Raw genomic sequence first — 288,358 nt, forward strand, 5'->3', positions numbered from 1 at the left:
AACAAGTCCCACACACTGCTACAAGCCCAAGCCCAAATATTTTTTCAGAGCTAGAAGCAGATAAAAATTATTTTGAATTTGCAACCTGGTGGAAGTTAGTATAGATGGACTAATAGAACAAGTCCCACACACTGCTACAAGCCCAAGCCCAAATATTTTTTCAGAGCTAGATGCAGATAAAAATTATTTTGAATTTGCAACCTGGTGGAGGTTAGTATAGATGGACTAATAGAACAAGTCCCACACACTGCTACAAGCCCAAGCCCAAATATTTTTTCAGAGCTAGATGCAGATAAAAATTATTTTGAATTTGCAACCTGGCGGAGGTTAGTATAGATGCACTAATAGAACAAGTCCCACACACTGCTACAAGCCCAAGCCCAAATATTTTTTCAGAGCTAGATGCAGATAAAAATTATTTTGAATTTGCAACCTGGTGGAGGTTAGTATAGATGGACTAATAGAACAAGTCCCACACACTGCTACAAGCCCAAGCCCAAATATTTTTTCAGAGCTAGATGCAGATAAAAATTATTTTGAATTTGAAACCTGGTGGAGGTTAGTATAGATGGACTAATAAAATGATGTAAAAAAATTTGTATTCTATACACAAGTGGTATAGCTTGCAACACAGATAGGCTACTCCACTGACTAACACACACTGCAAGAGGCCAAAAAGGATTTGCTTAGCTAGATTTAGCCAAATGCTGTGAAAAAAACTTGCACAGCACTGGCACAGACCTGTCTGGCAAAAAGTGATAGGAACTGATGTAACCTAGCCCTCAAAAGGACTGCAATTACAATTAGTCTTTACTCCCAACCTATCTATTTAAGAGCACAGACCTGCCTGATAAAAGTCGTAGGAAATGATATGACCTAGTCCTCAAAAGGACTGCAATCACAACTATTCCCTACTCCCAAGCTATCTGTAGATTTGTGCGAAAATTGGCTTGAAATTAACACTCAAAGTATAGCGCACACAGCAACAGCGGTGCCGTCTAACACGCAGCTGCAGCAGTGAGAAAATGGTGGCTACGTGGAAAATGGCTGGGTCTTATAGGGCAAGGACATGTGACATACACTGCCAATGACACATGCCCTTGCTTGTGTGAAAAAAAGCAGTTCGCTTCGTGTGTGCGCTGCTGATAGGCTGACAGATTGCACCTCCCCACTGTAAATGCGGGAAAGAGAAAAAAAATGGAGATCTTCATTTTTTCTGCAGAGATCCATCCCCTGCCCCTCTCCCCGCCCCGCTGTACACTCAAACTGCGTATTAACATTAATTTTCAGCATTACTGAGAAAAAATCCAGTTATGATTTTGGTGCACGAACAGTTATCGAACATAACCTCGAACAGCCGAATTTTTTTCAAATTGTTCGTGTTCGCCGAACGGCTCGAACACCGCCCAAAACAGCTCGAATTTGAGATTGGTGAACAGTTTGAGTCGAACACCGCTCATCTCTATTCAGGAGATCTGCAAATTGTCTCTTCAGACAGGAAGAGGACTAGAACTCTAGTGCCACTTACAGGAAGTAGCAATCCTAAAAGTCAATAGTGACCCTTTAACGAGCCTTATCACATGATTTAGGATAAAAAGCCAAGACTAGAAACTCAATTTGCAGACACTATGTTTCGGGGTACTGCCCCTTGTCAGTGCAAAGTGTGAGTTCTGGTTTGGCTGGGTGAGAGGCGTCTGACCGGTATCTAGGAATAATATTTCTCCTTGCGGAGAGTGACGTGTTAAGCACGTCAGGTGAGGAGACTTGTAAAGCCGCAATGCTCCTCTGGGAAATATGCAAATTGTCTCTTCAGACAGGAAGAGGACTAGAACTCTAGTGCCACCTACAGCAAGTAGCAATCCTAAAAGTCAATAGTGACCCTTTAACGAGCCCTATCACATGATATAGGATAAAAAGCCAAGACCAGAAACTCAATTTGCAGACACTGTGTTTCGGGGTGCTGCTCCTCGTCAGTGCAAAGTGTGAGTTCTGGTTTGGCTGGATGAGAGGCGTCACACCGGTATCTAGGAGTAATATTTCTCCTTGCGGAGAGTGACGTGTTAAGCACATCAGGTGAGGAGACTTTTAAAACCGCAATGCTCCTCTGGAAAATATGCAAATTGTCTCTTCAGAGAGGAAGAGGACTAGAACTCTAGTATAACCTACAGGAAGTAGCAATCCTAAAAGTCAACAGTGACCCTTTAACGAGCCTTATCACATGATTTAGGATAAAAAACCAAGACCAGAAACTGAATTTGCAGACACTGTGTTTCATAGTACTGGCCCTCGTCAATATGATTCAGGAGGTCAAAATCATTAGACATGACTTACTTCATAAATGAACCTGACAACTTTTGAAAACATGTAGAACAGTGTTATCATAGAATAGTTTGCAGACTCCATATACAGAGCCTTTAAGTGCCAGAAGAACAGAATCCCCTCACAAGTGACCACATTTTTGGTAATTACACCCCTCTAGGAATTTATCTACAGGTGTAAAGACTATTTTGACTCCATTGGTGTGTTCCAGAAACAAGCAGCAGTGGATGTTGCCAAGTAAAAACTGCAAATCCTCCTGTGTAGTGTCCAGTACATGGTAGTGCCTGTACACTGCGCCCAACTCGTGCTCTGGAGACATGCAACCGTAAAGTAAGCAGGCTCTCATTACCACACAAATGCCAAACATGTGGACGCTAAATGTGTTTTAGGCACACTGGGGCTCAGAAAGGAGGGAGGCATTTAAATTTGGGAGTGCAAAATTTGTTGGATTTATTTTGGGGGGAGTGAGGAGCCATAGCTCTTTTCCAGAGCCTTTGTGCTAACAGTAATGTGGAAGCCCCCTATATTTCCATTGACAGATGATGGACCTAAGTGGGTACATGCTTTTTTTGAGGACTGAGTTCAAGCTTTTATTGAGAACATTTTACATAACAATTTGGATCACATTGATTTTGTGCTCTACTCTGAGCACTTACATCGGGGTATTCCTCTAAATTGCCGAATGACATAATTCAGATGACATGCCTGACGAGTCCATTCACATTAATGAGGCAGAAGAGTTACTCTGGACTCCATCTGGAATCTGTTCAGCAGTGTCATTCTTTTCAGAGGTGCACAAAACTGTGGCAGACTGCACTTTTATGCACGCTTAAAAAGACACACACTGCTGGATCATAGTAGACGGCGTCCACAGTGTCTCCTTCTGCCTCATTATAGGGCACTTTCCGCTGTGGATTCTGTCTTGATCACGTATTTCAGAGATTTACACGGAAACCCCAATGTAAGTGCTCATTGTAGAGCGCAGGATAAATGTGAACCGAGCCTTACTGCAATCTCTGGGAGACAGAATGAACAAATCAACATCAGGTGAAAAATTGGTTTTATTTATTTTTCATTCCTCGTGTGGTATAAGTGATTAGACAAATTTATTCTTCGGGTTGGTGCGATTACAGCGATGCCAGATTGATATAGTTTTTTTATCTTTGGCTAAAGTCACACACTAAAAGATGCTTTTTTGCAAAATAAAATTTTTGCATCGCCATATTTTAAGAGCTACAATTTTTCTGCATTTATGCTGACAGTTATTTAAGGGCTTTTTTGTTACGGGACGAGTTGACGTTTTCATTGGTACCATTTTTGGGCACTTAACATTTTTTGATTGATTTCTACTCCGATTTTGGGAGGCAAAATTAACAAAATCCAGCCATTCAGGAAGTTTTCTTTTGGCGAAAGGGGAGCGGAAGTTTATGCCAATTACCATGTGATAAAAGTTCAGCTTTATTCTTTGGGTCAGTACGATTACAGTGATGCCACATTTATATCACTATTTTATGTTTTGCCGCCTTTACACAATAAACACTATTTTATAGAAAAATTAATTATTTTTGTATCGTTGTATTCTGATATCTATAACTTTTTTATTTCTCAGCTGACAGAGTTGTATGGTGGCTTGTTATTTGAGGGACAAAATGACGTTTTCAGCTATACTATTTTATTTCCATTCGACTTTTTTATCACATTTTATTCCAATTTTTTTGGGCTGTATGATGAACATGCATAGTTTTTTGCCACGTTTTTATGATTTTTTTATAGAGTTCAATGTTAAATAGTGGGACATTTTTATAGACTGGGTCATTCCAGATGTGGCAATACCAAATATGTGTATTTATTTTGTTCATTTTTTTTTTACATAATATACCTATTTATTGGTTCAATATTTTTTTCATTTTTATTAGATGATTTGCTTATATAAATATATATATATAACTTTTATTACTCTGATCACTGGTATAATGCATTGCAATGCATTTTATTTGTCAGTGCTGCACTGATAGAATTCTCTTAGACCATGCTCCTGGCATGGTCTATCAGGCGTGCCATAGCTGGCAGACCCGGAGGTCGTCATGGCAATGATTGGGCCTTCACGATGACATCGCAGGGGGCCATCAATCTGAAGGGAAAGGGAGCCACTCCATCTCTCAGCCTTCTAAAAGCTGCAATCGCTATCGATCATGGCATTTAGGGGGTTAACTGTCCCAGGTCGGTGAGAGCGCCAGTCCTGGCAGTGAAAGCCAGAGCTCGGCTTTAACTTACACCGATCTCCCTGCAGCGATCGTGCAGACACCGGTGCCTTCATGATAGCCATGATGTAAATTTAAGTCATTATGCATCATTTGAGTTATTTTCCCGACCATGACGTAAACTTGCATCAAATGTTGTGATGGGGTTAAAGCACCATTTCAGCATTTTTTTTTATATATCAGCGCTGGAGTAGTGTCACTAATATAAGTTCTATGACCCTAGTCTTATAGTTACCAGCTGCCGTCTTCATCTGTTCCCGGCGCTTCCCCAATCCAGATCTGCTATGCCTGGTTGACAGTAGGGAGTAGTTAGAAGCTATGTTTTATAACTGGAAAACTTTGCAATAGTCACTGTACATAAAGGTAGAAATCCAGCCAAGGATCCAGTACAGAGGTGTCAATTCATCATTAAACCATCAAAATCAAAACCTGCGGCAAAGCAGAGGTCAAAGTTCTCCCGAACAGAGGCTAAGGAGCTCAATGCAGATTATTAGCCACTAGACATTTTCACTTGTCCGGTTGTCTGAAAAAAAATATGGAGACATGCCCTATTTTGATGTGTGTGGTAGAATAAACTTGCAAATGGAAGTCGATAGCCCCGTGAAGAAAAAACAGATAGCACACAGATGTCATCATTGTGTTGTCCATACTTTACTATTAAATGGCTAGGAAAAGCTAAAAATTATTTTTTATATGAGAAAAACGGATTCAACAAGAATTGTGAAACTTAACACAGAGACCAAAAATGGATCCTACACAATGTAGAAAACTCGGACCATTGTTCACGTGGAAAAAAACTGACATATGAAACTGGTCTGACAGCTAGTAGTAAAATGAGTAACTCACTAGCCAAGTGCACTGCACTTGCACCAGTTTGCATCTTGGCTGGCCCAGCCGTGACATAGTAAAACATTGCTGAAGTATTGAAGGGTTAGTTCACTGATTCACCTTCTTATGTTTAAGTCCTTGATTAGATACACAAACATTAAGACATTAAAACTATGAAGAGGCCAGTTAGAATAGTCTGTAAGTGGGGTACGAATAATATGAGTTAAGAAAATAATTCTTTTTTTCTGTAAAGCAAATAAATACAAAATTGAAAGTTAAAAGGGGCAATAATGGTTAAAAAGTCAATGACTCTTCAGGTATCATAAGTTTTTATTTCTTCAATAGATACTACAAATTACAGCCATTTTTTTTTGTTCTAAAGTTGTCATTCTTTATCTACAACAAATATTCAGCTCAAAGAATTCATCCATTCAATTTATAGCAGAAATACAAGTGTATTTTAGCCAAATGTTCAGAAAACAGGGATTTAAAACCATTGGAGATAAATTCAGCATTCATTTTACTATATTATGTACTGACAGCAAACAAATTCCAAATAGGGTGTAGTTTTTTTTTTTTTTAAATAGGTTTCAGTTGTCATATCCAGAAAGTTATACATTTTTCATTATTCTGTCAACAGCATGTTATGAAGGCTTCCAGAGCTTGATTTTTGGTATGAGCTGTGGTTTTTGTTTGTTCCATTTTGGAGTATTTCATACAGTTATCACAGCCGTTATGCATGGGAGATGACTCTAAGGGTTAAAAATCCCATTCACATATCGGGTCATTGAGTAGTGTATTTTTAGGTCTTCTCAGATTTTTTTTCATACCAGTATACTAAATAATTCTCTACAATTCATTGGTTTGTCTTTACCCGTCTACCTAAATACATAAATTTTATCCCAAAAACAGACTTTTGTTCTGAAAATCTAAATAGATTGAAACATATCAAAATAACTGAAAAGGTATTTCTGTCTATTAAAACATTATAAAATATACGTACAATTTAAAGTCAATATAAAAAATAAGGAGAAATTAATGTGTATGTTTTGTCCAAACTTAACACCGTGAATACCTTTTTATTTTATAAAAGAAATTTATATTGTATCTTGGTGACTTATATAAAATATTCAAGAAATTTATTTCTCTCTGAATCGACCTCCTCAGTTTCTAACTCATATTGCTTCATTGCAATAAAATATAGAATAAATGGTTCCCCCAAAGATGCTCTGATACATTTGTCTTCTTGAAGTGCAGTTAGTGCATCTTCTAGTTTTAATGGAATAGACCAAGCTTTAAGCTCAGGAAGATCTGGGTTGCTGTTTAGGCTGTCGAAGAAGTTTAGGCCCTTCTTGATCCCATCCAGTCCAGCGGCAACTGTGGCAGCTAGAACTACGTAAGGGTTTGCCATAGCTGAACATAACTTGTTTTCTATATAAGTTCCATTCTTACAGTAGGATTTTACATTGTATGTGGAACCATTATTATTGAATCCCCAGGTAGCAGAGATGTTGTCTTGTGATTCCTTAATGTCCTTTGACAAATGTTTTCGGCAAGCAACTCCTGGAGCGACTAAGCAACTGAGTGCTGCAGAATGGAGAAGAAGCCCAGATAACCAGTTTTTACCAATATCTGAAAGTTCTTGCACATGTGTTCCACTATAAAATAAATTCTTCTTCCCTCGTATGTCCCATAAGCTATGTGATAAGATTCCAGAATTATAGAAACCTACCATATCAGTATAGAAACTTGCTATGTTTCCATGTTTTTTAGCCACTTCTTTGATTGCAGTTTTAAAGGTGAATGCATTGTCAGCTGCCTGCAACCCATAATCAGGTTGAAATGAAATCTCCATCTGTCCAGGTCCAATGGAAGAAGAAAAACTTTCAATGTTTCCACCAATGTAGTACAGTCCATCAAACAGCTCTTGCATGAATAACTGGTCATGGTCAGTCAATAAAGTTACTGCAGGAAATGATACTGTTTTGGCATTTATAATTTCAGCCATACCGAATACACAAAATTCATAGGTGAAAGCAGAATGTAGCAAAAACCCAATTTCCTCAAGCTCATGAAGTAATCGTTTAGCTAAAAATCGTGGAGAGGTGAGAAGTGGATCCCCTAGAAAGGTAAATGAATCACAGATCACTCTTGCAGTTTTTTCAGTCCAAGGCAGAATCCGGAAGGTTTGTAAGTCTGGTTTCAGAATGATGTCACTTTTAAAATGCATTGAGTTGATGTGGTCTACTTCATTGTCCTTTGGACTGAGAGTCAATTCAAGGTAACTGCGTGGCATATAAATACCACCAATGGCCCTTTCCTGAAAAACATTAGCAAAATATTATTCTGTTTCTAAAATAAATGTGGATATGTACCTAATGGCAGTACCCTTCTCCCGCCCCACCCATTCATTTAGAGTATAACTCATGTCCCACAGCATGCACTAGTTGTAATACTAAATCCAGACAGACAACAATGTTGTAGTCTTATCTTAACCCATAAACAGTGCTAATTTGGATGGTTTAGAACCACTGTGCAAAATTTCATACTAAAATATTTGCAATTTAATACAAATATTTACCCATTTTAAATTAATATGGCTCCCAAACAGGGGCGGCTGGTCATTGGACAAATGTGGCAAATGTTAAAGGGGTCAGTCCAGTTGTGGGCTGCTTCAATTCCAGCACTATTAGGAATATTGGCATCCGCAGGACGCCAATACTGTTAACAGCTGTGGCAGAGCACGGAGCCATCGGCTTCATGCTCTGTCACTTACTCTGGCAGGGGACGTCGATCGGCGCGATGTTGTCACTGAATTGTGCCACATGCATCCACTACAAGCAAGACAGGATAGAAGAGGGCGCAGAGGCTGCAGCTGGATTAGGTGAGTATAAGAATTTTTTGCGGGATAAGAGGGACCATCATATTGTATGGCAGCTGTGGGGGAACATCATACTGTTCATGGGAACCATTATACTATATAGAGGTCAGTGGGGGACCATCATACTGTATTGGGGCTGTAGAAGACCATCATACTATATGGGCTCTGGGGGACCATCAAACTATATGGGTGTTGAGGGGGACCATTTTACTATATGGGGACTGTGAGTGTCCATCATATGGGGGCTGTGGGGGAACATCATACTATATGGAGGAACTTCATATTATGCACAGGGACCATCATACTATATGGGGGTCTGTGGGAGAACCATCATATTGTATTGGGATTTTGGGAGACCATCATGCTGTTTAGGGGCTGCGGCACCATCATACTGCGTTAGGCTGTGGGGAACAATCATACTGTATTGGGGTAATGGGGGACAATCATACTGCATGGGGGAACCATCATACTAAATGGAGGGCTATTGTGGGAACATCATACTGTATTGGGGCAGTGGGTGACCAAATTACTGTCTGGGGGGACCATCATGCTATATTGGAACTATGGAGGACCATCATACTTTGTGGGGGGATAATCATACTATATGGGGAGGGCAGTGGTGAGACCAGCATACTGTGTGGGGGGCCATCATAATGTACTGGGGCTGTGGGGCACATCATACGGTATTGGTGTTGTTGGGGACCATTATATTGTGCACGGGGACCATCATGCTATATGGGGTTCTGTGGGGGGGGCATCATACTGCGTTGGGGCTGTCGATGACCAGAATACTGTGTGGGGGGATCATCATACTATATGGAGGTCTGTGATGGAGCTATAATACTGGATTGGAGTTGTGGGAGACCATCACATTGTGTAGTGGAACATCATACTATATGGAGGGCTGTGGGGGGACCATATCACTGTACTGGGGCCGTGGGGGACCACTATACTGTGCAGGGGGGCCATCATGCTATATAGGGGTCTATGGAGGCACTATCACACTGTATTGTGGCTGTGAGGGCTATCATGCTGTGTGGGGGGCTATGGTGATCATCATACTGTGCAGGGGGTCTGGGGTTGCCATCATAATATGTAGGATTTGTGGGGCCATCATGCTGTGTAGGTGGAGGAATATGGGAACATCATTCTGTATGGAAGGTTTTTTTTGGGACATCATATTCTATGGTGGCCGTGGAAGGGATATCATAGAGGGTGAGAACACTGAGGGACTTCAGTAGGTGCAAAATAACTGTGTGTCAATATAAATATCCCTCTCAGGCATGTTCTTCTGTTAATGAACTTATGTTCCATGATAGGACTTTTGCTATAAGGCCCCATGATTTCTATGTATGCCCCTGCATTATTACAATAAAGGGGCACTGGCGGTCGTTATTATAAGGAGGCACAATGGGGGGCATTATTATAAGGAGGCACAATGGGGAATCATTATAGTTAAAGTACAGGAGATATTACTATTATTATAAGAAAGGACAGGGGTGATTGTATTATTATAAGGAGGGAGGGGTCGTTAAGATAGTAAAAGGGTCAAGGGAATTATTATTGTAAGAAGGCACAGGAGACACTATTTCTATAGGGTACCGTATGACTAAGGAGACGCAGAGGAGAATTATTACTACGATGAAGTATAGAGGAAACATTACTGTGTAGGGGCACGGTTATTGTGTAGACACAATAGGGGGGTACTATTACTATGTAGGACACAGAATGGGCATTATTACTGTCTAGGACATTGGTTATAGCACTATATGGTTTGTCTAGAGGCAGGGGAATGTGAGAAGAGTCCTAGAAAAGCAGTAAGCTAAAGTAGTCTCAATGTTACATTTATGGATGGAAAAGGTCACGATTGTCTGGGCCAAATGGAAAGAAAGGGTAAAAGAAATGGCTATGATCATCAAGAACACTACTGATGAGAACCTGTACAGCAGACACATATACTTTATGGTCTGCAGAGCACTGGTCTAGAACTGATATTACCATTATATGATTACTGTATGGTCACTGTAATATCAGTCCTGTTAAAGTGGTTTTGGCTGCTGATCAGTGGAGCAGTATTATCACTATTGTATATGCTGGTGATATTTGGTTATGGTCTGGTGGTATTTGTTATACTGCAATATTTTTAAAGCAGTATCATTATTATTAGGTTGTACATAGTGATATTATTGAAAATATAGGTCTTGTAGTAAATCATGATTTCCTGCAGGCAGCGTAATATAAGTAATAGAGACCCCAATCTGGTAAAGAAGAATGTTCAGGCATGTGCCTGTGTACTTTGAAATGCCAGGGCTGAATTTTAGTCCCAGTCCATGACTGCTCCCAATTTCCACTTAAAAGGAGTATGTCATTTTTAACTCACATTTTCGTGCTTATTGTGTCAAATTTTTGTGCTTTTGTGTTAAAACATTTTTGGCAACTTATTTTTTTCTATTATGCTGTGTATTAAAAAACAATATCAGAATTCTTGCAGTTTTCATACTGACCACTGGAGCTATGTAAGACTCATAATGGCAGCCCTTCTAGGAAGAATTTGCAGCAGTTTCCTTATCATACTATACGATTATAATAACAGGCAACACCACTATATACAGCTCTGCTGGTTACAATTCTCTCAGAACAGAAGACACTGTCAATCCAGGGCAGGAGGCAGGGAGAAGTCTTTTAACCACTCCAAAGACATACTGCTAGGGAATTTAGATTGTGAGCCCCACTGGGGACAGTGCAGATAATGTCTGTAAAACGCTGTGGAATTAATGGTGCTATATAAGTGAGTAAAATAAATAAATAAATAAAAATTGACGACTTTTAACGTACATGTACGGCTAAAGTTGTGTTGCTGACTTTAATGCAGGTTCGCACGCTGAGCCCGCATCTTCCCTACACATGATTTCTGATTTAATAAGCCATCATGTGCCTTTCACAGCTGCGGGTGGAGAAGAGCTCCACCCATGGCTGTTAACCTTTTAAATGAAATCAATCTTTGACAGTGGCATTTAACAAGTGCCGGCAGAGGGTCGCGGCATTCCACCCGCCCATCGGCACACATGATTGTGGGGCGCCGTTGGGTTGTCTTGACAGCCAAAGGTGTCCTAATGATCCAGATTATTGTCATTACGATCCTCCAGTGAAAGCCAGCATTTAGCAGGCGTTCATAGGAGATAGTGATTTTCTCTGTTTATAGCAGCATTGATACACTGCTATGTATAGCACAAGCAGATGATCGCAGCTTCAAGTCATCTAAGAGAACTATTAAATACAATAAGAAGGGGGGAAAAAATAAAAAATATGAAAAAAAAACCACAAAAGTTAAAATCATCCCCATTAAAAATAAAATAATTAAAACACATATCTGGTATCGCTGCATTCATAAAAGTCAGATCTATCAAAATCTAAATTAAAATTAATCTGATTGGTAAACGGCGTAACGAAAAAAAAATCAGAACGCTACAATTACGTTTTTTGGCCATGGCAACATTGCAATAAAATACAATTAAATGCAATCAAAGCTTCTTACCTACTATCAATCTCTGACAGCAAAATTGAAAGTAGATCACTACAAGTGTACACTCACTGGCTTCCATAAGTCCCCAACGATCATGCTGGAGGGGCTAACATGTCAGCCAGTGGCCTGCTGAAAGCCCCTGTAAATGCAATCTTTGCCCTTTTGTTAAAGGGGTTGTCCGCTCCAAATCGATAAGATTGCAGTCACTCTGCGGAGATTCGCCGGTTTCTGAGCCGAGACAGGAGGGGTATGTATGAGTTATACTTACTCCTGGCCGAAGCCCGTCTAGTGGGCGTGGCCGACTAGAGGGCGCAGTCTTGCTCCATACAAGTGTATGGAGAGCGAGGCCCTGCCCACTGGCCGGTAGTATGTAGAACTCATACATACCCTCTGGTCCCAGCTCAGAAACCAGTGAATTCCCGCAGCGCACAGTGCAGATTCATAAGTCTGCATTCACACAGAGTGACTGTAGACATCGATTTGGATCGGACAACCCCTTTAAGCTCAGCTGAGCTCCATAAGAGAACTGCAGTTTCACTATATACTGCAATACTGTGGCATAAGCAATCACACTATCACAGGTTCAAGTTCCCTAAGAAAACAAACAAAATAAACTAAGAATTAAAAAAATATATAAAAATATATAAAAGTTCAAATTACTTCCCTTTTCCCCCTTCAAAACTAAAGAAATTGAAACAGACAAAAAAAAAGTATATTTGGTACAGCTGTGTCCAAAAAAGGCTAATCTATCAAAAAATTTAAATATTTAAACCATTTATTAAATGTCAAAAAGAAAAAAAATCGGAATCCTAGATTGTCATTTTTTGGTTGCCGCATTTAAAAGGATATTTCCATCTCCAAGATCATATCCTAATATGTAGTAAATGTAATAATAATAATATTAGCAAATATCTCCAATTAGAAATGTAGTATAGTTCTTCAGACTAGCTATGTCGCTTACCCCATGCAGGGCCTTGCAGTAGCTTAGATATCCATGGTTACGACCACTAAGAACTAACTGCCATGCACATGGAGAAAGAGAGATAGCAAATCAGAAGAACTATACTACATTTCTAATTGGAGGTATTTGCTAATATTACTATTATTACATCTACTGCATATTGGGATATAATCTTGGAGATGGGAATACCCCTTGAACTTAAAAAAATGCAACAAAAAGTTATCAAAAGGTCATATGTACCCCAAAATGATATCAATAAAAATGTCAAATCAGGGTGCAAAAAACAGGCCCTCACAAAGCACTATCGATGGAAAAAAAATAAATAAAGGTCTCAGGAAATGACGACACAAACATTTTTTTTTTTTACAAATTTCTGAATTTTTTTTTACCACCAAATGATAAAAAACTGGACAAGTCTGGTATTCATCTAATTGGGCTGACCTGGAGAATCATGTTGCCAGGTCATTTTTACCACACAATGAATGCCGAACTTAGAATTTTTTTCACATTTTAGACAAGGCTGATGGACAGGTCTGGTCACATGTGAGGAAAGCTGCACTAACAGGAGAAGGAGGAGAACCTGTCAAATATATATAATAGCAAGCGCCACAACATTATGTCTCCAACGCATCTGTTAAAATAAAGATAAAGTAGTCAACCGCTTTAAGGGGTTAGAGCATCAACATCACAAACTAGAAATCTGCATGCAAAATGAAATATCATACCTTTATATTTTTTTTACAGTGGGAATTGTTCTATAAAAATAACATGCAAAAAAAAAGGTTTTCTGTGATATTTGCAATACCAGCCAAATAGTTTCCCATAGGAACAGAACAATCTTAAAAAATAAAGAAAAAGTTATGAGTTCTCCTGTTTCTCTGTGGTTTTCAAATTGAAGAATTCAATTTTTCTTTGTAACACAAGGTAGGAATAAAGTAGTCACAGAGGAGCTACCTTGCCGTTCTATCCAAAAAATGGAATAGTATGGCCCAAGTTCACTTTTTTATCAAGACAGTTGAAGTAGCTTCTCAGTGTGAGTGCCCCGTACTGAGAAGAAAAGAGTGTGGAGGGGCAGAGATGAGAACAACCCGTCTATGTGCAATGGTGTGAGGTGGATGGATTACAAAAATCAGTCTGGCTGTGTCTTCAGCTTTAAAGGAGACATTCATTTAATGGAAGTTATGGAAATAGCAAAGCAGAGTGAGAAGCTATTCCGCTCTCAGCCATTAATGGTTATCATGGGAAAAAACACATTCATATCTGAACTTATAGGACAAGATTCCTTGTCATATGCCCATTCTTACTTGGAAAAAACGTGCAGGAATTGTTTTAGACCTGGACACTCCATGCAAATCGGCAGCTTCAAATCTCACAAATCGTACATCTTCTCTAGCAATCTGCTGTTTAATATGTTCAACAGAAGAAACTAACTGAAGAGGGTTTTGACCTCCACTGGAAGCTGTATAAACAGGTTTACTACCGGAACAAATGCTTTCTGAAATAAAAGCAAGAATAATATTATACAATGCACTAAGAACATATTCTGTACCGTACAAATAGTCTGCAAAGGCTGTAGCTAGCGGTCGGGTGACTGAAACAGGGTGTCATCAGATGTTCCTCCCATTACACGCTATTCCAGGCATTTGACCACTACAGACAAACACAGGTGTTAGTATTCAGGTAACTAAAAAACAAGACAACATTGATTTCTGCCCTGGCACAGACTACCAGAGCGGGATTAGAGCACGTGAGTATGACTGATTTCAATATTTTGAAAGCCATTCAAGCTTCTTTAATTACTAGCTAATTAAAGAAGTTGTCCACTACTTTTACACTGATGCCCTATCCATAGGATAGGGCATCAATGTATGATTGGCCGGGGTCCCACACGCAATAACCCCGCCGATCAGATGTTATCGGTGCTGTTATAGGAGGCGGATGGGCAGTACACCGCAGCGGCCACTACCACTTGACAGCAGAGCCCCGCAGGTGAGCATTTCCGGCTGGTGGCTGCCGCCGCCGGCACCGATAGCGGCTGATTGGCGGGGATTCCGCGTGCGAGACCCCGGCCGATCATACATTGATGCCCTATCCTGTGGATAGGGCATCAATGTAAAAGTAGTGGACAACTCCTTTAAGTAAACTAATATAAAAATGAGACATTGTCTTTAACATAAGAACATGTACTTTTACAGTGAACATTTACTTTTACACCAGAACAATCACATCAGTCATTCAAGCTATTAAGTATATAAAGTTCTGATTTCAAACACAAAATTTAAAGACTTTAAAGTTAAAGGGGTTGTCTGGCCTTAGGGTACAAGTCTGCAGTCACTCTGTGTGAGTTCAGACTTGTCAATTTTCACAGACAAAAACCATCCTGATTGAGTATACCTTGTCATGATGGGATGTCTTTTATGCTTTTTTTTTATCAAAATAGTCTTAACTAAGTATGCTATGCTATTTACATGTACTATTTAATTATTTACTTACTACAGGGTATATTCTCATTTTGTTTTTTTCTTGAGTTTTATCTGTGAAATGGCCACAGTGTGAACGTAGTTCTTCACAATGTACGTATACCAACGTATGCTCTGGCTCTTTTCTTTGGTTTTGTTGTAGTTTCTTGTACTTTGTACAAACAGGAGCATGGTTAGCTAGGCATTTCATCTATATAGCTTCCCATGGGCAGGTGTCTGAACAGTTGTTCCTGTATCCCACTTCCCAGTTCATCACATGATAAAATGAATGATGTAATTTAAAAGTACAACTCATCCCTAAGAAAACAAACTCTCATATGGCTAGGTCAGTGAAGAAATAAAAAGTCATGGGAAGAAGAGGAAGAAAAAAAAAATGCAAAGTAGCCATGGTGCAAAGGGGTTAGAGAGGTGGCAGCGTGAGGAGATAATATGTGGGAAAGTGTGAGGAGCGGGCCCAGTATGGAAAGGAGAATGGTGGAGAGATGGGGGGGCAATATTTTATAGAAAAAAACAGTTTTGAGGCCAAGTACCATAAGAGGGACAGTTTGAGGGTCATAGTTTGTGCAGAAAGCACAGTGAGGTGCAATTATTTATTCAGGGGCACAGCATAGGGTAGATATTTTTATTCACAAGCATTCAAATGACACTGATATTTTTAAGGACACAGTGTTGAGATGTGCTGCAGAAGACCTGTGCCGTGGATGTGAAAAGTAATCATGGTGTCTGGACCAGATGGAGAAGAAAAAAAAAAGAACAACTCCAATCAGAGAAGATGTCACCTATAAGGTATCTGGCTGTAAATGTTTATTGGTGATACTTCTTGCATCTCATCAGTACTGTGGTTCCTGTGGTCTACAGTGTGATGATGGCTGTTAACAACAACTCAGAGTATCTTCTTACCATTGCTTAGACCATACTGGGAGTTTTAGGTTTATGCAATACAATTTTATATGAAGCTGAGCTGACATTGCAATTGATGTATTAATTTGGGCAATGTATTCATGTACTAATGTTGGTTCTGGTGCTGTATTCTTGTACTGGTGATGGTTCTGTTGATGTATTAATGTACTGATTGTGGCTCTAGACTGTAGTCATGTACTGATGGTGGTTCTGGTACTGTAGTCATATACTGATGATGGTTCTGGTGCTGTAGTCATATACTTATGGTGGTTCTGGTTATGTATTCATGGAGTGATGGTGGTTCGGGTGATGTGTCTAAGTTCTCATGACGATTCTGGTGCTGTATGCATGTACTGATGGTTGTTCTGGAGATATATTCATGTACTGATGATGGTTCTTGTGATATGTTCATGTACTGATGGTGGTTGTGATGCTGTATTTCTGTAATGTTGGTGGTTCTGGTGATGCATTCTGCTACTGATGGTAGTTCTGTTGATGTATTCCTGTACAAATGAAGAATCTGGTGATGTATTTCTGTACTAAAGGTTGTTGTGATACTGTATTTCTGTACTATTGGTGGCTCTGGTGATGTGTCTAGTGATGTATTCCTGTAATGACTGTGGTCTGGTGCTGTGTTCCTATACTGTTATTGGTTCTGATCCTGAGTACATGTAGCAATCCGTAACTTGTCTGATGATGTGATACATAGCTATGTTAATAAATTATTGTGCTATCTGACAAGTTAAAGGTTATTACATCTGTATTTATGTTAGGATCATTAATTATAACATTAAGCACTGTAGCATGTAAAATTGTAACAGTGCATAATATACTCACTGTCAAGATTCAGATCTGCTGGCTGGTACCATTGGTCATCACATGACCACTCATATACTCACATATTTACAGTTTTTTGTTGCTTTTTTTTTACTTTTTTTTTATCGAAAGCACAAAAAAAGTGCACTAGGATGCTGGTCAACATGAAACCCTCTCCAACAAGAGAAGGGTCCCACAAACCATTCCTCGTCCCTCCAAGCCAGAAGGCCACAGCGAGGAACAGGGACAAATAGCCACCTCCAGCCGAAGGCAGAGGCGACCCAATCTTACTCCCAGCATCTGCCCGAGTTCTCACCTGAGCAAGGCACTGAGAGCCAAAGACTGTGCTCCCCTCCCGGAAGAGGGAAGCCAACAATGCTCTCCTCCCGAAAGAGGAGAGCCAGGGGAGTTCAGGGGGGAGTGGAACCTGATGGCCAAACACTCCCTCCCAGACCTGACAAGAGAGGAACCCATTAGGGAAAAGCATCCCGACAAAATCCTAGTAGGACGTGATCCACGTGAATAAGTGGACACACAGTGACAAAAAGATTAAATAAATAGTGAAGTTTTCACAGTATAATACTGCCCAGACCTTCGACTGGGAATTGAAAAATTCCCCATCCTAAGGCCAGAAGTCCCAGAATAAGGGTGTGCGCGAAGAAAGAAAATTTAAAGTGCTTGTGCAAATGTCCCAGAAACTCAAGTGGGGTCACCATTCCTGGGGCACTTCACACTTCGGGCTTTCGATCTTCCCCGGCCCAATGGCGTCAATCCTGGGGGGCCATGCTTTCCACCAGATGACTATATTAGCCACCTGGCATACTAACAAGCACCCAAACCCCAGTGTGCATAATGTATCAATCTACTAGGGCGGCCAACGGCCAAAGCCGCCTTTTCGAAAGATACTTCACTTGATCTTAGCCAAAAGGCCGAGAAGCAAAAGAATACTTACAGTTACGTGCCGACAAGCTTCTCTTCCTGTTTCTCTCAATAAAGCAAGGACTGGAGTTTTCACTGAGCATTATCCAAGGGGTAACGTTTCTCCTTGCGGACAGTGACATGTTAAGCATGTCAAGGTGAGGAGACTTTTAAGCAAAATGCTCCTCTGGGAAATATGCAAATTGCCTCTTCAGAGAGGAAGAGAACTAGAACTCTAGTGCCACCTATAGGAAGTAGCAATCCTAAAAGTCAATATCGACTCTTTAACGCGCCTTGTCACATGACTTAGGATAATAGCCAAAACCAGAATCTCAATTTGCAGACACTGTGTTTCGGGGTACTGCCTCTTGTCAGTACAAAGTGTGAGATATGGTTTGGCTGGGTTAGAGGCGTCTGACCAGTATCCAAGGGGTAATGTTTCTCCTTGCGGAGAGTGACATGTTAAGCATGTCAAGGTGAGTAGACTTTTAAGCTGAAATGCTCTTCTGGGAAATATGAAAATTGTCTCTTCAGAGAGGAAGAGAACTAGAACTCTAGTGCGACCTATGGGAAGTAGCAATCCTAAAAGTCTATATTGACCCTTTAGCAAGCATTGTCACATGACTTAGGATGTGTTGAGCGAGCATGCTCGACACTGCTCGGTACTCGCCCAAGCATCTCACTACTCGGGATGTTCGGCGAGCACTGAGCATTTTCGGGTTACCCGGGCGGGAGCTCCAGTCTCCGCCCTGCATGTTTGGCGCTCTTTACAGAGCCAATGAACATGCAGGGATTGCCAGCCAGTCACTGTAATGCCACAGCCATGTTGGTTGTGGGCATTACAGTGATTGGCTGGCCGCACAGCGTCACCTCGAGTATTTAAAACTGGGCGCCGCCATCTTGGACACAGTCGCTCCAGATCAGACAGTGTAGGGAGAGTGCTGCTGAGCTAGGGACAGATTTATACTGCGAAATAGGTAGTGTAGGGTCTCTAAAGCCTGCAAAATAAAACAAACAGTTCTTCTGAGGACTAATATCCATCATAGATATCAGGCAGGCAGGTGGTATAGGAGATGCAGTGGTTATACCAACAAACACTGCATTACAGTCCTGTGTGCTGCTGCTGCTCAAATTGCTAGACTTAGCCCCAGGTCTCAGGGGCCAGGAAAAATCCTTTTTTTTTCATCTAAATCCTCTTTTTTTTTTTTTTTTTTTTTACCTTATACACAAGTCTTTACCCTGGAAAGGATGTTCCTTAACATATTTCACAAGAAAACAGTTTCAGTTTCGCTTTTGAACATTTTATCGTGAGCCCGTAAAAGTGGCTTAATACCTCTGACCACGTTGTTGACAGCAGTGACCTGTGGGTCAGAAATGCTTCCTGGGGCGATCCACATGCTGTCCCCATGTCACTTGAGCACTGTCACTATCGTTTTGGGCACTTTTTAGGCTTTCTACAGACTGCCGGGGGTGCAGCCGCAAAAATGCTAAGGTCTCCCATAGACTAACATTGGGCTCGTCGCTCTGGTCGAGCACCCGAGTATCTCGGTGAGCTCGGCCCAAGCTTCGATCACCCAAGCATTTTAGTGCTCGCTCAACACTACTTAGGATACATTGAGAGAATAAGGAAGAGCAGTTGGTCGTCACTGTAAGGATGCAAATTGCACATGAGCGATCAAATGACAATTACTCACACCGTTTAGGCTGTATATAGGAGGAAGAGTCAACAAATTTTTTTGCATCAAGTGCAGGGAACCCTAGATTTGCTTCTACCTATTGTTTAGCCTGCTTGACCTCTGGCTTTCCTGTGACTATGTTTCAGGATTATACCTTGGTTAGATTCCCTTACCTACCTTCATGTTTATGAACCCCAGCTTGTTACTAACCTTATTAATGTCTCATTGCCACAGCTGAAAAAATGGGTATACTCCAGATGTCGGCACTTGAACATTCCCTTCTGCAAATTCAAGATTCTTGCACAGAGAATAAAGGATGAAAATCAGGGACCCTCTTCGACCCCACCATCCAAATGTACCCAGCTCAAACCAGATTGAGGCTTTGTCCAGTCTACTGACAATACCCACTAATATGCTGACTGTAACAACTGTTTTGTTCTGATTTCATACAAAAAGATATTGATATGCAAAAATAAGGCAAATATTTTTGTTGCATGAGAATTTTTGGATTTTACCATGGCTCTGTTAGTTTTGAAATTGTTTTTCAGCCTTTATTCTGCTTGAAGCCCTAAATCATTGTAACAGTAGTAGCTTTTGAAAACACAAAGAACTGTACAAACACATAACAGATATACATATATATGAATAACACATCGAGAACATTATTACTAAATTGATCAGCTACTAGACAACACAAATCACACAATATGGTGATATTATATGGATCATGTCTTACTAGCAATATGAAATCAGTATTCTTACCATCAGTAGAGGGAGGATTAAACTTGATACCAGCAGCATTGTTTGACTTATTAGGTATTATTTTCTGTTTTTCCTCAAACGGCAGAATAGGCTGCATCACTTGTTTATCTTTTTGTGACTCTCCGTGATCTGGTAAAATCTGTCCCATCAACAGGTCATGCGGTTCATTCTCTTCAGGAGTTTTTGTGGATTGTAACGTTTGGATTTCTTTCACCACATATGGCTTAAATGTTTCAAAAGTTAAGACAGACTTTTCACTTTGTTTCTCACTTTGTGTTGGAGGACGTATCAAAGTTCTGCTAGTTGTGGATTTTGGAGTCCATTTGTTTTTATGAATAGTCAATGGGTTTTCCTTAATAATGCTTTTTAACTCTTCCAATGTCTCTTTAGGTATGGCCGATCCCAAAGGTAAAAGATCTTCATTTGACTTTTCATGAATGTTTTTAGCACTTTGTTTAGAGTTTATGTTTTCTTCTGGAACATTCTTAACATTTTTGGTGCTAGCAGTTTGTATAGATACCACTGATTCCATTCTTTGTTTCTCTTGTTCTGTTTTAGATGACTCATCTCCTCGGTTATCTTTTTGTGTAGTACTTTGTCTTTTATCCTTGAGAAGTAGTTTAGTAGACATATCAGATGCTTGAAAATAATTTTCCATATCATTATATATGCCTTCAAAATAATAATTATTTAAGGAACTTACAGAATGGCAAGTATTTATTTTCTCCCACTCTAATGGAGGCAGGTATTTGCCAGTAACTTTTACTCCTCTCCGCCTTCTAAGACTCGATATCACACTGCCATCTACTTCATCACATTTGGTGTAGCTGGGATCCTAAAGTCAATTTTTTAAGCTGTTAATAAAAGTTAGTTTTATAAATCTATTGCTTATATAACAAACTGATGATATGTCATTATGTCACATGGATCTGCTCTTAAGCTGCAGAGAATTCTGCACGGATCCACCCTTCACCTTCTAAATAATGACTAGTTTGATTTTACAGATGGTCCCATCTCAGCACTATAAGTAATGGGGTATCACAAGGATATTCCATCACTGAATAATTGCTGGGGGGATCTGACCCGTAACACCTCTAAAGATTCAGAAAATAAGGGGGAGTGATTGAAGTGCTGCCTCCCACTCACTGTTTTTTCTCTCCACAGGAGTGTTCCCGGCCACCTGTAGCAGCATGGGTCTATTTAACGGAAAGGGGCCGGCTGCAGCCCCTTCATAGGACGGTGGCCAGGAACGCTGCTGTTCAGAAAAAAAGCTGTGGTGGGAATCCAATAGAAGATGTATGGCAATATTTCTTATTGTTAGAGCATACTTAGTCACACAAGATAATGAACTAGTATGTACAATATTTGCAAATTGTCAAATAAGGATTATTAGGAAATTAAATGTTTGTTAAGCACACTACCCAAACTATCAAATAATAAACTATATGTTTGTTATCCCCATAACACGTAGAATACAATACATCATGGCGTACATACAAAACAAATAAAATGAATATATATCAAAAATTAATGTGAAAGAAAATGCCACATAAAACCGTGGTCCATGCTACAATTGGTGTCTACAAGGTGGTGAACTGATTTATTAGTAGCCTATGGTGGCATATAGCCTTTAGTACTGTATGGTGGCATTATTTTTGTGTACAATGTGGAGATATTATTTATTAGTACTGTCACTGTTGTGGCATTATTTATATATGGCAAAACCAAAGAAATGATCTGGAGCACAAGTTGATATACAGTTATATGAAAAAGTTTGGGCACCCCTATTAATCTTAAGCTTAATGTTTTATAAAAATTGGTGTTTTTGCAACAGCTATTTCAGTTTGATATATGTAATAACTGTTGGACACAGTAATGTTTCTGCCCTGAAATGAGGTTTATTGTACTAACAGAAAAATTGCAATCTGCATTCAAACAAAATTTGACAGGTGCATAAATATGGGCACCCTTATCATTTTCTTGTTTTAAATACTCCTACCTACTTTTTACTGACGTACTAAAGCACTTTTTTTGGTTTTGTAACCTCATTGAGCTTTGAACTTCATAGCCAGGTGTATGCAATCATGAGAAAAGCTACTTAAAGTGGCCACTTGCAAGTTGTTTTCCTGTTTGAATCTCCTCTGAAGAGTGGCATCATGGGCTCCTCAAAACAACTATCAAATGATCTGAAAACAAAGATTATTCAACATAGTTGTTCAGGGGAAGGATACAAAAAGCTGTCTCAGAGATTTAACCTGTCAGTTTCCACTGGGAGGAACATAGTAAGGAAATGGAAGAACACAGGGACAGTTCTTGTTAAGGCCAGAAGTGGCAGGCCAAGAAAAACATCAGAAAGGCAGAGAAGAAGAATGGTGAGATCAGTCAAGGATAATCATCAGACCACCTCCAGAGAGCTGCAGCATCAACTTGCTGCAAATGGTGTCACTGTGCATCGGTCAACTATACAACGCACTTTGCACAAGGAGAAGCTGTATGGGAGAGTGATGCGAAAGAATCCGTTTCTGCAAGTACGCCACAAACAGGGTCGGCTGAGGTATGCAAAAGCACATTTGGAGAAGCCAATTTCTTTTTGGAAGAAGGTCCTGTGGACTGATGAAACCAAGATTGAGTTGTTTGGTCATACAAAAAGGCGTTATGCATGGCGGCAAAAAAACACAGCATTCCAAGAAAAACACTTGCTACCCACAGTAAAATTTGGTGGAGGTTCCATCATGCTTTGGGGCTGTGTGGCCAATGCCGGCACCGGGAATCTTGTTAAAGTTGAGGGACGCATGGATTCCACTCAGTATCAACAGATTCTTGACAATAATGTTCAAGAATCAGTGATAAAGATGAAGTTACGCAGGGGATGGGTCTTTCAGCAAGACAATGATCCAAAACACCGCTCCAAATCTACTCAGGCATTCATGCACAGGAACAATTACAATGTTCTGAAATGGCCATCCCAGTCCCCAGACCTGAATATCATTGAACATCTGTGGGATCATTTGAAGAGGGCTGTCCATGCTCGGCGACCATCAAACTTAACTGAACTGGAATTGTTTTGTAAAGAGGAATGGTCAAAAATACCTTCATCCAGGATCCAGGAACTCATTAAAAGCTACAGGAAGCGACTAGAGGCTGTTATTTTTGCAAAAGGAGGATCTACTAAATATTAATGTCACTTTTCTGGTGAGGTGCCCATACTTATGCACCTGTCAAATTTTGTTTGAATGCAGATTGCACATTTTCTGTTAGTACAATAAACCTCATTTCAAGGCAGAAACATTACTGTGTCCAACAGTTATTACATATATCAAACTGAAATAGCTGTTGCAAAAACACCAATTTTTATAAAACATTAAGCTTAAGATTAATAGGGGTGCCCAAACTTTTTCATATAACTGTATGTGCAATGTGGAAGAGCACTTTCTCACTGTGGCCATTTCACAGACAAAACACAAGAAAAAAAACAAAATAGGCATATACCCTATAATAAGTAAATAGTAATAGTAGATGTAAATAACATAGGGTACTTAGTTATCACATTAACCAAGTTCCCTATGTTATTTATATGCACTATAACTATTTACTTATTTAGTTATTACAGGGTATATGCTCATTTTGCTTTGTTTTTTTTTTCTCGGGTTTTATTACTTAAATAATTATTTATATATACATAACTTTTTATTATTTATCTTTATTTTACTGGCTTATATAGCACCATTAGTTTCCACAGTGCTTTACAGACATTGTAATTGGGGCACACACTCAGAGTTCCCTATCATTATGCCACTAAGAGCTTACATAACCCTATGAGAGTTTTTTAATGTGTATATTTCAAATTGTTTTCCATTTTTTGCACTCATAACTTTAGCACCCTTATCTATTTTGATGTCTGCTGACACATAGTGTGGTGAACTACAAGAGTTAGGTACCGTCCCCACTGGGTACACAGTGTCACGGTGGGATGGCTTTTATGCTTTTTTTATTATACTTACTCCAGGGTAGGGTATATGCTCATTTTGGTTTTATCTTAATTTTTGTCTGTTAAATAGCCACAATGTGAATGCACACCTACAGTAAGGAATTTCAGGGAGCTGAAATTCAATGTTGCCCAGCGACAGCTCCAAAACCTGAAAGATCTGGAGAAGATCTGTATGGAGGAGTGGGACAAAATCCCTGCTGCAGTGTGTGCAAACTTGGTCAATAACTACAAGAAACATCTGACTATTAAGTTCTGTTATTCTACGGTATCAATTACTTATTTCATGCAATAGAATGCAAATGAATTATGTAAAAATCATACAATCTGATTTTTTGGATTTTTTTTAGATTCTGTCTCTCACAGTTGAAGTGTATCTACGATAAAAATTACAGACCTCTCTATTCTTTGTAGGTGGCAAAACCTGCAAAATTGAAAGTGTATCAAATATTTTCCCCACTGTATGCATTGCACTTATACCAGTATAGGCTGCAGCTCAATCTTTTTGGCTTTGTTTTAGTATTTTTTAACTAAGTACAAACAGGGGCATGACTGCCCCTTTTTGGGCTGTTTATTTTGTTTATATAGCTTTTCACAGGCAGGTGTCCAAACAGTCTGTACCCAGTCCTGCTATGCCATTATCAATTTTGATATCTGCTGACACATAATGAGTAGAGATGAGCGGTGTTCGACTAGAACTGTTCGCCAATCTAAAATTCGAGCTGTTTTGGGCGGTGTTCGAGTCGTTCAACGAACGCGAACGATTTGCAAAAAATTCGGCTGTTCGAGGTTATGTTCAATAACTGTTCGTGCACCAAAAGCGTAACTGGATTTTTTCACATCATGCAGGGATTGTCTGCCACTCACTGTAATGCCACAGCCATGGTGGTTGTGGCATTACAGTGGTTGCCCAAATCGATGGGAACAGTGCTCACAGTGAAACATGAAAAGCCGGCAATTCAGCAGCGGCATACACCTGTACCAGACAATTTAGAACAGAAAGAATAGAGTATCACACATAGATTAGATAGATAGAAACATGTCAGTCACATATAAAAGAAGTACAGTGACAGTGTTGGTTACTGTACTTGTCATTTAGTGTTAAAGGATTTATTTAAAAAAATAATAGTGTTTTCATGCACCGTCTCTTTAAAAAAGCCGGCCGGCAATTCAGCATCAGTACCCGACAATTTAGAACAGAAAGAATAGAGCATCACACATAGATTAGATACATAGAAACATGTCAGTCACATATATAAGAAGTACAGTGATAGTGTTGATTACTGTACTTGTCATTTAGTGTTAAAATAAAGGATTTATTAAAAAAAAAATTGGCGTGGGGTTCCCCGTAATTTTAGTCTCTAGCGGAGGCTAAGCAGATGGCTGGGGCAGATGTTTGAAGCCTGGGAAGGGGGTAATACCCACGGAGCTTCCCAGGCTACTAATATCAGCACCCAGCTGAATACATAGCCTTTACTAGCTATTAAAATGGGGGACCCCCCAAAAAAATGACGTGGGGTCCCCCCTATTTTAATAGCTAGCAAAGGCTAGGCAGACAGCTGGGGGCTGAAATTAATAGCCCAGGAAGGGTGCCATGAATATTGGCCCCCTCCCAGACTAGAAACACCAGCCGTCAGCCGCCCCAGAAATGGCGCATCCACAGGATGCGCCAATTCTGGCACTTAGCCTCGCTCTTCTCACTGCCCTGTAGCGGTGGCAGTGGGGTTATAGGGCTGGGGTTGATGTCAGCTTATAATGCCAGCTGACATCAAGCCCAGGTTAGTAATGGAGAGGCGTCTATAAGACACCCCCATTACTAACCCCATAGTCAAAGTTAAAAAAAACACAAACACCCAGAATAAAGTCCTTTAATTGAAATAAACACACAATTCTTTAATGTTCTAAATTAAACCATACTTACCGTCGCGCCCATTCCAGCTGAAGCCAACGATCTCCTGCAATAAAAGTAAAATAATAAACCAACGTCATCCTTACCTTTCCATGGTTCCCAGGAAGGCTCCAGCTCAACTACATTCACATGACAGGCAGGATCGCAGCAGAAAGCTGCCATCCAGCTTGCCATGCCGCAGACACTGAGAAGCGCAGGCATGCTTGCGCTCCTCAGTGTCTCGCTGTGACGGGATCCAGATGAGCCGATTTCATGTCCAATGAACTCAGCTCACCTCATGCACATGACTGACAGCGTGGGAAAATTCTCCTGTGCTTGCCTTGAGCGCAGGAGAATTCTCTCACGCTCACGGCAAGCGCAGGATAATTTTCCCACGCTGTCAGTGACGTGCATGAGGTGATCTGAGTTCATTGGACATGATCTCAGCTCATCTGGATGCTGTCACAGCCAGACACTGAGGAGCGCAAGCATGCCTGCGCTTCTCAGTGTCTGCGGCATGGCAAGCTGGATGGCAGCTTTCGGCTTGCGATCCAGCCTGTCATGTGAATGTAGCAGAGCTGGAGCCGTCCTGGGAACCATGGAAAGGTAAGGATGATGTTGGTTTATTATTTTACTTTTATTGCAGAAGACATTAGCTTCAGCTGGAATGGGCGTGATGGTAAGTATGGTTTAATTTAGAACATTAAAAAATTGTGTGTTTATTTCAATTAAAGGACTTTATTCTGGTTGTTGTGTTTTTTTTGAACACTTTACTAGAAATTCATGGCGGTCATGTCTAATATTGGCGTGACCCCATGAATTTCGGGCTTAGGGCCAGCTGATAATACCAAGCTGGCCCTAACCCCTTTATTACCCAGTGAGCCACCACACCAGGGCCCTGGATGAGTTGGGTACAGCGCCAGAAGATGGCACTTCTATGAACGCGCCATTTTCTGGGGTGGCTACGGACTGCAATTTGCAGCGGGGGGGCCCCAGAAAGCTTGGGCCTCCCTGCGCTGTGGATTCCAGCCCCCAGCTGCCTAGTTGTACCTGGCTGGACACAAAAATAGGGCGAAGCCCCACGTATTTTTTTTTCAAATTATTTCATGAAATTCATGAAATAATTAAAAAAAAAAATTGACATGGGGCTTCGCCCTATTTTTGTGTCCAGCCAGGTACAGCAGGCAGGAACGGGCTGCCCCCAACCACCAGCTGCCTATTTGTACCTGGCCGGACACAACAATATAGGGAAGCCCTTTTTTTTTAAATTATTTCATGAATTTCATGAAATAATTAAAAAAAAAAAATACGTGGGGCTTCGCCCTATTTTTGTGTCCAGCCAGGTACAACTAGGCAGCTGGGGGCTGGAATCGGCAGCGCAGGGAGGCCCAAGCTTTCTGCACCCCCCCCCCCGCTGCAAATTGCAGTCCCCAGCCACCCCAGAAAATGGCGCGTTCATAAAAGCGCCATCTTCTGGTGCTGTACCCAACTCATCCAGGGCCCTGGTGCGGTGGCTCACTGTGTAATTATGGGGATAGGGCCAGCTTGGTATTATCAGCTGGCCCTAAGCCCGAAATTCATGGGGTCACGCCAATATTAGACATGACCGCCATGAATTTCTAGTAAAGTATTTATCCGCTTCGCGACGGCCCACTGTAGATAAATGTCGGCGCTTGCTGGGCTCTGTGCAGCGCCGACGTTTAAAAGCAGTGGGTGGTCTCGCAGCGCTCAGGACCCCCAGGGTCCTGCAAGCGCTGCGATTCCGGTGCAGAGCGTTAGCTCTGACAGGGAACATCATCGGGACCTGATTGGATCAGGTCCCAGTGATGTTAACCCTTTGCTGTCTTCTATATGCCGCGATCTATAGTGATCGCGGCATATAGAAGACAGCAGGAGGAGAGGGGGTCGTCCACTTACCTCTCCGACGGCCCCCTTATACCTTCCAGGACCTGGCGTTGCTATGGCAGCTGGAGGTCACATGACCGCCTCCAGATCTGCCATATATGGAGTCCTGCCTGGCTCAGCCTGCAGCTGAAGCCTGGCAGGACACACTGACTGTGAAACAGTCAGCAAAGATCTCATGTAATGTAATACATGTCTATTACATTACATGAGATCAGTGATCAGAAAAATAAAAATTAATGTCCCATACAGGGACTAAGTAAAAATGTAAAAAAAAAGTAAAAAAATATGTTTTTAAACTGTTAAAAAAAAAACACAAAATAAATAAAAATAAATAAATAAAATATTAAACCAATAAATCCGTATATTTATGCAAAACCAAAAAAAGTACACATATTTGGTATCGCCGCGTCCGAAACAACCCGATCTATAAAACTGTCACACTAATTAACTCCTTATGTGCACACCGTAATAAAAAGAAATAAAAAACGGAGCAAAAAAATATGCTTTTTCATCATATCGCCAAACAAAAAGTGGAAAACAATGCGATCAAAAAGCAAAATGGAAATAAAAATGCTACCGCTGAAAACGTCATCTTGTTCTGCAAAAAAAAAGCCGCCATACAGCTCCATCAGCCGAAAAATAAAAAAGTTATAGCGCTCAGAATAAAGCAATGCAAAAAAAATATTTTTTCTATAAAATTGTTTTATTGTGTAAAAGCGCCAAAACATAAAAAAATATACAGTAAGTGTAGTATCGCTGTAAACGCACTGATCCGAAGAATAACGCTGCCTGATCACTTTTACCACACGCAGAACGGCATAAAAAAAAACCTCAAAAAACAATTTCTGAATTGTTGGTTTTTGTTAATTTTACCTCCCAAAAAACGGAATAGAAAGCGATCAAAAAATGTCACGTACCCAAAAATGGTACCAATAAAAATGTCAACTCGTCCCGCAAAAAACAAGCCATCACATGACTCTGTCGGCCGAAATATGGAAAAATTATAGCTCTCAAAATATGGCGATGCAAAAACTAGATTTTGCAAAAAAAAGCGTCTCTTAGTGTGTGACAGCTGTCAGTCATAAAAAGCCGATATAAATCTGGTATCTCTGTAATCGCACCGACCCGAAGAATAAAGTAATCTCATCACTTATACCGCACGGGGAACGGCGTAAAAAATAAATAAAACCAATTCTTCACCTGCTACTGATTTGTTTATTATGTCTCCCAAAGATCGCAGTAAGGCTCTGCTCACATTTATCCTGCGCCCTGCGCTGAGCACTAACACCAGAGTTTCCGTGTAAATCTCTGAAATACGTGATTCAGACAGAACCCATGAAGGAAGATTCCCTCTAATGAGGCAGATATAGGCCACTGTGGATGCCGTACACCAAAGCAGTGGTTTTCCCCCACATATGGGGTATCGGCGTACTCAGGAGAAATTGCACAACAAATTTCATGGTGCAATTTATCCTGTTCCCTTATGATAATGCAAAATTAGGGAATGAAAAACATTTTTTGTGGGAAAAATGTGAAAATTTTATTTTTATGGCACAATATTATAAACTTCTGTGAAGCAGCTGGAGGTGCAAGGTGCTCACCACACATCTAGATAAGTTCCCTAAGGGGTCTAGTTTCCAAAATGGTGGAACTTGTGGGGGGTTTCCACTGTTTAGGCACATTAGGGGCTCCCCAAATGCGACATGGCATCGGCTAATTATTCAAACAAATTTTACATTCAAAAAGTCAAATGGCGCTCCTTCCCTTTCAAACCCTGCCGTACGCCCAAACAGTGGTTTGCCTCCACATATGGGGTATCGGCGTCTTCAGGAGAAATTGCACAACAAATTTCATGGTGTAATTTATCCTATTACCCTTATAATAATGCAAAGTTAAGGGATGAAAAATGTTTTTGTGGGAAAAATGTGAAAATTTTATTTTTACTGCTCATTATTATAAACTTCTGTGAAGCACCTTGGGGTTCAAGGTGCTCACCACACATCTAGATAAGTTCCCTAAGGGGTCTAGTTTCCAAAATGGTGTCACTTGTGGGGGGTTTCCACTGTTTAGGCACATCAGGGGCTCCCCAAATGCAACATGGCGTCCGCTAATTATTCAAACAAATTTTACATTCAAAAAGTCAAATGGCGCTCTTTCCCTTTCAAACCCTGCCGTGCGCCCAAACAGTTCTTTGCCTCCACATATGGGGTATCAGCGTGTTCAGGAGAAATTGCACAACAAAATTTATGGTGCAATTTATCCTATTACCCTTATGATAATGCAAAATTAAGGGATGAAAAATGTTTTTGTGGGAAAAATGTGAAAATTTTATTTTTACAGCTCAATATTATAAACTTCTGTGAAGCACCTTGGGGTTCAAGGTGCTCACCACACATCTAGATAAGTTCCCTAAGGGGTCTAGTTTCCAAAATGGTGTCACTTGTAGCTGGTTTACACTGTTTAGGCACATCAGGGGCTCTCCAAACGCAACATGGCGTCTGCTAATTATTCATACAAATTTTACATTCAAAAAGTCTAATGGCGCTCCTTCCCTTCCGAACCCTGCAGTGCGCCCAAACAGTAGTTTTCCCTCACATATGGGGTATCAGCGCGCTCAAGAGAAATTGCACAAAAAATTTTGGGGTCCATTTTTTCCTGTTACCCCTGTGAAAATAAAAAAAATTGGGTCTAAAGTAACATTTTTGTGAAAAAAGTTAAATGTTAATTTTTTTCTTCCACATTCCAAAAATTCCTGTGAAGCACCTGAAGAGTTAATAAACTTCTTGAATGTGGTTTTGAACACCTTGAGAGGTACAGTTTTTAGAATGGTGTCACTTTTGGGTATTTTCTGTCATAAAGACCCCTCAAAGTGACTTCAAATATGATGTGGTCCCTAAAAAAATGTTTTTGTAAATTTTGTTGGAAAAATGAGAAATCACTGGTCAACTTTTAACCCTTATAGCTCCCTAACAAAAAAAAATTTTGGTTCCAAAATTGTGCTGATGTAAAGTAGACATGTGGGAAATGTTATTTATTAACTAATTTGTGTGACATATCTCTGATTTAAGGGCATGAAAATTCAAAGTTTGAAAATTGCAAAATTTTCAACATTTTTGCCAAATTTCAGATTTTTTCAAAAATAAACGCAAGTGTTATCAAAGAAATTTTACCACTATCATGAAGTACAATATGTCACGAAAAAACATTCTCAGAATCAGGGGGATCCATTGAAGCGTTCCAGAGTAGTTACTTCATAAAGCGACAATGGTCAGAATTGAAAAAATTGGCCCGGTCATGAAGGCAAAAACAGGCTCTGGTGCGAAGTGGTTAAAAAAAGCACAACACCCAGAATAAAGTCCTTTAATTGAAATAAACACACAATTTTTTAATGTTCTAAATTAAACCATACTTACCATCACGCCCATTCCAGCTGAAGCCAATGTCTTCTGCAATAAAAGTAAAATAATAAACCAACGTCATCCTTACCTTTCCATGGTTCCCAGGACGGCTCCAGCTCTGCTACATTCACATGACAGGCTGTTTCGTAGCCGAAAGCTGCCATCCAGCTTGCCATGCCGCAGACACTGAGAAGAGCAGCCATGCTTGCGCTCCTCAGTGTCTGGCTGTGACGGCATCCAGATGAGCCGAGATCATGTCCAATGAACTCAGCTCAGCTCATGCACGTCACTGACAGCATGGGAAAATTCTCCTGCGCTTGCCGTGAGCGCAGGAAAATTCTCTCACGCTCACCGCATGCGCAGGAGAATTCTCCCACGCTGTCAGTGATGTGCATGAGGTGAGCTGAGTTCATTGGACATGATCTCGGCTTATTTGGATGCTGTCACAGCCAGACACTGAGGAGCGCAAGCATGCCGATGCTGAATTGCCGGCCGGCTTTTTTAAAGAGAGTGTCTTCTGAGCAGTTTGTCAGCTTTTGGACACCTTTGAAGGTGTTTTCTATGTGTTTTAATTTGCCTGCCATTGGTTTTAACGGTGTTCGACGTTGTTCGACAGTGTTCTAAGGTGTTCGACGAACAGTTCCACGAACATCCCGGTGTTCAAGGAACCGAACCTGAACACTGCGGGGGTGGCTCAACACTAGTCATGTCCAATGAACTCGGCTCACCTCATGCACGTCACTGACAGCGTGGGAAAATTCTCCTGCGCTTGCCGTGAGCGCAGGAGAATTTTCTCACGCTGGGATGGCATTCTGATGACAGGCTGGATCGCAGCTGAGCGCTGCGATCCAGCTTGTCATCCTTCAGAGACACTGCAGAGCGCAGGCATTATGGGAACTTCCGATTCCGGTATTCGATATTCTAAAAGTATCGGAACTCAGTATCGGAACTCCGATACCGCGAATATCGGTCGATACCCGATATTTCAGTATCGGAATGCTCAACACTACTAAGTACCCTATGTTATGTACATTTACTATTACTATTTATTCATTTACTTACTAAAGGGCATTTGCTCATTTTGTTTTAATCTTAGGTTCTGACTGTTAAACGCCCACAATCTGAACGCACAGCTATGAATTGCACTTAGTGTATACCAACATATGCTCTGGCTCAATTGTTTAGGTTTCAAAAACAACCATGGTCCATGCTGCAGTCTGTGTGTACAAGGTGGTTACCTAATTTATTAGTAACCTATGGTGGCATTAGTATAGAGCTTTAGTACTGTATGGTTGCATTATTTTTTTGTGCAATGTGGAGATGTTATTTATTAGTACTGTCACTGTTATGGCATTATTTATATATACATAACATTTTTATTATTTATTTTTATTTTACTTGCTTATATATAACCCCATTAGTTTCCACAGCGCTTTACAGCTATTGGAGCACACATTCAAAGTTCCCTATTATTATGCCACTAGAATCTTACATAACCTGATGGGAGTTTTTTAAATGTGTATATTTCAAATTCTTTTGCATTTTTTGCACCCATAATCTACATTCAGAATATATTCCAATATGGCAACTATTTGAATGTCGTATCCCTGTACTTCATCCATATACAGTTTTACCTTAGCTTGGAACATTTGTGTTAAAAGGGTTCCTCTTGGCATATATCAGGGTGGTATGCATTGGCATACTTTTTTACTGTATCCAAAAGCATTGTCAATTAGGCCTTTCAAAATAGGGGATTGATCAAGGCCAGGTTTAATAAAGTTGTCTCGCATTTATACAGTGCAGACAGTTTTAAAATGTGCCAGATTTATCACAGTGATTAATGCTGGATACATTTGGTACATCTTTTTACATCACTTATTAGTTGCTTTACTTTGTGCAAGGAATTTTGTGCATCATGACACAACCTAAGCCACACCCACTTTTCTGTGAAACTCCGCCCACTTGATGCTAAGTCACACTTCTTGATGACAGAAGCAGAAAAAGTAGCTAAAAGAAATAATGAATGTGGTGCTAGGCATATACAACGTATTTTGACATAAATTGTACCAGAATTCTGGAGCATTTCGCTTAGTGATTCTCCACTATACTTTATGGTAAGAAGGCACTATATGTAAGGAAATTGCCCCATCATATACACTGGACTAAAAAAAAAAGGTCTGAACTGAGCCTAATGATGTTCACAACAATATAATGTTACAATTTTAATATTTCAAGACTTGCATAACATTTTCCATACAGGTCATTGGAAGATGACAATTATTTTATCCAACCTAATATTTCTGATAGGACTTATGAAATTATATCCAATTGCATAGGCTTCATTTAGTATTTTGCTTTGAATTGCTATAAATAAGAATATACATAGTAAAGTAATATAAAGGGGTTGTCCAGTGAAACAAGTTTTCACCTATCTGCAAGATAGGTGACAACTTACTGATTGGTGAGGGTCTAACCGCTAGGACCTGCACTGATTGTCAGAAAAGGGATTTTTCATATCCGATGTGGCATTTTTATATCTATCACAAAATAGAGTGGCTTGTTGGATGCCTGACCGCTGATCCATTTTTTATGGGGCAACCAGAAAATGCTGAGCACTGCTGCTCCATTGTAGCGGGGATACAAGTGCTCCATTCTGCCAATTAGTGTGTGTCCTAGCAGTTGGACCCCCACCAATTAATAAGTTATCATCTATCTTGTTTTCACCCGACAACCCCTTTAAGAGTTTTTAAAATATAAAAAATGTATGAAAAGCCGAGATTGTTTTGTGTAGTCTCCCACTGCTCTAGCTTTGCTGTGTTTGTATCCTTTGGTCTGTCACTTGTCCTGCCGTGATGGTGTGCCGATCATAGGCATGTGACCACTACAGCTATTCACTGACAGCAGAATTGATGCCTGTACAGGACTGCTGAGACAAGTTATTGTCACGTGCGTTTTACATGTTATTACTGCAGGACAAGTAGGACCGATGGGAACTAGAGGGGACCAAAGAAGCAGTGGTGCTGGAGTAACAAAATAATTAGCAGGTAACCTACGTTCTTAATGCATTCCCTGCTTTTAGTAATTTTTATGATTGGGAAAACTCCTTTAGCTGTTTTTTTATTACTAATTTTTAAGCTTTTAGGCAGATAACTGTTCTACTTGCTTAAGTCCAACAATAAACCATTGTATGGAATATAAGGATATATAGTGAGTTTTACTTTCTTTGATTTCACTGTAAGAATATTTACATATTTTGGCGCCGCATCGTTTTTCATTCTAGCTACAAATTGCCTAATGATTTTCATTCTATCACTAGTAGTAAATATGTATTGAAAAATATAAGCATCACCAACACAATCTAAGGGTACAAATCCAAGTCTGGCCTCAAACAGGTCTCTAATAAATAATATCCAAAAAAAGGCAACACTCCAACCAATAAGTGAAAAAAATAATACGTTGCCTTTATTAGTGCATATCCAATAGTAATGTTTCAGTTCCTCCTGGAACTTTTCTCAAGCCGTCGTAAGGTGCAAATGAGTGGCTTTAAATAGCATATGACAGACCTCATCTCATAAACAGTGATTAATGATTAATCAATGTTGGCATTAATAAAGCATGAGGTGAACATTTTATAAAAAAAAGTAATTTGACAGTGATAATAAAATATAATATGTATATAAATAAATACATTTCAAATCAAGAAAGTGGATCATAAAAGTACATAAATATGTGAATTGAATCATGAACAGCAGGTGTGTGAATACATTATGATCACAGATGTGGGACTCACCCCATGCAAAACCCATCCTCTTATAACACAGTAAAACACCAAGCCTGGCATCTTAGAGACGCTAGTGCGCATGCCTATCACATGAACGGGCAAAAGTCCAATCCACTGAAGACTTCCTGGGAGTCAAATGTTGCATCTACTCGCGCCATGTCGTGTGAGGGCCAAGCATTATGATCAACAGAAGATCCTTGCACAAGCTCCCTCATGTATAAGCTCAATGAAGTGGCATAGAGATTGGCAGACATGAGTCTATGTAGTTAAATGAAAAAAGACCATATTGACCATATTGCATCTACAAGATATGGAGGCGATCAGATTTGTCTCTTAAAAAAGATAGAACAAGGATGGATTTATACTCTGGGCACTCTGAGACCTCATGGATTCAATGTTGATTTTAAAATAAATATTCTGTGATATGATGTCTCTTAATAGACCAGTTTGGACTAGTTGGCTCCTTTTAGATGTGGGTGGTGCTATTCTTATATTTATTTTTATTTTTTACTATCTATTAACATACAAAAGACTCACTTAACTATTTGCTATTGTGAATGAATGGATTTTAGTGTATTTAAGCATTTCTTTTCTCTTCTCTTTACGGGAGATTTTTTTTTTTAAGTCTGGAACTTTTTTTCTTTCATAATAACCACTCTTTTACTATACTACTTTGTGTTCACTTGTACTCCTATTGCGCTGGTGTATTGGTCTGTGAGATACCAGGTGGTATTTAGAGCGGTCGCTCTAACCAGCACACAAACGGTTATGAATGTTTAGATCTATGGGATATATAATTTGTTGTTCTATGGATTCTCCAGAGGACAAACAGTGGAAATACTGGGAGAAATTTTCCCAATTTGGCGAGATATTCACCTTGGTGTACACCTTTAACCCTGTGCATTCTTGCATTTGATGGTTATACACCACCCTGGAAACAGATCTAACAATTGAAGGGAGATGTGGCTGATTGTTCAATTATATAGAATGCTTGCGATATGCCCAGATTGGGAGTTCGGATTCCATACTTACCTGTTTGTTTTTTAAATATATTTTCTCTCTTAACATTTTTTCTCTCAATATATATTTTTTTATTTTATTTTTGGATAGTAACCTTGTTAATTTTTAAGGTCAAATACGCATAGAGAGAGACTCTTTTTTTTTATTTAACTACATAGACTCATGTCTACCAATCTCTATCCCACTTCAAAGATGGCACCACTGACCTGTTACATATGAAGGAGCATGAGCAAGGATCTTCTATTGATCATAATGCTCTGCACTCACAGAACATGGCGCAAGTAGTTGACTATAGTAAAAGTACACTGCACAGGTGCAATATTTGACTTTTGGGGAATTCTTTACTGGATTGCCCTTTTCCCGTTGGCATCCGCTGGGCGTGGTGTTTAGCTATGTTATAGGATGATGGATTTTGCATGGGGTGAGTCCCACACCTATTATTATAATGTATGCACACACCTGCTGTTAATTATTAAATTCTCACGTTTATGTTTTTATGATCCGCTTCATTGATTTTAAATAATATATATATATATATATATTATGTTTTATTATCACTATCGCTGTCACATTATTTATTTGTGGAATGTCTACTGTGTACCTCATGCTTTATTAATGGCAACATTGATTAATCATTAATCACTGTTTATGAGATGATGTCTGTCATATGCTATTTAAAGCCACTCATTTGCACCCTATGACGGCTTGAGAAAGGTTCCAGGAGGAGCTGAAACATTACTATTGGATATGCACTAATAAAGGCACCTTATTATTTTTTTCACTTATTGGAGGAGTGCTGACATTTTTTGGATATTAACTAGTGGTAAATCGCTTTATTTTCACTACCAAACTTGCCATTTTTTTCCTCTTTCAGTAGCTTTTTTTCCTGTATTTTTGTGCCCTTTTTGACAGTTTATAAAGAAGCCTCTGGAGAAAAACACCATGCCTAGAGCATCCTGATTGATAAAAATGCCTCTGTCCTAAAAAATAGTATAAAAATGCCGGGAACCAAAATGCTGTACATACAGCAATTTTAATATATTGTTATAAACTTTTAAGCCTCAACTGATTGCATCATTTTGCACAAAAAAAAGCCCCTAAACACAGGAAAATCCTGTGTGATTTCAGCTATAGTAAAAGATGCCAGGCATCAAGTATATGAGATGATGGGACAAAAATGTGAGATCTCTGTTTTCCTCCCTTTAATTTTTAATTTGATTTTCCTCTACAGTTCTCTCACCAACACTTTTCTATTTTATTTTACATGTTCACACTCAGTACCTCTCAAAATCTGAGCATTTGACTATTTAGTCCTCTCTGTATATTTATAACAGTTTGTTGTCTAGGGCTAGGGATGACTGGTTTGGCTTGAAAGGAAAAAGTATCTTAAAATATACTTTGATATATTCATAGCATTTTAAGTGTCAACAAATTTTTTTTCCTGACAGTATTAAAAATCATAGTCTTCCACTGTACTTAATACTGGTTTAATGATGTTTCTATATTGTTATTTATACCCAGCGACACAAATGTATATATATATATATATATATATATATATATATATATATATATATATATATATATATATACATATATATATATAAAAAAAAATGTGAAATAAAATATTGAATATATAATTCTTTTCGGTTAAGTAATAATTAGATTTTAAAATGTTGAATTCATTTTTGCATTCCTATATTTTAATGCCGTTCTTTTATTCTGTGAAAGAGAATACGAAAAGTGATACACAAGTATTATGATTTATAGTAAAATGAACAAACCTATAAATATAATACTGAAATCAGAGAAACTAAAAATATAGAACTGTAACATACCTCTGTCGTGTTTATATCATTGTCCATTCCAGTTGCATGTTAGTTCACGTCACCATCTGGAACAGAATTGATGAACCACGAAATAAAAAGAATCTGTGGGCAATATTTATAGGCAAATTCATATAATACGATTATTCTAGAAAGCTTTAGCTAATATTAAAACGCTGATATACCTTACACATGAGCTTTGTGTGCTGGAATAATGTTGAAGCCGTCAAATAATAGCACAATTTCAACTGTCAGGATCAAACAATGAAAACAAAAGCCACAAAAGGCTGACTGATCATTCTACATGTGCAAAACACTTTTTTTGTAACAAAGTTTAATTCTAGAAACTGTCCTGCCTGTTTGGATAACTGACTTTACGTGAATGGATAGGATTTTACAATTATACACTGTGACAGAATTCTAAAATGAGAATACTTACATTTAAAGGGATCACTGGGGGACACTTTAACTATAGTGTACGTCAATATTGTTTGCGTAACTTGCTTATTTTGGCATCTGAATATGGTGATTTTATTTAAACTAGCAGTGTTGCACAGGGGCCAGGTATCTATCTCTCTCATTGATTTGAGCTTTCAAACACTGGACCTGCTAAGGAAGTTCTCTCTCCTGTACTGACCTATGGAAGTTCTGTGTCAGTGAATGGGGAATTGCAGCTCACAAATTTAAAGTATTTGAAGTTACCTCGTAGCTCAAAAAACAAAATATAATTGCTGTGCATTTTATTATTTTAACATCTTCCTTACACAATCATTGTTTTTTCTTTTTGTGTTTTAATTTTTGACTTTAAAGAGCCATAATTTGTAAGATTTAAATGTACCTTATAATGCATTTAAAAGGATTTCCCTGGACTTCATTACTGGTAACCTATTCTTTGGATCCTTCCATTACTATAGAAAAAGAAAAGTGCCAGGAAGGTGGTAACACATGACATACCAATTGCAGCGGTGAAGTGCTATGAGTTGGGGAAAGCCTGACAAGCTTACTCCATATAATCTTCACCATGAAACTCTATTAATCAGAATCCATATATGTTAAATATGGTGTTCAACTGTGGGGCCCTTGAACTGGACAGCCACATTAAAGTGACTGTGGAAGGACAAAGGCAGATCCAATGTAATCAGGGCAAGGATGACACAAGAGGTTGAAACCCACATGGAGGCCCAATTGCTGATGTAGTTCTTGATAAAAAGGGCTAACTAAGCTGCAATGAACAATATACCATTAGAATATGGAACGTGAGAGGAATAAACAATGGAAAGCTGGAAATTATCAAGTGGGAAATGGAAAGAATGAGTATTGACTTAAAAAATTCAGTGAAATGCATTGGATTGGATCTGGGGACTTGAGCTCAGTTGATTACACCATTTATTACTCAGGCAAAAAGATATAAAGTCATTTGTTACGCTTCGTGGTTTGTGGACCCACTGTGCCACGGACCAGACTTACCCTGGAGGGGCATAACTAAGCAGCTACTTTGGTATTCACTGGAGCCTCTAGTGGTGAGAGGCTTGTGCAGCAGGTAGCTGACAAGTACCACTCCAGGGCGGAGTCCGGCAGTAGCAGCTGACCCCAAGGGCCAACAACGTAAATTCAGATTCTGAGACAGGGCAGGACGGCCACTTGGCACAGCAATGGACTGTGCAGACAGGACGGCCAATCGGACAGGATCAGACTGTGCAGACAGGATGGCCACTGGGACAGCTTCAGACTGTGCAGACGGGGTGGTCACTTGGAAAACAATTCAGGTACCGCCGATGCAGTCACGGGATACAGATACCGTGGATGCGGTTTCAGGGTAAGGTATAACCTAGATAAGACTACAGGGACAGTACAGGATAGGGAAACAGTATATTAAACTACATGAACACAGTATACGGGAATAGCTTTAACAAACTAGGGACGGGGGACCTGGCAACATACAGTTGCTCACACCAAACCACTTAACAGTAACTATAGGGGTTGCTCAGGCACCTCCCTATTGGGGAGGGTGCCTTTGATACAAGATGCCTCCCAGCTATTGGATGGGAGACATCTTGCAGGTGTTCACATTAAGCAAATGCCTCACAGCTGTTAGCAGGGGGCATTTACCACATGCACACACTGCTCCTTTAAGAGCAGGGGGGTGTGCGCACATGCACACAAGGAGCGATGCCGTAAGACAGTGCAGCTTGCATTGAGGAAGACAGGAGACATGCCAGGACCACGCTGGAGGGCCGGGATGGTGAGTAAGCCGGAAACCCTGCATGGAGGTGAAAGCTAACACTATGCAGAGGCGCCAGCCATAGTGGTACACCATTGTTATCAACAAAATAATCGCAAGGTAGATACAGAGCCCCCAGTAAATCAATTATGGAGTCATGTTTATCCGCATAAGTGGGAAACCTCTGAATGTGAACATCATCCAAGTCTATGCACCAACAGTGCACTTAACAGTACCCAAAGTAAGGACATTATCTACATCATGGGTGACTTCAATGCCAAAGTTAGAAAATGGCAGGATACAGGAGTGGTTAGTAGATATTGCCTAGGGAAGAGAAATGAAGTTGGGGACCAAATTTTATAATTCTGTCATGGGAACAAGCTTATCAACACTTTCTTCACCCAGCCAAAGCAGCGCTTCTACACCTGGACATCCTTAAATGGACAGTTTTGTAACCAGATCAACTACATCCTCTGCCAGTAAAAATGGAAGAAATCAGTTTTCTCTGCAAAAACACTACCAGGCGCAGACCTTGGGTCTGATCATCAACTCTTAATAGCCAAAGTCAGACTCAGGTTATCTAAGATCAAGCATGTAGCCATACAAAAGAAGTTTAATGCAAGAAAGATCAATGTGCAGTATACAATTGAAGTAACAAGTTTAATCTGCTCAGACAGGACGAAGGGGGTCCAACATATTGTGGGCAGAGATCAAAGAAGCCATCGTTGAAACTGCTCAAAAGCATGTGCCACATGAGAAACAAATAAGTGGTGGGATATGATTTACTGCAACTATCCTTACGATTGCTAGAAAGAGGAGAGAGGCTAAGCGCTGGTTGCATAGGCGGATTATAATGAGGGCAATCTGGGCTACCGCCCGGGGCCCCTGGTCTCTAGGGGGGCCCGGGGTTCTGGGGGGTCTATAGCCAGATTGCCCTCATTATAATATGTGTGGTGCCGCGGCACATACCGGCAGTCAGAGGCGGGGGACCGCTCCCCCAGCAGCGGCGCATGGCCGCTGCTTCTTCTTCGGCCAGGCCAGCACTGCACCTGTTAACTTCCCTGTGTGCTGGCCCGGCCGCGTCACAGCTAGGAGACACGGCCCTGTGCACGGCCATGTCTGCTAGTGTGACGTCACGCAGTGCGTGCCCTGCACTGCTACTTACCACCGGAGAGGAGCTGGACGACGGGAGCCAGGGGATGGCGAGTGTGTGTGTATGAGAGTGTCTTTGTGAGAGTGTGTATGTGTGCAGGCAGATATCATTGTGTGATGTCTGTTTATATGTATTTTTGTGTTTCAAATGTGTTTATGCGTGTATGTACAGTACAGACCAAAAGTTTGGACACACCTTCTCATTTAAAGACTTTTCTGTATTTTCATGACTATGAAAATAGTACATTCACACTGAAGGCATCAAAACTATGAAATAACACATGTGGAATTATATACTTAACAAAAAAGCGTGAAAGAACTGAAAATATGTCTTATATTCTAGGTTCTTCAAAGTAACCACCGTTTGCTTTGATGACTGCTTTGCACACTCTTGGCATTCTCTTGATGAGCTTCAAGAGGTAGTCACCAGAAATGGTCTTCCAACAATCTTGAAGGAGTTCCCAGAGATGCTTAGCACTTGTTGGCCCTTTTGCCTTCACTCTGCGGTCCAGCTCACCCCAAACCATCTCGATTGGGTTCAGGTCTGGTGACTGTGGGGGCCAGGTCATCTAGCGTAGCACCCCATCACTCTCCTTCTTGGTCAAATAGCCCTTACACAGCCTGGAGGTGTGTTTGGGGTCATTGTCCTGTTGAAAAATAAATGATGGTCCAACTAAACACAAATTGGATGGAATAGCATGCCGCTGCAAGATGCTGTGGTAGCCATGCTGGTTCAGTATGCCTTCAATTTTGAATAAATCCCCAACAGTGTCACCAGCAAAGCACCCCCACACCATTACACCTCCTCCTCCATGCTTCACGGTGGGAACCAGGCATGTAGAGTCCATCCGTTCACCTTTTCTGCGTCGCACAAAGACACGGTGGTTGGAATCAAAGATCTCAAATTTGGACTCATCAGACCAAAGCACAGATTTCCACTGGTCTAATGTCCATTCCTTGTGTTCTTTAGCCCAAACAAGTCTCTTCTGCTTCATGCCTGTCCTTAGCAGTGGTTTCCTAGCAGCAATTTTACCATGAAGGCCTGCTGCACAAAGTCTCCTCTTAACAGTTGTTGTAGAGATGTGTCTGCTGGTAGAACTCTGTGTGGCATTGACCTGGTCTTTAATCTGAGCTGCTGTTAACCTGTGATTTCTGAGGCTGTTGACTCGGATAAACTTATCCTCAGAAGCAGAGGTGACTCTTGGTCTTCCTTTCCTGAGGCGGTCCTCATGTGAGCCAGTTTCTTTGTAGCACTTGATGGTTTTTGCAACTGCACTTGGGGACACTTTCAAAGTTTTCCCAATTTTTCGAACTGACTGACCTTCATTTCTTAAAGTAATGATGGCCACTCGTTTTTCTTTACTTAGCTTCTTTTTTCTTGACATAATACAAATTCTAACAGTCTATTCAGTAGGACTATCAGCTTTGTATCCACCTGACTTCTGCACAACACAACTGATGGTCCCAACCCCATTTATAAGGCAAGAAATCCCACTTATTAAACCTGACAGGGCACACCTGTGAAATGAAACCATTTCCGGTGACTACCTCTTGAAGCTCATCAAGAGAATGCCAAGAGTGTGCAAAGCAGTCATCAAAGCAAAAGGTGGCTACTTTGAAGAACCTAGAATATAAGACATATTTTCAGTTGTTTCATACTTTTTTGTTAAGTTATATAATTCCACATGTGTTAATTCATAGTTTTGATGCCTTCAGTGTGAATGTACAATTTTCAAAGTCATGAAAATACAGAAAAATCTTTAAATGAGAAGGTGTGTCCAAACTTTTGGTTTGTATTGTATATGTCTGTATATGTTTGTGTGTGTGCGTGACTGCGTGCGGCGTCCCGCTGTCTCTGGTGGGGGCACCGTGCGGCCTCCCGCTGTTTCTGGGGGGGCGTCGTGCGGCCTCCTGCTGTCTCTGGGGGGGCGCCGTGCGGCCTCCCGCTGTATCTGGGGGGAAGCCGAGTTGCCTCCCGCTGTCTCTAGGGGGGTGCCGTGCGGCCCCCTGCTGTGTATAGATGGTTACGTGCGACCTCTCACTCTGTATGGATGGCACCGTGCGGCCTCCCACTGTGTATAGATGGCTACGTGCGGCCTCCCGAAAAATATAGATGACTACGTGCAGCCCCCTGCTGTGTATAGATGGAGCCGTGCGGCCCCCTGCTGTGTATTGATGGCACCATGCGGCCTCCCGCTGTGTATGGATGGCTAAGTGCGGCCTCCCGGTGTGTATAGATGGCTACGTGCGGCCTCTCGCTGTGTATAGATGGCTACGTGCGGCCGCCCACTGTGCATAGATGGCTACGTGCAGCCTCCAGCTGTGTATAGATGGCTACGTGCGGCCTCCCGCTGTGTATAGATGGCTACGTGCGACCTCCCGCTGTGTATAGATGGCGCCGTGCGGACTCCCACTGTGTATAGATGGCTACATGCGGCCTCCCGCTGTGTATAGAAGGCTATGTGCAGCCTCCCGCTGTGTATGGAAGGCGCAGTGGGCCTCCCGCTGTGTATAGATGGCTACGTGCGGCCTCCCGCTGTGTATAGATGGCTACATGCAGCCTCCCGCTGTGTATAGATGGCTACGTGCGGCCTCCCACTCTGTATAGATGGCTACGTGTGGCCTCCTGTTGTGTATAGATGGCTACGTGCGGCCTCCCGCTGTGTATAGATGACTACGTGCGGCCTCCCGCTATGTATAGCTGGCTACGTGCGGCCTCCCGCTGTGTATAGATGGCTACGTGCGGCCTCCTGCTGTGTATAGATGGCGCCGTGCGGCCTCCCGCTGTGTATAGATGGCTACGTTCGGCCTCCCGCTGTGTATAGATGGCTACGTGCAGCCTCCCGCTGTGCATAGATGGTGCCATGCGGCCTCCCGCTGTGTATAGATGGCTATGTGCGGCCTCCCACTGTGTATAGATGGCTACGTGCGGCCTCCCGCTCTGTATAGATGGCTACGTGCGGCCTCTTGCTGTGTATAGATGGCTACGTGCGGCCTCCCGCTGTGTATAGATGGTTACGTACGACCACCTGCTGTGCATAGATGGCTACGCGCAGCCTCCTTCAGTGTACAGATGGCTATGTGCGGCCTCCCGCTGTGCACAGATAGCTACATGCAGCCTCCCCCTGTGTATAGATGGCTACGTGCGGCCTCCCGCTGTGTATAGATGGCTACGTGCGGCCTCCTGCTGTGTATAGATGGCTACGTGCGGCCTCCTGCTCTGTATAGATGGCTATGTGCGGCCTCCCGCTCTGTATAGATGGCTACGTACGGCCCCCCGCTCTGTATAGATGGCTACGTGCGGCCTCCCGCTGTGTATAGATGGCTACGTGTGGCCTCCTGCTGTGTATAGATGGCTACATGCGGCTTCCTGATGTGTATAGATGGCTATGTGCGGCCTCCCGCTGTGTACAGATGGCTACCTGCGGCCTCCTGCTGTGTATAGATGGCTACGTGCGGCCTCCCGCTGTGTATAGATGGTTATGTGTGGCCTCCCGCTCTGTATAGATGGCTACGTGCGGCCTCCTGCTGTGTATAGATGGCTACGTGCGGCCTCCCACTGTGTATAGATGGCTACGTGCGGCCTCCCGCTGTGTATAGATGGCTATGTGTGGCCTCCTGCTGTGTATAGATGGCTACATGCGACCTCCGGCTGTGTATAGATGGCTATGTGCGGCCTCGCGCTGTGTACAGATGGCTACCTGCGGCCTCCCTCTGTGTATAGATGGCTACGTGCGGACTCCCACTGTGTATAGATGGCTATGTGTGGCCTCCCGCTCTGTATAGATGGCTACGTGCGGCCTCCTACTGTGTATAGATAGCTACGTGCGGCCTCCCACTGTGTATAGATGGCTATGTGTGGCCTCCCGCTGTGTATAGATGGCTACGTGCAGCCTCCCGCTGTGTATAGATGGCGCCATGCGGCCTCCCGCTGTGTATAGATGGCTACGTGTGGCCTCCCGCTGTGTATCGATTACTACGTGCGGCCTCCCGCTGTGTATTGATGGCTACGTGCGGCCTCCCGCTGTTAGAACCTTGCTGTTAGGTTTTTTTTCCTTTGCTGGTCACATGACCTTGTTGGCCTATTTAATCCTGCTCCGCCCTTCTGGCTTTGCTGGACTTCATTGTATATCTACTTTCTAGCTAGCCTGTGCTCTGTATCTAACTCTGTTAGTTTGCTTGGTCTACGGACCTCTAGGTTCTATCTATTTTGTTTGTTCGTCTGTCTGCTGCTATTTCTGTTAGGAGGTGTCCGATATTCCTCCCAGTCCTTAGTACTTGTAGGGATTCCCTCCCCAAATCTATAGGTCTCCGTACAGACTAGATTAGGACTTTAGCAGGTCTGATCGCAGGATCAGGTTCCCTGTTACATCGTAGGGATTCAGCTGAGTCTTATAGTAGGGACAGATCTCCTCTCTTTCCTTAGCTTTGGTAGCAGAACATAACAGTAAGTCCAGCCTGTAAATTCTCTAAGGAAAGATTTTTTTTTGTTCCATCATGGTGTCGGTTCAGGATTTGGCTAAACACCTGCAGGGACTCTCTCTGGAAGTGGCCGAGCTCCGTCAGCACGTGAGTAACTGTCCTGGAGCATATTTCTTGGAGCCTAAGGTATGTTTGCCGGATTTATTTTTTGGTGAACATCGAGAATTTTTTTCATTTAAAAATGCTTGCTTATTGTATTTTCGTTTGAGACCCAAGTCCTCTGGGGATGAATCCCAGCGCGTAGGGTTCATAATGTCACTTTTGCGCAAAGAGCCTCAGGAGTGGGCCTTTTCTTTGCAACCTAGTGATACATGCTTCAGATCAGTGGATAGTTTTTTTTCTGCTTTAGGACTATTATATGATGATCCTGACCGTGTGGCATCAGCTGAGACTGAGTTGAGACGTTTAAAACAAGGATCAGGTAATATGGAAAAATATTGTACACATTTTCGTCGTTGGTCCACTCAAACAGGGTGGAACGATTCTGCTCTGAAAAGTCTATTTCTTGCTGGGCTCAGTGAAAAGGTTAAAGACCTGCTAATTGCTTATCCTACACCTGAGGATTTGCAACAGGCTATGCAATTAGCTATATGGGTGGACAGAAGACTGCGTGCTAGGGTTAATGAGAGCAAATCCTCTGCTATGTCAGTTTCTGGTTATGATAATGTGTGTACTAACAGTGGTGAACCGATGGAGATTGGATCGATGGCACCTCGCTCTCAAGAAAAACACCGTCGTTTTTCAGAAGGCTTGTGTTTCTATTGTGGAAAATCTGGTCATTTGATTAAAGGCTGTGAGCTTCGTATGAAGAAAAAAAAAAAAATGGTCAGTCACGCCCGTATTGCCTGTTTAAATTCCAAGGGTATATTTTTAGCTGCTTCCACGATTGCTCAGGAAAAATTAATGGAATTTCGGGTGTTTGTTGATTGCGGGTCTACACTGAATGTTATTGATGGGGGATTCGTGGAAAAACTCAATTTAAAACCTGAACCTTTATCATCCCCCATTGCTGTGGTTTCTGTGGATGGCTCCCCTTTGAAGAATATTACTCTCAAGGTCAGTGAATTTCCTCTCACTATTAATGGTGTTCACCATGAGAAATTGGATTTGGTAGTGTTGAATAACTTGCCTTCTCCAGTAATATTGGGTTTGCCCTGGTTAAAATTTCACAATCCTGTACTGGATTGGTCTACCAGTGAAATTAAATCCTGGAGCCATAAATGTTATGACAAGTGTTGTAACGGGCGTATTGCAGCTTTGGATAGGGGAGAATTGCCTGTTCCTATTCAGGATTTTTGGAGAGTTTTTTCTGAGAAAGAATCGCAGGTTTTGCCTCCCCATAGAGACTATGATTGTTCTATTGAATTTGTCCCTGGAGCGACTCTTCCTAAAAGTCGTTTATTTAACCTTACTATTCCTGAGAGGAAGGCTTTGGAGGAATACATACAGACAAGTTTGGCCGCCGGTCACATTAGGCCCTCTAAGTCTCCTGTGGCGGTTGGATTTTTTTTTGTAAAAAAAAAGGACGGCGGTTTACGTCCTTGTCTGGATTTTCGTGAGATTAACAAAATTACGGTACGCAATCCTTACCCACTGCCATTGATTCCTGATCTGTTTAACCAGTTATTGGGGGCCAAGTGGTTCTCTAAAATTGACCTTAAGGGGGCATACAATCTGTTGCGCATGAAGGAGGGTGATGAATGGAAGACTGCTTTTAACACTCCTGTGGGTCATTTTGAGAATCTGGTTATGCCTTTTGGTCTTACTAATGCTCCTGCATTTTTTCAGAATCTGATTAATGACATCCTTAGACCTTTGATCGGTAAAAATGTGGTTGTGTATTTGGATGACATTTTGATTTATTCGCCAGATCTGGAGTCTCATTGGCGGAGCGTGCGTGAGGTATTACAGTTATTAATGGACAATTCGCTTTTTGCTAAGCTGGAGAAATGTGAGTTCGCTGTACAGAGAATTAGTTTTTTGGGCTACATTATCTCCAGCAAAGGTTTTGAGATGGATCCGGTTAAGGTTCAGGCTGTGCAGGAATGGCCTAGGCCTATTGGTTTGAAATCAATACAGAGGTTTTTGGGTTTCGCCAATTACTATAGAAAATTCATAAAAAATTTTTCTAGTATTGTCAAACCTCTGACTGATCTCACCAGGAAAGGTGCTGATGCGGTTCAGTGGTCTTCTGAGGCCATTGAAGCTTTTGTGTATCTCAAGGAGAGGTTCACCTCTGCTCCCATCCTTATGCAGCCTGATGTTACTAGGCCGTTTTTGGTTGAGGTTGATGCTTCCTCTGTGGGGGTTGGCGCAGTATTGTCTCAGGATAACGGGGATGGATTACATCCCTGTGCATTTTTTTCAAAAAAATTTTCAGAGACTGAATTGAATTACGATATTGGTAATCGGGAATTATTGGCTATTAAACTCGCATTTGAACACTGGCGCCACTTCTTGGAAGGTGCGGAATTTCCCGTTCAGGTTCTTACGGATCATAAAAATCTGATATATCTTGACGCTGCCAAGCGCCTGAATGCCCGTCAGGCTAGGTGGGCACTGTTTTTCTCGCGGTTTAATTTCTCCGTTACTTACATCCCTGGTACTAAGAATGTTAAGGCGGATGCCTTGTCTCGCAGTTTTTCTCCCATAGTCGGTGCTGAGAAAGAGGAAAACATTTTACAAGAAGGTGTTGTGATAGCTGCTTTAGACTCCGTTTTGGAAGATGAGATTCTTAAAGCTCAGGAGAATGCCCCATCTAACACTCCTCATGGGAGGTTGTTTGTGCCTGGGACCTTTAGGAGAGATTTGTTTGTTGAGTGTCACGAATCTCGGTTGGCAGGTCATCCCGGAATCTCTGAGACCAAGAGACTGGTGGGTCGCAGTTTTTGGTGGCCTGGATGGCAGAAGGAAGTCATTAAGTGGGTGCGCCAATGTACTATATGTGCTAGATCTAAGTCCTCACATACTCCTGCTGCGGGGTTGCTTTGTCCTTTGGAGGTCCCCAGTGCTCCTTGGACACATTTGGCTATGGACTTTATAACTGACCTTCCCCCCTCTGAGGGTTTTACTGTCATCTGGGTGGTCGTGGACCGTTTTAGCAAGATGTGTCACTTGGTTCCCTTCGTCAAACTGCCCTGCGCTAAAACTCTCGCTAAGGCCTTTGTCAAGGAAATTGTCAGACTTCATGGCGTTCCTACTGACATTGTTTCTGATAGGGGTCCTCAGTTCGTGGCTCGTTTTTGGCGTGCCTTTTGTGACAGGTTGGGAATTCATTTGTCGTTTTCGTCCGGATATCATCCTGAATCTAATGGCCAGACAGAAAGGAAAAACCAGGATGTTGAGCAGTTCTTGCGTTGTTTTGTGGCAGACAATCAAGAGGGGTGGTCTGAGTTTCTGCCACTTGCCGAATTTGCTCTGAACAATCATACATCTTCTTCTGCTGGTTGTTCGCCTTTTTTTTGTTGTTCTGGGAGACATCCGTCGTTTGGGTCGTTCTCCAAGTTGGGATCTGCCGTGCCTGAGGAGGAGAATTTTTCCGGTGATTTGGAAAGAGTTTGGACGGATGTGCGTGGTAATCTTCAGGAGGCCAACAGAAAATCTAAAGACTACTTTGATAGGAAACGACAGGAGGTTTTGTTCGCTGTTGGTGACATGGTTTGGTTGTCCTCTAGGAATCTGCGGTTGAGGATTCCTTCTAAGAAATTGGGTCCCAAGTTTGTAGGGCCCTTTAAGGTGCTTCAGGTTGTCAACCAATCTGCTGTTAGGTTGGAGGTTCCTACCTCCTGGAGAATTAATCCGGTCTTTCATGTCTCTCTGTTAAAAAAAGCTGTTGTGTTGGATGGTGACGCCTCTGCCTCTGTTCCTCCGGTGGTGGAGGACGGGGAATATGAAATTTCTCGCATCCTTGACTCTAGACGGTATAGAGGTAGTTTGCAGTATCTTGTGGCCTGGAAAGGTTTCGGACCCGAGGATAACTCTTGGGTGAGGTCAGATGATGTTTCCGCGTCCAGACTTATCAGAGCGTTTCACAGGAGATTTCCTGATAAGCCTGGTCCTAGGGGATCCGGAGGATCCTCTTAGAAGGGGGGGTACTGTTAGAACCTTGCTGTTAGGTTTTTTTTCCTTTGCTGGTCACATGACCTTGTTGGCCTATTTAATCCTGCTCCGCCCTTCTGGCTTTGCTGGACTTCATTGTATATCTACTTTCTAGCTAGCCTGTGCTCTGTATCTAACTCTGTTAGTTTGCTTGGTCTACGGACCTCTAGGTTCTATCTATTTTGTTTGTTCGTCTGTCTGCTGCTATTTCTGTTAGGAGGTGTCCCATATTCCTCCCAGTCCTTAGTACTTGTAGGGATTCCCTCCCCAAATCTATAGGTCTCCGTACAGACTAGATTAGGACTTTAGCAGGTCTGATCGCAGGATCAGGTTCCCTGTTACATCGTAGGGATTCAGCTGAGTCTTATAGTAGGGACAGATCTCCTCTCTTTCCTTAGCTTTGGTAGCAGAACATAACACCCGCTGTGTATAAATGGCTACGTGCGGCCTCCCACTGTGTATAGATGGCTACGTGCGGCCTCCTGCTGTGTATAGATGGCTACGTGCGGCCTCCTGCTCTGTATAGATGGCTACGTGCGGCCTCCCGCTCTGTATAGATGGCTACATGGGGCACCCTGCTGTGTATAGATGGCTATGTGTGGCCTCCTGCTGTGTATAGATGGCTACGTGTGGCCTCCTGCTGTGTATAGATGGCTACATGCGGCCTCCCGCTGTGTACAGATGGCTACATGTGGCCTCCCGCTGTGTACAGATGGCTACGTGCGGCCTCCCGCTGTGTATAGATGGCTACGTGCGGCCTCCCACTGTGTATAGATGGCTACATGCGGCCTCCCACTGTGTACATATGGCTACGTGCGGCCTCCCGCTGTGTATAGATGGCTACGTGCGGCCTCCCGCTGTGTATAGATGGCACCGTGCGGCCTCCCGCGGTGTATAGATGGCTACGTGCGGCCTCCCGCTGTGTGTAGTTGGCTACGTGCGGCCTCCTGCTGTGTATAGATGGCTACGTGCGGCCTCCCGCTGTGTATAAATGGCTACATGCAGCCTCCCGCTGTGTATAGATGGCTAAGTGCGGCCTCCCGCTGTGTATAGATGGCTACGTGCGGCCTGCCGCTGTGTATAGATGGCACCGTGGGGCCTCCCGCTGTGTATAGATGGTACCGTGCGGCATTCCGCTGTATATAGATGGCTACGTGCGGCCTCCCGTTGTGTATAGACGGCAACGTGCGGCCTCCTGCTGTGTATGGGAGGATTGTGGCAGCTCATATTGTGTGTAGGGTCTCATACTGTATATAGAGGATGACATTATACTTAATTTTGCTCAATATTAAGTCATACAATTAATGTAAAAAAAATTATTCTAATCAATATATTAATATTGTGCCAAATTAATTTCACGTGAACTATCACATGATCTATTAAAGGGGATCATGTGACATGTCTCGTGATACATCAGGTGTGTGGAGGGAGGGGGGCCCGCGCCTTCTAAACTGCCCAGGGCCCTTACTACTCTTAATCCACCCCTGGCTGGTTGCATCAGGTGGGGTGACTCAATACCAACTTCCCAAGAGAAACGAGGAACTACAAGAACAACTTCCTGAACGCCTGATGCATGAGCCTTGAAGAAGCCTGTAAGAAGTCTTGGTACCACTAATGCTCAGCTTATTGAAAGGGGCAGTGCTGCACTGGAACTAGCAAAGCTACAGGTTGTGTTGTGGCTTAAGTGGTATTGAAGCTCTCTTACTTATGGCTGGTTTTAGACAAAGAGTAGTCCTGGGAAAAATTAAAAGTGGAGCCCAAAATGCTAACATTTTGCACCATCACACTAAATCATTTAGGGTGCATTTACAAGAGCCAATTTCAGACTGTTAAACAATCGTCAATTCAAGTCATTTGGTGCTTGTTTACCAGCCTTTATGCAGGCTGAGAAAAGTGATGGGGACAGAACAATCGCCAATAGATGATTTTGTCTCCATACAGTATCATTTTGATGCCAGCATATATATTGATTAAATTGGGGCGATGTGCTGCCCAGAATGATCATTTTTGTTCCAGGATAAATAGTCCAAACACCTGATGGGCGTTTTGCTTGTTTAATAGGTAATTGAAGACGGGTACATGTACAAATGATCTGTATTAAAGATATGAGAAATGGAGTATCTGCGCCGGTCTTGGCTTAGGTACTGGAAAAAATTAAATATAGGCAAATCGGTAAACAAAATTATGTTTTATTTTTAATGATAATTCTTAAAATTGGGAAAAACAGTCGTGTTTAAAAATATACAGGCGATGGTGGTTTATCTGCTTCGTGGATATAAAGCTTGCTAGGAGCTTGCTAGGATCAATCTAGAGGGAGAAAGGATGAGGGGTTATTACCTGATACTGTTGCTAGTTCCAGGAATACTAATAGGTGTCAAGGGTGGTTACCTTCTTAGCGGTCTAGATGTATTTTCAATAGATGTGTTCTAGTCCGTGGGGGTGCACTCGGGGATTCTGTGAAAACAATGGGATTTTTGAGAGAGTGGTATGTGTTTAAGGATAATGGTCTCTATTCCTATAGTTCATACCTGATTTAGTGGGATGGTGGGAATTCTGGCAGGATTACCAATGTTGTTATGCAGAAGGTTGTGTTGCTGCCGTTTTTCTGTGATATAGAAAGTTAATATTTCTTAGGACAATAGACAGGTGTGACTATGTCCAATAGATTAGATTACCTGATTAGATTTACCTTGTATGGTGCGACGCTTGGTCTGACAGAGGCACATTTTGTGGTATCTGCAGTGGATGTACCACTAAGTGACTGCAAGGAAAGAGTTGAAACAGTATTGGCAGGTATAGTTTCACATGGGCACCTTCCAGTGGTGTCTGGAGTGGGTGATACACTGCGTTACTGCAGAGGATGGAGTAGAGGGTTTCACTCGAGATCCTATTTGGTTGAGAGGGTTACCAGGAGGAACCAGAGAGGGATTGTTCCTGTATGCTTCGTAGACGATGATAATGCCAGGTAAAGATGATTGCAGGAGTGTGAGGACTCTGCGTGGTGTAGCTAGAGTCCTATAGTAGGGGTAACTGCTGAAATTGCTGCCACGTACCTTTAGTTCCGGTGGTCAGCGTTTCTGTCGTTGCTGCCCTATAGCTGAGGACAGTGGTGGTCAGCTATGTGGGCGTCTCAACGCTCACGGAGTCCCGGCTGGAGGCTCCAATGAGGCGGGCGCCCTGTGTAGCGGTACCTGTTTCCTTTCGCGAGGAGCTGCGGGATGTCCAGTCACGTGGTATGCGTGACGTAGGTATTCGCGTGTCTCGCGATGGTTCGGGTACGGGTGGCACTGAGGACCTTTCCTACGCGTTTCGGATTGGCTCGGAATCCTTCATCATCGCATCACGCATACCACGTGACCGGACATCTCGCAGCTCCTCGCGAAAGGAAACAGGTACCGCTACAGTAACGCAGTGTATCACCCACTCTAGACACCACTGGAAGGTGCCCATGTGAAACTATACCTGCCAATACTGCCTACGGAGCATATAGGAGCAAAACCCTCTACGGCTCCTCCTGGCAGCTACTGCAGCCACTAAGGAAATTAAGGGAGAGAGTCTCCACTCTTTCCTTGCAGTCACTTAGTGGTACATCCACCGCAGATACCACAAAAGGTGCCTCTGTCAGACCAAGTGTCGCACCATACAAGGTAAATCTAATCAGGTAATCTAATTATTTGGACATAGTCACACCTGTCTATTGTCCTAAGAAATATTAACTTTCTATATCACAGAAAAACGGCAGCAACACAACCTTCTGGATAACAACATTGGTAATCCAGCCAGTATTCCCACCATCCCACTAAATCAGGTATGAACTATAGGAATAGAGACCATTATCCTTAAACACATACCACTCTCTCAAAAATCCCATTGTTTTCACAGAATCCCCGAGTGCACCCCCACGGACTAGAACACATCTATTGAAAATACATCTAGACCGCTAAGAAGGTAACCACCCTTGACACCTATTAGTATTCCAGGAACTAGCAACAGTATCAGGTAATAACCCCTCATCCTTTCTCCCTATAGATTGATCCTAGCAAGCTCCTAGCAAGCTTTATATCCACGAAGCAGATAAACCACCATCCCCTGTATATTTTTAAACACACGACTGTTTTTCCCAATTTTAAGAATTATCATTAAAAATAAAACATAATTTTGTTTACCGTTTTGCCTATATTTAATTTTTTCCAGTACCTAAGCCAAGACCGGCGCAGATACTCCATTTCTCATATTCCTAATCCCTGCAGCCTTCTTTGGTTCACTGCCTGTATCAGCTGCAGGTCTAGGCCACAAGTCGGATAGCGCCTTCTAACACTTTCTATTTCTGAATTAAAGATAGACCCAAACTTCATGTTACACACACAGTGAATGTGAAGAATGGAAATTGGCCATGTCAGGAAGGGGTTATGTGGATGTTTCTGATGGAAAGCTAAACCTTGTCTCTAGGAGCAAGGTTGGTAACAGGTCAACAGAGTTTGTCAGCACTCTTCTTTGCTTTAGCAACAGATGTAGCCAAGTTAGATGGAACCTCAGTCCATGTGTTATGCTTTGAGAGATGCTGCTCACAGCAAAAAGTGGATATTTAGATGCAATTGGCAAGGAAACATGAGGTTCCTGTGGTATAGGAAGTAGACCAACAGGTGTTGACACCAGGGTTTGCACTGAGCATACTAAGGGCAACATTTTACAAATTCTCTTGTATCCATTTGGGTAACCAGTGGAACTGGACAGAGTTCAGCAGTTTGTGTAACTCCTTGCTGACTGGAGAGAACAGAAGAATGGCCCAAAATCAGACTCTCTGGCAGAGTACCTTTATGACCAGATTATGACTTTTAGGCCGAGATCACACTCTGTCAGCGTTTGAAGGCATGTCATCTTACTGGGCTGCAATTCTCTTAGATGAGAGAATTACATCGCAGGGGTGGAGAAGATGGAGAACTTAATTTAATTAATCTTCTCCAATCTCTGTGCCTGTGGATGTCAGAATGCACTCGGATGGAGTGTTCCGGAGTGGCCCCCTGATCCTTCCTCTTCCTGCTCTCAGGCTGCCCAGGGTACGTACACAGCGCGTAGATCCCTGGGCACTGTGCATAGGGCGCACAAGCTCTCCTCGTCTCTTAAAAGGGTCGCACACGCCGTCCTAAAGTGTCCCCAGCCACTTGCTAGAGGACACTTACTATTTCAGGCACCTCCTCCAACATGGAGGAGCCTTAGCAACATTGTAAGTTTGTTCATACACTCTTGTTAGTTCTCAGGTCCTAGTGATTGTATTCCTATTTACCTGCCTGTCTATCAGCCGTTCTAGCCTGCCTGTCTATCAGCCGTGCCAGCCTGCCTGTCTATCAGCTTTAGAAAAAACTGACCAGCACATCCAAAACAAGAAATGGATGTGTACAGGTGTTTACTAGGAGCAGCTAGATCCATATACATCTAACAAATAAATTAGAAACAATAAACCCAAAAACATGATTGCTGGGGACACGTCAATACCTATGGGTACCTATGAGTAGGCACGTGTCGTGCCAGCAGCATAGTTCCAAGATACATATAACAACGAAAGACAAAAGGAGCTTTTTGATGCAAATAGGAAAATATTTTATTAAATATTTTAATACACTATAAAAATTCATGTAAAGTCCATAAAAGGATTTTGTAAACGATGTGTTAGAATAAGAGCAGACACCCCAACAGAGTAATCAGCCCTCGGTAAGCAGTGCGACATAGAGAAAGATTGTAATAAAGCACAACCAAAAGTCAGCACATTATACACCTGGCCAAATTGAAGGCTTAAGGGACAGGGAAGCAGACAATGCTGCTATAATACCCCATAATGAGTCAAAGCCAAGACGACAAGAGGCAACAGGTAGGAGACGTAATAGTGAAATATGCTGAAAAATGGAGCATAGGTAAACAGGAGTAACAGGGCACTTACCCAAGGATTGAGAACCCCCCAATGGGGATGAAAGGGTGCAAGGACACCTACCCAACGCGTGTTTCGCGTTGACAATGCGTTGCTTTCTCAAGGGAAGGTGTAATGATGCCCTTCCAGGACCTTTAAGTAACCCTGGCAACCGGTCACGTGTAGTATCACGTGGCCAGAAACCAGGCAATGGCGCTGCATATAAAGGCTCGTGTGCGTCCGGCAGGCCACGCTCCCCCGCCGCGCTCCCGGCAGTCAAACCATGGGGGTGCACCACCATCAGTCAGCTGAGCCGGCTGGTGTAGTGCACGCACGGGCATGGAGACGCCGGGAAGCGGCAAGGGGACATGACCCCGGGAGGCACATGCGCTCCACAGCGCCACCAATGGTTAACACAAATATTCAAACTACTATATTGCAAAGAAGAGACCGGTTTAGAACCCCTTCAAAGACATACAGTGGAACACAAACAAAATAAATATATAATATAAAAGGTACAACAACATGACAAGTAATAGTTTGGTTCCACAAAATAAAGAGAGGGAAAACATTCAAATAAAATCCATTTGGAAGAAGAGATTTATGAATTGCCTCAGAACCGATCGTCCATAGGTGGAAAGCATTATTTGATGACTGCTGGGTTGTTTGTATGAGCCAAAGGGTAAGAGCAAAAAGGATCCTAGGTAGAATACAATTAAATTAGTATCAACAATAATAAAAGACAATATATAAAACAGGGCGACCATAGCAGAACCAGGCACCAATCATTAAATGGTGAAAACAAAATAGAAAAGGTGAAAATAAAAAAAAAACAAAAAGGGGGAGTAAAAAGGAAAAGAAAGAGGGAGGGGGACATACAGAAATAAAGAGAGGGGACAGCACTGAAAACAAAAACAATGGGGAAAAAAGGGAAAACAGTGATGACAAAGTATGGTCAATACAATGGGCACTATGAGAAACAACTAGAGGAATGAGGCAAAACTAAGTGACTCATTAAGGCCAAATGGGGCCATAGTGCCAAGTGTAACAATCCAACGTGCTTCGCGTTGTGCAAAAAGTTTTTTAATATTGCCACCTCTAGACCCCAAATGTAATAAATCTATACCTCTAATCATAAGAGATCGAGGGTCACAGTTATGATGATCCTTGAAATGGCGAGGGATCGTTTTAAGATCCGAGGGTAGTAATGTTATTTATTATGCCACATGTGGGTGTCCTCTCATCTATGTGGGGCTCACCTCCAGAGAGCTCAGAGTCAGGGTCCGCGAACACGTCAGGGACATAACTGCAGCGAGAAATGTGACCGATATCTCGGATCTTAAAACAATCCCTTGCCATTTCAAGGATCATCATAACTGTGACCCTCGATCTCTTATGATTAGAGGTATAGATTTGGTACATTTGGGGTCTAGAGGTGGCAATATTAAAAAACTTCTTGCACAACGCGAAGCACGTTGGATTGTTACACTTGGCACCATGGCCCCATTTGGCCTTAATGAGTCACTTAGTTTCGCCTCATTCCTCTAGTTGTTCCTCATAGTGCCCATTGTATTGACCATACTTTGTCATCACTGTTTTCCCTTTTTCCTCATTGCTTTTGTTTTCAGTGCTGTCCCCTCTCTTTATTTCTGTATGTCCCCCTCCCTCTTTCTTTTCCTTTTCACTCCCAATTTTTGGGGTTTTTTATTTTCACCTTTTCTATTTTGTTTTCACCATTTAATGATTGGTGCCTGGTTCTGCTATGGTCGCCCTGTTTTGTATATTGTCTTTTATTATTGTTGATACTAATTTAATTGTATTCTACCTAGGATCCTTTTTGCTCTTATCCTTTGGCTCACACAAACAACCCAGCAGTCATCAAATAATGCTTTCCACCTATGGACGATCGGTTCTGAGGCAATTCATAATGGATTTTATTTGAATGTTTTCCCTCTCTTTATTTTGTGGAACCAAACTATTACTTGTCATGTTGTTGTACCTTTTATATTATATATTTATTTAGTTTGTGTTCCACTGTATCTCTTTGAAGGGGTTCTAAACCGGTCTCTCCTTTGCAATATAGTGGATTGAATATTTGTGTTTACCATTGGTGGCGCTGTGTGCTATGATCTGCTACAAGCACTAAGGAAAGAAAGGAGATCTGTCCCTACAATAGAACTAAGCTAGATCCCTACGATTTAACGGGCAACCTGATCCTGCGATCAGACCCGCTAAAGTCCTCGGCTAGTCTGTACGAAGACCTATAGATGCAAGGGAGGGATCCCTACAAGAACTAGGGACTGGGATAAAGTTGGACACCTCCTAGCATTAATTGTAGCAGTAAAAGACAAACACACAACATAGAACATAAAGGTCCGAAGACCTAGCTAAACTGACTGAGAAAGGTAACTAAGCACCAGGCTAGCTTAAGAGTAGAAATTACAATGAAGTCCAGCAAGGCCAGGAGGGCGGAGCAGGATTAAATAGGTAAAAAAGGTCATGTGACCAGAAAGATAGAAAAAACCTAACAGGAGAGTTCTAACAGTACCCCCTCTTCTATGAGGATCCTCCGGATCCCCTAGACCCAGGCTTATCAGGAAACCTCTTGTGAAACGCTCTGACAAGTCTGGAAGCAGAAACATCATCCGCCCTCACCCATGAGTTATCCTCGGGTCCGAAACCCTTCCAAGCGACGAGATACTGCAAACTCCCTCTATACCGTCTAGAATTTAGGATGTGGGAAATTTCGTATTCCCCGTCCTCCACCACCGGAGGAACAGTGGCAGAGGCGTCTCCATCCGACACATAAGCTCTTTTCAACAGAGAAACATGAAACACCGGATTAATCTTCCAGGAGGTAGGAACTTCCAACCTAACAGCAGATTGGTTAACTACCTGAAGCACCTTAAAGGGACCTACAAACTTGGGACCCAATTTTTTAGAAGGAATCCTCAACCGCAGATTCTTAGAGGACAACCAAACCATGTCACCAATAGCAAACAAAACCTCTTGCCGTTTCCTATCAAAGTACCTCTTAGATTTTTTGTTAGCCTCCTGAAGATTACCATGCACATCTGTCCAAACTCTCTCCAAATCACCGGAAAAACTCTCCTCCTCAGGCACAGCCGATACCAATTTGGAGAATGACCCAAAAGACGGATGTCTCCCAGAACAACAAAAAAAAGGGGAACAACCAGCAGAAGAGGATGTATGGTTGTTAAGAGCAAACTCAGCAAGTGGCAGAAACTCTGACCACCCCTCCTGATTGTCTGCCACAAAACAACGCAAGAACTGCTCAACATCCTGATTCTTCCTTTCTGTCTGGCCATTAGACTCAGGATGATATCCGGATGAAAACGACAAATGAACTCCCAACCTGTCACAAAAAGCACGCCAGAAATGAGCCACGAACTGAGGTCCCCTATCCGAAACAATGTCAGTAGGAAAGCCATGTAGTCTGACAATTTCCTTGACAAAGGCCTTAGCGAGTGTCTAAGCGCAGGGCAGTTTGATGAAAGGAACCAAGTGACACATCTTGCTAAAACGGTCCACGACCACCCAGATGACTGAGAAACCCTCAGAGGGGGGAAGGTCAGTAATAAAGTCCATAGCCAGATGTGTCCAAGGTGCACTAGGAACCTCCAGAGGGCAAAGCAACACCGCTGCAGGAGTATGTGAAGACTTAGATCTAGCACACACCGTACATTGACGCACCCACTTAATGACTTCCTTCTGCCATCCAGGCCAACAAAAACTGCGACCCACAAGTCTCTTGGTCTCAGAAATTCCTGGATGACCTGCCAACCGAGACTCATGACACTCAGCAAACAAATCTCTCCTAAAGGTCCTAGGCACAAACAACCTCCCATGGGGAGTGTTAGATGGGCCATTCTCCTGTGCTTTAAGAATCTCATCTTCCAAAAGGGAGTCCAATGCAGCAATCACAACACCTTCTTGTAAAATGCTCCCCTCCTCCTCAGCACCGACCATGGGAGAAAAGCTGCGAGACAAAGCATCACCTTTAACATTCTTGGTACCCGGGATGTAAGTAACGGAAAAATTAAACCGCGAGAAAAAAAGTGCCCACCTAGCCTGACGGGCATTCAAGCGCTTGGCAGCATCAAGATAGATCAGATTTTTATGATCAGTGAAAACCTGAATGGGAAATTCAGCACCTTCCAAGAGATGACGCCAGTGTTCAAACGCGAGCTTAATAGCCAGCAATTCCCGATTACCAATATCGCAATTAAGTTCAGTCTCAGAAAAAAAATTTTGAAAAAAAAGCACAGGGATGTACTCCATCCTTGTTTTTCTGAGACAACACCGCACCGACCCCCACCGAAGAAGCATCAACCTCAACCAAAAACGGCTTAGTCACATCAGGCTGCATAAGGATGGGAGCAGTGCTGAACCTCTCCTTTAGAAACACAAAAGCTTCAATGGCCTCAGTAGTCCTCTGAACCGCATTAGCACCTTTCCTGGTGAGATCGGTCAGCGGTTTGACAATAATAGAAACATTTTTAATGAATTTTCTGTAATAATTGGCGAAACCCAAAAACCTCTGTATCGATTTCAAACCAATAGGCCTAGGCCATTCCTGCACAGCTTGAACTTTCACCGGGTCCATCTCAAAGCCCTCGCTGGAGATAATGTAGCCCAAAAAACGAATTCTCTGTACAGCGAACTCACATTTCTCCAGCTTAGCAAAAAGCGAATTGTCAATTAATAACTGTAAAACCTCACGTACGCTCCGCCAATGAGACTCCAGATCCGGTGAATAAATCAAAATGTCATCCAAATACACAACCACATTTTTGCCGATCAAAGGTCTAAGGATGTCATTAATAAGATTCTGAAAAAATGCTGGAGTATTGGTATGACCAAAAGGCATAACCAGATTCTCAAAATGACCCACAGGAGTGTTAAAAGCAGTCTTCCATTCATCACCCTCCTTCATGCGCAACAAATTGTATGCTCCCCGGAGATCAATTTTAGAGAACCACTTGCCCCCCACTAACTGGTTAAACAAATCAGGAATCAATGGCAGTGGGTAAGGACTGCGTACAGTAATTTTATTAATCTCACGAAAATCCAGACAAGGACGTAAACCGCCGTCCTTTTTTTTAACAAAAAAAAATCCAACAGCCACAGGAGACTTGGAAGGCCTAATGTGACCGGCGGCCAAGCTTGTCTGTATGTATTCCTCCAAAGCCTTTCTCTCAGGAATAGTAAGATTAAATAAACGACTTTTAGGAAGAGTCGCTCCAGGGACAAATTCAATGGTACAATCATAGTCTCTATGGGGAGGCAAAATTTGTGACTCCTCCTCAGAAAAAACTCTCCAAAAATCCTGAATAGGTACAGGTAATTCCCCTTTTTCCACCGCAGCAATACGTCCGTTACAACACTTGTCATAACACTTAGGGCTCCAGGACTTAATTTCATTGGTAGACCAATCCAGTACAGGATTGTGCAATTTTAACAAGTGGGTAACCCCAAAACTACTGGAGAAGGCAAATTATTTAATACTACCAAATCCAAATTTTCTTGGTGAATACCATTAATAGTGAGGGGGAATTCACAGACTTTGTGAGTAACACTCTTCAAGGGGGAGCCATAGACAGAAACCACAGCAATAGGAAATGACAAAGGTTTGGGTTTTAATTTAAGTTTTTCCAAGAATCCCCCATCAATCACATTCAGAGTAGAACCACAATCCACAAATACCCGAAATTCAATTAATTCTTCCTGAGCAGCAGTAGTAGCAGAAAGAAATACCCCCTTAGTATTTAAACAGGCTATACGGGCGTAACTGACCTTTTTTTTTTCTTTGTTCATACGAAGCACACAGTTCTTAATAAAATGGTCAGATTTCCCGCAATAAAAGCACAAACCTTCAGAAGACCTGCGGTCTTTTTCCTGAGAGCGGGGTGCCATCGCCCCAATCTCCATCGACTCTCCAATGTCAGTACAGCCCCTCTCAAGACTCGGAGCTGACATGGCAGAGGATTTACTCTCATTAACCCTTGCACGCAGTCTCCTGTCCACCCGTATAGCTAATTGCATTGCCTCCTGCAAGTTTCCAGGTGTGGGATAAGCAATCAGCAAATCCTTAACCCTTTCACCTAGCCCTGCAAGAAACAAACTTTTAAAAGCTGAATCGTTCCACCCCACCTGGGCAGACCACCGACGGAAGTGAGAACAATATTTTTCCACATTACCTGATCCCTGCCTCAAACGTCTCAATTCAGTCTCAGCTGATGAGACACGATCAGGATCATCATACAACAAACCCAAAGCAGAAAAAAAACTATCCACTGATCTAAAGCATGGATCACTAGGTTGGAGAGAAAAGGCCCATCCCTGAGTTTCTTTGCGCAAAAGTGACATTATGAACCCTATGCGCTGTGATTCATCACCAGAGGATCTGGGTTTAAAACGAAAATACAACAAACAAGCATTTTTAAAGGAAAAAAATTCTTGTTGATCACCAAAAAATAAATCAGGCAAACGTACCTTCGGCTCCACAAAATGTGCTCCAGAACAGCTACTCACGTGTTGTTGGAGCTCGGCCACCTCCAGAGAGAGTCCCTGCAGGCGTTGAGCCAAATCCTGAACCGACACCATGATGGAAACTGGAGGTCTTTCCTTAGAGATATTTTTGGGCTGGACTTACTGTTATGATCTGCTACAAGCACTAAGGAAAGAAAGGAGATCTGTCCCTACAATAGAACTAAGCTAGATCCCTACGATGTAACGGGGAACCTGATCCTGCGATCAGACCCGCTAAAGTCCTCGGCTAGTCTGTACGAAGACCTATAGATGCAAGGGAGGGATCCCTACAAGAACTAGGGACTGGGATAAAGTTGGACACCTCCTAGCAGAAATTGTAGCAGTAAAAGACAAACACACAACATAGAACATAAAGGTCCGAAGACCTAGCTAAACTGACTGAGAAAGGTAACTAAGCACCAGGCTAGCTTAAGAGTAGAAATTACAATGAAGTCCAGCAAGGCCAGGAGGGCGGAGCAGGATTAAATAGGCAAAAAAGGTCATGTGACCAGCAAGATAGAAAAAACCTAACAGGAGAGTTCTAACACTGTGGAGCGCATGTGCCTCCCGGGGTCGTGTCCCCTTGCCTCTTCCCGGCGTCTCCATGCCCGTGCGTGCACTACACCAGCCGGCTCAGCTGACTGACGGTGGTGCGCGCACCCCCAGGGCTTGACTGCTGGGAGAGCGGCGGGGGGGGCGTGGCCTGCCGGACGCGCATGCGCCGCTATATGCAGCGCCATTGGCTGGTTTCCGGCCACGTGATACTACACGTGACCGGTTGCCAGGGTTACTTAAAGGTCCTGGAAGGGCATCATAACACCATCCCTTGAGAAAGCAACGCATTGTCAACGCGAAACGCGCGTTGGTAGGTGTCCTTGCACCCTTTCATCCCCATTGGGGGGTTCTCAGTCCTTGGGTAAGTGCCCTGTTACTCCTGTTTACCTATGCTCCATTTATCAGCATATTTCACTATTACGTCTCCTACCTGTTGCCTCTTGTCATCTTGGCTTTGACTCATTATGGGGTACTATAGCAGCATTGTCTGCTTCCCTATCCCTTAAGCCTTCAATTTGGCCAGGTGTCTAATGTGCTGACTTTTGGCTGTGCCTTATTACAATCTTTCTCTATTTCACACTGCTTACCGAGGGCTGATTACTCTGTTGGGGTGTCTGCTCTTTTTCTAACACATCGTTTACAAAATCCTTTTATGGACTTTATATGAATTTTTATAGTGTATTAAAATATTTAATAAAATATTTTCCTATTTGCATCAAAAAGCTCCTTTTGTCTTTCGTTGTTATAACTAACAAATAAAGTAGCACTTTGCAACGCTAAGTATGTGAACATGAAATATATGAAATTTGAATAGCATTACTGCTCCAGAAAATAGAAATAACTGAGAAATCTTAGCGCATAAATTGGCCAATTCATGTGTACCTAGTAGCCACGGTAAGGCATTTCTCGATACCAGGACCCTGCCAATGTGAACTACTCTCTAAGAGACCAAAGTCTGCATGTGCATACCTTGGCCTATACACGCCTAACCGTGGCTACCAGGTACACATGAATTGGCCAATTTATGCGCTAATATTTCTCAGTTATTTCTATTTTCTAGAGCAGTTATGCTATTCAAATTTCATATATTTCATGTTCTCATACTTAGCGTTGCAGAGTGCTACTTTATTTGTTAGTTGTCTATCGGCTGTGCCTGCCTGCCTGTCCAACAGCCGAGCCTGCCTGTGCCTGACAACTCTAGTCTCGGAGTGGCACCTGGTCCGCCTCCCTCATTTCTCCACAAATCACATAGTCGTCAAGCTGCCATACATCCGAGGTCGGAGTTGGTGAGGTCTCTAGTCACGCCCCTCCTGGCTCTCCTCTGTCCTCAGTACAGTGGTTCCACCACCCAGCCCGTTACACACATATGGTATCATTGCGTACAGAAATGCCCGAGCTATCAAAATATAAACTAAATTAATCCGATCGGTAAATGGCATAAAGAGAAAAAAAATCAAAACACCAGAATTATGTTTTTTTGGTCTCCCCAACATTGCAATAAAATGCAATAACAGGTAATCAAAACATTGTATCTAACCCAAAATGGTATTAATAAATATGTAAGCTCTGCGTGCAAAAAATAAGCCCTCACCCAGCCCCAGATCCCAAAAAAATGGAGACTCTACGGGTCTCGGAAAATGGTTCCATTTTTTTTTCTTTTTACAAACTTTGGATTTTTTTTTTACCACTTAAATAAAAAAGAACCTATACATGTTTGGTAATGACCTGGAGAATCATAATGCCAGATCAGTTTTGCCATTTAGTGAACATGGTTTACAAAAAAAAAAAATTGGAATTGCACTTTTTTTTGCAATTTCACCGCACTTGGAATTTTTTTCCCCATTTTCCAGCACACTATATGGTAAAATCAATGGTGTTGTTCAAAAGTACAACTCATCCCGTAAAAAACAAGCCCTTACATGGCCATATTGATGGAAAAATTTTCACCAGTCACTGACTATCATCAGAGCAACCCAACAACCAGTGTCGGACCCACCGAGATGTTCGCGTGAGTTGATTCACACTGGGTATGTGCAAATGCCGGCCAAACCAGAACAAGACATTCCAGCACCATTGCAACAGTGGTCACTAGCATGGCAAGCTGTATGCTGGAATGGTTGTGGGATAGAAGGCATACTGTTACCATCAAGCAAAGGGATGACTGTTGAATAACCATGCTCTGAGACACTTGCTAGAAATGCAAAATTGAGGATTTTGTTTTTGCTTCCGAAAAGAAGTCCAATTGGCCTATTTCCAGGATAAGTTGTGTTATCTGCCCTGCAAAGCTTTTACCGACCATATGCCTGCTAAGCACATGACTGACCAGCAGACCGCTTTTCGATACCCGCAGACCTGTAGCAGTGTGAGACCTGCAAAAATAACCGAGGCAGTAGAAACAGCTGTATTATATATACAAATTATTATGCAAATTATATTTTTCTCTGATTTTCCAAAATGGTTGATGCAAATGAGTCAGTACAATGTTCAAATCATCAACCGTTAGAGTATAAATCAAATTTTATTGGACAAACATCCTTATGAGAACAGTATTTCTTTGAAAACTAAAAAAACTCAAAATGCATTTTAAAATGATTATGAACAACAGAGTTTCCAAGCATTTTATAGGTTGTAAAGAACTGAAAATGGTCATTTGTTGAATTTGCAGCATTAAGAGGTCACATTTACTGAAGTCAACAGCTTTTTCAATCAAAAACATTTTAACAGGCCAAGTGACATGTTAACATAGGACCCCTTCTTTGATATCACCCTCACAATTCTTGCATCCATTGCATTTGTTGCTTGAATGTCTTAGCAGGATGTCAAACTAGCCTTCCAGAGCTGCTGTTTTGATGTGAACTCCCTCCCACCCTCAACGATCCTTTTCTTGAGAATACTCCAAAGGTTCTCAATAGGCTTCAGGTCAGGGAAGGATATTGGTCACACCCTGAGCTTTTCTTCTTTTATGCTTATTGCAGTCAATGACTCAGAGATATCCTTTGCAGCATGAGATGGTGCATTGTCGTGCACAAAGGTGAATTTGATATGGATGACACTGTTCTTCTTTTTGTACCATGGAAGATAGTGGTCAGTCAGAAACCCTATATACTTTGCCAAAGTCATTTTCACACGTTTAGGTACTCTAAAGGGGTCTATCTGCTCTCTCCCTATGATTCCAGCCCAAAACATGACTCCATCGCCTGATGTCGCAGCCTTGTAGGCACATGTTGGCCGTCCACCAACCATCCTCTGCTCCATCCATCTGGACCATCCAGGGTTGCACGGAACTCATCATGTAAAGAAGATTGTTTTAGAATTAGTCTTCATGAATGTCTGGGCCCACTGCAACCATTTTTGCTTGTGACCACTGTTTAGGGGTGGCCAAATAGTAGGATCATGAACAACTGAAAGCCTCTGGATGCTACACCTTGAGGTTTATGGGACTCCAAAGACACCAGCAGCTTCAAATACCTGTTTTCTACTTTGTAAAGGTATTTTAGCAGCTCCTCTCTAAAACCGATGAATTTGTCTGGCAGAAACCTTCCTCATTATGCCTTTATCTGCACAAACCCGTTTCTGCTCTGTATCAGCCACAAATCTCTTCACAGTACGATAATCAAGCTTAAGTTTTCTGAATTATCTAATGTTTTCATAACTTGTCCAAGGCATTGCATAAAACCTGCATAAAACTTTTGCATAACACTGCACAAGATATCAAAAAACATTAATATAAGCTACACACAGTGAAAAACTCAACAAACGATATCAGAATATACATATAGGAAATACGAATATTATATTAAAAAACATCCTTTATGCTCAGCCTTAAAAATTTCTTCTGGTAGAACACTATTGTATCACTTTAACCCCTTTCCGACCAAGACCAGCTATGTACTATTACGCATAATGCGATAGCGCCCGCACACAAGCGGTATGGGGAGATCACTGCCGTGTGTCAGCTGATTGTCACAGCTCACACCGGGTGCTATGTGCAGGGAGCGGTTCCGCACCGCTCCCAGCACATTAACCCCAGCAATGCTGCGATCAAAGTTGATCGCAGCATTGCGGGGGCATTGGTGGAGGTAAGTGCCAGTACTCACCTCCTCTCCGGCCTCCAGCGATGTCTGCAGTGGCTCTCGGATGTTGTCATGACGACCCGATGTCATCATGACAACATCCGGGTCACCAGGAGGCAGGAAGTTACTTTGGTCATGTGCAGTGCATGACCAAAGTAATGTCTCCCTGTGTGCAGCGCTGACAGGCTGCATGGCATAGGGAGGCTGCAAAAAGTGAAAGTCCTATAGTGGGACAATGTGTAAAAGTAAAAAAAGGGCTGGAAAGTGAAAAAAAAAATAAAAGAAAATTGTAAAAATATTGAAAAAAAAAAATTAAAAAAATAATCCCCAAAAGATAAAAATATTTTGTACCCATAATATTTATTTATTCTAAAAAAAAAACCAAAAAAACAATAAAAGTACACATATTTGGTATCGCCGTGTCCGGAACGACCTGACCTATAAAACTGTCCCACTAGTTTACCTCTTTAGTGAACACGGTAAAAAAAATAAATAAAAAACTAAGCAAAAAACAATGCTTTATCATCATACCGCCAAACAAAAAATGGAATAACACGCGATCAAAAACACGAATGTAAATAAAAATGGTACCGCTGAAAACGTCATCTTGTCCCACAAAAAACAAGCTGCCATACAGCTTCATCATCCAAAAAATAAAAAAGTTATAGCTCTCAGAATAAAGCGATACAAAAAAAATATTTTTTTAGAAAATAGTTTTTATTGTGTAAAAGCGCCAAAACATAAAAAAATATATAAATGCAGTACTGACTCGAAGAATAAACGTAAACGTACTGACCCGAAGAATAAAGCTACCTTATCAATTTTACCACACGTGGAACGGAATAAAAAAAAACAATTCCAGAATTTCTGTTTTTTGTTTATTCTGCCTCCTAAAAATCAGAATAGAAGGCGATCAAAAAATGTCACATGCCCGAAAATGGTACCAATAAAAAGGTCAACTTGTCCCGCAAAAAACAAGCCATCACATGACTCTGTTGGCAAATATGGAAAAATTATAGCTCTCAAAAAAAAGCGTCTTTTAGTGTGTGACAGCTGTCAATCATAAAAACCTGATATGAATCTGGTATCGCTGTAATCGCACCAACCCAAAGAATAAAGTCGTCTAATCACTTATACCACATGAGGAAAAAAAAATAAACTCTAGGGTTAGGGTTGTGATAGGGTTAGGGTTGTATTAGGGTTGGGGTTAGGGTTGTGCTAGGGTTAGGGTTGTGCTAGGGTTAGGTTTGGGCTAGGGTTAGGGTTGGGGTTGTATTAGGGTTAGGGTAATGCTAGGGTTAAGGTTGGACTAGGGTTAAGTTTGGGCTAAGGTTGGGGTTAGGGTTGGGGTAGGGTTAGGGTTGAGGTTGTATTAGGGTTGGGGTTAGGGTTAGGATTTTTTCAAAAGTAAAGAAAAAAAAATGGTGATGATATGGCGACCAGTGTTGAGCGCAAGTGCTCGCTACTTGAGTTTGCATCGGGTGCTCGGGTATGCACTGAGTATCGCGGGTGTTCGATGCAAACTCAAGTAGCGAGCACTAGCGCTCAAGACTAATGACAACTTATTCAATATGATGACCAAATGTTATCAAATTCTGTCGTACCTCTGGGTTCAAAATGTACACTATACCCCTTGATAAAATCCTTGAGGGGTCTAGTTTCCAAAATGGAGTCAATTGTGAGGGGTTTCCACTATTTAGGCACGTCAGGGTCTCCCGAAATGAAACATGGCGTCTGCTCTTGATTCCAGCCAATTTTGCGTTCAAAAAGTCACACAGTGCTCCTTCTCTTCTGAACCCTAACGTGCGCCCAACCAGTGTATTTTCCCCACTTATGGGGTATTAGCGTACTCAGGAGAAATTGCACAACAGTTTTTAGGTTCCATTTTCGCCTCTTACCCTTGTAAAAATAAAAAATTTGGGGCTAAAAGATCATTTTTGTTGAAAAAGTTTGATTTTTTTATTTTCACAGCTCCATGTTATAAACTTCTGTGAAGCACCTGGAGTTTCAAGATGCTCACCACACATCTAGATAAGTTCCCTGAGGGGTCTAGTTTCCAAAATGGTGTCACTTGTGGTGGGTTTCCACTGTTTAGGCACACCAAGGGCTCTCCAAACGCAACATGGCATTCGCTAAGTCAAATGGCGCTCCTTCCCTTCCGAACCCTGCCGTGCGCCCAAGCAGTGGTTTTCCCCCACATATGGGGTATCGGCTTACTCTGGAGAGATTGCACAACAAGTTGCATGGTGCAATTTCTCCTGCTACACTTATGAAAATGCAAAACTGGGGGCTGAAAAACATTTCTGTGGGAAAAATGTAAAAATTTTATTTTCACGGCTCCATGTTACAAACTTCTGTGAAGCACCTGGGGGTTCAAGGTGCTCACCACACATCTAGATAAGTTCCCTGAGGGGGTCTAGTCACTACAGCGACGTCACTACAGCGCGCCCTCTGCTATGAGCATCACAGGGCACAGAACAGGAAGACGGCGACGCTGAGGAGTCTGGAATGAGGAGAGGTGAGTATTTGATTTTTTTTTTTCATGTACACAAAATTATAAGGGGCCCATCTTGTATGGAGCATAATATGGGGGCCCATAATGTATGGGGCATTATATGTGGCCCATCCTACATGGAGCATTATATGGGAGCCATCATGTATGGAGCATTATGTAGCGTCGGCGTCCCTGCCTCCTGCTAGGCAGGGACGCTGTTCCCCTCACCTCTCCGCTCCGTGCCCGGCGTCCTCCTCCCGCTCTGCTGGCAGCGCGCGCTGCTTCCCGGCCACTGTGCTTAGGGCCGGAGGACCTCATCATATATAAGGCACCTCCTCCAAAATGGAGGTGCCCGAGCAATGTTGTTGCAAAGCCTTCACTCTGCTTCAGCCCTCAGGTCCCGTTACCAGTTACCTGCCAGTCACCTGCCAGATTCCTGCTTGTTACCTGCCAGTCACCTGCCAGATTCCTGCCTGTTACCTGCCAGTCACCTGCCAGATTCCTGCTTGATACCAGCCTGATATCCGCTTACCTGCTTGCAAGCCTGCGGTCCGACGGTCTGACTTCCGACACCTGTCAGTCTGTCTATGGACAAGCCTGCCCGCTCACCTGGGAGCGCTCACCTGCTACCTGCCTGCTAGCCTACCTGGAGGCTCTGCCGTCACTTGCCGTGACCACCTGCCAGTCCAGAGACTCTTGCCCGCTCACCTGGGAGCGCTCACCTGCTACCTGCCTGCTAGCCTACCTGGAGGCTCTGCCGTCACTTGCCGTGACCACCTGCCAGTCCAGAGACTCTTGCCCACTCACCTGGGAGCGCTCACCTGCTACCTGCCTGCTAGCCTACCTGGAGGCTCTGCCGTCATTTGCCGTGACCACCTGCCAGTCCAGAGACTCTTGCCCGCTCACCTGGGAGCGCTCACCTGCTACCTGCCTGCTAGCCTACCTGGAGGCTCTGCCGTCACTTGCTGTGACCACCTGCCCGTCCAGAGACTTTTGCCCGCTCACCTGGGGGCGTCCACCTGCTACCTGTCTGCTAGTCTACCCAGAGACTGTCCCTGTCACTTGCTGTGACTACCTGCCCTTCTACCCAGAGACTGTCCCTGTCACTCACCGTGACTACCTGCCCTTCTACCCAGAGACTGTCCCTGTCACTTGCCGTGACTACCTGCCCGTCTTCCCTGGGAACCACCCGCTTCCTTACAAGGACCGCCCCCTTGTATAAGTTGCTCAGAGGTTCCGCCTCCCAGACCCGTTACAGTTTGCTCGGGCCATGGAACCCGGTGGCACCCAAGCTCCCTCGCTCTCGGACCTATGTCATGAACTGTCCCATCAGAGGTCCCAACAGGAGTCCATCCTGAGTCATCTGCGGAATGTCAACTCTCGCCTGGACACTCTGATTGCTCCACCAGCAACCACCGCTAGTGTCATGACTCGCAGCCCGGCAGTGCCGCTGCCCACCAATACCATGGCATCCTGCCCCGGACCCCGGCTTTCTGCACCTCCTCGCTTTGGAGGCGACCCCGCTCAAGCTCGGGGCTTCATAAACCAGTGCACCCTGCACTTTGAACTCCTGTCCCACCAGTTTATCTGCGACGGGCCAAAGTAGCCTTCATCATGTCCCATCTCACGGGGAAGGCACTGGCTTGGCTAAATCCTCTATGGGAGAGAGGAGACCCCCTGGTGTCCAACCTGCCAGCCTTTCTCACGGCTTTCCGGAAAGTCTTCGACGAACCCGGATGGAAGACCTCATCCGCATCATCTCTGCTACGCCTCCATCAAGGAAATCTCACCGTGGGCCAATATGCCATACGGTTCCGTACCCTTGCTTCGGAGCTGGCCTGGGATAACGACGCCCTGGTGTCTGTCTTTTGGGAAGGTCTGTCTGGCCGTATTAAAGATGAACTCGCCGGTCGGGACATACCTACCACTCTCGACGACTTAATAACTCTTGCCACCCGGATTGACATCCGGTTCCAGGAACGCGCCAAAGAGGTCACCCGTGAGAGGAGGTTTCCATGTCTAGCCCCTACCTTTCAGAAACCTATCACTTCTCCCACTACTCCCCAGGCGCACTCACCCGAGCCTATGCAGGTCGACCAGACCAAGATGGTCAAAACCCGTCAAGAGTTACGCCGTGCCGAGGGGAGCTGCTTCTACTGTGGCAGTAAGGAGCACCGGATCCGTTCCTGCCCGGAGAGGTCGGGAAACGCCTGTGTCTAGGATCGCTCAGAGAGGTCGTCCTAGACAAGAGTAAACCCTCTCCATCTCTGTTGCTGTCGGTCTCTATCATCTGCAGGGAGAACCGTTATTTTGAACTAGCCCAACTTGACTCTGGAGCTGCTGGAAATCTCATTTCTCAGTCTCTGGTAGAGAAATACCGCATTCCCACCAAACCTCTAGCTGTACCCTTATCTGTCGCTGCCGTGGATGGGGGCCTCTTACCACATCCCATCCAACTCATCACCGAATCCATAACCCTGCAGGTGGGAATGCTGCACTCTGAGAGCATCTTCTTTCATGTTCTGCCTGGACTCTCTCACGCCCTCTTACTAGGCCTACCTTGGCCTCAGAGACATGCACCCGTGCTTGATTGGCAGACCGGAGAAGTCCTTCGCTGGGGACAGGACTGCCATAAGACTTGTTTAGTTCCCGTCCATCCTGTCCGTCCTTCTCCTACTCCAGCCAATCTACCTGGTCTTCCGGCTCCTTATTGGTCGTATGCGGACGTCTTTAATAAGAAGGAGGCAGAGACATTACCCCCTCATAGACCATATGACTGCCCAATCGACCTGATGCCCGGCGCTACTCCTCCCCGTGGGCGCATTTACCCTTTGTCCGCTGCTGAGACCCGATCCATGTCAGAATATATTGATGAGAATCTGGCCCGGGGATTCATCTGGAAATCTACTTCCCCGGCGGGAGCAGGCTTCTTCTTCCTCAAAAAGAAGGATGGCTCACTCCGTCCCTGTATAGACTATAGAGGCCTTAACCAGATCACGGTGAAGAATAAATACCCCCTTCCGCTCATTCCGGAATTATTTGACCGTCTGAGGGGGGCTAGAATCTTCACCAAGCTGGACCTCCATGGGGCGTATAACCTGGTCCGTATCCTTCAGGGGGATGAATGGAAGACGGCATTCAACACCCGGGACGGCCACTATGAATACCTGGTAATGCCCTTCGGTCTCTGTAACGCTCCCGCCGTCTTTCAAGAGTTGGTCAATGACATCTTCCGGGACCTTCTCTACTCCTGCGTAGTGGTGTACCTGGATGACATCTTGGTCTTCTCTCCGGATCTCCCCACACACCGGAGGGATGTTCGTCAGGTTCTGCTCAGGCTCAGGCAGAACCACCTCTACGCTAAATATGAGAAGTGCCTCTTTGAGCAGACGTCGCTTCCGTTTTTGGGCTACATAATTTCTCAGACCGGCCTACGAATGGATCCTGAGAAACTGTCTGCCATCGAGAAGTGGCCTCGACCAGAGGGGTTGAAGGCTATTCAGCGGTTCCTGGGCTTCGCCAACTACTACCGCCTCTTCATACCGCACTTCTCTTCCCGGACTGCCCCTATCTCTGCGCTCACCCGTAAGGGCACTAATCCCAGAGAATGGCCGCCCGAAGCAGAGGAAGCCTTTCTTTCCTTAAAACAGGCTTTCTCTTCCGCCCCAGTGCTGCATCGCCCGGACGGCAACAAGCAATTCTTCCTGGAAGTTGACGCCTCCTCCTCTGGAGCCGGAGCGGTACTTACCCAAAAATCGTCTTCCGGGAGAATGGTAACTAGCGGCTTCTTCTCCAAACTCTTCTCCTCTTCCGAGCGCAACTATTCTATAGGAGACCGAGAGTTATTGGCCATTAAGCTGGCATTGGAGGAGTGGCGTTACGTGCTCGAGGGGGCTCTTCACCCGGTAATAATTTACACGGACCACAAGAACTTGGCTTACCTCCAGAGTGCCCAGAGACTTAACCCGCGCCAAGCCCGGTGGTCCTTGTTTTTTGCTCGCTTTGATTTTGTTCTTCATTTTCGCCCGGCTGACAAAAACATCAAAGCTGACGCCTTGTCCCGATCCTTCCTGGTGTCTGATCTTGAGGAGGAACCTAAACACATCATCGATCCCGCCAGAGTAATGCAGGTGGCCCCCGTGAGTCTAAATCGTCTCCCTCCCGGTAAGACGTTCGTAACGGTACCTGATCGGGAGAAGATCCTACACTGGGGTCACTCGTCTAAGCTTGCTGGCCACGCCGGTCAGAAAAAGACCCTCCAGCTTATCACCCGGCACTACTGGTGGCCTACCCTGCACAAGGACGTAATAGACTTTGTTTCTGCCTGTGTGTCCTGCACCCGCAACAAGGTTCCGAGACACCTGCCAGCCGGTTGCCTCCTTCCTCTTCCAGTACCTGCTGCCCCCTGGCAGCATATAGCTATGGACTTCATAACAGATCTCCCTGTCTCTGCCGGTTGTACGGTCATTTGGGTGGTCGCTGACCGCTTTTCCAAAATGGCTCATTTCATTCCCCTGCCAGGCCTCCCGTCTGCACCCGAGCTGGCTAAAGACTTTATCCGCCACATCTTCCGTCTCCATGGCCTGCCCCTCCACATCGTGTCGGATCGTGGGGTCCAGTTCACCTCACGCTTCTGGAGAGCCACATGTAAGCTGCTAGACGTCACCCTGGACTTCTCCTCCGCATACTACCCACAGTCCAATGGTCAAGTGGAGCGGATCAATCAGATCCTGACCAGTTACCTCGGGCACTTCGTTAATGCCCACCATTCAGACTGGGTGGATCTCCTGCCATGGGCCGAATTCTCTTACAATAATCACGAGAGCGAATCTTCCTCCAAATCCCCGTTTTTTGTAGTCTTCGGTCAGCATCCTCGGATCCCATTTCCCGTCTCCACCTCGGTGGACAATCCGGCTGCGGAATCTCTCGTTAGCAAATTTTCCTCCATTTGGGAGAGTACCCGATCCGCACTCCTTCAGTCGTCCGAGCGGATGAAAAAACACGCAGACAAAAAACGCCTGGATCCTCCACAATTCCGTCCTGGAGATAAAGTCTGGCTCTCGTCCAAATATGTCCGGCTCAAGATTCCTTCCTACAAGTTAGGGCCTCGGTTCATCGGCCCACTGGAAGTTATCAAACAAATCAACCCAGTGGCCTATAAATTGAAACTCCCGGCCAACTTGCGGATCCCTAACTCCTTCCATGTATCTCTCCTCAAACCTGTGGTACTTAACTCTTTTTCCAAGTCTACAGGTACGCCTCCTGCTCCGGTTTCCGCTGAAAATGAGTTTGAGGTAGAGAACATTCTGGCCACCAAAAGGGTAAGAGGAAAAACCTTTTTTTCTGGTAGATTGGAAGGGGTTTGGTCCTGAGGAGAGAACTTGGGAGCCCCGGGAGAACATCCATGCCCCTCTCATCCTTGATAAATTTCTGTCTGGCCTAAAAAGGGGGGGGGCCTAAAGGGGGGGGTACTGTAGCGTCGGCGTCCCTGCCTCCTGCTAGGCAGGGACGCTGTTCCCCTCACCTCTCCGCTCCGTGCCCGGCGTCCTCCTCCCGCTCTGCTGGCAGCGCGCGCTGCTTCCCGGCCACTGTGCTTAGGGTGTGCGCGCGCGCGCTCCCCCTCTCTTAAAGGGCCCGCGCGCGCCGTCCTAAGGAGTCCCCGGACAATGGCCGGAGGACCTCATCATATATAAGGCACCTCCTCCAAAATGGAGGTGCCCGAGCAATGTTGTTGCAAAGCCTTCACTCTGCTTCAGCCCTTAGGTCCCGTTACCAGTTACCTGCCAGTCACCTGCCAGATTCCTGCTTGTTACCTGCCAGTCACCTGCCAGATTCCTGCCTGTTACCTGCCAGTCACCTGCCAGATTCCTGCTTGATACCAGCCTGATATCCGCTTACCTGCCTGCAAGCCTGCGGTCCGACGGTCTGCCTTCCGACACCTGTCAGTCTGTCTATGGACCAGCCTGCCCGCTCACCTGGGAGCGCTCACCTGCTACCTGCCTGCTAGCCTACCTGGAGGCTCTGCCGTCACTTGCCGTGACCACCTGCCAGTCCAGAGACTCTTGCCCGCTCACCTGGGAGCGCTCACCTGCTACCTGCCTGCTAGCCTACCTGGAGGCTCTGCCGTCACTTGCCGTGACCACCTGCCAGTCCAGAGACTCTTGCCCACTCACCTGGGAGCGCTCACCTGCTACCTGCCTGCTAGCCTACCTGGAGGCTCTGCCGTCACTTGCTGTGACCACCTGCCCGTCCAGAGACTTTTGCCCGCTCACCTGGGAGCGTCCACCTGCTACCTGTCTGCTAGTCTACCCAGAGACTGTCCCTGTCACTTGCTGTGACTACCTGCCCTTCTACCCAGAGACTGTCCCTGTCACTTGCCGTGACTACCTGCCCTTCTACCCAGAGACTGTCCCTGTCATTTTCATGCATGATAATGCCCCGTCTCATTCTGGTTAAATGCGTCAGGATTTTTTATTTTGGGCTTCCATTACATCTTTGACCCTTATCTTAAATGTCTTCCCTTGTGGCCCCTTCCTTTGGTTGCTTCCCATATCCTGCGTGTTGCGGCGGTACGCTTGTTCGGCGCTGCCCGCTATCGCTTCCTCGCTGGCCGTATCTCTATGCAGCCTCTGCCGGCGGCTGCATGACGCGGTTGCCGTGGTTGTGGCGGTGGGGCGGCGCTGCACACGCGTCATACCACGCCCTCCCGCTGTGATTGGTTCTTCACACACACTCCCCCACTTGTGATTGGCTCTCATCGCCTTTTAATCTCCTGCACCCCTGTTGTTCACCACCCCCTGACGAAGGCATCCCCAGCTGAAACGCGCGTAGGATAGAGGGTGGTGTGTGAGCACGAGACTTCGGCTCCAGTCTGACACTGTGAGTATGTGACCCACACGTGGGATTTGCTGCTAGACTGCAGATTTTGACATCTCTCTCTAATAGCTGCATTTATTTCTGGTTTTGATCTTGACACACATGTGTTGATCATTCCTCTCCCCTTTTTTCCCCTTTTGGGGGATATTAGTTGTAGATCTGGGCTGGTACATCTGCAGCTAGTTTGCTAGATATAATGATTAGCACTTGTACTTATTTATGATATCCCCCCAGCGCTCCCACTGTCAATTTCTATATAGACCTTGAATAATACTTACCTTTGCTCGAGTTACCTTTTGTTGGGGAAATTTCGCAGGTCACATGCTCTATCCATATTAAACTGTGATATTACTTAATTTCTCTTGTCATACGACAATAACATTACAGCACCAAGGGTTTAATTTTGGGATGGTTTTGACATGCTGCATATTAAGGGATTTAGACACCTGAGACCTGAATTAATTAACCCCACTTTTCCATTTACCTTCTATTACTGGATATATTGATTTATGCTCTGAACTTTCTGCATAAGTGTAACTCATGAGGTTGTTCTTTGACTGTGTCAGCCGTTTGTCCTTGCTCTCACACATGTTTCCCTCCTCTTGTGTTTTTATTTTCTCATTGTGATCCATTTGTCCCCCCTTTTTGTTAATAAAGTATACATATTTTCTATTTATTGGACGTCTTTAGAAGCTTTTTTACTTTTCTTTGTCTTCTATATGATGTACTTCGGTAGTCCTTAATACATTTAGTCCTACTATGGGGTTTATATCTATTTCTAATTCTCAACCCTACATTTCCACGTTTTTGATTATGAGTATAATATAGTATATACCTAGCTTCCATGCCAAAGATCTTGTCCTGTCCCAAAGCACGTTTCGGTGCCAGCAGGCACCTTTCTCAAGGGAAGTAAAGCAGCCTTATATAAGGCCCATTATGTATGGAGCATTATATAGGGCCTCTAATGTATGGAGCATTATATGGGCTCCATTATTCTGAATAGAACATTATATGAGGCCCATTATACAGTATGGAGGACTATGTGGTGCTCATAATGCTGTATGGAGGACTATATTGTCCGGTCTAAAATGAAAACGTTTGACTCCCCCCAGGTCACGCACTGTGCGCTGCGAGTGTTTCTGAGCTATTTACAATAGATATTATTTATGTAATGTAAGAAGTAAGTGAAATCTTTGGCATTGTACTATACCTATATTTCTTATCTGCACTAGTGTTGAGCCACCCCCGTAGTGTTCGAGTTCGGTTCGGTTCGTCGAACACCCGTGTGTTCGCCGAACTGTTCGTCGAACTGTTCGTCGAACACCTTCGAACACCGTTAAAACCAATGGCAGGCAAACAAAAACACATAGAAACACATAGAAAACACCTTCAAAGGTGTCCAAAAGCTGACAAACTGCTCAGAAGACACAACTAACACATGGAAAAGTGACAAGTACATATAGTCATGAGAAAAGAAAAGAGGTGGAGGAGTAAAAGGAGGGGGAGACACAGATATAGGCATGTCATGCCCTTCTAAAATCCAAAAAGTGAGAAGCCGACACGTTCAGTCCGCTCCTGCCCGTGCCACCTCCGTGTCGCCGGGTTTGTGCCAGAGCCGCGGTGAACCCTGACGGCCAGCCCCCCTCTCCCAATACTGGTGCCTGTCCGCTGGTGGGTCGAGCGAGCCCCCCTGTGGTGGAGGCAGCTCTAAGCTTTTTCATTTAAATTGTCTCTCTAATTTGAATGAATACACTTTAAATCCATTTACAAGGATCTATTGGAGGGCAAGTCTCATGCCAGCAGCCGCGTAATTCCAGCTCCAGTAGCATCCACTAAAGCTGCTGCAGTTAAAAAGCTTTTATAAGGATCGAGCTCGGCTGTCCACCGCAAGGCATCCTACTGCCAGTCCCAGCCCCTATGCCTTGGGGTGCCTCCTGATGCTCTTCACTGAGTATCCCGTGGTCCCGAAGCATTTCCTTTGAAAAAATTAAGTGTCCAAACTACAGGTGGTGTAGCTTGCTTAACAGCCGGGATAATCCGCTGACTAGCAGACACTGCTACTAGGCACAAAGTATTTCCTGGGCTAGATGCAGTTAAAAATTTGTAATTAGATACTCTCGTTGGATGCTGAGAAAGCATTCCATAGAGTCTCCTGGCACGCCATATATGATTCTCTTAAAAAGCTTGGGGTAGGGGTCTAGGGGACCCTTTTATAGCCAAAGTCACGGCCCTGTATCGCAATACGTCACCTAGGCTGAAGATAAATGGAACTGTAGCACCCTGAGGGCTCGGTTGCTACAGAGGTATTGCACCTCACCCAGAGGTGTGATATCTCACTCTCAGGTAAGGATGGAGTGTGGATCAGGACCCGACACCTGCATGCATGACACCACATTGCCGTGGGGCAGGGCGACCAATATGCCCCTGAGATGGGCACGACAGTCCCTGTCCCTGGCTGGAGTGGGGGGAGGGAACACTGAGGAAGGGGAACCCTGTAGTGCAGGAGCAGGGAGGAAGCAGTTCCTGGGTGCATTGAGAAGGGAGTATAAAAGGTGGGCACCATCTTAGTTCAGTGCAGAGAAGTCTGAGCAGAAGTGGCAGGGAGCAGGGGCTCTGCATGAGCTCTGCTCCGGAGGCGGGCCTAGTAACAGAGGCCCAGGCCTGGAAGAGGGAGAAGGAAGGAAGAGGAGCGGAGAAGGCTCCAGGAACGAGGAACGAAGGGATCCCAGGGGTGCGGACGGGCGAGTCGCCACCGCACGCCCGAATCCACCTGCATGGAGGGGTCAGGCCAAAGGGGGAGACCGGTCCCCGAAACTAGTGGAGGCAGGAAACGACCCTCAGCTAGAAACCGGAGGCTGTGACATTTTATGTGGCGCAGCCCCTCGCTACACCCGCTAGGAGGGCAGCACATAGGGTCAGGGAAACTGGCGCCAAGTTTACCAAGAGGAGGCCCGAGGCAGCCGGACAGAAGGGTTGGTAAGAAAGGCCAGACAAAGGACACACAAAGGGGGTCCTGTGAAGCGCTCCAAAGTTATCTGGGAGTTGTCTGAGCCCCTCACCTGGTGAGCACAGTACGACGTGGGCAGCCGTTACCTGCAGACGTGGTCTGGATAATAAGAACTGTGAGTAAAGGCCCTGGACTGCATCACTGACTCCGTGTAGTTACTGCTGCTGCCCTGCACCATCACCCCCATCCTCCGCATACACTGCCCTGAGGCTATACTCCTCCCGTGGGGAGTTATGCTACGCTCTGCTGCACCCACAACACCAGCCTCAGCGGTCTGCCCTGCAGCGGCGGTTCACTCTGACCGCAATCCACGGGTGGCGTAGTCGGACATTTAAACATCAAAACCACATAAATAGTTCCGCCACTGGTTTGACCACCCTGAGCCACGGAACCGGGTCGCCGCCACGAAGACTACAACCACCAGCATCCACCAAAAAGGGTCCGGCTCCGGGTGTCCCAAGGCCCAGGGGGCGCGTCAGAACATTTTCATCACCTTTCACAATCACCAATGGGACAAGGCAGGTATGTCCTCTGTCCCCTCTCTTATACATCCTAGTGACGGAGCTCCTGCTCTCATCAATTCGCCATAACCCCAATATTAGGTGGATTGAGGTGGGAGGCACCGAGTACAAGTGTTCTCTATTTGCTGAAGATGTACTAGTATATATCACTCAATCACATATATCCATCCATGCTGTTATGGCTGAAATAGATCACTTTGTTACATGGTCAAATTTTAAAATCAATGCAGCGAAGTCTGAGGCCCTCGATGTCTCCCTCCCCAAATCCATATAGGATTCCATCCAGTCCAACTTTCCCTTTGCCTGGCCCTCACAGGGTATCAAATACTTAGGAATTCCTATTCATAGAGACCTCTCTCATCTATGTTATCTTAATTTTGGGCCCTTTATTGAACAACTCCATACAGACCACGGTTGGCAAGTTAGAACTGTAAGATTCACTACGTGAACCACTGGTGTTTTGTGGAAAAGCACATGTACACTGTGTTCCAAATTATTATGCAAAAAGTGTTTAGGAGTGATAAGGGAAGAATTTGTTTGTTTGTCAGTTAAACTCATTGATGGTGATGTGTGCCAGGGCTCTTTATATCACTGTAAGCAATTGCAGACACCTGTGCTAATTAGTTTGGCAGGTGTGTCCAATGAAAGGCAAGACTACTTAAGAAGGCTGTCTCACATTATTAAGCAGCCTACATTTTCTGCCAAAATGAGAAAGAAAAAGGATGTGTCGGCTGCTGAGAAGCAACAAATTGTGGAGTGTTTAGGTCAAGGCATGACTACAATCAACATTGTGCGATGATCAGGATGAAGTGTCTTGGCAATCAAGAAGTATGTAGCTGATTCACAGTACACACGTGTGCGTGCTGATAAGGGCAAATTGAGGACTCTTTTCTACAGGCAATTACGTCAGGTTAAAAGAGCAGCGGCAAAAAAGCCTTGTCATAGCAGCAGACAAGTTTTTGAAGCTGCTGGTGCCTCCAACGTCCCCCGAACAACAAGATGCAGGGTCCTTCAGAGGTTTGCAGCTGTGCATATGCCATCCTGTCGACCTCCTCTATCCACTTCACACAAGCAGAAACGGCTCCAGTGGGCCAAACATTACATGAAGACTGATTTCAAAACTGTTTTGTTCACGGATGAGTGCCGTGCAGCGCTCGATGGTCCAGATGGATGGAGTGGAGGATGGCTGGTTGATGGACACCCCACGCAAACACGGCTACAGCGCCAACAAGGAGGAGGTGGAGTAATGTTTTGGGCTGGAATCATGGGGAGAGAGATTGTCGGCCCCTTTAGGATCCCTGAAGGCGCTAAAGATGAACTCCATAATGTATGTGGATTTTCTCAAACAGCACTTCCTGCCATGGTTCAAGAAGAAGAACCATGTATTTCACAGCAAGATCATTTTTTTGCATGATAATGCACCATCTCATGCTGCACATAAAACATCTGCATCTCTGGCTGATATGGGCATAAAAGGGGACAAACTTATGGTGTGACCCCCATGCTCCCCTGACCTCTACCCCATTCAGAACCTCTGGAGCATCATCAAAAGGAGTGTCTATGATGGTGGGAGGCAGTTCACATCTAAGCAACAGCTCTGGAAGGGTATTCTGTCCTCATGCAAAACAATTGAAGCAGAAACCATCCAAAACCTGACAAATTCAATGGACGAGAGAGTTCAGAAGCTCCTTTCGAACAAGGGGTCCTATGTGAAAATGTAACATCACCTAGAATAAAGTTTTGAGTTGAAAACTGTTTGATTTCAGTTTCTAATAACCTGCTAATGCTTATAATTTCAAAAATGACCATTTTTTTGGTCTTTATTAAAATGAAAAGGTTGATCGAAAAGTTTGGGGGATCTAAGAGTGTGGCAACCCAGTAGTCATGATTACTTCGAATTCTGACAATATGAGGGTCATGTTGCAGGTAGTGCAGCAAGAAGGCATTTATGTGTCTTGCGCATCTCGGAGCCCCAAAATTATTTTCCGGGCTAGATGCAGCTACAAATTATTATTAATTTTAAATCTGGTGGAGCTTAGTATAGATGGGCTAATAGGATCAGTGCTCCACACTGCTACAAAGCCCAAATTATTTTCCAGTCAAGATACAGATAAACATGATTAGTAATTTGAAAGCTTAAAACGGTTGGTAGGGTGATTTTAACCAATCATCAAGCTTTTACTCTCTCCAGGATGACACAGGGGTAGAAAAGTCGTTTCGGATCCATGATTTGTTCATCTTTATGAACGTGAGTCTGTCTACATTATCAGTGGAGAGCCGCGTGCGCTTATCTGTCAGCACACCACCAGCAGCGCTGAACACACGTTCAGACAGAACGCTGGCTGCGGGGCATGACAAGATCTCCAAGGCGTAAGTGGCTAGCTCTGGCCATTTATCCAGATTGGAAGCCCAAAAAGAGCAAGGGTCCAGTGACACAGTCATGGCTTCAATGTTTACTTGGAGATACTCCTGTACCATCGTCTCTAGGCGTTGACTATGTGTCTGACTTCTTGTCTCCCCTGGCCTTGCAAAGGATGGGCTAAAAAAGTGGTGAAATGATTCCGCAAAATTGATGTTACCAGCAGATACTGTGGTTCTGTTACGGTTTGAGTGCTGAACACTTGACGGTCCCACGGTTGGCAAGTTGGAACTGTGAGATTCACTACGTGCACCACTGGTGTTTTGTGGAAAAGCACATGTAAGATTCTGCAACAGTCTCTGCTGATACTCCTGCATGCGTGCATCCCTTTCTATGGCAGGAATAATTTCTGCAAATTTACTTTTGTACCGGGGATCTAACAGTGTGGCAACCCAGTAGTCAGGATTATTTCTAATTCTCACCATTCGAGGGTCATGTTGCAGGTAGTGCAGCAAGAAGGCACTCATGTGTGTTGCGCATCCAGGAGCACCAAGTCCCTGTTGTGTTGGTGGCGAGGTAACAATCATGCTTCCTTCCTCTGTCCTCTCCCCCCAACCTCGCACAACAGAAATGTGATCAAGGTCTCCCTCATCTGATGAGTCTTCCATCAGTTCGTCCTCCACTTCTTCCTGGGCTCCTGCACCTTCCTCACTAGTTTGGCTGCTACCATGCGCCCTGGTAAAACCATCTCCCCCACCCTCACATGCCTGCCGCCTTGGTGCTGCCGACCGTCTGGACCTTGCAGATGTTAGCCCTTCCGCATACAACTCCTCCTCCTCTACTTCCTCCACCTCCTCTTGTGCCACCAACTGACTCCGAATTCTGTTTAACATGTGCTCCAGCATGTAAATCACCGGAATAGTCATGCTGATAATGGCATCGTCAGCACTAAACATCTTCATCGCCATTTCAAAACTGTGCAGAAGGGTGCATAGGTCCCTGATCTGAGACCACTCCTCCAGCGTGATTTGCCCCACCTCCGGATCTCGTTGGCCCAGGCTATACATCAGAACGTATTGCACCAGGGCTTGTCGGTGCTGCCACAGTCGCTGCAACATGTGCAGAGTTGAATTCCACCGGGTAGGCACATCGCATTTTAGCCGGTGAAGTGGCAGGCCCAACGACTTCTGTAGAGATGTAAGTCGCTGAGCTGCGGGATGCGAACGGCGGAAGTGAGCACACAGCGACCGTGCCCTCTGCAGAAGGCCATCTAGTCTGGGATAGTGGGCTAAAAATTGCTGGACAACCAGGTTCAACATGTGAGCCATACAAGGCACGTGTGTGACATTGCCCCGGCGAAGGGCCGCACCCAGGTTTGCAGCATTGTTGCACACGGCCTTCCCTGGTTTCAGGTCCAGTGGAGACAACCATTCATGAAATTGGTTCTCCAGAGCTGACCACAACTCCTCAGCTGTGTGACTCACATTTCCCAGACATTTCAAAGTAAAAACCGCCTGATGACGTTGAGCCCTACTGCCAGCATAGTAAGGGGGTGTGCAGGATCCCTTCTGCGAAGTTAGAAAGCTTGTGGCATGACCAGACAGGCTTTGGGTGCAGGTGGAAGACCGAGAGGAGGTTGAGGAGGCAGAAGCAGTGGAGGAACTTTGACATAAAGAGGATTGACGCACAACTCGTGGGGACGGCAAGACTGGGACAGCAGCCCCTTGTCCTGCTGTCACCATAGTTACCCAGTGCCCAGTCAGCGACATGTAACGCCCCTGTCCATGCCTACTCGTCCAAGTGTCTGTGGTGAAATGCACCCTGTCACACACAGAGTTTCTCAAAGAAGCGGTGATGTTGTGTGCGACATGCTGGTGGAGCGCAGGCACACCTTTCTTTGAGAAGTAGTGCCGACTGGGCATCTGGTACTGGGGCACTGCGACGGACATAAGGTCTCGAAAATCCTCTGTGTCCACCAGGCGGAAAGGCAGCATTTCTGTAGCCAAGAGCTTGCAGATGGTGAAATTCAACCTCTTAGCTTTCTCATGGCTAGGAGGAAATGGTCTTTTACTTGTCCACATCTGAGGGACCGAGGGCTGGCTATTGTGCTTAGACGGGGTTGATAAGGGTGTCCCCGGCAAACTGCCGGTCTGTGAGGAAGATGCAGGCAGACATGTTAGGTTGCCTTGATCCAAAGGTGGTGCTATCGATGTCGGACAGCGCTCAACACCAGCTGGTGTTACCACCTCCAAAGAAAATGATGACCTGCCAATCACGCTGGCTGTTGCGGGTAAAGAGGTGGCAGGTCTGCGCCCCAAAACAGGTGTGACTGCTGTACCCCCAGTCACAGAGGATGAAGAGGCCGCGGATGCACAAGATATGGCAGACGGTGGTTGGCCCGGCCGGCTAGGCCGCATTGTAGCACACTGAGCTTCCCACTGCAACTTATGCTTCATGTCCATGTGCCGGTTCATGCATGAAGTACTCAAACTATGTATTTTTTGGCCTCTACTTAGCTTTTGCTGACAAATGTTACAGATAACACGAGTTGGGTCATCTTTATCGATCTGAAAAAATGCCCAGGCTATGCAAGGCTTAGCACCCATGCGACCTGAAGAGCCACCACGACTTGTGGTGAGAGGCAGAGTTGTGTTTGAGGATGCAGTTGTTGACGTGCTTCCAGTACTACGTCTCTGTCCAGGAAGGCGCAACCTGACCTCGTCGTCACTAGCATCTTCCTCCACCTCCTCTGCTGACCTCATCTCTTGGCTGACTGTGGGTTGACAGTAAGTGGGATCTCCGACCTCATCATCATCACCCTGTGCGTTATCACACCCGTCGTCCTCAGAGCCAACCTGTTCCTGCCCTGACAAAAAACTAAAGTTGTCGCTCCAATCAGGTATTTGAGTCTTATCATCGTCTTCCTCATTGTCTCCACCAACAGGAGTTACAGTTTGGGAATGAGGGTCTACATTATGGTCAGAACCTTCTGCGTCTGGTCCTGGATCCGACTCATAAAGATTCTGGGCATCAGTGCAGATCATTTCCTCGTCTGGATTCACAGAAGCGCTGGAGTCGACCTCTGATTCCCAGGCTATAGTATGAGTAAACAGCTCTGCAGACTCAACCATCTGTTCTACCTCATACTCAGACAGGCAGCTGGAGATTTGGGAGCTGTGAGGAAGCAAGTGCGATTTGGGTGACACCTTTGAGGACTGGAGTATTTGTGATGTTGAAGTTGATGTGGAGGAGAGCCCACTTAAAGGAGCACTTGATATCCGTTGAAGCACCTGCTGTTTTTGTGCCTCATCTGGAATTTGTAGCGATTGGCGTGGCCGTAAGAAAGGGATCTTATCACATTGTCCGCTAAAAGAAGTAGACATTTTAGTTTGGCTAGAAGATGGTCTTTCTTCTGCACCTACCCCACGGACACAACCTTTTTTCCCCTTCCCAACACGCCTATTCCCCTTTCCACCAGCAGCAGGCCTTTTTCCACTCATTTTGGTGGTTAACTAATTCACAACTCTGGAGTTGTTTGCACAAAAAAACAATGGATGGGAACCGAGCAGAGCTGAGTGGCCAAACTGTGGTATTAGGCCAAAACTATTGGCTGGGTTAGATGCAAAAAAAAAATATATTCAATTTGCAACCTGATGGAGGTCAGTATAGATGGACTAATAGAGATAGTCCCACACACAGCTAGAAGCTCAAATATTTTTTCAGAGGTAGATGCAGAAAAAAAATATATTCAGTTTGCAACCTGATGAAGGTCAGTATAGATGGACTAATAGAGAAAGTCCCACACACTGCTAGAAGGCCAAATATTTTTTCAGAGGTAGATGCAGAAAAAAATTATATTCAGTTTGCAACCTGATGGAGGTCAGTATAGATGGACTAATAGAACAAGTCCCACACACAGCTAGAAGGCCAAATATTTTTTCAGAGGTAGATGCAGAAAAAAATTATATTCAGTTTGCAACCTGATGGAGGTCTGTATAGATGGATTAATAGAACAAGTCCCACACACAGCTAGAAGCCCAATATTTTTTCAGAGGTAGATGCAGAAAAAAAATATATTCAGTTTGCAACCTGATGGAGGTCAGTATAGATGGACTAATAGAGAAAGTCCCACACACTGCTAGAAGGCCAAATATTTTTTCAGAGCTGGATGCAGATAAAAATTATTTTTAATTTGCAACCTGATGGAGGTCAGTATAGATGGACTAATAGAGAAAGTCCCACACACTGCTAGAAGGCCAAATATTTTTTCAGAGCTAGATGCAGAAAAAAATTATATTCAGTTTGCAACCTGATGGAGGTCAGTATAGATGGACTAATAGAACAAGTCCCACACACTGCTAGAAGCCCAAATATTTTTTCAGAGGTAGATGCAGATAAAAATTATTTTTAATTTGCAACCTGATGGAGGTCAGTATAGATGGACTAATAGAGAAAGTCCCACACACTGCTAGAAGGCCAAATATTTTTTCAGAGCTAGATGCAGACAAAAAATTATTTTCAGTTTGCAACCTGATGGAGGTCAGTATAGATGGACTAATAGAACAAGTCCCACACACAGCTAGAGTCCCAAATATTTTTTCAGAGGTAGATGCAGAAAAAAATTATATTCAGTTTGCAACCTGATGGAGGTCTGCATAGATGGATTAATAGAACAAGTTCCACACACAGCTAGAAGCCCAATATTTTTTCAGAGGTAGATGCAGAAAAAATATATATTCAGTTTGCAACCTGATGGAGGTCAGTATAGATGGACTAATAGAGAAAGTCCCACACACTGCTAGAAGGCCAAATAATTTTTCAGAACTAGATGCAGACAAAAAATTATTTTTAATTTGCAACCTGATGGAGGTCAGTATAGATGGACTAATAGAGAAAGTCCCACACACAGCTAGAAGCCCAAATATTTTTTCAGAGCTAGATGCAGAAAAAAATTATATTCAGTTTGCAACCTGATGGAGGTCAGTATAGATGGACTAATAGAACAAGTCCCACACACAGCTAGAAGCCCAAATATTTTTTCAGAGGTAGATGCAGAAAAAAATTATATTCAGTTTGCAACCTGATGGAGGTCTGTATAGATGGATTAATAGAACAAGTCCCACACACAGCTAGAAGCCCAATATTTTTTCAGAGGTAGATGCAGAAAAAATATATATTCAGTTTGCAACCCGATGGAGGTCAGTATAGATGGACTAATAGAGAAAGTCCCACACACTGCTAGAAGGCCAAATATTTTTTCAGAGCTAGATGCAGACAAAAAATTATTTTTAATTTGCAACCTGATTGAGGTCAGTATAGATGGACTAATAGAGAAAGTCCCACACACTGCTAGAAGGCCAAATATTTTTTCAGAGCTGGATGCAGATAAAAATTATTTTTAATTTGCAACCTGATGGAGGTCAGTATAGATGGACTAAAAGAGAAAGTCCCACACACTGCTAGAAGGCCAAATATTTTTTCAGAGCTAGATGCAGAAAAAAATTATATTCAGTTTGCAACCTGATGGAGGTCAGTATAGATGGACTAATAGAACAAGTCCCACACACAGCTAGAAGCCCAAATATTTTTTCAGAGCTAGATGCAGAAAAAAATTATATTCAATTTGCAACCTGATGGAGGTCAGTATAGATGGACTAATAGAATGATGCTATGCCCAAAAGATTTTACTTCACTAGGTGCAGTAAAAAAATTGGTATTCTATACACAGGTGGTATATCTTGCAACACAGATAGGCTACTCCACTGACTAACACACTCTGCAATAGGCCAAAAAGGATTAGCTTTGCTAGATTCAGCCAAATGCTGTGAAAAAACTTGCACAGCACTGGCACAGACCTGCCTGGCAAAAACTGATAGGAACTGATGTAACCTAGTCCTGAAAAGGACTGCAATTACAATTAGTCTTTACTCCCACAATCTATCTATTTAAGTGCACAGACCTGCCTGATAAAAGTCGTAGGAAATGCTGTAACCTAGTCCTTAAAAGGACTGCAATCACAACTATTCCCTACTCCCAAGCTATCTGTAGATTTGTGCGAAAATTGGCTTGAAATTAACAAGGTATAGCGCACACAGCAACAGCGGTGCCGTCTAACACGCAGCTGCAGCAGTGAGAAAATGGTGGCGACGGGGAAAATGGCTTGGTCTTATAGGGCAAGGACATGTGACATACACTGCCAATGACACATGCCCTTGCTTGTGTGAAAAAAGCACTTCGCTCCGTGTGTGCGCTGCTGATAGGCTGACAGATTGCACCTCCCCACTGTAAATGCGGGAAAGAGAAAAAAAAATGGAGATCTTCATTATTCCTGCAGAGATCCATCCCCTGCCCCTCCCCCCACCCCGCTGTACACTCAAACTGCGTATTAACATTAATTTTCATCATTACTGAGAAAAAATCCAGTTATGATTTTGGTGCATGAACAGTTATCGAACATAACCTCGAACAGCCGAATTTTTCTCAAATCGTTCGTGTTCGCCGAACGGCTCGAACACCGCCCAAAACAGCTCGAATTTGAGATTGGCGAACAGTTCGAGTAGAACAACGCTCATCTCTAATCTGCACACCATGAAATGTGGTATGTGTTAAAGGGGCCCACTGAGACTCCTTTGCCCAGGGCCCATGAAAACCTGGAGCTGGCCCTGTGAATATGATTTTGAAAAACCTTACTTTTTTCTTTCCTGTAAATTTCTCCATTTACCAAACCGGTTAATTAAATTTACATTTTGATAAATTGAATATTTAGAGATGCAGTGATATCAAATATATTTATTTTTTTCTTTATCTTTAAAGGGGGAGGTGGGAGGTAATGATTTTTTTTCTGCTGTAAACTGTTGCTTGCAGAATCCATACTGCAAGTCTGCAGCAAATCTTGAACATGTGAACTTAGCCTTAAAAGTTTTTTTCATCTTCTGCAGGAAATCCTTCTGTTGTTGAGTGTAGAAGGGATTTTTAATAACAAGTAATTTGCAAAGTTGCTTGTTTTACAAGTTTACAATTTTAATCATTAACAAATATGAGAATAATTCTTTAACCTTCTGCATCTGCAGTTCGGGTCTGGGCTAATGTGGTTTTTGTCTAAAACAAACTTCTACACCCTTGATGACATTATGGCATACCATGTGCTCTTTGCCCTTTATCTAAACAATTTTCTGGCTTATCAGCGTGAGAAGGTCATGAATTAAGCACTTTGGAATGTCCTTGTCCTGATTTATTTTGTTATCTATAACTGAAAACTAACTCTTTGGCCACATTCACACATTCAGTATTCGGTCAGTATTTTATATCAGTATTTGTAAACCAAAACGAGGAGTGGAACAATCAGAGGAAAAGTACAATAGAAACATGAGCCCCACTTCTGCATTTATCATGCACTCTTGGCTTTGGCTTACAAATACTGGTGTAAAATACTGACCAAATACTGACCATTTAAACATAGCCCTAAGGCTCCCATACACATTGATCTAATGTTGGTTGACCCCGTTGATATTAATAGGTTCGGAAAACATTCTAATGGGTATGGGTATCCCCGACGGATGATTGTTGGGTGAGATAAGGATCTGGCATGCCCAATTATGCATTGCTGATTCTTTTTTTAAGAGATAAGCTGCCATCAGAGATGTCTGACAGCTGCTATCTCAGAGAACACAGGAGTGCTAGGTAAAGAAAGCGCTCCTGTGTATAGGAGAGTCGGGTGAGATGGCTGCCAGATGAACAGCTACCTAAAGTGTATGGGGGCTTTACTATACAGCTGCCATGAGAATCCAATATCTTGTAATCTGGGGATAGAGTTCCTCAGGTGGCAACCAACAGGTGCTAGGGAAAACAGCAATCCCAAAAGACGTGCACAGATGTTTCCTCCATGAAGGGGCACTTTGTGTAGTAGCAGGTCTTGCACAGGTTCCGGGCAAGCATGAATGACTGGATGGGTAGTCCATCCTGTATCGTCATTCACGACAAATTATTGTGGCCGTTGGTCAACCTGTGCGATGATGCACGGTGTCCTGGAATTTTCTCCTCTTTGTCCTTGGCTCTGAAGAGTTTGTGGATAGTCTTTGGCTTTCACAAATTGGGCTTGAGTGAATCCAGTTGGTGTTCCCCCATGAGTCAGATGTCTATATAGAACCAGGGCACGTCTAGTTCGGGGTAGGAGTTGTCCCACTTATCCTAGCTGAGTCTCCTCCAAAGAGTAAGCAGGAAGAAGTGAGACATGGAGCTGCCCAAAGAGCCTCTGTTCACTTTCAGAGTCCGGCGAATGCTGTCAAAGACAACGGAGCTTCACAAGAGGGTGGGAATGTCCAGAATGCCCTTCCCGCCCTTATGTGGCTCATTGTATATGATGGTCCACTTCACTCTGTTCATCTTGGAACCCCAGACAAAGTGAAACATTGTCCTGGTAATGGCCCTGCAGATGGTGACATGGGGGGGCCAGGCCTAGGCCGTGTACTGCAGCATGTGCTGTACCTCGTTAGCGCTTTGCCCTCACAAGTAAAGGCGTCTGAGGCACCACAGTCCAATCCTCTGGTTTACCTTGGCCAAGAGTTCTTCCCAAGATTGAGGACCATTCCTTCCTTCCCAAACCAGATTTCAAAAACCTTGATGAAATCCAGTTGAATGTTGAAGGGGAAGGTGGCGGAGGAGGCTAGTTGCCAGCCTCTGAAAAGCATGGCTCTTAGCCTCTGAAGGCTTGTCTGAAGCTCTTGCACATCTGGACGAGGACGTTGACTGAGCTCCAGTCAGTGCAGAAAATGGTCACGTCGTCCATGTAGAGCAAGCACTTGACCTCATGTCATTCTAGTCCCGATGCGGTGATTCCTCTGATCTCTACATTCTGCCGGATAGCCTCTGCAAAGAGTTCTATAATGCAAACAAAAAGAAGAGGTGAAAGAGGGCAGCCTTGTCTGACCCTAGAGAGGAATGGGAAGGGGGCAGTTTACCAGCCATTCACCAACACTGTACTGTGGATGTCAAAGTACATTAGTTAGACATAAGAACAAAACATGTTACATAAACCTAACCAATGCAGCGCCTTGCCCATTAATTAATGGGAAACCTGGTCGAAAGCCTTTTCCTGATCCAAACTGACCAGGGTCGCGTGTGCACGGTGGGCCTTGATGTACATGACCATGTCCTGCATGAGAGCGAGGCTGTCTGTGATGCAACGTCTGTGAATGCCGCAGGTTTGATCCGGATTGAACCCAATGACTGTGTTCAATTCTATCGCCATCATTTTGGCCAGGATCTTGTAGTATATGTTCAGAAGAGTTATAGGACACCAATTCTTCAGGTTACACCTCTCTCCATTGTGCTTGTACAGGATCGTGACCATTCCTTTTCTCAGGGACGGAGGCATTCTTCCCTCCACCACCATCTCTTCGTACAGTTCCTACAGGTCTGGACATACAAGGTCTACCAGCTCTACATAGTGCTGCGCTGGAAGACCGTCACTGCCCAGGGTCATGCCGGTCTTAAAGGATTTAGCAGCAGAGAGCAATTCGCCTACCATCCGTGGGATGTCCATGGCCGCCGTGCCTGCAGGATCAAGATGATTATTGATGTCTTACATGAACTTATCAGGGTCAGTAGTCTTTTGGGAGTAGAAGTCGCTGACCACCTTCATCACGTCCTTCCCACGTCGCATGTTTCTGCTCTCATCTCACAGTTTGTTCAGGGGTGTTTGGTCGGCGTGTGGTTTCCAGAAAAAGAGCGAGTTACATTTCTCACCCTTCTCCAGGTCCTCCACTTTACACCACTCCAAATCAACACATGGCATTCTGTTCAGTAATGTAAGGTTTGCTTGCAGCTGCATTACCATGGAAACCCATGCCATGAAGTATTCCGGCTGTTAAAGGGAATCTGTCAGTAGGATCAACCCAAATCATCTGTATAGGCATGTAGATCATAGGAAGCTGAATAAAATAATACCTTGAGATCTGTGATCTGATGTCTTATTCCAGAGAAATCTATGTTTTTCTTATAAGTAAATGAGCTTTCCAGGCCATGGGCAAGACATGAAAATCTGCTTTCATAGCTTATTTTTAATAAAATGGGGATTTACCAGTGTGAGAAATGTAACTAACACAGTACAGTAGACCTGATCTTTGTCTTCTTAGGCTAAGTGCCCACGATGCAGAAATGCTCCGGATTTTTCCTGAGCATTTCTGCATCTCCCTGGCAGAAAAAACGCATATGGATTTTACATGCGTTTTTCCTGCCAGGGACAAGCGTAAGTGAAGCGTTTTTCACATGTATTTCCACATGCGGGTTTGTCAAGCGCTTTCCAAGCGATTTTAGCATCACTTGGAAAGTGCTTGACAACTTGGTCACACTATATAAATCCATGCAACAGGCATGGATTTAAATAGTGTGACCATAAAAGAATGGTAAAAAATAAAAAATAAATATTATACTTACCTTCTGATGGCCCCCGGTCTCCTTATCCGAAGCGTCCGCTCTCCATGGTGTCTCGCGGTTGTAACGGGTCTGGGAGGCGGAACCTCTGAGCTACTATACAAGGGGGCGGTCCTTGTAAGGGAGCGGGTGGCAATCAGGGATGACGGGCAGGCAGTCACAGCAGGTGACCGGGACAGTCTCTGAGTGGACGGGCTGGAGGTCACGGAAAGTGACCGGGGCAGTCTCTGGATAAACGGGCAGGGAGTTACGGCAAGTGACCGGGGCAGTCTCTGGATGAACGGGCAGGGAGTTACGGCAAGTGACCGGGGCAGTCTCTGGGTAAAGGGTAGGTACGACCTGTGATGGCAGAGACTCCGGGTAGGCTAGCAGGCAGATGGTAGATGTGTGCTCCCAGGTGAGCAAGCGAGAGTCTCTGGAATGGTAGGTGGTCACAGCACGTGACGGCGAAGCCTCCAGGTAGGCTAGCAGGCAGGTAACAGGTGAGCGCTCCCAGGTGAGCGGGCAGGAGTCTCTGGAAAGGCAGATGGTCACAGCACGTGACGGCGGAGCCTCCAGGTAGGCTAGCAGGCAGGTAACAGGTGTGCGCTCCCAGGTGAGCGGGCAGGAGTCTCTGGAAAGGCAGATTGTCACAGCACGTGACGGCGGAGCCTCCAGGTAGGCTAGCAGGCAGGTAACAGGTGTGCGCTCCCAGGTGAGCGGGCAAGCTGGTCCATAGACAGACTGACAGGAGTTGGAAGGCAGACCGTCGGACCTCAGGCTAGCAGGCAGGTGACTGGATATCAGGCAGGACAAAGGCAGCAAGCTGGCAGGAATCTGGCAGGTAACTGGCAACGGGACCTGAGGGCTGAAGCACAGGTGAGACACAGGTGCAAACAACATTGCTCGGGCACCTCCATTTTGGAGGAGGTGCCCTTTATATGGGAGGTCCTCCGGCAATTGGCCGGGGACTCCTTAGGACGGCGCGCGCGGTCCCTTTAAGAGAGGGGGAGCGCGCGCGCGCCCTAAGCACACTGCCGGGGAAGGAGCGCGCGCCGGAAGCAGCGGGGAGAGCAGCGCTGGAGGACGCCGCGCCAGGAGCGGGGAGGTGAGAGGGACGGCGTCTCTGCCTAGAACGGGGCAGAGACGTCGATGCTACAGCGGTTGTGTAAAAGGACCTGCCATGACGTCATTTAGTCACATGACTAAATGACGTCATGGCAGGTCCTTTCAGACCATCGCGAGCTACCAGGGAGACCGGACGCATTGGATAAGGAGACCGGGGGCCATCAGAAGGTAAATGCCTGCCAGAACGCCCTCTCATTACAGCGCATAGATCAAAAAATTTAAAGGATCTCCTTGTTCGTAGCCACTACGAAGGGAGACATCAAAATATGAATACCTGGCTCAACACAACTGGATTCTACCCATGTAATCACTGCAAGGCATGTACCAACATGGTAACGGCTAAAGATTTTAGAAATTCGGCCAATACAAGAACGTTTGTGATAAGACATCATCTCACATGTTCTTCGAAAGGAGTCGTATATTTTGCTGAGTGTCCTTGCAAAAAGATATATATAGGACTAACTACTAGGGAACTAAGGATCAGAACTCGAGAGCATGTCAGGGACATCTTAAAAAGCAAAACCACTGAAGATGTCACTCAGCTCAAAATCTTACCGAAACATTTCTACTTACATTATCAAAGTGATGCCAAGTTGCTAAAGGTTAAGGCCATTGATCAAGTCTCCATGGGCCCAAGAGGGGGGAACCTTGGTAGAATTTTAGCTCAGACTGAGAGAAAGTGAATTTTTAGGCTAAAAACAGTAGCACCCTTTGGTCTTAATGAAAATTTGGGGTTCAATGCTTTCTTGTAATTCGTTTCTTTGGACATGGATTATTATGGTTTCATGGGTTGGGAGGGGAAGTGTTTTATTATGTTTTTATTGGTTTTTAATCTAATCTATTTTTTCATAATAGATCGTATTCTTTATGTGTGGCCAAAATTATCCTCGTGATGTGTCAGATACCATTAGTGATATTGGTGGGACTTTCACTTACCTTGGATCTACGAAGGCGGGAGTTTGGCGTGGTGGATGCACGTCTGCGGGGCGTCCTTGCTCAGCATATGTGAAAAACGTCTGCTAATTTGTTGCTGTAAGAAAGATGAAGATGTTGTACCCTAAAGAAAACTATGGACTAATTATGTTTTCATAAAATGTCAAAGTAATGACTATGGTTTCAACATATGCTCTATTATGTGATATGGACAGTGCTAATAAGAACCTAATATGGGTTCTTTAGTATTATATTAATATACTTACTAAATACACAATATGAGCATTTGTACTTTCAGCTTTCTATCACTTATATAAGTGTGTTTAGTGGGTATATAATATGAGCTTTTAGCACTATGCACTTTAAATTTTATCATACACTATAATATCTCTATTTATGAATATCCAGGCATATAGCACTTTTTTAACATGATTAATCACTTATATCATTGTGTGCAATGATTGTTTATTTTAGATTCAACAATGTTATATAGCCCTCACACCTTTATACTGTATACCTTACACACCTGCTTATACTACATGCACTTTACGTATACATGCACTTGCACCATCACTCATATTTATTTACACTCACTCACATCATTGCATTAAATTTATTTTTACATTCTACATTGCACTGCATCATGCAGGGTATTATGCACACTCTTAATATCTCGTATGCACCATCCGTTAGAGTGCATGCGCCCTGTGTCTGCACTCCAGACTTCCGGGAATCCGGCGATAGTGGGAGTGCACGTGTAGTATCTATGGGGATGCTTGCAGCGTGCGTTCCACGGGCCGGAAACCGGAAGTCACATTATCAGGTAGTGCGGGCGGGGTTAGCATGCGCCATTAAGAGCAGATGGTGATCAGGTCCCATGACAATTTCCACCGCAACTATTGGTTCAGACCACACATAAAAATATTGAAACATTGATTGCCTGTGAGATTGAAGCTGAAGCTGAGAGGAACCTGCAGAATGTGTCAGTTTTAATCATACACAGCTCTGCAGTGAGATCAGGAGAGTAGAGAGTAGCCATTACATGTCTAACATTGGTATCTCCCCTTTTATTGAAAATAATTTCAGAAGGCAGATTCTCATGCAAATCAGTGTCAGGACCATAGCCTGGAACAGCTCATTTACATATAAGAAAAACATGGATTTCGCTGCTGGAATAATTCATAGAATCGCAGATATCAAGGTATCATTTTATTCAGCTTCCTGTGACCAGCATGCCCATGTAGACAGCTTAGGAGAGTTGATCCTACTGACAGATTACCTTTAAAGATTTTATTCTTGAAAAATCAAAAAAAGGAAGATGTTGCAATATCTTGCCAACTTGCTCAATCCATACTTAAAAAAATTGGTGCTGTCCTTAACCCCTTCATGACAGGAGCATTTTCCATTTTTGCGTTTTTTGCTCCCCTTCTTCCCAGAGCTATAGCCTTTTATTTTTTGGTCAATATGGCCGTGTGAGGGCTTATTTTTTGTGGGACGAGTTGTACTTTTAAACGCCATCACTGGTTTTACCATACCGTGTACTGGAAAACGGGAAAAAATTTCCAAGTGCGGTTAAATTGCAAAAAAATGCAATTCCACAGTTGTTCGGGGTTTTTTTGTTTGTTTTTTTACCACGTTCACTGAATGCTAAAACTGACCTGCCATTATTATTCTCCAGGTTATTACGAGTTCATAGACAGCAAGCATGATAGGTTCTTTTCTATTTAAGTGATGAAGAAAAAGTCCAAAGTTTGCTAAAGAAAAAAAAAAAAATGGCACCATTTTCCGAGACCCATAGCGTCTCTATTTTTCGGGATCTGGGACCGGGTGAGGGCTTAATTTTTGTGCGCCGGGCTGTTGTTTTTATTGATATCATTTTGCAGTAGATCCGATGTTTTGATCGCCTGTTATTGCATTTTATTGCAATGTTGCGGCGACCAAAAAAAAGTAATTCTGGCGTTTGGAATTTTTTTTATCATTATGCCGTTTACCAATTGTATTAATTATTTGTTTATAATGATAGATCGGGCAATTCTGAACGCGGCGATATCAAATATGTGTATGTGGGGTTTAGTTTTTATTATTTTATTTTGAGTAGGGCAAAAGGGGGGGTGATTTAAACTTTTATATTTTTTTATTTTTTTTTATATTTTTAAAGACATTTATTTTACACTTTTTGCTTGCTTCTATAGTCTCCAAAGGAGACTAGAAGTAGCAACTGTCTGATCGCCTCTGCTACATAGAGGCGATGAGCAGATCGCCTCTATGTAGTAGAAATGCTCCTATGCTATGAGTGCCGACCACTAGGTGGCGCTCATAGCAATCGCTACATGGCAACCACAAAGGTCTGCTAGAGACCCTGGGTTGTCCTAACCACGCATCGGTGACCCGAGATCACGTGATGGGGTCATCGATGGGCGGGGTAAGCGATGCGCTTCCGGCACGGCGCTGTTAAATGCCGCTGTCAGAGATTGACAGCGGCATTTAACTAGTTAACAGCTGCGGGTGGATCGCGATTCCATCCACGGCTGTTGCGGGCACATGTCAGCTGTATAAATCAGCTGTGCCCGGTTCAGTGGGGGCTCAGCGCCAGAGCCCACGCTGAACAGGGGGCGCCGACGTGGTGCGTACTATTACGTACCATGTCAGAAATGGGTTAAAAATCACGGTGCATTCAATTTTTGCATGAACAAATTTCAGTAAAACTGAGGAGATTGTAATGAAAGTTATATTATTATGTGATACATGTGGGGGCATTAATTGAGTAAAGATCCAGCAGATTGGAGAATCTACACTGTGTTCCAAATTATTATGCAAATAATATTTTCTCAGATTTTCCCAAATTACCTATATGAATTGCAGTCATTGTAATTTTCCAGTCAAATAACTATTAGAGTACAATTGAAAGCTTTTTGTACAAACTGCCTATGATAACAGTATATTTTTAAAAAAAATAAAAAACTCAAACTGCACTCAAAATGCATGTTCCAAATTATTATGCACAGCAGAGTTTTCAACCTTTTTATTTTAATAAAGAACAAAAAAATGGTCATTTTTGAAATTATAAGCATTAGCAGGTTATTACAAACTGAAATCAAACAGTTTTCAACTCAAAACTTTATTCTAGGTTATGTTACATTTGCACATAGGACCCCTTGTTCGAAAGGAGCTTCTGAACTCTCTCGTCCATTGAATTTGTCAGGTTTTGGATGGTTTCTGCTTTAATTGTTTTGCATGAGGACAGAATACCCTCCCAGAGCTGTTGCTTAGATGTGAACTGCCTCCCGCCATCATAGACACTCCTTTTGATGATGCTCCAGAGGTTCTGAATGGGGTAGAGGTCAGGGGAGCATGGGGGTCACACCATAAGTTTGTCCCCTTTTATGCCCATAGCAGCCAGAGATGCAGATGTGTTATGTGCAGCATGAGACGGGGCATTATCATGCATGAAAATGATCTTGCTGCGGAATGCACGGTTCTTCTTCTTGAACCAAAATTCAATGGACGAGAGAGTTCAGAAGCTCCTTTCGAACAAGGGGTCCTATGTGCAAATGTAACATAACCTAGAATAAAGTTTTGAGTTGAAAACTGTTTGATTTCAGTTTGTAATAACCTGCTAATGCTTATAATTTCAAAAATGACCATTTTTTTGTTCTTTATTAAAATAAAAAGGTTGAAAACTCTGCTGTGCATAATAATTTGGAACATGCATTTTGAGTGCAGTTTGAGCTTTTTATTTTTTAAAAAAATATACTGTTATCATAGGCAGTTTGTACAAAAAGCTTTCAATTGTACTCTAATAGTTATTTGACGGGAAAATTACAATGACTGCAATTCATATAGGTAATTTGGGAAAATCTGAGAAAATATTATTTGCATAATAATTTGGAACACAGTGTATACTATACACTCTTGGAGAATGTTGGGACACAAGGTAGTTAACTGTGGTTATTATTATGGCCCATGTCTCTCTCTGCTGCCTGGCACAGATGCACCTCAGATCTTGCTGCATTACAGAATGAAGTCCTGATCACAAGTGAGACATGCACACAAATCATCTACTGTCTGCATATGCCAATGTGCTCCAAATAGGCTCATGTCAGCCAATTTCAGTACATTCCTTTCCATTTAAATCTGCCTTTGCATGGGAAACTTGGTTTTAAGGTTCCCATTTGATTGTAAATATGTGCTTTTGTTTGCTTTTCAAACTGATTTAACCTTTGCTTCTGATCTCTGCATTTTCCTGTGTGCTCTCATATTGATTAATTTCTACCTGTCCTGAATTAATTGTTGTATGACCGTATTTCTGTCTTATGATTTCTTATATTGCTTCTAAATACCATCTGATATTCATGAGTGTTTGCCTTTGGAGAATTCATCAAGAACACTAAAGTTGCTTTCAAATTGCGCTTTTCTGCACGTTCATGGGTCCCGTTGGGGCTTGCATCTAAACCATCCTGGAAAACGGGTTTTGGATATATGCGCTGACAGGGCCATAGACTATAATGGTGCTGGCAGAGCGAACGTGCTCTCAGACAGGCATCATTTTCAGGCGTGTATGAATTCTGGAGGCGGACTCTCAGACGTAGTCGTCTGCATCTGGGTATCCATCTCTAGTAGGCATATACAGTACAGATCAAAAGTTTGGACACACCATGTCATTTAAAGATTTTTCTGTATTTTCATGACTATGAAAATTGTACATTCACACTGAAGGCATCAAAACTATGAATTAACACATGTGGAATTATATACTTAACAAAAAAGTGTGAAACAACTGAAAATACAGTTATATGAAAAAGTTTGGGCACCCCTATTAATCTTAAGCTTAATGTTTTATAAAAATTGGTGTTTTGGCAACAGCTATTTCAGTTTGATATATGTAATAACTGTTGGACACAGTAATGTTTCTGCCTTGAAATGAGGTTTATTGTACTAACAGAAAATGTGCAATCTGCATTCAAACAAAATTTGACAGGTGCATAAGTGTGGGCACCTCACCAGAAAAGTGACATTAATATTTAGTAGATCCTCCTTTTGCAAAAATAACAGCCTCTAGTCGCTTCCTGTAGCTTTTAATGATTTCCTGGATCCTGGATGAAGGTATTTTTGACCATTCCTCTTTACAAAACAATTCCAGTTCAGTTAAGTTTGATGGTCACCGAGCATGGACAGCCCTCTTCAAATGATCCCACAGATGTTCAATGATATTCAGGTCTGGGGACTGGGATGACCATTCCAGAACATTGTAATTGTTCCTCTGCATGAATGCCTGAGTAGATTTGGAGCGGTGTTTTGGATCATTGTCTTGCTGAAAGATCCATCCCCTGCGTAACTTCAACTTTGTCACTGAATCTTGAACATTATTGTCAAGAATCTGCTGATACTGAGTGGAATCCATGCGTCCCTCAACTTTAACAAGATTCCCGGTGCCGACATTGGCCACACAGCCCCAAAGCATGATGGAACCTCCACCAAATTTTACTGTGGGTAGCAAGTGTTTTTCTTGGAATGCTGTGTTTTTTTGCATAACACCTTTTTGTATGATCAAACAACTCAATCTTGGTTTCATCAGTCCACAGGACCTTCTTCCAAAAACAAATTGGCTTCTCCAAATGTGTTTTTGCATACCTCAGCCAACTCTGTTTGTGGCGTGTTTGCAGAAACGGCTTCTTTCGCATCACTCTCCCATACAGCTTCTCCTTGTGCAAAGTGCGTTGTATAGTTGACCGATGCACAGTGACACCATCTGCAGCAAGTTGATGCTGCAGCTCTCTGGAGGTGGTCTGAGGATTGTCCTTGACTGATCTCACCATTCTTCTTCTCTGCCTTTCTGATGTTTTTCTTGGCCTGCCACTTCTGGCCTTAACAAGAACTGTCCCTGTGTTCTTCCATTTCCTTACTATGTTCCTCACAGTGGAAACTGACAGGTTAAATCTCTGAGACAGCTTTTTGTATCCTTCCCCTGAACAACTATGTTGAATAATCTTTGTTTTCAGATCATTTGACAGTTATTTTGAGGAGCCCATGATGCCACTCTTCAGAGGAGATTCAAACAGGAGAACAACTTGCAAGTGGCCACTTTAAGTAGCTTTTCTCATGATTGCATACACCTGGCTATGAAGTTCAAAGCTCAATGAGGTTACAAAACCAAAAAAAGTGCTTTAGTAAGTCAGTAAAAAGTAGGTAGGAGTATTTAAAACAAGAAAATGATAAGTGTGCCCATACTTATGCACCTGTCAAATTTTGTTTGAATGCAGATTGCACATTTTCTGTTAGTACAATAAACCTCATTTCAAGGCAGAAACATTACTGTGTCCAACAGTTATTACATATATCAAACTGAAATAGCTGCTGCAAAAACACCAATTTTTATAAAACATTAAGCTTAAGATTAATAGGGGTGCCCAAACTTTTTCATATAACTGTATGTCTTATATTCTAGGTTCTTCAAAGTAGCCACCTTTTGCTTTGATGACTGCTTTGCACACTCTTGGCATTCTCTTGACTAGCTTCAAGAGGTAGTCACCGGAAATGGTGTTCCAACAATCTTGAAGGAGTTCCCAGAGATGCTTAGCACTTGTTGGCCCTTTTGCCTTCACTCTGCGGTCCAGCTCACCCCAAACCATCTTGATTGGGTTCAGGTCTGGTGACTGTGGAGGCCAGGTCATCTGGCGTAGCACTCCATCACTCTCCTCCTTGGTCAAATAGCCCTTACACAGCCTGGAGCTGTGTTTGGGGTCATTGTCCTGTTGAAAAATAAATGATGGTCCAACTAATCGCAAACCGGATGGAATAGCATGCCACTGCAAGATGCTGTGGTAGCCATGCTGGTTCAGAATGTCTTCAATTTTGAATAAATCCCCAACAGTGTCACCAACAAAGCACCCCCACACCATCACACCTCCTCCTCCATGCTTCATGGTGGGAACCAGGCCTGTAGAGTCCATCCGTTCACCTTTTCTGTGTCGTACAAAGACACGGTGGTTGGAACCAAAGATCTCAAATTTGGACTCATCAGACCAAAGCACAGATTTCCACTGGTCTAATGTCCATTCCTTGAGTTATTTAGCCCAAACAAGTCTCTTCTGCTTGTAGCCTGTCCTTAGCAGTGGTTTCCTAGCAGCTATTTTACCATGAAGGCTTGCTGCACAAAGTCTCCTCTTGACAGTTGTTGTAGCGATGAGTCTGCTGCTAGACCTCTGTGTGGCATTGACCTGGTCTATAATCTCAGCTGCTGTTAACCTGCGATTTCTGAGGCTTGTGACTCGGATAAACTTATCCTCAGAAGCAGAGGTGACTCTTGGTCTTCCTTTCCTGGGGCGGTCCTCATGTGAGCCAGTTTCTTTGTAGCGCGTGATGGTTTTTGCAACTGCACTTGGGGACACTTTCAAAGTTTTCCCAAATTTTCGGACTGACTGACGTTCATTTCTTAAAGTAATGATGGCCACTCGTTTTTCTTTACTTGGCTGCTTTTTTCTTGCCATAATACAAATAATACAGTCTATTCAGTAGGACTATCAGCTGTGTATCCACCAGACTTTTGCACAACACAACTGATGGTCCCAACCCCATTTATAAGGCAAGAAATCCCACTTGTTAAACCTGACAGGGCACACCTGTAAAGTGAAAACCATTTCCGGTGACTACCTCTTGATGCTTATCAAGAGAATGCCAAGAGTGTGCAAAGCAGTCACCAAAGCAAAAGGTGGCTACTTTGAAGAACCTAGAATATAAGACATATTTTCAGTTGTTTCACACTTTTTTGTTAAGTATATAATTCCACATGTGTTAATTCATAGTTTTGATGCCTTCAGTGTGAATGTACAATTTTCATAGTCATGAAAATACAGAAAAATCTTTAAATGAGAAGGTGTGTCCAAACTTTTGGTCTGTACTGTATATGCCAGAAAATGATGCATGTCAGAGTGCACGTTCGCTCTGCCAGCACCATAATAGTCTACAGTATGACCCCGTCAGCGCATATGTCCAAAACTCGTTTTGCGGGGAGGTTCAGACGCAAGCCTCGCGGGACCCACGAACGTGCAAAAAAGCGCAATGTGAAAACATTCTAACTGGTGATTCCCTGCTTTTAGCTCAAATCCCTGTGAAAGGAGCTTAAAGAGAGTCAATCACCCGAGAAAGAAAATTTTCAACTAACTACATACTGAAAGAGGGGATATACACCGGTGTAATAAATATTGTCTTTGACGTGTATAAAAAGTAATTTGTCAAAAATACAAATTTGAATGTTCGGTGCATACTTGGAGTGGCCAAGCATTCAGTGCACTGTTTCGTCCCTCAACAAAGCTTGCCACCTCCCTATGTGTTGATTGACAGAACTTGATTATTCAGACCAAGCACTGCCTGAAATCTCTAGCTTGCAAGCACGCAGTGCATAAAACATGTATGTAAAAAAAACAGTATCACTGTCATTAGTCTGTCCGTTTTTACCATCAGTGTTATCCCACTGATCCCTAGTGTGGTTGTGACTTTGGACTATTTTTAATCTATTTCAATAAAGAATATATACACTGCTCAAAAAAATAAAGGGAACACTCAAATAACACATCCTAGATCTGAATGAATGAAATATTCTCATTGAATACTTTGTTCTGTACAAAGTTGAATGTGCTGACAACAAAATCACCAAAAATCATCAATGGAAATCAAATTTATTAACCAATGGAGGCCTGGATTTGGAGTCACCCCCAAAATTAAAGTGAAAAAACACACTACAGGCTGATCCAACTTTGATGTAATGTCCTTAAAACAAGTCAAAATGAGGCTCAGTATTGTGCGTGGCCTCCACGTGCCTGTATGACCTCCCTAAAATGCCTGGGCATGCTCCTGATGAGGTTACGGAAGGTTTCCTGTGGGATCTCCTCCCAGGCCTGGACTAAAGAATCCGCCAACTCCTGGACAGTCTGTGGTGCAATGTGACGTTGGTGGATGGAGCGAGATGTGCTCAATCGGATTCAGGTCTGGGGAACAGGAGGGCCAGTCCATAGCTTCAATGCCTTCATCTTGCAGGAACTGCTGACACACTCCAGCCACATGAGGTCTGGCATTGTCCTGCATTAGGAGGTACCCAGGGCCAACTGCACCAGTATATGGTCTCACAAGGGGTCTGAGTATCTCATCTCTTCATATCTAATGGCAGTCAGGCTAACTCTGGCGAGCACATGGAGGGCTGTGTGGCCCTCCAAAGAAATGCCACCCCACACCATTACTGACCCACTGCCAAACCGGTCATGCTGAAGGATGAAGCAGGCAGCAGATCGCTCTACACGGCCTCTCCAGACTCTGTCACATCTGTCACATGGGTTCAGTGTGAACCTGCTTTTATCTGTGAAGAGCACAGGGAGCCAGCGGTGAATTTTCCAATCCTGGTGTCCTGTGGCAAATGCAAAGCGTCCTGCACGGTGTTGGGCTGTGAGCACAACCCCCATCTGTGGACATCGGGCCCTCATACCACTCTCATGGAGTTGGTTTCTAACCGTTTGTGCAGACACATGCACATTTGTGGCCTGCTGGCGGTCATTTTGCAGGGCTCTGGCAGTGCTCCTCTTGTTCCTCCTTGCACAAAGGCAGAGGTAGCGATCCTGCTGCTGGATTGTTGCCCTACTACGGCCCCCTCCACGTCTCCTGGTGTACTGGCCTGTCTCCTGGTAGCGCCTCCAGCCTCTGGACACCACGCTGACAGAAACAGCAAACCTTCTTGCCACAGCTCGCATTGATGTGCCATCCTGGATGAGCTGCACTACCTGAGCAACTTCTGTGGGTTGTAGAGTCCGTCTCATGCTACCACGAGCGTGAAAGCACAACCAACATTCAAAAGTGACCAAAACATCAGCCAGAAAGCATTGGTACTGAGATGTGGTCTGTGGTCCCCACCTGCAGAACCACTCTTTTATTGAGGGTGTCTTGATAATTGCCAATAATTTCCATCTATTGTCTATTCCATTTGCACAACAGCATGTGAAATTGATTGTCAATCAGTGTTGCTTCCTAAGTGGACAGTTTGATTTCACAGAAGTTTGATTTACTTGGAGTTATATTCTGTTGTTTAAGTGTTCCCTTTATTTTTTTGAGCAGTGTATATATATTTACATAGGACTGGTACGCTGGAATTTTCTTCTTCGGATCTATCCTCATGTGGCACTGCTTGTTTCCGTGCAATGGTCTCCTGAATGGGTGAGCTCTGTTTTCTTTTTTAGGCCATAGTCCCTCCCACCTCTATGCATGAAAGCCGGAGGTGGGAGGGACTATTGGCATGTGGTGCAGTGAATATTCATGGTCTTTAATAGCGTGCCCCCTGTTAGCCGCGGCTCCTGCAGCTGCTCGGCAATCACGTGTGCCCGATACTAAACAGCATGAATATTTACTGCTCCCCAAGCCCATGGGACTGGTCACAACAGACCGGCCAATAAAAGCGATTGGCATTGAGGGGGGCAGCACTGCTCCTCAGGGAAGAAGTGCAGGGATCTTCATCTGTCATAGACAACAGCCTTCTCTACTCTGTCACTGCGTGATTCAGCGTTGTGACCGACTCTTGCAGTGTCACACATGTAAGGCGGTTTGTGGGACTGTACTTCCCACTGCGCCGTACATGTATGGCGGATGTCAGTAAGGTGTTAAAAGGGAATTGTACTTTCAACAGGCTTGCAAAAATCAATAGTATAGTTGAATATAAAAAGCTTTATAAAATATCTTATCAGTAAATTCTGCTTCTTCCACCACTTACAAGCTACCTGTTCCCCTCCCAGTGTCTCTTGAATTTGACATCCACTTTAACTGATTCGACACCTTCCACTGTACATAAACATCCATGCTTGCTGGGCTCTATGCAGAAAGGACGTTTATGAATGGTCGGCGGTCTCGCAGCGCTCAGGACCCCCAGGGTCCTGCAAAAGCTGCGATTCCGGTGCAGAGCGACAGCTCTAAAAGGTGACATCATTGGGACCTGATTGGATCAGGTCCTTATGATGTTAACCCGTTCCTATCTTTTAGATGCCACAATCCATAGCGATCGTGGCACTTAAAAGATAGTGACAGACGGTTTGGCGGTGATTGGGACACTCACGTACCTTTATAACGTGGGAATCTTGGTGCAGAATGCTGGTTGTGACACCAGACCTCATCAAGACCTGATTAGTTCAGACACCGATAACGTCAGTGTCACGCCAGCCAATGAAAGCTATTAGTGGGAAAGTTTGTTGTAGCAACAAACTTTCCCAGGCTATCTGCCTCATAAAAACGCCGGTTCTCCTCTGATCTCCTGTCAGAGAGCGATTTGAGGAGAAACAGTATGACAAGTGCTGACAAGAGATGTGTCAGTCAGCGATTTGCTAAAAAGTAAAAAACAGATTAAGAAAGTTTGAGTTAGGATAAAGCTAGGGTTAGGGTTTGCCTAGGTTTAGGGTTACGCTTGATCACAATTGTTTTACCAATAATTTGATAGTAGTCTTCTCAGTTAGTCACGTTAGTCACGTCAATTAGTTAAGTCAGTCACGTCAAATAGTCACGTCAAAAAATGTAAAAACGAATAAAATGGCCCGTCAGTCTTATACTGCAGAGGAGGAATATGCCCTGTTATGTTCTGACAGTGCCAAAAGTGCAATGTCAGATGGAGATGTGGATTTGGAGGGTTTTAGTAGCGGCGACAGTGATAGCTCAGAAATGAGCAGTGATTCTGGTCCATCCTCAAACACAAGAACCAAAACAACAAGAGGGGAAAATAACACTACTGGAGAAACATTTCCAAATCAGGGAATACTGCCCAGTACAAGCGCTGTCCCGGGTGCTAGTAAGTTGGTGCACGCCAATGTACAAGGGACTTTGCCACTTGATGTAGCATTTCCCAGATGGGAGGCTTCAAATTCTGCTACTCCATTCAACCCTGATTTTAATGCCATTCCTAGTATAAATATGGAGGTGAAAGATTTTGGACCAATTAATTTTTTTTATTTTTTTTGACAGATAGCTTGCTAGAGCATATTGTCCTGCAAACAAATTTCTATGCGTCCCAATTCATCAGCCAGAATCCACAATCCTATTATGCTAGGGCAAATTTATGGATGCCAACTACTATTCCGGAAATGAAAAAATTTTTAGGACTTACATTTGCCATGGGGATTGTTAAAAAAATTAGCAATCGGTCCTACTTGTCCAACCGCCCTGGTTCAAGCCACTCCTATGTTTTCCGTCATTCTTCCTAGGATCCGTTATGAAATTCTCATGAGGTTTTGGCATTTTAACGACAATAGTCAACGCCTGTCCAGAAATGCCCCAGAACATGACAGATTATATAAAATCAGACCCATCATTGAAGACTTGACAGAAAAGTTCTTAAGGCTCTACACCCCAATGCAAAACATTTCTATTGAGGAGTCCCTTGTAAAATTCAAAGGAAGACTGCACCTCATGCAATTTATTCCATCTAAGAGGGAACCGGATACACATCAGCTTTTCGTACTTATGAGGGGACAGATAGCCAACTAAACCCACCAGGATGCCCTAATTATCTGGGGGCATCAGGAAAAATCGTTTGGGAGCTGATAAGTCCATTTTTACAAAAAGGCTACAATCTGTATGTGGACAATTACTACACCAGCATACCCCTATTTAAAAGTCTGGTTGAACACAACTTAGGAGCTTGCAGGACCATTTGTAAAAACCGTCAGGGGTTTCCACAATCATTGGTGTTATGTTCTGGAACTAAGAGCTAAGGAATAGGAGGGAAAAGCTGTCCCTGCACTGAGACTCAGCTTAAACCCTACGCTGGGGTGGGTGCCCTATTCCTTGTGAATAGCCCCACCGACGATCCTGCACTGAACTCAAACGAAGACCTGAAGGAAGGAGAAAGGGTGTCCCTAAAAGATCTAAGGACTGGGAGCAAAACAAAACTGGTGGAACAAGAAGTCCCAGGAAATCAATTGTCCTAGGCTCAAAGAACTAACAAGGCAACTTAGCCAGAGAACAAGCGAAACAACACTGATGTCCAGTGTGGAATGGGAGACAGGTGCTGGGTAATAAAGAGTGAGGAAATCACGTGACCAAGACACCCAGCACCAGAGGAAAAGACTAGAAGCCAGCAAACCACAAAAAGATGGCCGAAAAGTAAAACAACATAGATTTTAACAGTACCTCCGCTTTTACGAGGATCCTCCGGATCCTCTAGTCCGAGCCTTACCAGGAAATCTCCTGTGAAAAGCCTTAATTAGCCTTGAGGCCGAGACGTCCTCGGCCTTCACCCCGGAATTATTCTCGGGGCCGAAACCTCTCTAGCACACAAGATACTGTAATCTCCCTCTATGCCACCTGGAATCCAAAATGCGAGAAATCTCAAATTCATCGTCCTCATCAACAGGAGGAACAGTAGGGTTCGCCTGCTTATCAGGCGTGTCCGCCTCCTTAAGTAAAGACATATGAAACACAGAATTAATCCTCCAGGACGAAGGAATACCCAACCTCACCGCTGCCGAGTTGACAATCTGAACCACTTTGAAAGGACCCACAAATTTAGGCCCCAGTTTTTTAGAAGGAATTTTCAAACGAAGATTCCTAGAGGACAGCCAAACCATGTCCCCAACAGCAAACAAGGACTCCTTTCTTTTTTTGTCAAAATACCTTTTTGATCTCCTGTTAGCCTCTTTAAGATTCAGGCGTACACTGGTCCAAACCCTCTCCAAATCACCAGAAAAATTGTCCTCCTTCGGCACAGCACCCCCAACTTTGGAAAATGGACCAAAAGATGGATACCTGCCAGTACAGCAAAAAAAAAAAGGAGAACACCCAGCCGAGGAAGAAGTATGATTATTAAGGGCAAACTCCGCAAGTGATAGAAATTCTGACCACATTTCCTGATTGTCTGCCACAAAACATCTCAAAAACTGCTCGACATCCTGGTTCTTCCTTTCAGTCTGTCCATTGGACTCTGGATGATACCCAGACGAGAATGACAAATGAATTTTCAATCTGTCACAAAAATCACGCCAAAAGCGAGCCACAAACTGTGGTCTTCTATCGGAAACAATGTCCGTGGGAACACCATGGAGCCTGACAATCTCCTTCACAAAAGCCTTAGCAAGAGTCTTGGCGCAAGGTAACTTGTTGAACGGAACGAGATGACACATTTTACTAAACCGGTCCACAACAACCCAGATGACAGAAAAACCCTCCGATACAGTTAGATCGGTGATAAAATCCATGGCAAGGTGTGTCCATGGAGAACTAGGAACTTCGAAGGGGCACAGCAACCCCGCAGCTGGAGCGTGAGAGGCCTTCGACCTAGAACACACAGAACACTGACGCACCAACTTGATAACTTCTCTTTGCTACCCTGGCCACCAGAAACTCCGACCGATTGACTTCCTAGTTTCCGAAATCCCTGGGTGACCTGCCAACCGAGACTCATGACATTCAACAAACAACGCTCTCCTCAAGGCTCTAGGCACAAACAATTTACCACACGGAGAGTTAGTTGGTGCCACACTCTGAGCTCCTAGGATGCTATTCTCCAACTCTGAATCCAATGTCGCCACCACAGCCCCTCTCTGCAAAATACACTCCTCCCTCTCAGCACTCACCGCAGGAAAGAAACTTCGAGACAAAGCGTCAGCCTTAACATTCTTTGTCCCCGGGACAAAGGTTACGGAAACATTGAACCGGGCAAAAAACAGTGCCCACCTAGCCTGATGGACATTCAAACGTTTAGCTGCGTCCAGATACATCAAATTCTTATGATCAGTGAAAATCTGTATAGGATGTCGAGCCCCCTCCAAAATATGTCTCCAATGCTTGATCGCGAGTTTAATAGCGAACAACTCACGATTCCCAACATCATAGTTGAGCTCTGTCTCAGAAAATTTTTTTGAAAAGAAAGCACAGGGATGCACCCCAACCTCACCTTCCTGGGACAGAACTGCCCCTACGCCTGTAGATGAGGCATCCACCTCAACTAAAAATGGCTTGGTCTCATCCGTCTGGATAAGAACAGGAGCAGAGCTGAACCTCTCCTTGAGATACTCAAAAGCTTCAATAGCCTCAGTGGACCATTGGACTGTATTAGCACCCTTCTTAGTGAGATCAGTAATGGGTTTAGCGATGACAGAGAAATTCTTTAGGAATTTCCTGTAATAATTCGCAAACCCCAAAAACCTCTGTACGGACTGCAAACCTTCAGGCCTCGGCCACTCCAGCACAGCCTGAACTTTCACCAGGTCCATCTCAAAACCATCACAAGAGACAAAGTAACCCAAAATACTAATTTTCTGGACAGCAAACTGACACTTCTCCAATTTAGCAAAGAGTGTGTTATCTCTCAGTATCTGAAGAACTTCGCGGACTCTCTGCCAATGAGACTCAAGATCCGATGAATAAATCAAAATATCATACAGATAAACAATAACACTCCTACCGATCAAGGGTCTCAGAATGTCATGGATGAAATTTTGAAAAAATGCAGGAGCGTTAGTAAGCCCAAAAGGCATCACCAAACACTCAAAATAACCTTCTGGGGTGTTAAAAGCTGTCTTCCATGCATCTCCGTCCTTCACCAGCAGCAAATTATATGCCCCACGAAGGTCAATCTTAGAAAACCATTTAGCTCTGGTCAATTGGTTAAACAAATCCGGAATAAGTGTTAACGGGTAAGGATTGCGCACAGTTATCTTATTAATCTCCCGAAAATCCAGACATGGCCTAAGACCCCAATCCTTCTTTTTGACAAAAAATAACCCAACCGCCACAGGAGACTTAGAGGGTCTTATGTGACCTGCAGCTAAACTAGTCTGAAGGTATTCTTTCAAAGCCTCCCTCCCGGGAATTGTCAGATTAAACAACCAACTCTTAGCTTAGCATCAGGGATGAACTCAATAGCGAAATCGTAATCACTATGAGGTGGTAAAGCTTTCGACTCCACCTCCGAAAAAAACTTCCAAAAATTCTGAATGGATTCAGGTAACTCCCCCTTCACAACAGCCGCAATGTGAACACTACACTTATTATAACACCCCTGACCCCAGGATCTTATGGAACCAGACAACCAGTCCAGCAAAGGATTATGCACTTTTAACCAGTGCAACCCCAGGACGACAGGGGAATGCAATTTAGCAAGTACAAATAAGTCAATCCACTCCTGATGTTCCATATTCATAGTAAGAGAAAACCCAGTGACCTTTCGAAGAATGCTCCCATGCTCCAGGGGAGTATTATCAATCGCCACCACAAGAAAAGGAGACGACAAAGGTTCAGAACCGAACATATACTTTTCAAGAAATTGTTGATCAATAAAATTAAGTGCAGAACCACAATCCACCATTACCTGAAACTCAATCAAACGACCCTGACAGGTGGTATTACCAGGAAAAAACACCCTAGCAGAACGTAAAAATGCAATGCGAACGGGAGTGTTATTTCTACTGACCATTTTTTTTTCTTTCCTTAAGTGAACCTCGCATTGCTTTAAAAAATGATCAGCCTTACCGCAATACAAGCAAAGTCCCTCAGAGAACCTCCTGTCCCTCTCCTTGGAACGGGATGACATTGCCCCCACCTGCATAGGTTCCCTAGTGTCGGCAGGATTATCGTGAGAAACAGAATCTAGCAATAAAGGAAACCTCTCCTCATTCTGTCTGGCCTGCGACCTTCTATCCACACGGATAACTAACTGCATGGCAACTTGCAAAGTATTAGGTGCAGGGAATGCAATGAGCAAATCTTTAACCCTTTCACTCAAGCCTGCCAGAAACTAAAACTTGAGTGCAGGGTCGTTCCACCTGACCTCTGCAGATCATCGTCTGAACTGGGTGCAATAACTCTAAGCATCAAGAGAACCCTGTTTGAGATGACTGAGCTCTGCCTCAGCTGATGTAACCTGATCAGGATCATTATACAGCAAACCCATGGCATCAAAAAACGCCTCCACAGACCTCAAACAATGATCATCAGGAGACAAGGAAAACGTCCAGATTTGAGATTCTTTAAGCAAAAGAGACATAATAATCCCAACACACTGTAGTTCACTACCAGAAGATCTAGGTCTGAGCAGAAAATACAACAAACAAGCATTTTTAAATGAAAAAAAATCCTGTTGTTTCCCCGAGAAACACTCAGGTGTCTACCTTAGGTTCTTCATAGCGTTCTGCAGGGTATTTACTCACATACTGCTGAAGACTGGCAACCTCCAGAGTCAACCCTTGCAAGCATTGAGCAAGCTCCTGGATGGTACTCATACTGAAGAAAACCAAGAAAGAGGAGAGGAGAAAACAAAAACTTTTTTTTTTTTTTTTTACTTTAAATGTGGCTAGACATACTGTTATGTTCTGCAACTAAGAATTAAGGAATAGGAGGGAAAAGCTGCCCCTGCACTGAGACTCAGCTTAAACCCTACGCTGGGGTGGGTGCCCTATTCCTTGTGAATAGCCCCACCAACGACCCTGCACTGAACTCAAACGACGACCTGAAGGAAGGGGAAAGGGTGTCCCTAAAAGATGTAAGGACTAGGAGCAAAAACAGGTGACCTCCCAAAACAAAAGTTAGTTGCAGAAACGAAGCTTAAAGGAAACAAAACTGGTGGAACAAGAAGTACCAGGAAATCAATTGTCCTAGGCTCAAAGAACTAACAAGGCAACTTAGCCAGAGCACAAGTGAAATAACACTGATGTCCAGCGAGGAATGGGAGACAGGTGCTGGGTAATAGAGTGAGGAAATCACGTGACCAAGACACCCAGCACCAGAGGAAAAGACTAGAAGCCAGCAAACCAAAAAAAGATGGGCGAAAAGTAAAACAACATAGATTCTAACAATTGGTTAATGAAAAGTTCCAAAAAGGATATTTTTGTCCTCAGCGCGATCCACACAGATGCCACAAGGGCCTTTGTAGAACTAGGATCCACTACTCCAAAGCAAAAACCTGTGTCAGTCATTGACTTAACAAACACAAGGGGGGTGTGGACCTTGCAGACCAGGTGCTACAGCCATACCAGGTATGAAGAAAATCATATACCTGGTATAAAAAGTTACTCATGTATTTGTTTCAGGTGGCCACATACAATTATTTTGTGTTGCTCAAGAAAGTAGGAAATTATGATACTTTCCCTGACTATCAGGAAAAGGTCATTGAAAATCTTGTATTTGAAAATGTAAAAAGACACACAGAGTGACATTTTATAGCACTCATTCCAGCATTTTGATAAATTGGAAGCAAATGCTGGAACCTATTTTAACATTGTAAAGTCACCAGTTAGGACATTATTATCTAGATTAAGACCAGGCCTTTTCCCCCTGTTTATGACAAGGAACAGCTTAAGTTTTATTTTATTTTATACAGGTGCTCCTATTTTTTTATTGTTCAGATATACAAATAATTTTTGCATCTTGTTTTCATGAGGTCCACAATTTAATTTTTAGCAGAATAATGAAAAGAAACAAAATACATGTTTTTTCGTTTTTTTTTACTTTTCACCACCATAAAGGATCACTAAAACACATTATAAATTGTCTTCCTATTTCTATATCAATCACTCTTATTTATCAGACGTGTTTTTTTCTAATGGTGGTTGGGCTAGATAGAGTAATTTGGACTGGAAGTGGCTTCCTTTTTTATATAATTTTGTTTTTTCCCTGCTTGGATTCTTTATTTATATGTTATTTCACATATTGTTATATTGTACCTCAAAAAAGGTCATGAAGACTTTTGGGGGCATTTCAACACTTAAACACTTTTTTATATTTGATTTCCCCTGTAATTGGGGCAAATTCAGCCTACAGCTGTACATGATTGTCGGTATGGGAGAGCTTGCTAAAGTGTATACATTGCACTTATTCAATGATCAAGACAGCACATATAGTAAGAAACCATCTTTGCCTTCTCTATGGTGAATCCGTTTCTGTTTGATAGTTGGCTCCTTGCTCATACAGCTACATGGACTCTGTGCAGCGCAATTATGTTATAAAACATCACTGCAAGGTAATATGCGTACTGCCCCATTGTTTAACCCCTTCACTCCCCAAGCCTGTTTTCACCTTCATGACTAGGCCAAATTTTACAATTCTGACCAGTTTATGTGGTAATAACTCTGGAACGCATCAACGGATCCCACTGATTCTGAGACTGTTTTTTCATGACATATTGTACTTCATGAAAGTAGTAAAATTTGTTTGATATAACTTGCGTTTATTTGTGAAAATGTTGAAAAGTTTGCAATTTTCAAACTTTTAATTCTTATGCCCTTAAACCAGAGTTATGTCACGCAAAATAGTTAATAAATAACATTTCCAATATGTCAACTTTACATTTGCATCATTTTTGAAACATAATCTTTTTTTGATAGGATGTTAGAAGGGTTAAAATTTGATCAGCAATTTCTCATTATTCCAACAAAATTTACAAAAACATTTTTTTTAGGGTCCACATCACATTTGAAGTGACTTTAGAGGGTCTATATGACAGAAAATACTCAAAAGTGACACCATCCTAAAAACTGCGCCCCTCCAAGTCCTGAATACCGTATTGAACAAGTTTATTAACCCTTCAGGTGATTCACAGGAATGATAGCAATGTGGAATGAAAAAATTAACGTTTTACTTTTTTTCACAACATTTTTTCACAAGGGAAACAGGAGAAATGGACACCAAACTTTGTTGTGCAATTTCTTCTGAATACGCCGATATCCAATATATGGGGGAAAACTACTGTTTGGGCGCACGGCAGGGCTCGGAAGGGAAGGAACACTGTTTGACTTTTTGAACACAAAAATGTCTAGAATCGAAAGTGAATGTCATGTCGCGTCTGAAGAGCCCCTGATGTGCTAAACAGTGGAAACCCCCCACAAAAGACCCCAGTTTGTAAACTAGACCCCTCAAGGAATTTATCTAGATGTGTGGTGAGCACCTTGAACTCCGAAGTGCTTCACAGAAATGTATAATGTAGAGCAATGTGAAAATAAAAAATTAAATTTTTCCCACAAAAATGTTATTTTGGCCCCAATTTTTTTATTTTTACAAGGGTAATAGGAGAAAATGGATCACAAAGTTTATTGTGCAATTTCTCCTGAGTACACTGATACCCCATATGTGGTGGAAAACTACTGTTTGGGCGCACAGCAGGGCACAGAAAGGAAGGAGTGATGTTTTGGAACACAGACTTTGATGGAATGGTCTGTGGGCGTCATGTCGGAGAGCCTCTGATATGCCTAAACAGTGGAAACCCCCGACAAGTGACCCTACATTGGAATTGATCTAGCGTTTTCCTAGTATGTGAATCTTATGTGGTGGTGACGCGCCCCTGGGCCTGCTGTGTCGCGCAGCGTCTCGCGCACGGGGGCTTACCCGGAACCGGATCAGATGAGGGTTGTAGTCTCCGAGTGGCGGGGACCCGGTCCGTGCCCAGGGAGTCAAACTCAGTGTGTGGCAGTCTTGATAGATGTTATTTGAGTGTCGACTACGCCACCCGTTGATTTGCAGCTATGGAGCTGCCGCTGCAGGGCAGACCGCTGAGGCCGGTGTAGAATTGTGCAGCGTGATAGTATAACCCCCAACGGGAGGGGTATGGCCTCAGGGCAGCCGACGTGGAAGATGGGGGTAGCAGGAACCACTCAGAGACGGTGCGGTGTAATTCAGGGTCTTTACTGGTAACAACGATAGACCCTCCCGGAGTACTTGCTAGCGAACGGGGCCTGGTCAGTCCTTGAGCAGATGGGATCTCCCCTGGCCAGGCGGAGTTGTAGGCCTCCCAAACTGACTGTACTCTTCTGGCTACCTTGCTAGAAGCGGATATAAGTAGCCCACGTCCCTGAGTGTGCCGTGTGGTGCTCACCCGTATGGCTGGTGACTCGGGGCCTTCTAATGGCTTCCGCTCCACGATGGCGGTGCTGGTCCCACGCGTGTGACCTTGCCTTCGGGTTTCTGGGCCTGAGGACCTGAAATCCCCTGCCGGTCGGCTTCTGCTGCTGGGTAAGAGTTAGTCCCCACAGCCTCGGACGCCGGGTCCGGTAAGAAAGCTTCTCAGTCAGGGCGAGCTCTGCAGCTGCCAGCCCCTGACTCGTAGTAGTATTGCTCCCACTGAGCTTCTGCTGTTTCTTCCTATGACTGTTTCTTGTCTCTGCTTCTTCTCTACTCACTAACCCTGCCTCAGCCCTAGGTTTTTATAGGGGAAGTTCTTCCCCTCCCAAGACTGGGCAGGAGGTGTGGCATGCACAGGATCCCTGACCAAAGGACCTCCCACCTGCTCTCAGACATAACACTACATTACTGTGGAAACCAGACCCCTGAGGTGCCACATTCCCCCCTAGTGAAATTTAGTACTCCGGGACTAAACATATCTTAGAAAAACATAACAAGATATAACAACAATAATAGTACAATAAGAAGAAACACATAAAGTTGGTCACGGCATGTCCGTAACCGGGTGTAGTCTTTGAAGAAAAGCAAGGTGTCCATTTCACCAAAACAGGGAGACGTAACCAGGTAGGGGTTTGTCCTGCCCCGAGTCCTTAACAGTCTTTAGTCCGTCCTGGGTTACGCTCCAACTATGTACAAAGGATTCCCGGTAAATCCACCAAGGACTCCTACAAATAACTAGAAACACAAAATTATACACAAGCAACAATACACAGGTAAACATAAATAAAACAATTTATACACTTCAAATCCTCCAACGTGCGGGTAACTGGCCTCTAGTGGCCCTAGTGGACCTACGGAGCTGACTGTCTAGCCCTGAACTACAGGGTGTAGGAGCTGTCAAGGGTAAACTGGGCAGCTGTCTACCGGCTCTTTGGCTCACTAGGGGTACGGCAGGCTCACTATAAGCAGAGGGTTGATCCTCCTGTTCTGCTTGTGTGGAGTCTTCTGCCTCCTGGACCGGCTGCTCTTCCAGCTCTACCTGTCGCTCCGTAGGTGCTTGGGATGCGGGTTGGAGGAAGGTGAGTACGGGTACCACAACTGCACCATTGACTTGAGTCCAAGACCGAGGGAAGTCTCCGAGCACAGTACTAACCATGTCTTCCCTTTCCTCTACGGGTCGAGGGTCTTCTTGTTCCTCTTCAGGGTTCCGTAGCTGTTCGGGACACTTCTTCAGGTGATCCCGGGATACAATGGTTGTGGTTTCCCCTCCGTCTTTACTGATGGTACAGACCTTTGGGTTGTCGTGGCTTGAGGGCAGTACGGTGTACGGGTCCTTCTCCCACTGGTCGTCCAACTTGTGGAGCCGTCTTTTTCTCTTCAAGACCTGCTCTCCGGGTACCAGGGGAACAGCGGGAGCATACTGGTTGTAAGTTTTCTCTTGTCTTTCCCTAGCCTGACAGAGACTTCGCTCCACGCTCTCCTGTACTCTCCGGTACTGCTGCTGCCTCTCTGTGTCCCAATCTGCTTCTGGTGAAGTGTCCTCGGGTGTCAGGACTCCCATTTCCAGGTCAACAGGTAACTTACCAGGTCTCGCCCTCATTAGGTAAGCCGGGGTACAGTTGGTGGAACCTACCGGGATGTGGTTGTATAGGTCCACCAGATCGGGCAGCTTCTCAGGCCACAGACCGCGTTCTTCCAGGGGCAACGTTTTCAGAAGATCCATTACCACCTGGTTCATTTTCTCACAAAGTCCATTAGTTTGCGGATGATAGGGTGTCGTCCTTATCTTCCGGCAGCCATACAGAGTGCAGAATTCTTGGAAGACCTCCGCTTCAAAGGCAGGTCCCTGGTCTGTCAACACTTGGTCCGGGTACCCGTGTGGACGGCAGAAATGCTGCTGGAAGGCTCTAGCTGCTGTTCGAGCTGTTAAGTCCTTGACGGGGACGACAACCAAGAACCGGGAGTAGTGATCCACGATGGTTAGTGCGTAGACGTAGCCACTTCTGCTTGGGGTCAGTTTTACATGATCCAAGGCTACCAGTTCCAACGGCTGCCGGGTGACGATGGACTGCAGGGGAGTCTTCTGGCTGGCACGGTCCTTCCTTCTTAGGTTGCACGGGCCACAGTCTCTGCACCACCTCTCGATGGTTCCCCTCATGCCTACCCAGTGGAACCGCTCGCGCAGCAGGAACTCCAGCTTCTTCCATCCGAAGTGTCCAGCCCCGTCGTGGTATGCCTCCATCACCATGGCTGCGTCTCTTCGTGGCACCACTACTTGCCAGATTAGTTCATGCGTCCGGGAGTTAACCATTCTGCGGCACAACTTCCCCTTGTAAAGGAACAGTCTACTCTTTTCTGCCCACAGTTGCTTGGCTTCCTCCGGAGCGTCTGGGTCAAGGCGAGCCTCTGGCCGAGTCAGCATCTCCTTTACCAGCCGGACGGCAGGGTCGCTGTCTTGCGTTTCCGCCCAGTTGTAGTGAGGCAAGGGGTTAAACGTAGCGGCTTGCTTACTCCCTACCCGGTGGGAACACTGGATAGTCCCATGACGGTGGAACGCAGGGAGTTCGACTTCTTCCAGTTCCTCTGGATCTTCTCCTACGTCCGGTAGATTTGGCATCCTGGACAGGGCGTCCGCGTTGGTATTGGAGCGTCCTGCCCGGTATTTGATTGTGAACTCGTAGTTGGACAGACGAGCCATCCATCTCTGCTCTAGGGCACCGAGTCTTGCTGTGTCCAGGTGTGTCAACGGAATGTTATCCGTGTACACGATGAACCGGGAAGAAGCGAGGTAGTGCTTAAAGCGTTCGGTGACTGCCCACACCACTGCCAGGAACTCTAGCTTAAATGAGCTGTAGTTCTCCGGGTTTCTCTTGGTGGGTCGCAGTTTTCGGCTGGCGTAAGCGATCACTCGTTCTTTCCCCTGCTGGATCTGGGACAGCACAGCTCCTAGCCCGATGTTACTTGCGTCAGTGTAGAGGATAAAGGGCTGGCTGTAATCGGGGTACGCCAGGATTTCATCCCCCGTGAGGGCCATCTTCAGCTGGCGGAAGGACTCTTCTTCTAACTTCTCCCATCTGAAGGGCGGCTTCTGGTTCTTGGCCTTCCGGGACTGGCCTATCAGGAGGTCCTGCATGGGAGCTGCCTTTTTGGTGAAACCGGGGATGAATCTGCGGTAATAGCCTACCAACCCAAGGAACTGCCGCACTTCCTTTATACTGGAGGGACTTGGCCATTCCTTAATTGCGGTGATCTTATCAGGGTCGGGAGCCACTCCGTCAGCGCTCACCACGTGTCCCAGGTACTGCACCTTTGGCTTCAGGAGGTGACACTTAGAGGGTTTCACCTTCAGGCCGTAACTTGCCAGGGCTTCGAACACTTCCGCCAGATGTTTCAGGTGGTCCTCATAAGTCTTGGAATATACGATGACATCGTCCAGGTACAACAGGACCGTCTCGAAGTTTTTGTGTCCCAGACAGCACTCCATTAATCGTTGGAAGGTTCCGGGTGCGTTACAAAGTCCAAACGGCATACAGGTAAACTCGCTAAGTCCCATCGGGGTGGTGAATGCGGTCTTCTCCCGGTCCGCCTCTGCTACAGGAACCTGCCAGTACCCGCTAGTGAGATCCAAGGTAGAGAAGAAGTTAGCAGATCTTAAAGCAGCCAAAGACTCCTCTATCCTTGGTAAAGGGTACGCATCCTTGTGTGTGATACGATTGATTTTCCGGTAATCTACACACATCCTCATAGTGTTGTCTTTCTTTTTGACTAAAACTAGTGGGGCTGCCCAGGGGCTACAGCTATCCCGGATTACCCCAGCCTCCTTCATGTCTCTAAGCATCCCCTTGGCGTGTTGGTAATGTGCAGGGGGTACGGGTCGATACCTCTCTTTTATGGGAGGATGATCTCCCGTGGGGATGCGGTGTTCTACCCCCTTAACTCGCCCGAAGTCTAACGGGTGTTTACTAAACACTCTCTCGTACTCTTGAACCACCCGATAGACTCCCTGTTTCTGATGTGAGGGAGTGGAGTCAGTACCCAAATGTAGTTGCTGACACCAGTCCTCCATTGTTTTCTTAGAGCCGTTACCTTCCTCCGGGTGAGATGGAGGCAAGGGTTCTACAGATTGTATAGCATTTTGGTTAATGGTATATAATTTGGCTAGCGTGGCATACCGGGGCAGGTACACTTCCCTCTTCCCGATATTGATTATGCGAACGGGCACCCTCCCATGGCGTACATTAACCACCCCCCGTGCTGTCAAGATGGTGGGCCTACTGTCTGAGTAAACTGGTTCTACCATTGCCTGGTAATCTCTACCTCTCAGACCAATAGCTGCCCGGCACCAAATCATCATTTCACTTTTTGGGGGCATGGCAATAGGAAAAGGGTCACACATTCTTACGCTACCAATCTCACCGCCGGAGAGTTCCACCTGTTGCCGTCGCATCAGTGCCCGGATCTCTTTCTGGAGCACCCGCTGCTCGCTGGAGCTGGCGTTCTTGGCAACCTGTTGTAAAAGGAAAATCACCTCTGCAAGACAATTTTCAATTACATTAGTTCCTAGCGTTATCTTTGGGTGACTCTCGTGTTTGTCAATGTCTACAATAATCAGTCCCTGTGCTGCTAGTTCGACTCTACCAATTTTAATGGTCGCCTCTTTAAATCCGATCTGTGGCACGGGCTGACCATTGCTGGCGATGATACTCAAGTCGTCGTCAGGGTAGCGGGTTATATCCGAGTCATTCCAGTACTGCTTGAAGAGCACGTACGGGATGGTGGTGACCTGTGACCCGGTGTCCAGTAGGGCACTCATAGGGATGCCATCCAGTACCACAGGCAAGACTGGACGTCCTCCGACATATTTGTCGCGCCAGTTCGATGGGCCTGGTGATCTTTTTCCTGGGGGTTGGCCCTCTACCCCCAGGTTGTGCCAGTTTAAAGGACAGTACCTTGCCATATGTCTGGGTTGATTGCAGCGGCGGCAGATGGGTCGTCCGTCCTCGTTGTACCGGTCACTGGGTCTTCCTCTGGCCGGTGGGGTCCTCCTTGGTCAACGCCACGGGATGTTCTCCGGTCCGGATGCCAGCTGGATCTTCCCTGGAGTGGAAGCCTGTAAAGACTGCACAGTTCGGGTTAACGCAGCAACGCTTTTAGCTAGCTCTTGGACCTGATGGTGTAGGTCTGGAGCCGGGTCATTGTTCAAAGCCTGCGCATCAGCCCCTACAGGCCCTGCCGACAAGGGCGCCGCCTCCTGGTGGTAAGTGATAGCTGGGCGCCTCTGGGTCACAACGCCATCCGGTGCCGGTTCTCGGAGCACCCGGATGGCTCTGTCCTTGAACTGTGCAAATCCCAGATGAGGGTCCTGTAGGGCCATTGCCCGCAACTGGGTTCGGTGGGCATTGCAATATAAACCCTCTATAAATTGTTCAGTCAACAGCCTGTCCTCGTCTCCCACGCCGTCAGGGTCGGTCTGCTTAACGGCTCTCAGGGCCTCTTGTAGGTTCAGGGCATAGTCCCTTATACTCTCATGGGCACCCGTAGAATCTAAGCTTGATCTCGGCTGAGGTGCGGGTATCAAAGGTGTCCCTCAGCCGGGTTAGTATCCCTGCGACAGTCCTCCCCCCAGGTGGCCAGGACTTTACCTCCCTTCGGGCTGCTCCGGTTAATTGGGCCACCAGGATGCTCACTTTTTGCTCTTCTGTGAGGGGGTACACCTGGAAGAGGCTATCCAGCCTTTCTCTAAAGTCCTGCAGGGTATGTGACTCCCCTGAGTACTGGGGTAGCCAGGCTGCCCCCGGGATATAGGGCATGGTGAAAGGCATGACCGCGACAGCGGTGGCGCTGGCGGGGGTTGAAGCGGTGAAGCTCTCCTCCGTATCCGACATCCTTCTCCCCCCTAGTGGACCGTGGCCTACCTTGCGATGATCCTCTTCCGTAGGCCGCGGCTCCGCAGTGGATCGTCAGGGTTGAGGACCTTCCGTCGCGCTCCGGTGACGTCGGCGTCTGCTGGGCTCCTTCCAGGACCTTACGCAACGTCCGGACGTGAGGCGGGGCTTCAGTTCTCGCGGGCTTTTCGGAGTCCACGCCCCTCTTCTTCCCGCGCGGCGTCCTCAAGATGGCGTCCAACGGCGGGAAAACTCCACGGATGGCGGGAAGAAGGCTGAAGATGGCGCCGGATGGCGGGAATCTTCACAGATGGCGGGAAGAAGGCTGAAAATGGCGCCGGATGGCGGGAATCTTCACCGATGGCGGGAAAACTTCACGGATGGTAAGTTTTAAAAGTCTCTTTTTCAGGCACGCAGTACCCGGTGGTTGCGGGCACGAGATCCTGCCGACTACGCCAAAGTTGACGCGCCCCTGGGCCTGCTGTGTCGCGCAGCGTCTCGCGCACGGGGGCTTACCCGGAACCGGATCAGATGAGGGTTGTAGTCTCCGAGTGGCGGGGACCCGGTCCGTGCCCAGGGAGTCAAACTCAGTGTGTGGCAGTCTTGATAGATGTTATTTGAGTGTCGACTACGCCACCCGTTGATTTGCAGCTATGGAGCTGCCGCTGCAGGGCAGACCGCTGAGGCCGGTGTAGAATTGTGCAGCGTGATAGTATAACCCCCAACGGGAGGGGTATGGCCTCAGGGCAGCCGACGTGGAAGATGGGGGTAGCAGGAACCACTCAGAGACGGTGCGGTGTAATTCAGGGTCTTTACTGGTAACAACGATAGACCCTCCCGGAGTACTTGCTAGCGAACGGGGCCTGGTCAGTCCTTGAGCAGATGGGATCTCCCCTGGCCAGGCGGAGTTGTAGGCCTCCCAAACTGACTGTACTCTTCTGGCTACCTTGCTAGAAGCGGATATAAGTAGCCCACGTCCCTGAGTGTGCCGTGTGGTGCTCACCCGTATGGCTGGTGACTCGGGGCCTTCTAATGGCTTCCGCTCCACGATGGCGGTGCTGGTCCCACGCGTGTGACCTTGCCTTCGGGTTTCTGGGCCTGAGGACCTGAAATCCCCTGCCGGTCGGCTTCTGCTGCTGGGTAAGAGTTAGTCCCCACAGCCTCGGACGCCGGGTCCGGTAAGAAAGCTTCTCAGTCAGGGCGAGCTCTGCAGCTGCCAGCCCCTGACTCGTAGTAGTATTGCTCCCACTGAGCTTCTGCTGTTTCTTCCTATGACTGTTTCTTGTCTCTGCTTCTTCTCTACTCACTAACCCTGCCTCAGCCCTAGGTTTTTATAGGGGAAGTTCTTCCCCTCCCAAGACTGGGCAGGAGGTGTGGCATGCACAGGATCCCTGACCAAAGGACCTCCCACCTGCTCTCAGACATAACACTACATTACTGTGGAAACCAGACCCCTGGGGTGCCACAGTGGCATACGTAAGTTGTGTAGTGTGCATCAGGTTGGCATACGTGTGTTGTGTAAAGTGCATCAGGTTGGCATATGTGAGCTGTGTTACGTGCATTAGGTTGGCATATGTGAGTTGTGTAGAGTGCATCAGGTTGGCATACATGAGTAGTATAGAGTGCATTAGATTGGCATACGTTAGTTATGTAGCATGCATCAGGTTGACATACGTGAGCTGTGTAGAGTGCATTAGGTTGGCATACGTGAGTAGTGTAGCGTTCATCAGGTTGGCATACGTGAGTTGTGTAGAGTGCATCATGTTGGCATACGTGAGTTGTGTAGAGTGCATCAGGTTGGCATACATGAGTTGTGTAGAGTGCTTCAGGTTGGCATACGTGAGTTATGTAGCATGCATCAGGTTGACATACGTGAGTTGTGTAGAGTGCATCAGGCTGGCGTACATGAGTTGTGTAGAGTGCATCAGGTTGGCGTACGCGAGTAGTGTAGAGTGCATCAGGTTGGCATACATAAGTTGTGTAAGACAGAAATGAATTTAGCAGTCCATGGATGTGTGGTACAGTTTGAAGCATTCTTTTATACACAGGCCAGGTTTGTCGAGGCATGTGTCGCATTGCTAAGTGGTGTCGTTTCTTATCCCCCTTATGTAACACACTCGGCACCTCTTTTGCGACCTTCCTTTCTTTGTGGTTTAAGGGACCTCATCTGGGAAATGTTGCCCTGATACGATATGGGCATTCAGTTCCAAAAGTAATGGGGCCCGCTCCTTCCTGACTTCCAAATATTAGGGCCTTGATCACTACCTCCTGGAACTGAAGGAATGTAGCGGTGTAGCCGGTGTAGACCCGTGCTTTGACAGCAAGTATCCAGACCAGAACTAACTAACTCATACACTATATTGGCAAATTATTGGGACACATACACATTACACCTACAGGAGCTTTTATGACATCCCATTATAAATCCATAGTCATTAAAGGGGTTGTCCAGTCAAACTACAAATCTAGTAATAAAGTGATTTTATGTGACTGCAGCCTTATGAATCCTCACATAGCGTGCACTATGAGGGTTCTCCAGAGCCTGGAATGGCAGTCATGTGACTGCAAGTATGTGACATGTATACTTCCAGCATGAAAGCATTATAAATGCCATTTGTACAAGGTGCACGGCCAGCTTCTTGTACCACACCTTAATTTTTCGCATGGCACTGCAGGGCTGGAGGACTTGATCACAGTGATCAACTCCCATCATATTTTTATTGTACCCCAGGACACAGTCTGGTTTAAAGACCTGTGTAGAGGAATCTCGTACAGCGGTGGGGGTGCTGCCATCACCATGTATGGTGGTCAAGAAAAGGACATGCCTCATCCTTGTACTTGACCACCATCATGTTGTTGCTACATTGGGCTCTGCTCTCACCCTTTCTGAGCAGCTGTCCAATTAGCGTGATAGGGAGGTCTCTCTGATTTTTGCGTACAGTATCACATGCTGCGGTAGGTCTAGCAGAGAGGGATTTGAAGAGAGGAATGCTAGTATAAAAGTTATCTACATATTGATTCAGCAGTGGGTGCACAAAATTCCACACAATTTTCCCACTCACTCCCAGCACAGGGGGCATTTAGGGGGTTGAATCCAAGAGTCCTTCCCTTCATAAAATCTAAATATGTGTGTGTACCCTGAGGAACTCTTGCACAGCTTGTAGAGTTTAATTCTGTACCTGGCTCTCTTACTGGGCAGGTATTGTCGGAATTTGAGCCTCCCCTTGATATGTATTAGGGACTCATGCATGCAGATGTCTTTTTGAGGAACGTACACCTCAGCAAACTTGCTGAAGTGATCAATGACCAGCCGAACTTTGAAAAGTCGGTCAAAGTTGGGGTCATCTTGGGTGGGGGGGACACCATGCATTACCGTTGTAATGCAGAAATTTGTGGATGGCCTCAAAGCGTTTACTGGTCATAGCCATGGGGAATAGTGGATTGTTGTATAAAACATCTCAACACTGCAATATTACAGAAGTTCTGGCTTCTTCACTAACCCCATGTAAAAGGACAAGGCCCCAAAACATCATCAGTTTTAGGCTATGTGCCCACATAGCGTTTTTGTAGCATTTTTACGGCCGCGAAAACGCTTGTAAAACCTTCTGCCATGGAAAGCAATGTGAATTTGGATGTGCTGTGCACATAATGCGCTAATTAGCGTGCCAAATTCGCATTGCATTGCAAAAAGCAGCATGACCTTTTCTACGGCGATTACGGCGCAAATTCACGGCCATTGAGGAACATTGAAACGCAGCAAACCCGCAGGTGTCTACGAGACCGCTGACGTCAGCGCTCAGGTGATGGTCGCGTGACCATCAGCTGACTAAATGATGTCACCGCAGGTACTGCCAGTACACTGCGAGACGCCGAGGAGAGAGGATCGCCGCCGGGAGGAGACTGGAGAGGTGAGTATACAGGTTTTTTTTATTTTTAACTTTTTAATTCTTTTTTTTTAAGTATAGATGCAGCATTTAAAGCATCTAAGTTGGTCACACAATATAAATCCATGCCAGTTGCATGGATTTATATTGTGTGACCAACTTGTCAAGCACTTTTCCAAGTGATGCTCAAAATCTCTTGGAAAAGTGCTTGAAAAAACGCATGTAAAAACGCTTCTCTATGGCAGCAAAAACGCATGTAAATCTGCATGCGTTTTTTTCTGCCAGAGAGAGGCAAAAATGCACTGCATCAAATCTGCTACATGGGCACATAGCCTAACTGTGTCTATAAAGGTCCCGTTAGAAAATGATAAAGTGGGGTTTTGAGCCAAAAACTGTTGGGCGTACAAATTTGTCTCTGCCACTATGAGATTTACAAAATTCTCAGAGAAAAAGACTTTGAAAAAAGTTGATTTCTGTGAGGCCAGTAGTGGCAAATTTGATTACTGACTGCGCAACAAAATCAGGAATCTGTGGCTCATAATCTTCGAGACGTGAGGTCCATAGGGGGTCACTAACACTGGGCACTGGTTCATTTTCTGTCCTGGGACGTATGTGTGGCAGTTCGGTATCACTTGAGAAGGAGGAGGAAAAATAAAGGAAGGCGGCATTTTCTCCCTTACTATCAGTGTCAGAGGTAAGGAAGGGTTATGCCTCCTCGGCTGAATACTGTGATTGGGATGAGCCTGACATTTTTGTTTCACACGTGTGGGGTTAGTAGGGGTATCAAATTTTATTGTGGTGTGTGTGTGAGTGTGAGTGTTTGGTGTAAACTTTTTTATTTAGAGGAGAAAAAAAAGAAGAAAAGAGTCCAGAAAGAAAAAGATAAAAATAAAATAAAAAGAATATAAAAATTTGGTAAAATAAAATATAAACTTACAAAACGGACGTCAGTAAAAACAAAAAAATAAGCAAGCAGTCAAATACCTTCTAAAATGGAAACAGTTTATTATAAATTGCTGTTCAATAGAGGACAAAAGGAAAATGTTAGAACCCTTTACATTTACAACATGGTATATACTAGAAGATCTCAAAAATAACTTAGGTCCACTTCGTTTAACTTAAAATGGAAAAGAGAATGGCGAGGAGAACAATCAGTGGGCCAGGACTTCTGGCATACATATAAATGCATTAATTATCCATGATGGCTTCAATGAGATATAAGACATACTGTCAACTAATTCATTTTGTTGTTGTTGTTTTTTTTTATGTACTCAATTACTAGTTGAAGAATTCTAGCTTTGATTTTGATCTGTGAATAGAGATATATCTGTTATACCAATTAAATATTTGAATAGAGGTGTTATAGGCCCAGTCTGTGTACGGACACCCTTACCTCTCTATGTACCAGATTTGATGTATGCTGTGTATTTGTGTTATGAAAACTCAAATAAAAATGTTAAAAAAAAAATAAATTACTGAGCGCCTGCAACCATCTGACTCTAACCCTAACTATTTTTAGTAAAAAATACGGTAGTAGACGCCAATTACTACAGTATATTTTTACTGTCCCTAATATAATCCTAGCCACTAATTTTAATTATTTGATTTGATTCTTATTTCACACACACACAAAAAATACAACAACCAGATGCCGATTAGTGATGTGCGTCACTGACCAGCATTCGTCAGCTGTAGGATGCATGCATGAATGTGGTGCAAAAGGAGGGAAAAAATTGACAGGAAAAAAGTCTTGGCCAAAAGCGAGCACAGACGCTGATCAGTGATGTGCATCTGATCAGCGGCTCAGTGGCTGCAAGACGCACAGACGTTGTGCAAAGTAGGGGGAGGGATGGACAGGTAAAAGTCCTGGAAAAAAATGAGCACAGGTGCCAATCAGTGATGTGCGTCACTGATCAGCACTTGGCGGCTGTAGGACTCATGCACAAGAAAAAACTGCCAAAAATCAAGTACTGATCGGCGCTCGGCAGCAGAATGTGGGGGTGGGGAAGGAGGGATTGGGGTGGATTAGGAAAAAGCTGGGGACAGAAACAGGTCAGGAAAGGATCAGGAACTTCTTTCAGGAACAGCAGAAGTGTTGGCACAGGCTTCAAAAAGTCTGTGGCACCATAAGTCCCAACAGATGTGTGACAGAACAGCATAGTGACCGCCCTGCAACGTCTCCAAGCTGGAATGAGGATGTGCAGGGTGGTCATTGTTAGGTCAGACCGCGTCTCTACACACTGATTGGTGCAATCGGCTGCACCAACCAGTGTGCTGACACTGCGGTGTTCTGTCCTGTTACAGCACCAATAAAACCTCTGTGTTTTATGCAATTTCATTGCCTGAAACATTGAAATAGAAGTGATTGGCTGTTCAGAATTGAACAGACAATTACAGTGATCGTAGTTGCAGGGGGGTAGCGAAAGCTCCCCCCCCCGTGGCTATGAGTCCAGGTGCCCTGGTGTATGGTGTAAGATTCAGCAGGCAACTTAATGCGATCACCATGCGCTCGCTCGGTCATGGGGCCACATTTTAGCTAGGTCGAGAAGTCCTTCCCAGCCAAGACATATGGATACGTCCAAGCTGGTAATTAGACCATATAGAGTCAGAGAATATCACATTTTTCAAGTGTTTTATAACAAAGAAACAACATTTCCTAATTTCTGAATAATATATTCCTTTAGAAAAAGTCAAATTTGAAATTTACAGTAAATAGCAATAGGTGGGAATTAAAACTTAACCTTTATTAGGTCAAATAAAATACAAACAAAACAAACACCAAAACAACACAAAATAATCAACATTGAACATACACAGGTACACCAGTTTCAAAATGAGTGCTCTAGTATATAAAAAATATACCACCTATCATGCCACACTTTAAAACTACATAGCGTTGGAAATTGTCATTTCCGGATGCCTATTCATGGTGGAACGCATGCATGACATCACCTCCGGTCGCGAGGTGGCAGTGGAATGCACCTGTGAAACGCAAGTGACATTAAGAGACAGGAATGCTGTGATTCGAGAGACACAGTTCTGTGGAACGCAAACCAGAAGTGAAGTCACCACCAGGCACAGGGGTAGCTGTGCAGCGCACCAGTGGAACGCAAGTAACATTAAGAGACAGGACTGCAGCGCTTCGAGAGACACAGTCTCTAAATATCCAATTATAAGGATGGCACCCAATGTGGCAATGTTTAGTGTAATGTTTAGGTCAATTTTAGGATGCCGGATATTTACCCTAAAAAGAGGGGACAAATTAGGTCATATAATTCACGGCGTGGCCAATGAGAGGGAAAGGGAAGGGCTATAGTGTTTGCCCAATAAGCCATGTATTTAAACTGAATATCATTGGCATAATTTGGATCGAAATTATCAACTGAATACTGAATACACAGGGGAAATTGTACTTTTGATAAGAGGCATAGTCATTTATAAGATTGACCACAGAAAAATAATCAAATATAATCAAATACACATCTTTCCAAAAGCGATAGATTTTACATTTGCATCTGTAAATTGCAAAATGGGTTATCCATACAAGGAGACATTTAATTAAACATTGCTCATTTGTTGGTACATAATAAATAACTGAGCAGGTCAGTTGCTAGAAGATTGTGATGCGCTCTGAGTTGTCCACTAGAGCAGACAATGAGTAATGTGAAAACAGTTTGTTGACACCCAGTAAGTTCTTAGATAAGCTATGTGTATCTAGTTATATGTACTCACAGCTCATCTTAACTCATCCCTTACAAACATTGTGTCATATGAAGCCACATGCTCAAAGGTCTATAAGTCATTATAAGTCAACTGTGGAAAAACTCAACTTGATCCCTCTGTGCAAATAGGATGCGGATGCTCTCTGGGCAGCCCAAAATATGAGTACATGACTGTGACCACATGATACATCAGCCTGATAGACATGTAAGTGTTAACTTATTCTCAAATCGGATGTTGTACCATTAAGGCTTTAATTTTACCAAAATGGACTAAAAAGTCCCACATACAGTACTTATGTGAACAAATACGGACATAATGTAGCATTGACATGTTAATAGCCATTCAACATATAATGGTGCTATTACATTGAATGTAGTCCCTCATTGGGTTACTCTGTTTAAAATGTATTTATTTTTAATTTTTTAATTTAATAAACTTGGTATTTTAAGAGACTTCATACGCCTATTTTGGTTCTTTGGTGGTATTCAAGGTTTATTGTGAGCCTAAGTCATTGCCCCAACTGCTCCATATTCTATTAGGCAACATATTGAATGAGGATGAGTAAGTAACTTTTGTGAGAGTTTCAAGTGAGAGGGTGAGTATCCTATGTCCTCTTTTCCTTGCATTCAATTATATTAGCAAAAAAGAAGCAAGACAAAAATATATCTCATACCCTACCATAATTATATATAAATGTAAAGCAAAATTGCATAATAAATATAGGGTACTTAGTGAACTATTTTTGATCAAAAAAAGTATACAAGCCGTCCCACCAGCGGCAAGGTGACCCTAAATTGGGACGGTACCTATACTGCCTATATTAAAAACCTTACTGTATATCAAAGTTGAAGTAATGCATATAAAAGGGTAGACAAATAGGACCGGGTCCCAACTCCAGACCACCTAGACCTCAGTTCACATTGTCTGGTTTTTTGACTTGTTTGCATTCTGTGCAATTTAAGGGTGTGGCATGCCCTTTGTTGAGCTGATTGGTATATATGTAGCTTACCACGGGCCTAGGTGGTCTGGAGTTGGGACCCGGTCCTATTTGTCTACCCTTTTATATGCATTACTTCAACTTTGATATACAGTAAGGTTTTTAATATAGGCAGTATAGGTACCGTCCCAATTTAGGGTCACCTTGCCGCTGGTGGGACGGCTTGTATACTTTTTTTGATCAAAAATAGTTCACTAAGTACCCTATATTTATTATGCAATTTTGCTTTACATTTATATATAATTATGGTAGGGTATGAGATATATTTTTGTCTTGCTTCTTTTTTGCTAGTGTGAACATGCCTCTGTTTCTTGTATGTCTGCCATCTTAGACCTCAGTTCACATTGTCTGTTTTTTTGACTTGTTTGCATTCTGTGCAATTTAAGGGTGTGGCATGCCCTTTGTTGAGCTGATTGGTATATATGTAGCTTACCACGGGCCTAGGTGGTCTGGAGTTGGGACCCGGTCCTATTTGTCTACCCTTTTATATGCATTACTTCAACTTTGATATACAGTAAGGTTTTTAATATAGGCAGTATAGGTACCGTCCCAATTTAGGGTCACCTTGCCGCTGGTGGGACGGCTTGTATACTTTTTTTGATCAAAAATAGTTCACTAAGTACCCTATATTTATTATGCAATTTTGCTTTACATTTATATATAATTATGGTAGGGTATGAGATATATTTTTGTCTTGCTTCTTTTTTGCTAGTGTGAACATGCCTCTGTTTCTTGTATGTCTGCCATCTTAGACCTCAGTTCACATTGTCTGGTTTTTTGACTTGTTTGCATTCTGTGCAATTTAAGGGTGTGGCATGCCCTTTGTTGAGCTGATTGGTATATATGTAGCTTACCACGGGCCTAGGTGGTCTGGAGTTGGGACCCGGTCCTATTTGTCTACCCTTTTATATGCATTACTTCAACTTTGATATACAGTAAGGTTTTTAATATAGGCAGTATAGGTACCGTCCCAATTTAGGGTCACCTTGCCGCTGGTGGGACGGCTTGTATACTTTTTTTGATCAAAAATAGTTCACTAAGTACCCTATATTTATTATGCAATTTTGCTTTACATTTATATATAATTATGGTAGGGTATGAGATATATTTTTGTCTTGCTTCTTTTTTGCTAGTGTGAACATGCCTCTGTTTCTTGTATGTCTGCCATCTTAGACCTCAGTTCACATTGTCTGGTTTTTTGACTTGTTTGCATTCTGTGCAATTTAAGGGTGTGGCATGCCCTTTGTTGAGCTGACTGGTATATATGTAGCTTACCACGGGCCTAGGTGGTCTGGAGTTGGGACCCGGTCCTATTTGTCTACCCTTTTATATGCATTACTTCAACTTTGATATGCAGTAAGGTTTTTAATATAGGCAGTATAGGTACCGTCCCAATTTAGGGTCACCTTGCCGCTGGTGGGACGGCTTGTATACTTTTTTTGATCAAAAATAGTTCACTAAGTACCCTATATTTATTATGCAATTTTGCTTTACATTTATATATAATTATGGTAGGGTATGAGATATATTTTTGTCTTGCTTCTTTTTTGCTAGTGTGAACATGCCTCTGTTTCTTGTATGTCTGCCATCTTAGACCTCAGTTCACATTGTCTGGTTTTTTGACTTGTTTGCATTCTGTGCAATTTAAGGGTGTGGCATGCCCTTTGTTGAGCTGATTGGTATATATGTAGCTTACCACGGGCCTAGGTGGTCTGGAGTTGGGACCCGGTCCTATTTGTCTACCCTTTTATATGCATTACTTCAACTTTGATATACAGTAAGGTTTTTAATATAGGCAGTATAGGTACCGTCCCAATTTAGGGTCACCTTGCCGCTGGTGGGACGGCTTGTATACTTTTTTTGATCAAAAATAGTTCACTAAGTACCCTATATTTATTATGCAATTTTGCTTTACATTTATATATAATTATGGTAGGGTATGAGATATATTTTTGTCTTGCTTCTTTTTTGCTAGTGTGAACATGCCTCTGTTTCTTGTATGTCTGCCATCTTAGACCTCAGTTCACATTGTCTGGTTTATTCAATTATATTAACCTAGGGCAAAGGTACAAATAATATGTAATGATCTCACACCTCACCCAGCATTCCTGCCTTTCAACCATAAAAGATCCGTGCTTTGACAGCAAGTATCCAGACCAGAACTAACTAACTCATACACTATATTGGCAAATTATTGGGACACATACACATTACACCTACAGGAGCTTTTATGACATCCCATTATAAATCCATAGTCATTAAAGGGGTTGTCCAGTCAAACTACAAATCTAGTAATAAAGTGATTTTATGTGACTGCAGCCTTATGAATCCTCACATAGCGTGCACTATGAGGGTTCTCCAGAGCCTGGAATGGCAGTCATGTGACTGCAAGTATGTGACATGTATACTTCCAGCTACATTCTGACTAGACTATTTCCGGCCTCACTCAACACACTTGCATTGAATGAGGCTGCACCGCCCATCTAGTCGGAATGTGGCAGGGATCATGCATATCTTGCACATGACCGCCGTGTCCAGAGAATCCTCACAATGCATAGCAATCACTCAAGTTTTTCAAAACCAAACTTGCCCAACCAGGTCTTCATGGACTTGGAGTACAGTCTAAGGGGAACAGAAAAGAGCCTTTCCCAATCTGTTTCCACAAAATTGGAAATATACAACAGTCCAAAATGTCTAGGTATGCTGAGGCATTAAAATTTCCCTTTATGCAACTAAAGGGCCTAAGCCAACCCCTGAAAAACAATGCCATAGAACTATCCCTCCTCCACCAAACTCTATAGCTGGCACACTGCAGTCAGGCAGTAACATTCTCCTGGCATTTGCCACACCAGAGTCATCCATCAAACTGCCACATAGAAAAGCATGATTTGTCAATCCATGGAGCCCATTTTCTCGAAGACAGCCATGGTGATCCTACGCTGTTACTATATATAATCTGTCACTTTGTTAATGAGTTCTTGTGGTTCCCGCCTTCCATAAACCCTGAATCAACAAAAATGTTAGTGCAAGCCCTCATCATCTCCCACCTAATATACAGCGATTGCCTCCTCTGCGGCCTCCCAACACTCTCGCACCTTTCCAATACATGCTTAACTCCACTGCCTGATTAATCCACATCTCCTCTCACTACTCCTTTGTATCCGCCCTCTGCCAATCCCTTCACTGACTCAGAACTCCCCAGCTAATCCAGTTTCAATTGCTAACAATGATTTACCAGGTCATCCATTCTGTCTCCTCCACACTAATCTCCTGATACCTCCCTACACATAATCTCCGGTCCTCACTGACCTCTTTCTCTCCTCCACTCTCGTACATTCCTCACCCAATCACTTCCAATATCCCCCATCTCCTGGAATTCAGTGCCTTAGCACATCTGATTGTCCCCTTCTATAAAAAACTTCAGATGCAACCTGAAAACTTACAGGTGCATCTCACTAAATTAGAATATCATCAAAAAGTTATTTTATATCAGTTCTTCAATACAAAAAGTGAAACTCATATACTATATAGAGTCATTACAAACAGAGTGATGTATTTCAAGTGTTTATTTCTGTTAATGTTGAGGATTATGGCTTACAGCCAATAAAAACACAAAAGTCATTATCTCAGTAAATTAAAATGATTAGCAAAAAACACCTGCAAAGGCTTCCTAAGCATTTAAAAAGGTCCCTTAGTCTGTTTCAGTAGGCTCCACAATCATGGGGAAGACTGCTGACTTGACAGATGTCCAGAAGGCAGTCATTGACACACTCCACAAGGTCCCAGAGTACCAATTTTCTTTTGGAAATCAAGGTCCCAGAGTCTGGAGGAAGAGTGGAGAGGCACACAATCCAAGCTGCTTGAGGTCTAGTGTGAGGTTTCCAAAATCAGTGATGGTTTGGGGAGCCATATCATCTGCTGGTGTAGGTCCACTCTGTTTTATCAAGATCAAGGTCAGCACAGATGTCTACCAGGAAATTTTAGAGAACTTCACGCCGACAAGCTTTTTGGAGATGGAAATTTCATACTCCAGCAGGACTTGGCACCTGTCCACACTGCCAAAAGTACCAATACCTGGTTTAAAAACCACTTTTCACTGTGCTTGATTGGTCAGCAAACTTGCATGCACCTAACCCCATAGAAAATCTATGGGGTATTGTCAAGAGGAAGATGAGAAACACCAGACCCAACAATGCTGAAGGCTGCTATCAAAGCAATCTGGACTTCCGTAACACCTCAGCAGTGCCACAGGCTGATCACCTCCAAGCCACGCCACATTGATGCAGTAATTGATGCTAAAGGATCCCCCGACCAAGTATTGAGTGCATTTACTTAACAAACATTTCAGTAGGGCATCATTTCGGATTTTAACCCCTTTACAACCCAAGGTGGTTTGCACGTTAATGACCAGGCCAATTTTTACAATTCTGACCACTGTCACTTTATGAGGTAATTACTCTGGAACGCTTCAACGGATCCCCCTGAATCTGAGACTGCTTTTTCTTGACATAATGTACTTCATGATTGTGGTAAAATTTCTTCGATATCACTGGCGTTTATTTGTGAAAAGAACGGAAATTTGGCGAAAATTGTTAAAATTTCGCAATTTTCAAAATTTGAATTTTTATGCTCTTAAATCAGAGAGATACAGTACAGACCAAAAGTTTGGACACACCTTCTCATTTAAAGATTTTTCTGTATTTTCATGACTATGAAAATTGTACATTCACACTGAAGGCATCAAAACTATGAATTAACACACAAAAAAGTGTGAAACCACTGAAAATATGTCTTATATTCTAGGTTCTTCAAAGTAGCCACCTTTTGCTTTGATGACTGCTTTGCACACTCTTGGCATTCTCTTGATGAGCTTCAAGTGGTAGTCACCGGAAATGGTTTTCACTTCACAGGTGTGCCCTGTCAGGTTTAATAAGTGGGATTTCTTGCCTTATAAATGGGGTTGGGACCATCAGTTGTGTTGTGCAGAAGTCAGGTGGATACACAGCTGATAGTCCTACTGAATAGACTGTTAGAATTTGTATTATGGCAAGAAAAAAGCAGCTAAGTAAAGAAAAACGAGTGGCCATCCTTGCTTTAAGTCCGAAAAAATTGGGCAAACTTTGAATGTGTCTTAAAGTGCAGTTGCAAAAACCATCAAAAGCTACAAAGAAACTGGCTCACATGAGGACCGCCCCAGGAAAGGATGACCAAGAGTCACCTCTGCTTCTGAGGATAAGTTTATCCGAGTCACCAGCCTCAGAAATCACAGGTTAACAGCAGCTCAGATTAGAGACCAGGTCAATGCCACACAGAGTTCTAGCAGCAGAATCATCTCTTCAACAACTGTTAAGAGGAGACTTTGTGCAGCAGGCCTTCATGGTAAAATAGCTGCTAAGAAACCACTGCTAAGGACAGGCAACAAGCAGAATAGACTTGTTTGGGCTAAAGAACACAAGGAATGGACATTAGACCAGTGGAAATCTGTGCTTTGGTCTGATGAGTCCAAATTTGAGATCTTTGGTTCCAACCACCGTGTCTCTGTGCGACGCAGAAAAGGTGAACGGATGGACTCTACAGGCCTGGTTCCCACCGTGAAGCATGGAGGAGGAGGTGTGATGGTGTGGGGGTGCTTTGCTGGTGACACTGTTGGGGATTTATTCAAAATTGAAGGCATACTGAACCAGCATGGCTACCACAGCGTCTTGCAGCGGCACGCTATTCCATCCGGTTTGCGTTTAGTTGGACCATCATTTATTTTTCAACAGGACAATGACCCCAAACACACCCTCAGACTGTGTAAGGGCTATTTGACCAAGGAGGAGAGTGATGGGGTGCTACGCCAGATGACCTGGACTCCACAGTCACCAGACCTGAACCCAATCGAGATGGTTTGGGGTGAGCTGGACAGCAGAGTAAAGGCAAAAGGGCCAACAAGTGCTAAGCATCTCTGGGAACTCCTTCAAGATTGTTGGAAGACCATTTCCGGTGACTACCTCTTGAAGCTCATCAAGAGAATGCCAAGAGTGTGCAAAGCAGTCATCAAAGCAAAAGGTGGCTACTTTGAAGAACCTAGAATATAAGACATATTTTCAGTTGTTTCACACTTTTTTATTAAGTATATAATTCCACATGTGTTAATTCATAGTTTTGATGCCTTCAGTGTGAATGTACAATTTTTATAGTCATGAACATACAGAAAAATCTTTAAATGAGGTGTGTCCAAACTTTTGGTCTGTACTGTATGTCACACAAAATAGTTAATAAATAACATTTCCCACATGTCTACTTTACATTAGCACAATTTTGGAACCAACATTTATTTTTCTTAGGGAGCTATAAGGGTTAAAAGTTGATCAGCGATTTCTCATTTTTCCAACAAAATTTACAAAACCATTTTTTTTAGGGACCACATCACATTTGAAATCACTTTGAGGGGTCTTTTTGACAGAAAATACCCAAAAGTGACACCATTATAAAAACTGCACCCCTCAAGGTGTTCAAAACCACTTTCATAAATTTTATTAACCCTTCAGAATTTTTGGAATGTGGAAGAAAAAAATTAACATTTAACTTTTTTCACAAAAATGTTACTTTAGACCCAATTTTTTTTATTTTCACAGGGGTAACAGGAAAAAATGGACCCCAAAATTTGTTGTGCAACTTCCCCTGAGAACGCAGATACCGCATATATGGGGAAAAAACACTGTTTGGATGCACGGCAGGGTTCGGAAGGGAAGGTACGCCATTTGACTTTTTGAATGTAAAATTCGCTTGAATAATTAGCGGACGCCATGTTGCGTTTTGGGAGCCCCTGATGTGCCTAAACAGTGGAAACCCCCAACAAGTGACACCATTTTGGAAACTAGACCCCTCAAGGAACTTATCTAGATGTGTGTTGAGCACCTTGAACCCCCAGGTGCTTCACAGAAGTTTATAACATTGAGCCGTAAAAATAAAATGTTCACATTTTTCCCACAAAAATGTTTTTCAGCCCCCAATTTTGCATTTTCATAAGGGTAATAGGAGAAATTGCACCATGCAGTTTGTTGTGCAATTTCTCCAGAGTAAGCAGATACCCCATATGTGGGGGAAAACCACTGTTGGGGCGCACGGGAGGGTTCGGAAGGGAAGGAGAGCCATTTCATTTTTTGAATGTAAAATTTACTTGAATAATTAGCGGATGTGCCCCTGATGTGCCTAAACAGTGGAAACCCCCCACAAGTGACACCATTTTGGAAACTAGACCCCTCAGGGAACTTATCTAGATGTGTGGTGAGCACCCTGAACCCCTAAGTTCTTTACAGAAGTTGATAACATGGAGCTGTGAAAATAAAAAAATCAAACTTTTTCCACAAAAATGATGTTTTAGCCCCAATTTTTTTATTTTCACAGGGGTAAGAGGAGAAAATGGACCCCAAAAACATTTGTGCAATTTCTCCTGAGTACGCCATACCCCAAAATACAGTGTTTGGGCGCACGGCAGAGTTCAGAAGGGAAGGAGCACTGTGTGACTTTTTGAACGCAAAATTGGCTGGAATCGAGAGCGGACGCCATGTCACGTTTGGAAAGCCCCTTATGTGCCTAAATAGTGGAAGCCCCCCACAAGTGACCCCATTTTGGAAACTACACCCCTCATGGATTTTATAAAGGGGTATAGTGAACATTTTGAACCCAGAGGTACGACACAGAATTTGATAACATTAGGTCATCATATTGAATAAGTTGTCATAAGTCTTGAGCGCAAGTGCTTGCTACTTGAGTTCGCATCGGGTACTCGGGTATGCACCATGTATCGCGGGTGCTCGAGTGACATGCTCGAGTCCCCGCCCACATGTTTCACGGTTATTAGACACCGAAAAAAAAACATGCTCGTGCATGGCAGGCAATCCCAGCGAGGTTTTTTTGGCCACGAAGCACATGGGGCGGAGACTCGAGCATGTCACTTGAGCACCCGCGATACTCAGTGCATACCCGAGCACCCGATGCAAACTCAAGTAGTGAGCACTTGCGCTCAACACTAGTCGCCATATCGTCATCTTTTTTTTTACTGTTGAAAAAAATCCCAACCCTAACCCCAACCCTAGCCCACCCCTAACCCAACCCCAACCGTAGCCCAACCCTAACCCTACCTGATCCCAAACCCTAACCCCAATCTTAGCACAACCCTAACCCCAACCCTAGCCCAACCCTAAACCTAGCCCAACCCTAACCCTAGCACAACCCTAACCCTAGAGTTTATTTTTTATGCCGTTCCTCGTGCGGTATAAGTGATTAGACGACTTTATTCTTCGGGTCGGTGCGATTACAGCGATACCAGAATCATATCGGGTTTTTATGATTGACAGCTGTCACACACTAAAAGACGCATTTTTTTGTAAAATCTAGTTTTTGCATTGCCATATTTTGAGAGCTATAATTTTTCCAGATTTTGGCCGACAGAGTCATGTGACGGCTTGTTTTTTTGCGCAATGAGTTTACGTTTTTATTGGTGCCATTTTTTGATCGCTTTCTATTCCGATTTTTGGGAGACAGAATAAACAAAAAACAACAATTCAGGAATTGTTTCTTTTATGCTGTTCCGCGTGTGGTAAAATTGATAAGGTAGCTTTATTCTTCGGGTTAGTATGTTTACAGCGTTACCACATTTATATAGTTTTTCTATGTTTTGGCGCTTTTACACAATAAAAGGTATTTTATAGAAAAATTTTTTTTTTTGCATCGCTTTATTCTGAGAGCTATAACTTTTTTATTTTTCGGCTAATGGAGCTGTATGGCAGCTTGTTTTTTTGCGCGACAAGATGACGTTTTCAGCGGTACGATTTTTATTTATATTCGTCTTTTTGATCGCGTGCTATTCCATTTTTTGATGGGCAGTATGATCATAAAGCAATGTTTTTGCTTCGTTTTTTATTTTTTTTACCATGTTCACTAAAGGGGTTAACTAGTGGCACATTTTTATAGCTCAGGTCGTTCCAGATGTGGCGATACCAAATATGTGTACTTTTATTGTTTTGTTTTTTTTCCTTCATAATAATATTTATTGATGGGTACATTATATTTTTATTTTGGTTGATTTATTTTTTATATTTTTACACTTTTTTTTTTTTTAACACTTTTTTTACTTTTATTCTTTGTCCCACTATGAGAGTTTCACTTTTTTTTATTCTGATCACCTGTACAGCATAGGGATGGAGCACCATCCCTGTGCTATACATGCTGTCAGCGCTGCAGATGCAGAATATGCTTTGGTCATGCACTGCGCATGACCAAAGAATCTTCCTGCTGTCTGGTGACCCGGATGTTGTCATGATGACATCAGGTCGTCATGGCAACATCCGGGAAGCCGCGGCAGACAGCGATGGACGCCGGCAGGAGCGGTGAGTATCCCAATCACCTCCCCTTGCCACCGCAATGCCGCGATCGACTTCGACCGCAGCATTGCGGAGGTTAATGCGCCGGGAGTGGTGCGGGACCGCTCCCAGCACATAGCACCGGGTGTCAGCTGTGACAATCAGCTGACACCCGGCGGCGATCGTGCCCGCACAACCTGTGTGCGGGCGCGATCGCCTTGACGTACTAATACGTATCTGGCTCTTAAGTCCCAGGGCGCAGATATGTATTAGTACGTCTTGGGCTTTAAAGGGGTTAAAAACATTTTTCAAGCTGTTATAAATTATTCTAATTTACTGAGATGACGTTTGTGTTTTTATTGGCTGTAAGCCATAATCATCATTAACAGAAATAAACACTTGAAATAGATCACTCTGTAATGACTCTACATAATATGAGTTTCACTTTTTGTATTGAAGAACTGAAATAAATTAACTTTTTGATGATATTCTAATTTAGTGAGATGCACCTGGATCTCATCTCTTCAGGAAAGCCTACAGCCTGCAATGACCACGCAGCCACCTCTGAAGGTACTCCAACCCTCCGATCTACTGTCTTCTCCCCATTACCCTGTAGGTTGTAAGCCCGAGAGGATCCTCTCCTCCTCCTTTCCACCAGTCTGTCACTTTTAGTTGGTTTACTGTACTTGTATACTATAAAAGTATACAGTGAAGGAAATAAGTATTTGATACCTTGCTGCTTTTGTAAGTTTGCCCACTGACAAAGACATGAACAGTCTATAATTTTAAGCTCCATGACCTTACTGTGCTTCTTTTGAGCCACTCCTTTGTTGCCTTGACTGTATGTTTTGGGTCAATGTCTTGCTGGAAGACCCAGCCACGACCCATCTTCAATGCTCTTACTAAGGGAAGGAGATTGTTGGCCAAAATCTCGCTATACATGTCCCCATCCATTTTCCTTCAGTACGGTGCAGTTGTCATGTCTCCTTTGCAGAACAGCACCCCCAAAGTATAATGTTTCCCCCACCATGCTTCGGACGATGTTCTTAAGGTTGTACTCATCCTTCTTCTTCCTCCAAACACGGCGAGTTGAGTTAATGTCAAAGAGCTCAATTTTTCTCTCATTTGACCACAGCACCTTCTCCAAATAACTCACAGAATTATCCAGGTGTTCACTGGCAAACTTCAGATGGCCTGTACATGTGCCTTCTTGAGCAGGGGGACCTTGCGGGCACTGCAGGATTTTAAACCTTTATGGCGTAATGTGTTACAAATGGTTTTCTTGGCGACTGTGGTCCCAGCTGCCTTGAGATCATTAACAAGTTCCCCCCCGTGTAGTTTTAGGCTGATCTCTCACCTATCTCATGATCAAGGATACCCCACGAGGTGAGATTTTTGCATGGTGCCCCAGATTAATGTCGATTGACAGTCCTTTTGTATTTCTTCCATTTTCTTATTATTGGACCAACAGTTGTCTCTTTCTCACCCAGCGTCTTACTTATGCTTTTGTAGCCCATTCCAGTTTTGTGCAGGTCTATGATCTTGTCCCTGATATGCTTAGAAAGCTCTTTGGTCCTGCCCATGTTGTAGAGGTTAGAGTCTGACTGATTAATTAAGTCTGTGGACAGGAGTCTTTTATACAGGTGACTATGTAAGACAGCTGTCTTTACTGCAGGTAACGAGTTGATTAGGAGCGTCTAACTGGTCTGTAGGAGCCAGAACTCATAATGGTTTGTAGGGGATCAAATGCTTATTTCTCACTGCATAATGCAAATAAATGTATCTAATTTATACAATGTGGTTTTCTTGATTTTTTGGGATATATTCTATTTTTCAATGTTGAAATTAACCTACCCTTAACGTTATAGACTGTTCATGTCTTAGTCAGTGGGCAAACTTACAAAAACAGCAAGGGATCAAATACTTATTTCCTTCACTGTATGTACGTAACCCTTATGGCAGCATGGAATTAAAGGAGCTGTAAAAATAAATAATAGTGGTAGTTGAACATTTAGAAGGGAAGAAATTGCTCGATTTGACTCTTTACATTGGAGAAGTCCTATAATGAGACCACGCTCATGGTCATTGAGCTCGTTAGAAAGAGACATTCTTGCGCAATGTTAGGCAGAACATATGGCTACGGGCCTGATTATACACCTGTAGGACTGAATAACAAACCTGAATTTAATCAATAAGAGGAGTGCCCCGATACTTCTGTCCATATAATCTATGGGGCCGATAAAGAGAAGTGACATTTCTGGAGTAAATTATGTCACAATTCTGCCCACTTTGGTGCAGTTGGCCGAAACGCTTTGTTTTGTGCAAATATTTTGTGACACTTAGAGGGGTTTTACGGCAAATACACCATCATGAACTGGGTGATATATGGCTAAGAGACAGCTCAGGGCAGGAGACCCGCGGCCGGGCAGAGGTACAAGCATGGACCTCAATTGTAGACATCTGAATCCGATGCAAGGAAAACGGTATCATCTGATCAACAAGCTCGTATCCAACACTGACAAGGGGGGCTGGCAGACGAAATGTATGCTGCCATCTCTCACTCCTCAGGGAAATACACCAAAGCTTTTTATTTTATAGGGATTTCTATAAATTTAGCTAAAAATAAAGCCACGTTCAGACGTTCAGTATTCGGTGAGTTTTTTACCTCAGTATTTGTAAGCCATAACCAGGAGTGGGTGATAAATACAGAAGTGGTGACGTGTTTCTATTATACTTTTCCACTCCTGGTTTTGGCTTACAAATACTGAGGTAAAAAAAACTCACCAAATGCTGTACGTGTGAATGTGGCCTAAGGAATGGGTTTAACAATTAAAAACACACTCCGCTCCCCTCCGTACGAGTCAGGTGACTGCAGCAGCCAATCACTTGTCTGAGTGGAGCTGGCATGTGACCAGTGATTAGAGGCAGCGGTCACACAAATCAATAACGAGGCTATTTGCTTATTAACCCATTCTCTGCTCTGGCAGTCACACCCCGACACATGTACATTAGGTTCTGGTTCGGTTCCCCACAGACAGAGAAGCGACAGCCTGTGTGGTAACAAGCTCAGAAGCGACCAATCAGCTCTTCTAACCTGCCATGGAGACATGCGAGTTGCAATCTGATTGGCCACTACGGCAACCAGCTGCAACACAGATTCCAGTCACAGACAGAAAACGCTTTGTGGTCGTTATCGCCGGTGTCAGTCTTATTCTCCCACAATCCTCCATTCCACACCGGTAGGGCTCACCCCACCTTATCACACGGCCACTTCCGCAGCGCCCTTCCCCCCAGCACACACGACGTGGGCTCTTTGATTGTTCAACCAGTTCGCACCGGCTTTTAGCGCACTGACGTCAAGGAGGCACGTCTCGCGCCGTAACTCCCCTTTCCTGGCAGCGAGGTGCGCAGTGATTGGTCGGGAGGGCGGACACGTCACTAGGGCTATATAATGCTGCCTTTGTGACACAGGCAGCCCGGCGTAAGTGTGAGTCGTGCGTGAGCCGCGTCCCATGGTGGTTAGTGGTCACGGAGGAGAAGGCAGCGAGAGGAGGTCGGGGCCGAATCCAGCCCGTCACAGGAGCCTACACCACCGCGCCCTAGCTACGGGACACCGCAGTCTGCTGTATGCTCCACCAGCGGCCGCCCCACGGCTCCACCCGCGATTCTTCCTAGGGACCGGCTGTATGATTAAGCTACAATCTTCAATGAGTAAGCATAGCCCTGTAAGTATCTCCACCCGTGCATATGTCTGCTGTACCTAGCACGGCCGCCATGTCTGCTCCGCTGCGTGCTCCTGCCATCTGCATTGTGCTGTCACCAGGCGGGTCTAATCCGGATTGTAGACGATGTAATCTGCTCCGGGTGAAGACCTGTTGGATGGAGGCGGTGATGGGACGTGTCCGGGCTTGTCCGCTAATCTGCTGGCGGGGATTACCGCCTCCATTGTGCTGTCACACCGGGTCCTCTGCCCCCTATAGGAACCTGCGCTTGTCACTGATCTGTCCTCGGCTTGTGCATCAGGGGAACGTGTCACCAGGTTACTACTACCCCATCCGAGAGCAGCATGTTGTAGGGACACAGACACTGATACTTACTGAGCTTCTTGCTGCAGTTTTGATAAATATCCCTGTTTTATCTGCTGCAGATCTGCCAGTGCTTTGTGTGTTGGTTGGACTACCTGTCATCAGGTTTGTTAGTCATAATCTCCTGATAAGGCTGTGCTTTTATCACACCACCAGTAAGTGACACCTCACTGCAATCAGGGTCGCTGCCCCTACATTCTACTGCTCATTAGACGGGAATATGGTGAGATTTCCTGAGTGGAGCCTGCATGGTAGGAGCTTGCTATGGTTTACTGTTGGTATGCTGCACATAATGGGTAGTGTTATCACCACTCTGATCAGAATGTTCTGTCCCTGTAACCATTACAACCACTAGCAACAATGGTACTGGGGGAAAAAGTTCCTTCATTGAACAGTGTTCTTTAAGTGGTTTCTCAGTCACTTTGTAAGTAACATCTGCTAATTGGGGCAACGTCTAAAGCCATCAGGAATCTGTTTTCACGTTTTTATTTCTTTTGCATGAGAAATATAGTACCAATATGTAAATCTTACATGTGTTTTGAGATCAAATTGGCTTACCAATGTGGTAAGAATGAGTTTTCAGAAATCAAATCACAAAAAATAGTCACTTTGTTTATAGCAATCCCATTTATTCTGCTATTACTGTAAAACACTATTTTCTGTACAAAAAAATTGTGTGGTTTCAGAGGTTTTTTAGTGCAGACCAAAATTTCTGTGCTGCAAAATAAAAATCAGATTACTCATCCTCCCCAGGTCCAGCGAAGGCTTTTCTTGCTGCAGCAGTGCCTTCATGTTGACAGCTCACATTACTGAAGCCAATTTGCTGAGCTCATTGGCTCGACCAATGTCTATGGCACAAGCTGCTGAGATCGGTGACTAGCTGCAGCGGTTCTTTGCGTGGTTGCTGTTATGTCACCACTACAGCTAAAATCGAAGTAGCCCCATAAAGTGCTGGATCTGGGGAGGGTGAGTGATCTGATTGTTTTAAGTTACAGGAAATGTTTGCAGTCCATTTCTCCAAAAAATGGTAAAATATTTATCGTTGCCTGCCCTTTAGCCTTGAAATGCTATTCTACCTAAATTGAAAATTCTGTTATCTATGGATCATTGAAGGTCTGACTTTTACCCCAGTGATGCCAACAAACTAACTGCTCAAGCAGGCAGTCTCATACACAATCAACTTGAGTGGAGGTGCAAGAGCTTGACACTTGCCCCATGCAAACAGGACACTGCAGGCTACTGGGGGTGGTGTGGTTCAGTGGTTAAATCCCTGTAATTGGCAAGTGAATAGTTGAAAACCAAACGTTCTGTGAATTCCTCTAACTTATTTACTATAGTTTAGGTAACTCTGTAATTACAATATATTTCAGCATGGAGCTGCCTCGGGAACTTTCTTGCTCTGTAGTCAATTGGCATTCTACAAGTTGTCCTTATATAAGCTGATCCACAGTATGGGTGCCATTTACAAGTGTGTGAATTGACCAGTGTCTGTGCCATTGAAGGCATTAGTCATTTTGAGTACAAAATTGCTGCCTGAACAGGCAGTATGACTTAGTCTGGCTCCTACATCACAATGGTATGATTTACACTGGCATATCAGACAAAAACATGGCTGAGTGGGGCCTTGGATAAGGCGATTAGTCCAAGGGGAATGTCCCTGCTGCCTTTTACCCACTCTTGGTTTAAAGACTTTGTCCACTACTTTTACTTTGATGCCTCATCTGTAGGTTAGGCCATCAATGTCTGTTCAGCTGGGGCACCTCTGCCAATCAGTTGTTATTGGCAATTGCTGACTGGAAGTGCTTACTTGTGGAGCTTGGCCATCTAGTTGTATAGTACCCCACGGCAGCCACTACATCCGCCTGCAATGAATTGAATAGGAGGTGGATGTGCAATACCCTGCGGTGGCCACTGCAACTTGACAGCCAAGCTCCACAAGTAAGCACTTCTGGCACCAATAACAGCTGATCAGCAGGGGTGCCAAGTGCGGGACCTCAGCCGATCAGACATTGATGACCTATCCTACGGATGGGGCATTAATGTGAAAGTAGTAGACAACTTCTTTAACAGGAGGGTGTGTACATAGCAAAAGACATAAGCAGATGGGCACATGACTTTTGGACTACTCGCCTCCTATTAGCTATTCATTCAGCTGTGCTTTGTTTAACCCCTTTACAACCAATGCATTGTATAGTGCGTCATGAGCAGGTGTGTTCTCGCATCATGACATGCTATACATATCATGACTTTAAAAAGCTCCTTGCTGACAATGGTCACTGACAGTCATGGCTAGGGGGGGGGGGCGGCATTTCAACAGTCCCTGCTCTGATAGCTGACATTGGTCAGTCGATCTGACTGATTTAAGCACAATCACCGCTGGGAGCTCGACTCGGCTGACAGCAGAGCTCCTGCGGTAACAGCCTGTGCTCATACCACCCCTGGCTGATTAACAATTCAGATCCTGCGATCGCTACCAGCATTTAGAAGGTTGAGGCAGTAGGCTCCCTCTCACCCCCATGATTAAATCACAAGGAGCTGATGGCTGTCATGGCACCCAGAGGTCAAGCAGTGACCACCTGGTGTGCCAGGTACAGCGGCCTGTTAGACCCTGCCATAGGCAGGGTGTAACAAGCATTCTGCCTGTGATATCATGTCCCATTCACTGCCGTGCTGGTGCATTGCAATGCATGAGACAAGTGGTCAGTGAAATAAGTTAAAATCCCATAGAGGGACTCAGGAAAAAAATACACAATAAATACTACACCAACAAACTATGTAAAATCAAAATGGGTACACACTTGTGATCTATAAAACTGTCAAACTAGTTAACCCATACAGTGGACGCCATAAAAAATGGCAAAAGTGTGGTTTTTCATCATACCACTGGAAAGAAAGTGGAAAAAAACTTATCAGAAAGACCAATATAAATAATGGTATTGCTGAAATCATACTAAAAAATAAAGCTGCCTTATCACTTTTACCACATGGTGAACAGCACAAAAAACAATTCCAGAATTACTGGCTCTTCATTCTGCCTCCCCAAAATCAGAAGAGAAGGCAATCAAAAAATGTTGTGCCCTAAAATGCCACCAATAAAAACCAACTCGCTCTGCAAAAAAAAAGCCCTCCCTGTTGGCAGGAATATAGAAAAATTATAGCTCTCAAAATATGCAAAAAACGTGTTTGCTTTTTTTTGTGTGACAACAACCAAACCTAAACCAATATAAACTGATATCACTGTAATCACACCGACCCGAAGAATAGTCGTCTAATAACTTGTATCACAAGGAACGACGTAAAAAAATTAAACTAATTCTTCACCTGTTGCTGATTTGTTCATTCTGCCTCCCAAAGATCGAAGTATGGCTCTGCTCACGATTATCCTGTGCTGAGTGCTTATGCCAGGGTTTCCATGTAAATCTCTGAAATACATGATTCAGACGGAGCCCCTGACGGAAGATTCTCTATAATGAGGCAGATGGAGGCTGTCTGGCCTATGATCTGGCTTTTTTGTTTTGTTTGCTTTTTTTTTTTTTTAGGCGTGCATAAAAGTGCTGTCGGACAGTTTTGTGCACCGCTTAATGCTGGTTATTGCATTGTCCATACATATCCAGTCGATGAAAATCTAGTATTTAACCCATACAGTAACTGTAGTGGAATAAAGAATCACTCATTTTTGTTGCTGCACCTCCCACAAGAAAATGCGCTTGATCAAAATGTTTTCACTGTTAAAACTACTGATTGGCACGCAAAAAAAAAACAAGCCCTCAGCCATGTATTGACCTAAAAAATTAGGTTGGCAGGTCACTTTTACAGCATTGTATAAGACTATATTCAAAAAATAGAATTGTGGGTTTTTGTTTTTAACCTTAAAACTGTAATTTTTCAGTATATTATGTGGTAAAGTGAGTAATGTTAAAACTTATGGCTCTTGGGAGGAGAGGAAAATGCTAATCCACAGGAGTAGCAATAAGCGAACTCAGTGTATACTGTGCAGACTTGATCAATGTCTTCTATATAAAGGGCTGTCTGCTACCAGGACAACACCGTCTCAATCTGAATGTTTGCCCCATTAAAATAAAAACATTAGTTTCACATTGGTCATATAACTTAGCATTATGAATAAAGGAGCAATTATTGGTTATTTGGTGGTAAATTGGTTTTGCTCAAGGCTTTATTTCAAGTTTATACATGTGCTTAAATGTTTTATATATAATGGCCCATGTGAGTTGACAGGAAATGACATAAAACGTTGCTACGCAGGCATTTGATAGAAGGATGCATAGTCTGAAACGTGTTTGCGATATTTATGCCAAATTATGGTTGTGACCTGGATTACTCAACTTTAATTTTTTCAATAAATATATTTTTATTATCCAAATGCTGGATGTTCTCCTCGTCCTTCCTTTGATGCTGTTGAGGATGGTTCAGGAGACCCCTGGCCCGTCCATACATAACACACGGACTGTTGAATTTGGCCTATGATGGATCTCTTGATTTGCTTACTGACTCCAGATTAATAAGCTGTGTCCTGATACAGCTAATGGTGTTGGGACGGTACTATTAATGTCACCATCTTTTCACAGTTCAGTAAATGCCATCTTAGTGTTGCGCTTCTGCTGTGTATTAAAGGCGAGCGTGACTCAAATATAATAGCACTTCATCACAGCAAAAGGGAATCAGAAAATGACAGATTAAGGCTGTGCCCACAATGCAGAAATGCTCTGGATTTTTCCTGAGCACTTCTGCATCTCCCTGTAACGTAAGGTAATTACAAAAATCCTTAGGGCCCCGGGGGGATACATTGGGAGGGTAATATAAAGTACTGGACAGCCCCTTTAAGATGGGTCAAATGTGGCAACAGATTCCACTTAAACAATGCCTTTCCAATGTGTTGGATAAACAATGTCTGACCAATGCCACTTCCCCATTGCCACTGCTATTCTTTTATTTCTTTTCCCATTAATTTTTTTGTTCAGAATAGTCACTATTCCCACCCCCCCCACACACACACTAAACAGTTTGATTAAGGCTATGTGCCCACATTGCGGAAATGAAGCAGAAAATTTCTGCTTCATTTCCGCATGTCCTTTCCTGGAAGAACGCATGCGGAATTCCGCACGTCTATCGCGCTGCGTTTTTTTCATGTATTAAATAAGGCAATTCCGCATGCGGAAATGCAAAATTAATGAACATGCTGCGGATTTTTGAACGCAGCATGGGCATAGAACTTGCAGATTCTCATTGGGGACCATGGGATGCGGATTACCAAGCGTTTTACAAGTGTTTCCGCTGCGGAAAATCCGCAGCAAAAACGCTTGTAATCCGCAACGTGGGCACGCAGCCTAAAGCACACTTTTCCAAATGTGTTATGGCTTTGCATATGTCCCTTGCATGGTGGAAGCAAAGATGAACTCTGGGATCCTGAAAAATCCAGCAAAACCTGCATTTTGCCTGCAGTTTTTTAATGCCTAGAGATCAGGTTTTGGCTGCAGCAAAAAAGCAAGGTGTGAACGCATCCTAAACCTTTGTTTGCAGTAATAAAAATTACAAGTGTAATGTAATTAAATAAATTCACTTGTAGTGATTACACCAGCAGAGTGGAAATGCCCATCCTAAATGGGTAAGCCTTTATGATTGTTTCAAGACAATTGTTCAGCATTGGAACGAATACATATTCCAGTCATTGTTGAAAATGCTTTTGTTCATATAAAACTGAAATTGATTATCAAACATTTTTCTCTATTTCAAAAAAAATTTCTGTACATCTTGGGAACACTTGTACAATACTTTATGAATTCATTTAATTAGAATCTCAATACTGAGCACTACTTCAGATCGGTCTGTGTGGACATGGTGCACCATGTAACAATCGCTACTCAACAGTTTCATTCCCACTTCTCATCCTGTGTAAACTCTTGTCTGTCAGTTTGTCATGAGTTATAATCGCACAATTCATTTAAACTATTTGCTCATGTTAATGGACACTTGTGGTGATCCATTAGGTGAGCCACGTGGCCCTTTGAATGGATCAGGGAACTTCACTGGAAGAGCAAGAAAGAAGCTTCATTTACACAAGATAAATCTGTCTAGTTTAACCTCTTGATGACTGAAGATGTGTAGTTGTGGGTTGTAATAATCACCCTGGCAGGTTAACGATGCAACCATATTTTATTCATCACATCCATGGTTTTACAACAATTCCAGGTAAATGACCAAAATACATTGCCCCAGTCCACAAGATCCCCTGCCCAGGGTGGTAGTTCACTGCCTTTTTACCAGACAATACTTTTGGTTGGCCCACAGATTTCATATCTCCAGCCAGTATAGCCTGAAACCACAGTCCATGCTCCTCCAGACAACAGATGAAACAATAGAAGCACAGGTATCCAGTAGCAATAGTCCTTCAAAAAAAAATAATAATCATCAAATCCAGACAGATCCCACAATTGTAGCACATGGATCCAGCCCAGTTAGCATCCGATCCCCAAACTCCATAGGCCATCCATCCATGGGCTCCAGAACCTCAGCCTAGATCCCCTCCCTTCAACGTCATGCCACTAACTGACTTAACATATGGCTTCCTGGGATCAGCCCCATGAGTGGGCAGAAGTGTTCACACCGTCCACCTTAAATATTTGCTTTTAGCTGAAAGAATGAAGAATATTCCAGCAGCCCATGACATGGTACTGCATGCAAGATCCCCTGTGGTGATTGCTCCTAAAGGTCTACTATCCACACAAGACTAGTGGCTGTTAGTATCTCAGGGGCCTTAAGTTATTGTTCTAACGAGATTAATAGAATGATTGCTTTCCTTGATCACCAAACTTGGGTCTGGCCTTATGTATGCTTAATGTCACTGAACGGAAGCATTGATTCCTGAGGCTGAACCGATGCGCAAATTGTTAGTAAAACGCAACAATAAGATTGACGGAACCAGTGCTTTGTGCTGGAAAAAGTTTGCATCCTTTAGAGCCGTGGACTCCACTCTACATGCATTGGTTCAATAGTCTTTTGAACAAGACCAGCTCCTCAGTGACAGTCTATTTTTTTTCTTTTTTTAAAAAAATCTGTTATGTCACTGACAGGGACTCTGAAATGTGTTAACATTCCAGTGATTATTTAAAAAAATATATTTATCTTGAAGGACCTTCAGTTTTGAAGTGACTTTGATTGGATATATCACCCACTCACACATTTATGACCATTTAAAAAAACAACTTTTTCAAGTATTCAAAATGGCTATTAAAGACCCTGCCTTCAAGTCTTTCAGAAGGACAAATGCAAAATGGAATGAAATGAATTATTTTTCTCTCCAATTGCTAACATTGACAAACCTCCAAAGCTGGCAATACTTGGGACTCGGATTGCCATGTAAACAATCAGACCCACTATGCTGCTGTCGCTGTTCAGAGCAACATCTTGGTGGTGTAACCGCCACGATTTGTGCCAACAATTATGGCCGATGCAGTAGGATGTCAGCTGTAGTATAGAGCGGACTGCTGCACTTGCCCATTTTGGAAGAACTAGTCTTAGTTTCAAATCAGTGTTGGCATATTGGTGGTCACTAAGGGGTAATTGTTTTGTTGCCCCATTACTAATACTATGCTGTCTCCATTGACCAGCTCAGACAACTTTAAAACTAGAGGTGGGGAAATTTGAATGGGAGAAACACTGAAATTTCTTTGCTACTTGAAATCTGCAATTAGAAAATTTCAGAAAACTCATTCATTTTGTGAGTACTGGAAATTGCCATATTTGGTGCAGAAATTTCTGTTGCAAATACTTAGCAGGGGGTTTGCTATATGGAAAACTCCTTCTGAATCCATGTTCCCACTTGTAAAATAACACTTGTACTAATTTCCAGCACCATTTCAGCAGTGTCAGCACTAGCTTTTGGTGATCGAGTGACAGTCACGCGATCCCTGCAGCCAATAAGTACTGGGTTCACTCCCTGCCCTTGGATTCATCACATACTCCAGAGGAAGTGAGAGCAGCAGCAATCCCCAGGAGAGCCAGTGATGACACTACTGGAACAGCATGTGAGGTTGTAATGGAAACCCCAGTGTTGGGAGAGCTAATTTGAGGTGAGATGCAAAGGATCTCCAGATCTGCTAATGTGGGTCCAATTAATAGCAAATGAATCTGAGACAAGAACACACAGCCAGTATCTGACAGTGTACAAGGCTTGTCTGCTTTCAGATCCAAAGCCCAAAAGTATCTTATTACACCTACGGGAAGAAAAGAGATGGCTTAGTGTATTTCCTAAAAGATATGCAAGTTTGGATGGAGACAAAGGCCCACAAATCATGGATTCTGCTGATTTCCTTCAAACCAGTTCTGTCCAGCTCCCGAGGAAACTTTTAAAGAGAATGCCCTGTGCTTTTTTTATTCACTTTTATAAAGCGAATTGTTAAAGAAATATAAATTGCTTAAATTAAAGCAAGCTGTAAAATATTAACCAGTGTTTTTTTACAAGGGGGAAACCTAGGGATACAGAAGGGATTGTGAGTAATGAGCAACTCCTTTAATGTGTGCACATAACCTAACCATTCTAAATTTTTGCAATGTTTCACAGAATATATGGTTTAAGAAGCAAACTGGCTATTCTCGATGCATGAGCTGCCTGGGCAGTGAAGAGAGCTATGTGGTGGACTCTGCTCTCCCTGCTTTTGTACTCTTCTTTCCCAAATTGGCACATTTTTCATTGTGTGGTGGTCTTGTTCTCTCCTGAAATCACTGCATTTCCAGAAAAGATTGTATCAAAAAAGCTTGTTTGTATTTAAGCAGCACTCCAGCACTTTAAATGTAAGCACCCTGCACTAGGACATACTCTCCCTCCAGCATCTTCACTGTTTTTCAGTGCAGCTCTGGGCCCACTGTGCTGACTTGTGACAGCAGCTTGACTGATCAGAAGCTGCTGACTTGTGACAGCAGCTTCTGACTGATCAGAAGTAAGAAGCTATGTCACAAGCTCTCAATACAAGTTTGAAAGCCAGAACAAGGCTCTCATGGACTTGAAAAGTGTCCATAGAGCAGCTTCATGAAACACTGGAGCTGCAGTGAAAACGGATACACTGGAAGGTGAGTATCAGACAGGAGGCAGGGGACTTGCATGTAAAGCACCACTTGATTGGTGCTTTAATGCTGACAGGATTTTGGATTTCTCCTGACGGCTGAAGATTCAGTGACTTCTAATTTTAGTTCTGTACTGTCACCTATGCAGCAGTACACAGGTGTCTGCAGTTTGTCATGCCATTGTATAGATGTCTGCCAATGAAATCTGCAGAAATTAGACTAATGGTACCATTGGAGTACTGGAAATGGGATGAATTTTATACTAAAGCAAACCTGACAGCTGATGCATGCTGCCCATAAATTAGGCAGCATGCATTCTGCACTGGCTGTATGATCTCAGGCATATGTTCAACTCTGAAACACTGTAATGTTTGCGGGAAAACCTTTTTATTTTAATAGCCACCTGGAGACTAGTCGGACAGGCAGGTTTCTAGCAGATTCTTCCTCCTCAATGCCATTCATTGACAAGTCTCTCCCTATGTGCATGGTTACATACAGTTATACAGATTGAAAAGACCCAGGTCCATAAAGTTCAACCTTCCTACACCAATTTTACATTGTCACTAATTTAACTATAACCCACAATGTTATTTGTACTGGGGAAATCATCCAGCCCGTTCTTGGAAGCTGTGTCTGCCATTACTACCTCTTGTGGTAGGACATTCTGTGAAGAACCCTTTCCTATTTAGCTGCCGGAATCTCCTTTCTTCCATCCCTGAATGCCCCCTGGTCATTAGTATGGTCTTTTGGAAGGCATAAGCTGTATGCCAGTCCTTTGTACTGACCACACGTATTTATACATATAAATGAGATCTCCTGAGACCACTTTTTTTTTTTCGACGCTAAACAAGCCCAACTTTATCAACCTCTCATCATGAGGCCTTCCATCCCTTGTAGTAATCTAGTTGCCCACCTTTGAACTGACTCTAACTTCTGAATATCCTTTTTAAAAGTTGGAGCCCAAAACTGGATTCCATATTCCAGATGTGGTCTCACAAGTGACTTATAAAAAGGTAAAGGTACCAATATGTTGGAAATCGCAATGTTCTTTTTATACACCCTAAAATCGTGTTTGCTTTTGTGGCTGCTGCTTGACATTGAGTACTGCTGCTCAGCTACTTGTAACCAAAATACCAAAGTCCTCCTGTTCTGTTGTCCCAAGTATACGCCCATTTAATGTGTATGCAGCAATAGGATTACTCCGTCCTAGGTGCATTACTCTACATTTATCTACATTAAAAATCATCTGCCAAGTGTCTGCACATTCAGACCTCTTATCCAGATTGTCTTGCAATACTGTACTGCCAAGGTCAGATTTTAATATCCTACAAATTTTGAAGTCAGCAGAGACTTGACACTTTACTCTCAATCCCATCCACAAGGTCAATAATAAAGTTAAAAAAGGATTGGTCATAGTACAGATCCCTGCAGTACCCCACTGACTATATCCCATGTAGAGAATGTACAATTTATGATGACTATTCTGTCTTTCGGCCAATTCCTTTAAACAGCTACATAGTTTCCTCCAGTCACTGTTTCTATAGCCTCAATTTAAGGCTGTTGTGGTACAGTATCAAATGCCTCTGCAAAATCCAGATAAATCACATCAGCTGCATTACCAACATCTAGATCTGCACTTGACTCCTCATAAAAACCAAACATGTTGGTCACTAATTATCTTTCATGAAACAGTGCTGGTTGGAATTTTTCTCCCATTTTCCAGTGTTTACAAGTGCGGTGAAACTACAAAAAAAGTGCAATACCACGGATTTTATTTTTTTTTTACCACGCTCACTGAATGCTAAAACTGACCTGCTATTCTTATTCTCCAGGTCATTTTGAGTTTGTAGATACCAAACATGTATAGGTTCTTTTATTTAAGTGGTAAGAAAAATCCATAGTTTGCTAAAAAAGGCACCAATTTCTGGGGACGGGTGAGGGCTTATTTTTTGCATGCAGAGCTGCCGTTTTTACCATTTTGGGGTAGATCTGATGTTTTGATCGCCAGTTATTGCATTTTATTGCAATGTTGCAGCGACCAAAAAACGTAATTCTGGCGTTTAGAACTTTTTTTTCTCGTTGTGGTGTTTACCATTCAGATTAATTCTCTTTTTATATTTGATAGATCAGGTGATTCTGAACACGGCGATACCAAAAGTGTATGTGGGTTATTTTGAAAGGGGGGTGATTTAAACTTTTATATATATATATATTTTTTTTTTAAATAGTTTTAATTTTTTTTACACTTTTTGCTGGCTTCTATAGTCTCCATAGGAGACTAGAAGCAGCAACTGTCCAATCGCTTCTGCTAATCACCTCTGTGGCAGACATGCTCCTGTGCTAGGAGCACTGACCACTAGGTGGCACTCATAGCAATCATTACATGACACCTACTGGGGTCTGCAGCAGACCCCAGTGGGTTTGTCATGCCCACTCATCAGTCACCCACATTCACATGACAGGGTCACCGATGGTTGGGGTAAGTGACGTGCATGTGGCACTGCGCTGTTAAATGCCACTGTCAGAGATTGACAGTGGCATTTAACTGGTTAACAGCTGCAGTAGGATCGAGATTCCACCCGTGGCTGTTGCGGGCACATGTCAGTGATGGCCTGGGGCGTATGAATACGCCCCAGGCTTTAAAGGGGTTAATATACAATAAATTGGATGCATTATGTGACCATCTTTTTTCTTAAATTGGGGAAAGTTATGAAATGTCCTATAAATGTCTGTTCTCTTCCTGTTCTAAGGATCTCTGATTTTAGTTGAGATGGAACTGTGCTGCACTTTATGTTCAGTAGTGAACCTCCTACAGATCAGGAAAAGCATTGAGAAGGAATGCTTGCACTCATCTTAAAACTGCTAGAGTGAACAGAACAAGTTTCATCTAAATGGTTTATTGTATCATAATGGTGATGAAAAGATTGATATTACCATTTTAATACAGTAAATGTATCACTTAAACATGAACAATGTATGAAATGGCTGGAGCCCCAAGGTTTGATTAAATTCAGTGGACTTTGCAGGGAACTTTTTAGGAGTGGATTTTGACTGTCTTGGCCCACCACACTTGTATATGACTATTTTCAGGACCACTGCCAATCTGTTTGTTACTGCTTAATAGAATACACTAACATTTCTTCAATTTGTGGGAGCTGTCATTTAAATTTTTTTTTTTTCTTCACAGCAGTTCTGTGGTGTTCTTGGTCACACATTTATGGAGTTTCTGAAGGGCAGCGGAGACTACTGCCAGGCACAGCATGACCTCTATGCAGACAAGTGAACTGTAAAAGAAATTCATTACTACTCCACGAAGAAACCCCCCTAAGAGCCATCAACCTGGAAAAGTGTTGGATTGAATTTGGCAGTGCACCTTAAGTAAGGGGCTGATACCTGGATGGGGTAAACATCCGTGCACTGCATGTCTTTTGTCTCTCAGTATTACTGGATTGAAGATTTGCTCTCGTAAGGAGGCTCATTTCATTCATTGCTTCCATCCAAACAAGCACTGAGAAGTTTGTGGCGTAAAGCTGACTTCAGTTTATAAACATAATTTCCTTTTGTGATTAACTTTTAAGTTTACTATCCTTTTTTTTCTGTATCAGTAAATTTTGTTAAACTGAAAAAAAAAAAAAAATGGCCAGAATGAACCGCCCTGCTCCAGTGGAGATAACCTACAAAAACATGAGATTTCTCATCACCCACAACCCCACCAATGCAACCTTAAACAAATTCATAGAGGTAAGTTCCTGTTGAAGGGCTGTTGTCTTTTCAAATAGATCTGGATACTTGATATGCCACATGTTACAGCTGCAGATCCATGTACCTGCTAGTCAAAACTGAGCAAAAATTGATTGATTTGCAGCCTCAGCCTGTCAAGAGGGGAGATGGGGATGGTGCTCTGCTCACTTACACTGTGGGACTTGAAGGGAATCTGTCAGCTAGTTTTTGCAATGTAATCTGAGGACAGCATGAGGCAGGATTTAAAAACCCTCAACAATGTCTGGCTGTTTGATGTTGGACTGAAGCTTTAGTCACCTTGTGATTAACATTGCTGAGAATAGCTGCACATGCTTGCAAGTATGACTCTGCCCCTTCTGTGATAAGCAGCTCACTGTCTACAGACTTTGTATATAAAGAGCCAGGTGTGGGCATGGTTAACTTTCTCAGCTCTACATTGCTAAATCTAAACTGTCATAACTGCTGCACCCAGTAAACTAAGATACATCCTTGGAACATGGTCTCTTTGCCTACATCAGGCTGTTCTTGCGTTAAGTAGCCAAAAACCTGCTGACAGATTCCCTTTTAAACAGTTTTAGTAAAATAGTCCTCAGTTTAACTATGAAACAATGCAAACTTGGACTAGACTGTAATTGGCATTAGCCATTTTGATAAATTTGACATCGTTTGGTAAACTTGGCACATCTTAGACTCAGGTTGATAAACTAACAGTTGACTGATTTCAGTCCTGTGATGCCAAATTATGGTGCACACTCAATGTTTAGGCCACACTTTTTTTTTTCTAGTACACTTCACAATGGGCCATGTACCTTGTTTTTGACACAAATTGAGCTAGAATCTTGGTGCATGAATCTTGGCAAGAGTCCTTGGTTCCTAAGTGTTTAAAGGGGTGTTCCCTTCACCAAAATCCTATCCCAATGTGTAAAAGCAAATACCTCCAATTAGAAATGTAGTGTAGTTTTTCTTGATTCACTATAGTGAATTAATTAGCTAGGTATCCATGGTTACAACCACTAGCTTCTAAGGTCCTGCACATGAGGAAAGGGACATGGCCAATCAAACTACTACATTTCTAATGGAAGGTGTTTGCTAATATTATACCTACTACATATTAGGATAGGATCTTGGAGATGGGAATAGCCCATCAAGTGGTGCTAGTATCCAAATGTGCACCATTTTGGCAAAGGAGCATGTTAACTTAAATATACAATATGCTGATTTTACATGAGACAGCATATCAAGCTGTGAAGACTACTTTAAAGGGAACCTGTCACCAGAAAAAAATGCTATTAACCTGCAGCTATGGGGTTGATCTGAATGTTAATAGTATTTATGTGCGGGCAGGTTAGTAATGCTATGGGGAGAAAATGAACTTTTTTTTTCTCCCTGGTAGCATTCAAGTTTCAGTCACAGGGGTGGTGCTGGTGTGTGTTCAGTCAGTATACAGAGCAGTGGCTGTAACAGCGCCCCCAGCCCTGACTGACATCACTCTGCATTAGAGCCAGCTGTCAGTCAATCCCATGGGTGCAGTTACAGCCACTGCTCCTGTGTACTCAGAGCAGTGACTGACACTGGAGTGCTGCTGCATGAATGAAGTTACTTTTCTCCCCGCACCATTTGGCTCGCTTGACTTGATGAGTGGCTTTGTCTGTTAGGAAATGGACCAACAGATAAAGCTCCGTTTCTGCTTCTAGACCATGCCCTCAGTAGTTATGGTATGTGGACACATTAAGTCTTTGCTGTAGAAATTTTTGCACAGATATGAAGCCGCTCTTGCTGAGTTTTCCACAAATTCAAATGGAAAGGGAAAAACAAGTGTTATACAGCAGTTTTCCTGCCTAGAGATGCTTTTTGATGCAGAAATTTCTGCTGCATGTACTTAATGTGTGAACATATTTAGCCTTTGCCTAATCAGAGTACCATTACTAGAGAAATGGTTGTAGGGCCTCTAGTATTAAGTGTACAGTGCCATACACTTCCACATTAAAAGTGAGCAGTGACTAGGACTTTACAACTCAACACCTGCCAAGCAGGGGTGGTTGTGGGGGTGTAATATGGCCTGTCCTTGAACAGGTTAAAGGGAGTGAATGCCACACACTTCACCTGAGTGGCTTCTGAATTTCATAGGAAGTCTGTCAAAACCCATACACCATTTTATTCCCAGAAGAGGAATGGAAACAAGGGTGCAGTACTCAAGCAATCTTTGCCTCTTTGGTTTAGTGATTGGTCATGGTCCCTACACCCAGGCCCACACTATTTAAAAATTTCTGACAATTTAGGATGGGTACATGAATTATTCAACAAAGGACCAGGAACAATCTATGAAGTGTGTGCATAACTCTTCATACATGAATATGAAGAGGGTTCTTTAGTTAGGTAGTCTTTAGGATGCAGTCTTGGATTACATGAGGTTTTTTCTAACTTCATTCTTTTATTTACCAGGAACTTAAAAAATATGGCGTTACTACAGTTGTAAGAGTGTGTGAAGCCACCTATGACACTGCCCTCGTGGAGAAAGAAGGAATTCAAGTTTTGGTGTGTATAATTGTCTATGTTAATAAGTGAGAATTTAGTCTAATCTACAACCACCATGGAGATCCAGAATGTGGTGATTCTAGGGAGCTGATCATGCAGTCTAGTGCTAATCTGTCTTCTGATAATAGAAATGTGATGTTACATTGTAAGTGGGTTACTTAAAGGGAATCTGTCACCCTTTTGAGCAAATATGGGCATAGAGGTTGTATACAGCTGAAATGTGTATGCCTCCTGGATGATGCCTTGTTTAATAAAAATCATTTTTAGCATCAATCTTCCAGGCTTTGGGGCATAGGCTGTCTGGAAGATGAGACTGCCTCCTGTCAATTTTAAGATTTCTCTTCAAATGTCCCTTTGACATGTGTGCAGCTGGAAATCCTGTGCCTGGACATTCTGCCTTCAATCTTTCCTCTGCTCTATTCTGTGGGCACGGTCTTCAATTTTGCTGTGCACAGGTGCCGGGAGTCACTAACTTCTGGTCCCAGTGATCTCTGACACACAGTAAATGTGAATTCCCCACAGTCCAGAGGAGCAACGGCAGGCAGAAAGCGCAGGCACAAGGTTTCCAGCTGTGCACGTGACATCAAAGGGACATAAAGAGAAGGAGAAATCTTGTATAATGAAGACCGTAGGCAGTCTCCTCTTCCAGGGGGCCTACGCCCCATAGCCTGGAAGATTGAAGTTATAAGATTATTTTTACTAAACAAGGCATAATCAAGGAGGCGTACAGGTATGACTAATCTCAGCCAAGATTTTCTTTAAATGGCTCTTGGCTGAGACTGTTTTGTCATATTTCCAGCTATGTGGTCCAACTGTTCAGTAGAGCGGTCATTCTAGAAGTCAGTGGTCTTTTCAAATGCATCTTGTGAACAGAAGAGAGTTTAATAAAAATATTCTTTGCTTCATAGCATCTTGACCTGTGAATTTTCATTTTATTTGTACAGGACTGGCCTTTTGATGATGGTGCCCCACCTTCTAGTCAGATCGTAGATGACTGGTTAAATCTTCTGAAGGCTAAATTCCGTGAAGAACCTGGCTGTTGTATTGCAGTTCATTGTGTTGCTGGGCTGGGAAGGTATGTTGTAATTTTGTATATCGATAACTATGTAGTCCTAAAACAAGTAAACTCCTTTTTTAAATTGGTAAACTTTCTACTAAAGCCTAGATATAGCTCTGCTAAAATAGCTGGCTATCTTGAGGTTAAACCTCGGTTCACCCACGAGATGGTGGTGCATGGAGAACCACACCAGTGTCTTGTGTACAACCACAGCCAATATCTTGCATTAAGTCTTAAAAAAATGTTCTTTAAAAACCAGTAATCTTGAATCTCTTGTAATCAGTTACTTCTAAAAAAAAAACATTTTAAAATGCATAAAATACCACACTTGTGGCTTTGTAATACTAATGGACCAGCTGTAACACAACTTATCTTAAACTGTCTTCCCATCCAGAGCTCCAGTACTTGTTGCTCTTGCTTTAATTGAATGTGGGATGAAATATGAAGATGCTGTTCAATTTATAAGGCAGTAAGTATGCAACACACAAGGTGCAAACATCCACATAAAATGTAAACCCAACGTCTGTAAAAGCCTTAAAGAGTAGAAATTATAAATGCCTCAGTTCAGTGGAAAACTAAAGTGACATTTTCAGATGGTTTATTATCTTTGTAAAAAACTACAGAACTAAGTAAATGTAGAAGTGTAAAAATTATGCAAAACAAATGACACGTCCATCTGTAATCAGACTACATATGGGATGTTAAAATGAATTTTTAGAAAATGGCAAAAGGCAATGGTACTCACCAGCCAAGGTTTCAAGAAAAAATGCACACCAGGACACAACCGGCCCCCTTTTTGTTAGAAGGAGGTAACACAGGTGCAGAATGCTAATGAACAATCGCCCTCACCCACTCTCACTGGAGGGGTGACTACCCAGCACTAAAACTGCACACAGATGAAACTTGCAGTAGGGTGCAATTCACACACTCACGGCATCGTGCCTAGCCAGCATCCTATTACACGCCCCTACTATTCGACTAGGTGGGATGCCCGGCACCCTATCCGTGCATCGCAGAGTTGTGAAGCCCCCACTCACAAGGTCACCATTACTGGGCCTGGCCGTGCCCTGGCAGATAAAGTGCAAAAAATATCATATGAGGTATTAGTTGATATTTTGGCCAAAATACTTAAGCTTGCAACCCATCGTCAAGGGTCCTCACGGTTTTGCGAGTCCCTACTCTAATATTAAAAACAGACAGCATAGCCAGAACAATAGACAGAATTTTTAGAAAATGGCAAAAGGCAATGGTACTCACCAGCCAAGGTTTCAAGAAAAAATGCTATGCTGGATGTTAAAATGACCAAAGCAAAGTAGGTTCTTGTATTTGTGTCAATCTTGTAAATATAAAGAATAAAGAACTAGAACCGTATAAAGGTGTATTTTGTACACCTCTTAAAAAGATGTCCAGTTTATGCTATGTAAACAGAGAAGCCTGATTCCAGTAAAGTGTTTCTGGGCTACTTTGTACCATTTTGACAATTCCAGTTTCACCTTCTGTAGATTAAGCTGGGCTATAAATGCTGAGCGGTGTATAACCATCCCCACAGCTTCCTGTGTACACAGGAATCTGCCAATCAGTGGTGGGGTTACAGACTAGCTGGACTTCCTTGCACTTGACACCTAGTCCTCTAGTGGTGATCTTCTGCTGATAAAACACTGATTGTAGTAAAACTACAGCACAACCTAATAAGTGGGATGTTTCTGGAACCTGGCACTGCCCTTACATTATATGCTGCTCTCAGATTTAATGGGGGGGGGGGGGGGAGGGGTGACCTGCTGACAGATTCCTCTTAATAAACAAAGCATTGGGGCATGTTTTTTTTTTTTTTTTTTTTTACATTTAGAGTCAAAACATTAGTTATTTTAAAGATTAAAATATGCAAACAATACATTTTCACATTCGCTGCTTTATAAAGACACTTTCTACCCAGATCAGTGTCTTTATAAATCATATTCATACTTCGATTTATTAGTCTGATCTTTACAACTGCACAATAAATATCTTAACCTATTTCAGTAGATTTATCCAAATCTGTCACCAGATTTCATACATTAATAATCTTGGGTCTGACATGTGAGGTGTATCTGCTTTAAAAATCCATTTCAGAATTGTTGTATGATCCTTCAACATTATCAATGCTAATATTTTAATACTTTGCTTCCTGCTCTAAGGCTGTGCCCATGATGCTGAAGATTTCTGCATGTTCTTAGCAGTAAAAACGCTTGTGGATTTTACATGTGTGTTTTTGACACATTTGTACATGCAGATTTGACTTGCATTTTTCAAATGCATTGGGACCTCAAATCTGCATGCTGAAACGCACAAATAATGGACATGCTGCAGATTTTTCTGCAGAGAATTTCGCAGCATGGGCACAACACATGCAGATTTTCATTGGGTATCATGGTGCACGGATTACCAAGCGTTTACAGTGTGGAAATTCCACATCAAAAACGCTTGAAAAACGCATAGTGGGCATGCAGCCTCAGTGGCTCATGTTCATTTTAATCTGATTTTATAAAGCCATTGTGGTGGCCCTGAAGCTTCCATTGTAGTCATTTCAATAAACCTAGTCTTAGATTTTTAATATATTCAGTTTATAGTGGGAACTCTGGTAAATTCCTATTAAGCAGAATACATGAGTATGAATTCCGGTCATACTATTCTTCATGCCAGTTTGCCTTATTGATGGAGATTTGTAAATCTGACCTGGAGACAAATGTCATGCAGCTTGGAAGTGGATTATCGGTTACTCCTACCTTGACAGTAAAGCAAAACACCCCAAATAAAAATGTACTTTTTTTATTTTTTCTCCAGGAAGCGCCGTGGAGCTTTTAATAGTAAGCAGCTGCTGTACTTGGAGAAGTATCGTCCGAAAATGCGGTTACGCTTTAAAGACCCCAATGGCCATCGTAACAACTGTTGCATTCAATAGAAGCCCCCTTCCTCCTAGTTCCAGAAGGAAATTACAAATGTCAATCTGAATAGGATCCAATACTAACACCTGGTTAATGTTTTATAGGTCAAGTGATTCTTTGAAAATGTCACAGCCCTTCCAGTTTGGGAGCTGCTGATGTCGCATAGATAAATAATGTAATTGAGCTTGAATGATTTGCTTATTTGTTGTGTATTATTTTAAAGTCCTTTTATTACGATTTACCCGCCTAATCATTCAGTAAAAAAACATAATGGTTCTGGTTTCCCCCAAACTCTTATCAATGAAGCGAATGACCACACAATGCCAAAACATCCAGCAACTTTTCTATCTAATAGTGCAATACTTGTCAGCAGTAGTGCACTTTCCATATATTGCCTGATTATTTGCTGGCTGCTCGCTGTATGTTTACATCCTCTCCCACATGTTGCTGTAATATCAGGGCTTGCACAAGTCTATAATGTGCAAGGTTTTTATTTCCCCTTGATGACATTGCCAATCATGCATTGAGTAGGCATTTTGCCATATCATCTCAACCTCTTCTGTTCTGTAAAAGCACACCGACCATATTGTAGAAGTCTCCAGACAAAGCCTTACTGTTTGAATAACTGTCTGCACCACTTGGTGCATCTTACATGGAGGACCTTGGTGTATTTCTTTTTTCTTTTAAAATGTTGCCTTTTGTCTTGTGCAGGAAGTGTAGAATATGCCATTTTCTTTAACTTTTTAACATGTAGATGCTTTAATGTAGCTAGATTCTTAAAGTTTCTGAAAGGTCCTTTCTTTAACTGTATATTTGGACAATTTTTTAACAGTTGCTTTGTGACTTTATTTCCCTTCCTGAGCATCTGCTTTTACAAGGGCAGATATCAATGTCTGTAATTTTTTTTGTATGCCTTTTTGAGCTGTGTAACTTAATATTTGGATACTTGATTATTTTGTTTTATTATGTAATTGATAAAAAGGTGATCTGTATCAATGTTAGCTCAACCATATATTTATACTGTCTTGGGAATGTGAGGTGTTAGTACTGTGGGAGAATAAGTTACCAGTGTTTCACCAGCTTGTAAAATGTAGTATGAAAGCATAAACCTCTAATAAAGAAGGATGCAAAGTCTGATGCTTCATTGGGCTTGTCCTATGCATGGACTACGTGTATGTGTGGCAAAGCTTTTTTTGAATGATGCTTTGAATATAATCTAGTTGTCTCCAATGCTATAATGCAGAATTGAAAAACTATTTCCTTTTTTGCAATCAGAAAAACAGAAGGGAATTTACAATGTCTAGTATTTCATATGCTGACCTTGCTGAAGTAAAATCTACCAATTTTATTGTGGTGCACCACAGTTAAAGTTCTCTCGCTTTCTATCTTCAGGAGACGGTGAACACCTGAAGATTGACAGTTCAGACCATTGGCAGGGTTACGCTGCTGATTCTGACACTGCTTTGTGCAGATGCCTTTGCATGCAGCATGGTAAAGTAGCTGGCTGGATCTGGCCAACTTTGGGACAACACTTGCAAGATCTAAAGCGAAAGGATTAAAAAATGTGCTGTCCTTGCCTAGTAAACGGTCCACCAATGAGACTGCAGAGATGGCTGGTAACCTAAGCCACAAAGTTAAAAATCCCTCCATTCTTAACTGAATTCTGCTGACAAGGCTGCAGTCAACCTGCAACTGCTGATTTTGGGGAAATGAGTCTTAATTTTACAATTAACACTGAAGTAATTAATGAGTGATTGTCTAGTAATTAACACCCTTTAAATGCCTTCTTACCCCAGATTTCAGTTTCCATTCAGTGTGCAATTCACAGCTTGCTCAAGGATCAACATGGCAGTAACTAGATACTATGTGTGTACTGTCAAGCAACACTTTTGAATGCATGAGAAAATTATCAGAAAGGGAAATGCTTAACAAACCTTCTTGTGCTATACTAAATACTATCTTGGTAACACAATGCCTCAGGCTAGCAAAGGAGAAAATAAAGCAGGTGAACTAATCCTGTGGCACATAATGTACATGTAGATTAAAGGGGTTGTCCACTTCTAGGACAGCCCCCTTCTTGATCTAAATGTTTGGCCCTGATAAAATAAATTCTACACTCCTGTGCTGCGAGTGCCATTCCAGCACTTGCAGTCCTGGGACTTGTCTGCGTTTGACACTTGAGCCCAGTGCCCAATCAGCACTGGTGTCCCTTAATTCCTTTCTGGGGTGGCTGAAAGCTGATATTCTTAGGCTGGGATGGGCCAATAGCCATGGCCCCCTCTCCGCCTATTAATATCAGCCTGTATCTGTCTAGCAAAAATAGGGGGGACCCCATGTTTTTGGATTCCCCTTTTTAATAATGGTAAAGGCTAAGCAGACAGCTATGAGCTGTTAATAGGCTGGGAACCTTTATGGATAGTGGTCCCTTCCCAGAATAACAGCCCCCAACTGTCTGCTTTCCCTCTGCTGGTTAGGAAAAGTAGCACTGTTCCTCCTTAAAGTGCACCTGTCCGCAGGATTGTGCTTAGTTAACCACATACCCTGTCATGTGGATGATATTACACCTATTAAAATGATATCTTGGATGATATCCATCCTGTGGTTCTTGTGTAATCTTTACTTTCAGTTTGGAGATACGAGCATATTATTGTTTCAGGGCAGCCTGTGGAGGGGGCTCTATCTGGTGATCTGCTTACATGTTCATCTGTATGCTCTTATGACAGCTCACTGCCTTCACTGACCTGCCTCCTATTTTACATAATGCATCTAGTAGTGTGGGGATAGGTAAAATAGGAGGCAGGTCCATGAAGGCACAGTGACCTGTCATAAGAGCATACAGATTAATATGTAATCAGAGCCAACCCCACAGGCCACCCCAAAGCACGAGCATATAATCTACAAAGTAAAGATTGCACAAGAACCACAGCATGGATTTAATCAACCAAGGTATCATTTTAATCAGTGTAATGTCACCCACCTGACAGTGTATGTGGTTTACTGAGCACAACACTTGCTGACAGGTGCACTTTAATGGTTAAGCTTTTCCCAGATGCCGGTATGTGTGACACTGACACACAGCTGTCATCAGTGTGCACATGCTGGATGTATGGTGGACTGTGCTGCTGGCAGACATGGCTGTGTTTTGCACATGGTCTGTGGAAACACTGATGTGTGAGGACTCATAGATTTGAATGGATCTACGTGTGTAAACTGTCACCTCACATACTGGAGACACTGACCTGTTAAGAAGGGTATAAGAGCAACTTCTCCCAACAATTCAGGAGCAATTAGGCGATTAAAGTGTAAGCATTTGATTAGGTGTGAATGGGTTACCATCAGGCAAGATTTGGCTCAGATGCTAATATACAGCATGTCAGGGCAAATTGCTGAAGTATTGAAAAATATAGGTCCATGTTATGTCAAGATTTATAAAGTTTGTCAAAAGTAAGGTGTTAGGAAGTGCTTTTGTTTGTACTTTAGGGACTATAGAAACATCTAGTGGATCTAATAACAAGCTGAAAACCAAAATTTGTCAGTCACCTGATTGTACTAATGTAAAGAGCTCCTGTCTAAAGCCCACACCCAGGCTTGTCTCACTTTTGAATCCACAAGAAGAGAGCCTTTTACAGGTCAGGCATGATCAGTTCCAAAGAAACAAGTCACAGATCTAACTACCAGGTACAGACTAAATGGTATTAAAGTAATAGCAATGCCAATTTGCCTAATACTGTAGTCCTGGTAGATATTGCAGCAGGGACCTGTTCCAGACAGCCTGAACACTGTTCACCTTTTTAGGGTAGTTTTTCATGTAGCGATCTCTCCTCTTGGCACATGCCTGCAATGCAGTCCGGCCATGAAAGGTTCAGTGGATTTCAAGCTGATTGTAATTACAGGGAATCTGGCTGAAAGATTCCCCACACTATTTATATGGTCATGTTGCTCTCAAAGATGGGAGCCATAACTTTAGGGTAAGCGTACATGTCAGTAGATTCCCCCCCTCCCCTCATGCAAGATAATTGGGGCAATTCTTGGATATCACAAAACCTTGCTACACTAGGAAGCCCCAGGAGCACAAAGCTAAAGACAGAAGGTTCTGTCTCTAAGATGACCGACATGCTCATGCTATAAAGCCGGTCTTTTCTTGGTGCTCTGGCCTAGAAAAAAATGAAAATTGCCAACTCCCAGAATGTTCAAAGAAGGATCTAGTTTGAAAAACATCGACAAGGTACTTGATATGATTGATAATATCAATGTGGGCCACACCTCAAACTACAGCATTTTGATAGTGGTATGCATGGTCCAAATTAAATTAGCTTATTCAGTATAATGTCAAATGCTTTCTTGCATCTGCTGTTAGACAAACTTTCCTATGTATATCTATTTATAGGTCACTAAAACGCTTGTATTTAAAAGGATTGCCCTAGATTTTAGTAATGACCTATCCTATCAATATCAGATTGGTGGGGGGCCAACAGCTGGCACACTTGCGTACTAGCTGTTGGCATGTCCCACAGTAGAAGTAAAAAGAAGCCAAGACACAGCAGCTCTGCACACTGTGCTCTGGTACAGCAGCTGAGGCTGTGTCCACTATGCGTTTTTTGCTGTGGAATTTCCGCAGCGTAAACGCTTGGTAATCCGTGCCTCATGATCCCCAATGAAAATCTGCATGCTCTGTGCCCATGCTGAGGAATTTCCTTGCAGAAAAATCCCCAGCATGTCCATTATTTGTGTTTCAGCATGTGGATTTGAGGTCCCAATGCACTTAAAAAAGCAAGTCAAATCCACATGTAAAAACGCGTGTAAAATCTGCAAGCGTTTTTACTGCCAAGAACATGCAGAAACGCTGCAGAAATTTTCTGTTTCAATTCTGCATCGTGGGCACACGGCATTAGGATCATTCATTTTAATCGGATAAGGCCACAGCCCTGCTATCAGTATTTGGTCAGTATTTTTTCCTCAGGAGTGGGAGCCAAAACCAAGTGAGTAACAATCAGAGATAAGATCTAATAGAAACAAGTCACCAATTCTGCATTTATCACCCACTCTTGAGAAATACTGACCAAATACTGATAGTGGGTATGTGACTTAAGAATGATTATAGGCCCCGTCACACTTAGCGACGCTGCAACGATCCCGACAACAATACGACCTGTCGGGGATCGTTGCAGCGTCGCTATGTAGTCGCTGGTGAGCTGTCAAACAGGCAGGCTCACCAATTATCAGGGGAGCAGCGACATCGTGGAAAGAATCTTTCCATGATGTCCTGCTCCTGGTTACCCACCTGCTGAAGCTGGTAACCATGATAAACATTGGGTTACTAGGGGCACACGCACCTAGTAACCCGTTGTTTATCATGGTTACCACTCTGCTACGGTGAGCGGGAGGTTACCACTCACTTTAGCAGGCTCGTAACCATGGTAAACAACGGGTGCGTGTGTGCCCCTAGTAACCCGATGTTTATCATGGTTACCAGCCTGATCGCTGGTCACACACAGCGATGTGTGCTGACCAGCGGGAGGGCAACGACCAGAAAATGGTCCAGGACACTTTGCAGCGATCAGCAACCTCACAGCAGGGGCCTGATCGCTACAAAGTGTCACACATAGCGACATCGCTGGTGAGGTCGCTGTTGCGTCACCAAAACCGTGACACAGCAGGGATCTCGCTATGTGAGACGGGGGCTTTACTCTTAAGGAATCTCCTCCATATCCAAGTGCTGGATAATTCCTTGCAGTATAAATTTAGTAGTGGTTGCGCTGTGTATTGGTGCATTGGCCCATTTAAAGGAAACCTGTCTGCATCTTTAGGCATATGGGACTAGTGGTATGACTGTATAAGCGCAGGGCCTCTATTAAAAGGTATGGCTCTCTTTTTTTTCTTTTTCTTTTTTTTTTTTTTTTGCAGATTTCCAGTAATCGGAAATGTGAATGGAAGCTATATACAAATCAGGCTCCACTAATAGTGGTGTGACAATGTACATGGACAGCTTCTTGCAAGTCCATAGACAGGCATCCAATACATTTCTTGCTATTTCTTACCGAGTAGTATAAAGCACCACTCCAGTGTTATTTTTTTTTTTCTTTTTATCCCTTTGTTATGGATCACGTATTTGAGTATAATGCATACACATAATCAGCAGTAGCCTTCTTCACCTATTTTCTGTAGCCTCATTCTGAGTCTTATAGACTTTTGAGAAAATTGAATCACTACTTGCATTACACTCATGTACATGATCTCCAACAAAAGGATTGAAAAAAATAAAAAGGGCTGGCGTGGAGCTTTGATGCCGATCGCAACCGCCTTGCTTCTCCCCGCCTTGCTCTGGTTAATTGACTAACAGGTCTCCTACATGTTGATAGGTCTCTCGCTATAGTCCTCAGCCAGTTCTTTCAAACTGTTTTCACTGAAACGCCTCTCAGAATAACACATACTTGGCTCCAATCACGCACCACGGGCAGCATGAATCTGTGACAGATTCCCTTTCAGTACTGGAAACACCTTTCACTAATAAAAATTATGTTACTGGATAAATAACGAACTTGAAGGGGTTTCCCACGAAGGAAGTATGTTTTAATAGATGTAAGAATAATAATTCCACAATTGAATGTGTTAAAAAAAATGCTCCTGTGCTGAGAATCTTATATACAGTGACTTGCGAAAGTATTCACCCCACCCTCCCCTGTTGGCTTTTTTTTACCTATTTTGTTACATTACAACCTGTGTTTAAATATTTGTGTAATCCGATTTGTGTTTGATGCATCAGCACTTAATAGTCTAAGTTGGTGAGAAAAATATAGGCTTAAATTTATGGGATGAACTATCTAAAAATTGGCATATGTATTCACCCTTTTTGCTATGAAGCCGCTAAAAATTTCTGGTGCAAGCAATTACCTTCATAAGTCACATGCTTAGTGAAAGGAAGTCCAGCTGTGTGCAATCTAAGTGTCACATGATCTGTCAGTATATACCCACCCCTTATGAAAGGCCACAGAGGCTGCAACACCATTAAGCCACTAACCAAACATCACCACGAAGACCAAGGAGATCTCCAAACAAGTCAGGGACAAAGTTGTTGAGAAGTCAGGGTTGGTTTATAAAAAAAAAAAAATATATATATATACAGAACAGACCAAAAGTTTGGACACACCTTCTCATTTTAAAGATTTTTCTGTATTTTCATGACTATGAAAATTGTACATTCACACTGAAGGCATCAAAACTATGAATTAACACATGTGGAGTTATATACCTAACAAAAAAGTGTGAAACAACTGAAAATATGTCATATTCTAGGTTCCTCAAAGTAGCCACCTTTTGCTTTGATGACTGCTTTGCACACTCTTGGCATTCTCTTGATGAGCTTCAAGAGGTAGTCACCGGAAATAGTTTTCACTTCACAGGTGTGCCCTGTCAGGTTTAATAAGTGGGATTTCTTGCCTTATAAATGGGATTGGGACCATCAGTTGTGTTGTGCAGAAGCCAGGTGGATACACAGCTGACAGTCCTACTGAATAGACTGTTAGCTGCTTTTTTCTTGCCATAATACAAATTCTAAGTAAAGAAAAACGAGTGGCCATCATTACTTTAAGAAATGAAGGTCAGTCAGTCCGAAAAATTGGGAAAACTTTGAAAGTGTCCCCAAGTGCAGTTGCAAAAATCATCAAGCGCTACAAAGAAACTGGCTCACATGAGGACCGCCCCAGGAAAGGAAGACCAAGAGTCACCTATGCTTCTGAGGATAAGTTTATCCGAGTCACCAGCCTCAGAAATCGCAGGTTAACAGCAGCTCAGATTAGAGGCCAGGTCAATGCCACACAGAGTTCTAGCAGCAGAAACATCTCTTCAACAACTGTCAAGAGGAGACTTTGTGCAGCAGGCCTTCATGGTAAAATAGCTGCTAGGAAACCACTGCTAAGGACAGGCAACAAGCAGAAGAGACTTGTTTGGGCTAAAGAACACAAGGAATGGACATTAGACCAGTGGAAATCTGTGCTTTGGTCTGATGAGTCCAAATTTGAGATCTTTGGTTCCAACCACCGTGTCTTTGTGCGACGCAGGAAAGGTGAACGGATGGACTCTACATGCCTGGTTCCCACCGTGAAGCATGGAGGAGGAGGTGTGATGGTGCTTTGCCATGCTCGTCACAGTCACTCCGGAATCAGACAGTGTAGGGAGAGCTGCTGCTGAGCTAGGGAGAGATTTGCTTGTTTCTATTTAGTGTAGGTATACCAAACTATATTTGAGACACATATCCATCACAACAAACAGTCCTTCTGAGGACTGTTTGCTGAAACCAACTTCACCTGCCAGAAGTGTAGACTACTGGCTCTTTTAGAAGAAAAGGTGCGGGGACTGGAAGAAAGAATTGCGACATTAAAACTCATCAAGGAAAATGAAGACTTCCTGGACAGAACAGAAGCGTCACTACTGGTCACAGAAAGTGAAGGAAGCGTCAGAGAACCTCCAGAGGCAGGCAAGTGACCAAAAGAAGCAAGAAGACCATGGAGACACCACCAACCACACAACTGAGAAACAGATTCCAAGGACTTGTGGAGGACGAAGATGGCACACCTAAGGATGAGGAACTACCAGAAAGAAAAAAAGAAAAGAGTACCCAGAAACACCCAGAAGCGACAAGAAAAAGGACAGCCAAGAAGGGAAGAAGAGTGGTGGTGGTGGGAGACTCACTACTGAGAGGAACAGAAGCAGCTATCTGCAGACCGGACATAACCGCAAGAGAAGTATGCTGCCTCCCAGGGGCGAAGATCAAGGATGTTACCGATAGGATACCAAAGCTCATCAGTCCCAAGGATGTCCACCCATTTCTTCTGATACATGTTTGCACCAATGACACGGCAAAGAAGGACCTACCGACAATCTGCAAGGACTTTGAAGCATTGGGGAAGAAAGTAAAAGAACTGGATGCGCAGGTAGTTTTTTCTTCTATCCTTCCAGTAGACGGGCATGGCGTCAGGAGATGGAACAGGATCCTTGATGTGAACAGCTGGCTGAGACGATGGTGCAGACAACAAGGATTTGGATTCCTGGACCACGGTGTGAATTACCTCTATGATGGACTCCTTGCCAGAGACGGACTACACCTCAACAAACCCGGGAAACACACATTCGCCAGGAGACTCGCAACACTCATCAGGAGGGCGTTAAACTAGAAGAAGAGGGGATGGGAAGAAAAACGCCGGACATGAACATGCAACCAGAGGACATACTAATGAAAGATATGAAGTGCGACAAAGAAGGTCCAAGACAAGATACTTGGAAGGGAGGTAAGAAAATTTCTAATACAATCCACAGGGAGAAGATTGGAACAAAACAAAATCGTGTAAACTGCGTGCTAGCAAATGCCAGGAGCCTGACAAACAAGATGGATGAACTGGAAGCAGAAATATCTACAGGTAACTATGACATAGTGGGAATAACCGAGACATGGTTGGATGAAAGCTATGACTGGGCAGTTAACTTACAGGGTTACAGTCTGTTTAGAAGGGATCGAAGAAATCGGAAAGGGGGTGGAGTCTGTCTATATGTAAAGACGTGTCTAAAGCCTACAATACGGGAGGATGTATGGGAGGGAAATGAGGAGGTCGAGTCCTTATGGGTGGAGATACATGGGGCAAAAAACAATAATAAAATTATCATAGGAGTCTGTTATAAACCACCAAATATAACAGAAGCCACGGAAAGTCTATTAATGAGACAAATAGATGAAGTAGCAAAAAATAACGAGGTGATTATTATGGGGGACTTCAACTACCCCGATATAGACTGGGAAACCGAAAGCTGTAGATCTCAGAAAGGAAACAGGTTTCTGTCAATTATCAAAGACAATTATTTGTCACAACTTGTGCAGGAACCAACTAGAGGGACGGCCCTTTTAGACTTAATATTAACTAACAGGCCAGACAGAATAACTGAGGTGCAGGTCGGGGGGCACCTGGGAAATAGTGACCACAACATTATACAATTCCACATGTGCTTCAGTAGGGTGCCCAGCAAGGGAGTCACAAAAACACTGAACTTCAGGAGGGCAAAGTTTGATCAGCTAAGAGATGCCCTTCACCTTATAGACTGGGATAGTATCTTCAGTAATAGGAGCACGGATAGAAAATGGGAAATTTTCAAAACAGTCCTACATAGTCACTGTGGAAGGTACATACCTTATGGGAATAAAAGGGCTAGGAATAGGAGGAAGCCAATGTGGCTAAATAAGGAAGTCAAGAGGGCAATGAAAAACAAAAAAAGGGCTTTCGGTAAACTTAAACAAGAAGGCAGCGAGGAAGCGCTAATAACTTATAGGGAAAAAAACAAAATCTGTAAGAAACAAATAAGAATAGCAAAAGAGGAGACAGAGAGACTAATTGCCAAAGAAAGTAAAACGAATCCCAAACTGTTCTTTAACTATATAAACAGTAAAAGGATTAAAACTGATGGAGTTGGCCCATTGAAAAATAACCTGGGTAAAATCATAGAGGGCGATGAGGGTAAAGCAAACCTACTCAATAGCTTCTTCTCCACTGTTTTCACAAAAGAAAACAATTTATCGGAGGAAATGCAAAGTGATAAAGTAAACCCTCCGCTAAATATCACCCACCTAACCCAGGAGGAAGTTCAGAAACGCCTAAATAATATCAAAATAGACAAGTCACCAGGCCCAGATGGCATACACCCCCGGGTACTAAAAGAATTAAGTAATGTGATAGACAGACCGCTGTATCTTATATTCAAGCACTCTTTATGGACAGGGACTGTCTCACTAGACTGGCGCCAAGCAAATGTGGTACCAATATTCAAAAAGGGGTCTAAAAGTGACCCTGGGAACTATAGACCAGTCAGCTTAACGTCTGTTGTGGGTAAATTGTTTGAAGGATTTCTTAGAGATGCTATTGTAGAATATCTTAATGATAATAACTGTCTAACTCCATATCAACGTGGATTCATGAGAGATCGCTCCTGCCAAACAAACCTGATTGCCTTCTACGAGGAGGTGAGCTCACAGCTGGACCGGGGAGAGTCAGTGGATGTTGTATACCTTGACTTCTCCAAAGCGTTTGATACCGTGCCACACAAAAGGTTGGTATATAAAATGAGAATGCTTGGTCTGGGGGATAATGTGTGCAAGTGGGTAAATAGCTGGCTGAGTGATAGAAAGCAGAGGGTGGTTATCAGTGGAGTAAGCTCAGGGTGGGTCAGGGTTACTAGTGGGGTGCCTCAAGGGTCTGTCTTGGGCCCTATATTATTTAATATATTTATTAATGATCTAGTGGAAGGGTTGCATAGTAAAATAGCAATATTTGCAGATGATACTAAACTTTGTAAAGTAGTTAACACAGATGAGGATAGGGCACAGCTACAGGAGGATTTAGATAAATTGGGGAGTTGGGCCAAAAAATGGCAAATGGGGTTCAATGCCGATAAATGTAAGGTCATGCACATGGGAAAGAAAAACAGCAGTCACCCATACATATTAAACGGGAAAACGTTGGGGAAATCTGACATGGAGAAGGACCTGGGCGTCTTGGTTAATAGCAAATTAAATTGGAGTGCCCAGTGTCAGGCAGCAGCTGCGAAGGCAAATAGAGTCATGGCATGCATCAGAAGAGGAATAGGGGCATATGATGAGAACATTGTTCTTCCTCTGTATAAAGCGCTGGTAAGGCCGCACTTAGAATATTGTGCACAGTTCTGGGCTCCGGTGCTCAGGGAAGACATATTGGAGCTAGAGAGGGTACAAAGGAGGGCGACTAAGGTAATAAAGGGAATGGAGGGACTAGAATACCCAGAGAGGTTGTCAAAATTAGGCCTATTTACGTTGGAAAAGAGAAGGCTTAGGGGAGACCTCATAAACATGTATAAATACATCAGGGGGCAGTACAGAGATCTCTCCCATGACCTGTTTATACCAAGGATGGTGACAAAGACGAGGGGGCACACTATGCGTCTGGAGGAAAGGAGGTTCCTGCACCAGCATAGAAGGGGATTCTTTACGGTCAGAGCCGTGAGACTCTGGAACTCTCTGGGAGAGGAAGTGGTGATGTCCAACTCACTTAATGAGTTCAAGAGAGGCCTGGACGCCTTTCTTGAGAACAATAAAATTACATCTTATGCTTAGTGATAGTTAATTAATCCAGATTGGTGTCGGGAAGTGAATTTTTTCCTCAATGATGTCAATTGGCCTATACCGCATGTTTTTTTTTTTGTTTTGTTTTTTTTTGCGTTCCCCTGGATCAACGCTGCGGAATAGCTGCAGTGCACAAGAAATAGGCTGAACTGGATGGACGCTTGTCTTTTTTCGGCCTTATAAACTATGTAACTATGTAACTATGACTAATCCATCTGCAGAGATATCAGGCAGGCAGGGTGTATAGCAGATTGCAGTGAATATAGCACAAGAGGCTCCATTCCAGTTCTGCCTTGTGCTGCTGTTAGATATTTCTAGAAATAGGCCCAGGTCTCAGGGGCCAGGAATATTTTTTTGGGGATCTTAATCCTCATTATTTGCTTAAAAAGCAATCCAGAGAACAGTTTTTCTGCCGAATACAGGCAGGTCCTTTCCATATTACAGTGCTAAAAATCCAGCTATTTAAAACTGTGTTTTCTCCGTCACACGGATCACATATGCGTTTTCAGAAAATACTGCCATTTCGGACCTTCATTAAAAATTTGTTGCAGTGTGTCAGTGAAGCAATTGACACCAGATTGCTGTTCAAAATAGTTACCTACAGGCCAGGTATTTAAAACTGTGTTTTCTCCGTCACACGGATCACATATATGTTTTCAGAAAATACTGCCATTTCTGACCTCCATTAAAAATAGATTTCAGTGTGTCACTGAAGCAATTGACACCAGTTTGCTGATGAAAATAGTTACCTACAGGTCAGGTATTTAAAACTGGTTTGTTCGTCACACGGATCACATATAACTTCGCTCCAAATTCAGTCATTTGTTGTGAGCATGGAAGATATTGTCCTCCATTTAAAATGGGCAAGGCACATGGCAAGGGACGGGGAACTGGACGTGATGGTGATGATGGTGCATGCAGAGGCCGAGGCCGTGGGCAAGCTGAAATTGTGCCACAACAAACACCCACATCTTCCTGCTCAACCTTCCTGTCCCAATTAATAGGGGACTGCAGAACACCACTATTGAACACAGAGCAGTGTCAAAAGGTTATTAGTGGGATAGCAGATAATGCTTCCAGTCACTTAGCCACCACCACCACCTTGTCTTCCACACGGTCAAGTCTCAGTAGCTGTGAGTCTGGAGCGCATATTCCTCACCCTGAACCTCCTTCCTCCCACCATGCCGAGTGCCCAGAGGCAACTGATCCCACACTTGGACAGTCCGAAGAGCTGTTCACTTTCCCATTTATAGATTCGGGCCTCTCGCCCGGTCCACTTGAAGTGGGCCAGAGGAGATCGCATGTAGCAATGCCCAAATATTTGAGCATCCACGGTCACACGAGGGCGAGGGTGGGAAAGTGTCCCAAGAGGTGGACGATGATGAGACACAATTGCCAGAAAGTCAGGAGGAGGACCAGAGTGCGGAAGTGGAAGACGAGGTGGTGGATGATATAGTAACTGACCCAACCTGGCAGGAGGACATGCAGAGCGAGGACAGCAGCACACGGGAGGGAGGCAGAGCACCCCAACAGGCAGGAAGAAGCAGTGAGGTGGCTACAGAAAGAAGGCAGGCAACTGTTTCCCGTAACACCAACACGAAGGAAGTTGCCAGTACAACGGTTAAGTCTTCCCGAGTTGTTTTTTAAAGACTCTGCCGATATTCCCAAAAAGTCCATTTGCACCACCTGCCAGGCCAGCATCAGCAGGAGTGGTAAAATAACCAGCCTTACCACCACCAGCATGATCAGGTACATGGCAGCAAAGCACCCAACTTTGTTGGCTGCACCCCAGGGTCCAGGAACAGTGTCTGCGGGTGGCACCATTGCTTCTTCCGCTGTTGTGCATGCAAGCCAATCCCCTGTCCATGGTGCATGCGAAGATGCCTCCTGCCCTGCACCTGTCGTTGCACTCTCTCAAGTAGCAGCATCAGGAAGCACGTCCACGTCCTTGTCCCAGCACAGCGTTCAGTTGTCCATACCCCAGTCCTTGGAACGCAAGCGCAAATACGCCACAAACGCCGCACAGGACACAGTACTAAATTCCCAGATTTCACGACTGCTTGCGCTCGAAATGTTGACTTTTAGGCTCGTGGAGAAGGAAGCATTCCGCAACCTGATGGCGTCGGCCGTCCCTCGGTACTCGGTCCCCAGCCGCCACTATTTCTCCCGGTATGCCGTCCCTGCATTACACAAGCACATGTCCCAAAACATTAGCCGTGCCCTCAACCATGCAATTACCGGGAAAGTCCACCTAACCACGGACACGTGGCCAAGTGCTTGTGGGCAGGAACGGTACATCTCACTGACGGCACACTGGGTTAACATAGTGAAAGCGGGACCCAGTCGGAACTTGGGACGAACACATCCTCCTGACGCCGAGGATTGCAGGCCCTAGGTCAATGAGGGTTGCCCCCCACAGTCTACAGTTCCTGCACCTCATCCTCTTCAGCCTCCATCTCCGAAATGACCACATCAGTCACAAGCTGGAAGCACTGCAGCACTGCCTCAGCCAAGCGATAACAGGCTGTGCTGAAGCTAATATGCTTAGGTGACAAACCGCACAATGCTGAAGAGTTGTGGACAGCTCTGAAAGAGCAGGCAGATCTGTGGCTCACACTGCTGAACCTTCAGCCAGGCATGGTCGTGTGTGACAATGGCCGGAACCTGGTGGCGGCTCTGAAGCGAGCTCACACATGTACCATGCCTGGCCCATGTGCTTAACCTTGTGGTTCAGCAGTTTCTCAAATCCTACCCGGAGCTGCCGGATCTGCTTGTTAAAGTACGCTGCCTGTGTGCCCGTTTTAGAAAGTCACCTACAGCTTCCGCCACCCTTGCCGTGTTTCAACAGCGTTTGCAGCTTCCGGCTCACAGACTGGTATGTGATGTCCCCACGCATTGGAACTCTACACTGCAGATGTTGGGAAGGATTTGTAAGCAGAAGAGGGCAGTTGTTGAGTACCAGCATCAACAAGGCCGTCGGTATTCAGTTCAGACTCCACACATAAGACCTCCAGAGTGGACATGGATGTCAGACATATGTACCATCCTCCAAAACTTTGAGGACTCCACCAAGATGGTGAGCGGCGATGACGCCATAATTAGCGTCACCATCCTGCTTCTCTGACTTCTGAAACGCTCTCTGCTCACAATCAAAGAGGATGCATTGCAGGCTGAGCATGATGAGATGGAGGAAGGAACCATACAGGGTGATTACTCACAGCCCAGCCTGATCTCATCCCAATGTGGATTAGGTGACAATGAGGAGGAGGAGGAAGAACAAGAGCTAGTTTCATGCGGTATTGACAGTACTACCTGCACAACTGTCATACCGTCTGTTCAGCGTGGATGGCCAGAGGACAGAGAGGAGGACGAGAGCATGGTCAGTCATCCTCTTGGTGAGGACACGGAAGTCTTGCCGGTTAGCAGTCTGGCACGCATGCCTGAGTTTATGTTACGCAGCCTTTCCCATGATCCTCGCGTTCACAAAATTGTGGGTGACAGACATTACTGGTTGGCGACACTTCTAGACCCACGCTACAAGGAGAACTTTATATCTCTTATTCCTGAAGCGGACAGGTCTACAAACATGGGGCAATACCAGAAGGCCCTTGTTGCGTAACTATTAAAAAATTCCCATCTGAAAACGCTGGCAGCAGAGGTCACAGTTCATTGGGCAACCAAGGAGTACAGGCGAGAGAGACACAAATGCAATTCAGCAGAGGCAGGGGGACACTGTCAAAGTTCTGAGACAGTTTTCTCAGACCTTCCCATCGCACAGGCCCTGAGGTGCGGGGTACTCTCACAAAAGTGAGAAAAGTGAAAAGTTTGGAAAGATGCTGAGAGAGTACCTTGCCAACCGTACCAATGTCCTCCGTGATTCCGCTGTGCCTTTTAATTATTGGGTATCCAACCTGGATACGTGGAATGAACTGGCTCTCTACGCCTTGGAGGTCCTGGCCTGCCCTGCCACTAGCGTTTTATCAGAGCGGGTTTTTAGTGCAGCTGGTGGAATTATAACTGATAAGCGCATCCGCCTGTCAACTGAAAATGCTGACAGGCTGACTCTTATAAAAATGAACAATGGCTGGATTGGGCTACACTTCTCAACACCACCGAATGATAGCAGCATAACATAAGCTCAAATCCAGTGTCTTTTTTTGGAAGGTGTATTCCCATGCACCTCTTCACACCTACACATGGGTATACGCTTCCTGATTTTGTCTATGTGCTCTTGTCCTCCTCCTTCTCCTCATCCTCCACCACCATATCACCAGGGTGACCATGGTCAATGATGCAACACCCACATAATTTTTTTAAAGTTCATGTATACCCCCCAGGGGTAAATGTTTGTCAGTCCATACACTTAGTGCATGGGCATTACAAGTATAGGAGACCCACTCCTTTTTAATGGGAACATTTTTGCATTGGAGTGCCTCCCAATTTTTGGCAGCCCTTGCATTCATTTTTCCTAAAATTGGTCAGCCATGGGACTCACTGCATACCCTATAACTGTATAGCAGACCCTCTCCTTTCTAATGGGAACATGTCGTACCTTGTTACTGTGGCCCTGCTCTATGTGTCTTTAAATTCTTAGTGGGGTTTTTCCTAAAATTGGTCAGCCATGGGACTCACTGCATACCCTATAACTGTATAGCAGACCCTCTCCTTTTTAATTGGAACATGTCGTACTTGTTACTGTGGCCCTGCTCTATGTGTCTTTAAATTCTTAGCGGAGTTTTTCCCAAATGTTGACATGCCTTACAGTCACAGCATGGGCATTACCACTATAGGAGACCCGCTCCTTTATAATGGGAACATTTTTTTTTACTGAGACCCTCCTCTATGTCTCTTCAAAGGGGTATTGGGTTGCGTCCAAATTTTTGACAGCCCTTGCAGTCATTGCATACGCAATAACAGTATAGGAGACCCACTTGTTAATTATGGGAACAACAAAGCATAGCCGGCTGATGGCTCTCTAACAATAGCGAGGGCCGACTGCTGGCCTTTTAAGAATAGTAAGGGCCGTCTGATGGCCCTATAAAAATAGGCTTTATGACCTTCAGAGTCACTCCATCATAAATAAAACAGGATGTGTCTGATGATGTGTCACACACCACATTACCATATAAGGTTGTAAAATGTTAAAATGACATTTCCCGGTGAATGCATTTGTCTTAAAAAATAACGTAAAAAACCCCAAAACAATAGGATCTTTCTTTAGTATAAAAAACAGCGTCACCAATTTAACCTCAATGTAATCACATTGTTCAGTTCCTGCACCTCCTCCTCCATCTCTGAAATGACCACATCAGGCACAAGCTGACAGCACTGCAGCACTGCCATGGCCAAGCGGCAACAGGCTGTGCTGAAGATAACATGCTTAATGCTTAGGTGACAAACCACCCAGTGCTACAGAGTTGTTGAAAGCTGTAACACAGCAGCCTGATCTGTGGCTCTCACCGCTGAACATACAGCCAGGCATGGTTGTGTGTGACAATGGGCGGAACCTGGTGATTGAGAAATGACAGCCGGAATAGATACAGTTTACCTCTATGCCAGTCCTTTCACGGAGATAGAGAATATGGCTGTGGTGAAATACAACTCCCACTGAGAAGCTGTTTCAGATTGAAAAACATTGTGCCCACCAGAGGATTTGATTCTAGGGGGTCACCTTTCTCCCTCGCTCAACAGCCCCATAGCAGCGCTATCATGAACTCTCCTGAGGTAGAAGCCAGGGCACACCAGAGGATTCTCTGGTGGGACCGTCCAACCCTGCCGAGAAGCATTCCTGGCTAAGAAAAGTGTGGGGGAAGGTTCCCGGACACTCTATGGCTGCTTTTTTTAATGTGGATCGGACGTGCTTATGCATGTTATTTCTCAAACTGCATTGCAGATCAGGCCATTGTCAAACTCTGTAGTCATGACATTAAATGCTCAAAGAAAGATGTGTGTGTTTCAAAGCACCACCGACCAGTGCGAGTTGATGTTGGATGGGCTTCCATTGCTTCGGCAACAAGCTGCATTAGAGGACTTCCTGGGAGAAATGACAACCAGAGTAGATACGGTTACCCTCTATGCCAGTCCTTTTACCGAGCTTCATACAACTCAGCAAAAAAAGCTGTGGACTGGCTCCGTACTGTCCCTGGCCACATTCACCTGTCCATGTGTTTGTGATTAGGCAGTCCTTCCCAATAAGTGCACTGGGGAGGGCGCGGGTAATGTTGTGGGACCCGTGCTTGTGGAAGGCGGAAGCGATATCGGGAAATATAGTGGCGGCTGGGGACCGGGTATGGATATCCGGTCGCCACCGCCATAAGATTGTGGACAGCTTCCGCCTCCATGAGCCTAAAAGGCCACATTTCAAGTGGATGAGCTCTTTATGTATCAAATGACCAAGTTCTCCAAAAAATATGACGTAGTGGTCATGGGAGATTTCAACTATCCAGACATTTGTTGGGAATCTCTCTCAAGTAAAACTAACAGGTCAAGCAAATTCTTATCCTCTCTTGCTGACAACTTTATCTTCCAAAAGGTAGGGGAGAAAACAAGGGGATCTGATACTTTGGATCTAATCCTTATAAACAGGGAGGAAATGGTTGAGGAGGTAAAGGTGGCTGGGACCCTAGGAGGCAGCGATCATGCTATTATAGAATTTTGGATAACTAGAGGAGGAAGACATGTGAAGACTCAAACTTCAAGGTTAGATTTTAGAAAGGCAGATTTTATGAGACTCAAAAAGAGAATAGGAGGGATCCAATGGCTGGATGTCCTTAAGGACAAAAATGTCCAGGAAGGATGGGAAATTTTTAAAAATGAGATTCTCAAAGCACAATCGTTAACAATCCCGAAAAGTAGGAAGAATGGGAAGCATTTAAGGAAACCAGGATGGATGAACACAGAACTTAAACACATGCTAAAAAGAAAGAAAGAAATGTTTATTAAATGGAAAGAGGGAGGCATATCTAAAGAAGATTATAATGCAGTCTGCAGATCCTGCAGGGCACGTATCAGGTTAGCTAAAGCTGACAATGAATTAAGGCTTGCAAGAGATGTCAAAAGCAATAAAAAAGGATTTTGGGGGTATGTCAAAAGTAAAAGAAAAGTCAAAGATGCTATAGGATTTTTACAGGATGAAAATGGAGAAATGGTAAGAGAGGATGTTGAGAAGGCCGAACTTTTTAATTCCTATTTTGCATCTGTTTTCTCTCAGAAAGAAAATGTAACATCAACTGATCTTCACTGTCCTTTTAAAGGAATAGAGGAATCCAAGTTATCAGTAAACAGAAAGATTGTGAGGGAATATTTAGCTAACATAAATGAGTTCAAGTCTCCAGGTCCAGATGAATTACACCCCAGAGTACTGAAGGAGATTGTAGAAGAAATTTTAGAACCACTCTCCATAATCTTTGAAAATTCTTGGAGAACAGGAGAAGTCCCAGAAGACTGGAGAAGAGCAAATGTTGTTCCTATCTTCAAAAAGGGGAAGAAGGTGGACCCAGGGAACTATAGGCCGGTGAGTCTGACTTCTATACCAGGAAAGATCTTTGAACAAATTATTAAACAACATGTATGTAAGTACATGGATAAGAATGAAGTGATTAACCAGAGTCAGCATGGGTTTGTAACTAACAAGTCATGTCAGACTAACTTAATTTCCTTCTATGACAGAATCACTGACTGGGTGGATCAGGGAAATGCTGTAGATATAGTATATCTTGACTTCAGCAAAGCATTTGACAAAGTATCTCACATCATCCTTATTGAAAAAATGACCAAGTATGCAATGGACCAGGCAACTGTTAGGTGGATTCATAACTGGCTTAGTGATCGGACTCAAAGGGTGGTTGTAAATGGCTTCACATCCAGCTGGATGAATGTCTCAAGTGGGGTACCACAGGGCTCCGTCCTGGGACCTGTATTGTTCAACATCTTTATCAATGATTTAGATGAAGGAATTGAGGGTAAACTGATTAAATTTGCTGATGACACAAAGCTAGGAGGGATAGCTAATACTAGAGAAGAGAGAGAGAGGATTCAAAAAGACCTAAATAAACTGGAGCAGTGGGCAGCAACCAACAGAATGGTTTTTAACAGGGAAAAATGCAAAGTACTACATCTGGGCAATAAAAATGAAAAAAGCATATACAGAATGGGAGGAATAGAGCTAAGCAACAGTACATGTGAAAAAGACTTAGGTATACTAATAGATCATAGACTGAACATGAGTCAACAGTGTGATGCAGCAGCAAAAAAGGCAAATACAATTCTGGGATGTATTAACAGAAGCATACAGTCTAGATCACGTGAAGTCATTATCGGTCTTTACTCCTCTTTGGTCAGACCTCATCTGGAATACTGTGTACAGTTTTGGGCACCACATTTTAAAAAAGACATCGACAAACTGGAGCAAGTTCAGAGAAGAGCGACCAGAATGGTGACTGGTCTGCAAACCATGTCCTATGAGGAACGGTTTCAGGATTTGGGAATGTTTAGCTTGCAAAAAAGAAGACTGAGAGGAGACTTAATAGCTGTCTACAAATATGTCAAGGGCTGTCACATTGTAGAAGGATCATCTTTATTCTCATTTGCACAAGGAAAGACTAGAAGCAATGGGATGAAACTAAATGGGAGGAGACACAGATTAGATATTAGAAAAAACTTTTTGACAGTTAGGGTGATTAATGAGTGGAACAGGCTGCCACGAGAGGTGGTGAGTTCCCCTTCAATGGACGTCTTCAAACAGAGGCTGGACAGACATCTGTCTGAGATGATCTAGTGAATCCTGCTTTGAGCAGGGGGTTGGACCAGATGACCCAGGAGGTCCCTTCCAACTCTACCATTCTATGATTCTATGATTCAAACAGCTGCCCAGAAATCTGGCAGTTTAGTATTGCGGCCTGTGGGTGGGCGGCTGGCTGCATACTTGCGCTTGCATTCCAAATGACAGAAAACTAAGCAGATGGTGATCTCTATCATCATCATGGCCTCACCTCGGCACTATGAACTCTCTTGAAGGAGAAGCCAGGGCCCATCGGAGGAGTCTCCGATTTTCTGGTGGGTCCGTCCATCCCTGCCGAGAAGCAGCCCTGGCTAAGAAAAGTGTGGGGGAAGGTTCCCGGATTCTCTATGGCTACTTCTTAATGTGGATCGGACGTTCTTATGCATGTTATTTCTCAAACTGCATTGCAGATCAGGCCATTGCACAACTCTGTAGTCATGAAATTAAATGCGCAAAGAAAGATGTGTGTGTGTCAAAGCACCACCGACAAGTGCGAGTTGATGTTGGACGGGCTGCCATTGCATCTGCAACAAGCTGCATTAGAGGACTTCCTGGGAGAATTGACAACCAGAGTAGATACGGTTTCCCTCTATGCCAGTCCTTTCACCAAGCTAAATACAACTCAGCAAAAAAAGCTGTGGACTGGCTCCGTACCGTCCCTGGCCACATTCACCTGTCCACGTGTTTGTGGTTAGGCAGTCCTTCCCAGTAAGTGCACTGGGGAGGGCACGGGTAATGTTGTGGGACCCGTGCTTGTGGAAGGTGGAGATGATACCAGGAAAAATAGTGGCGGTTGGGGACCGAGTATGGATACTCGGTCGCTGCCGCCATAAGATTGTGGACAGCTTCCATTTCCACGAGCCTAAAAGGCCACAGTTCAAGTGCAAGCAGCTGTCAAAAATTTTGCAGTATAGTATTGCAGCCTGTGGGAGGGTGGGTGGGTGGGTGGCTGGCTGCATACTTGCGCTTGCATTCCAAGGAATGGGGTAGGGACAACTGAATGCTGCACTGGGACGAGGACGTGGACGGTGATTGTTGCAAGTCTGCAATGACAAGTACATGGCGGGAGGCATCTTCGCATGCACCAATGATCACTTATGATGGGCACACTTTTAGGCAGTGACCCGGGAGTCAGAAATGCTTCCAGAGGTCTTCCCCATGATGTTCCCATGTATTTTCAGCACTGTATGCATGTGTCTGATGATGTGTCACACACCACATGGCCAGATAAGGTTGTACAATTTTAAAATGACATTTCCCAGTGAATGCATTTGTCTTGGTTGAAAGCAATGCAAAAGTGCAAAAACGCATCAAAAACGCTACGTGTGAATATAGCCCAAGGCGTGGAGGAGTATTTTTGTTTTTTGTTATTTATTTTGCCTTATATACAAGTCATTACCCTGGAAAGGATGTTCTTTTACATATTTCCCAGGAAAATCCATTTTGGTTTCGTTTTTGTATGTTTTATTGTGAGTCCGAAAAAGTGGCGTAATACTCTGACAACGTTGTTGACAGCAGTGACCTGGGAGTCAGAAATGCTTCCAGGGGTCTTCCCCATGCTGTTCCCATGTCATTTGAGCACTGTTCCCATCGATTTGGGCAATTTTTAGGCCCTCTGCAGACCGCCGGGGGGAGTTGCCTGAAAAATGGTCTAGTTTCCCATAGACTTACATTGGGCTCGTTGCTCGGGTCGAGCACCCGAGTATTCCAATCTGCTCGACCCAAGCAACGAGTACCCGAGCATTTTAGTGCTCACTCATCACTATTGAATACACTTGCAAGCCACTGTGTGAGCCCCTGCTATGTGTACTCTGTAATGGCTGTATCTGTGCAGGAGAATGGTCTGATTATACCACATCTCCTGGCCAGGAGAGGACGCAATAGAGTATACAGACAGGACAGCATGGGATTGCAGCTGATTCTTTCTGTGAGGTAAAATTAATTTTTAAACAGGCAGGGAAATGTTTTACCTGACAGAAAGAATCAGCTGTGATCCTGTGCTGTAATGTCTGTATAGTCTTTAGCTTCCTCCCTGCCCAGGAGCTGTGGTATGATCAGACCATGTTGCTACACGGTCAGACACAACCATTACACTGTACACAGCAGGGGCACATTTATGAGATTATCTCAGCACAGGAACATTTTTTATAATACATCCAATTGTTAACTTATTATTATTCCAAGATCTGTTGATTAAAATGTACTTTGTAGGAAAAGCTCTTTAAGTTCTTGTTCTTTCCAGCAATATCATTGTTATTAGTTAAAACGTTTTCCAGGATTGAAACACCTTTAATATATTGTAATCTATAATATACAAAAAGAAAAAAACTTATGCGAAATATTGATAGTAATTTTGGTGAAATTGAGTAGTTGTCCTCTAGTGATAATCTAATACTAATAAAGCACTGATTGTATTAAAACATCAAAACAAAGTCTAATAAGTGACACTTCGCTGGAATCGGGTCTCTGCTCCTACATCATGGTGCTCTCAGAAAAACCTACAAGGTGAACCCATTCGGGATAGAACCTACTCTGTCTAATATTAAAAACATTACCATATGTCAAAGTTCACCTCTGTGAGAATAAGGGCAGACTGAGGCTCCGGTCCCAAAGTGGGAGCACCAGCCAAGGGAAGCTTTTAAATGTGTTATCCAGCTCTAGGAAGGGAGGCCACACCCAGGTTTGCACAGAATGCAAAATATACAAAGAAAAAAAAACAAAATTTGAGCTTGGTTTAAGATGGTATACATGCAGCACATGGTGCTCTCAGTTTACGTAGCAAAAACCTGCTGACAGATTCCCTTTAAGACTGGAGTTTCATATTCCAGTTTTAATGAAGGGTTTGCTGGAGTATGATGTACCAAATTTATTAATAAATTTGTTTTTTTTTTCAGTGGCATGTGCTTTTGTTGAACCTCGCCAGAAATGCTACTTTTTTACTGTCATTTCTGGTGTAAAAAATGCCAGTACTTTTGCAGAGTTTGACGGGTGGGATTAGTAACGACCGGGGCCAGCGTCAGCACCCCGGCAAGTCCCGGGGCCATATGCAAGCGGGAAACCCACTCGCCGTTGGGGACTCCGGCACGCTATGGGGCCGGTTAGTTGAAAGAGCGCGGTGCCAGCACCTGCTAGTGGGCCCCCGCTTTGCTCAGAGCCCTGACACTTGCAATACTTACCTCTCCTCGATCCTCCGCAGCTCCAGTATCTTCCGCGTCTTCTAACACTGTGACGTGTCAGAGGCAGAGGGCGCGATGATGCTGAGGAGTCCTGGCCTGCTGCCAGCGGGGAGAGGGGAGTATTTTACTTTTTTTTTAAATGCATGGAGCAATATATGGGGTCCATTCTCTATGGAGCATAATATGGGGCCCATTCTCTATGAAGCATTATATGGGGCCCATTCTATATGGAGCAATATATGGGGCCCATTCTATATGGAGCAATATATGGGGCCCATTCTCTATGGAGCATAATATGGAGTCCATACTGCATGGAGCATTATATGGGGTCCATACAGTATGGAGCATTATATGGGGCCCATTCTATATGGAGCAATATATGGGGCACATATTGAATAGAGCTATATATGGGGCCCATTATCTATAGAGCATTATATGGCGCCCATTATTCTATATGAGGCCTATTATTCTGTATGGTTCATGATACGGGTCCAATTATTCTGTATGAAGCATTATACGGGGTCCGTTATTCTGTATGCAACATTATATGGGGCCCATTATTCTGTATGCAACATTATATGGGGCCCATTATTTTGTATGGAGCATTATATGGAGTCCATTATACTGTATGGAGCATTATATATATAGTTACATAGTTACATAGTTTGTAAAGCCGAATAAAGACTTGCGTCCATCAAGTTCGACCTGTTAGTTCTGTAATTGCTAAAGTTGATCCAGAGGAGGGCAAAAACCCCAAATGATTTAGCCAATCTTCACCTGAGGAAAAATTCCCTCCCGACTCTGAAACCAGCAGTCAGAATAAATCCCTGTATCAACCTACTATTTTATTCTATTTTTAAGTATATGCAGAAATCTGCCTGGTATCTAGAAAAGCATCCAGTCCCCGCTTGAACTGGTTTAGTGAATCTGACATTACCGTCTCCTCACTCAGTGAATTCCATATTCTCACTGCTCTTACCGTAAAGAACCCCTTCCTATGCTGGTGCTGAAACCTTTTCTCTTCCAGTCTTAGTGAGTGCCCTCTTGTTACCGTAATATCCCTCCTTTTGAACAAATCCCGGGCAAGATCTCTATACTGTCCCCTAACATATTTGTACACATTTATTATGTCCCCCCTCAACCTTCTCTTTTCCAGGCTGAATAGTCCTAGTTTTGCCAACCTCTCTGGGTATTGCAGTCCCTCCATTCCCCTTATTAATTTTGTTGCCCTCCTTTGTACCTTTTCAAGCTCATTTATATCCTTTCTATATATTGGGGCCCATAACTGAGCACAGTATTCCAAGTGTGGTCTGACCAGTGCTTTGTACAGTGGAAGAACAATGTTCTCATCCTTTGCAGCTATACCTCTTCTGATACATCCCATTACCCTGTTTGCCCTTACAGCAGCGGCCTGACTTTGGGCACTCCAATTTAGTTTGCTATCAATCAAGATGCCCAAGTCCTTCTCCATCTCTGAATTCCCCAATGATTTCCCATTCAGTGAGTACTGGTGACTTCCATTTTTCCTTCCCATATGTATGACCTTACATTTCTCCTCGTTAAACCTCATTTGCCATTTAATGCTCCACCTACCCAGCTTATCCAAATCCCTCTGTAGGTCTGCACTGTCCTCTTTTGTATTAATTGTTTTACATAACTTTGTGTCATCTGCAAATATTGATATTTTACTATTTATCCCGTTGACTATGTCGTTAATAAAGATATTAAATAACATTGGGCCTAGTACAGACCCCTGTGGTACCCCACTAGTGACGCTTACCCAATCTGAGTATATTCCATTTATAACCACCCTCTGCCTTCTATCCTTTAGCCAGTTAGCTACCCACTTGCAGACATTTTCCCCCAGCCCCATCATTCTCATTTTGTATACCAACCTATTATGTGGCACGCTATCGAACGCTTTTGAGAAGTCGAGATACACGACATCCACTGGTTCCCCCTGATCTACTCGAGAGCTAACCTCCTCGTAGAAGTCAATCAGGTTTGTTTGGCAGGAGCGATTCCTCATGAATCCATGTTGGTTCGGGGTTAATAGATTATTAGCATCAAGATGCTCCATGATTGCCTCATTAATGAAGCCTTCAAAAATTTTGCCCACAACGGACGTCAGACTCACCGGCCGATAGTTTCCGGCGTCACTTTTCGCTCCCTTTTTGAATATTGGCACTACATTCGCCTGTCGCCAATCAAGTGGCACAGACCCAGTCTCAACAGAGTCCTTAAATATAAGATATAACGGTCTGTCTATCACATTACTTAGCTCCCTTAGTACCCGTGGGTGTATGCCATCAGGTCCTGGTGATTTGTTTATTTTAATGTTACTGAGGCGTTTCTGTACCCCAGCTTGGGTTAGATTTGTCATACTTAGTGGAGGATTAAGCTTGTCACTTCTCATTTCGCCTGTTAGTTCTTTTTCCTTTGTGAAAGTTGACGAAAAAAATTTATTTAATAGATTAGCTTTATCCTCATCTTTCTCTATGATTTTGCCTTCATCACTTTTTATCGGTCCAATATTATTCGATTTAATCCTTTTACTATTTATATACGTAAAGAACAGTTTGGGATTTGATCTACTTTCCCTAGCAATACGTCTCTCTGTTTCCTCCTTTGCTATTTTTATTTGTTTTTTGCAGGTTCTCGTTTTTTCCTTGTAACACATTAGTGCCTCCTTGCTGTTTTCCTGTTTTAATCTCTTGAATGCCTCTTTTTTGCTATTTAACGCCCCTTTTACGTTCTTATTCAACCATATTGGTTTCCTCTTATTTCTGGCCCTTTTATTCCCATACGGTATATATCTCTCGCACTGAGTATTCAGAATTCTTTTGAAGGTTTCCCATTTACTATTCGTATTTCCTTGTTTAAGAACTTTGTCCCAGTCAATAAGTTGAAGGTTTTCTTTCAGCTGATCAAACTTCGCCCTCCTAAAGTTTAATGTTTTAGTTGTTCCCTTATTGATAACCCTACTGAAGGGCATTTTGAAATTGATAATATTATGATCGCTATTACCTAGGTGCCCCCCTATCTGTACTTCAGTTATTCTATCAGGCCTATTAGTCAATATTAAGTCCAACACTGCCTTCCCTCTCGTTGGTTCCTGCACTAGTTGGGAGAGATAATTATCCTTGATATTTGTCAAGAACCTTTTTCCTTTCTGCGATCTACAGGTTTCTGTTTCCCAGTCAATATCCGGGTAGTTGAAGTCCCCCATTACAATCACCTCATTATGTTTTGCTACTTTGTCTATTTGTCCTAATAGCAGTTTCTCATTCTCCTCTGTTATATTAGGTGTCTTATAGCAGACCCCCAGTAATATTTTATTATTATTTTTTGCCCCCTCTATCTCTACCCACATGGACTCGACCCCCTCTTCTCCCTCTCCTATATCTTCCCTTAGTCTGGGCTTTAGACGTGACCTTACATATAAGCAGACTCCTCCGCCCTTCCCCTGTTTCCGGTCCCTTCTAAATAAACTATAATCTGTTAAATTTACCGCCCAGTCGTAGCTATCATCTAGCCAAGTCTCTGTTATACCTACGATGTCATACCTCTCCTCCGATATAAGCGCCCGCAGCTCATCCGCCTTATTGGTCAGGCTTCTTGCGTTGGTCAGCATGCAAGATAAAACTTTGGGGTTATTTAGCATCCTATTCTTCTCTAACGATCTAACTGTACTATCCCCACCCCCCTCTCCACCCTCATTATATTCACTTCTCCCCTTCCCCCTTGCTTGCCTCACATCCCACCTATTTCCTTGGTTCCCCCCCCCCCTTCTCTAGTTTAAAAACTCCTCCAACCTATTAGCCATCTTCTTCCCCAGCACCGCTGCACCCTCCCCATTGAGGTGCAGCCCGTCCCTACGGTAGAGCCTGTAGCCGACAGCGAAGTCGGCCCAGTTCTCCATGAACCCAAACCCTTCTGCCTTGCACCAACTCTTTAGCCACTTATTCACCTCCCTAACCTCCCGTTGGCGCTCCTGTGTGGCTCGCGGGATTGGTAGTATTTCTGAGAAAACTACCTTGGAGGTCCTTGCCCTAAGCTTCCTACCTAGATCCCTGAAATCATTTTTAAGGACCCTCCATCTACCACTCACTTTGTCATTGGTGCCAATGTGGACCATGACCGCTGGGTCTTCGCCAGCCCCACCCAGTAACCTGTCAACCCGATCCGCGATGTGCCGGACTCGAGCGCCAGGGAGGCAGCACACCGTTCGGCGATCCCGGTCTTTGTGACAGATTGCCCTGTCTGTCCCCCTAATAATAGAGGGGGACAGACAGGGCAATATGGGGTCCATTATTCTGTATGCAGCATTACAATGGGTACGAAAAGTATTCAGACACCTTTAAATGTTTCACTCTTTGTTTCATTGCAGCCATTTGGTAAATTCTAAAAAGTTAATTTTTTTTTCTAATTAACGTACACTCTGCACCCCATCTTGACTGAAAAGAAAAAAAGAAATGTAGAAATTTTTGCAAATTTATTAAAAAAGAAAAACTGAAATATCACATGGTCATAAGTATTCAGACCCTTTGCTCAGATACTCATATTTAAGTCACATGCTGTCCATTTCCTTGTGATCCTCCTTGAGATGGTTCTACTCCTTCACTGGAATCCAGCTGTGTTTAATTAAACTGATAGGACTTGATTCGGAAAGGCACACACCTGTCTATATAAGACCTCACAGCTCACAGTGCATGTTGGACCAAATGAGAATCATGAGCTCAAAGGAACTGCCCAAGGAGCTCAGAGACAGGCACAGATCTGGCCAAGGTTATTAAAGAATTTCTGCATTACTCGAGGTTCCAGTGGCCTCCATAATCCTTAAATTGAAGAAGTTTGGGACCACCAGAAGTCTTCCTAGACCTGGCCGTACAGCCAAACTAAGCAACCATGGGAGAAGAGCCTTGGTGAGAGAGGTAAAGAAGAACCCCAAGATCACTGTGGCTGAGCTCCAGAGATGCAGTAGAGAGATGGGAGAAAGTTCCACAAAGTCAACTATCACTGCAGCCTTCCACCAGTCGGGCCTTTATGTATGGCAGAGTGGCCCGACGGAAGCCTCTCCTCAGTGCAAGACATATGAAAGCCCCCATAGAGTTTGCTCAAAAACACATGAAGGACGCCCAGACTATGAGAAATAAGATTCTCTGGTCTGATGAGACAAAGATAGAACTTTTTGGTGATAATTCTAAGCGGTATGTGTGGAGAAAACCAGACACTGTTCATCACCTGCCCAATACAATCCCAACAGTGAAACATGGTGGTGGCAGCATCATGCTATGGGAGTGTTTTTCAGTTGCAGGGACAGGACAACTGTTTGCAATTGAAGGAAACATGAGATATCGTGGATGAAAACCTCTTCCAGAGTACTCTGGACCTCAGACTTGGCCGAAGGTTCACCTTCCAACAAGACAATGACCCTAAGCTCAAAGCGCTAAAATATCAAAGGAGTAGCTTCAAAACAACTCTGTGACCATTTTTGACTGGTCCAGCCAGAGCCCTGACCTAAACCCAATTGAGCATCTCTGGAGAGACCTGAAAATGCCTGTCCGCCAACATTCACCATCCAACCTGACGGAACTGGAGAGGATCCGCAAGGAAGAATGGCAAAGGATCCCCAAATCCAGGTGTGAAAAACTTCTTGCCTCATTCCCAAGAAGACTCATGGCTGTACTAACTCCAAAGGGTGCTTCTACTCAATAATGAGCTAAGGGTCTGAATACTTATGACCATGTGATATTTCAGTTTTTCTTTTTTAATAAATTTGCAAAAATGTCTACATTTCTGTTTTTTTCAGTCAAGATGGGGTGCAGAGTGTACAGGGAAGGCCATTTATATGGATACACCTAAATTAAATGGGAATGGTTGGTGATATCAACTTCCTATTGGTGGCACATTAGTATATGGGAGGGGGAAAACTTTTCCAGATGGGTGGTGTGACCCATTTTGAAGTTGGCCATTTTGGATCCAACTTTATTTTTTTCAATGGGAAGAGGGTCATGTGACACATCAAACTTATTGAGAATTCCATAAGAAAAACAATGGTGTACTTGGTTTTAACGTAACTTTATTCTTTCATGAGTTTTTTTCAAGTTTATGACCACTTATAAAATGTGTTCAAAGTACTGCCCATTGTGTTGGATTGTCAATGCAACCCTCTTCTTCCACTCTTGACACACTGATAGCAACACTGCAGAAGAAATGCTAGCACAGGCTTCCTGTATCCGTTGTTTCAGATGCTGCACATACGTACGCCTAAGAGTTAAAAATGGGTTTTGAAGTCTTTTAACACTGTACTGCCGAAGCCTGTTTTCACCTTCCCGACAGAGCCCCATTTTTAAAATCTGCCCTGTGTCACTTTATGGGGTACCGGTAATAACTTTGGAATGCTTCTTCCAATCTCAGCTATTCTGAGATTGTATTTTTGTGATACTTACTGCATGTAGTTCTTCATGATAGTGGAGAATTTAGGTTGCTAAAATTCGCATTTATTGATGAAAATATTGGATATTTGTCAAACATTTAGTAAAATTAGCAGTTTTCAAACTTTTTGAATTTTTACACTCTTTTAATAGACAGTCACACCACATAAAATAGTCAATTACATTTATCACATGTCTACTTTATATCAGCATCATTTTTGAAACACCCTTTTATTTTGTTAGGATGTAGGATGTTAGAAGGGTTAAAATTATAGCAGCAATTTTCATTTTTTCAACAAAATTTACAAAATGTATTTTTTTTTTACAAACCTATTCAGTTTTGAAGTAGCGACCAAAGGGTCATTGGTGGGTGAGGCTGCATGCATATATCCTTTTGATGACTCATACTGTTATTTGTATGCACTTGTGCATACATGTATTACATTACTTTTAATAAGACTATGTAGAATAGTGTTGGCACTCATTTTTTATTACATATTATTTTTTTATTCCTTGTAGAAGTTCTGATACCTACATGTTACTTCCACTTTAAACTTAACTGCACATTTTATGCCCATGCGCTTATAGAATTTTACATTTTGGGGTAATTACTATATTCCTGTCCCCTTTTAGGCTCACCCATCTCCTATATCTGTATTTTGCTATGTTGGATATTTATTTCCCTATTTCTTGTTTTTAACTATACTTCCAAAAAAGATTCATATTACTTGTATTTACATTTGTCCCAGCACTTCTTCCTTTTTTGTTGGTTTTTGCATCTTTTGTGGAATTAGGACATTTCCCCCCCTTGGCGTTACAACTTTGTTTATTAAAATGTCACTTTAGCCCAGACCTGGGCAAAGTGCGACCCACGGGCAACGTCTGGCCCTCTGGCTGTCCCAGTCCGGTCTATAGACCAGCTGAAGGGCTAAAACAGTGGCCCACTGGCCGCACCATGCCCTCCCCCCACTCGATGTCCATCTGCCGCCGCCACCCACTGTCACTGCTATCCACATCCTCTTGATGCAGACAGCAGTGAATACATTAGCGGGGTCGGGGCCGCCGGCCCCTTCATCCACCAATCAGCGTGTGAGACAGCTAAAGCGATGACATCATATAACCACATCAGGGAGTCAGTGTACCGGAGACAGGAGCGGAGTGCCAAGGGGAGTATGTGGTGTTTTTTTTCATGTGTTTGGGATGTTTGTATGTACATAGAAGGCAATGTGGGGTTGACACTGCATATTAGAGGCTATGTGGGGCTCACAGTGTGTATTGGAGGCTATGTGGGGCTCACGCTGTATATTGAAGCCTATGAGGGGCTCACATTGTATATGGGAGGCTATGTGGGGCTCGCACTGTATATCGGAGGCTATGTGGGGCTCACACTGTATATATTGGAGGCTATGTGGCACTCACATTGTATATAGGGAGGCTATGTGGTGGCTCTTACGGTATATAGGGGGCTGTGTATGGGATCATATGGTACATAGGGGGATGTCAACATACTTAAAGGGGTATTCCCATCTCAGAGATTCTATCCCAATATGTAGTAGGTGAAATAATATTATCAAATATCTGCAAAAAGAAATGTAGTATAGTTCTTCTGATTCGCTATGTCACTTACCCCATGTGCAGAACATTGCAGTAACTTAGGTATCCATGGTTACGACCACTCATATAGTGTGTGAGTTAGTTAGTTGTTAGTGGGGTAAGCGACAGCTTATCAGAAGAATTATATTACATTTCTAAATGGAGGTATTTGGTAATATTATTATTACACCTTCTACATATTGGGATAGGATCTCTGAGATGGGAATAACCCTTTAATTTTTCTCAATATTAAGTATTACAATAAAAAATAATTATAATTAATATGTTAATATTAATATTGAGCAGAATTAATTTCAGCCTATTGGTTTGGCCTTCCACAACAGTCACGATCTGTAATGTGGCCACCTGGGAAACGTAATTGCTCACCCCTGCTTTAGCCTCAAATGTTTCATTCTCACAACCTGTAAAGAGAGAAAAGGCACAGAAAAATGTGTTAAGCAGTTTCTACTGAACGTGCCAATACCCTTTATTTTGTCAGAATCTACTTGTTGGGCACACAGCACAGAAGGTCGGGAGGAGCGTTATTTGACTGCAATCCATTTTGGATACCATGTCACATTTTCAGAGCCCCTAAGGGGCCAAAACAGTAGAGTCATCCCATTTTGGAAACTTCACCCCTCAAGGAATTCATCTAGAGGTTTAATGATCTTTTTGGACTCACAGGTAGTGTTGAGCATTCCGATACTGAAATATCGGGTATCGGCCGATATTCACTGTATCGGAATTCCGATACTTAATTCCGATACTTTTATAATATCGAATACCGGAATCGGAAGTTCCCATAATGCCTGCGCTCTGCAGTGTCTGTGAAGGATGACAAGCTGGATGGCAGCGCTCAGCTGCGATCCAGCTTGTCATCAGAATGCCATCCCAGCGTGGGAGAATTCTCCTGATTGTTTAAAAGCCGGCGCGCGGTAAAAAGCCGCCGGCTTTTAAACAATCACGCAGCCCCATACTGCTTCCCCGCAGCCTCCCACCCCGATCCTCCGCTCCCCTCGCCACCTCCCATCCCGATCGTAAATTAGGACCGGGCGGGGAGCACAGCACCAAGGAGCGAAGGACCCGGGCGGGGAAGCCGGCAGTGAAAAGACTTCACCGCCGGCTTTCCCGTTCTGTGCTGCGCTTTCCCGCCGGTTATTTCAAATGAACAGCTGAGGTATCAGGTGATGCCGATCAGCTGTTCATTTGAAGTAGCCGCGGTGCCCTCAGAGGGTTCATGTGAGTTCATGCTTGACTGCATGAACTCACATCAACTTTCCCACGGCCGCACAGGTCAGCCTCACCTCCCGGACCCGTCATGATTAGTGTGTGTGCGGGGTGTGTGTGTGCGGGGTGTGTGTGTGCGGGGTGTCTGTGCGATGTGTGCGGGGTGTGTGTGCGGGGTGTCTGTGCGATGTGTGCGGGTGTGTGTGCGGGTGTGTGTGTGTGCGGGTGTGTGTGTGTGCGGGTGTGTGTGCGGGGTGTGTGTGCGGGGTGTGTGTGCGGGGTGTCTGTGCGATGTGTGCGGGTGTGTGTGCGGGCAGACATAGGCCGATGTGACACTACTACTCCCATCGGCCTATGTCTGTCCCCCGTCCACTCCTGCCAGCAGGATCAGCTCGATGGGAGCAGTAGTTCCCATCAGCCTGATCCTGCTATTTAAATTGCCCTACTGTGTCCCCAATAAATGTTAGATACATGTCATTGGTGGCCAGTGGTTACCTAAAAGAAATTAGTTCATACATTACCTGTCCCCGCCGATCGCCACCTAAAATAAAGTAAAAAATAAAAAACTACACCTATACTCACCAAGACACCTAATTCCCCGAAGCCATCGATCTCCTGTAATAAAATATAAAATAATAAACCACAACCTTATCCTTACCCCTCCGTAGCAGTCCACGAGTGTCCCACGAAGATCTCCAGTTCAGAGCAGCCACATAGAATGTGACCGCTCTGAACCGCTGCCGCCGCTAGAATGACGGGGCCGTAAGGGTTCACCGGAGTTCAGGCAGCGCTGCTCCGGTTAGCTCCTTTACGGCACTGCTGTATCGTGAGAAATTCCCACGGTACAGCACTGCCGTAAAGGAGGTCTCCGGAGCTGCGCTGCCTGAATGCACTCCGGTGACCTCAGTCAGTGGCTCCCGCTGCCGGGAGCGGACGTGTTCCCGGCAGCGTGAGCTTACAGCAGCCATGCACAGCTGTCACCATCTCCAGATGTGACAGCTGTGCATGGGAGATCAGCGCAGGAACGTGGACAGGTAACTATTTTTTTTTTAGTAAACTAAGAATTAAATAAAATGGTGTTTTATTTCAAATAAATTATTTTTTTCTGGGTGTAGTGTGTTTTTTCTTTTTAACACTTTGTAGGTTAGTAATGGGGGTGTCATATAGACGGCCATCATTACTAACCTGGGCTTCATGGCAGCTGGCGCTGACATGAACCCCACCACTATTACCCCCTGCCACCGCACCAGGGCAGCGTGGAAGAGCGAGGCTAAGTGCCAGAATTGGCGCATCCTATGGATGCGCCATTTCTGGGGCGGCTGACGGCTGGTGTTTCTAGCCTGGGAGGGGGCCAATATTCATGGCACCCTTCCTGAGCTATTAATATCAGCCCCCAGCTGTCTGCCTAGCCTTTGCTAGCTATTAAAATAGAGGGGACCCCACGTCATTTTTTTTTGGGGGGTCCCCCATTTTAATAGCTAGTAAAGGCTAGGTATTCAGCTGGGGGCTGATATTAGTAGCCTGGGAAGCTCCGTGGGTTTTACCCCCTTCCCAGGCTTCAAACATCTGCCCCAGCCGTCTGCTTAACCTCCGCTAGAGACTAAAATTATGGGGGATCCCACGCCATTTTTTTTTTAAATAAATCCTTTATTTTAACACTAAATGACATTTGAGGACTTAATAAAGATGCAGTCCCTAAATTATTATTTATTTTTTAATAAATTTTTCCCAAAACTTTTGACGTGGGCTTCGCCATATTTTTGTATGCCAGCCAGGTACAGCATCCAGCTTCTATGAACGCGCCATTTTCCGGGGCGGCCGCGGACTGCAATTTTCAGCGGGGGGGGGAGGGCAAAAAGCTTGGGCCTCCCTGCGCTGCAGATTCCATCCCCCAGCTGCCTAGTTGTACCTGGCTGGACACAAAAATAAGGAGAAGCTCCACGTTTTTTTTTTTTTAATTATTTCATGAAATTCATGGAATAATTAAGAAAAAAAGGGCTTCCCTATATTGTTGTGTCCGGCTAGGTACAAATAGGCAGCTGGTGGTTGGGGGCAGCCCGTTCCTGCCTGCTGTACCTGGCTGGACACAAATATAGTGTGAAGCCCCACGTCAATTTTTTTTTAATTATTTCAGGAAATTCATGAAATAATTAAAAAAAAATTATGTGGGGCTTCGCCCTATAATTGTGTCCAGCCAGGTACAGCAGGCAGGAACGGGCTGCCCCCAACCACCAGCTGCCTATTTGTACCTAGCCGGACACAACAATATAGGGAAGCCCTTTTTTTCTTAATTATTCCATGAATTTCATGAAATAATTAAAAAAAAAAATGTGTGGCGCTTCGCCCTATTTTTGTGTCCAGCCAGGTACAACTAGGCAGCTGGGGGCTGGAATCTGCAGCGCAGGGAGACCCAAGCTTTCTGGGTCCCACCCGCTGCAAATTGCAGTCCGCAGCCGCCCCGGAAAATGGCGCGTTCATAGAAGCGCCATCTTCTGGCGCTGTACCCAACTCATCCAGGGCCCTGGTGCGGTGGCTCACTGGGTAATAAAGGGGTTAAGGCCAGCTTGGCATTATCAGCTGGCCCTAAGCCCGAAATTCATGGGGTCACGCCAATATTAGACATGACCGCCATGAATTTCTAGTAAAGTATTTAAAAAAAACACAAACACCCAGAAAAAAGTCCTTTAATTGAAATAAAGACACAATTCTTTATTGTTCTAAATTAAACCATACTTACCGCCACACCCATTCCAGCTGAAGCCAACGATCTCCTGCAATAAAAGTAAAATAATAAAGCAACCTCATCCTTACCTTTCCATGGTTCCCAGGACAGCTTCAGCTCTGCTACATCGAGATGACAGGCTGGACCGCAGCAGAACGCTGCCATCCAGCCTGTCATCCCGCGGACACTGAGAAGCGCAGGCATGCTTGCGCTCCTCAGTGTCTTTCTGTGACGTCATCCAGATGAGCCGAGGTCATGTCCAATGAACTCAGCTCACCTCATGCACGTCACTGACAGCGTGGGAAAATTCTCCTGCACTCAGCGCTTCAGCGTGAGAATTCTCCCACGCTGTCAGTGACGTGCATGAGGTGCGCCGAGTTCATGGGACATGACCTCACCTCATGCACGTCACTGACAGCGTGGGAAAATTCTCACGCTGAAGCGCTGAGTGCAGGAGAATTCTCCCACGCTGTCAGTGACGTACATGAGGTGAGCCGAGTTCATTGTCGGCTCATCTGGATGCCGTCACAGCCAGACACTGAGGAGTGGAAGTATGCCTGCGCTTCTCAGTGTCTGCGGGATGACAGGCTGGATGGCAGCGTTCTGCTGCGGTCCAGCCTGTCATCTCGATGTAGCAGAGCTGGAGCCGTCGTGGGAGCCATGGAAAGGTAAGGATGAGGTTGCTTTATTATTTTTCTTTTATTGCAGGAGATCGTTGGCTTCAGCTGGAATGGGCGTGATGGTAAGTATGGTTTAATTTAGAACAATAAAGAATTGTGTGTTTATTTCAATTAAAGGACTTTTTTCTGGGTGTTTGTGTTTTTTTTAAATACTTTACTAGAAATTCATGGTAGTCATGTCTAATATTGGCGTGACCCCATGAATTTCGGGCTTAGGGCCAGCTGATAATGCCAAGCTGGCCTTAACCCCTTTATTACCCAGTGAGCCACCGCATCAGGGCCCTGGATGAGTTGGGTACAGCGCCAGAAGATGGCGCTTCTATGAACGCGCCATTTTCCGGGGCGGCTGCGGACTGCAATTTGCAGCGGGTGGGGCCCAGAAAGCTTGGGCCTCCCTGCGCTGCAGATTCCAGCCCCCAGCTGCCTAGTTGTACCTGGCTGGACACAAAAATAGGGCGAAGCTCCACGTTTTTTTTTTTTTAAATTCATGAAATTCATGGAATAATTCAGAAAAAAAGGGCTTCCCTATATTGTTGTGTCCGGCTAGGTACAAATAGGCTGCTGGTGGTTGGGGGCAGCCCGTTCCTGCCTGCTGTACCTGACTGGACACAAATATAGGGCGAAGCCCCACATCAATTTTTTTAAATTATTTCATGAATTTCCTGAAATGATTTAAAAAAAATTGACGTGGGGCTTCGCACTATATTTGTGTCCAGCCAGGTACAGCAGGCAGGAACGGGCTGCCCCCAACCACCAGCTGCCTATTTGTACCTGGTTGGACACAACAATATAGGGAAGCCCTTTTTTTCTTAATTATTTCATGAATTTCATGAAATAATTAAAAAAAAAAAATACGTGAAGCTTCTCCCTATTTTTGTGTCCAGCCAGGTACAACTAGGCAGCTGGGGGATGGAATCTGCAGCGCAGGGAGGCCCAAGCTTTCTGCCCCCCCCCCTCCCCCCGCTGAAAATTGCAGTGCGCAGCCACCCCGGAAAATGGCGCGTTCATAGAAGCTGGATGCTGTACCTGGCTGGCATACAAAAATATGGCGAAGCCCACGTCAAAAGTTTTGGGAAAAATTAATTAAAAAATAAATAATAATTTAGGGACTGCATCTTTATTAACTCCTCAAATGTCATTTAGTGTTAAAATAAAGGAATTATTTTAAAAAAAATTGACGTGGGGCTTCGCCCTATATTTGTGTCCAGCCAGGTACAGCAGGCAGGAACAGGCTGCCCCCAACCACCAGCTGCCTATTTGTACCTGGCCGGACACAACAATATAGGGAAGCCCTTTTTTAAAAAAATTATTTCATGAAATAATTAAAAAAAAATTGACGTGGGGCTTCGCACTATATTTGTGTCCAGCCAGGTACAGCAGGCAGGAATGGGCTGCCCCCAACCACCAGCTGCCTATTTGTACCTGGTTGGACACAACAATATAGGGAAGCCCTTTTTTTCTTAATTATTCCATGAATTTCATGAAATAATTTAAAAAAAAAATGCGTGGGGCTTCGCCCTATTTTTGTGCCCAGCCAGATACAACTAGGCAGCTGGGGGCTGGAATCCGCAGCGCAGGGAGACCCAAGCTTTCTGGGCCACCCCCGCTGCAAATTGCAGTCCGCAGCCGCCCCAGAAAATGGCGCGTTCATAGAAGCGCCATCTTCTGGCGCTGTACCCAACTCATCCAGGGCCCTGGTGCGGTGGCTCACTGGGTAATAAAGGGGTTAAGGCCAGCTTGGCATTATCAGCTGGCCCTAAGCCCAAAATTCATGGGGTCACGCCAATATTAGACATGACCACCATGAATTTCTAGTAAAGTATTTAAAAAAACACAACACCCAGAAAAAAGTCCTTTAATTGAAATAAACACACAATTCTTTATTGTTCTAAATTAAACCATACTTACCATCACGCCCATTCCAGCTGAAGCCAACGATCTCCTGCAATAAAAGTAAAATAATAAAGCAACCTCATCCTTACCTTTCCATGGCTCCCACGACAGCTTCAGCTCTGCTACATCGAGATGACAGGCTGGACCGCAGCAGAACGCTGCCATCCATCCTGTCATCCCGCAGACACTGAGAAGCGCAGGCATACTTCCACTCCTCAGTGTCTGGCTGTGACGGCATCCAGATGAGCCGAGGTCATGTCCAATGAACTCAGCTCACTTCATGTACGTCACTGACAGCGTGGGAAAATTCTCCTGCACTCAGCACTTCAGCGTGAGAATTTTCCCACGCTGTCAGTGACGTGCATGAGGTGAGCTGAGTTCATTGGACATGACCTCACCTCATGTATGTCACTGACAGCGTGGGAGAATTCTCACGCTGAAGCGCTGAGTGCAGGAGAATTTTCCCACGCTGTCAGTGACGTGCATGAGGTGAGCTGAGTTCATTGGACATGAACTCGGCTCATCTGGATGACGTCACAGAGAGACACTGAGGAGCGCAAGCATGCCTGCGCTTCTCAGTGTCTGCGGGATGACAGGCTGGATGGCAGCTTTCTGCTGCGGTCCAGCCTGTCATCTCGATGTAGCAGAGCTGGAGCTGTCCTGGGAACCATCGAAAGGTAAGGATGAGGTTGCTTTATTATTTTTCTTTTATTGCAGGAGATCGTTGGCTTCAGCTGGAATGGGCGTGATGGTAAGTATGGTTTAATTTAGAACAATAAAGAATTGTGTCTTTATTTCAATTAAAGGACTTTACTCTGGGTGTTTGTGTTTTCTTTTAACTTTGACTATGGGGTTAGTAATGGGGGTGTCTTATAGACGCCTCTCCATTACTAACCTGGGCTTGATGTCAGCTGGCATTATAAGCTGACATCAACCCCAACCCTATTACCCCCTGCCACCGCACCAGGGCAGCGTGGAAGAGCGAGGCTAAGTGCCAGAATTGGCGCATCCTATGGATGCGCCATTTCTGGGGCGGCTGACGGCTGGTGTTTCTAGCCTGGGAGGGGGCCAATATTCATGGCACCCTTCCTGGGCTATTAATATCAGCCCCCAGCTGTCTGCCTAGCCTGTGCTAGCTATTAAATTAGGGGGGACCCCACGTCATTTTTTTGGGGGGGTCCCCCATTTTAATAGCTAGTAAAGGCTAGGTATTCAGCTGGGGGCTGATATTAGTAGCCTGGGAAGCTCCGTGGGTATTACCCCCTTCCCAGGCTTCAAACATTTGCCCCAGCTGTCTGCTTAACCTCCGCTAGAGCCTAAAATTAAGGGGAACCCCACGCCAATTTTTTTTTAAATAAATCCTTTATTTTAACACTAAATGACAAGTACAGTAATCAACACTGTCACTGTACTTCATATATATGTGACTGACATGTTTCTATCTATCTAATCTATGTGTGATTCTCTATTCCTTCTATTCTAAATTGTCGGGTACAGATGCTGAATTGCCGGCCGGCTTTCTTAAAGAGACGGTGCATGAAAACACTATTATTTTTTTAAATAAATCCTTTACACTAAATGACAAGTTCTGTAAGCAACACTGTCACTGTACTTCATATATATGTGACTGACATGTTTCTATCTATCTAATCTATGTGTGAAGCTCTATTCTGTCTGTTATAAATTGTCGGGTACAGATGCTGAATTGCCGGCCGGCTTTTTTAAAGAGACGGTGCACGAAAACACTAATATTTTTTTTAATAAATCCTTTACACTAAATGACAAGTACAGTAAGCAACACTGTCACTGTACTTCATATATATGTGACTGACATGTTTCTATCTATCTAATCTATGTGTGATTCTCTATTCCTTCTATTCTAAATTGTCGGGTACAGATGCTGAATTGCCGGCCGGCTTTCTTAAAGAGACGGTGCATGAAAACACTATTATTTTTTTAAATAAATCCTTTACACTAAATGACAAGTTCTGTAAGCAACACTGTCACTGTACTTCTTATATATGTGACTGACATGTTTCTATCTATCTAATCTATGTGTGAAGCTCTATTCTGTCTGTTATAAATTGTCGGGTACAGATGCTGAATTGCCGGCCGGCTTTTTTAAAGAGACGGTGCACGAAAACACTAATATTTTTTTTAATAAATCCTTTACACTAAATGACAAGTACAGTAAGCAACACTGTCACTGTACTTCATATATATGTGACTGACATGTTTCTATCTATCTAATCTATGTGTGAAGCTCTATTCTTTCTGTTGTAAATTGTCGGGTACCGGTGAATGCCGCTGATGAATTGCCGGCTTTTCATGTCATTCTACATTATTCTTAGTTGTTTTACTTCATGTAGAATTAACCTACAAGGAAACAAAGGGTTTATTTTCATTCCGATATTTGTGTCCCATTGACTTGCATTGGTTTCCGGTATCGGAATCGGCGATATCCGATACTTTTTGGGTATCGGCCCGATCCAATCCGATACGATATTTCCTGATATCGGAAGGTATCGCTCAACACTACTCACAGGTGCTTCATGAAAGTTTAAAGGGAACCTGTCACCAGGAAAAACGCTATTAACCTGCAGATATGCGGTTAATCTGCAGCATTAGCTATTATGCACTGGAGGGCGGATGGCAGGTTGCAGGGAGCAGCACCGTGTTTAAGAATTTTTTTTATTTTTTTTTTTAAAACCCCTTCCCTTTTGCTGGGCCATACAGCATTTCTTTAAGGGGGAGGGGAATTCAACATGGTAGCGCGCTGCAGGAGCAGAGGAGCACAAACCAACTCCCTGCCCAGACAGAAGAGAATACTGGTAGTGGTACAGGACCTGCGATGATGTCATGCACATGAGACTCATGTGGGCGGAGCCAGAGTTTTGTGGGCTGGAAGCATCAGTATGTTCAGGGGTGGATTAAGAGTAGCAAGGACCCCGGGCAGTTTAGAAGGCACGCCCCCCCCCCCCCCCACACACACACACACACACACACCTGATGTATCACATGTCACATGATCCCCTGTGATAGATCATGTGATAGTTCACGTGAAATTAATTTGGCACAATATTAGTTATAATATTTTTTTTTAGGCTGTGTGCTCACTATGCATTTTTTAAGCGTTTCCGCAGCGGCAATTCCGCTGCAGAAACACTTAAAAAACGCTTGGTAGAAGGTCTGTCATGTTCCCCAATGATAATCCGCATGTGCTGTGCACATGCTGCGGAAATTTCCGCTGCGCATTATCATTGCGGAAAAATCCGCAGCATTACCAATTATTTTGCGAAAGCGCGGCGTTTTCGCCGTCATTGACTTGCATTGGAACGCATGGAATCCGCATCACTGCATCTGTACATGCAGAATCCATACATTTCAATGTGCGGATGGTACCCGGGTGTGGAGGACAAGAGACTCTCCTCTGGACCCGGGTACCATAGAACCTGTAAAAAAAGAATAAAATAAAAAATAAATATTATACTTACCTTCTGATGGCCCCCGGTGTCTTTATCCAATGCGTCCTGGCTTGCCGGCAGCTCACGATGGTCTGAAAAGGACCTGCCGTGACGTCATTTAGTCATGTGACGGGTCACGCGACAGCTGACGTCGGCAGGCCATCAGAAGGTAAGTATATATTTTTTATTTTTTACCATGCTTTTACGGTCACACTATATAAATCCATGCTGGTTGCATGGATTTATATAGTGTGACCAAGTTGTCAAGCACTTTCCAAGTGATGCTAAAATCGCTTGGAAAGCGCTTGTCAACCCGCATGCGGAAATGCATGTGGAGAACACTTCACATCCACATGTCCCTGGCAGGAAAAACACATGTACAATCCACATGTACAATCCGCATGCGTTTTTTTCTGCCAGGGAGATGCAGAAACGCTAAAAAAAATCCGGAGCATTTCTGCATCGTGGGCACATAGCCTTACATTAATTGTATGACTCAATATGGAGCACACGTAGCCATCTATACACAGCAGGAGGCTGCACGTAGCCATCTATACACAGCAGGAGGCTGCACGTAGCCATCTATACACAGCGGGAGGCCGCACACAGTCACGCACACACAAACATATACAGACATATACATACACGCATAAACACATTTGAAACACAAAAATACATATAAACAGACATCACACAATGATATCTGCCTGCACACTCACACACACACTCAATCACACATACACACACTCACTCTCACTCTCTCTCACATACACACTCTCTCACATACACTCTCTCACACAGACACACAAAGACACACACAGACACACACAGACACGCACAGACACAGACACACACAGACTCACCATCCCCCGGCTCGGCTCCAGTCCTCCTGCTGCTCCTTTCCGGTGCAGCACTGCAGGCCGGGCGTGCACTGCGTGACGTAACAGTTAGGAGACACGGCCGCGCACAGGGCCGTGTCTCCTAGCAGTGACGCGGCCAGGCCAGCACAGGGAAGTTAACAGCTGCAGTACTGGACCGGCTGAAGAAGAAGCAGCGTCCGTGCGCCGCTGCTGGGGGAGCGGTCCGGGGGGCCCCCCCGCCACAGTGCCAGTATGTGCCACGGCAGCCAGCATTTAATGAGGGCAATCTGGCCATAGACACCCGGGAGCCCCAGGCCCCCTGGAGGCCGGAGGCCCCGGGCGGTAGCCCAGATTGCCCTCATTATAATCTGCCTATGAGTATGTTAATGGAGAAGCTGAAGAAGATGGGGGCACTCTTGAGAGGTAATGAGGGAACAGGGGTATATGGTGGATGCAGGATGTATGTGACAGAGGGATGTTGGGGTACAGGCCGTGTGGGGTAGAGGGGTGCAGACTGTGACAGGGGTGTGTGGGGGAACATGCTGTGTGGGATAGAGGTGTGCAGACTGTGACAGCGGTATGTGGGGGTACAGGCTGCGTGAGATAGAGGGGTCTAGACTGCCTGAGAGGTGTGTGGGGGTACAGGCTGTGTGGGATAGAGGGGTGCAGACCGCCAGAGAGGCGTGTGAGGGTACAGGCTGTGTGGGATAGAGGGATGCTAGATTGTGACAAAGGGGTGCGTGGGATAGTGGGGTGCAGACTGTGACGGGTGTGTGGGCGTACAGGCTGTGTGGGATAGAGGGATGCAGACTGTGACAGGTGTGTATGGGGGTATAGGATGTGTGGGATAGATGACTGCAGGCTGACAGAGAGGTGTGTGAGGGTACAGGCTGTGTGGGATAGAGGGATGCAGATTGTGATGGGTGTGTGCGGGTAAAAACTATGTATGATAGAGGGGTGCAGACTTTGACAGAAGGGTGTGTCCTGGTACAGGCTGTGTGGGATAGAGGGATGTAGACTGTGACAGGGGTTGTGTGGGGGTACAGGCTGTGTGGGATAGAGGGATGCAGACTGTGACAGTGCTGAAGCACTGCTATGTATTGCACAGGCGATCAGATGATCGTAGCTTCAAGTCCCCTAAGGAGACTATTAAATACAGTAAAAAAAAATGTAAAAAAAAGTTTAAAAATATGAAAAAAAAACACAAGTAAAAATCACCCCTCTTTTGCCCTACTGAAATTAAAATAATAAAAACAATAATAATACACATATTTGGTATCGCTGTGTTCAGAAATGTGAACCGAACTATTAAAATCTAAAATAAATTAATACATTTGGTAAATGAGAAAAAAATTGAAACACCAGAATTAAGTTTTTTTGGCCCCCGCAACATTGCAATAAAATGAAATAAGAGACGACTGAAACATCATATCTACTCCAAAATGATATCAGTAAAGACATCAGCTCAGGGTACAAAAAATAAGCCATCACCCAGCCCCAGATCCTGTAAAAATGAAAATGCTACAGGTGTCAGGAAATGGTGACAAAAGCAAAATGTTTTTCTTTTTTTTTTTGCAAATATTTATTTTTCCACAATTCAAATTAAGCAAAAAAAACTATACGTATTTGGTATCTGTGTCCTCGTACTGACCTGGAGAGTCATATTACCTGGTCATTTGTACCATATAGTGAATATGGTAAGCAAAAATAAAAAAAAACAATTGTGAAATTGCACTTTTTTTGCAATCTCAATGCACTTGGATTTTTTTTCCTGTTTTCCTGTGCATCACATGATAAAATGAATGATGTCATTCAAAAGTACAACTCGTCCTGTAAAAAACAAGCCCTCTTACGGCTATGTGGTTGGAAAAATAAAAAAGGTATGGCTCTTGGAAAAAGGGAAGGAAAAAATTAAAAAACATAAAATCACCATGTCATGAAGCGGTTAAGGTCCATTTACAACTGACCGATGGCACAATACTACTGCCGATCTTTAAACTTTTACTGATTGACGGATGTTTGAATGCCTTTTAATACAGGGCTGTGGAGTTGGAGTCGGTGTCCATTTTGGTGAAGTCGGTATAAAATGGACCGACTCCTAAAATATCTAATAAATTGGGTACAGTAGTTCAATGTTTGTGGGGAATATTTTTTTCATAAGAATTTGGGAAAGTTATGAAATGTCCTATAAATGTCTGTCCTATTCCTGATCTAAGGGTCTAGACTTCTAGCTGAGATGAATCTGTGCTACAGTAAATTTATCACTTAAACATGAGCCATGTATGAGAGAGTCGGAGTTGTGGAGTCGGAGTTGGAGTTGGTGTCATGGAAATTGAGGAGTTGGAGTCAGAGGTTTGGCTTACCGACTCCACAGCCCTGTTTTAATAAGGCAGACCAAAGCACTGTGCACTGAGCGATCTACACGTGGCTGCTCAGTGCACTTTGGCTGCCGTAGTTCCCGACGCTGCGAGTCCTCTTACACAGGATGATGCTCTGCCAAGATTGATGATCTTTTGTGCTGCACAGAAAATCATTTCAACTGATGACTGAGCGTTTTGCTCGTTCATCACGTGATCAGCAGCCGGTTTTCACAGCAAGATAATCATGAAACGAGAGTTTCCCGTGATGAGAATTTGGTGCATTTTTTTCACTTTCCGCTTCGTATTTTCGTTTGTAAAAACTGCAGCGTCTTACAGTTCCACAAAAAAGCTAAAAAGGAGTCATAATTCAATAACAATTAAGAAACTTTTATTTCATTAAATTAAAACACAAATTAAAAACACATTAAATTTATTTCTCGGGTGCTCGACCTGAGAAACGAGTCCAATGTAAGTCTATGGGAAACTCTAGCATTTTTCCGGCTGCCTCTCCTCTCCCCTCCCGGCGGTCTGCAGGGGGACTAAAAATTGCCCAAATCGATGGGAACAGTGCTGAAATGACATGGGTATTATGCCACTTTTACAGGCTCACAATAAAACACAAAAACAAAATCAGAATGGATTTTCCTTGGAAAAATGTTAAGGAACATCCTTTCAAGGGTAATGTCTTATATATAAGGCAAAATAAATAATAAAAAACAAAAATGATCTTCCACACCTTGGGCTATCTTCACACATAGCATTTTTGATGCATTTTTGCACTTTTGCATTGCTTTCAACAGTGAAAAAAACATTTACCAGTAAATGTCATTTTAACATTTTACTACCTTATCTGGCCATGTGGTGTGTGAGACATCATCAGAAACATCCCTTTTCATTTATGAAGGAGGGACGCTGAAAGTCACAGCCTATTTTTATAGGGCCATCAGGCGACACTTACTATTCTTAAAGGGCCAGCAGTTGGCCCTCACTATTGTTAGAAGGCCATCAGCCGACTATGCTTTGTTGTTCCCATTATTAAGGAGCAGGTCTCCTATAGTGTTATTGCGAATGCAGTGACTGCAACAGCTGTCTAAATTTAGGAAAATCCCCAATACAATTTTAAAGACACATAGAGAAGGCCTCCGTAACAACATGTTACCATTATAAAGGAGCGGTTCTGCTATACAGTTATAGCGTATGCAGTGACTGCAACGGCTGCCTAAATTTAGGAAAAAACCCAATACCAATTTAAAGACACATAGAGAAGGCCTCCGTAACAACATGTTCCCTTTATAAAGGAGCGGTTCTGCTATACGGTTACTGCGTATGCAGTGACTGCAATGGCTGCCTAAATTTAGGAAAAACCCCAATACCAATTTACATAGAGGAGGGCCTCCGTAACAACATGTTCCCATTATGAAGGAGCGGTTCTGCTATATGGTTATAGCGTATGCAGTGACTGCAACAGCTGCCTAAATTTAGGGAAAAAAAACAATACCAATTTAAAGACACGTAGAGGAGGGCCTCCATAACAACATGCTTCCATTATAAAGGAGCGGTTCTGCTATACGGTTATTGCGTATGCAGTGACTGCAATGGCCGCCTAAATTTAGGAAAAAACCCAATACCAATTTAAAAACACATAGAGAAGGCATCCGTAACAACATGTTCCCATTAAAAAGGATCGGTTCTGCTATACGGTTATAGCGTATGCAGTGACTGCAACAGCTGCTTAAATTTAGGAAAAAAAACAATACCAATTTAAAGACACATAGAGGAGGGCCTCCGTAACAACATGTTCCCATTATAAAGGAATGGTTCTGCTATACGGTTATTGTGCATGCAGTGACTGCAATGGCTGCCTAATTTTAGGAAAAACCCCAATACCAATTTAAAGACACATAGAGGAGGGCCTCCGTAACAATATGTTCCCATTATAAAGGAGCGGTTCTGCTATACAGTTCTTCGTATGCAGTGACTGCAATGACTGCCTAAATTTAAGAAAAACCCCAATACCAATTTAAAGACACATAGAGGAGGGCCTCCGTAACAACATGTTCCCATTATAAAGGAGCGGTTCTGCTATACGGTTATAGCGTATGCAGTGACTGCAACAGCTGCCTAAATTTAGGAAAAAACCCCAATACCAATTTAAAGACACATAGAGGAGCGCCTCCGTAACAACATGTTCCCATTATAAAGGAGCGGTTCTGTTATACGGTTACTGCGTATGCAGTGACTGCAATGGCTGCCTAAATTTAGGAAAAACCCCAATACCAATTTACATAGAGGAGGGCCTCCGTAACAACATGTTCCCATTATAAAGGAGCGGTTCTGCTATACGGTTACTGCGTATGCAGTGACTGCAACGGCTGCCTAAATATAGGAAAAAATCCAATACCAATTTAAAGACACATAGAGGAGGGCCTACGTAACAACATGTTACCATTATAAAGCAGTGGTTCTTCTATGGGCTGAAAAAGATTTACCCCTGGGGGGTATACATGAACATACTGTATAGCAAACATTTCCTACGGGTATCATAAATACCCTTAAAAAAAATTATGTGGGTGTTGCATCACGGTCATCCTGGTGATGTGGTGGAGGATGAGGATAAAGAGGAGGAGGACAACATAAAATAGACAAAATCAGGAAGCGTATACCCTTGTTTGGGTGTGAAGAAGTGCATGGGAATAGACCTCCCAAAAAAAAGATACTGGATTTGAGTTTATGTTCTGCTGCTATCATTCGGTGGTGTTGAGAAGTCTGGCCCAATCCAGCCCTTGTTCATTTTTATAAGAGTCAGCCTGTCAGCATTTTCAGTTGACAGACGGATGCGCCTATCAGTTATAATTCCCCCGGCGGCACTGAAAACCCGCTCTGACAAAACGCTAGCGGCAGGGCTGGCCAGGACCTCCAAGTCTTAGAGAGCCAGTTCATGCCACATGTCCAGCTTGGATACCCAATAACTATAAGGCACAGAGGAATCACGGAGGACATTGGTACTGTTGGCAAGATACTCCTTCAACATCTTCGTAAAATTATCCCTCCTTGTGAGAGTACCCTGTGCATCAGGGCCTGTTAGATGGGAAGGTCTGAGAAAACCCTCCCAGACCTTTGACAGTGTTCCCCTGCCTCTGCTGGATCATATTTGTGTCTCTTACCTGTACTCCTTGGTTGTCCAATGAACTGTGACCTCTGCAGTCAGCGTTTTCAGATGGGAATTTTTTTTTAAATTCCGCAACAAGGGCCTTCTGGTACTGCACCATTTTAGTAGACCTGTCCGCCGGAATGAGAGATAGAAGGTTCTCCTTGTAGCGAGGGTCTAGGAGTGTCACCAACTAATAATGACTTTCACCCAAAATTTGGAGAACGCGAGGGTCACGGGAAAGGCAGCATAACATAAACTCAGCCATGTGTGCCAGACTGCTAACAGGCAAGACTTCTGTGTCCTCACCAAGAGGACGACTGACCATGCTATCCTCCTCCTCCTCCTCCTCAGGCCATCCACGCTGAACAGATGGTATGACAGTTGTGTTGGTAGTACCGTCTATAGGGCAGGAAACTAGCTCCTGTTCCGCCTCCTCCTCCTCTTCCTCATTCTCACCCAATCCACGTTGGGATGATATAAGGCTGGGCTGTGTGTAATCACCCTGTATGATTTCTTGCTCCATGTCATCCTGCTCTGCCTGCAATGCCTCCTCTTTAATTGTGAGCAGCAAATGTTTCAGAAGACAGAGAAGCGGGATGATGATGCTTATTATGGCATCATTGCCGATCATCATCTTGGTGGAGTCCTCAAAGGTTTGGAGGACTGCACAGATGTCTGACATTCATGCCCACTCCTGAGCTCTTATGTGCAGAGGTTGACCTGAATACCGACGGGCGTTTTGAAGCTGATACTCAACAACTACCCTGTGCTGCTCATAAATCCTTCCCAACATATGCAACGCGTGGGGACATTGTACACCAGTTGTGAGCTGGAAGCTGCAAATGCTGATGAAGCACGGCAAGGGTGGCGGAAGCTGTAGCTGACTTTCTAAGATGGGCACACACGCAGCGTACTTTGACAAGCAGATCCAGGTAGGTTTTAAGAAACCACTGAACCACTAGTTTGAGCACATGGGCCAGACATGGTACGTGTGTGAGCTCGCCTGGCTTCAGAGCCGCCACCAGGTTCTGGCCATTGTCACACACGATCATGCCTGGCTGTAGGTTCAGCGGTGAAAGCCACAGATCTATCTGCTCTTTCAGAGCTGTCCACAACTCTTCAGCAGTGTGCGGTTTGTCACCTAAGCATATTAGCTTCAGCACAGGCTGTTGCCGCTTAGCCGAGGCAGTGCTGCAGTGCTTCCAGCTTCTGACTGATGTGGTCATTTTGTTGATGGTGGCTGAAGAGGAGGAGGAGGTACAGGAGTTGTAGAATGTGGGGGCAACCCTGATTGACCCAGGGCCCGCAATCCTTGGCGTCGGGAGGACGTGTTCCATCCCAAGGTCCGACTGGGTCCCAGCTTCCACTAAATTAACCCAGTGTGCCGTCAGCGAGAGGTACCATCCCTGCCCACAAGCACTTGTCCACGTGTCAGTGGTTAGGTGGTCCTTCCCAGTAACTGCGTTGTTGAGGGCATGGCTAATGTTGTGGGACACGTGTTGTGTAATGCGGGGATGGCACACCGGGAGAAATAGTGGCGGTTGGGGACCGAGTACCGAGGGATGGCTGCCGCCATCAGGTTGTGGAAAGCTTCCGTCTCCACTAGCCTAAAAGGCAACATTTCGAGCGCAAGCATTCGCAAAATGTGTGAGTTTAGTAGTGTGACCTGTGGGACGTTGGTTGCGTATTTTCTCTTGCGTTCCAAAGACAGGGGTAGGGACAACTGAACGCTGCGTGGACGTGGTTGCTGATGATGGTAGTTGCAAGTGTGCAACGATAGGTGCAGGGTGGGAGACATCTTCGCATGCGCCACGGACTGGGGATTGGCGTGCACGCACAATAGCAGAACAAGCAGTTGTGTCACCTGCAGACACTGTTTCTGGACCCTGGTGTTCGGCCCACCTAGTCGAGTACTTTGCTGTCATGTGCCTGAGCATGCTGGTGGTGGTCAGGCTGCTAGTTTTGCTACCCCTGCTGATGCTAGTCTGACAGATTGTGTAATTGGCCTTTTTGGGGTTATCTGCACAGTCTTTAAAAAGCAACCAGACTCGGGAAGACCTAACAGTTGTACTAGCAACTTCCGTTGTGATGGTGTTCCAGGAAATGGATGCCTATCTTGTGTCTGTGGCCACCACACTGCTTGTTCCTGCATGTTGTGGTGCTACGCCTCCCTCCCCCTGTGTGCTGCTGTTCTCGCTCTGCATGTCACCTTGCCAGGTTGGATCAGTGACTTTATCGTCCACCATCTCATCTTCCACTTCCACACCCTGGTCCTCCTCCTGACTTTCTGGTAACTGTGTCTCATCATCATCATCCACCTCTTGTGACAGTAGGTGCACTTTCCCACCGTCTCCTTCGTGTGACCTTGGCTGTTCAAATATTTGGGCATCGCTACATGCGTTCTCCTCTTGCCCCACTTGAAGCTGACCGGGTGAGAGGCCTAAATCTATAAAGGGAAAAGTGAACAGCTCTTTGGAGTGTCCAAGTGTGGGATCAGTTGTCTCCGGGCACTCGGCATGGTGGAAAGAACGAGGATCAGGGTGAGAAATATGCGGTCCAGACTAACGGCTACTGAGACTTGACCGTGTGGAAGACTGGGTGGTGGTGGCGGCAAAGTGACTGGAAGCATTATCTGCTATCCAACCAACAACACTTTGATACTGCTCTGGGTTCAATAGTGGTGTGTTGAGGTCCCCTAATAATTGGGACAGGAAGGTCGGGCGACAAGATGTGGGTGATTGTTGTGGCACTATTTCAGCTTGCCACTGACTCGGCCTCTGCATGCACCTTTACCATCACGTCCACTTCCCCGTCCCTTGCCACGCACCTTGCCCATTTTAAGTGGAGAATAATATTTTGCATGGTTGCTACAAATGGCTGGATTTGTACCGCAGTGATACGTCTGACGGACACCCACGGTTTTAAATAGTGGCCTTGTAGTTTACTATTCTTACCAGTGACCACGTGTGAATAGCTTTACTGGCACAGTGCTGCCAAATTGTAAATGGAGTACAATATTTTCCACGTTCCCTACAAATGGCTGGATTTGTACCTAAGTTATGTGTGGTATGTCTGATTGACAGCCACGGTTTTAAATAGCGGCCTTGTAGTTTACTATTATTGCCAGCGACCACGTGTGAATAGCTTTACTGACACACTGCTGCCAAACTGTAAAAGGAGTACAATATTTTCCACGGTCGCTACAAATTGCTAGATTTGTACTGTAGTTATATGTGATACGTCTGACGGACGCCCACGGTTTTAAATAGCGGCCTTGTAGTTTACTATTGTTGCCAGCGACCACGTGTGAATAGCGTCACTGACACACTGCTGCCAAGTTGTAAATGGAGTACAATATTTTCCACGTTCACTACAAATGGCTGGATTTGTACTGCCGCTATATGTGATACGTTCGACGGACGGACGCCCACGGTTTTAAATAGCGGCCTTGTAGTTTACTATTATTGCCAGTGACCACGTGTGAATAGCTTCACTGATACACTGCTGCAAAACTGTAAATGGAGGACAATATTTTCCACGTTCACTACAAATTTCTGCATTTTTATAGCTGTAATATGGGATCACATCTGATGATGGAAAAGATCTGGCTGTATTCTGCAGTGCTAAAAAGCAAATGGAGCAGTAAAATGTTGGACTCTATTACTTTTTAAGAAAATAATCAAGATTAAGAGAAAAAAAACCCTGATATCTAGTCCAATGGCTATCTGTAACAGGTGTCACGCCAGGTGTGGGAAAGACTTAGTGCAACACAGAGGGAAGAGGGAAAGGGAGCCCAGACATTAGGGAAAGGGGGAAATGGAGACCTCCTAGTCTGGTCTAGTGTCACCCTGTCTCAACTACCGTCCCTATATTGCCTCTTCAGCAATCGCCGCACGCGTGCCTCGCCCTGTCTTTCCCTGGCGTATGACTAAGGGTAGAGATGGGAGGAGATGAGCACTAGTCAATCACCACTAAACTCTATAGACAACAAGGGTAGACAAACAGGGGGAGAATGCTTAGCTTTAGATGACTCCAGACAAATGCAAACTTGGCCTCAAGCTCCAGAGAGGACGTAGTACTGCTCTTGCTAAGTCTTCACAAGTAGAAATGAATATAGCCAGCACTGCTCTCTCAGACACATCAGGTATCTATACACCCAGGCGAGGGAGCTAATTACCAGAGGGAGGTAGCCGCTAGGTCCTAGAGACAGCCTCTCATCTAAGAAGATGTCTGTAATGCCAAACGTAGAGATTTCCTGCACCCAACTGCAGGGTGACTGTCTGTCACCTCTGATACACCCGTGACAGTACCCCTCCTCTACGAGTGGCCTCCGGACACTCAGAACCAGGTTTCTCAGGAAGAGAGGTGTGGAATGAGCGAAACAATCTGGAAGCGTTCACCCCTGATGCTGAAACCCACATCCTCTCCTCTGGACCATAGCCTTTCCAGTGCACCAAGTATTGTAGAGAACGACGTTGGAGACGAGAATCTACAATCCTCGAAATCTGGAACTCCAGATTACCATCAACCATTACTGGGGGCGGTGGTAGAGGTGGGGGCTCAAGAGGTTCCACATACTTTTTGAGTAAGGACCTGTGGAACACATTGTGGACCTTAAGGGCCTGAGGAAGTTCAAGACGAAACGCTGCTGGGTTAATGACGGCGGTTATTTTATAGGGACCAATAAACCTAGGTCCCAGCTTCTAAGAAGGTACTTTCAATCTTATATTCCTGGTAGACAAACATACAAAGTCATTCACATTCAGGTCCGGACCTGGCAAGCGTTTTCTGACAGCCATACGTTTATACCTGTCTCCCATGATTTTTAAATTACTCAGAACACCCTGCCATACCGAGGAGGGCAACGAAGCAAACCGTTTCTCCTCAGGAACTCCTGAAGCTCTTCCCCCACTAAAGGTACCAAACTGTAGGTGACAACCGTATGCACCGAAGAATGGTGACCTGCCAGTGCATTCTTGCCGGTGATTATTAATGCCAAATTCTGCCAGCTCTAAGTAGGATTCCCAATCCTCCTGATTTTCGGAGACGAAACACCTGAGGTAGGCTCCAAGTTCTGATTGACACGCTTGGTCTGACCATTCGACTGAGGGTGGAAGGCAGAGGAAAAGGACAGCTGCACCCCTAGTCGAGAACAGAATGCCTTCCAGAACTTGGAAACAAACTGGGTCCCCTGATCTGACACTACATCGGAGGGAACCCCGTGAAGCTTCACAATCTCATTTATAAACACCTGAGCAAGTGTCTGGCATTTGGAAGTTTAGGCAATGCGATGAAGTGAACCATTTTACTGAACCTACTGAATATACTACCACCAAAACCATCATTTTGCCTGCAGAAACCGCTAGGTCAGTAATAAAATCCATGGACAAGTGTGTCCATGGCCTACTAGGGATAGGTAGCGGAAGAAGAGTACCAGATGGATGGGTATGCGAAACCTTAGAACACGCGCAAATACTACAAGCAGCTACGTGTTCAATCACTTCCCGATGCAACCCGGGACACCAAAAACAACGAGAGAGGAGGTCCGCGGTTACCTTACCACCAGGATGCCCAGCAAGCACAGAGTTATGTTGTTCTTTAATTACTTTGCGGCGCAGATCAAATGGACCAAATAACTTTCCTGAAGGGCAGGAGGCAGGGGCGTCCTCCTGTGCCTCCAACACCTCACCCTTCATTTCAGGATAAAGTACAGATTTTCTGCAATGAAATCCTACATGGCTTGTCTCTCAGGGCCAGAAAGATTATACAGTCTGGCCTTGGTAGTTTAGCTCCTGGGGTCAGGTTAATAGGACAGTCATAAGCAAGATGAGGAGGCTAATCCTGACACTCCCTTTCAGAGAAAAACGTCCTCAAAACCAGACAGAAAAGCAGATAAAATTTCCGTAGAGACAGTAGCTAGGAAAATTTCTAAACAGTTCTCATGACAGTAATCTCCCCATTCAATAATCTCCCCGGATTGCCAATCCACCAGCAGATTATGTTTAAGAAGCCAAGGTATACCCAAGACAATCGGTGTGGGAAGATTGTCCAGAACATAGCAAGAAATTATTTCTCAATGAACTGACCCCACCCTCAGTTTTACATTATGTACAATCTGACTAAATGCTTTCTGTGCAAGTGGCGCCCAGTCAATGGCAAAGATGGAAATAGGTTCAGCTAAAGCACAGCAAGCAAGACCATGAGCTCTCACAAACTCACCATCAACCATGCTGACTCCGGCTCCACTGTCAAACACAGAAATTTTCTCGATTTTGATCTCTAGCACCACCTCAGCTGTCAGGAAAAAGCAGGAACTGCAGTTTGGCCACAAATGCACCCCTTGTTTATCCAACTCCAGACTACCAAGAGTTAATAGAGTCTCCTTTTGTTTAGGAATTGAAGGACAGGTCCCAACAAAATGTCCCTTTTTCCCACAAAAAAAACACGCCTTTTTTCTTGCAAATCTCTGGTGAGATGTATGATGTAGAGACACCCCCTAACTGATTGGGTTCCTCTACCTACCCCACTACTGGTTCACCCCCAGACCGCTCCCCTGGCAGAGGTACACAACCCCAACAAGAAGGCCCCGGAGAAAGTGGTCTCACCCATCTATCAAGACGTATGGCCAAAGACATAGATGAGGGCCAGAACTCAAAAAAACCCCTCCACAGACTGGAGACAAAGTGAGTCCTGCAATAATGAAAACGCCCATGACTGAGGATCTCCCTGCAATAGAGAGATAACAATACCAATCCGTTGCTCCTCATTACCGGAGGATTAAGGACGAAGTTTGAAATACAATTTGCATGCCTCCTTAAATACAAAAAACTTGTCCCTACCTCCTGAAAACCTGTCCGGGAGGGCAACCTTGGGTTCAGGCTGGACAGGCCTACCTGCTGAAAGGCCTACCACATTGGCGACCTGTAACCGCTGATGCTGCTGCTGTACCTCACCGAGGAGGTCATTTACCTCCAGAGAAAGCCTGTGAAGCCGCTCTGCAAGCTCTGCAACTGAACCCATACCAAGGGAGAAAGGAAAAAAAAAAGGTGCATGCCCAAAAACACAGAAAAAAAAATTAAATTTTTTTCCCCCCTTTTCAAAACGTGCTCGGCCGGCTATAATGACACTAGGGAAAGTGGGAAGTGGAGACCTCCTAGTCTGGTCTAGTGTCACCCTGTCTCAACTACCGTCCCTATATTGCCTCTTCAGCAATCCCCGCAAGGATGCCTCGCCCTGTGTTTCCCTGGCGTATAGCTAAGGCTAGGGATGGGAGGAGATGAGCACTAGTCTATCTCCACTAAACTCTATAGACAACAAGGGTAGACAAACAGGGGGAGAATGCTTAGCTTCAGACGACTCCAGACAAATGCGAACTCGGCCTCGAGCTCCAGAGAGGACGAAGTACTGCCCTTGCTAAGCCTTCACCAGTAGAAATGAATATAGCCGGCACCTCCCTCTCAGACACACCAGGTATATATACACCCAGGCCAGGGAGCTAATTACCAAGGGGAAGTAACCGCTAGGTCCTAGAGACAGCCTCTCATCTAAGAAGATGTCTGTAAGGCCAAATGTAGAGATCTCCTGTACCCAACTGCAGGGCAACTGTCTGTCACCTCTGATACACCCGTGACAACAGGCAGCAGCAGCAGCAGAAAGGACATGCAGTGGACACTATTGTGCTGTATAGTGTTCACAAATTTCTCTGCCTGCTTAACTCCTGCTATCACCACTGAAGATATGCAGCTAGATTAGTCCTCAGAAGGACTGTTAGTTCAAATGGATATGTATCCTGGTGTGGAATACCTATGCTTAACTATTACACCGCCAATCCTGTCCCTCACACAGCAGCACCTCTCCCCACTCTGCCTGTCTGAAGGTTAGACTGTGAGGAGCATAGCGTCACCAGGTCTTATATAATCCTGATGACGCTATTTTCTAATGATACAACCAAGATGGCTACGGCATTACAGTGAGTGGCAGACAATCCCTGCAGCCCCCGAAGAAGGCTTACACTGAAATGTGCATAAGGGCTCGCAACACTACCCACAAGGAGGTAATATACACACTTTATTGATATTTCATAGCATGTGTCCATGCACTTGCTGGGATAGCAGATATTTCTGCAGGTGACTTTAACAATGTTTGACACTAGGCTCCCATTTATAAATGTATCCTGGCTAAGTAGTGATTATAGTACTTTTTGTTATATTATTCCATATTGTGGGTTTGTGGCGCCATCTTGTGGTTTCCCCACTGTATCTATTATTGTATTGTATTTTGTGTATTTTATTCTGTATTTAATAAAACATTGTTATATTTTATGCACTTTTGTTCATGAGTACATTATCTATAGGATATGAGTGTTTTCCATACTGAACCACTTACCGTTTTCATAGCGGTTTGAAGTACCGAAGTGGTAGATTTGTGGATAGATGGTCATAAATACTTTTTTTGGGGGTACTACAAATCATTGATACGACTCTTCTCTATTGACAATCCCTGCATGTTCATTGGCTCTCTAAAGAGCGCCAAACATGCAGGGCGGGGACCCAAGCTCCAGCCCGAGCATCCAGGAAATACTCGCTGAGCATCTCGAGCAGTGAGATGCTCGGGCGAGTACCGAGCAGTAACGAGCATGCTCGTTTATCACTTGTAAATATGCATTTTCCACATTTTATTTGCTGATTTTCCCCGAAGACTGAATGATATCAGGAATATCCGCAGATAAACGCACTTGACTGTGTCAGTGAAGCTTTATCAAAGTCAAGTAACAGAGAATTTCCAAAACAAAAGTTTTATTTAAAAAATGACACCAAACTCATGTAAAAAAATGCACTCAATAATGCAATGAAAAAACGCAAGTAACCAAATTTATCTAATTGGTGCAGAAATGTTGCATAAAATATGCAGCATCAAAATTCACCAAATCCTCATCGTGGGAACGTAGCCTTGGGCTGCATTCAACCATCCATGTGACACGTCCGAGTGATGTTCTGATTTTTTTTTCTTGGTCAACACTGGGTCCCATAGAGTAGAATGGACGTTTTCACACATCTGTTTAATTACGGATCCCTGTGACTCAGAGCTGATCCTATCATGATCCGTTTTGCCGATTAGATTTGGACATTCAAGTCTACAGGGATCCATGAGACACCGATGCAAATCGGAAGGTTTCTGTTTAGTGTCTGTGTCTTACAGATCTGTTGCTTAGTGATAAACTTGAATAAAAATATGACCTTTAGTGATGGGTGAGAACTAAAATGCTCGGGTGCTCAATGCTCGGGTCGAGCAAATTGGAATGCTCGGGTGCTCGACCCGAGCAATGAACCCAGTGTAAGTCTATAGGAAACTCGAGCATTTTTCAGGCGGCTCCCCCCGGCGGTTTGCAGAGGGCCTAAAAATTGCCCAAATCGATGGGAACAGTGCTCAAATGACATGGGAACAGCATGGGGAAGACCCCTGGAAGCATTTCTGACTCCCAGGTCACTGTTGTCAACAACGTTGTCAGAGGTATTACGCCACTTTTACAGACTCACAATAAAACATACAAAAATGAAACCAAAATGGATTTTCCAGGGAAATATGTTAAGGAACATCCTTTCCAGGGTAATGACTTGTATATAAGGCAAAATAAATATACAAAAACAAAAATGCTCCTCCACACCTTGGGCTATGTTCACACATAGCACTTTTGATGCGTTTTTGCACTTTTGCATTGCTTTCAACCAAGACAAATACATTCACCAGAAAATGTCATTTTAACATTTTACAACCTTATCTGGCCATGTGGTGTGTGACCCATCATCAGACACATCCTGCTTCATTTATGATGAAGGGACTCTGAAAGTCACAAAGCCTACTTTTATAGGGCCATCATGCGGCCCTTACTATTCTTAAAGGGCCAGCAGTCGGCTCTCGCTATTGTTAGAGAGCCATCAGCCGACTATGTTTTGTTGTTCCCATTATTAACGAATGGGTCTCCTATATTGTTATTGTGTATGCAGTGACTGCAAGGGCTGCCAAAATTTGGAGGAACTCCAATGCCCCTTGCAATAGACGTAGAGGTCAGAGAGCCTCCTATAAACAATGTTCGCATTATTAGGAAGTGGGTCTCCCATAGTGTTTGCATATACAGTTAAGCAACGGCTGCCACAAATTTGGAGGAACTCCAATCCCCCTTGCAAGAGACGTAGAGGTCAGAGAGCCTCCTAAAAACAATGTTCCCATTATTAGGAAGTGGGTCTCCCATAGTGTTTGCCTATACAGTTAAGCAACGGCTGCCAAAAATTTGGAGGAACTCCAATGCCCCTTTCAAGAGACGTAGATATGTTGCTATGGTACATATGGTGGTAATGTGGTGGTGGAGGATGAGGATGCGGAGAAGGACAAGAGCAAATAGACAAAATCAGGAAGCATATACCCATGCCTGGGTATGAAGACAGAGGTGCATGGGAATAGAGTTATGCCTCCTCAATAAAAGACACTGTATTTGAGTTTATGTTATGCTGCTATCATTCGGTGGTGTTGAGAAGTCTGGCCCAATCCACCCCTTGTTCATTTTGATAGGCGCATCCGCCTGTCAACTGAAAATGCTGACAGGCTGAGTCTTATCGGTTATAATTCCACCGGCGGCACTAAAACCCACTCTGACAAAATGCTAGCGGCAGGGCAGGCCAGGACCTCCAAAGGGTAGAGACCCAGTTCATGCCACGTGTCCAGCATGGATACCCAATAATTTTAAGGCACAGAGGAGACACGGAGGACATTGGTACGGTCGGCAAGGTACTCCCTCACCTTCTTCCAAAACTTTGCACTCCTTGTGAGAGTACCCTGCGCCTCAGGGCCTGTGCGATGGCAGGGTCTGAGAAAACTGTCCTAGAACTTTGACAGTGTTCCCCTGCCTCTGCTGGATTGCATTTGTGGCTCTCTCGCCTGTATTCCTTTATTGTCCAACGAGCTGTGACCTCTGCCGACAGCGTTTTCAGATTATTTTTTTAAGAATTCTGCAACATGGGCCTTCTCGTACTGCACCATTTTATTAGGCCTGTCCTGCAAGGAAATAAAAGACAAAAAGTTCTCCCTGTAGCGTGGGTCTACAAGCGTCACCAACCAGTAATGACTGTCACCCAAAATTTGGACAATGCGAGGGTTCACCGGAAAGGCAGCGTAACATAAACTCAGCCATGTGTGCCAGACTGCAAAGAGGCAAGACTTCCATGTCCTCACCAAGAGGATGACTGACCATGCTCTCTTCCTCATCCTCCTCGTGTTCCTCCTCCTCCCTGTCCTCAGGCCATCCACGCTGAACAGACGGTATGACAGTTGTGCAGGAAGTACCGCCTATAGTGCAGGAAACTAGCTCCTGTTTTTTCTCCTCCTCCTCTTCCTCATTGTCAATCCATGTTGGGATGAGATGAGGCTGGGCTGTGTGTAATCACTTTGTATGGTTCCTTGGTCCATCTCATTGTGCTGCGTCTGCAATGCATCCTCTTTGATTGTGGGCAGGGAGCGTTTCAGAAGACAGAGAAGCGGGATGGTGACGCTAATTATGGTGTCATTGCCGCTCACCATCTTGGTGGAGTCCTCAAAGTTTTGGAGGATGGTACAGATGTCTGAAATCCATGTCCACTCCTGAGGTTTTATGTGTGGAGTCTGACTTGAATATCGACAGCCTTGTTGATGCAGGTAGTCAACAACTGCCCTCTTCTGCTCAAAAATCCTTTTCAACATCTGCAATGCAGAGTTCCAACGCGTGGGGACATCATACACCAGTCGGTGAACCGGAAGTTGCAAATGCTGCTGAAGCATGGCAAGGGCGGCGGAAGCTGTAGCTGACTTTCTAAAATGGGCACACAGGCAGCGTACTTTGACAAGCAGATCTGACAGATCCGGGTACGTTTTGAGAAACTGCTGAATCATGAGGTTAAACACATGGGGCAGGCATGGTACGTGTGTGAGCTCACCTTGCCTCAGAGCCGCCACAAGATTACGGCCATTGTCATACACCATGTGACCATGTGACCATGCCTGGCAGTAGGGTTAGTGGTGTCAGCCACAGATCTGCCTGCTCTTCAGAGCTGTCCACAACTCTTCAGTGTTGTGTGGTTTGTCACCTAAGTATATTAGCTTCAGCACAGCCTGTTGCAGCTTTGCCAAGGCAGTGCTGTTGTGCTTCCAGCTTGCGACTGATGTGATCATTTTGGAGATGGATGCTGAAGAGGAGAAGGAGGTGCAGGAGCTATAGAATGTGGGGGTAACCCTGATTGACCCAGGGCCCGCAATTCTCGGCGTAAGAAGAACGTGTTCCGTCCCAAGGTCCGACTGGGTCCCGGCTTCCTCTATGTTAACCCAGTGTGCCGTCAGTGAGATGTACCATCCCTGCCCACAAGCACTTTTCCACGTGTTCGTGGACTTTCCCAGTAACTGCATTGCTGTGGGACACGGCTAATGCTGAGGAACACGTGCTTGTGTAATGCGGGGGTGGCACACCGGGAGAAATAGTGGCGGCTGGTGACCGACTACCGAAGGACGGCCACCACCATCAGGTTGCGGAAAGCTTCCGTCTCCACGAGCCTAAAAGGCAACATTTCGAGCTCGAGCATTCGTTAAATGTGTGAATTTAGTAGTGGGGCCTGTGGGGCGTTGCATTTGCGTTCCAAGGACTGGGGTAGGGACAACTGAACGCTGCGCTGGGATAAGGAGGTGGACGTGCTTGCTGATGTTGCTAGTTGAGAGTGTTCAATGACAGGTGCAGGGCGGGAGGCATCTTGGTATGCGCAATGAACAGGGAATTAGCATGCACGCACAACAGCGGAACACACAGTGGTGTCACCCGCAGACACTGTTGCTGGACCCTGGTGTTCGGCCCACCTAGTCGAGTACTTTGCTGCCATGTGCCTGATCATGCTGTTGGTGGTCAGGCTGGTAGTTTTGCTACCCCTTCTGATGCTAGCCTGGCGGGTGGTGCAAATGGCCTTTTTGGGGTTATCAGCAGAGTCTTTAAAAAACAACCAGACTCGGGAAGACCTAACAGTTGTACTGGCAACTTCCTTCGTGTTGATGTTACTGGGAACGGTTGCCCGCCTTCTGTCTGCGGCCAACACACTGCTTGTTCTTGCCTGTTGTGGTGCTACACCTCCCTTCCCCTGTGTGCTGCTGTCCTCGCTCTGCAGGTCACCTTGTCATGTTGGGTCAGTGACTTCATCGTCCACCACCTCATCTTTCACTTCCACACCCTGGTCCTCCTCCTGACTTTCTGGTAATTGTGTCTCATCATCATTCACCTCTTGTGACAGTTTCCCACCGACGCCTTCGAGTGACCGTGGCTGCTCAAATATTTGGGCATCGCTACATGCAATCTCCTCTTGCCCTGCTTCAAGTGGACCGGGCAAGAGGCCCGAATCTCTAAATGGAAAAGTGAAAAGCTCTTCGGAGTGTCCAGGTGGAGGATCAGTTGTCTCCGGGCACTAAGCATGGTGGGAGGAAGGAGGGTCAGGGTGAGAAATATGCAGTCCAGACTCACGACTACTGAGACTTGACCATGCGGAAGACAGGGTGGTAGTGGTGGTGGCTAAGTGACTGGAAGCATTATCTGCTATCCATCAATAATCTTTTCACACTGCTCTGTGTTCAATAGTGGTGTTCTGCGGTCCCCTATTAATTGGGACAGGAAGGTCGAGCAACAAGATATGGGTGTTTGTTGTGGCCTCGGACTCGTCCTCTGCATGTACCATCACCATCACTTCCAGTTCCCCGACCCTTGCCACACGCCTTGCCCATTTTAAATGGAGGACAATATTTTCCACTTTCACTACAAATGGCTGGATTTGAACCACAGTGATATGTGATACGTGTGACAGAAAACAACAGTTTTAAATAGCTGGCCTGTAGGTTAATATTTTTCACAGCGACCTGGTGTCAATAATTTTACTAACACTGCAACAAATTTTAAATGGAGGCCAGAAATGGCTGAATTTGGAGCTAACTTGTATGTGATACGTGTACCCTAAAACCCCATTTTTAAATAGCTGGCCTGTAAGTTACTATTTTTCACAGCGACCTGGTGTCAATAACTTCACTAACACACTGCAACAAAATTTAAATAGAGGCCAGAAATGTCTGAATTTGGAGCGAACTTGTATGTGATACAGTGGGGAAAAAAAGTATTTAGTCAGCCACCAATTGTGCAAGTTCTCCCACTTAAAAAGATGAGAGAGGCCTGTAATTGACATCATAGGTAGACCCCAACTATGAGAGACAAAATGAGAAAACAAATCCTGAAAATCACATTGCTTGATTTGGAAAGAAATTTTTTTCAAATTTCTGTGGAAAATAAGTATTTGGTCAATTACAAAAGTTCATCTCAATACTTTATTTTATATCCTTTGTTGGAAATGACAGAGGTCAAACGTTTTCTGTAAGTCTTCACAAGGTTGGCACACACTGTTGCTGGTATGCTGGCCCATTCCTCCTTGCAGATCTCCTCTAGAGCAGTGATGTTTTGGGGCTGTCGCTGGGCAGCACTTACTTTCAACTCCCTCCAAAGGTTTTCTATAGGGTTTAGATCTGGAGACTGGCTAGGCCACTCCAGGACCTTGAAATGCTTCTTAGGAAGTCACTGCCCTGGTAGTGTGCTTGGGATCATTGTCATGCTGAAATACCCAGCCACGTTTCATCTTCAATGCCCTTGCTGATGGAAGGAGGTTTGCACTCAAAATCTCACGATACATGACCCCATTCATTCTTTCATGTACATGGATGTACACGGATCATTCGTCCTGGTCCCTTGGCAGAGAAACAGCCCCAAAGCATGATGTTACCACCCCCATGCTTCACAGTAGTTATGATGTTCTTTGGATGCATCTCAGCATTATTTCTCCTCCAAACACTATGAACTGTGTTTCTACCAAACAGTTCTACTTTGGTTTCTTCTGACCATATGACATTCTGCCAATACTCTTTTAGATCATCCAAATGCTCTCTAGCAAATTTCAGATGGGCCAGGACATGTAATGGCTTAAGCAGGGGGACATGTCTGGCACTGCAGGATCTGAGTCCCTGGCAGCGTAGTGTGTTACTGATGGTAGCCTGTGTAATGTTGGTCCCAGCTCTCTGCAGATCATTCACTAGGTTCCCCCATGTGGTTCTGGGATTTTTGCTCACCGTTCTTGAGATCATTTTGACCCCATGGGGTGAGATCTTGTGTGCAGCCCCAGATCGAGGGAGATTATCAGTGATCTTGTATATCTTCCATTTTTTAATTATTGCTCCCACAGTTGATTTCTTCACACCAAGCTGCTTGCCCAATGCAGATTCAGTCTTCCCAGCCTGGTGCAGGGCTACAATTTTGTTTCTGGTGTCCTTCGACAGCTCTTTGGTGTTCACCATAGTGGAGTTTGGAGTGTGACTTTTTGAGGTTGCGGACAGGTGTCTTTTATACTGATAACAAGGTCAAACAGGTGCAGTACTACAGGTAATGAGTGGAGGACAGAGGAGCCTCTTAAAGAATAAGTTACAGGTTTGTGAGAGCCAGAAATCTTGCTTGTTTGTAATTGACCAAAGGCTTATTTTCCACCAAAATATGAAAAACATTTCTTTCCAAATCAGACAATGTGATTTTCAGGATTTGTTTTCTCAATTTGTCTCTCATAGTTGAGGTCTACCTATGAGGTCAATTACAGGCCTCTCTCATCTTTTTAAGTGGGAGAACTTGCACAATTGATGGCTGACAATACTTTTTTCCCACTGTACGTGTCACGGAAAACCACAGTTTTAAATAGCTGGCCTGTAAATTACTATTTTTCACAGCGACGGTGTCAATAACTTCACTAACGCACTGCAACAAAATTTAAATGGAGGCCCATATTTTCCACGTTCACTACAAATTTCTGGATTTTTATCGCTGTAATATGGAAAGGAGCTGTCTGTATTCTGCAGTGGCAACAAGCAAATGGAGCAGAAAAACAGTTTTCTCTGGATTGCTTTTTAAGCAAATAATCAGGATTAAGATAAAAAAAAAATTATCCCTGGCCCCTGATACCTGGGGCTAGTTCTAGAAATATCTGTAAGAGCAGCAGCAGACAGAACTGGAATGGATCCTCTTGTGCTGTATGAACTGCAGTCTGCCACATGCACTGCCTGCCTGCCTATATATTACACTGCTCAAAAAAATAAAGGGAACACTTAAACAACAGAATATAACTCCAAGTAAATCAAACTTCTGTGAAATAAAACTGTCCACTTAGGAAGCAACGCTGATTGACAATCAATTTCACATGCTGTGGTGCAAATGGAATAGACAATAGATGGAAATTATTGGCAATTATCAAGACACCCTCAATAAAGGAGTGGTTCTGCAGGTGGGGACCACAGACTACATCTCAGTACCAATGCTTTCTGGCTGATGTTTTGGCCACTTTTGAATGTTGGTTGTGCTTTCACACTCGTGGTAGCATGAGATGGACTCTACAACCCACAGAAGTTGCTCAGGTAGTGCAGCTCATCCAGGATGGCACATCAATGCGAGCTGTGGCAAGAAGGTTTGCTATGTCTGTCAGCGTAGTGTCCAGAGGCTGGAGGCGCTACCAGGAGACAGGCCAGTACACCAGGAGACGTGGAGGGGGCTGTAGGAGGGCAATAACCCAGCAGCAGGACCGCTACCTCTGCCTTTGTGAAAGGAGGAACAGGAGGAGCACTGCCAGAGCCCTGCAAAATGACCTCCAACAGGCCACAAATGTGCATGTGTCTGCACAAATGGTTAGAAACAGACTCCATGAGGGAGGTATGAGAGCCCGACGTCTACAGATGGGGGTTGTGCTCACAGCCCAACACCATGCAGGACGCTTTGCATTTGCCACAGAACACCAGGATTGGCAAAGTCGCCACTGGCACCCTGTGCTCTTCACAGATGAAAGCAGGTTCACACTGAGCACATGTGACAGATGTGACAGAGTCTGGAGACACCGTGGAGAGCGATCTGCTGCCTGCAACATCCTTCAGCATGACCAGTTTGGCAGTGGGTCAGTAATGGTGTGGGGTGGCATTTCTTTGGAGGGCCGCACAGCCCTCCTTGTGCTCGCCAGAGGTAGCCTGCCAGCCATTAGGTACCGAGATGAGATCCTCAGACCCCTTGTGAGACCATATGCTGGTGCGGTTGGCCCTGGGTTCCTCTTAATGCAGGACAATGCCAGACCTCATGTTGCTGGAGTGTGTCAACACTTCCTGCAAGATGAAGGCATTGAAGCTATGGACTGGCCTGCTCATTCCGATCTGGGACATCATGTCTAGCTCCATCCACCAACGTCACGTTGCACCACAGACTGTCCAGGAGTTGGCGAATGCTTTAGTCCAGGTTTAGGAGGAGATCCCACAGGAGACCATCCGCAACCTCATCAGGATCATGCCCAGGCGTTGTAGGGAGGTCATACAGGCACATGGAAGCCACACACAATACTGAGCCTCATTTTGACTTGTTTTAAGGACATTACATCAAAGTTGGATCAGCATGTAGTGTGTTTTTCCACTTTAATTTTGGGGGTGACTCCAAATCCAGGCCTCCATTTGTTAATAAATTTGATTTCCATTGATGATTTTTGTGTGATTTTGTTGTCAGCACATTCAACTTTGTACTGAACAAAGTACTCAATGAGAATATTTCATTCATTCAGATCTAGGATGTGTTATTTCAGTGTTCCCTTTATTTTTTGAGCATTGTATATGTTGTGGAATACCTAGACTAACAGGAAGTTCAATGGACCCTCTTGCTATATGCATTGCAGTCTGCCACATACACTGCCTGCCCGCCTAACTCCTGCTGTCACCACTGATGAATAGATGCAGCTGGATTAGTCCTCAGAAGGACTGTTAGTTCGCATGGATATATATAGACTAGCTATTGAACCCGTTATACTCCTGGGTGGCGAGCATTTTTATTGGTATATGGTCTCCCATGCTGGTATGTGCTGCCCCCCTCCTGGTATTTGTGCTGCCCCCATCCTGTCCCTACCATCCATCCTGGTATGCATGGCACCCCTCATCCCCATCCTGGTATGCATGGCACCCCTCACCCCCAATCCTGGTATGCATGGCACCCCTCATCCCCAATCCTGGTATGTGTGGTACTCCTCATCCCTATCCTGGTATGTATGGTATCCCTCATCCTGGTATGCATGGGCCCCTCACCCCAATCCTGGTATGTGTGGCACCCCTCATCCCTATCCTGGTATGCATGGTACCCCATGCCTCATCCCTATCTTGGTTTGTATGGTATCCCTCATCCTGGTATGCATGGGCCCCTCACCCTCATCCTGGTATGCATGGCACCCCTCACCCTCATCCTGGTATGCATGGCACTCCTCATCCCCATCTTGGTATGCATGGCACCACTCATCCCCAATCTTGGTATGCATGGCTCCCTCATCCCCAATCCTGGTATGCATGGCTCCTTCATCCCCAATCCTAGTATGCATGGCACTCCTCATCCCTACCCTGGTATGCATGGGCCCCTCATCCCCAATCCTGGTGTACATGGTACCCCTCATCCCTATCCTGGTATGTATGGTACCCTTCATCCTGGTATGCATGGCACCCCTCATCCCTATTCTGGTATGTATGGTGCCACTCATCCTGGTATGCATGGCACCCAATCCCTCATCCTAGTATGCATGGCACCCCTCATCCTTATCCTGGTATGCATGGTACCCCTCATCCCTATTCTGGTATGCATGTTACCCCTCATCCTGGCATGCATGGCACCCCATCCCTCATCCTGGTATGCATGGTACCCCGCATTCCTATCCTGGTATGCATGGCACCCCTCATCCCTATTCTGGTATGTATGGTACCCCTCATCCTGGTATGCATGGCACCCAATCCCTCATCCTAGTATGCATGGCACCCCTCATCCTTACCCTGGTATGCATGGTACCCCTCATCCCTATTCTGGTATGCATAGTACCCCTCATCCTGGCATGCATGGCACCCCATCCCTCATCCTGGTATGCATAGTACCCCGCATTCCTATCCTGGTATGTATGGTACTCCTCATCCCTATTCTGGTATGCATGGCACCCCTCACCCCCCAATCCTGGTGTCAGGAAAACACACTTGGTCAGACCTTGCAGCCCTCTGGCACCCCCTTATCCTGCTGGTCAAACCCGGTATTGATCGAGGATAAGCAACAGGGCGCAGCTACTCTAATTTATGTCGACTATTGTGGCACGTGATGTGACAGGACGTACAGTACAGACCAAAAGTTTGGACACACCTTCTCATTTAAAGATTTTTCTGTATTTTCATGACTATGAAAATTGTACATTCACACTGAAGGCATCAAAACTATGAATTAACACATGTGGAATTATATACTTAACAAAAAAGTGTGAAACAACTGAAAATATGTCTTATATTCTAGGTTCTTCAAAGTAGCCACCTTTTGCTTTGATGACTGCTTTGCATACTCTTGGCATTCTCTTGATGAGCTTCAAGAGGTAGTCACCGGAAATGGTCTTCCAACAATCTTGAAGGAGTTCCCAGAGATGCTTAGCACTTGTTGGCCCTTTTGCCTTCACTCTGCAGTCCAGCTCACCCCAAACCATCTCGATTGGGTTCAGGTCTGGTGACTGTGGAGGCCAGGTCATCTGGCGTAGCACCCCATCACTCTCCTTCTTGGTCAAATAGCCCTTACACAGCCTGGAGGTGTGTTTGGGGTCATTGTCCTGTTGAAAATAAATGATGGTCCAACTAAACGCAAACCGGATGGAATAGCATGCCGCTGCAAGATGCTGAGGTAGCCATGCTGGTTCAGTATGCCTTCAATTTTGAATAAATCCCCAACAGTGTCACCAGCAAAGCACCCCCACACCATCACACCTCCTCCTCCATGCTTCACGGTGGGAACCAGGCATGTAGAGTCCATTTCACCTTTTCTGCGTCGCACAAAGACACGATGGTTGGAACCAAAAATCTCAAATTTGGACTCATCAGACCAAAGCACAGATTTCCACTGGTCTAATGTCCATTCCTTGTGTTCTTTAGCCCAAACAAGTCTCTTCTGCTTGTTGCCTGTCCTTAGCAGTGGTTTCCTAGCAGCTATTTTACCATGAAGGCCTGCTGTACAAAGTCTCCTCTTAACAGTTGTTGAAGAGATGTGTCTGCTGCTAGAACTCTGTGTGGCATTGACCTGGTCTCTAATCTGAGCTGCTGTTAACCTGCGATTTCTGACGCTGGTGACTCGGATAAACTTATCCTCAGAAGCAGAGGTGACTCTTGGTCTTCCTTTCCTGGGGCGGTCCTCATGTGAGCCAGTTTCTTTGCAGTGCTTGATGGTTTTTGCAACTGCACTTGGGGACACTTTCAAAGTTTGCCCAATTTTTCACACTGACTGACTTTCTTAAAGTAATGATGGCCACTCATTTTTCTTTACTTAGCTGCTTTTCTCTTGCCCTAATACAAATTCTAACAGTCTATTCAGTAGGACTATCAGCTGTGTATCCACCAGACTTCTGCACAACAAAACTGATGGTCCCAACCCCATTTATAAGGCAAGAAATCCCACTTATTAAACCTGACAGGGCACACCTGTGAAGTGAAAACCATTTCCGGTGACTACCTCTTGAAGCTCATCAAGAGAATGCCAAGAGTGTGCAAAGCAGTCATCAAAGCAAAAGGTGGCTACTTTGAAGAACTTAGAATATAAGACATATTTTCAGTTGTTTCACACTTTTTTGTTAAGTATATAATTCCACATGTGTTAATTCATAGTTTTGATGCCTTCAGTGTGAATGTGCAATTTTCATAGTCATGAAAATACAGAAAAATTTTTAAATGAGAAGGTGTGTCCAAACTTTTGGTCTGTACTGTATATATACCACCAGTTCCTTCCAGGAACGTATATATACCTCCATCCAGTCACCCTCAAACCACAATATCACATAAATACTGGTATACTGCCACCACCGATCGCTTAACAGGTGGATCGGGTACCCGTTAGGTAACGTGAATTAGCGGGTGAGGAACGTGTTTGCTCGACATAGGACAAGAAGTCCTATAATAATGATTTACTCCCGAAAGTGGGCAGTGTTTACAAAAGATATGCAAGATATTATAAAAGAGACAATTTACATATATGCATAAAACAGTTATTAAAATAAAAGGGATAAGTGATAGCAAAACCTGCGCCACGAGGTGATGGTCTCAGATTCTGTGGGTGGATGGCTCCCTGGAAATTAAATGTGATTCTTCCATGCAGCGAGGAGTGCATGCGTCTGACGTCCCGGGTAAGAATGAAGTAAAATGGCCGTTCTGGTTTTTAGTAAGGGGCCAAAACTCTAGGAGACACCCATGTTGTTTACCTCACATGGGGGCTCGGTTTTGTGTACCCACCCAGCTGCACAAGGCATAAAAATCCTTCAGATTTCATATCTTGGTGTGGGGGTGTCCCACATCCAAGATGGAGACATCATGTTTGCCGTCACCAATATTCATGAAGATGGATATCAAATATGATATCTCTATGATGCTCAGAAGCTCAGAACCCATTTCCCAGGTTCCTGGTGGTCTTCCAGCCACGAAAACCACACCATCACAATTGGAAAAAGGTGAACATCTCAAAAATGTGGTCCCTGTGTTTGTGACAGTCATAGGCATTATTAAAATCGACATTAAAAGTTTTTACAGTTAAACAATAGGATTGGAGGGAAAATCCAGGGTATACCAGTATGCTTGCTGACGTTTTATGGCGGTAATAAAAATTCCTTGGTTGAGGGGGAGCAAGAGTAGTTCTATGTATCCTCTTCAAAATGAGCAGGGGGTGGAGATTTAAGACATCTCTCATTCCTAAAACTAGGACAAAAATACATTTTGCCTGACACCTCCCCCTTTTTAGACTGCGCTATGGAGGTAGGACCTTCTGGTACTCCTCCAGGCGTATCTCTGGAGGTTCCCCTCGCCGGGACAACCCATCAGCATTGCCATACTCGCTGCCTTTGCGGTGTTGAACGGTAATGTTGTACTGCTGGGGGGTGAGGCTCCAGCGTAACAACCTTCCGTTGGCACGGGACATGGTGTGCAGCCAACTCGGGGTTGTGGTCAGTCACGACAGTGAAGGGGCGCCCGTACAAGTAAGGATGTAAACGGTGCAGGGCCCATACAATGGCCAGGCACTCCTTCTCTATGGTGGAATAGGCCAGCAGTTTCCGACTTAAGTACAACACGGGGTGTTCTTGGTTCCCCGAGTAGACCTGGCTAAGTACAGCACCGAGGCCAAACTCACTGGCGTCGGTCTGTACGAAGAGTGGCCATGTGCCGTCGACCGCCTTTAGCACAGGAGAGCTGCTCAGGGCAGTCTTCAAAGCCCGAAAGGCCACCTCGCATTCCTCTGTCCATTTGACTGAATGGGGTAGGCTCCTCCTGGTGAGGTCTGTCAAGGGCTTTGCAAGGCTACTATAGCCTTGTACAAAGCGTCTATAGTACCCTGCGGTGCCCAAGAAGGACTGCACCTGCTTCTTGGTCCTGGGGGTGGGCCAGGACACGATAGCGTCCACCTTCCCAGGCTCTGGCTTCAGAGTACCCCCACCTACCCGGTGCCCCAGGTAGTGGACCTCGTTCATGCCCATCTGGCACTTTCCTGGCTTGATGGTCAAGCCCGCTTGGTGAATGCGCCCGAGCACCTGCTGAAGATGCTCGAGGTGATCCTCCCAGGTGGGACTGAAGACGGCAATGTCATCCAGGTACGCCACTGTGTACCTCTCCAGTCCCAGGAGCAGGTGGTTGACCATTCGCTGGAAAGTGGCAGGGGCATTTTTCATGCCAAAAGGCATGACCGTGGATTCATACAATCTGAAGGGGGTGATAAAGGCGGACTTCTCCTGGGCCCCGGGGCTCAAGGGAATCTGCCAATATCCCCGACTCAGATCCATGATGGAGAGATAGCTCGCGCTGGCTAACCGCTCCAGCAGCTCCTCAATGCGTGGCATTGGTTATGCGTCAGAGGCGGTGATAGCGTTGAGCCCCTTGTAGTCCACACAGAACCGGGTGGTCCGGTCCTTCTTTGGCACCAGGACTGCAGGTGAGGCCAACGCGCTTTTGGACCACTTAATCACCCCCAACTTCAGCATCTCCTCGACCTCCTGGCGCATGACATGCTGCACCTCTTCGGAGATTCGATAGGCTGTCCGGCGAAGTGGGGCATGATTCCCGGTGTCCACTTCATGGACCGCCACTTCAGTCCTACCAGGCAGGTTGGTGAACACTGCTTGGAAGGGTTTCAGCACTGCTCGCATCTGAGACCTCTGGTCTGCGGAGAGCAAGGCGCTTATCTCTACATCCTCTAGGGACCCGCTGGCCTTCACTTGGGCCATCATGTCCAAGAGGGGGTCGTCCTCCCCATCCTCAGGCATGCTGCAGACCGGTAGGACGCAGGCTCCACGTTCTTAATGAGCCTTCATCATATTAACGTGAAAAGCCTTCCGCCTACCCCGCTCGTGGTCAAGAGTGATCACGTAGGTGACCGGGTTGAGCTGTTGGTGAATGACGTACGGGCCTTCCCAGGCCGCCTGAAGCTTGTCCTTTGGTACGGGGACCAGCACCCACACCTTCTGACCCACCTGGTAGATCCGCTCTCAGGCGTTCTGGTCGTACCAATGCTTCTGGTCAGCCTGGGCTTGCGCCATGTTGTCATGCACCAACTGCGTCAAGGTCTGCATCTTGTCACGGAAGCGCATGACATACTCCACGATGGACACTCCTGGGGAGCTCGGCTCTTCTTCCCAGAATTCCCTTATCATCCCAAGGGGTCCTCGGACACGCCTGCCATACAGGAACTCAAAGGGGGAGAACCCCGTCGAGGCCTGTGGAACCTCTCTGTAAGCAAATAACAGGTGTGGGAGGTAACGCTCCCAGTGGCGTCCCTGGGTCTCAACCAGCATTTTTAACATCTGTTTGAGGGTACCGTTGAATCGCTCACACAAACCATTGGTTTGGGGATGATACACGCTCGATACCAGATGCTGCACCTGCATTTTCTTACATAGGGCCTCCATTAAGCGAGACATGAACTGGGTCCCCTGGTCGGTAAGCATCTCCCTGGGAAAGCCTACTCGCGAAAAGATGGCCAAGAGGGCGTCCGCCACCTTATCCATCCTAATTGAGGACAGGGCTACTGCCTCCGGATACCGGGTAGCATAGGCTGCTGGGTATGGCCAGTGGTCCCACAATGTCCACAGCAATCCTCTGGAAAGGCTCCTCTATCACTGGCAAAGAGATCAGGGGGGCTTTGGGAGCCGGCCTTGACTTTTCCACTCTTTGACACGTGGTACAGGAGCGACAGTAGTTCACCACATCCGTCCTCATTTTGGGCCAATAAAAGTGGTGAGACAGCCGGGCCTTGGTTTTGCTGACCCCCAAGTGTCCAGTGAGTGGAATTTCATGGGCGATCCGCATCAACTCATCCCTGAATTGGTAGGGGATGACCAGCTGTCTTTCCCTCAGCCACTCCTGTTGGGGTGTACAGGGAACTGTCTCCCGGTACAACCTCCCTTGGTCCCAGAATACCCTCTCCTTATCCGACTCGGAGGTGGGTTTCTCAGCGAGGCTCCAGGCTAGCATCTGAGTGCAGAGCTGCCTGAAACTCCTGGCTGGAGGAAGCCAGAAGTGAGGTTAAGGCCACGTCCTCACTGGGACCCTCTGGGACCGGCTCTGGGTCCATACCTGATTCTGTTATTCCTCTGTCCGAGGAGGGTCCAGAAGGCAGGGCGTTACTTGCGTTCTGGGCACTCTGACTGCGGGTAACAGCAGCTATATAGGCCGTCTCCCCGGGGAATAACACCGTCCCATCAGCCTGCGCGGCTATGAGTACTACTTCCCCATCCTCCTCCATTACCTCAGGCACCGTGCTACATATGGGGCAGCTACCATCAGCCAGGTCACCATCTGTTGTGACACTGGTCGCTGGCACAGCATCACCTGCTTCATGGTCCCCGTGCCTCTCCCCATTACCCTAAGCACTGACACTTGCTCCTGCTAGGGGATCCTCAGCAATATCACCCCGCAGCGTGACATGGCTGAGTTCTCCTGTACCTTCCAATACATAATCATCATCATCATCATCATCATCATCATCATCATCATCATCATTATCAGCAGGTAAAGCATTGACATTCACATTATCAGCATTAACCTTACCAACCGTATCAGATCAGGGAGGGGTGTCAGGGACATAATAAGCAAACATCTTCCCCAAATCAGTTCCCAACAAAACATTTGCAGGTAGATTTTCAGATAACCCCACTTCCTTCACCCCACTCCCCGCACCCCAATCAATAAAAACCCGGGCCATGGGCAAGGGGCATCGGACGCCCCCAATCCCGGTGACAGTCAGGGTCTTTCCCGGAATAAGCTCTTCAGCGGACACCAGTTCGGGTCGGATGAGGGTTCGTTCGGCCCCAGTGTCCTTGAGGCCTACAGTGACAGTGTCCCCCACCATGACAGACTGAAAGTTTTCACAGGCCCTCCCAACCGGCCCACCCACCAAAAGAACTGATGCATTAGGCCCTGGGGCCTTGGATGGGGGGTTCTTCCTCTGCTTCTCTGGGCAAGTGGCGCTGAGATGACCAGTCTGGTTGCAGAAATAACACCTGCGGGCATCAGATGCAGGCCGGGCATTGGTAACGGGAAAAAGGCCTCCGGAAGGTCGGCTGGCAGGGGCAGGGATGGTGGTTGATGGCTTACCCCCTTTCCATAGGTGTCTACGATCTGCATTGCTTTATTGGCATCTGGTGGCTCCCGATCCATCACGAACTGCCGTACCTCAGTCGGACACAGATGCAGGAACTGGTCTTTCACCGTCAGATCCTTTAGCTGCTCAAAGGTGGTCGCTGACAGTCCTTGGATCCACTGCTCAAAGTTGGTTCTGAGCCCATGCACCACATCGCTGTAACTGTCATGCGGTCCACGTTGGAGGTTCCGGAACTTTTTACGGTACACCTCAGGAGTCAGTTGGAACCTCTGGATTAGGGCCTGCTTAATGGCATCATAGTTCCCATCGAGGCTCGGAGGAAGAGCCACAAACACATCCAGAGCTTTGCCTCGCAGCCCTGCAGTTAAGTATCGGGCCCACTGGCCCTCAGGCAGCTGGTACTGTCTGCAAGTCTTTTCAAAACCCCTCAGAAAGGTGTCGAGGTCGCCGTCCTTTTCCATCACAGGAAAATGCTCTGGACGGGGATTAAACTGGCTCGCTTTGTTGGTCTCACCGTTCTGTGAGGTGGATGCTGGGATCCCGAGTTGGGCCATCTGCAGTTCACGGACTCTCTGGGCTTGGGCCTCTCGCTCGGCTCGCTTGGCCTCTCGTTGGGCTCTCTCGGCCTCTCGCTCGGCTCGCTCGGCTTGCTCGGCCTCTCGCTGGGCTCTCTCGGCCTCCTGGTGCTGCTGAATTACTTTCAGCCGTCCTTCATGATCCTCTGCAGGAAGTTGCTGTAGAGCCATCTGCAGATAGGGGTCCACGCTGCCCTGGTCGCTGACGCGGCGTGCGTCTACAGGTGGGACCCCTGCAGTAGTACTGTCCATATCTCGGCTGACCCCTGGCCCTGCTGAGGTCTGGAGAAGGGCTTGCTCTGCCTCCAGTTGCGCCAGTGCAGCAACCATTTGTTCTTTGTTTTTGCCGAGGGGGTCAATGCCTCTGGTTATACATATTCCAGTAAGAGTGTCCTTTTTCTGCTGGCTGTACCAGAGCTCACCAACGATGACCATGATCACCAAAATAAAAATAGAAAAGAAAAAACAAAGAAGGGTAGGGGTAACTGCTACACATACAGTATTGTCTCAGATCTAATAAACACTGAGTTTGATCTTCAAAACTTTTGTGCAGGGTCCAGGTAAGAACCGTGCAAGTTTTTAGTGAGAGGAATGATTGCTCAAACCAGATCACTAATGTCCTATGATCCCACCGCTGCCACCAATTGTCAGGAAAACACACTTGGTCAGACCTTGCAGCCCTCTGGCTCCCCCTTATCCTGCTGGTCAAACCCGGTATTGACCGAGGATAAGCAACAGGGCGCAGCTGCTCTAATTTATGTCGACTATTGTGGCACGTGTTGTGACAGGACGTATATATACCACCAGTTCCTTCCAGGAAGGTATAAATACCTCTGTCCAGCCACCCTCAAACCACAATATCACATAAATACTGGTATACTGCCACCACCGATCGCTTAACAGGTGGATCGGGTACCCGTTAGGTAACGTGAATTAGCGGGTGAGGAACGTGTTTGCTCAACATAGGACAAGAAGAACGAGGCTGGTAAATAATAATGATTTACTCCCGAAAGTGGGCAGTGTTTACAAAAGATATACAAGATATTATAAAAGAGACAATTTACATATATGCATAAAGCAGTTATTAAAATAAAACGGATAAGTGATAGCAAAACCTGCGACACGAGGTGATGGTCTCAGATTCTGTGGGGGGACGGCTCCCTGGAAATTAAATGTGATTCTTCCACGCAGCGAGGAGTGCATGCGTCTGACGTCCCGGGTAAGAATGAAGTAAAATGGCCGTTCTGGTTTTTAGTAAGGGGCCAAAACTCTAGGAGACACCCATGTTGTTTACCTCACATGAGGGCTCGGTTTTGTGAACCCACCCAGCAGCATAAGACATAAAAATCCTTCAGATTTCATATCTTGGTATGGGCGTGTCCCACATCCAAGATGGAGGCATCATGTTTGCCGTCACCAATATTCATGAAGATGGATATCAAATATGATATCTCTATGACGCTCAGAAGCTCAGAACCCATTTCCCAGGTTCCTGGTGGTCTTCCAGCCACGAAAACCACACAATCACAATTGGAAAAAGGTGAACATCTCAAAAATGTGGTCCCTGTGTTTGTGACAGTCATAGGCATTATTAAAATCGACATTAAAAGTTTTTACAGTTAAACAATAGGATTGGAGGGAAAATCCAGGGTATACCAGTATGCTTGCTGACGTTTTATGGCGGTAATAAAAATTCCTTGGTTGAGGGGGAGCAAGAGTAGTTCTATGTAGCCTCTTCCAAATGAGCAGGGGTGGAGATTTAAGACATCTCTCATTTTTAAAACTAGGACAAAAATACATTTTGCCTGACACCTGGTATGTATGGTCCCCTCTCCCCCCAATCCTGGCATGCATGGTCCTCTCACCCCAAAATCCTGGTACGCATGGTCCCCTCACCCTCCAATCCTGGTATGCATGGTCCCCTCACCCCCCAATCCTGGTATGTGTGGTACCCCTCACCCCCCAATCCTGGTATGCATGGTCTCCTCACCCCCCAATCCTGGTATGCGTGGTACCCCTCACCTCTCATTCCTGGTATGCGTGGTACCCCTCACCCCCCAATCCTGGTATGCGTGATACCCCTCACCCCCCAATCCTGGTATGCATGATCCCCTCACCCCACAATCCTGGTATGCATGGTCCCCTCACCCCCCAATCCTGGTATGTTTGGTACCCCTCATCCTGGTATGCTTTGTCCCCTCACCCCACAATCCTGGTATGTGTGGCCCCTTCATCCCACAATCCTGGTATGTGTGGTACCTCTCATCCCCCCAATCCTGGTATGTGTGGCCCCCTCACCTCCCAATCCTGGTATGTGTGGCCCCCTCATCCCTTTCACGCTGTACACACATACAAAAAAATAAACACTTATACTCGCCTTTCTTCCCTGTGCTCCAGCGCTGCTGCGTCCTGATCTGCCGGAGGCTGGGGGAGGAGTGTGGCGCCGGAGTACGCACGTGCCCATACCACGCTGTCCGACGCCATTTTGCTGAAGACACACTGCAAATGTATCTTCAGTAAAATGGTGTCGGATAGCACCATGTGCATGCGTCGATCCAACGCCTCACTCCTGCCCCGGTCTCCGGCGAAGATAGGCGCCGCGGCAGCGCTCCTCCCGGTCAGGTAAATATGTAAATATGGTGCCGGAGATCGCGGTATGCATTAAGTGTCTACTCATACCGCCATCTCCGGCGCCATACACTCCTCTTACTTGTAACGGCTGGATGCGTGCTTCTGTCTGAAGCCAGACCGCGCGTCGCGCATGCGCAGTCTTCTATAAAGGCTTCAGACAGAGACATGCATCTCCCGTTATATTTTAGATGTTCTGGTATACCTACACTAACTAATAAAGAAGCAAATCTCTCCCTAGCTCAGCAGCTCCTCTCCCTACACTGTTTGATTCCGGAGTGATTGTGACAAGCATGGCGGCGCCAGGTCTTATATAGACCTGATGACGCTGTGCGGCCAGCCAATCACTGTAATGCCACAAACAACTTGACTACGGCATTACAGTGTGTGGCAGGCAATCCCTGCATGTTCATTGGCTCTCTAAAGAGCGCCAAAAATGCAGGGAGAGAACCCGATCTCCCGACCGAGCAACCAGGAAATACTCGCTGAGCGCCGAGCATCTCGAGCAGTGAGATTCTCGGGCGAGTACCGAGCAGTGGAAAGCACGTTCGCTCATCGCTAGTGACCTTCCAAGGGTTTTGTATTGGCTAGAAGCGAGCACCTCTTCAGTGAAAAAAACGGAAGAGAAAAAAATTTAAGCAAATAGGATGACAACTGAGAAAAAAATCAGTCCGTTTCTCTTGGATTATAACACACGGATGTGTGAATCTAGCATCGGACTGTCGTCTGAACCCATTGATATCAGAAGGTTTGGCATGCCTTAGTCTAATGTGTACGGGGACCTTAACCACCATCTAAAGGGAATGGGCACTTTTAAGCATCATTCACACGTCTGTGTTTAAACACATACATGTAAAAATGGTTCCGGTGTTATCAGTGTATGGTCCTTTTGCCCGTACACTGTGGTTTTTCTGTGGTTTTCACAGATAGATAAATACATGACAAAGTTTCTCCTATACTTTGCAATGATAATCACGGACATCACATGTACTGCACATCCGTGTGCTGTATGTGTTTTTTCTGGACCCATAGACTTGTATTGGCCCTTTTCATCCATTGCACCATAAAAAAAATCGGACATGTCTCTGTGAGTTTTGCACTGGCACACAGTCTGTGAAAAAGCACGGATATGTTAACTGCCCCATAGACTATAATGAGTACCTGTTGTCTTCGTGAAAAACACAGATACAACACATATGTGTAATACAGACATCTGCATAAGGCCTTAGTCTGACTTGCCAGTAGGGGTGTTACAGCTTAAAGGTGCCTATGGCAGCATGAATGCCAGATACAGCTCTGCCTGCAGGTTAATAGCGTTACTAACCTGCACCACGCCTGTGCTTAGCCTAACGCTGCGGGGTGAAATTGAACTCCCCCTCGGCAGCATTCGTGTTTCAGCCATGGGGTTGCGTGGGTACAGTCACCGCTCTGAGTATACAGAATGGCGTTGTAACTGCACCCCCAGCCCTGATTGACAAACAGCCCTAATTAAAGGGAATCTGTAACCACTTTGGAGTTATCAGACCTCTAATATGGGCATACAGGGTATAGAAATGTAAGTCTATACATACCTGTATGGCCCATAGTAAAGGTCTGAATGCAGAGAAATGTAGTTTTATCTTCTTGGTTTTTCACAGACTTGGTGTCCCCCAAACGCCAAGCTATCCCCGCCCATCTGCTTATTATTCCACCAATTCCCTCCAATGTACACGTTTACCATATTTCCCCCCCCACTCCCCGCACGTCGCAGGGCTCACAGGGAGCGCGCTTTGTTTTCTTACGGGCCCGTTTGGCTGAGCACAGTACAGCAGTTCTCTATTGCGCAGGTGCCGGGGAGTCACAGTGACTTCCCGGCGCCTGCACAATAGAGCACTGTGGCACTGTGCTCAGCCAAATGGACCCAGGAGCAAACAAAGCGCTCTCCCTGTGAGCCACGCTTTGTACATGTGTCGGGACCTGAGGGAAAAAAGTGCATGTCACAGGGCCCTGTGACATGCGGGGAGGGGGAGAAATATGGTAAATGTGTACATAGGCGGGGATTTGGTGGAATAATAAGCAGATGGGTGGGGATAGCTTGGCATCCGGGGGACGCCAACCGTGTGAAAAACCAAAAAGATAAAACTACATTTCTCTGCATTCAGACCTCTACTATGGGCCATACAGGTATGTATAGATTTACTTTTCTATACCCTGTATGCCCATATTAGAGGTCTGATAACTCCAAAGTGGTGACAGATTCCCTTTAAGAGCATGTGTTAGTCAGGGCCAGGGATGCGGTTACAGCTGCTGCTCTGTATACTCAGAGTGGGTGCCTGAACCCGTGCCGGCGACACCCTTATGACTGAAACCCGAACGATGCGGGGGGAATAAAGTTAATTTTCTCCCCACAGTGTTCGGCTAAGCACAGGCGCCGGGCAGGTTAGTAACATTATTAAACTGCAGATTAAGACCATATCTGCAGGTTAATAGCGGTTTTCCTGATGACAGGATCTCTTTAACATTGGGACATAGAATTGAAAAATTATGTTTTTTTCATGAAAATATGGTTTTAGGCCCAAAATTTTCCATTTCACAAAGATAGCAGAAGTCGTACAACATAATTTGTATTTCTACTGAGTATGCTGATACCTTATATTTGGCTCAATTTTGGATAGAATAGTGATCTTTTTGGACCCACAGGTGCTTCACAAAAGTTTATAACATCGGGGTGTGAAAATGAAAAATATATTTTTTTCCATGAAAATGTTGTTTTAGCCCCATGTTTTTCCTTTTCACAAGGGTAACAGGAGAAAATGGACTGCAATATTTATAAAGCACACCAATATCACATACGTGGTTGTCAACTACTGTTTGGGCACACGGTTAGGCACAGGGAAGGAGCACTATTTGACCGTTGGAGCGCAATTTTGGCTGGAAGACATTGAGGACATCATGTAGCATTTGCAGAGCCCCCAAGGTGCCAAAGCAGCAGAAAAAACCCACAAGTGAGCCCATTTTGGAAACTACTCCCCTCAAGTAATTTATTTAGTGGTTTAGAGACCTTTTTGCACTGGTGCTACATGGAAGTTTATACCATTGGGATGTGAAAAATTATTATTTTTTCCACAAAAGCGTTGTTTTAGCCCCAAATTTTTCTTTTTTCAAAAGGGGATAATAGGAGAAAATGGACCCCATAATCTGTAAAACAAATTCATCTAAATGTGGCATTTAGTGCTGGACAGCCTGTCTGATCTCTTAGTATGGGCATCACTAATAGGCTGTAAGCCAGACACTGTGCATCACACATATCTGTGTGACTGGAGTCCTATGCAAGCCTCATCTTTGTGCATTTATAATACTAGGGAACCACCCCATTCATGAGTGGTAGGTGTGTGAGTAGTTGTTCCACCAGTATTTTGCACTCATGATGTCTCAGTCTTTATCATGGGGGCCTGCTGCATCCTGCAGTGCATTAACATTGTGTCTTGGTGTTGATAAATATAGCTGTCTTTTTTTCTGTGATGTTTTGGATTTTTATGTCCTTTTCGATGACTTCACTTGGGGGTACATAACATTTTTCTAATTGCTTTTTATTCAGATTTTTGGGAAACAGAATGAACAAAAACAACAATTCTGGAAATGTTTCATTTTTCTTTTACGGCGTTTTAAGCTGTTCACAGAGCAGAAAATGTGAGAAGACTTTATTCTTAGGGTCAGTAGGATTACAACAATGGCAGGATTACTTTGAACAATTTTGGACTAGATAACTTTTTTGCGTGGAAATGTAACTAAATAGTAAATACCAGTAATTAATCAATTGTTTTTATTTATTTTTTTTCACGCCATTCACCATGCGGTAAAAATTATAGGTACATGGGTTGAAAAAAGGCCTGGGTCCATCAAGTTCAATCTTTCTCTTCCAATGATACATTCGAGTCAGTACAAGCGCCACATTTATACTGCATTATTAGGCAATTTATATTTTTGATGATTAATTTTATTATTCAACAATTACAATGCTGTTGGTCAATTCAAATCCAAAATAAATCTGAAACCTAAATATGTAAGATAGTAAAAGTAAATTTTTGACTTTCTTGTAGAATATTTACGTTTACATAATTATTGGGCAACTATTATTTTACAAAAATACATTTCTAAAAAAAAATATCAGCAACCAATAATATAGCTGCCCTTCTTTTCAAGAATAGTCATAAGCTTCCATCCTTGGAGTCTGGAGTCTGTCAGTTTCTTCATCTATTGACGAAAAACTTTTTGGACAGCACCAGACTCTGTTCAGAGAGGTGTACTGTGAAGAAGGGGTCATGTCATTATTTCATTTTTAAGGCCTTTACTGGCAGCCTAGAAGTGGATGACTTTGATACTTTGCGATGGAGAATTATCCTGCATTAGAGACTAAACAGATAAGCTGCAGATCCCTGGAGTAGCCTACAGAGGAAGGATATAGTGGGAATGAAAAGGCTTATTACTGTGAAGGAAACGTGCTAAAGACTGTCTACCCACTATCCCTTGTACATAACCCTTAACAAGTTCAGTAAAGTCCCCTTTTTTGAATTGAAGTCTCATTTATTAATCTGTGGGATTCATGGTCCTGGCCAGCCAACACCATTCGCTAAAGCCCGCAAGCACTGGCGCAACACCCACAAAACACCAACACCCAGCCAGGACCCACTTTTTCATGTAGTGAGCCACACTGCAATCACACCCCAATATCTTACACAGTAGCATGGTGGAGCCCATGAAAACTGATAAAAGTTGCAGAGAAATTAACAGGATGCATAATGGTCAAATTATTACCAAAGTACATTCTTAAAAAGGATCTGTCACAAGTCAAAACTGGCCAGTTTTTCTTCTTGTTTTATTCCCTTTGCTGCTCTCCTGAATATTCCTTTTTTTCTGTTTAAGATTTGCTATATGGTTCCAGAGATATGGACCTTTTAACTTAGTGCTAACTTTTATGGTCTTTATCAACCTAAAGTGTTTCACAGCAATCTCTGGGAGGGTCTTTAGGCTGCTCTCTACATTAACCACCATACTGATCCTAAACTGATGTCAAAATCCATAATAGACTACCTCAAAAGGCGCAAGTTGAAGGTTTTGCAATGGCCCTTACAGTCACCTGATCTGAACATCATTGAAAATCTGTTGCTAGACCTCAAAATAGCAGTGCATGCAAGACGACCCAGGAATCTCACAGGACTAGAAGAATTTTCAAAGGAAGAATTGATGAAAATCCATCAAACAAGAATTGAAAGACTCTTGTCTGTGTCACGGACGGACAAGGGGATGTCCGGCGGACAGCACAACACACGGATGCAACGGGATGATATAGGAGGAAGGAAGGCCCTAACGGTAGGGGACGAGGGAAGGGACACCTCCTGACACTAACCTGTGTCTGTCCCTATGCTCCCCCATGGTCACTAGACGGGTCCTTCCCCCAGTGCGCGAACACATGCCTAAGCCCTTGCTGGCCCTGGACGTAACCTGGCTAGTGCGCAATCCAGCGAGACACTGGTCTCACCACTACAATAGGACAACACGAGAAAGGTAAGACAAACAATGGGAAGACAGTAACATAAAATACACTTACCGTATTTTTCGGACTATAAGACGCACCGGACCATAAGACGCACATAGGTTTTAAAGGAGGAAAATAGGGAAAAAAATGTAAGCAAAAATGTGGTCATGATGCCCTGTTATGGGGGAGGGGGTCTGCTGCTGACACTGGTATTGGGGTAATGTCCCCCAATTCTGTTAATATCCTCCATCCTGGTATGTATGGCCCCTCCTTCCTGGTATAAGTGGCCCCCATCCCATCCTGGTATACCTGGCCCTCATCCCCATCCTGGTATGCATGGTACCCCTTGATCCCCCATCCTGGTATGCATGTCACCCCTTTATCCTCCATCCTGGTATGCATGGCACCCCTTTATACCCCATCTTGGTATTTATGACACCCCTTGATTCCCCATCCTGGTATGCATGGCACCCCTTGAGCCCCCATCCTGGTATGCATGGCACCCTCTGAGCCCCCATCCTGGTATGCATGGCACCCCTTGAGCCCCCATCCTGGTATGCATGGCACCCTTTGAGCCCCCATCCTGGTATGCATGGCACCCCTTGAGCCCCCATCCTGGTATGCATGGCACCCTCTGAGCCCCCATCTTGGTATGCATGGCACCTCTTTAGCCCCCATCCTGGTATGCATGGCACCCCTTGAGCCCCCATCCTGGTATGCATGGCACCCTTTGAGCCCCCATCCTGGTATGTATGGCACCCCTTGATACCCCATCCTGGTATGTATGGCACCCCTTGAGCCCCCATCCTGGTATGCATGGCACCCCTTGAGCCCCCATCCTGGTATGCATGGCACCCCTTGAGCCCCCATCCTGGTATGCATAGCACCCCCTGAGCCCCCATCCTGGTATGCATGGCACCCTCTGAGCCCTCATCCTGGTATGCATGGCACCCTCTGAGCCCCCATTCTGGTATGTATGGCACCCCTTGAGCCCCCATCCTGGTATGCATAGCACCCCCTGAGCCCCCATCCTGGTATGCATGGCACCCTCTGAGCCCTCATCTTGGTATGCATGGCACCCTCTGAGCCCCCATCCTGGTATGCATGGCACCCTCTGAGCCCCCATCCTGATATGCATGGCACCCCTTGAGCCCCCATCCTGGTATGCATGGCACCCCTTGAGCCCCCATCCTGGTATGCATGGCACCTCTTGAGCCCCCATCTTGGTATGTATGGCACCTCTTGAGCCCCCATCTTGGTATGCATGGCACCCTCTGAGCCCCCATCACGCTGCCTACAAAAAAAATAAACACTCATACTCACCTCCTCTCTCCTCCAGTGCTCTCCCGCTCTGCTGCCGACACTCTCACTGTGTGAGCCGTGCAAGGCAGGATGCGCATGGCATCCCTGCCATGCGCCCTCACACAGTGTGAGACGCTGTGGTGGAATAGTCACTGCTCCCCACGCCTGGACCCTGTGCGTGGGGAGCAGTGACCATTCAGTCTGTTCAATAGCGCGCACACTGTACCGCAGCTCGGCTCCTGCTGCTGCTCTGCAGTCAGTGTGCCTTCTATTAAAGACCATGGATATTCACTACAACCCATGGGAGTGTGTTGTATGGAATATTCATGAGCTTTAATAGCGGGCACACAGACCGCAGAGCGGCAGCAGGAGTTGCGCTGCGGCTACAGTGTGCCGGCTATTAAGAAAAATGAATATTCATTGCTCTCCACGCGGAGAGCAGGGAATATTCATTTTCTTTAGTAGCGGGCACAGCCTAGGCTGCAGCAGGCGGCTGCTGCCTCCTGTGCCCCGCTTATCCTCCGCTGCCGCTACCCCACACCCACCACCACGCACCGCCATAAATATAGTATTCGGACTATAAGACGCAAAATTTTGGAGGAAAACAGTGCGTCTTATAGTCCGAAAAATATGGTAGCTTTCCAACAGGAAACTTCACCGCTGCAACAGCAACAAATTCCACAGCTTCTCCAGAGACTGGCTCCTTCAAAGAAGTTAGCATAGAATGAACTATAAACGGGGGTCAGCTGATGGATCATGTGGCTATTTAAAGGGAGGTGGGAGTGGCACCAACCAACATCAGCTGACCATCCTCAGAAGTCTGCCAGCAAGAGACTAACATTAACCCTTGCTGGACCAAAGGTAAAAAACTACATTTAAATTACAGCATACTCACAGCTGTACAGCATAGTTCGCCACTGTAAGGGCCAAAACTGGCCACTTTTGACCTGTTGACAGGTCCACTATAAAAGGGTTGTCCATTTTTGAAAAAACATTTGTCCATAGGTTTGTTAGGTTTTAAAAAACACAAACTGATCTTTATTTATCCTCCACGGGTCCAGTGCTGCAGCTAATCACTGAGCTCAGTGGCTCTGTAGATGTAGATGATACCAGCCACTGAGCTCAGTGGTTAGTTGCCTGTGGATGGTTGTATTATTTAGTTATTGTATAGTGGCATTGATTGAAAATAACAACTCCAATTCAAACATATCTTCAAAATTACTGAATGATCACCCTATGTATCCTTCCCTAGAACTTGATGTGACCATGAATTACAAATTTGTTCAGAGACAAAAACAGTTGAACTTAACTAATTTTGTGGTGCATTCTTAGTAGCTAGTCTATTACATCATTTATTTAGTCTATTGAGCCTTCAGTATTCTATCATCTTAGGGTGACCAATCAAAAAACGCCAACTCGGCTCTGATGATGTAATCTTAATTACAGTTGCATCGCCTACTTTATAAATGCTCTCTGTGTAAAGTATACAGTTTTAGTATTGTGGGACATGTGTGCATGGTGCTTTTGGGACGTGTGTGCATGGTGCTTGTGGAACATGTGTGCATGGTGCTTGTGATTCGTGTGTGTTGTGTGTGCATGGTGCTTGTGTGACATGTGTGCATGGTGCTTGTGTGACATGTGTGCATGGTACTGGTGTGACATGTGTGCATAGTGCTTGTGTGGCATGTGTGCATAGTGCTTGTGGGACGTGTGTGCATGGTGCTTGTGGGTCATGTGTGCATGTGTGACATATGCATGGTGCTTTTGTGTCATGTGTGCATGGTGCTTGTGTGACATGTGTGCAAGGTGCTTGTGGGATGTTTGTGCATAGTGCTTGTGTGTCATGTGTGCATAGTGCTTGTGTGTCGTGTGTGCATGGTGCTTGTGTGTTGTGTGTATACTGCTTGTGTGTTGTGTGTGCATGGTGCTTGTGGGTCGTGTGTGCATGGTGCTGGTGTGTCATGTGTGCATGGTGCTTGTGTGACATGTACGCATGGTGCTTGTGGGTCGTGTGCATGGTGCTTGTGTGTTGTGTGTATACTGCTTGTGTGTTGTGTGTGCGTGGTGCTTGTGGGTCGTGTGTGCATGGTGCTTGTGTGACATGTATGCATGGTGCTTATGTGTCGTGTGTGCATAGTGCTTGTGTGTCGTGTGTGCATTGTGCTTGTGGGTCATGTGTGCATGGTGCTTGTGGGATGTGTGTGCATAGTGCTTATGTGTCGTGTGTGCATAGTGTTTATGTGTGCATGGTGCTTGTGTGTCGTTTTTGTGCATGGTGCTTGTGTGTCGTTTGTGCATGGTGCTTGTGTGACGTGTGCATGGTGCTTGTGGGGCATGTGTGCCATGGTGCTTGTGGAACGTATCTGCACGGCGCTTGTGGGACACGTGTGCATGGTGCCTGTGTGCATGGTGCTTGTGATTCATGTGTGTCATGTGTGCATGGTGCTTGTGTGTAGTGTGTGCATAGTGCTTATGTGTCGTGTGTGCATGGTGCTTGTGGGTCGTATTTGCATGCTGCTTGTGTGTCAAGTGTGCATGGTGCTTGTGTGACATGTGTGCATGGTGCATGTGCATGGTGCTTGTGTGTCGTGTGTGCATGGTGCTTGTGGGTCACGTGTACATGGTGCTTGTGTGTCGTGTGTGCATGGTGCTTGTGATTCGTGTGTGTTGTCTGTGCATGGTTCTTGTGTGACGTGTGGCCATGCTACTTGTGTGACATGTGTGCATAGTGCTTGTGTGGCATGTGTGCATGGTACTTGTGGGACGTGTGTGCATGGTGCTTGTGTGCATGGTGCTTGTGGGTCATGTGTGCATGTGTGACATGTGCATGGTGCTTTTGTGTCGTGCGTGTCATGTGTGCATGGTGCTTGTGTGACATGTTTGCAAGGTGCTTGTGGGTTGTGTGTGCATAGTGCTTGTGGGTCGTGTGTGCAAGGTGCTTGTGTGTCCTTTGTGCATAGTGCTGGTGTGTCATGTGTGCATAGTGCTTGTGGGTCGTGTGTGCATGGTGTTTGTATGTTGTGTGTATACTGCTTGTGTGTTGTGTGTGCATGGTGCTTGTGGGTCGTATGTGCATGGTGCGTCATGTGTGCATGGTGCTTGTGTGACATGTATGCATGGTGCTTGTGTGTCATGTGTGCATAGTGCTTGTGCGTCGTGTGTGCATGGTGCTTGTGTGTTGTGTGTATACTGCTTGTGTGTTGTGTGTGCATGGTGCCTGTGGGTCGTGTGTGCATGGTGCTTGTGTGACATGTATGCATGGAGCTTTTGTGTCGTGTGTGCATAGTGCTTGTGTGTCATGTGTGCATTGTGCTTGTGGGTCACGTGTGCATGGTGCTTGTGGGTTGTGTGTGCATAGTGCTTATGTGTCGTGTGTGCATAGTGTTTGTGTGCATGGTGCTTGTGTGTCGTGTGTGCATGGTGCTTGTGTGTCGTTTGTGCATGTTGCTTGTGTGTCGTTTGTGCATGGTGCTTGTGTGACGTTTGTGCGCGGTGCTTGTGTGACGTTTGTGCGCGGTGCTTGTGTGACATGTGTGCATGGTGCTTGTGGGGCATGTGTGCCATGGTGCTTGTGGAACGTATCTGCACGGCGCTTGTGGGACACGTGTGCATGGTGCTTGTGTGCATGGTGCTTGTGATTCATGTGTGTCGTGTGTGCATGGTGCTTGTGTGTAGTGTGTGCATAGTGCTTATGTGTCGTGTGTGCATGGTGCTTGTGGGTCGTATTTGCATGCTGCTTGTGTGTCAAGTGTGCATGGTGCTTGTGTGACATGTGTGCATGGTGCATGTGCATGGTGCTTGTGTGTCGTGTGTGCATGGTGCTTGTGGGTCACGTGTACATGGTGCTTGTGTGTCGTGTGTGCATGGTGCATGTGTGCATGGTGCTTGTGATTCGTGTGTGTTGTCTGTGCATGGTTCTTGTGTGACGTGTGGCCATGCTACTTGTGTGACATGTGTGCATAGTGCTTGTGTGGCATGTGTGCATGGTACATGTGGGACGTGTGTGCATGGTGCTTGTGTGCATGGTGCTTGTGGGTCATGTGTGCATGTGTGACATGTGCATGGTGCTTTTGTGTCGTGCGTGTCATGTGTGCATGGTGCTTGTGTGACATGTTTGCAAGGTGCTTGTGGGTTGTGTGTGCATAGTGCTTGTGGGTCGTGTGTGCAAGGTGCTTGTGTGTCCTTTGTGCATAGTGCTGGTGTGTCATGTGTGCATAGTGCTTGTGGGTCATGTGTGCATGGTGTTTGTGTGTTGTGTGTATACTGCTTGTGTGTTGTGTGTGCATGGTGCTTGTGGGTCGTATGTGCATGGTGCTTCATGTGTGCATGGTGCTTGTGTGACATGTACGCATGGTGCTTGTGTGTCATGGGGGCATAGTGCTTGTGGGTCGTGTGTGCATGGTGCTTGTGTGTTGTGTGTATACTGCTTGTGTGTTGTGTGTGCATGGTGCTTGTGGGTCGTGTGTGCATGGTGCTTGTGTGACATGTATGCATGGTGCTTTTGTGTCGTGTGTGCATAGTGCTTGTGTGTCATGTGTGCATTGTGCTTGTGGGTCACGTGTGCATGGTGCTTGTGTGTTGTGTGTGCATAGTACTTATGTGTCGTGTGTGCATGGTGCTTGTGTGTCATGTGTGCATTGTGCTTGTTGGTCACGTGTGCATGGTGCTTGTGTGTTGTATGTGCATAGTACTTATGTGTCGTGTGTGCATGGTGCTTGTGGGTCGTGTGTGCATGGTGCTTGTGTGTTGTGTGTATACTGCTTGTGTGTTGTGTGTGCATGGTGCTTGTGGGTCGTGTGTGCATGGTGCTTGTGTGACATGTATGCATGGTGCTTTTGTGTCGTGTGTGCATAGTGCTTGTGTGTCATGTGTGCATTGTGCTTGTGGGTCACGTATGCATGGTGCTTGTGTGTTGTGTGTGCATAGTACTTATGTGTCGTGTGTGCATGGTGCTTGTGCGTCATGTGTGTGACGCGCCCCTGGGCCTGTGTCGCGCTGCGTTGCGTACGCGGGAGCTTACCCGGAGCCGGATCTGTTTAGGGTTGTAGTCTCGTGGCGGTGACCCGTTCCGTGCCCAGGGAGTCAAACTGGACGGCAGTCTGTTAGCGGTAGAAAATGGTTGATGACTACGCCACCCGTTGAATGCAGCCAGGGGGCTGCTGCTGCAGGGCAGACCGCTGAGGCCGGTGGAAGGATGGTGCAGCGTGATAGTATAACCCCCAACGGGAGGGGTATGGCCTCAGGGCAGCCGACGTGGATGATGGGGGTAGCAGGAACCACTCAGAGACGGTATGGTAGCGTTCAGGGTCTTTACTGGTAACAACGATAGACCCTCCCGGAGTACTTGCTAGCGAACGGGGCCTGGTCAGTCCTTGAGCAGATGGGATCTCCCCTGGCCAGGCGTAGTTGTAGGCCTCCCAAGCTGACTGTACTCTTCTGGCTACCTTGCTAGAAGCTGATGTAAGTAGCCCACGTCCCTGAGTGTACCGTGTGGTGCTCACCCGTATGGCCGGTGACTCGGGGCCTTCTAATGGCTTCCGCTCCACGATGGCGGTGCTGGTCCCACGCGTGTGACCGGGCCTTCGGGCTTCTGGGCCAGGGGACCTGAAATCCCCTGCCTGACGGATTCTGCTGCTGGGTAGAAGTTAGTCCCCACAGCCTCGGACTCCGGGTCCGGTAAAGAATCTTCTTAGTCAGGGCGAGCTCTTTAGCTGCCAGCCCCTGACTCCTTGTGACTCTGCTGCTTCCTATGCTGCTCTTGTCTCTACTCTTCCTGGACTCACTAACCCTGCCTCAGCCCCGGGTTTTTACAGGGGAAGTTCTTCCCCTCCCAAGGCTGGGCAGGAGGTGTGGCATGCACAGGATCCCTGACCAAAGGACCTCCCACCTGCTCTCAGACGTAATATCTCTATCACTGTGACAACCAGACCCCTGGGGTGTCACACTCCCCCCTAGTGAAATTTAGTACTCCGGGACTAAACACTTTTTAGAAAAATATAACAAGGTATATCAAAGAACAATAAAATACAATAAGGAAACACAATAAGATGGTCACGGATGTCCGCAACAGGGTGCAGTCTTTGAAGAAAAGCAAAGGTGTCCATTTCACCAACACAGGGAGACGTAACCAGGTAGGGGTCTGTCCTACCCCGAGTCCTTAACAGTCTCTAGTCCATCCTGGGTTACGCTCCAACTATATACAAAGGATTCCCGGTAAATCCACCGAAGACTCCTAAAAACAACTAGAAACACAAAATTACACACAAGCAACAATAAACAGGTAAACATTGTAAAACAACTTAAACATTTAGATCCTCCAACGTGCGGGTAACTGGCCTCTAGTGGCCCTAGTGGACCTACGGAGCTGACTGTCTGGCCCTGAACTACAGGGTGTAGGAGCTGTCAAGGGTAAACTGGGCAGCTGTCTACCGGCTCTTTGTCTCACTAGGGGTACGGCAGGCTCACTATAAGCAGAGGGTGGATTCTCCTGTTCCGCTTGGGTGGAGTCTTCTGCCTCCTGGACCGGCTGCTCTTCCAGCTCTACCCGTTGCTCCGTAGGTTCTTGGGATGATGGTTGGAGGAAGGTGAGTACGGGTACCACAACTGCACCATTGACTTGAGTCCAAGACCGAGGGAAGTCCCCGAGCACGGTACTAACCATATCTTCCCTTTCTTCCACGGGTCGATGGTCTTCCTGTTCCTCCTCAGGGTTCCTCAGTTGTTCGGGGCACTTCTTCAGGTGGTCCCGGGATACAATGGCTGTGGTTTCCCCTCCGTCTTTACTGATGGTACAGACCTTCGGGTTCTCGTGGCTTGAGGGCAGTACGGTGTACGGGTCCTTCTCCCACTGGTCGTCCAACTTGTGGAGCCGTCTCTTCCTCTTCAAGACCTGCTCTCCGGGTACCAGGGGAACAGCGGGAGCATACTGGTTGTAAGTCTTCTCTGGTCTTTCCCTAGCCTGACAGAGACTTCGCTCCACGCTCTCCTGTACTTTCCGGTACTGCTGCTGCCTCTCTGTGTCCCAGTCCGTTTCTGGTGAAGTGTCCTCGGGCGTCAGGACTCCCATTTCCAGGTCAACAGGTAACTTACCAGGTCTTGCCCTCATTAGGTAAGCCGGGGTACAGTTGGTGGAACCTACCGGGATGTGGTTGTATAGGTCCACCAGATCGGGCAACTTCTCAGGCCACAGACTGCGTTCTTCCAGGGGCAACGTTTTTAGAAGATCCATTACCACCTGGTTCATTTTCTCACAAAGCCCATTAGTTTGCGGATGGTAGGGTGTCGTCCTTATCTTCCGGCAGCCATACAGATTGCAGAATTCCTGGAAGACCTCCGCTTCAAAGGCAGGTCCCTGGTCCGTCAGCACTTGGTCCGGGTACCCGTGTGGACGGCAAAAGTGCTGCTGGAAGGCTCTAGCTGCTGTTCGAGCCGTTAAGTCCTTGACGGGGACGACAACCAGAAACCGGGAGTAATGATCCACGATGGTTAACGCGTAGACGTAGCCACTTCTGCTGGGGGTCAGTTTTACATGATCCAAGGCTACCAGTTCCAACGGTTGCCGGGTGACGATGGACTGCAGGGGAGTCTTCTGGCTGGCCCGGTCCTTCCTTCTCAGATTGCACGGGCCACAGTCTCTGCACCACTTCTCGATGGTTCCCCTCATGCCTACCCAGTGGAACCGCTCGCGCAGCAGGAACTCCAGCTTTTTCCACCCGAAGTGTCCAGCTCCGTCGTGGTATGCCTCCATCACCATGGCTGCGTCTCTTCGTGGCACCACTACTTGCCAGAGTAGTTCATGCGTCCTGGAGTTAACCATTCTGCGGCACAACTTCCCCTTGTAAAGGAACAGTCGACTCTTCTCTGCCCATAGTTGTTTGGCTTCCTCTGGAGCGTCTGATTCCAGGCTAGCCTCCGGGCGAGTCAGCATCTCCTTCACCAGTCGGACGGCAGGGTCGCTGTCTTGCGTTTCCGCCCAGTTGTAGTGAGGTAAGGGGTTCAACGTAGCAGCCTGCTTACTCCTTACCCGGTGGGAATACTGGATAGTCCCATGACGGTGGAACGCAGGGAGTTCAACTTCTTCCAGTCCCTCCGGATCTTCTCCTCCGTCCGGCAGGTTGGGCATCCTGGACAGGGCGTCCGCGTTGGTATTGGAGCGCCCTGCCCGGTATTTAATTGTGAACTCGTAGTTGGACAGACGGGCCATCCACCTCTGCTCCAGGGCACCGAGTCTTGCCGTGTCCAGGTGTGTCAGCGGGTTGTTATCCGTGTATACGGTGAACCGGGAAGAAGCGAGGTAATGCCTAAAGCGCTCGGTGACTGCCCATACCACGGCCAGGAACTCTAGCTTAAATGAGCTGTAATTTTCGGGGTTCCTTTCGGTGGGTCGCAGTTTTCGGCTGGCATAGGAGATTACTCGTTCTCTCCCCTGCTGAATCTGGGACAGTACGGCTCCTAGCCCGATGTTACTGGCGTCGGTGTAGAGGATGAAGGGCTGGCTATAGTCCGGGTACGCCAAGATTTCATCCCCCGTGAGGGCCATCTTCAGCTGGCGGAAGGACTCTTCTTCTAGCTTTTCCCATTTGAAGGGCGGCTTCTGGTTCTTGGCCTTCCGGGACTGGCCTATCAGGAGGTCCTGCATAGGTGCTGCCTTTTTGGTGAAACCGGGAATAAACCTTCGGTAGTAGCCTACCAACCCTAGGAACTGCCGCACTTCTTTTACGCTGGAGGGGCTTGGCCATCCCTTAATTGCGGTGATCTTATCGGGGTCGGGAGCCACTCCGTCAGCGCTCACCACGTGTCCCAGGTATTGCACCTTTGGTTTCAGGAGGTGACACTTGGAGGGTTTCACCTTTAGGCCGTAACTCGCCAGAGCTTCGAACACCTCCGCCAGGTGTTTCAGGTGGTCCTCATAAGTTTTGGAGTATACGATGACATCGTCCAGGTACAACAGGACCGTCTCGAAGTTTCTGTGGCCCAGACAGCACTCCATTAATCGTTGGAAGGTTCCTGGGGCGTTGCAGAGTCCGAACGGCATGCAGGTGAACTCGCTAAGTCCCATCGGGGTGGTGAATGCGGTCTTCTCCCGGTCCGCCTCTGCTACAGGAACCTGCCAGTACCCGCTAGTGAGATCCAAGGTAGAGAAGAAGTTAGCAGATCTTAAAGCAGCCAATGACTCCTCTATCCTTGGTAAGGGGTACGCATCCTTGTGTGTGATACGGTTGATTTTCCGGTAATCTACACACATCCTCATGGTGTTGTCTTTCTTTTTGACTAAAACTAGTGGGGCTGCCCAGGGGCTACAGCTATCCCGGATTACCCCAGCCTCCTTCATGTCTCTAAGCATCCCCTTGGCGTGTTGGTAATGTGCAGGGGGTACGGGTCGATACCTCTCTTTTATGGGAGGATGATCTCCCGTGGGGATGCGGTGTTCTACCCCCTTGACTCGCCCGAAGTCTAACGGGTGTTTACTAAACACTCTCTCATACTCTTGAACCACCCGATAGACTCCTTGTTTCTGGTGTGAGGGAGTGGAGTCAGTACCCAGATGTAGTTGCTGACACCAGTCCTCCATGTCTTTCTTAGAGCCGTTACCTTCCTCCGGGTGAGATGGAGGCAAGGGTTCCACAGATTGTATAGAATTTTGATTAGTGGTATATAATTTGGCTAGCGTGGCATACCGGGGCAGGTACACTTCCCTCTCCCCGATATTTATTATGCGAACGGGCACCCTCCCATGGCGTACATTGACCACCCCCCGTGCTGTCAAAATGGTGGGCCTACTGTCTGAGTAAACTGGTTCTACCATTGCCTGGTAATCTCTACCTCTCAGACCAATAGCTGCCCGGCACCAAATCATCATTTCACTTTTTGGGGGCATGGCAATAGGAAAAGGGTCACACATTCTTACGCTACCAATCTCACCGCCGGAGAGTTCCACTTGTTGCCGTTGCATCAGTGCCCGGATCTCTTTCTGGAGCACCCGCTGCTCGCCGGAGCTGGCATTCTTGGCAACCTGCTGTAAAAGGAAAATCACCTCTGCAAGACAATTTTCAATTACATTAGTTCCTAGAGTTATTTTTGGGTGACTCTCATGTTTGTCAATATCTACAATGATCAGTCCCTGTGCGGCCAGTTCGACTCTACCAATTTTGATGGTCACCTCTTTAAATCCGATCTGTGGCACGGGCTGACCATTGCTGGCGATGATACTCAAGTCGTCGTCAGGGTAGCGGGTAATATCCGAGTCATTCCAGTACTGCTTGAAGAGCACGTACGGGATGGTGGTGACCTGTGACCCGGTGTCCAGTAGGGCACTCATGGGAATGCCATCCAGTACCACAGGCAAGACTGGACGTCCTCCCACATATCTGTCGCGCCAGTTCGATGGGCCTGGTGATCTTTTTCCTGGGGGTTGGCCCTCTACCCCAGGTTGTGCCCGTTTAAAGAACAGTACCTTTCCATATGTCCGGGTTGATTGCAGCGGCGGCAGATGGGTCGTCCGTCCTCGCTGTATCGGTCACTGGGTCTTCCTCTGGCCGGTGGGGTCCTCCTTGGTCGACGCCACGGGATGTCCTCCGGTCCGGATGCCAGCTGGATCTTCCCTGGAGTGGAAACCTGTAAAGACTGCACAGTTCGGGTTAGCGCAGCAACGCTTTTAGCTAGCTCTTGGACCTGATGGTGTAGGTCTGGAGCCGGGTCATTGTCCAAAGCCTGCGCATCAGCTCCCACAGGCCCTGCTGACAAGGGCGCCGCCTCCTGGTAGTAAGTGGTAGTGGGGCGTCTGTGGGTCACAACGCCACCTGGTGCCGGTTCTCGGAGCACCCGGATGGCTCTGTCCTTGAACTGTGCAAATTCTAGATGAGGGTCCTGTAAGGCCATTGCCCGCAACTGGGTGCGGTGGGCATTGCAATATAAACCCTCTATAAATTGTTCGGTCAACAGCCTGTCCTCGTTTCCCACTCCATTAGGGTCGGTCTGCTTAATGGCCCTCAGGGCCTCTTGTAGGTTGAGTGCATAGTCCCTTATACTCTCATGCGCTCGCTGCTTGCACCCGTAGAATCTAAGTTTAATCTCGGCTGAGGTGCGGGTATCAAAGGTGTCCTTCAGCCGGGTTAGTATCCCTGCGACAGTCTTCCTCCCAGGTGGCCAGGATTTTACTTCCCTTTTGGCTGCCCCAGTTAGTTGGGCCACCAGGATGCTCACTTTTTGCTCTTCTGTGAGGGGGTACACCTGGAAGAGGCTATCCAGCTTTTCTCTAAAGTCATGCAGGGTATGTGACTCCCCTGAGTACTGGGGTAGCCAAGCTGCTCCCGGGATATAGGGCATGGTGAAGGGCATAACTGCAACAGCGGTAGCGCTGGCGGGGGTTGAGGCAGTGGAGCTCTCCTCCGTATCCGACATCTTCCTCCCCCCTAGTGGACCGTGGCCTACCTTGCGATGATCCTGTTCCGTAGGCCGCGGCTCCGCAGTGGATCGTCAGGGTTGAGGACCTTCCGTCGCGCTCCTGTGACGTCGGCGTCTGCTGGGCTCCTTCCAGGACCTTACGCAACGTCCGGACGTGAGGCGGGGCTTCAGTTCTCGCGCGCTTTCGGAGTCCACGCCCCTCTTCTTCCCGCGCGGCGTCCTCAAGATGGCGTCCAATGGCGGGAAAACTCCACGGATGGCGGGAAGAAGGCTGAAGATGGCGCCGGATGGCGGGAAACTTCACCGATGGCGGGAAGAAGGCTGAAGATGGCGCCGGATGGCGGGAATCTTCACCGATGGCGGGAATCTTCACCACTGGTAAGTTTGAACAGTCTTTGCTTTTCAGGCACGCAGTACCCGGTGGTTGCGGGCACGTGATCCTGCCGACTACGCCAAAGTTGACGCGCCCCTGGGCCTGTGTCGCGCTGCGTTGCGCACGCGGGAGCTTACCCGGAGCCGGATCTGTTTAGGGTTGTAGTCTCGTGGCGGTGACCCGTTCCGTGCCCAGGGAGTCAAACTGGACGGCAGTCTGTTAGCGGTAGAAAATGGTTGATGACTACGCCACCCGTTGAATGCAGCCAGGGGGCTGCTGCTGCAGGGCAGACCGCTGAGGCCGGTGGAAGGATGGTGCAGCGTGATAGTATAACCCCCAACGGGAGGGGTATGGCCTCAGGGCAGCCGACGTGGATGATGGGGGTAGCAGGAACCACTCAGAGACGGTATGGTAGCGTTCAGGGTCTTTACTGGTAACAACGATAGACCCTCCCGGAGTACTTGCTAGCGAACGGGGCCTGGTCAGTCCTTGAGCAGATGGGATCTCCCCTGGCCAGGCGTAGTTGTAGGCCTCCCAAGCTGACTGTACTCTTCTGGCTACCTTGCTAGAAGCTGATGTAAGTAGCCCACGTCCCTGAGTGTACCGTGTGGTGCTCACCCGTATGGCCGGTGACTCGGTGCCTTCTAATGGCTTCCGCTCCACGATGGCGGTGCTGGTCCCACGCGTGTGACCGGGCCTTCGGGCTTCTGGGCCAGGGGACCTGAAATCCCCTGCCTGACGGATTCTGCTGCTGGGTAGAAGTTAGTCCCCACAGCCTCGGACTCCGGGTCCGGTAAAGAATCTTCTTAGTCAGGGCGAGCTCTTTAGCTGCCAGCCCCTGACTCCTTGTGACTCTGCTGCTTCCTATGCTGCTCTTGTCTCTACTCTTCCTGGACTCACTAACCCTGCCTCAGCCCCGGGTTTTTACAGGGGAAGTTCTTCCCCTCCCAAGGCTGGGCAGGAGGTGTGGCATGCACAGGATCCCTGACCAAAGGACCTCCCACCTGCTCTCAGACGTAATATCTCTATCACTGTGACAACCAGACCCCTGGGGTGTCACATGTGCATGGTGCTTGTGTGTTGTTTGTGCATGGTACTTGTGTGACGTTTGTGCGCGGTGCTGAGTGACGTGTGTGCATGGTGCTTGTGTGACATGTGTGCATGGTGCTTGTGGGGCATGTGTGCCATGGTGCTTGTGGAATGTATTTGCACGGCGCTTGTGGGACATGTGTGCATGGTGCTTGTGTGCATGGTGCTTGTGATTCGTGTGGGTCATGTGTGCATAGTGCTTATGTGTCATGTGTGCATGGTGCTTGTGGCTCATGTGTGCATGGTGCTTGTGTGTCAAGCGTGCATTGTGCTTGTGTATCGTGTGTGCATGGTGCTTGTGTGTCGTGTGTGCATGGTGCTTGTGTGTGATATGTGCACAGTGCTTGTGTGTCGTGTGTGCATGGTGCTTGTGTGTTGTATGTGCATGGTGCTTGTGTGTTGTATGTGTATGGTGCTTGTGTGTCGTGTGTGCATGGTGCTTGTGTGTCGTGTGTGCACAGTGCTTGTGTGTCATGTGTGCATGGTGCTTGCGGTTGTGTGTGCATGGTGCTTGTGTGTTGTGTGTGCATGGTGCTTGTGTGACGTGTGTGCATGGTGCTTATGTGTTGTATGTGCATGGTGCTTGTGTGACGTGTGTGCATGGTGCTTCTGTGACGTGTGCGCATGGTGCTTGTGTGACATGAATGTGCATGCATAGTGCTTGAGGGTGCATGGTGCTTGTGTGTCATATGTGCGCTGTGCTTGTGTATATAATGCTTGTGTAAAGTGTGTGCATGGTGCCTGTGTGTCGTGTGCGTCATGTGTGCATGGTGTGTGTGTCAGGTGTGAATGGTGCTTGTGTGTTGTGTATTTCATGTATGCATGGTGCTCATGTGAACTGTGTTACGTGTGTGCAGTGCTTGTGATATAGTGCATGTGGGTCATGTGTGCATAGTATTTGTGTGATGTGTGTCATGTGTGTATAGTGCTTATGTGTGTACAACTTGTTTTTATTGTATGACGTGTTACTTGAAGGTGGAGACCCATACACAATTCTTGCACAGGGGCACTTTGAAATCTGGCAGGCTCTTCTGTCTGGGAAGAGCCGGACGGATTTCACAGGATCTGGCACTTTCCTGATACAGCCATATGCTCCCATTGACTATAATGGGAGGCCGGTCGCGAGCCAGCAAAACGGGCGACCGGAAATTGCACCATGCTGAGGTTTTATGTCTGACCAATTTGTCGGCTGGCTGCCAGATCCAGATGACCTTGCATCATAGTCAATGGGAGCATCTGACTGCATCAGGCGGATCCTGTGAAATCCGTCTGGTTGTCCCCAGACAAAAGAGCCTGCCGGATTTCACAACCACTATGATAACAAAGACAGAAAAAAATAGATACTGTATCTTTCGGATTACAAAGCGCATTCCCCCCCCCAAAATTTGGGAGGAAATTGTGGGTGCGTCTTATAATCCGAATGTAGCTTACTTGGCGGGGGCGACTTCGGTGGAGCGGGGTCACAGGAGGCAGGGTCGCTGCTGCAGTAGGCTGGTGGCAGGAGTGGGGTGATGGTGCGGACGTCAGGGTGGGAGGAAGTGGTGTCCCGGTGCTGTAAGGCTGTGGGCCCTGGGCTGTCAGAAAATGTTGGCTTTGAGCGGAGTCCCCACACTTTCCTATTGATTTCCCTGCGGTGGGCTTCGGGAAAAAGGCCTCCAGAGGCGGCGCATGCGCAGATTGAGATCCCGGCTCCGCAGGAAAATAAATGGGAAATTGCAGGGATTCTGCTCAACGCTCACATTTTCTGACAGCCCAGTGTTCGCAGCCTCACTGCGCCGGGACACCCTCGCTTCCCAGCCCGGGGCTGGCAGCATCACCCCACTCCTACTGTCGCCACCACCAGCTTCCTGCAGCAGCGACCATGCCTCCTGTGACCCCGTTCTATGGCAGCTGTTCTCCCTCTTCCCCCTCCCCCGTAAGCTACCGTAAAATTGGATTATAAGACGCACCACCATTGGTAAGACTCACCACCAATTGTTTTCCTATTTTCCTCCTCAAAATTTGGGATGCGACTTATGGTCCGGTGCATCTTAAAGTCCGCTAAATACAGTAAATGTCACACTAAAGTGAAGAAAAGGTTGACCAGAGTCTCCAAATGGAAAAGTTTATTGGAGTAATTATGCCTTACACCACCACATATTGATTCTTATAGGGTATTTCCCAAGTCAATTGTGAATGCCCCTATATGGGTTGATAGATGGTGGCATAGGTGCATTACTTCTAGTAAATTCTTCTATTTGAATATGCTGGATAACATTGTTCTTCACTATGAATATTGTTTAAGCTGAGGGACTGGGTGGTTTACCTAGGACACAGGTAGGGAAGCATTTACGGCCCTCAATGATCATTTATCCGGCCCCCAGGCAGATTCCTGGGGACCACAGTGTTTGGGCCCGAAGCTGTATTTTGACAGCCGCTGGCCCTTTAATTTCTACTTGCTCCGTGAACACATGCATGCAGTGTTCACTAATGAACACTGAGATGCATGCAATGAAAGATTATGTTCTGACACCAGCTCCAGCATCAGGACGTACTTTGTGGACGGAGTTAGCATGTGATTTGTAAGACCCCCAAAGGATGGTATAAATATCAAAATGGCCCTTGGAAGATATAAGGTACCCCACCCCTGACATAGGACAAGGAATGTCAATGTGTGAGACAAACTACTGCGGATTGTAAATAACAGATTCTGTTATTAACTACAATAAATCAGTTGCTTAAAGCACCACTCCTGCGTTTTTTTAAATTGCACCACTGGAGTGGTGCCTTAAATGTAATTCCCCTGCCCCCTGTCTCATTCTCATCTGATGCTGCCTTCATTTGTTTCCAGCGTCGTTCCCGTCGATCTCCGGCGAAAAGTGACCTGCCGGCAGCTCCAGTGTTTCATCGAGCTGCGTGGAGGTCACTTTTCAATACAAGTCTTTGAGAACCTCGTTCTGGCTCTCATAGACTTGTATTGAGAGTGTATGATGTAACTTCTGACTTCCGGCCAGTCAGAAGATACGGTCAGAAGATGGCGCAGGGAGACCGGAGCGGCACCGAAAAAACTATGAAGGCGCCGGAGGGTGAGTATATACACACTTATGGAGGGCAAAGAAAAAAACGTGATCAGACGATCTGAGATCAGGGCAGGCAGCACAGGATCAGAATTTATAGCCAAGGTCAGGAGCAGAGAGGTCAGGCAGGATGTGAAAACTAGCCAGGTCGGTGACTTCAAACGGATTACTGAAGCAAGCTTAAACGTGGACTACAGGGTAGGAACTAGACGTCCGAGCAAGGTGTGATGGGAGGATCTTCCTAACATAGTGCTTGCTCGCACGAGATAGGCCTGGGAACCTGATCTCTGCAGGACACAGCAGGGTTAAATTCCTGCAAAGAACGGCCACGACCCTAACATCAAATGCAAACTGTTAGAATCTATTTGGTTTTATTATCGGCCATCTTGTTGTGGTTTGCTGGCTTCTAGTCTTTTCCTCTGGTGCTGGGTTTCTTGGTCACGTGATCTCTGCACTCTTTATTACTCAGCACCTGACTCCCATCCCTCGCTGGACATCAGTGTTGTTACGCTTGTGCTCTGGCTAAGTAGCCTTGTTTAGTTCTTTGAACAATTGTTATCCTGGGACTTCTTGTTCCACCAGTTTTGTATCCTTTAATCTTCGTTTCTGCAACTAACTTTTCTGTTAGGAGGTCTCCTGCTTTTGCTCCCAGTCCTTAGATCTTTTAAGGACCCCTTTCCCCTTCCTACAGGTCTTCGTTTCAGTTCAGTGCAGGAGTTTTGGTGAGGCTATTCATAAGGAATAGGGCACCCACCCCAGCATAGGGTTAAGCTGAGTCTCAGTGCAGGGACAGCTTTTCCCTTCTATTCTTTAGTTCTAAGTTGCAGAACATTACAGTATGTCCAGCCGCGTTTAAAAAAAACTTTTTTTTTTCTTCTCTCCTCTTCCTGGATTTTCTTCAGTATGAGTACCATCCAGGAGCTTTCTCAACACTTGCAAGGGTTGACTCTGGAGGTAGCCGGTCTTCAGCAGTACGTGAGTAAATACCCTGCAGAACGCTATGAAGAACCTAAGGTAGGATTACCTGAGTGTTTCTCGAGGAAACCACAGGATTTTTTTTCATTTAAAAATGCTTGTTTGTTGCATTTTCGGCTCAGACCTAGATCTTCTGGGAGTGAACTACAGCGTGTAGGGATTATTATGTCTCTATTGTTTAAGGAACCTCAAATCTGGGCGTTTTCCTTGTCTCCTGATGATAATTGTTTGAGGTCTGTGAAGGCATTTTTTAATGCCATGGATTTGCTATATGATGATCCTGATCAGGATATATCAGCTGAGGCAGAGCTCAGTCATCTCAAACAGGGTTCTCTTGATACTGAGAGTTATTGCACCCAGTTCAGACGATGGTCTGCAGAGGTCAGGTGGATCGACCCTGCACTCAAGTTTCAGTTTCTGGCAGGCCTTTTGTGAAAGGGTTAAAAATTTGCTCATTGCATTCCCTGCACGTGATACTCTGCAAGTTGCCATGCAGTTAGCTACCAATGTGGATAGAAGGTTGAGGGCTAGACAGAATGAGGAGAAGTATCCTGTATTGCTGGATTCTGTTTCCCCAACAATGGGGAACCTATGCAGGTCAGGGCAATGTCATCCCGTTCCAAGAAGAGGGACAGGAGGTTCTCTGAGGGACTTTGCTTGTATTGCGGTAAGACTGATCATTTTTTAAAGCAATGTGAGGTTCACTTAAGGAAAGAAATAAAAATGGTCAGTAGAAATAACACTCCTGTTCGCATTGCGTTTTTACGTTCTGCTAGAGTGTTTTTTCCTGGTAATACCACATGTCAGGGTCGTGTGATTGAGTTTCAGGTTATGGTGGATTGTGGTTCTGCACTTAATTTGATTGATCAACAAGTCTCTAAGTCTCCTGTGGTGGTTGGGTTATTTTTTGTCAAAAAGAAGGATGGGGGTCTTAGGCCATGTCTGGATTTTCGGGAGATTAATAAGATCACTGTGCGCAATCCTTACCCGTTACCCCTTATTTCGGATTTGTTTAACCAATTGACCAGAACTAAATGGTTTTCTAAGATTGACCTTCGTGGGGCATATAATTTGCTGCAGGTGAAGGACGGAGATGAATGGAAGACAGCTTTTAACACCCCGGAAGGACATTTTGAGTGTTTGGTGATGCCTTTTGGGCTTACTAACGCTCCTGCATTTTTTCAAAATTTCATCAATGACATTCTGAGACCCTTGATCGGGAGGAATGTTATTATTTATCTGGATGACACTTTGATTTAATCATCGGATCTTGAGTCTCATAGGCAGAGAGTCCACGAAGTTCTTCAGATACTGAGAGATAACACACTTTTTGCTAAATTGGAGAAGTGTCAGTTTGCTGTCCAGAATATTAGTTTTTTGGGTTACTTTGTCTCTTGTGATGGTTTTGAGATGGACCCGGTGAAAGTTCAGGCTCTGCTGGAGTGGGCGAGGCCTGAGGGTTTCAAGTCCGTACAGAGGTTTTTCGGATTTGCCAATTATTACAGGAAATTCATAAAGAATTTCTCTGTCATCGCTAAACCCATTACTGATCTCTTCAAGAATGGTGCTAATAAAGTCCAATGGACCACTGAGGCTATTGAAGCTTTTGAGTATCTCAAGGAGAGGTTCAGCTCTGCTCCTGTTCTTATCCAGACGGATAAGACCAAGCCATTTTTGGTTGAGGTGGATGCCTCATCTACAGGCGTAGGGGCAGTTTTGTCCAAAGAGGGTGAGGATGGGGTGCATTCCCTGTGCTTTCTTTTCAAAAAAAATTTCTGAGACAGAGCTCAACTATGATGTTGGGAATCATGAGTTGTTGGCTATTAAGCTTGCGTTCAAGCATTGGTGACATTTTTTGGAGGGGGCTCGACATCCTATACAGGTTTTCACTGATCACAAGAATTTGATTTATGTGGACACAGCTAAACATTTGAATGCCCGTCAGGCTAGGTGGGCACTGTTTTTTGCCCGGTTCAATTTTTCCGCAACCTTTGTCCCGGGGACAAAGAATGTTAAGGCTGACGCTTTGGCTCGTAGTTTCTCTCTAGCGGTGAATGATGAGAGGGAGGAGTTTATTTTGCAGAGGGGGGTGGTGGTGGCCGCATTGGATTCTGAGTTGGAGAATAGCATCCTAGGAGCTCAGAGTGCGGCACCAACTAACACTCCGTGTGGTAAATTGTTTGTGCCTAGAGCCTTGAGGAGAGCGTTGTTTGTTGATTGTCATGAGTCTCGGTTGGTGGGTCACCCAGGGATTTCGGAAACTAGGAAGTCTATCGGTCGGAGTTTCTGGTGGCCAGGGTGGCAAAGGGAAGTCATCAAGTGGGTGCATCAGTGTTCTGTGTGCGCTAGGTCGAAGGCCTCTCACGCTCCGGCTGCGGGGTTGCTATGGTCCTTGGAAGTTCCTAGTTCGTCATGGACGCACCTTGCCATGGATTTTATGCCTTTATCGGAGGGTTTTTCTGTCATCTGGGTTGTTGTGGACCGGTTTAGTAAAATGTGTCATCTGGTTCCTTTCAACAAGTTACCTTGCGCCAAGACTCTTGCTAAGGCTTTTGTGAAGGAGATTGTCAGGCTCCATGGTGTTCCCACGGACATTGTTTCCGATAGAGGACCACAGTTTGTGGCTCGCTTTTGGCGTGCTTTTTGTGACAGATTGAAAATTCATTTGTCATTCTCGTCAGGGTATCATGCAGAGTCCAATGGATAGACTGAAAGGAAGAACCAGGATGTTGAGCAGTTTTTGAGATGTTTTGTGGCAGACAATAAGGAAATGTGGTCAGAATTTCTAACACTTGCGGAGTTTGCCCTTAATAATCATACTTCTTCCTCGGCTGGTTGTTCTCCTTTTTTTTGTTGTACTGGCAGGTATCCATTTTTTTGTCCATTTTCCAAAGTTGGGGCTGCTGTACTGGAGGAGGACAATTTTTCTGGTGACTTGGAGAGGGTTTGTACCAGTGTACACCTGAACCTTAAAAAGGCTAACAGGAGATCAAAAAGGTATTTTGACAAAAAAAGAAAGGAGTCCTTGTTTGCTGTTGGGGATATGGTTTGGTTGTCCTCTAGGAATCTTCATTTGAAAATTCCTTCTAAAAAACTGGGGCCTAAATTTGTGGGTCCTTTCAAAGTGGTTCAGATTGTCAACTCAGCAGCAGGGAGGTTGGGCATTTCCTCGTCCTGGAGGATTAATTCTGTGTTTCATGTGTCGTTACTTAAGAAGGCGGACACGCCTGATAAGCAGGCAAAGCCTACTGTTCCTCCTGTTGATGAGGACAGTGAATTTGAGATTTCTCGCATTTTGGATTCCAGGTGGCATAGAGGAAGATTACAGTATCTTGTGTCCTGGATAGGTTTCGGCCCCAAGGATAATTCCTGGGTGAAGGGTGAAGGGGGGAACCAAAGTTAGGGGGAACCACGTAGTGAGTGAGGATGGAGGGAGCACTTTACCTAGGCACTTAATAGAATTCTATATAACTGGAGGCCATTTTAATAACTGGGTCTTTGGTCATGGGTCTTTGGGATGGCAGGTCAGCACAAGGCTGTAGCCGGCTGAGGGTCCACGGTTCCCGGTCTCAGGCCTCGAGACGGGGGATTGGGGCAGAGTTATAACCGGCTCTGTCTCCGGTCAGAGTCCAACCAAGAAGGCCCAGGAGGGGAGCAGAGGAGATAGGCTCCACAGGCAAAAGGATCTCAGGGGGTGCGGACGGAGCGGAGTCGCCACCTGCATACCTTATTCTGGCCCAGCCAGAGAGACCCTGCCGCAAGAGGGGGTACCGGTCCCCGGTCATCTGACTTTGCACTTCACGTCTCTGTCGGAAAAGTCCGGAGGCTTATTTGGATCCCAGGGGGATACGGACGGAGCGGAGTCACCACCTGTATGCCCTAATCTGAGTTTATCCAGAGGGACCCGGCCTTACGCCACGTTCTCACCACAAGTCACAAAAAAGGGCACCCAGTCGGTCCGGGAACTACACGTTACCCACAAGGGACATCGCAGTACCCGTACGGGACTCAGTGGGGGACACTAGGCAGGAGAAGTTAAAAAAGGAGAGGAACACACCAGAGCGCGGGGTCCTGACATGTGCTCCTGAACTACCTGGAGTGTGCTGAACCCCACCCTAGCGGCCGCAGCTCGCCGTGAGACAGCAGAGAGAAGCTCTGAGCTGACCACGCACCAAAGTGAGTAAAGACTTGGATGAATTCAATTACCGCCTCTGTCTGTTCTTTCTCTCCGCGGCTCTGCACCCGCCAGCGCTCCATTCTACACCATCTCTACGCTGCCCTGAGGCCTGCTCCACCTGTGGGGAGCCGAACCATCTATAGCTGCCCTGACACCTACCTCGGAGGACTGTTGCAGCGCTGGTGACCTTCACCAGACACCACAGGTGGCGTCACGAACATTCCCCTTTCCCATACTACTCCCCCCCCCCCTTCTTTTAAGAGTGACCCCAGGGTACGGGCCCCGGAGCCAGCCACCGCGGGATCCCCAGAACCAACAACAAGTCCCGGGCGCCGAGTCGTCCCCATCCCCCTGGGCGCATCACAATCAATAAATGTAACAACAAGTGTAAAATAATGAGAAAATGCAAAAGTAAAATTGTTAAAAGTGCATCCCTGGTGATGGAACAGTTTAAAATATTCAGACAAAAGGAAGTATGTTCTGTTAGGGGCCCTACATCAAGCATGGCATCCATTAGATGTTATGCCTGTGCTGGCTCAGGTCAAATTGCCAGGTACTGCAAATTGACAGGTACAAGGAGAGAGAGGAAATATTGCTCTGTTAAATGTTTTAAATGTGGTCACTTTGGACAAAATAGTATTTTCTCTCAGTCTCATGTGCCCAGCCATGTGCAGATGTGTCAAAATGGCCGACTACAAGCAAGGGATGAAAGGGTAAATTTTGCTCCCTAGTAAGGCCTTGATTTAAACTCAATCAGCAGAGTTTCTAACAGACCTGTACTGTTCTATATGTATACACTTGTTTTGTCTTATTAGTTTATTTTAATGTTCTATTGTTTACTAGGTTTGTTCTTTTACAGTTTAAATATATTGTTAGACCTGTGAGGCTCAGAGAGGTGGCAGAAAGGTTTTATAGGGATCTCACTGTGTATGCAATCTATAACAGGATTTGTTAGTATGCTGGTTGTTTTCTGTTTTCTATCAGACCCCCTGTCAAGTAAATGAGGTTTATTTGCTGGTACTTTTATTTTTAGCTCCAGTTTTTCCATAGAATTCATAAGGTTAAGAGTAGCACATTTCGCAGGAATGTGTATTTTATTTATTTTATTTTTTGTTTTCATTTGATAATAGAGCCACATCCGTGGATGAGCTGGTTTTGCTGCATGGACTAAGATAGGTAGGGAGGTGTGGACAGGTGTATTGTGCGCCTAGGCCTTGAAGTTCAGGCGGATAATTTGTCAATGGTTTGTTTTTTTTCTGTGCATATTGGATTGAATAAAGGGTGTATTACGTGAACTAAGACAGGCAGAGAAGCATGGACAGGTAACTGACGTACACGATGGAGTGTCGTGTTATACTGTGTGCTTAGACCTTGAAGTTTGGACGGATCAACTAAAAACAGTGAACCTTAGTTTGACGTTTAGTTTTCCTAAGTGTATTAACATTTTTCCTTTGATAATAGAGCCATATCCACGAGTGAGCTGGTTTTGCGGCATGGAGTAAGATAGGTAGAGAGGTGTGGACAGGTATATATTGTGCACCTAGGCCTTGAAGTTCCAGCTGGTTGTGGTTGCCTACATATCTTAATCGGTAGTATGTGGCAACGGGGAATATCAAATCCAGGGATGGGCAGTTTCATGATGGGGCATGAGGCTGGGAAATTGGGATGTTACTCCAGAGATCCTGAATTAGTTCAAGCCAACTAAACACGATGAGCCTTTGTCTCTGTGTAGTCTGTTTGAAGCTATGTGCAGGAGAATAAGTAGCTGCGAGGACTGGATGTTACTCTTTTGTATTGTGAAAAACTGGAAGGGGTGTCTGTATGGGAAACAGAAGCAATTGACTAGGAGCATACTAAAGAAAAATGGCATTCATTTTGTGGGGTTCAAGAGAGTCAAGGCATTACCTTTGCAATAGGAACTTGCTAGGCAGCTCAGGAAAGGTTAACAGGGGGAGGTCACCCTGAAGGAACAGGAGTTTGATGGGACAGGGAAGATCAAAATAAGGAAGGTTATCCAGTGCAAGAATGTTGAATAACTGCACCGGGAGAACTCCCAGGAGCGTATTGTTCCCTTAATCCCACTTTAGGTATCGATGTAGCAGACCATAGTGCTGAAGAACACCTATCACTCCTGAGAGAAGTCTTGACCTTCACCCAGATACCCCTGAGAGACTCCAGAAGACCCCTCTTGTGTTTGTCACAAAGCTGAAACATCTCCTCTCAGATTTCAGCCATGAGGAGGAGACTGTAATAAAGCCCAAAAGCTGCCTCTTCCGGTCATTGCCTCCTGGTGGTAATCTTATATATTGGACTGTTTCTGATTTGCAGGAGGATCAAAAGACTGTCTGCCCAACTGCACAGTCAGGCTGAGCACCATGAGCTAAGCCAGAGATGGGGGTTAAGGACAAACACAGTACTTTACCCCGAATCCAATATATATTGTGTATATATAATTTAATGTAAATTTATGGGTTTCACTGTATACTGAAATTCCATATGTGTGCATATAGACACTTTAGGTGTAAGTGCAGAACTACCTGTGCATAGACATACTCAGTCCACAGTAAGTGTGTTCATGTAACGGTGTTCATGCATTTGCAGCCGGTAGTGAACTCCAATTGCACATGGGTCAATGATCTGCATGTGCTCTATGGATTAGTTAGAATACATGCGATTTTAGCTTAAGTTTCTATATGCATTCAAACCAAAAGCTTATTTTGGAATGGAATTGTAATGTGTGTTCTGTGTGAATGGGGAAATAGAGTTAGGTTTCTCTAGGGACAGGTCCCCTCACTTTATAAGGTATTTGCCCCTTCAACCCTAGCTATTGTGAAGTTCGTAAGGGATGGATTGAATGTCTGTTAGAATCAGAAGGTGTTTCTTCCCGCAGTCTACTTAGGTATTGTGACACAACTCCCTACTCGAGAAATTCTGACCTGCCTAGTAAAGATCTGCGTATCTATCCATGGAAGAAACTCATCAAAGATCTTCAATCAAGACTACAGGAAAAGTGCCTGATGAAAGTCATGCCTGAGGGAAGTCATGCCTCTACTGAAAGACCACAATTGATCTTACCCCAAAAGAAGGAGGTGCTCAAAGAAACCACGTGGTGATACCCAACTACAGACTGTGACACCCAGCAGTCTCATCACGCCAGGAGTACTCATAACTCTGCAGAAGCAAGCTGCGGGAGAGGAATAGAAAGACTGGCAGGGTGAGGGGTGCACACAGGATAGTGACTTGGGCCAACCTATAGACTGAGGGTAAAGCCATTCCAGAGTCTGACCCGCAAGACGACTTTGGGATAGGCAGATACCTGAAGACTGGCAACGACAGGATCACAGCAAAAAGACTTTAACAACAAAAAGACTTTGATTAAAGATCCAAGAAAGAAGCAGAGTGTATTCTGTGGAGGGATATGTTGGATTACGGTGAAAGGCAGGGAAGAGCTGATGGCCGTAATGGGTGATGTCTAGATACCTAAGTGCAGTATTATACTTCATTCCATCCTGAACTGTCACAACTTATAAATGGGGCTTGAGTAGGCAAATAAATCCCAGTACAACACTTCCCTCAAATTTCATTGTCATGTTCTCGACAACAGGGGGATTGTAAATGGAAGTGTCCCAGGTTGTACATGTATATACGTATCTGCATGCTAGCCATGCTTGCAGATAAGTATACATGTATATATTGGCCCCACATCTCCCCATGTGTTTGTGTGTTTGTTGCTGGGGGAGGTTTCAATAGAATGTCCAGCCATGTGCTAAAACAGGTTTTCTGAGCATGGTTGGACATGAACAAAGACCTTAGCCAGTGGGCGGGGAATAAGACATCATTTCCTGTGTCATGAAGCTGGACACTAGCTGGATTTAAACCCCAGAGCACACATGGGCTGGCCTCTCTTGAACTCTTGGAGAGGGACACAACACATGGCCGAGTATCTCTCTTTCCCTGTAACTTCTTTACTTACTAGCCCTACATACCCTGTACTAACCCTCCTAGATATTGATATCCTTGTATATATATATATATATATATATATATATATATATATATATATATATATATATATATATATATATATGTATGGAAAGTTATTATAGTCGGGTGGGCCGATATTGCATGAGTGGTTAGGAAACGTGGGTGGAAAATATATTAGATAATTGGGAATTGTATATCCGTCTTGTGTGCTATTGTTATTATTATTGTGTACTGTGTTAGTGTGATAAATAGTAGTATATTAACTGTAGACTTTTATGTAATAAATACCTTTTATTAGTACACGGTTTTGTCTCAGTTGGTATATAGTATAAGGCACAGATAACGTTAGTGGATATTAATTATTAATAGTCAAGTTTGATGCTAATAGTTAATATCGGACCTCAATAGAGGTGTAGGAGAGTTCCCCCATTAATAACTGATATTTTAGGAGGGGAATCCCGCCCTTTTACATGCTGATGTGAAGTAGATATGTGGTTATTTATTATCTACTTTTGTGGTTTAACAATTTGGTTTAAGGGCATAAAAATTCAAAGTGTGAAAATTGCTAAATTTTAAAAGTTGTCAAATTTGCTATTTTTTCATAAATAAATGCAAATCATATGTCATGCGTCTGGGTTTGAATCCTTGAGCCTGTGTTATGTGGTCAGCTTCTTTGTCCGCTGAGCCACAGCAGATACACCTTTTCTCCAGGTGTTTAGTTTCTATTATCCTTGCTTCTGTCTGTTTAGTGTAACAGGTGTTTTAATTTACTCATTTGTCTGCCCTCTCACCTTTCGGGTGCGGCTTTATATACTTTCTTCTGCTGGTGATAGTTTCATTTAGATGTCCAGCCATACTGCTGTAGTTTAAGCCAGTCAGTGAAAGACCAGCTAGGGTTTATCTCTTTGCTGTTTAATGTTCTTTATCCTGCACCTATCTTCTGTTTCTTTTTAGGAAGTAGGTGGCATATTTTTTAACAGTACATACTTAATCCTTTATTTTGTGGTTTGTTCTACTCACTCTGGGATCTCTTTCTATTTCAGAACACTTTCCCTTCTGTAGGTAATTTGCACTCTGCTCTGCCCTCCGGTTCTTTAGGAGGAACGTGTAGCACTCAATGGCCTTTCAGGAAGCATTGGTCCGAGTTGCCATCATCTTGTCTGTGGTTAGGGCTATCTCAGCTCATGCAGGAACAACTAGCGACTGTTGGGTCAGAATCTCTAGTCTGTATAGGAACCAGCAGGGTCAGTTGCAGTTTTTAGTGTGCTACCTATTTTTCCGAATTTGTACACTATCATAACATCATATTGACCTAAATTTACCACTAATATGAAGTGCAACAAGTCACGAAAAATCTTAGTTACTTACCGATAACGGGGTTTTCGAGAGCCCATGACAGTACCACATCAGAGGGGATCCGTCTATCAAGGACAGGAAACCTACTGAATAAAAGGGCAGTACCTCTCCTCTGCATCAGTTGGGTTCTCAGAGCATGAGAGGACCTCCAGACAGTAATTTGTACAACCATCACCAAATCAAATGTCACAACTTCTAACTATACACCCAAACTCAAGTAGTGAACACCAACCAGTGATAAAAAGGGAAGGAATATAAAGGTGCTGTCATGAGCTCTGGAAAATCCCGTTACCGGTAAGTAACTAAGATTTTTCCCCTTCTCCCATGACAGCACCACCTGAGAGATTTATACAGAACAAATCCACCTTAGGGATGGATCTCCACTTGTAACACCTTTCTCCCAAAGGATAGATCAGCAGAGGAAGACAGATCAAGCCTATAATGTTTATAGTTGGTGGAAGGAGAGTACCATGTTACTGCCTTACGTATCTGGTCGATAGACAATTCCGCCTTCTCTGCCCGGCAGGATGCAAGAGCCCGAATAGAATGAGCCTTCAAGTTCTCTGGAACTGACACATTACTAGAGGAGTAGGCTAACCTATTGGCCTCCCTAATCCATCTAGCTAGGGTACCCCTTGTCAGATTGAGGCTTTTCCTAACCCAAACAAATAAGGCCTCACTCTTACTCTTACATGTCTAGTATGTGAAGATTCTCCTCCTCTGTATTTTTAGGACCATTGAAAAAGGAGAGGAGAATAATCTCCTGGCTTCTATGGAATTTTGTGGCCACTTTTGGAAGATAGGCTGGGTCTAGTCTTAAGACAATCCTATCCTCAAAAATTTGTGTAAATGGATGGTTAACTTACAAGGCTTGTATGTCACTGACCCTTCGGGCCAAAGTTAATGCCACAAATATTACTGTTTTTAAGGTGAGAATCTTGACTGGCAGCCCTTCTAATGGTTTAAAGGGGGGCTTCGTTAACACTTCTAGTTATCCTTGGTCCTTGGGCTAGGTATCGGCCTGGATCTATCACATGCTTTGATAAATCTAATAATCCATCTAACGGCCGCTAAATTATAGTTGTATAAGGCCCCTAGGGCTTTTATAGGGCTATTAGAATACTTATGGGGCTATTAGAATACTTCTCGCCTGATCCTCCCTGATCTTCATCAATACTGCTGGAATCAACATCAACGGAGGAAAAGCATAGGCCAAGTCAAAGTTCCAGGGAATCTGCAAAGCATCTACTGTGTGGGGTTTTATCTTTTGGATCTAGAGAGCAGAATTTTTTCACCTTCCTGTGTTGTTTGTTTACGAATAGGTCTATGCTTGGCTGGCCCCACCGATCTATAATCTGTTGGAATATTGTGAGGTTTAGCACTGATTCTCCTTGCCTTAGCTGGTTTCGACTTAGGAAATCTGCTCTTTTGTTTTCTTTCCCTTTATATGCAATGCTGAAAGTATCAAAAGATGTTGTTCTGCAATCTAAAAAATCTGTTTTCTACCACAATCAGAGAGCGGGATCTCGGGTCCCCTTGATGGTTGATGTAGGCTACTGCTGTCCAATTGTCCGACAGGATGCTAACATTATGCCCTTGCAAGGGTGAAAGGAATTTTTGCTATTGCAAATATTACTGCCAACAGTTCTTTCATGTTCGATGAATAGTGTTGAACGAGCATACTCGACACTGCTCGTTACTCGCCCGAGCATCACGCTACTCGGGATGTTCGGCGAGCACCGAGCATTTCCGGGTTACTCGGGCGGGAGCTCGGGTCTCCGCCCTGCATGTTTGGCGCTCTTTACAGAGCCAATGAACATGCAGGGATTGCCAGCCAGTCACTGTAATGCCGCAGCCATGTTGTTTGTGGGCATTACAGTGATTGGCTGGCCGCACAGTGTCACCGCGAGTATTTAAAACCGGGCGCCGCCATCTTGGACACAGTCGCTCCGGATCAGACGGTGTAGGGAGAGTGCTGCTGAGTTAGGGAGAGATATATAGTGCGAAATAGATAGTGTAGGGTCTCTAAAGCCTGCCAAATCAAACAAACAGTCCTTCTCAGGACTAATATCCATCCCAGATATCAGGCAGGCAGGCTGTATAGGAGACGCAGTGGTTATACCAGCAAACGCTGCATTACAGTCCTGTGTGCTCCTGTTGCTCAAATTGCTAGACTTATCACCCCGGTCTCAGGGGCCAGGAAAAAAATGTTTTTTTTTCATCTAAATCCTGTATTTATTTTTTTTCCTCAGTCAGACTGTCCAAATACGCGCCTTATTAACCTTTTGGTATTCCCCCCCCCAAAAAAATTGAGTGTGTCTGTGACTGTTCAGACACCAATATATCTGTTTAAAAGAGTCTGGTGTACGTCAGAAATATAGAACTGTGGTTTTGCAGTTCCACGGGTCAAATCTCTGTATTATCCTGTTTTTGGCATTTTTTTGCTGTAAAAAAAGCTGTAATAGTGTCTCCCTGACTGTTCAGACAAGAATATATCTGTTTAAAATAGTCTGGTGTACGCCACATAACTATAACTGTGGTTTTGCAGTTCCACGGGTTAAATCTCTGTATTATGCTGCTTTTGGCATTTTTTGCCGTAAAAAAAAACTGTAATAGTGTCTGTCTGACTGGTCAGACACCAATATATCTGTTTAAAAGAGTCTGGTGTACGCCACATAACTATAACTGTGGTTTTGCACTTCCACGGGTCAAATCTCTGTATTATCCTGCTTTTTGCATTTTTTGCCGTAAAAAAAACAGTAATAGTGTCTCCCTGACTGTTCAGACACCAATGTATCTGTTTAAAAGAGTCTGGTGTAGGCCAGAAAAATATAACTGTGGTTTTGCAGTTCCACGGGTCAAATCTCTGTATTATCCTGTTTTTGGCATTTTTTGCCGTAAAAAAAAAATGTAATAGTATCTCCCTGACTGGTCAGACACCAATATATCTGTTTAACCCCTTTAAAGCCCATGACGTACTAATACGCGTCAGTGCCCTGGGACTAAAGAGCCTGACCCGTATTAGTACGACATCGCGATCGCGCGCGCACACAGGCGGTGCAGGCGCGATCGCCGCCGGGTGTCAGCTGATTGTCACAGCTGACACCCGGTACTGTGGGACCGCTCCCTGCACATTAACCGCCGCAATGCTGCGATCGAAGATGATCGCAGCATTGCGGTGGCTAAGGGGAGGTGATCGCAATACTCAGCTCCTCTTCCAGCCTCCAGCGCTGTCTGCTGCGGCTTTCCGGGTGTTGTCATGATGACCCGATGTCGTCATGACAACATCCGGGTCACCAGACAGCAGGAAGATTCTTTAGTCATGCGCAGTGCATGACCAAAGAATCTTCTCCCTGTGCAGCACTGACTACCTGTATAGCACAGGGATGGTGCTGCATTCCTGTGCTATGCAGGCGATCAGAATAAAAAAAGTGAAAGTCCCACAGTGGGACAAAGTAAAAAAGTAAAAAAAACTCTCAGAAAGTGAAAAAAAATTTTTTTAAAAAAATTGTAAAAATATTTAAAAAAAAATAAAAAACTAATCCACCAAAAATAAAAATATAATGTACCCATCAATAAATATTATTATGAAAAAAGCAAACAAACAATAAAAGTACACATATTTGGTATCGCCGCGTCCGTAACGACCTGACCTATAAAACTGTCCCACTAGTTAACCCCTTCAGTGAACACGGTAAAAAATAAAAATAAAAAACGAAGCAAAAAACAATGCTTTATCATCATACCGCCAAATAAAAAATGGAATAACGTGATCAAAAAGACGATTATAAATAAAAATGGTACCGCTGAAAACGTCATCTTGTCCCTCAAAAAACAAGCCGCCATACAGCTCCATCATCCGAAAAATCAAAAAGTTATAGCTCTCAGAATAAAGCAATAATATTTTTTTCTATAAAATAGCTTTTATTGTGTAAAAGCGCCAAAACATAGAAAAATGATATAAATGTGGTACCGCTGTAAATGTACTGACCCGAAGAATGAAGCTACCTTATCAATTTTACCACACGCGGAGTAGAATCAAAAAATTAAAAAAAAAAACAATTCTTGAATTGTTGGTTTTTGTTTATTCTGCCTCCCAAAAGCTGGAATAGAAAGTGATCAAAAAATGTGACGTGCCTGAAAATGGCACCAATAAAAACGTCAACTCATCCCGCAAAAAACAAGCTGTCACATGACTCTGTCGGGCCAAAATATGGAAAAATTATAGCTCTCAAAATATGGCGATGCAAAAACTAGATTTTACAAAATATGTGTCTTTTAGTGTGTGACAGCTGCCAATCATAAAAACTCAATATGATTCTGGTATCTCTGTAGTCGCGCCGACCCGAAGAATAAAGTCGTCTAATCACTTATATCGCACTAGGAACGGCGTAAAAAATAAACGCTAGGGCTGGGGTTGGGGTTAGGGTTGTGCTAATGTTAGGGTTGGGGTTAGGGTTGTTGTTTTTTTTCAAAAGTAAAAAAAAAATAAATAAATAAAAAAAATAAAAATGACGATATGGCAACTAGTGTTGAACGCAAGTGCTCGGTACTTGAGTTTGCATCGGGTACTCGGGTATGCATTGAGTATCGTGGGTGCTCGAGTCTCCGCCCCATATGCTTTGCGGCCAAAAAAAACCTTGCGGGGATTGCCTGCCATGCACGAGTATGGCAGGATGGGGACTCGAGCATTTCACTTGAGCACCCGTGATACATGGTGCATACCTGAGTGCCCGATGCAAATCAAGTAGCAAGCACTTGCGCTCAAGACTAATGACAACTTATTCAATATGATGACCTAATGTCATCAAATTCTGTGTCGTACCTCTGGGTTCAAAATGTTCACTATACCCCTTGATAAAATCCTTGAGGGGTGTAGTTTCCAAAATGGGGTCACTTGTGGGGGGTTTCAATTATTTAGGCACATCAGGGGCTCTCCAAACGCGACATGGCGTCCGCTCTCGATTCCAGCCGATTTTGCGTTCAAAAAGTCACACAGTGCTCCTTCCCTTCTGAACTCTGCCTTGCGCCCAAACACTGTATTTTCCCCACATATGGGGTATTGGCGTACTCAGGAGAAATTGCACAAACGTTTTTGGGGTCCATTTTCTCCTCTTACCCTTGTGAAAATAAAAAAATTGGGGCTAAAACATCATTTTTGTGGAAAAAGTTAGATTTTTTTATTTTCACGGCTCCATGTTATAAACTTCTGTAAAGGACTTGGGGGTTCAAGGTGCTCACCACACATCTAAATAAGTTCCCTGAGGGGTCTAGTTTCCAAAATGGTGTCACTTGTGGGGGGTTTCCACTGTTTAGGCACATTAGGGGCACATCTGATAATTATACAAGCAAATTTTACAATCAAAAAGTCAAATGGCGCTCCTTCCCTTCCGAACCATGCTGCGCGCCCAAACAGTGGTTTTCCCCCACATATGGGGTATCTGCTTACTCAGGATAAACTGCACAACAAACTGCATGGTGCAATTTCTTCTGTTACCCTTATGAAAATGCAAAAGTGGGGGCTGAAAAACATTATTGTGGGAAAAATGAGAAAATTTTATTTTTACGGCTCAATGTTATAAACTTATGTGAAGCACCTGGGGGTTCAAGGTTCTCACCACACATCTATATAAGTTCCCTGAGGGGTCTAGTTTCCAAAATGGTGTCACTTGTGGGGGGTTTCCATTGTTTAGGCACATCAGGGGCTCCCCAAATGCAACATGGCGTCCGCTAATTATTCAAGCAAATTTTACATTCAAAAAGTCAAATGGCGCTCCTTCCCTTCCAAACCCTGCCGTGCGCCCAAACAGTGGTTTTCCCCAACATATGGGGTATCTGCTTACTCAGGAGAAATTGCACAACAAATTTTGGGGTCCATTTTTTCCCGTTACCCTTGCGATAATAAAAAAAATTGGGTCTAAAGTAACATTTTTGTGAAAAAAGTTAAATGTTAATTTTTTTCTTTCACATTCCAAAAATTCCTGTGAAGCACCTGAAGGGTTAATAAAGTTTTTGAATGTGGTTTTAAGCACCTTGAGGGGTGCAGTTTTAAAAATAGTGTCACATTTGGGTATTTTCTGTCATAAAGACCCCTCAAAGTGACTTTAAATATGATGTGGTCTCTAAAAAAATGGTTTTGTAAATTTTGTTGGAAAAATGAGAAACCGCTGGTCAGCTTTTAACCCTTATAGCTCCCCAATAAAAAAAATTTTGGTTCCAAAATTGTGCTGATGTAAAGTAGACATGTGGGAAATGTTATTTATTAACTATTTTGTGTGACATATCTCTCTTATTTAAGGGCATAAAAATTCAAATTTTGAAAATTGCAAAAATTTCAACATTTTCGCCAACTTTCCGTTTTTTTCACAAATAAACGCAAGTGATATCGAAGAAATTTTACCACAATCATGAAGTACAATATGTCACGAAAAAACAATCTCAGAATCAGGGGGATCCTTTGAAGAGTTCCAGAGTAATTACCTCATAAAGTGACAGTGATCAGAATTGTAAAAATTGGCCTGGTCATTAACGTGCAAACCACATTGGGTTGTAAAGGGGTTAAAAAAGTCTGGTGTAGGCCAGAAAAATATAACTGTGGTTTTGCAGTTCCACAGGTCAAATCTCTGTATTATCCTGTTTTTGGCATTTCTTGCCATAAAAAAAAACTGTAATAGTGTCTCCCTGACAGGTCAGGCACCAATATATCTGTTTAAAAGAGTCTGGTGTATGCCACATAACTATAACTGTAGTTTTGCATTTCCATGGTCCAAGTCTCTGTATTATCCACTTTTGGGCCTTTTTTACATAAAAAAAACAGTTTGAGTGTGTCTCTGATTGTTCAGCCCCAAATATATCTATTTAAAAAAGTCTGGTATACGCCAGTAAATTAGAACTGTGGTTTTGCAGTTCCATGGTTCAAATCTCTGTATTATCCAGCTTTTGGTATTTTTTCCGTAAAGAAAAACAGTAATAGTGTCTCCCTGATTGTTCAGACACAAATATATCTGTTTGAAAGATTCTGGTGTACGCCACATAACTATAACTGTGGTTTTGCAGTTCCACAGTTCAAATCTCTGTATTATCCACTTTTGTGCCTTTTTTACATAAAAAAAAAAATAATAGTGTCTCCCTGTCTGTTCAGTCACAAATATATCTGTTTAAAAGATTCTGGTGTAGGCCAGAGAAATGGAACTGTGGTTTTCCTCTTCCACGGTTCTAATCTCCTTTTTATTACCCTTTTGCCATTGATAGTGCGAGTGTAAGCTATTTTACTTCATTTACAATGGGCAAGGCGCGTGGCAAGGGACGTGGAACTGGGTGTTCTGGTGATGGTGCGTGTAGAGGACGGGGCCGTGGCCAAGGTGAAAATGTGCCACAACCAGCAGCCACATCTTCTCGCTCCCACTTCCTGACCGAATTACTAGGAAAGCACGCTACAACCCCAGTATTGTGAACTGATCAATGTGAACAGGTTATTAATTGGATAGCAGATAATACTTCCAGTTAGCTGGGCACCACCACCTCCGGTCGGTCTTCCACACGGTCAAGTTTTAGTATCCGTGAGTCTCGACCGGATACTCCTCCTTACCCTGATGCTCCTTCCTCCCACCATGCCGAGTGTCGTCAGACAGCAACTGATCCCACACTTGGACACTCTGAAGAGCAGATCACTGGTCCATTTCCATATTTGTGCCCCTCGCCTGCTCTGCTTGAAGTGGTGGAAGAGGAGATCCCATGTAACGATGCCCAAATATTTGAACAGCCACGGCCAGAGGAAGTCGACGCTGGCAATTTGTCCCAAGAGGTGGACGATGACGAGACACAATTGCCACAAAGTGAGGAGGAGGATCGTGGTGCGCAAGTGGAAGAGGAGGAGGTGGTGGATGATCTAGTAACTGACCCAACGTGGCATGAGGACACGCAGAGCGAGGCCAGCAGCACACAGGGGGAGGGAGGCAGAGTACCCCAACAGGCAGGAAGAATCAGTGTGGTGGCCGCACACAGAAGGCGGGCAACAGTTCCCCGTAACACCAACACGAGGGACGTTGCCAGTACAACCTGTAGGTCTTCCAGAGTCTGGAATTTTTTTAAAGAATCTGCTGATAACCCCAAAAAGGCCATTTGTGCCACCTGCCATGCCAGCATCAGCAGGGGTGACAAAACTACCAGCCTGACCACCACCAGCATGATCAGGCACATGGCAGCAAAGCACCCGACTTTGTGGGGTGAACCCCAGGGTCCACGACCAGTGTCAGCGGGTGTCACCACTGCTTCTTCCGCTGTTGTGCGTGTAATAGAACCCCCTGTTGTGCGTGCAAGGCAATCCCTTGTCCATACTGCATGCAAAGATGCCCCCTCCTCTCAGTCTTCACTTTTTATGGCAGTTTCTCAAGAAACAGCATCAACGTCCACGTCCCACCGCAGCGTTCAATTGTCCATATCCCAGAGCTTGGAACGAAAGTGCAAATTCGCAGCCAACGCCCCACAGGCCACAGTCCTAAATTCGCACATTTCACGACTGCTTGCGTTGGAAATGCTGTCTTTTAGGCTGGTGGAGACGGAATCCGCAACCTTATGGCGGTGGTCGTCCCTCGGTACTCGGTCCCCAGCCGACACTATTTTGCCCGGTGTGCCATCCCCGCACTACACAAGCACGTGTCCCAAAACATCTGCCGTGCCCTCAACAACTCAGTTTTACTGGGAGAGTCCACCTGACAATGGACACGTGGACAAGTGCTTGTGGCCAGGGACGGTACATCTCCCTGACGGCACACTGGGTAAACATAGTGGAAGCCGGGACCCAGTCGGACCTTGGGATGGAACACATTCTCCCCACACCGAGGATTGCGCGCCCTATGTCAGTCAGAGTTGCCCCCACAGTGTACAGCTCCTGCGCATCATCCTCCTCCTCATGTTCAGCCTCCATCTCTGATATCACCACATCAGTTACAAGCTGGAAGCACTGCAGTACTGCCTCAGCCAAGCGGCAACAGCCTGTTCTGAAACTCATAAGCTTAGGTGATAAACCTCACACTACTTGTGAGTTGTGGACAACTGTGAAAGAGCAGGCAGATCTGTGGCTGAGACCGCTGAACCTACATCCAGGCATGGTTGTGTGTGACAATGGCAGTAACCTGGTGGCGGCTCTGAGGCGAGGCGAGATCACACATGTACCATGCCTGGCTCATGTGCTTAACCTCGTGGTTCAGCGGTTTCTTAAATCGTACCCCGAGTTGCCAGATCTGCTCGTCAAAGTACGCCGCCTGTCAGCTCAGTTTCGGAAGTCGGCTACAGCTTCCGCCGCCCTTGCTGTGTTGCAGCAGCGTTTGCAGCTTCCGGCACACCGACTGTTGTGTGATGTCCCCACACGTTGGAACTCTACCCTCCACATGTTGCATAGGATTTGTGAGCAGAAGAGAGCAGTTGTGGAGTACCAGCTGCAACAAGGCCGTCAATATTCAGGTCAGACTCCACACATAAGACCTCAGGAGTGGACCTGGATGTCTGACGTATGTACCATCCTGACAAACTTTGAGGAGTCCACCAAGATGGTGAGTGGCGATGACGCCATCATTAGCGTCAGCATCCCACTTGTCTGTCTTTTGAAACGCTCTCTGCAGAGAATTAAAGAGGAGGCATTGCAGCCAGAGTATGATGAGATGGATCAAGATTACACACAGCCCAGCCTCATCTCATCCCAACGTGCATTGGGGGACAATGAGGGAGAGGAGGAGGAGGAAGAACAGGAGCTGGTATCATGTGCTGTAGACGGTAGTACCTGTACAACTGTCATACAGTCGGTTCAGCGTGGGTGGCCTGAGGACAGGGGAGAGGAGGAGGAGGAGGAGGAGGAGGAGAGCATGGTCAGTCGTCATCTTGGTGAGGACACGGAAGTCTTGCCCGTTACCAGTCTGGCACGCATGGCTGACTTTATGTTATGCTGCCTTAACCGTGACCCTCGCGTTGCCAAAATGTTGGGTGACAGTCATTACTGGTTGGTGACACTTTTAGACCCCCGCTACAAGGAGAACTTTCACTCTCTTATTCCTGAGGTGGAGAGGTCTACAAAAATGGGGCAGTACCAGAAGGCCCTTGCTGCAGAACTGTTAAAAAAATTCCCATCTGAACACGCTAGCGGCAGAGGGCACAGTTCGTTGACCAACCAAGGCGTACAGGCGAGAGAGACGCAACTCCAATCCAGCAGAGGCAGGGGAACACTGTCAGCGTTCTGGGACAGTTTTCTGAGACCCGCCAAGCTTACAAGCCCTGAAGCGCGGGGTACTCTCACAAGGAGTGGAAAGTTTCAAAAGATGGTGAGGGAGTACCTTGCCGACCGTACCAGCATCCTCCGTGATTCCTCTGTGCCTTTTAATTATTGGGTATCCAAGCTGGACACTTGGAATGAACTCGCTGTGTACGCCTTGGAGGTCCTGGCCTGCCCTGCCGCTAGCGTGTTATCGGAGCGTGTTTTTAGTGCCGCTGGGGGAATTATAACTGATAAGCGCACTCGCCTGTCAACTGACAATGCTGACAAGCTGACCCTTATCAAAATGAACAAGGGCTGGATTGGGCCAGACTTGTCATCACCACTAAATGACAGCAGAGTAACATAAAGTCAAATCCACTGTGTTATTTCGGGGGGTGTATTCCTATGCACCGCTTCACACCCACACATGGGTATACGCTTCCTCAATTCGGCTTTTTTTTGCTCTTCTCCTTATTCTCAGCCTCCACCACCACTATACCACCAGGGTGACTGTGGTCCGTGTTGCCAGCATTGCAAGTTCCTCCGTCCTAATTTTTGGCAGCTTTTGCTTGGAAGGCATAGGCAAAGACTATGGGAGACCCACTCCCCAATAATGGGAATAATGTTTTTAATATGCTGTACTGCATGGCTCTTGTAAGGGGCATTAAAACCATCTTGTTATACCACTCTGACCTCCACGTCTCTTCCAAGGGGCATTTAAACCGTCTTGTTAAGCTGCTGCAACCTCCACGTCTCTTCCAAGGGGCATTAAAACCGTCTTGTGAAGCTAATTTGACCTCCACCACTTTTCCAAGGGGCATTAAAACCGTTTTGTTAAGCTACTGCGACCTCCACGTCTCTTCCAAGGGGCATTTAAACCGTCTTGTTAAGCTACTGCAACCTCCACGTCTCTTCCAAGGGGCTTTAAAACAGTCTTGTCAAGCTAATGCGACCTCCACCACTTTTCCAAGGGGCATTAAAACCGTCTTGTTAAGCTACTGCGACCTCCACCACTTTTCCAAGGGGCATTAAAACCATTTTGTTAAGCTAATGCGACCTCCACCACTTTTCCAAGGGGCATTAAAACCGTCTTGTTAAGCTACTGCGACCTCCACCACTTTTCCCAGGGGCATTGATATTGTCATTTTATTCCACTGCGACCTCCACCACTTTTCCAAGGGGCATTAAAACAGTCTTGTTAAGCTACTGCAACCTCCACGTCTCTTCCAAGGGGCATTAAAACCGTCTTGTTAAGCTAATGCGACCTCCACCACTTTTCCAAGGGGCATTAAACCCGTCTTGTTAAGCTACTGCAACCTCCACGTCTCTTCCAAGGGGCATTAAAACTGTCTTGCTAAGCTAATGCGACCTCCACCACTATTCCCAGGGGCATTGATATTGTCTTCTTATTCCACTGCGACCTCCACCACTTTTCCAAGGGGCATTTAAACTGTCTTGTTAAGCTACTGCAACCTCCATGTCTCTTCCAAGGGGCATTAAAACCATCTTGCTAAGCTAATGCGACCTCCACCACTATTCCAAGGGGCATTAAAACCGTCTTGTTAAGCTACTGCGACCTCCACCACTTTTCCCAGGGGCACTGATATTGTCTTTTTATTCCACTGTGACCTCCACCACTATTCCAAGGGGCATTTAAACCATCTTCTTAAGCTACTGCAACCTCCACGTCTCTTCCAAGAGGCATTAAAACCATCTTGTTAAGCGAATGCGACCTCCACCACTTTTCCAAGGGGCATTAAAACCGTCTTGTTAAGCTACTGCGACCTCCACGTCTCTTCCAAGGGGCATTTAAACCGTCTTGTTAAGCTACTGCAACCTCCAGGTCTCTTCCTAGGGGCATTAAAACCGTCTTGTTAAGCTACTCCGACCTCCACCACTTTTCCCAGGGGCATTGATATTGTCTTTTTATTCCACTGCGACCTCCACCACTTTTCCAAGGGGCATTAAAACAGTCTTGTTAAGCTACTGCAACCTCCACGTCTCTTCCAAGGGGCATTAAAACCGTCTTGTTAAGCTAATACGACCTCCACGTCTCTTCCAAGGGGCATTTAAACCGTCTTGTTAAGCTACTGCGACCTCCACGTCTCTTCCAAGGGGCATTTAAACCGTCGTGTTAAGCTACTGAAACCTCCACGTCTCTTCCAAGGGGCTTTAAAACAGTCTTGTTAAGCTACTGCGACCTCCACCACTTTTCCAAAGGGCATTAAAGCTGTCTTGTTAAGCTACTGTGACTTCCACGTCTCTTCCAAGGGGCATTAAAACCGTCTTGTTAAGCTAATGCGACCTCCACCACTTTTCCAAGGGGCATTAAAACCGTCTTGTTAAGCTACTGCAACCTCCATGTCTCTTCCAAGGGGCATTTAAACCGTCTTGTTAAGCTACTGCAACCTCCATGTCTCTTCCAAAGGGCATTAAAACCGTCTTGTTCAGCTAATGCGACCTCCACCACTTTTCCAAGGGGCATTAAAAACATCTTGTTAAGCTACTGCAACCTCCACATCTCTTCCAAGGGGCATTAAAACCATCTTGTTAAGCTACTGCGACCTCCACCACTTTTCCAAGGGGCATTAAAACCATCTTGTTAAGCTACTGCAACCTCCACGTCTCTTCCAAGGGGCATTAAAACTGTCTTGTTAAGCTAATGCGACCTCCACCACTTTTCCAAGGGGCATTAAAACCGTCTTGTTAAGCTACTGCGACCTCCACCACTTTTCCCAGGGGCATTGATATTGTCTTTTTATTCCACTGCGACCTCCACCACTTTTCCAAGGGGCATTAAAACCGTCTTGTTAAGCTACTGCGACCTCCACCACTTTTCCCAGGGGATTGATATTGTCTTTTTATTCCACTGCGACCTCCACCACTTTTCCAAGGGGCATTAAAACCGTCTTGTTAAGCTACGGCAACCTCCACGTCTCTTCCAAGGGGCATTAAAACCATCTTGTTAAGCTAATGCGACCTCCACCACTTTTCCAAGGGGCATTAAAACCATCTTGTTAAGCTACTACAGCCTCCACGTCTCTTCCAAGGGGCATTAAAACTGTCTAGTTAAGCTACTGTGACCTCCACCATATTTCCAAGGGGCATTTAAACCATCTTGTTAAGCTACTGCAACCTCCACGTCTCTTTCAATGGGCATTAAAACCGTCTTGTTAGGCTACTACGACCTCCACCACTTTTCCAAGAGGCATTAAAGCTGTCTTGTTAAGCTACTGTGACCTCCACCACTCTTCCAAGGGGCATTAATACCGTCTTGTTAAGCTACTGCGACCTCCACGTCTCTTCCAAGGGGCATTAAAACAGTCTTGTTAAGCTACTGCGACCTCCACCACTTTTCCCAGGGGCATTGATATTGTCTTCTTATCCCACTGCGACCTCCACCACTTCTCCAAGGGGCATTAAAACCATTTTGTTAAGCTACTGCGACCTCCACCACTTTTTCAAGGGGCATTGATATTGTCTTTTTATTCCACTGCAAACTCCACCCTTCTTCCAATGGGCATTGCATTTTACTCCTAATTTTAGTCAGCTTTTGCTTTTCAATGCATAGGCGAACACTAAGGGAGACCCACTCCCCAATAATGGGTAGAAGGTTTTTAGTATGCTGTAATCCACGTCTGTTTCAAGGGGCATTGCAGTACCTCATAATTTTTGGAAAGCCTTCCATTCACTGCTTAGGCCAACAGTACACAGGAGACCCAGTTGCTATAAATGGAAAAAACGGTTTAGTTAAGGCCCTCTGACCTCCATGTCACTTCCAAGGGGCATTGGAGTGCCTCAAAATTTTTGGTAGGCATTGCACTCACTGCATGCCCTATAACTCTGTAGCCAAACCTCTCCTTTTGGTGCAGAAACATATCCTACTAGATACAGTACAGACCAAAAGTTTGGACACACCTTCTCATTTAAAGATTTTTCTGTATTTTCTTGACTATGAAAATTGTACATTCACACTGAAGGCATCAAAACTATGAATTAACACATGTGGAATTATATACTTAACAAAAAAGTGTGAAACAACTGAAAATATGTCTTATATTCTAGGTTCTTCAAAGTAGCTACCTTTTGCTTTGATGACTGCTTTGCACACTCTTGGCATTCTCTTGATGAGATTCAAGAGGTAGTTACCGAAAATGGTCTTCCAACAATCTTGAAGGAGTTCCCAGAGATGCTTAGCACTTGTTGGCCCTTTTGCCTTCACTCTGCGGTCCAGCTCACCCCAAACCATCTCGATTGGGTTCAGGTCTGGTGACTGTGGAGGCCAGGTCATCTGGCGTAGCACCCCATCACTCTCCCTCTTGGTCACATAGCCCTTACACAGCCTGGAGGTGTGTTTGGGGTCATTGTCCTGTTGAAAAATAAAGGATGGTCCAACTAAACGCAAACCGGATCGAATAGCATGCCACTGCAAGATGCTGTGGTAGCCATGCTGGTTCAGTATGCCTTCAATTTTA

General features: G+C 44.8%; 3 protein-coding genes across 3 annotated transcripts; 2 read left to right on the plus strand and 1 right to left on the minus strand.

Moving 5' to 3' along the window:
• Window positions 1-6,242: 6,242 nt before the first annotated feature.
• On the minus strand, window positions 6,243-143,481 carry LGSN (lengsin, lens protein with glutamine synthetase domain). The gene is made up of 6 exons (XM_073675492.1): window positions 143,338-143,481; window positions 94,895-94,988; window positions 38,141-38,196; window positions 20,326-21,160; window positions 14,078-14,268; window positions 6,243-7,728 (listed from the first exon to the last, which is right to left on the minus strand). The coding sequence occupies exons 3-6, from the start codon at window positions 38,165-38,167 to the stop codon at window positions 6,526-6,528; spliced, it is 2,256 nt and encodes a 751-aa protein (XP_073531593.1). The 5' UTR covers window positions 38,168-38,196; window positions 94,895-94,988; window positions 143,338-143,481; the 3' UTR covers window positions 6,243-6,525.
• LOC141259462 (uncharacterized) lies at window positions 143,090-156,377 on the plus strand. The gene is made up of 2 exons (XM_073675491.1): window positions 143,090-143,302; window positions 155,928-156,377. Exons 1-2 carry the CDS (start codon window positions 143,090-143,092, stop codon window positions 156,021-156,023), a joined length of 309 nt encoding a protein of 102 aa, XP_073531592.1. The 3' UTR covers window positions 156,024-156,377.
• Window positions 156,344-164,158, plus strand: PTP4A1 (protein tyrosine phosphatase 4A1). Its single transcript, XM_073675490.1, has 5 exons — window positions 156,344-156,481; window positions 158,924-159,016; window positions 159,961-160,091; window positions 160,468-160,542; window positions 162,894-164,158. Exons 1-5 carry the CDS (start codon window positions 156,377-156,379, stop codon window positions 163,009-163,011), a joined length of 522 nt encoding a protein of 173 aa, XP_073531591.1. The 5' UTR covers window positions 156,344-156,376; the 3' UTR covers window positions 163,012-164,158.
• The last annotated feature ends 124,200 nt before the right edge of the window (window positions 164,159-288,358 follow it).

This window comes from Phyllobates terribilis, unplaced genomic scaffold (assembly GCF_046119375.1).
Source record: "Phyllobates terribilis strain yellow unplaced genomic scaffold, ASM4611937v1 Scaffold_3__8_contigs__length_932513732, whole genome shotgun sequence".
In the NCBI taxonomy this organism is placed as follows: Eukaryota; Metazoa; Chordata; class Amphibia; order Anura; family Dendrobatidae; genus Phyllobates; species Phyllobates terribilis.

What these genes read in the sequence shown, in the direction of transcription:
- LOC141259462 (XM_073675491.1), top strand. Translation starts at nt 143,090, where the DNA reads ATGGTGGTTAGTGGTCACGGAGGAGAAGGCAGCGAGAGGAGGTCGGGG. An exon ending in CAATGAGTAAGCATAGCCCT is followed by an intron (nt 143,303 to 155,927) that starts GTAAGTATCTCC and finishes TTTTCTTCACAG; the next exon opens with CAGTTCTGTGGTGTTCTTGG.
- LGSN (XM_073675492.1), bottom strand. Translation starts at nt 38,167, where the DNA reads ATGGACAATGATATAAACACGACAGAG. An exon ending in ATGATATAAACACGACAGAG is followed by an intron (nt 21,161 to 38,140) that starts GTATGTTACAGT and finishes AATTGACTTTAG; the next exon opens with GATCCCAGCTACACCAAATG. An exon ending in TAATCCTCCCTCTACTGATG is followed by an intron (nt 14,269 to 20,325) that starts GTAAGAATACTG and finishes CTTTTATTTCAG; the next exon opens with AAAGCATTTGTTCCGGTAGT.
- PTP4A1 (XM_073675490.1), top strand. Translation starts at nt 156,377, where the DNA reads ATGGCCAGAATGAACCGCCCTGCTCCAGTGGAGATAACCTACAAAAAC. An exon ending in AAGAAGGAATTCAAGTTTTG is followed by an intron (nt 159,017 to 159,960) that starts GTGTGTATAATT and finishes TTATTTGTACAG; the next exon opens with GACTGGCCTTTTGATGATGG. An exon ending in TGTGTTGCTGGGCTGGGAAG is followed by an intron (nt 160,092 to 160,467) that starts GTATGTTGTAAT and finishes CTTCCCATCCAG; the next exon opens with AGCTCCAGTACTTGTTGCTC.